At 38.1% G+C, this 288358-nt stretch overlaps 5 protein-coding genes across 10 annotated transcripts in view; 1 reads left to right on the plus strand and 4 right to left on the minus strand.

Annotated features, from left to right (window-relative positions):
• Nucleotides 1-20613, minus strand: part of nck1b (NCK adaptor protein 1b) — a 31234-nt gene extending 10621 nt beyond the window's left edge. The window contains exons 1-3 of the mRNA XM_043226538.1: nt 20440-20613; nt 5081-5132; nt 3438-3681 (exon numbers count right to left, since the gene is read on the minus strand). Coding sequence (XP_043082473.1) covers nt 3438-3663 — 226 coding nt within the window. The 5' untranslated portion in view covers nt 3664-3681; nt 5081-5132; nt 20440-20613. The remainder of the gene's footprint in view (nt 1-3437; nt 3682-5080; nt 5133-20439) is intronic.
• A 3509-nt stretch (nt 20614-24122) lies between these two features.
• Nucleotides 24123-28988, minus strand: slc35g2b (solute carrier family 35 member G2b). Its single transcript, XM_043225730.1, has 2 exons — nt 28482-28988; nt 24123-25618 (listed from the first exon to the last, which is right to left on the minus strand). The coding sequence occupies exon 2, from the start codon at nt 25596-25598 to the stop codon at nt 24354-24356; it is 1245 nt and encodes a 414-aa protein (XP_043081665.1). The 5' UTR covers nt 25599-25618; nt 28482-28988; the 3' UTR covers nt 24123-24353.
• A 32371-nt stretch (nt 28989-61359) lies between these two features.
• Nucleotides 61360-64810, minus strand: idi1 (isopentenyl-diphosphate delta isomerase 1). The gene is made up of 5 exons (XM_043225798.1): nt 64385-64810; nt 63756-63928; nt 63544-63636; nt 62762-62892; nt 61360-61989 (listed from the first exon to the last, which is right to left on the minus strand). The coding sequence occupies exons 1-5, from the start codon at nt 64504-64506 to the stop codon at nt 61672-61674; spliced, it is 837 nt and encodes a 278-aa protein (XP_043081733.1). The 5' UTR covers nt 64507-64810; the 3' UTR covers nt 61360-61671.
• A 663-nt stretch (nt 64811-65473) lies between these two features.
• Nucleotides 65474-95384, plus strand: wdr37 (WD repeat domain 37). Of its 6 annotated transcripts, none has more exons than XM_043225795.1 (16): nt 65474-65700; nt 66994-67098; nt 67922-68132; nt 71515-71611; nt 71929-72024; nt 72393-72457; nt 73770-73853; nt 77832-77967; nt 78978-79049; nt 79187-79231; nt 79801-79877; nt 80417-80651; nt 80730-80871; nt 91420-91554; nt 92116-92230; nt 93661-95384. In XM_043225795.1, exons 3-16 carry the CDS (start codon nt 67995-67997, stop codon nt 93790-93792), a joined length of 1569 nt encoding a protein of 522 aa, XP_043081730.1. In that variant the 5' UTR covers nt 65474-65700; nt 66994-67098; nt 67922-67994; the 3' UTR covers nt 93793-95384. The 6 variants fall into 6 exon arrangements, with proteins under 6 accessions (XP_043081730.1, XP_043081728.1, XP_043081726.1 ...); XM_043225793.1 differs by having other exon boundaries at nt 65475-65700; nt 66923-67098; nt 67954-68132; XM_043225791.1 differs by having other exon boundaries at nt 65475-65700; nt 67954-68132.
• Nucleotides 95385-95595: 211 nt separating this feature from the next.
• Nucleotides 95596-234618, minus strand: adarb2 (adenosine deaminase RNA specific B2 (inactive)). The gene is made up of 10 exons (XM_043225790.1): nt 234285-234618; nt 146897-146983; nt 145385-146310; nt 121441-121555; nt 114116-114284; nt 111330-111481; nt 110601-110769; nt 104885-105066; nt 101540-101721; nt 95596-99390 (listed from the first exon to the last, which is right to left on the minus strand). The coding sequence occupies exons 1-10, from the start codon at nt 234355-234357 to the stop codon at nt 99223-99225; spliced, it is 2223 nt and encodes a 740-aa protein (XP_043081725.1). The 5' UTR covers nt 234358-234618; the 3' UTR covers nt 95596-99222.
• Between the last annotated feature and the right edge of the window lie 53740 nt (nt 234619-288358).

A 288358-nucleotide genomic window follows, 5' to 3' on the forward strand; every position in this document is an offset into this window, starting at 1 on the left:
AGAGTGCACCAAGATTAGATTAAAGAGCAAACACGCCTGCAGTTCACATCCAATATTTGCAAGCAGACACTGTCGCTTTAAAAGGATGAAAAACGACAAACATTTACTACACAAACTGACAACACGCATTAGGAAATTTAGGGGTTGTTTATTGCCTATTTTAAACTAAAAATTAAAAACTGTGTGACTTCACATGATTGCATTTAGAGGATGCGAAAATGCAATGCAAGTTTCAAAGTGCACGTTTTCAAACAATACCGTTGCGGTCTTCGCGTAAACTAAAAAAAACTACTAAATAGTTTATTAGTTATTATCATGGCGTTTCTTTACGTCGCCAGTTACTGGTCAGCGTTCGTTGGGCCGTTTTCACGACATCGTCATCCGTGGACGTAATCTTCGAGAACGCGACGGAAAAAAACGTTTCTGTTTTTCGTAAAAATGGTTGCGCGTGTAGTGGGCTAGTTTTCACATGGGCTGACTTTCGGTGACTATTAAGGGATAGTTCATCTAAAAATTTATTTTCTGAAAGAATCTTCTCAACGCAAATTAAGATATTTTTTGATGAAATCAGAGTTTTTTGACAATAGAACTCCCATGTTCAAGGTCCAGAAAGGTAACGAAGACATATTTCATTTGACATTACAGCGCTGTGGGTTGATTACAGCGATGTGGGTTTTATTAAAAATGAAACTCTGCAGCAGAGTCATCTTGATTCAAGCGGTTTGTATATATACATATACATGCATAAATTCTTTGTATAATAATTATAATTGCATACCATGGCTTTCAAAAGCTGAAGATTATCCTCATATATTGTTCAAATATGCATAACTCATAGGATCGATATTAGGGCTGCATAGGTTCAGCATAGATATTGCGATCTACGTATCGGCGATGTGTGATGTTTAATATAGGCTACTTATTATATTTATACCGATACTTCCACGCGTTTATAGGCGCGACATGCGAACGAAAGTCCATCTAACAAGGTATTAGTTTACTCTCTGTGTAGAATACATTGATGGATATATATGGCCCAGCCCTAATAACTCACCTGCCGATTAATCGGCAAAGTAACCAACGATTAGCCGATTAATCCTTCTAATGATTGATGGCCGCAGCCCAAAGAGGCTTGTGATAACTTTATAGCATGATACGCTGATTTGCATCGGTCAGCTCCGACTCGAGCCAGAGGGTCCAGGAGGTCTTCAGGTGTGGTAACCATGCGCTCTAGTCTAGACAGGATCGCGATGAGCTAATCTTTCAATCTCCTCCGTTTCTCTTTGTCTTGCTTATCTCCTGACACTACGCCTCACATTCCAGCGTCACAAACACTTCCCTCATCGACCTCCCAAATCCTCTAAACGAAAAAAAGAATCCAGCGGGGAATAAGAAGTCACCTTTTATATTTTGCGCTTGCACGCTATTGGCCATATTATGAACGATCGGTGCGTTTCACGTCATTCGCTTTTTTTTTTTTTTTTTTTTTTACCTCAATCAAAATATCAAAACCTAATCTTCTCTCCTCTCTGGCAACATACTGGTCTCCTCAGATCATTTAATCTGGTTAAGTCTCCATCCACCCGACAACTGCTGCACAGAACCACATAAACACCTTACAGAGTTTTCTTTTTCGATGATCTGTTGAACTCAGACGTACGTCACAACACAAGAGAAAAGATCTGTTGCTGCTTCCGTTACATTGCAGCTTTAAGTACGAACACAAAGAGCACTATGCTTGGTATCGCTGAATATATTTTAGAATATATTTATTTATAATATATTTATGTATTCAAAAATAAACATCCTTGATTAAATACTATAATCACAAATTCAATAAATTAACAGTTTATTTGCAAAAATAGACAACTCTGTTATCAATTTTCAAAAATCATGTTCACAACAACTAAAAAAAAATACAGCTAACTTGCATAATAAGAAAAAGAAGTTTTTTGAAAATACTCTTCAAAAATTAAAAAAATATATATATATATATATATATATATATATATATATATATATATATATATATATATATATATATATATATATATATATATATAGTTTTTAAGCATCGCAGTACTGTATAGTGAAATGTTTTTTATTCACCACAGAAATCACGCAAGAAAACCATATCAATTAAATATGCAAAACAATTCATCCTGTTCTCGAAATAGTTTTAATGAGATTGGACGTATTAATAAGCCTCATTTAATGCTAAACCAAACATGGAGCATGCACTGCAAAAGAACAATTTTAAGCAAACAAGTGCATTGAAGAAAAATGTGTTAAAATATGACCTTTCTTTCAATCCCAGCGAATGCACACACGATACTTTATGGCATACTACATGCGTCACTAACTTAACGGCGAGACATTTACTGTACCTGAAAAACCATTGACTGAAGATGTAGGATTTCGAGAGACAGCGAGCAGTTGAAGGCAGCGGGTTTGTCAGATGAAAGCTACTAACTGTTCAGTACTGTATCTTCCTGTGTATCTCAGCAACATCATCGTGGTCAAAAACACGACTCCTCAGGAAATTACAAGATGAATATGCCCTACATACTGAACTGCACATTACCCAATTAGAAACGACTGTATCTGGACCTCTACAAAGCAGAAGTGGATTGCAAACAGTTTTGTTGCCCACACAACAGTGAAAATTTGCATTATCATTACTCAAGCTCGTGTTATTTTAACCCTTCCTTCTATATGCAGTCAAAGTAGTTGCGTGTTATGGCAGAATTAGACCAGAAACCATGAATGTCCGTGTATAAAAAATAGTGCTAATGTGTATGTATATACATCTATATATTTATATTCGTATTAGTGCTAAGCAACAATCGTGAATCGTTTCCAAAATTTCCAAAACATTTTTGTGTACAAACACATACATACACACACACACACACATATATACAATGCACACACACACTATATATATATATATATATATATATATATATATATATATATGTATGTATGTATGTATGTGTGTGTATATATATATGTGTGTGTGTGTGTATATATACACATATATATACACACACATATATACACGTGTGTGTACTTTGTCAATTTGTTGCACACACAGAAAATTATGTTTTATGTAACAGATTTACCTATAAAATCAATATATACATGTAAATAATTTCTAAATGCATACTGCATGTGTCTATATATATGTATAATAAATATTTATTATATAGAATTAAATTTCTATACACACAATAAACATGCAGAGCATATACACGTTGTGTAAACAAAGGTTGCAAAAAAGTCACATTTAGAGTGTTTTTATCATTTCTGGAGCTTTGTAACTATTTTTTTTTTACTTTTGTTAAACGTAACCTGGTCTGTCTGGTGAAATCCAGAGCTCTAATCAAACAGCATCCAGGAGATTTTCTCGAGTAAAGCAGAAGTTGCGGACTCACCTAAAGTGTCTTTGAGGTTCTTGACGATCGAGGCTTTCCTGGCACTGTTTTTCCGTTCGACGTAGTTAGATGGCACGAAGCCCGTCTTGTTTGTAGCGTTTCGTACTCTCCACCAGGACTTGGAGTCGTCCAGGAGCCAGAGACGCTCGTTCTTCTTAATGTCCAGCTCCTGGTCCTGCTGGGCCATGTAATCAAACTTGGCGATGACAATCACCTCTTCCGTCATCTTGGATTTATTTCAGCACTGAAGAAGATAATAATTAAGGTTACATAGTGGAAATTGAGTTTCTTTGACAAGTGAAAGCCAGGCTCTTGTATTTAACGCTCTTCCGATGTCTTGTTTCAAGGTCGAACTGCTTTTTGAAAATCTTCCGACGAACACTTTAAACAACTACTGGCATTTGCCGGGAACAATCTGGAGTTAAAATGGAAGTTGTAGAGATCCCGATGTCCAACTGGGTGACTAAGCCTGACATGATGGATCTAAAATGACAATGTTGTATTACAAGAACAAGAACAGCAGCGAACTGGAGAACAATCAGGCCCTGCAGACCTTTGAGCCTGAAGGACATGAGCAGGTAGCGTTCTCAAGAACAGACCCGCTCTGATTGGCCTGCAGGGCTCAGGACGGCGAACCTGGCTGTCAGAGTGGATTTACATCATTGTTCACCTTCTCATGAACGTCTCCAGGCCACAACATAGGTGACCTACTTTCTAAAGGTCTTTGGACTCTTGTTTTCATTAGTTGCATTAAATAAATGCTATCCAGCAACAAACAAAACGTTGAAACGATGCCCTAAACGAAGACACGATGAGTGCCTGGACTCACAATCTCGCTACGTTAAATACTCAAAAAAGCATTTGTTGCAACCGATATGCAGATGACCACGTAGTTCGACTGGATATATACCGTAAAAGTATGAAATTAGATCTAATTTCCAAGTCTAAAAGCTCAATTTTGGTGAAAAAACCAAGCTCAAACTCAAACCAAGCGAAATCTATATAGAAAGTTTTCGTACCAACGCTAAATTCCCGAGCGTATGCATTTCTTTCAAACACAGGCAACAATCAATCTATGTTTTTACAGTAACACTTTATTTTAGCGTCTCTTAACGAGTTGCTTATTAGCATGCTTTTACTAGAATATTAGCCATTTATTGGCAGTAACCTACCCATTACCTAAACTTAACTACCTTGATAACCATTAATAAACAATTTATTGAAGGAAAAGTTGAAGTAAGTGTTACTGTTTTTACTAATTCTGGTAATCCAAAACCCTTTGGAAATGTTTTAGCGATGTCTTTTGAATGAACGCTAGGCTAAATATTTATTTCATATCAAATAATAATAGTTTTATTAAAATTTACGAAACTGCTTTCCACGTAGACCTATGTGAACAAAACTGCTTCCAATTAAACTCCACAGAGAATTGAACTCAATTTAATTTAGGGCCCCGTAATGTCTATTTTATTTCTAGATTCTGTGTTTCGCGATTTAAAACGAATGCATGATCCAAAAAAAAAATCAAAGATCTTCCATTTTAGCCACGAAGAGCGTCACGGTTTGAATTAAGACTTAATTAGAAACGCCTAGCAAACAACCACTCAGAACATCACAGTAAGTGCTCGAGCATAAAGGCTTACCTGTACTGCATCAAAGCTGTGGATATCTTAGTAGAGATGCTCTATGGCAGACCTAGAAAAGAAAAAAAGAAATCAATAAAATGGCACGTCCGCAAGAGAAAGGAAAACAAGTGATGGAAACGGATTGCAACGACTTTGGAGAGAAACCAATGCATACACATCTCCCGGTCCCAAGCGTCTGGCATGAACGCCGGCGACGCCGTTCTAGGACACGCCCTCAGTAGTGTACTATGGGAATGTGCCACTGTCTGCTCGCCGTCTCCCCAGCGATTGTGTGCCATTTGGTTAAATAAATAACCGATGAAGATCGCCATTGTTTAAAGGCCTCGACGCAACGACCGCCAGAGGACAGTTTAAAGTCAAATGATGTCCGTGCAGTCAAAGCGAGAGATCACTTCCTCTAGAACGATGGCCAGCGATTGTCTATTGTCCGAACGTGAGTCAGGAAGATGGGGGAAAAGGCAGATCCAACAGTAGGGCGCAAACGGCGAAAGCAGGATATACGGCGTTTCATTTCAGTACAGGATAATGAGTGTGTGGGTAGGAAAAAAAACGACATTTTAGGAGAGCAAACATGTCTTTCCATCTATGATCCTGACATCATATCTGACAAACTGAAAGCAGGAAACGCGCCAACTCTTGAGGTTTTGAATTATGTTGCTAATTCCCGTTTCCCTCAGCACCATCTAACATTATTTTAACACCTTAATATTTTACCACTGCATAGTAGAATAGTGATAAAAATAATTAAATGTACGATTTGTACATCTAAAAAATAGGCATTATTTTTTAAGGATTGATTAATTAGGCTATGCAATAGTTTTAATAGTTGTAGTCGTTTTGTTGTACGGCACTTTATTTTATTCGTTTATTTTCTTGATAACGTTTTTTCTTTATTATGTTTATAGACTTAAAAGATTAACAGTTTTTATTACGTCATAAATTTGTATTAAATCAAACATACAGAATCTTTTATATAGACATTTATAAACATTTTACAGGGCATATGCACTATTTTCTGAATTCAGCTGATTGAATGATTAGATTTATTAATATCAATTAAAATGGAATGCGGAAAATTGGATTAAAATTAAAACCGAATTAGAAAAAAAATGGTTTCTAGAAATGTAATTTTTGGTTGACTTAAAACAAAACTTTAAAAGTTTAGCAAAAAAATATATATTTTTAAATTATATTTATTGGCTCCATTTTAAAAAAAGATTAATAGCTTTGATTACCTCCGTTTTCATATATTTGTATTAAATCATAAATCCAGATTTTATTTTTTTTATAGTCATTTACAAACATTTTATAGGGCATACGAATTGTTAAAATAACAAGTAAATAAGTTGTTATAATTTTCTGAATTCAGCTGATTGATTGATTAGATTTATTAATATAAATCTAAAATGCAATGCACAAAATTACAATCAAAATTCAAACCAAATTTGAGAAAAAAAAAAGATCCTAGTAATGTAAATTTTGGTTGACTTCAAACAAAAAAGAAAAAGTTTAATGGCTTCCAATAAACAGACCGTCTGATTACTAAAAACTTAATTTAACCACTTAAAGTCAAAAATAAAGTGCAATACAAATGTCATTGCTTTCATGGAGCGGAAGTGACCGCCACATGAATACTAGTGTACAATTTTGAACATGGACTCATGCACTTCTGCTTCAGATTTTCACCAAATAAAGACATCAGCGTAAAGTTTCCGACTGCCTCCGAACGCCAGGTTTAGAAACAGACCAACATCTTGCTTCTGAACCCCCCGAACAAGCATAGCTCGAGGCGTTTTCTCCGATAGCGGCTTCTGCGTTGAAGGATCTGACACAATAGCTTTTTCTCGATTGAGGTTCTCACGTCTCTGTTAATAAACTCCCCGGCACGGTAGACCAGATCTACATTACCAGTTCTATTACGAGAACTTCAAACCTCCAGCAGTTTCGCTAATTAGATTAATGAAGGCTTGGGAGGCAAAGTTAACAACAGTGTGCAGAGACAGTCAGACACTCCCTAACTCTCAGACAAAGCCTTCAGCCCATCCACTCCCACCACATAGCTGAGATCACAGCCAGAGAACACAAAGCCCAGGCCAATCACACGCCACACGCTAATCTGACCATCACATTCTCCTGAAACCAGCCTTTTCTCCATCACTGCTTCCTCTTCTGTCCTTAACGCTCTTCTTCGTCTCTTTCAGGAATTGATCATTGGCTAAATATTATTTATATGAATGAAACATTCATACACAGTACACACATAATGTATGAATGAACACACAAGCATGTATATATTTAATTTTTTTAAATAATATTAAATATATATATAAAAAGATTTATATATATATATATATATATAATACATTTAATATAATACATTCTATAAATTTAAATATATGCATGTAAATAAAACTAAATTAAAAAAAATATACTGTGTGAGCTTGTATTTATATATACATAAAAATACACACAGTACACATATTATGGAAAAAAAAACTTTGGATGTGATTAATTGTTTAAAAGCACTACTAAATAGACTGCATGAGAGGAATGAATCATCAAGAATAAGACCTACTTTTTTTTAGAATTATTATTTTTTAAGAAATTAACAGCAAAACAGCATACATTTGTAATGTTACAAAAGCTTTCCATTTCAAATAAATTCTCTTTTGAGCATTCTATTCATTGTAATTTACCACAGTTTCCTCAATATTAACATACACAACCGCTATTTATTATTAATCAGCTTTGATAAAAATGTTAAGTAGGAAACGGTTATTTAAAATTGTACTAGTATTTTACAATTAACTTTACTGTAATATTTAAATGCACATAATTTAATGCATCTTTCATATACAAATACTGTATAGAATAATGAAAAAAATATTTCCATCTTCCTTTGACCGTCTATTTTATCTATTTTTTCCTTATTCATAAAAAAAATAAATATATATTAAATAATAATATAATAATAATAATAATAATAATAATATATATATATATATATATATATATATATATATATATATATTTTTTTTTTTTTTTTTTTTTTTTTTTTTATTAATTAATTTCAAAAAGCTACCTCTACCAAAAGCATTCTTTATTCTTTGTCTATACACTTATTTGCTTTTTATTTTTTAGGCAATTATAAATAATGACCCTCTAACATTAGCATTCTCCATTCATTTTCTACTAGTCTTTCTTTTACTCTCATTTAAAAAAAAAATACTCTCTAGCGTTCCCTAGTCGTCTTCTATCCTATCTACTTGTTTCCTTTTTATTTCTTATAACACAAAATGAAGCTACATGTTCCGTACTAGCACCTACATTACAGCTCTTTTGTTGCTTCTACTGTCCTCATTTGGATAAAAGCGTTGCAAATAAAAGTGCATGTAAATAAATAACTGTAGCGGCGGAAACAATGATGATCATTTAAAAGGCTTTGACAGTCAGAAAAAAAAAAAAACAAGGTATCAACCAACTGCATGCACATGAGCAAGAAGTGAAGTGGAGGAAATGATGCTAATCATAGAGAGAGGCATCAAAAACCTCAAGACAAGGCCCAAACTCCTGCTCTTCTTTGATTTTTACCCATCGAAGACGCAGCAAACACGCCGATTGAAAAGCTACAGAACAGAAGCTTTTTGCAGCTCTTTGCACGCTGAAAAAAACAACAAAAACTTGACTTTATCATCAGAAGCACACTCTTTCAGCTCTGTCTGATAAACACGTTGGAGTCAAGAAAGCTCCAGCCGCGTGCATCTGTGCTCTTCAAGCTCAAGGGCTGACGGTAAAAGAGATGAAACGAAACATCTGCACTATTGAGGGCGCGAGAGCTGAATGAGCCGGTATCCTCCCTCTCCATCTGTCTCTCAGCCCTAAATTCCGTCGTCCCAGAAACCTTTTCGCTCCTTTGAGCTGGCGCAGATGCGTTCGGTTTGTCCCACAGCCTCGCGCGTTAGACGTTCAGCGCCCCGCCAAACGACGTGTGCAAATTATTTCGCCAAATTATTTGCATAAGCTTTTCATTTTCATGTTTGTGAATATATATGTGGCCTAAGCGTGTGCGCAACTCAGCGTGTTACCGTCAATGTCACGAAACAAATACAAGCTGAAGCTAAAAGAACCGACCTGAAGAAGTGTGCTCCCCATTAATTCCAATAAGAGGACATCTTCTGAACATCCATCAACATTCAATGACCCCGATGAGATCGAGAAGAACTGCAGAGGTGATCTGGAGCGTCTCTCTCTGCTCTCACGTCACGCATCGACTGACTGACACGCATCATTCGACAACAAAAAAAAAGGTACAAAGTTGCTCCAATTATAATTGCGTGGCAATTGTTTGCGTATTTGTGAGCTAATTCCAATACAGAGCTGCTAGCTTAGCAAAATGCTAACACTTCAAACGCTGCTGGAATCTAAAACAATTCAAGACTTTTCCACATTTCATAAAGACATATTGTTCCTTATTATATCAAACTAAAAAAAAACAAAGATGGGCTCCAAAACGGCAATGCATTACTCATTGGCTCTTTTTGAGGAAATACTGTTAGATTTCGTTCGTAAATCACTATTAACGACTCATTTACTCTATAATGATAACTTGCTCTATCTAGAAAACGTCTATCTGACATCTGCACGACGTATTATTTTGGTTGGTTGGACGTTTTTTAGACGTCTTTAATATGTTTTTGACTTAGAATGGACGTTTTTAGACAGCAGATGTTTTAATGATATCTTCAAGACATCTTGCAGACGTACGTTCAATCTACATTTCATAAAAACATACTGTTCCTTATTACACGAAACCGAGTTGGAGTACGCTTTTGCTGCTTGTTCTGCCATTTTTTGTTTTTATTAGCATGGTAGCAATACGCTAACATCGATCAAACGCAACAGGATTCAAAAGCGAGCCACCTTGCTTTATTTAAGCGGTTCATAGAGACGTAAAGATTTCGTAAAAACCTTCCAAATTTAATTTTTCAATTCAATTTTTAACATTAAATTTTAGTTCGATTTTAGTTAGAATGCAGCCTTAGAAGACAGCGACCTGCGTAGGCTGCTTTCTAGGTTTTACAACAAGCCCCGGGTTAGTTTCACAGATACAAAGCTTTCCGGGCTTTATAATTATGGCACACGTAAAGCACTAATAAATTATTTCCCGAGAGATAAAAACACGTTAAAACAGAATCCCAACCTGATCCGAATCTTTTCCAGTCCTGACACCCTGTCCAACTAATTTGTGAGGCATCTTCTTCGCATTCACAGGTTAACAGGTAACCTGCAGGTTCCCCACTCCCCAGAAACCCGTTACTACTAACCTGCGTTTTTTTTAAGACGACGAGCGAACGCGCTGCAAACCGAAACAAATGAGGTCTGCAGCTGGATAAGCGCTGCTGCAACTATTGCGGGAACGGAGCTAGACCACACATGACACACTTTGCACAGCTTCCTCTCTATTGCGTCTGGCTGAGGTGAGAGGGCGATGGCGTCCTCAACGCTCTTCGGCTCTTGAGCAGCGCCTCGGGCCGCCACCAGGGCCTGGCGCCCGATGAGTGACGGACGGCCCACCCCGGAGATCCCACGATGCCGATTTCACACCGTCTATTCATCATTCGTCATCTGATGGGTATATGTTTCACCTGAGGATCGGTAAAGTACGTCCATCCATCGGTATACGAAACGCGCTAAACATCTCGAGGTGTCTGAGGAAACGTTCGCTTTTAAAAAAGAGCTACATTTCAATAGCATCGGCGTTGTTATGAATAAACATATGGTCCGTTTTGATTTAAAAAATGGCTACTTTAAACCAGATTTTTCCATTTGTGGTAACCAAGCATTTTACTTTGTTGGTCTTATATTAGTATTATTCTCGCGCTATTAGTATTTATTAATATTATTCCTATTTTAACATTTGTTATTTATTGATAATATAAATTTGAGCCCTATCAAACAACTAACTTATAAAAATAAAAATTATAAAATTTGCACACACAGCATATATTTTGAAAATATTTTCAGGTAGTTACATGTAATTATATTCACATAATATATCCTATACGTAATATATAGATGCAACATATTTCTTTTAAATATGTACATGCATGTGTGTGCAAATAAACACGCATAATAAATATGTAGTACGTAAAAATATGTAAAATGTGGATGTGATTAATCATCACTAATTTTTCTACGTTTAGTTTGAATTTGAAGGTTTTTGCAATTTTATGTTTTATATTATGCATTTCTATTTCAAAATGTTTATTTCATTTTTAGTTTAAGGGTATTTTTCTTTCCATCTAATATTAACACTGCCAAAAAAAAAACTGAAAAAATGTAAACGAACAAACAAATAAATACAAAACCTAAAAAAATTACTTTTATAAATAAAATTTTTAATATATTTTTAAATGATTTATGTCGGCGATGACAAAGCTTAATTTCAGCAGCCATTATTCCAGTCTTTGGTGTCACGTGATCCTTCAGAAATCCTAAAACAATAACAATATTTCAAAATATGACTGTTTTGATGTATTATGATGAAATAAAGGCAGCCTTCGTGAGCATAACAGGGCACAATAAAAATTTTTGACCAGAAGTTGTATATTGTAGTTTATTTCAACTAATCAAATTAACATTTCAATTTATTAACACAGTTTTTAAATAGTTTGAGTCAATATCAAGATTAGGTTTTCTAGCTTGGTAACACTGCTTTAGATCGTCCGTACTTCTATGAATCTTGTATTTTAAGAACCTTCTTTTACGACAAACCAAAGCAGAATATAGTCACAGTATACTTCTTTCCTTCACTACATTTAATAAATACATAGCTATTGTTCCGTCGTTTTAAAACAAGCTGCAAAGTGAGATGTCAGATTTCCAAATGAATTATTCTTTTGGGCCAATTATTATAAAAAAACGTTGAATCAGCTCACAATTGGCACAGAACTGGTCATGTCCGACTCGAACTGATTCAAGAACAACAAGTAATTGATATGATCCTGGAGTTTGAACGGATCCTGCTGTACCAACAATTCCACTGATTCAAATACAGATTACCTCATAAAACGTCAAATCCTGTGACTAAACAGTGAGCCGGCAGATTTGAAGTGCTATGGTTTATGAGGTAGATCTGGCCATTCTGGTGGACCAGCACGCGCTCCCAGACGCCGTAACCCAATGCCTCTGACAGCGAGCTCAAATCACAGGCTCTGGTGCCTGCTGGAATGCAATCTGTGCTTCCCCTCCAGCACTGCCTCACTTCCTCTGACACATCACACACACACACACACACACACACTGACGGACTAACAGCAGAGGAGCAGAGCCTAAACCAGAAGAGTCTGAACTAATGTGGTGGTCACAGGACCTTTAACGATCTACAATGTTAAAGGGCTAGTCCAACCCAAAAAGTTTTTGTCAATCAATTATATTAAATAAAGTTGGATTCTCATGGACAAAAAAACTATTACGAAACTAAACTATTGTTTCGCTGCACAGAGCAGAGAGAGATCGCGCTCATAGAGGCGCCGAACTAGGCCTACGTTTCCAAAGAAGCGCGTTTTTTGGTTGGAAGCGAAAGATAAACTTGTTAAAGCCTTGTTAAAGACCCCGGCGTTACGTAAAGCGGCAACGGAGTTTTACAAGTGCTTTTGCTTATGAAAGTTTTATAAACAAGGCCCACTTCGACGCCGGATTCACGAAGTGCAGACGGTGAGCGAAACGGCATTAAATGTCTGTGTTTCGTTGGTAACTGACGCGAGCGCTCATCGCTCTTTAGCTCCGCGCCTCTAGGAGCTGAGATACAGTATTACTCGAGATTAAGACGAGATTGGGTGGAAGTGTGTACATTATGACCGCTTTAAGATATTTCAGATGAAAACCGGGAGCAACGGAAGGTGAAGAACCGTAAATCGGCATTCCCAGAAATCCCTGCGTTACCTTTCAAATGTGTTTTTTTCAATTAAATAACTTTTTTTCTTATCGTTTGTGTATATTAGGGTTGTATGTTGCATCTGATTAGGGTTGGGTTAACTACACTGGTACCCAAGTGACCAATATGTACTAAAATCGAAAACTATTTTCAACATGACAGCTTCCATCACTGCAGATTTTTGGGTGAACTATCCCATTAATTCAAGAGTCACCGAAAACCGATTTCCCGTAAGCGCGCGTCCTATTCCCCGACTTGAACAGCCCTAGAAAAGCTCCAGTTTGAATACAATTAATCAACTGTATGCGCTTTATCTAGGCCAAGGTTCAGATATCCCGCGCCCCCTGTCGATGAGGAAGGCCGTATAACATCAGGGCAGCTGAACACACAAAACACCATCATTCAATAGTCATTTATACGGCGCTAATGTTGACGCGAGGTTTAGTAGAGAAATCCAGGCGTGTTGATTTAGGCAGAGTACAGCGAATGAGTCCCGCTTACGTACGTGTGTGAAACGCATAAGCCCCTGGAAGACACAAATTGAGTTTATTGCGCCTTATATAGGGCTCCGTCAGGGGACGACCGCTTGAGACGGACTAGAGCAGAAGTCATACAAGGAAACGATTCTGTTCACAAAAGGACCTCAATATCTTCGGGCTGCAAACTCCCTCGGGGCTTTCTTTGACATTTTCCATAATAAAACCTCTCATGATCAGACTTACGATGGCGTTAACAGACTCTTTGAATAGTCGTCGCAATTCGTGATTCAACAAACCCCAAACCTTGAGTATTAAACCGCAGCGCGTAACTCAGTCACGAAAGGATGCCTCAAAATCGCACGGCTTGTCGAAAATTAAAATCCTAAATTCCACGTGAAGCGCTTTAGAAAACCAGCATTAATTTCTGCACTGACAAAAAAAAAACAAAAAACAGGCCATTCGTAACTAAAATCGTATTCGGGAGTCAACGGCCAATAAAAGCACTCATAAATGACAAGTTAAAATAAAATCTTGGCGGATTTTACATCTCAATCCGGAGTCATTTTTAAGGCCCTTTGGCATCACAGAAGAATCAGACCAAATGTATTACACCATGTGGTAACAGCATGATCATAATTTAACCACCCGTTTCCCCACAAGGCCCAATGAAACGAATTAACCCTTTAGCTGTTTAACTACAGAACCTATTTGGAGCACGCAAAGGATCTTTTTGCAGAGCCACGTTTCTGCTTATTGACATAAAACCCGGTCCGCTTCGTAGCTTAGCCAAGAACTGGCCTTTAGGTAACTACTTAAAAAAAAAAAAAAAAAAAAAGCATAATTGTGACCATTAGGGAACGTTACACTTGCGGACTCAACAGCTAAAGGCGGAGATACTCGACTTTAAAAGTTTCAAGAGTCGGCGCAAATCGGTCAGCTGGAGTTTTCACAGAAAAATCGATGTATAATGTCCAGTTGGCATCCAGACGGATCGCAAACGCGTTTCACAGTTGATATTAGCGTGTAGTATGTACTACTTTTGGCTTGAAGTGTGAGTCGCTACTAAACAGTGCGAGTAAGCGTAGTATAGTCGTTTTTTTTGTACTGCCGTGCGATCTACCAGTGTCAGATGCTCCCACGGCCTCATGGGAAAGCAAAGAAACGTCCTCTTCAGAATCTCAGCAGAACCTGACAGAAGTCAGTACTATGAATCTAGACATCTCAGTCCTTTCAAATGCCGTTTTTCACCTTATATAATAAAGCAATTGCGCTCATCTGTCGCGCATCTCCTATAAACGATGCACTTTTCTTAGAGAGTTTGCTCAGAATGGTTTAAAAACGGCGTGCGTTCTTCAGTCGTTCACTGTAAGATGCTTGGTTTTACTTCTGTAACCACATAGAGCTCACGTGCGAGTTGGATAAGTCTTCGCAGACTACCGAGTCTTAAAATGAACTAAACAGACTTTCAGATGACTCAAAAGTAAGCATGAAGTGAAAAAGGACCCAGTTTGTTTCAGAAGTGCATTCACAACTGAGAAAGCAACTAAAGACGTATTCAGACTTAGTTCCTGATGAGCAGTTTAATAATCAATTTTATTCATTTCTATTATTTCTAATTAGACTTAGTTCTTAGGACCCAGTTGCTTCAGAAGTACATTCACAACTGAGAAAGCAACTAAAGGCATATTCAGACAAAGTTCCTGATGAGCAGTTTAATGATCAATTTTATTCATTTCTAAATTAAGAAATTAATTTAAAAAAATTGCAATAATGCTTTAAAATTTATCAAAAGTGATCATAAAGACTTTTTATTAGATAAAAGCTGTTCTTCTGAACTTTCTATTGATGGAGAAGAAAAATTAAAATGAATAAATTACTGTGCTGTGTTCAACATAATCATAATCTAATAATCATAAGTAAAAGAACGATAATAAATATTTTTGAGCAGCATATCAGAATATTAAAAAATCATGTGACACCGAAGACTGGAGTAATGCTAAAAATTCAGCTTTGAAATCACAGCAATAAATAAAATTTGAAACCAGTTAAACAGTACAAATATTTACAATTTTTGCTGTACCGTCAATCAAATAAATGTAGGTTTGGTTTCCGGAAAAAAAAAAAAAAAAATCTTCTTCAAAAACTTTAGAAATACAAACGGTAGAGAGGAAAAAAAAAAGAAATAAAAATCAACGGTTTCCTCTGAGCTCCACCCTGAGGATGAATTCACTGATTTTTAAACCACACAGAAAGCTGATGTGGATAAAGTGGCTTAATCTTCCGCTCTATCCTCTTATTTCTAACTGAAAGCAATCCCATGAGACCACACTAACAACAAACACATTAGCGCTCTAGTTCGTGTCACGGCGCTGAACACCTGTTTCTCTCTCGGCCCGTTTTGCAGATCGAGGTCGAACGCTCGCATATTTCACTTTCTCCGTTCGTCCCGCTCGAACACGCCACCTGAAGTTACGAACCTCACGGATCACAACCGCAACCTTTTACCACGAAACGCTAACCGACGTAGCGAAGACTCAAAAATGTCAACCAAAAGCTTAGCTGCGTTATCCATCAGGAACGGCTCGGACGGGTTTGCTGTGGATTGTGGAGGACTGACTCGGTTGACGTTACTGCATTCTGACGAAAGATTATAAAAACAAAAATATTTGTCTTTTGGGAGAAATGCGAGTAGAGCGAGAGCAAGGTGAAGTGGAGAGCCTGCGAGTGATTTTCTGGCCCTATAAGGCTATGAATCTCTGAAATACCACAACAGAGCCGTCCATCGGTTTAAAACAAACCATAATAAACTATCGGATGCTTACCAAAACGCTCTCTTAATACAGAACTGAAAATTGCATGATAACCATAAAATCGTTTTCTATTACCGCTTGCTTCTCCTTTATTTCTTCTTTAAAACGTGCCATGATTAACGACAATAAAAGAATGGTTTTTACCCGCCACTTTCAGACAAGAAACGTTTCAAACACACAGTCGCCTGAGAACGATGTTCAAGATTCGTCATAGAAAAAAACAATTGGGTCGTTTCTGCGATTTCTGCGAAAACCAACAAATATTAGCAATTTCAAATGTATATAGCTACATTATGTGCTGCCTTTTATTTTTGGAATAAATTGGCGTTTCTTTACTTAAATCTCTCTACTTTTAATGACTATCGTTTCTTATGAAAATGCAATATAAAACAATTTCCTCCCGCATTTACTTCAAACAAAACCTGCTTGTCATTGAATACTTTATTTTTATTTTATGAGGGATTTTAATAATTTGAAATGTAATATTTGGGTCTGAGACGAGGGTAAAAATAACTAAAAATCTATAGATTAAATGCATTTCAAAAAGAGCATGCACTACATAAATAATGTAACATGCACGCCACAAAAAAAGTTGCAATTTTTTGAAAAAACAAAAAAAAAAAAGATATGAGCGTCTCCCATGTGGCCTGGTTGTGTCTGCTCGAGCGGGTTTAACTATATGGACTTACTCAAGCAAACAGCATTACCGTGAAACAGAGAACAGAAACACGTGTCTGGTAAATAAGGACAGATCTGGGCATTGCAGCAGTTTCCTGACACACAACACTTCCACCTTTGCAGTCTCTGTGTTTTTACGTCACACATGCTCAGAAATACACGCCAAGATACATGATGACCAAAGCGACGCAGCTTAAGACGTGCTCTTGAGTTTCTGTGACGCTTTTATGATCCCAGGGACTCCAGGGAACGGAGTATTTGTGATATTAATTATATAAAAAAAGAAAGATTCTCTTCAAAATGCTCTGACATGACAGGAGTTACTGTAAATTAGACCAGAGGTGGTGGCGTTGCTCAAAAAGTAACAAAACTTTGGTTATAAATTGATGCATTTAAACAATTCAGGGGCGATTTTACGATTTCTGCCAATACAGATGGAATCAGAAAACCAGTCATAAAAGTGGAATTTACTGAAAAAAAAAAACAAAAGGAAGATTTATAGATTAACTTCCATTGATTAGTCATGTGTTGTGAAAACTAAAATTGAAATCAAAGCCTTTCAATGAAAATATATGTAATATAAGTACACACATAAATATACACGCACATTATGTACTCAAAACCTTTTGGATGCTATTAATTACGATTAATAAATTGACAGCACTAATACACAGACATACACACACACACACATATACATATATGACACACACAAAATATTTCTATAACAGTCATTATCAAACAAAAATCAACTGGGGAAAAAAAAAAAAAAAATTTCAGTAAAAGCAGATTTCAGGCCAAGCACAGTCTCAGCCAACTTAAAGACCCAGAAACGTAATACTGCAGTAGCTTTTGGCCGACTGCACGAACAAAAGCAGCGAAAGACAGACGCGTGCGGCAAATCAATGCCACGTCACTGCAGGCGTCTGAACAGCAGGTGCTGCTCCGAGAGCGGGGGGCCGCCGGGACTCAATGAAAGCGCTGTGCTTCACAGGCACGTCTGGGGACGGAGGGGTGAAGAAAACACCCCAGAACCGCCGGCCGGCTTCCGTGAATCTCGCTCCCCTCGCGGAGGAAGCGGCAAAATATAAATAGCCGCTTTCACCATTTTCCCCAACCCTTTCTTCCTTGATCCCGGGCCCCTCAGCTCAGCGGGAACCGGGGCCCCAGACAAAATGTCTCTCGCTCATTCAGTCGCTCTCTCTCTCTCTCTCTCTCTCTTCTTTAACTTAATGAGAGGCTGCGGAGAGAGCTGTCAGTGTGACAATAATTACAGAAACTCACCAGCTGCAACAGGCCCCGGGCCCCAAAACGTTCATACACACAAACTGTGAGGTCATGGAAAAAAAGCAGGGCTACCGTATCTCGGCCGTCTCCCAGACGCCGAACGCTGGGTAGCTTTAATAAGACGACAGCACAGAATCAAATAACAGTAGTTATGAGCGCTCATCCCTGTAATTCACGTAATGCCAAGCTCAGGCATACACTCACCAGATAAACACAAAACCACAGAGAGGGGGATATTAGCGGCTGAGTCACTGGCGGGGCCAGGTGTGTGTGTGTGTGTGCGGAAAAATATTACGATAAAGAGCCGCACGTTCTCCAACAGGAGGGCAATGCAGTTAACCGAATAACAAAATAATGGCGCGCTGCGCCATGTCAAAACACCTTAGCAACCGCATAGCAACGCCCTTTGACGGACACCCAAAGGCCTGCGACTTTTTCCAAATGTTCTTGGTTATTACATTTGGAAAAAGTCGCAGGCCTTTGGGTGTCCGTCAAAGGGCGTTGCTATGGTGTTTTGACATGGCGCAGTGTGGTTGCTAGGGCGCTATCGAAATCAAAAAAAGCCCACGCTCGAGTCTCAGGGATACCGGCTCTGTTTTGATCGCCGGCAGGTGAAACGATCCCTCAGAGCAACCGACGTCAAGCGGCGGCTTCGTCGTTATTCCCAAACGATTTAGAGATTGGAGGGGGAAAAAAACGCGCGGTAGGTTTGGTGAAGTGTTTAAGGAATGAACGTCGTTGGTAGAACGAGTGTAAAAAAAATTATATTTTGTATCTGTATAGAAGTATACGAATCAAAAATAATGCCATTTCCTAATATAGCCTACATCTATTGACAGGGACAGGCGAACCTTTAGTTAGTTAACCGCTGCTAACTAACCGTTATCAATGGATTTCGCCTCAATGAACTACTAATCTGCTGCTTATTAATAGTTAGTAAGCTAGTTGTTAGCTTTGGGTAGAATATGGTCATGTATTTGATGTAATATACATATATATTTGTATGTGTGTGTGTGTGTATAGATCAAATAGCTTTATTAGCACTAATAAATAGCCAATATGTTAACAACCGGCATGCTAGTTAATATAAACTTGGTCCCTATGCTAAAGTGTTACCAGTTTTTCTATACTGGCATATTTTTGTCTTGCTTTATGTTTACTCGTATTAAATCATCTTGTAGAAACGAAGTGAGAACTGTTACGCCTGTCTTATGTTTCTCTGCTTCTCCTGTAATCACAAATGAAGAAATGTTAGCCTTCATCACTTAATGTCCCCTAAAACTGCGAAACCAATTATTAAGAACCAGCAATATCTGTACGTAATAAGGAGAGGATGGGCCAATCGTTTCCTTCAAATGTGCCGATTTTTTCCTGATTATTTTTAGGTCGGATCAAGCTCTAACGTGAACTTTTATTTGAGGAATGTGCCATTTTGGCTTTTCGCTTCTGCGTTTGCTGAGAAATCTCGCACGAATTCGACCGTAGCTCGCAGTTAGATGCGAAAGCAATAAAAAAAAAACATACGTGCATTACATTAAATACAACACAGATGATACACACGGATCACAAAAGGCCTGGAAGCCTGCATGCACAGCAACTAAATCCAGTGTCTGTGTGGTGCTGTCTTGATAACTGTTGCACAATAACCAGACACCGATATGGAAATCCCACCTAAACAGATGCCACAGTGAAAAGCCACGAACTCATCTCGTGCACAGTGATAAAAGAGCAGCGCGCGGCAAATAAAGCTTTTTTTTGTCTGTTTTCCCAAACAAAGACCCTCATAAAGCCAACAGCACCGTGCACTGAATCTTCAATATGATTGCCATAAAGGCACGAGCATCGCCGCAGTTTGTGCACGGTTCAGGTTTTGGATACGAATCCCCATCAGGCCACTTTTCAGCATTTCCTCTAACGTTATTTATCTATGGATGCGATGCGGTTCGTCCTGAAATCACAGCAGACGTGAGGCCCGGCCACATCCTTTGAGCAATCCCTTCACCCTTACACTGCTTTATCTGCGGCACATCTCTGTGATCGTTTCCTTTTTGTATTTCTGTCGTAACGAAGATAATTGTTTCCACCCCGAACAGCCGCCGGATTTATCGCTGTAGCTCTACGCGCTGCAACCAGCCCGTAAACTCCCGCAAATATCTGTCATCTTACCCTTTTTGCGGTCCGGTGCGCCGCGTATCCAAATCTCACTCGATGATCGGCACTATTTAGATCACAGGCGTGTTTTCCAGCTACATAGTCGCGGATGCTTTCATGGAAAAGGTTTTCTATGCATCCAGCGTGAGACCTGCGGTTCTGCTCAATGCACTGCCGCGCTATCTAACCTGCTGCAGGAGGCGGGGCTGTCTAGCGCTTACTCGTTTATTCATTGGTTAGCCAAGAGTGGTGTCTTTGCTCATTGGTCAGTGCACACGTCCATCAATTGCATGCGCTGGGCTCGTCCCGAAAGTAGCGTGGAGTTTCAGTAGAGGATCAGTTTCGAAATTTCAGATTTTTATATTATATTATATTATCCTGTTATCGGAATTTTGTTGTGGCCTAGATGACTTTATCTGTTAAATCACCATATCGCTGAATATTGCAAAGATCATCACTGGAGTACAAGCGACGCTTTACTTAATTACTAGCAGTTAATTAATCGTGCAGTTTACATGTATATTATTTATGTTGAGCCTGATTTCAGTAAGTACAAGATGCACGACACTGCAATTAACCAATCAGATTTGAGGGATACTTTTTCAGGAAACATCCGTTTTAGGATTATGGTTAGGTCCTTCTAAACCCTTGTTAATCATAGATATCATTGTCCACTTTAAGCATGAATTTCTGGTAGGGTTAGGTTTAGGGGTAGGGATTGGGATAAGTCTATGTTTTTGGACAGTAATGTTGATCCAGAATCAATAAAAAAAATATTAATCCATGACCATGTTTTGGCAAAATCTTATTGATTTAAATGTGTTGGACCAAATTCACACTGCATTATAAGATGTCGCGACCCATGGTGTGTATAAAGCCTCATCTTCTTGCCGTCAGCTTATCTCTAAACGCACCTGAATGAGCGACATTGATATGACCGTATTGAAAGTCCCTCACGCATGGCTGACAGAGCCGTTAGATGGTGCACAACGCGCTGCAGGATGCAATCTGTTTCCTGTCCTAACAGATGGACCTTACTGTACGTGTCCTGTTCTCCCGTCCATAATCCCAGAGCACCCCGAGAATCCAGCATCCTCACAGCATCCATCCCTACAGTCCCATCTCTGATTCAGACCTCCACGAGGAACGCGGTAAACATGTGATGGTGATGATGATGATGATGTTACAAAAGCGGCTGTCTGGCAACGTATAAATGTTGAAATCTTATGAAGGGTTATGAAGGGTTAATAAAGAACATTGCATTATTACTGATACATCGAGAATGTACTGTTATTGAAGGATGACGCGTAAAAAAAGATGATTTGCTCACCCTGAGGTCATTCAAGATGTTTATGAGTTTGTTACATCGTCAGAGTTGAAGAAATGTTATATCGCTTGCTCACTAATAGATCCTCTGCAGTGAATGGGTGCCGTCAGACTGAGAGACCAAGCAGCTGATATAAAAAGTAATCCACACCACTCTGATCCACCAGTTAATGGCTTGTGAATAAATAAAACTGCTTATGAAGGCGTTTTTAACTTTTTTAACCATCTCTGTTGTTGTCTCATATCAAACATATCGACAATTTCTCTAGATTTCTCTCCTGATTCAGACGGTGATAGACGGCGGACTTAATGATTACCTGTGGATTATTGTGATGTTTTAATCAGCTGTTTGGACGCTGACGGCACCCATTCACTGCAGAGCAAGATTTTTTTGGGGGGGGATGGGGTAAAATATCACTTTAACTGTTATAGTTAGGTTATAGTCCACCCCCACCGTCCTCTCTTCTTTCATAAATGAAAAGAGGAAGCTTGTATTGTTTGTGTGTGTTTCTTTAAGAAATCTCCACACAGCAAAGATAGTTGATAAACGAACTACAATACGCCATATGTAGTTCACATACGTATTCCAGGAAGGTCTTATATACAAATGCAAATATCTCTGAATGTCGATGGAAAAGAGCTGCATTAAATCAACACGAGGCTGAGAAAAGAGTGACATCATTCTCGATTGAATCATTCCTTTCAGGGGAAAAAAAAATGCGTCCAAGGCCTCCGAAGTGCCACCTTGCGGAGCACCGGGGAAATATAAAGATTTATTACAAAAATATCTCTAGGCCCTGCCAACATAACCGAGCAGCGATTCATCATCACCACAGCTTTCATACGCCCGAGGGAAACAATGATTACTTTCATCTTAAATATAACCTTTGTGGCAGGGTATAAACAAAACTAAATACCGCTAAAAAAAAATCAAGCCGATGAACAGCAGAGCGGCGGGGGTTATTTAGAGTGGGACTAATTTCATGAGATTCTACCACAAACCATCAAGACCGTGACGGTTATATGAACAGGCTTTTTAAATCCTTTATATCAGAAACATAACACAACCCAAAGCACTACGGCTACACAAATGATGCTAAAATATTAACATGTTTATAATCACCAATAATTTCAACAGTTCGGGACAGAAATGGATGACACGTCCTCCGTGCATCATTAGAGGTTGCAGAATGTTACCGAAAGAGTTTCCTTTTAAGTGCGATACATGAAAGTGTGAAATAAATACATAACACAACGACGCCCAATTCCAAGCACAAGTACTTCTATTACTTGCATCGATCGCTCGGGCACACTGAGACCGAAGCGAAGGAAATCTGCTCATTTACAACATTTTCACGAAAGGAATGTTGTTCTTTTTGAGGCGTATGGTCCACGTAAATATGGATGAGTCTAATCTTACCGAAAGGTCAGTGCTGGTGGGTCATGACCTGAAGAACGGGTAAGAAATGGGCCAAACAACAACAACAACGCAAAGACAATAATAAATGCACAATTAAAATAAGTACGGAATCTAAAAAGAGAGAAAAGGGCTTCATGCATCCAATTAAAAACTTAAAAAAATAAAATAAAATAAATAAATAAATAAATAAATAAATAAATATATATATATATATATATATATATATATATATATATATATATATATATACAAAAAGTTTAATTTGATTATAATACTGCTTTAAATTCCTGTTTTTTTTCTTTTTCCCTGATCTATAAAACACCTACTAAAATGTCATTTGAAATATCTCAATTTTCTCAGCCATATTTGCAGCAAAAATCAATTCCTGACACATTAAAAGACTGCTTACTTTCACCTCAAACACTAATTAGTCATTTTTTACCTTTTTAAAATTTGCCACTATCCTATGTTTTGCCCATTTTCTCATTTAAAACACAATAAAATGTAAGGTCTTCCCTTATAGGTCTTTTATATCTTTAAATATTTACAAGTCAGAATAAGCTTGTTGTTTGAATTTTTTTACAAAAATATTGTGTTGCAGGGAATGACAATGTGACATTAGTTCAACCAAATTTCGACATTATTCTCCAAAAAGGTAGTCTTTACTTTACTTAAATCAGTGTGCTTTTTACGGATACAAAAACACTTTTGACGTCTTTGACCCAAATACACACACACATGTGTATGTGTGTGTGTGTGTGTGTGTGTGTGTGAGAGAGCGAGCGTTAAACACAAAAAGTGTAACAAATTCAATGTTTGTCGTGTGAAATAGGGCAAAAGCCTGCGACACCGAATCCTGAGTCATCTGTGATTTATCATAGACTTAGGCTACTGCATAACACTCTTGCTTCAGTGACACAAGAAAAAAAAATCAATGCTATCAGAGGGGGGCCACTGTGGATCACTGTTTTTATTTTCACACATCAACAGTTAGCAAAGACATTACACCAATGGCACTCTTCCAACGACACGATTCGAAACGAATGCAGAAGATCCAGACATTCAATGATTGCACATCTGTAAGAGAAATGAGGGCTGGGAAGCACCGCACACACACACACACACACACACACACACAAACGCACACACATATACATGCCCCCTCATGCGCTCGAGTGCACTTTCATTTAATGGGCGAGTCCAGAATCTCTTGGTAATCTTGTCGGATGGCCCGGCCCACCCTGTAAAGCTTGAGCCCCGTGAGCACGAACACGCTGACCATGATGACCAGCGCTCCGAAGACGTCGTACACGGACGGGATCATCCTCAGCACGATGAGCTGGAGGAACATGGCCACCACGATCTCCAGATGCTGCACGGTGCTGACCAGAGCCGGGTGGAACTTGTTGAGGGCGTAGTAGACGCCCAGGAACGCCACGGTGGAGCAAACGCAGATCCCCATGAGGTAGCCCCACGTCTCGCCATCCAAGGGAATGATGGGTTCCTGCATGACGAACATAGTCGACGCCCCCCAAACGGTTCCCGTCCAGCCGAAGGTGAAGAGCGCCGTCCACATGCTGACCCGCTCTTTGATGGCCCGGTACACGATCATAGACAGGGCGGCGGTCAGACCCGCCATTACAGTCATCGTGTAGCCGAAGGCTTCCTTCCAGAATCCCAAAGGAGACTTTTCCTCGTCAGCGATGTTGGGGATCATGACCAGGCACAGGCCGAAGAGGCTACCTACGACCGTCACTACGTCTGAGTATCCGAGGCGTTCGTCCAGGAGCAAGAAAGCCAGAACGGCGCTAAAAACCGTGGTGGTGGCCCGCCACATGATAGTGCCGTTGCTGGGCGGGACGATGGCGAAGGACGTGTATGCGCACGTGATGGAGATGACGTTGCAGACCCCGTAGAAGAACAAGCGCAGCCGGTAACCCTTGGGGCCGAAGGGAGCCTCTTTGTAGTAGAGGACCACCAGTATAGACAGCACTTGGATCACCGAGCGGATGAAGATGAGCTCTAACGATGGCACTTTGGAGCGGTCGGCTGCCAGGCGCGTGATGAGGGCCACGCATCCGTGGGCGATGGCAGCCCCGAAGAGGGCCCCCCAGGTGACCCTCGAGGCCAGGACCGAGGCCTCGCCGAAGCTCGCCAGCTGCCCGCCCACTCCCTTATCTCTCTGATCGGCTTTGGGACGGGAGTCCATGGTGCCGAATAAAGTCCTGCCGTGGCCGCTCTCTGAAACCAGCCTCTTGCTGGGGTTGTTGTCCATGAACGAGCCAAAGTCCTCGAAGGACGGAGCGTCGTCGTAGCCCTCATCGCCCGGCTGCGGGAAATGCGTGGCGTACTTCACCGTCACGGTGTTGGGGTGGATTTTAACCCTCTTTTTGGAGCCGTACTGCTGCCTCGTGGGGGACGGGTCCATTTTCTTCAGCTACAGAAGAGCTGTGAAACACACCAACATCACGGGGTTAACACACGCTAATACATAACAATAAAAGATGCTGGGTTTGGAGCAAGACTATGAAATTCGAACTAGATTTAGGTTTTTTAGGTTGCAGATTTAAGCGTGATGGAGGACAGAGAAGTACCTGGACTTCACCTATTGGTGTTTTTCATCATCATGGAGCTTATTAAAAATGGAGCTATAGGAGTAGGAGCTAAAACTAAAACCATTCCCAGTTCCTGTGGTGCAAACATGCCAAAAAGCTGCTATTTCCGTCTAGAAACTACGAAAACTGGTCCCCTGTTCCCCTTATTATTTACTAATTTTCATTTTAACACAAAAAAAGCATGGTGAGGCTGGTTTATTGGGTTTTAAGATATGGCCAGTGCACTTAAAAATCTAATTATGGCTGATTATGGAGAGCTGGCGTTTAGGCAAATGATTAGAGAAATCTGGCAAATGTCACTGCAAAGAAGTCGAGTTATGACATTTTAGTTCAACATAGCAAGGCAGAAATAAACATTAAATCTCACAAACAGCTGATCATCTACTTAAAAGCATAACGTGCATTTACAAAATCCCATGCATTTTCATTTCATTCTGATCCTTTTTATCAATCTGTCCAACAGAAAGAAAGAATCAAAACCTCGTAAGCACCACGAAAGTGGTTCGTATCACTTGCACGCTGTATTCCAAAATGTTCCAACGCTAGTGCGAAAAAAATTAAACTGACATAACACATTTTTTTGCTATGAACTGCTACGAATCACCGAATCGGTGAGAACTTCAGAACAGAGAGAACCAGAATCAGTTCGGTCGGTTCAGAAACGAACAGGCTTGATTCTCGAGATCTGCTGACAAATAAGATGGCATGAGTTAACAAATAATAAATCATCAAATCAAGTTAATAAATCATCATTTTGGGGCAAAGTGGACATGCTGTCGAGGAGGGGGGTCTTCAGCAGTAAACAATGGAAGCATATTTTTTTGCCAGTTGAAGCTTGAGCTGTGGTTTCACAGAAATGCAGAAGAAAACCTTACATAATTGATAAGTCGCTGCTTGAATGGGCTCCTTTCTCACAGCTCTGTCTCTCTCTCTCTGTCTCTCTCTCTCTCTCTCTCTCTCTCTCTCTCTCTCTCTCTCTCTCTCTCTCTCTCTCTCTCTCTCTCTCTCTCTCTCTCTGTCTCTCTCTCTCTCTCTCTCTCTCTCTCTCTCTCTCTCTCTCTCTCTCTCTCTGTCTCTCTCTCTCTCTCTCTCTCTCTCTCTCTCTCTCTCTCTCTCTCTCTCTCTCTCTGTCTCTCTCTCTGTCTATCTCTTTCTCTCTCTCTCTCTCTCTCTCTCTCTCTCTGTCTATCTCTTTCTCTCTCTCTCTATCTCTGTCTCTCTCTCTCTCTCTCTCTCTCTCTCTCTCTCTCTCTCTCTCTCTCTCTCTCTGTCTATCTCTCTCTCTCTCTCTCTCTCTCTCTCTCTCTCTCTCTCTCTCTCTCTCTCTCTCTCTCTCTCTCTCTCTCTCTCTCTCTCTCTCTCTCTCTCTCTCTCTGTCTCTGTCTCTGTCTCTCTCTCTCTCTCTGTCTCTCTCTCTGTCTCTCTCTCTATCTCTGTCTCTGTCTCTCTCTCTCTCTCTCTCTCTCTCTCTCTCTCTCTCTCTCTGTCTATCTCTTTCTCTCTCTCTCTCTCTCTCTCTCTCTCTCTCTCTCTCTCTCTCTCTCTCTCTCTCTCTCTCTCTCTCTCTCTCTCTGTCTCTCTCTCTCTCTCTGTCTCTCTCTCTATCTCTGTCTCTGTCTCTCTCTCTCTCTCTCTCTCTGTCTCTCTCTCTCTCTCTCTCTCTCTCTCTATCTCTGTCTCTGTCTCTCTCTCTCTCTCTCTCTCTCTCTCTCTCTCTCTCTCTCTCTCTCTCTCTCTACTGCCGCCCCATGTGTAAAGCAATTTCTATATTTAAGTGCTGTAGCGCCTGCTCAGATAAGCAGAATTTGATTCAGTGTGATGGGAGGAAATTATGTAACGTGGAAGGAAACTAGATAGCGGTGAAACGGTCGAGTTTGGATTATCAGTGCAATTACAATTTTAACATTAAGTAACGCAAAGATCAGTTTTTGCATGTACAATGAAACAAGATCTATCGTCGTGTTCAAAACAGCTTGGGAGAAAGAGAGAGAGAGATAGAAAAGAAAACCAATTTTCTTCTTAATAGATCACACAAACCAAAAATACGGTCTGATTTTTATTTTTTGTACTCTATTGAAAGAAACACCGTTTGCCAAAAACCAAAAGCTCCACCAGGGGGCAACAACACCAACAATATCATCCCGAAGAAAGCCAACCTATTATGCTCTAACCTCGTAACTCGTAAAAATGTCATATTATATGATACAGCTATTATGAATCGTATATTGCCCTCATGGCACACCGTGAGGCTGAAGACATCAAAAAAAATCTTGCCGATGAAAGGATGATTTATTTCAGGCATGCAAGGGGCACAGCCTTTGAACCAAAAATGAACCTGAGACGACTCTGGTTTCTGTAATAAATCTGCCACCGAATGCAAAATGTCGTGCATTTATTATCATTTCAAACCACGGTAGGCTAAATAAAGCAGAGATCTGGTGCAGAAAATATACATTAAGGAATTTTACTAGCTCGAAAAACGGTACAGCCTACTTGTATTTTTATTCTTTTGCATTAATTCGCGTGCACTTTAACGCAAATTCCGCACGTAAAACACTAAACAATGTTATATGTGAGAATCTCTGCATACAAACACTGTTGCGCAAAAGCGCTGCGATCAAAACGCGTCGTATTTATTCGTCTCCTGCAAATATCGCCGGCGCGTATTGCGCACCGAATCGAGCGATTTCACTCACCGCGCTTCTCTCGACGAAAGGATCCAGCTGCCTTTAAAGCTCTTGGGGACGAAACATAAGTGTTTAATTCACTGGCGTCAAGACACGGAGAACCGCGCTTGCCATGTCTCCATCCTTTCCTCGCGGACGCGCCGGACGTCTCCAAGGTGCGCGCCTCATCCGCGCGAAGCTCCACACGCCTCCTGACGCTCGCGTCTCTGCCGGGGTGACACAGACAGGCGATGCTCCCCAAGACAAACCCCTTGTTTCCTGTCTGAGAGCAGAGCGAGGGTGGGGTGGACCATGTGAATACTGCTTCACCCTAACACCATCATCTTCAGCGTCAGAGGAGGCACGCGCGTGCAGAAATGGGCTGCCTTTTAGGGTCTCTTTTTTATTTCACGTATTTAATGTTAATTTAAGCTAGTTCGTTTAACGAAGGCTTCCTAAAGCCTCTTTTGATTAACAGCAGCCTGTTAATTAGACCTAATCGGAAATACAGCTTTTCACGCCGCGCTTCAGTATCTGTTTAAGCAACTTCACTTTTACACTTGTCATGAGAAAAAAGGGAGCTAGAACAGCTTTTGAACATGTTATGATGTCCTAGTCCAAAAAAAAAATTAAATAAAAAAATAAAAATGATGCGGCGGTAGAATAGGACCAGCAAACAGCCAATCAAAAGCCTTTTTGCCTCATTAAATATTCATGACCTCCGCAGTCAGAAACTTTCAGGCGCGCGCTTAAAATGTTGAATTTCAGTGTAAAGCTTTTTTCTTGTAAATTGTAAAAGTTTTTGAGCGAACCATTAGTAAACTATTTCTACTGTACAGTACGATGGCTATTTTTTGTTCCTAAAAAGTTTCACAATTAATTAATTAATTTTAGCGTAAATTATGATGCAGTTTTTATGAGAGTTGTTGAAATTTTGTGTAAATTGTAAAAACTTTTTCATACACGAATTGTTGAATTTCAATAAATCATAAAACCGTTTTTATTGGTGATTTGATTAATTTCTTTGTAAATCGTAAAAGCTCTCTTTTGTTAATCGTTGAATTCCTGCGTCTGCACAACCAATATTAACATTAATTGTCAAATTTCCATTTCAAAGCCCATTAATGTCCATAAAAAAAGTGAAAGATATTAAAGCTTGAAGCTGAAGTGTGATTTCTGAGCGGCACTAAAACACAGGTTCAATACGTGAACCCACGGCACATTTTTATTACGTTGATATAGGTACATATTGCTGTGTTTTTATGTTTATATTTTATTTATTTATTTATATTTAACATTTGCCAAATATTTAAAATAATATTTTAACCCTGCACTTTTAAATATATATATATATATATATATATATATATATATATATATATATATATATATATATATATATATATATATATATATACACACACACACACACATACATATATATATATATATATATATATATATGTGTGTGTGTGTGTGTGTATATATATATATATATATATATATATATATATGTGTGTGTGTGTGTGTGTGTGTATATATATATACTAACTATTTAATAATTTAATAACTATTTAGGTCTTTCCCCCTGAAGATGAAGAACAGGAACAGCAGGAGCGTCTCTGGGGAGATTCATCAGCAGAGGAAGCTCCTGCAGTCATTCACATAGCTAATTCTGGTGGGATGTAATTCATATCTATGCCTGACCGACTCACAACACAAACGCTCCGCTCAGCGTTTCTGACCTTTATTTATCATCACAGCTGTCAATGCCTTCGACCGCCGAGACGAATCATGCTAATTTATGAATCAATACCAACTGATTTGTCACTAAGGGCTGTTTGGGTCACACTCTTTGACTCCTCGGGTGTGTTTGTGTTCAGTATTGATTTCTTTTTACCTTCGGTGATGGGTTTGTAAAGTCTGTGCTGTAAGCATAAGTTCACTTTTGGCACATCTCTAACTGTTTAAAAAAAGAGGGCAAAGGCTCATGGTTTTAGGCGGGAAAATGGCCTCCACTTCATGGAGAATTTACTTAAGTGAAAACACTGTGAGCCTCAGCAGTGTGTGTGTGTGTGTGTGTGTGTGTGTGCCACAATCAGCAATGAATGAACAGAAATGAAGAGTTTTATAAAGAGTTCAACAGCTCAGATAGACAGGCAATTGAACAGGCTATGAAATGTCACCCAAGCCATTTTTATAATGAAGCCATTTCTAAAGGTAATTCCAGCCTGGCTGCCCAGGAATTGTCCTGTAATGAGGACGCTGCAGTTTTAAATGAGATGATGTGGCTTGATGGTGTTCTGTTCAGTGAAACATGTCCCGGGATGAGTTAGAGGAAGACACGTTCAGCCAGTCAAAAACCGCAAGTGACCGCCACACTAAGAAAGCAATGAGAGATGAAGACCTGCTGTTTGTGAGCGCTCTGTCGTTTGAGACGGGCGAGAGCTTCGGATTACTCGGATCACTGGATGCTGTAAAAGTTTAAAAAAGACCTGATAATGCTCTGAAGAAAACACGAGCTGCTCTGCCACAGTACTGAAATGTTGTAGGTGGTTGCCAGGGCGTTGCTATGCGGTTGCTATGCGGTTGCTATGCGGTTGCTACACGGTTGCTACGTGGTTGCTACGCGGTTGCTAAGGTTGTTCTGAGTGGATTTTAGAGTGTTGCTATGGGTTACTCAAAAAAGATATTCACCACAAATTGCTACTGTAAAATTGCACCGATTGCTGCATTTTGAAAAGTAATCAGATTACTAATTCATTTCAAGTTACTTTCAAGTGTACTTTACTTTTACGTTCTATAATGGAGGTGTAATGTTTGTATGATGCCACTATTTTCACAAATTTGCGTTTTATATACTAATAATATCATAAAAAGAATCACTTTGATACCCGTTTGGAAAAAGTTCTCAAGACAACTGGAAAAAGTTCTCCTATTCCAAGACAACTGTTATTTTCCTGCTGTTCTAAAACAACTAAAACTAAATCTGAATAAAATCAGTATAGACGTATTTAAAAACTACAAAGCAATCCTAAAAAAAATGACACAGTAAAATCATTAAAACTTTAACTAAAATTAAAGACAGAGAAGAAAACATCTAGAACTTAAAACCAAATAAAAAAACAGCATCTCAAAAGAACATTCTCCTCAAAAAAACTTGCGATTTGAGGTATAATTCACGTCTGATCCATAGCAATTAAAATCGCTAGGTTTGCATAACTGTAATAGACATGCTTGCGTAAAATCAGCACACGTTAGTGCTTTTTATGGTGCAACTTTAGCTAAATTTCTTACACTTTTCGTGCTGAGCATTTAAAACATGTAATATTTATCTTAGTAGCATGTCCCTGGTTCTGAGAGATGCTCTTTCTGTATCCTAATATAGGCCTATGTACAGAAAAAGACAGAGAACGCTTGTTTCTTTCACATGAATTTTGAATGAGGAGTGAGTCAGACCAGTTCTGCAGAAAAGAGGGATACTTACACTTAAAAAAATGGAAGAAAATGCCATCTGCATTCAGAAATAACAGACACTCTTTCCCGTTCTACAGCAGATGCAGCTTTCATCTGCTGAAAAACTAAAGGATGATGGAATCGAGGACAACAGAAACATGAAATAAAAGGCAAAAGAGACAGAAGATCAAAAAATGAAAAATTGATAGTCTATAAATATTGAACTATGCCTTTAAGACACAGAGGTTTATCTGTCCCTGTTGTGGCTCAGGAACCTGTGTCTGCTCATATCTCTGTGTAATAATGAGTCTCCAGCATAATAGAAGGATGTGAGCTCACATGTCTAGGAACAATTTCTTCATAAACGTCAGAGCCATTGTTATCTTTTCACTCTCTCTTAGCACATGTCATGTACCACACATTTATTGTTAATATCGACTAATAAAAAGGACATCTTTTCCAATGACCAAACCATTTATTGATTCACTTTTTGAAGAGCAGCACTTGAAGAGACGGTCTGTTGCATATATCAATAAAATCCTGCTGTGATGTTGTGTTCAAAAGAATCAGTGGCAGTGAACTGAAAAATTTAACCATATGGAATAAATTGTAACCTAACCTAACCTAATCTAACCTTACCTTACCTAACCTAACCTAACCTAACCTAACTAAACCAAACCAAACCAAACCAAATCCAATCCAATTCAATTCAATTCAATTCAATCCAAATCTAACCTAACTATCCTATCCTATCCTATCCTATCCTATCCTATCCTTTCCTATACTAACCTAACAAATCCAATCCAATCCAATCCAGTCCAATCCAAACCTAACCTAACTATCCTATCCTATCCTATCCTATCCTTTCCTATCCTAACCTAACAAATCCAATCCAATCCAATCCAGTCCAATCCAAACCTAACCAAACTTAACCTAACCTAACCTAACCTAACCTAACCTAACCAAATCTAACCAAACCAAACCTAACCTAACTTAACCTAACCTAACCAAACCAAACCAAACAAATCCAATCCTAACCAAACAAATCCAATCCTAACCAAACCTAACATAACCAAACCTAACCTATCCTATCCTATCCTATCCTAACCTATCCTATCCTATCCTATCCTAACCTAACCTAACCAAATCTAACCTAACCAAATCTAACCAAACCAAACCTAACCTAACCAAACCAAAGAAATCCAATCCTAACCAAACCTAACATAACCAAACCTAACATAACCAAACCTAACCTAACCTATCCTATCCTAACCTAACATAACCTAACCTAACCTAACCTAACGTAACATAACGTAACCTAACCTAACCTAACCTAACCTAACCAAATCTAACCAAACCTAATCTAATAAATTAAAATAAAGTTGTTGTTTTTTTTACAATTATTATTATTATTATTATTATTATGAAGAAGAAGAAGAAGAAGAAGAAGAAGAAGAAGAAGAAACTTTCAGTGGTGCTTGTTAGGCCATGTTGAAGTTTGGTGAATGCAACATAAAAATAGAAATAAAAAAATCTCTGATAACATAGACTAACAAAGCTGTATTGCCTGACATCATTTTTAAAGCTATAGCTGTTCTAAACAAGCTAACCGACACACGATACGACAGCTCAATGCCAGTCTAATGAAATGCAGTTGGCAGCTAGCATTGATTTAATGAACTATGCTATCATGTTTGCCTGTTTTAAACGCTTTCAAAGAAAGACAATAGAAGCTCAGCTACATCTTCATTCGTGAAAGCAAACACACATAACGCTTTGATTTGCCCTTTCATTCTGTTGCACACCATTTCATTTCCAGTCAGCTTCCATTAAACACGCACCATTTAGTTCTAATAAGAAAAGCATTACAGCTTCCTCATTTGTCAGGCATGAAAAGCAACATCGCTCAGTGTTCGCATCACATCACGGGCCTTTTTTATGAGCTTCAGGTGGATCTGAAACATCTGCATCCATAAATGAGATGAGGATGGCATTGAGTGATTTGCGCTGGAAGCTCTGTGTTTGGGATAGAGAAGGAGATTCGCTCGTTTGTCAGTTATCTGAAACGGAAAGCCCAGGAAAACCCATCAGATTCTGTCCATCTGTGCATGAGCAAGACTCCAAATATAAACCAGATTTCACCATAAACATAAATAGCAAATGGCAGAGATTCATGATGGTGAAGAAAATAAACATCAAATCATCAATATTCGTGCAATTCAATAACTTCCTACAAAGCATCAGTTTGGCAACATGAATTATTTATAGTATTCAAATTCAAATTCAAATTTTATTTGTATAGTATAGTAGTTACAGCATTTATTAAGATTTTTTTTTTTTTTTTAAATTATGTTGTGCTTGTCATTGGTATATTTCTATTTAGCTGCTCATTTCAATTTTAGTAATTTAGTCATTTTAACATCTTCAACTCATTTTTATTTTATATTGTGTATCTTCATTTTAATTCTTTAATTTTAAACCTATTTTTTATCATTTCAGAACTTTTTTTTTTAATTAAATGTATTAAATGTGATATTTTTTTAAACTTGCCTCGCCTGGCCTTATTTTATTTATTAGTTGCCATTTATTTTTTTATTTTATTTTTATTTATTCATTTATTTTTGCATCTAATGTTTATTTTAATTATTCATTTCAAATGATTTTAGTTCGTAACAATACTTCACAGATGTTCAATTTTGCATAATGCATTACAAATGGTTATAAATTCATACTGTCATCATTCATATTTCGGTTTTGTTGGTTTGTTCATATGGTTTTATATGTCAACTACACACTTGTTTATTTTAAATCTTGTTGACAAATAAGCAATCAATAAAGCAAAATTGCATATTTTTCAAACTCTTAGAATCGCTGCGAGATGGGGTTCAACGTTTGAATGTCAGGTGGCTTTTATGATTATAAAGAAATAAAATATGCAATAAGAATATACAGATATTGCGAGCCGTATTTCGATATGATTATGAAAATAATATTGTGCGCAGGAAGGAAAAGAGCCAATGATCCCGAGAATAACCAGTGTTTGTTGTAACTGCGGTACGATCTGAGATGAGTCCCGGATGCCTGCGGAGAACTAATGATCCCATCTCTGCTCAATATTATCATGAGCTTCTCCGGAGGAACAATAATGAACCGCACATATAAAGAGTGTCACGCTGTCGGCGGCCAACAGTTTCATCTGCACCGGTCATTCAAAACACATTCGTCTGGCTCTTCACGACTCAAGCGTAGTTGAAGCAACACAAATATCACCCAAAGAAACGCTGAATGCTGAAGGGATTTGCTCTGGATTTCAGCTCTGTTTATAAATGGGCAATACTGTACTTTCTGGAAATATTCTCCAGAGCGGCAAAATGAAATAACAATACATGATGAAAACGTAACCTTATTTCAAAGCATTTATTACTTTAAAATTAATATTTTACATTAACATAAAACCTTTGCTTTATTATACAGAGCAGGAATTTGTTTATTTATTTATCGCTTCTTTGCACAAATGTGACCATTATAAAATCATTTATTATTATTATTATTATTATTATTATCAAAAATGCATTTCATTAATTTATGCACAAATTGATTTATTTTTATTTTTATTATTATTGCATTGAATTTAATTATTAACCGCCACTATTATCGTTACAAAATGATGTTTCACAATATTATAGCAATGCAAAAATGACATATAACTGTTATATATAATATATCGCATGATATTATTATTATTATAATCATCGCCAGGGCATTTACGCATGTTTTATGGAAGCATGTTTTCAAAACAAAACAGCCTTTAAAAGTCATTTTTACTCTATTTTTATGCACTTTTAGAATCAAACATATGGAATTTTTGAATAAATTAAGAAATGATCAATCGATTGTTAAAGCCATAAAAAATTTTTTATATTTTTTTATGGATTGTTATAATTTATGTATTATAGTCTATAAATGAGACGGACAGAGCATTTTTGATCTTTTACGTTGAATCTGTATTAACCTCTGTTTAGACTCCACGAGTAAATCATTTTTAATCATTTAGAAAAATGTGTTCTATTTCTGCATCTTCCGTTCAAGACCTTTGCAGCGAGTCTGATTAAAAAGATTTACATTTGAAGTCTTCAGGTCGGCTGAGAAAAAGGTGTGCAGCTATCCTCTCCTCCGTGTTAATGCAGAATCGACCCATCATCTGTCTCCATTATGTCTTCAGACAGCTCTGTACAGCCCAGCGCGGCCCAAGCAGACGTCTTCTTTATCTCAAGCAGGTTTATTTCATGCACACTCCACTTTCTTGCTGTGAATGAAAGGAAAGGCACGGAGCATTTATAAAAGAACATTCTGTGTTATTTTCTCTCGTCTTAACTCACTGATTTGAAGCCACAGATGTTCATGTTCAAGTATTATTTGAACGTTTCTCTCATGATAAGCACTCTGTAAGCGTATTTTTAACGTGCAGTTTTTATAAGCGCGATAATGAGACAAACTTATTTTCTGCAGTAATGAGGTCGCGATCTCCATAGATCTCCATAGAAATGTTCTTTAAGCGCGGAGAGCCTTACAAAACACTATTTATACACACCAAGTGTGCAAAAATCTTCTGCATAACTACGTGAACGCATTGGAAATGTCACACTCGGACGGCAGGTCAAGCTGATTAACATTGCAAACACTACTGCTGTAAAATTCCCATCTTTCTCCATCAACTGGGGTCACAGAGAGGTCATCGCATATCTGAATTTGCACCTATGCATTTTTCGAGATTCATAATTAGCAGGACCAGTCATCGACGACGGCAAAACGGGAGCTTATTAAAACGCACCGCTGGTGTTATTGTTTTAAGAGTTGATCTGACGCTTGCCTGAACTCCGGCTGCCCAGAGGATCCTTGTGAGGATTCTTCACCAGCGCTGATTCATAAAACACACGGCAGCCTAATCCAACGCCTCCTCTTTAAAATTAGCCTTTTGAATCGGTTCATTCGCCTGCTGTAATCTCTCTGGCTCTCGACTAATTAGCAAACCACGCTCCGTATTTCTCAAGGAAGTATCAGATCTGGGGTTTGGAGCCATTTTGGGTTGGAATCCAGTTCAGAAACGAGAGGATGCTAAATGTTCACGCCGAATGAGATACGGGGAGCTTCTTGTAAAAAGTGACTTTATGCTGAAGTAAATGCTGTAAAATGTAAGTTCTACATTAAATAATTTAGCCTATAATGTATAATTTACTTGGTATAGTTTGTTACGTTTATAAGGATTCTTCAAGTAAATATCAAAGTTATAATCCAGGTCAGACTGTTCACTGTTTTTGAGTATTTATATTGTTTTATGGCTTCAGAAGACTTGAAGTTGACTAGTTTTATGTCCAATATTCTTCATGGAACCAACACTGCCAATAAAGAACCAATTCTGAACAAGAATTAAACATAACCAGCTATTTTTTATGCCACATGAAGCCCATTTTAAACGTATTTCAATGTTTTTTACGGACTGACGCATATATTCTTTTGAAGCATCTGACAGCAGATATTAGACCTCAGTGAATGAGTCACAAAGGGGTGAGGACCATTTGATATTCATTTTGATTTAGCAGCATGATTCTGGTTAATAAGCTCTATAATCTCTACTTTTCCTCGGGGTTGGTTTAATATAGGAAGGACCGACTGGTGTGTTCTCATCAAATGCTATTGTCAGCCGTGGCTGACAGTATGGAAAATGTGCTGGGTCTAATTTTACCGTGATCAAAAGCACGCATCGCTCAGCATCATAATAGTACTCACACAGTTGGCATCGTGGAAGAGAGACAGATTGCATAATGACAGCGGCAGAGAGAAGACAATGGCTCATCATTTGCAATCCATCAAATTCTTCAAAGAGTGTCAGTGGTGTTTTACGCTGCTAAAAATAACGCTTCTTTATTGGGATCTGTCTGTGGTCCCACAAAGAACCTCTAACATCCATAGAACCTTTCCATTCCACCAAAAAAGTGAGAAAAAGTACTTTTAAAAGAATTTTAAAATGCTCTTCACACTTGAACACTCAACTGAATGTTTCTTTGGGGGAACCTTCCCTTTTGGAACCGTTATTTTTAAGAGCATAAAGAATGAAGATGTATGGGATCATCAACGTCAAAAAAGACTTTCTGGTCTTTGTGTGCATGGCTTCTTCAGTCTCACTTCTACGAAATAAACGTTCAAGTATCTTCTATGATGTGCAAAAGAAAGAAAGTCATATCACTTCTGTGGACAATCTCTTTACTCTTCCTTAATCTAACAGTTAGCAAATAGCTTTCCATGAAATGTTCCTTGAAATACACTGAGATGCTCAGTTGGGTGAACTCGATCAACGTCTTCATAAAAAATCTTCTCGAGAAGGTGGTCCTGGTATTTCAGGACGGGATCCACTGCAAACCCATGCATATTCAGATCTGATTTATGGTATCTGGACAGTTTTTCAGTTTTCACCATCTATGAAAAGTAAGATTAGGATATGGACAAAGACAGGTTGGAAACTGATATCAGATTTTTTAAGGAAAGCAGGGTTATGATCAATCTGTTAGTGCTATAAAAGACCTTTTGTCAGATATTGATTTTAGCTCCTAGATAAAATGGAAGATTAATGAGAGAGAAATACGAAATAGTCTTCATGCCTCACCGAGCAGTGAGAAAAAAAACGTCCTCCCGAATTAATCACTCATATTTTTTTTACTCGGTGCAAGATAACGGTTTTGACAGTGCGCGGCATGCATATATATAATGTTATGACATATTACTATTTTTCTATTAATCCAGCAACGTGAGATAATGACCGCAGGTTTGATTCGATCTGGCAATTATAGAGGCTTGTCACAGAGATTGATCAGAGAGAGAGTTATTCAAAAAGAGATTTGTCATGCGGCTTAAAAGCTGACATCTGAGAAACGCTGAGCTACAGCAAACCAGACAGGAGAGAATTGTGATTTAATGCAGAGATAATGCAGTTATAAATTGATTATGAGGTTCAAACTGCTGTGGAAATTGCGTTAATATTACTCATATCTTTACAAATCACTCGTTTTTGATAGCACTATGATGTCTTTCCGTTATCGCATATAATGTGATGTATACAACAGTACAAACAATCTGTAGTATACTAGTAGCTATATAGTACCCATGTGAGGGGCATTTGCAGAATCTAAAAAATGAATGCAATGCACAGCTTGGTATTTGGTAAATGTAAAAGGGACTGAAAATTGATTCTAGGCCAGTGGTTTGCATTTGTCTCGCTGTGACTGACAGTGAGTCAACCTCATCGTCTCCCCTGAGACAAAGGGTAATTGATCTACAGATCCGACATACCTAGAGAGAGACATTGTGACATCTCTAGGGAACGTATAACACATGTCCACATTGTGGAGGCATTGGCTGGAAAGTACTTCCATTCCCTTTTTACAAGTTGACATGTGGTAAAGGGACAAGGTAAACGATCAAACTTATTTAAACACTAATAAATCTATTCTTATAACACACTCCAGAGAGCTCAGAATACAAGTGCAGCCTATTAGTTTCTACACTTTTAAAAATAAAGGTTCTTTTTTTGGCATCAATGGTCCTTTGAAGAACCTTAAACATCCATGGAACCTTTTAAAATGCAGAGAAATCTCTTTAAGGTCGAAGTTGCTTTGTTCTTCAAAATGGTTCTTTTAACCCAAATTCTGGACAGTTTAAAAATTTGACTAGAATACGAACAAAAAGACTTGCAAAATCACATGAGTCAATATTTTATTCACAACAGAACATAGATAGCACAACAAATGTTAAAATATTACACTTTTGTCCACTAAATGAGCTCATTTCAAATGCAATGCCTGCTGCAGGTCTCAAAAAATTGGCATGGAGGCAACAAAGGGCTGAAAAAGCAAGACACATTTTGAAAAGTTTCAGTTCAAAAGCCAGCGTCTCTGATGTTATGCGGGTGCATAACTGCATACGGTATGGGCGGCTTTCATGTTTTGGAAGGCACTATGGATGCTGAAAGATATATAAAGGTTTTAGATCAACATTTCACTCATGTGAATTTCAGCAGGACAATGCAAAGGCACATACTGCAGCTATTACAACAGCATGGCTCTTGAGTAGAAGAGTCTGTTACCTATAGAGAACTTGTAATTCTGTCTACTTCAATTTGTATAACCACAAAGAAAAACCTTTAACCATAACACATTAAAAAACTGTTAATACTAAATGTGTCGTTAAACACTGGTAATTAGTATACTGTAAATATACTAGGAAGTGATTATTAGAGAACAAGCTATGCACAGAGATGCCTTCTTGTTGCTTTAATCGTAAATGGTTTTATGTGATTTTAAGAAACAGACTAGGTGTGCTCTGTTGTGGAAGGAAGCTTGGACATAATGTATTATATTACCCCAGAGGACCATTTTGTGAGCTATTTGGTTTAGTGGAGAATGAGCCTGCAGGGTAGATGAGCTCCATGATTGGTGTTTGGTGATAAAGAGGCACTTAGTGGTCCCAGGTGAGGTGGCAGTGAGTGTTTGTATCTTAGCTAAGTCACCAGATGTGTCAGGATGGGAGCATGTTGACAGTCCATCGGCAGTAATGTTGCAAAATCGGTAATAACCACAATTGCAGTTGCATCTGAATGATAAAGGTGCCGTGAATTACAGTGTCAATGCACTGCATCTTTGTTTCTCTACTGTCCTTTACTCAAATTCCTGATGTTTGGAAAACGCATATTATAAGTAAACCTAGGGATGTTTTTTTTAGGTTAGCAGATAGTCGGGATAGAGCAGATTTTTCAAGTTTATGACAACCTCATCCGGGCATTTTGAAGTGTACCAGTGGTCCATAGTTCCTGTAATGCATCACGCTCAAGGAATAGTGGATAACTACCAAGAGTCCTCTAAGAAAATCCAATATGCTTTTTGTAAGGCCTTGCCTTCACCCAAAAAAGCCAAAGTTACGACACAACTGGAAGGTGCCAAGTTTCTATAAGGCTCGCCCAGGAGTTCCTGTACTACAACAGCAATGCCTTGTCCTTTATAGCATATTTATGATAAAATAGTTAACAATAATAAAACAGTTGTCACCTTTAGAATCAACTTGATCTTACCCTTGATTAAGATTTTAAGTTGCATAGCCAAAATGTAATGTAAACAGAAAGTTTAGACGACTTGACAAAACCTTTTTTACAGTGAGAATGCTAAATTTAATTTCAGGAGTTATATTAAATCTCTAAAGGAGTAGACCTATGTGCAATAGATAATGCTTGTCTGAATGCACTGGTTTGCAAATGCTTCCTTCGTGTTGCCATACACCTCGACAGCGAAAATGAAGAGATCATTTGCGATACATTTTCCCTCTTCATCACCGAGCTATAGTTTCATTTCATGGGCTGTTTAAACCAAGAAAACTTAGCGAGAAATGAAATTCTTCAATCCATTCCAAACCCACTGGTGTCACATGAGCTATTTTAACAATGACCTTACTACCTTTATGGGCCTTTTATGTGGTAGTTCTGTTGTAATCAGGGTCACAAAGCCCTTGAATTTAATAAAAAATATCATAATTTGTTTTCAAAATGACGATGAGTAATTAATGACAGAATTTTCATTTTTGGGTGAACAAACATCATACACCAAGCATAATGCAACGCCAGGTGATTTTTGCTGGTTTCAGTCTGACGCAGTTATCATTTTCAAGTCTAGAGACACGCTGTTTAAATCGTAAATGCACTTGGGCCCATCTGTTTGCCCATGGGTTTGCTGGTCCAAAAGCGAGGTGAGTTCAGGTACATTGTTGGCACGTTGCTATTTTGAGGCAACTAAAAACGATTGCCGCCATGGTGCAAGCGCAACTGGCTTTAAAAGGGAATGGGGGAAGTTTGGTTTATTGCCCAAAACACACCCTTGGCTCATTAAGATAATAGGTAAAATTTCTAGACCATGCTCCTGAACATTTTTTCTGTCATTAAACTAGCAAAAGTGGATTCGGACATGAGTGCACCTGCGCCATATGCTTCATTATCATAAAAAATAAGAACCCAGGTCTTTTAGGACTGTTTGTTTTTTAAGCTGCCCAAGTTCTCCCAGCTTGACTGCAATGTTTAATGGCATTGCTGGCACAACAAACTGTCTCTGCATAGATATGCGATCATCCTCATGTTTGTAGTGCCCACAGATTAAATCCTTGTTAGGCAGACCAGAAGGTCCACCTTTGAACTCCACTCAAATTCTTGTTGTGGGATATTGTAGACCCTGCTGCCAAGTTTGTCCACAGCCCATGCTGGGGCTGGCAGGCATTTGTTCATCCACGAGGACCAGTGCCACGGACCCCTTCAATCTCTTATTGGCTGTCCAGCTTCTGTGATCCTCACCTCGATTATTAAGTCTGGGGTCGTGGTCTTAGCAATTTAACTAACAAGAAGTATTACCCACTTTATCAATGCACAGATGGCAACAATTGCCTGGATACAAACTAGAATAAAAGTATGGCGGGCATGAAAGTAGGCCACACACCAGGTGGACCAGTCTGAGCCAATATCTCCTCCTTTAGTCTGTCGTAGTTGTCAACCAAGAGGTTTGCCAGCAAAGAGTTCGCAGCGCATCTCCTGCCAGGAAGGGTACGATGATTCATGTTCATATGCCTGCTGGATACAAGCTCTTCTTTCAGCATCGACCTCAGAGGTAAATCCTGTTCTGTGATGTCCGTCAGATGATTATGAGCAATCTGTCATAGATTCATTAGTAATATATAAATGCCTTTTTGTTCAAATTTGGGTGCTCAACTCAGACTGCAATTTTCTCTAAAAGCCTTTCTCAGCTGGATGTGATTATCAGATACAGATGTTGATCAGACCTTGGGAATCAATGCATCTTGATCCATCATGGCCCACATGGGCTTGGGAAGTCATCACAAATGCAAAAGAGGGTTTAATGCAACACGTTTAATGCAAGGCTACATGCTACACTCTCTACTGGCTTACAGTTTATATTTGCATTTCGAGAGTCAGACATATGGTTCAGCATGCAAATACAGCTCATGCTTCTAAAACGTGGAATAGCAAGATAAGGCAGTAAAAGTCACAAATCTCACCCATGCCTTCATCACTATGAGGAGAAATGCCTTCTAAACACCAAAGATGTAGATAGAAATGCAAACACTTCAGCATCTGCCTCCTCTTTATGCGTTTAGCTTGTGAATCTTAGCGAAGGGGGATGGTCTTTTTGGGCACAGGGATGATAACAAGCCCCCCTCTGAGTCATCGTGAGAGATCACAGCCTCACGTGTGTCTCTGCAGTGGGTGAACACGGTGTGAAATCACATGTGAGAGGTGTAAGAAAAAAACAATATCAATAAAATGAATATCAATTTAAAAAGGTTGATCGAATATGCATGTGCGAATTGATCCGTTGGACGTTATTCTCGTGTAATGACGTAGAACAAAAGTAAAAATACTTGAATAGCATAAATAATAAGAAAATAAAATGTATAATACAAAAATACTAACTTGAATCGACCTACATATTCATACTACGTGGTATGCAGTGTATTTGGCTTGACCTTTAAAATGATGGACGAACCAGATGTAATCAGCCATGATTTTTAACATCTGTTTCTTAACAGTCTGCTAATGCCAAGATGAAAACCGGATGCCACTTAGCCTACTAAACAAAAAGAAACAACTTCGTGACAACAAAGTAGCATACTACCATTTACTGAATATTGCCCGCTATTGTAAATAATGCACAGTATACAGCGTATATGACCATGCAGCTGTAAGTATCAAGCTATTCAATTAGAAACACAACCATTCTTTTAGTTACTATGCAAATTTGAACACTATCAAATTATAATTATGTGTTTTCAAGATTTTCAAGAAGAGCATTAGATTTATAATTTGAATGTGTTATCAAATTATACAAATAGTTTGTTTTGTTTCAAACAACGGATTAGCGCAGATAAGCTTTTATACTAACTTTGCACGATTTTTACATTTATTTCACTTTTGCAAGGATGGAAATATTCTAGACGTTTCTGTAATTCTGCTGTCTGGAGCATTTCAGAAACTGCGGGACTGGTCATAAGAGAAAAACAAACAAACAAATAAACACAATAAAATTTAATGCAATAAACTGTAATTATATAATAGCACATTAGCTTGTGTCATTATATTATATCATTATAAAAGTAATGCGATTTTAGTATTCAGCATGCCAAACTTCATAATGAAACATTAAAAACAAAAGCAAAATAAAACAATTCATTTATTGAATATCACTTTTTTTTTTTTTGAATGCACTGAATCAATTTTTAATCAATTTTGGTGCTTTCATCCCAGGTGACTGCTGTCTAAAAAGAAATTGCTCCCAAGTCAGCACACTGGAACACACACACACACACACACACACACGCACGCACACACGCACACGCACACACACACGCACACACACACGCACACGCGCACACACTAATGAGAACTGACATGTAACCACAGAGATGTATGCTTAGCCTAATTGCATGACATTATTTACAAGATGAAAACAGGGATGTCCTATTTTTCGCTCGAAGGTCTCGCACTACAAAAGAAGAGAGAGACTTAATTAAATTTGTGGGTCTCTTTGGAGGCTGAAAATAATCTGGCTGCTTAGTACGTAGAGTCTTTGAATGCTAGATATTATAGGACTAACATGCGCATAAATGTAAACATTTTATGGTCTTTGTCTCATTTTATGGTTCTTTTACTATAAATGCATTACATTTTCTTGTTTTAAAAAGCTGTTACCAGGGTGGTATCTATTCAAAAGATATGCCTTTTGTACCTAATTTATGCGCATATTAGCACTTCGAAGGCACATTTTACGATATGAATGATGCATTTCAGTGCCTAAACGGTGCAATTTTGAATCTTTTGAAAGGCGAACCAACCCAATGACAGTTTTTGTATCCTTTTTTCAACGTGTGCCTATTAATGCAAGTATATGTCAACTTATTCTACTGACCCTAAACCTACCCTAACAGCCTCCTCTGAGAGTAAGTAGATACGTTGTTGCAAATGAATGAGAATTGTTTGACATGTAGTTTGTAGAATATCTAAAGTGGACTCAAAAAGAAGTGTAACCAAAATAAACGATACAAAAATGAATTGCTATAGTTTCATTGAAATACCATCTTCCATAAAACTTTTTCAACAGCAAAGAGCATCTCATAATTATGTGCAATTACACAGCAATCGTGTCCTCTTGCCCAATCACAAGAGAGCCTTATGACACGACGGCCTGTGGCAGAAGAGCAAACAGTATACATTAGACGTTAATTAGCCTTTCCCAGACAGGTGAACTCGACTAACCCTTCAGGTTTGATAAACGAGGCACAGGGCGATGACTCATGCATCTCTGCCTGCTTGCCATCAGCCAATGGGAAGACGGAGAGCCCGAACGGGGCACAACGTCAGCACGGGGAACAGGGGCAGCAGCTGTGGAGCCTCAAGGCAGGCGTGCGGATGTGCCTTGTCTCCGTTCACCACGGGGACCGCTTCTGACCGCCTGTCACACGCGGCAAATGAAGCCCACCTGATAGCGTCCTAATCTCACCCGAGCGCTCCGCTGGGATTTGTTCTATCTCAGCTGTCAGCGACGTCCAAATCTGAGCCCCTCGCTGCGCGCGTATCAGAAGACGGAGAGCGGAGGAAATGTGAGGCTTACCGACGTTGACTCGGACGGATTCGGTATTTTGAGTGTGGTGGGATTTATTGTCTTCGAGTTTGTGTGAATAAAGCCATTTTGTGCAGGTTTGGGGATTAAAGCTACTTTAAAACCGTGACACATTTGAAGTAGTTTAACTACAGCCAAGCTACCCTTTAAAAAACTCAACTACCTAAAATATAGTTTCCCGAGCTCTTTAGAGTTCTTGATTCTGATCGGCCCCAGCCTCCAACGGCTAAATATTTCTGAATGATGACAGTGGATCATAACAATGGTTCCTCCATGTAAACAACAGATGAAAATAAATGCATGGAGGTTACATTTACATTTTACATTTGGAACAGTGGGAGTTTCACATAAAAGCGCATAAGTGTTATTCTAGACTTACGCGCTTTTATGTGAAACTCCCACTGTTCCAAATGTAAAATGTATCCTGCTCATATGTGAAAACTTTTCATAGTACGAGACAGAAAAGTATAATTTGTAGTTTTGGCTATTTTACCAGTTTATTTAAAGGCAGGAGCATAGATAACCTACTTTTCATAACATGTATATTCATACCATTTTCGGGCAAGTACGTTCATATAGAGGTTTTCTAATGCGGATGTGAATAACTACAGAGACAGAATAACTACAGACCCAGAATAAGACGTTGTTTTGAAGCTGAAAGCAGCTGAGTTGAATGATTTCAGGTTTCTTTGGTGAACAGAAAGTTCAGAAGAACAGCATTTATATGAAATCATCTCAATTGAGAAATTGAATGCGTCCTTGCTAAATAAAAGTATTCATTTCCATTTCTTTCCCAAAAGAAAGCTTGATACTTTCAACTGAAAAAGTGCATAGAATTAATAGACATGCAAAGTCTATTAGGAACCATCAAAATGACGTGTTAGTTGCAGATTTACTCGAAATTGATTTTATATATTAAAGAGCAAAATGTTGAAAGCAAATGTGTCATATCACACATTCACCTGATATCTGATCTGTTTGAGAGAAAAAACATATCGTTATTATTTTTACTTATAAGTGGTTTCAGTAAAGCAACAAGTACAATTGCATATAATGCATTATAAAAGACATATAATGCATTATAACTATAAAAAATATAATCAATTGTAACATAATTGGTTGAATCATGTTCATTGTGTTATAAATTATCATACTATTAAGAGCTGTAACCACAAATAAGTAAATATTATAAAACATTAAAACTGTTCCTATGAATATTTATGAGATTATACAACACATTGTAGAAGGTTGCATAGAAAGTGTTACCAAATTAACTTTTTTAATATTGATGATAGTAATAATGATTTAAAAAGGCTTCTTGGGCTGGAAATGATTTCTGACACTGAAGACTAGAGTAACGATGCTAAAATTTTAGCTTTGATCACAGCAATCAGTTACATTTTAAAATATATATATATTTTTGTGCACTGGAAATATTTTCTGATTGCCAGGACATTGCACATTGTAGTTACAACAGTTTTATTTTGTTCCCAACACTTCTCGCCTTTTCTCAGATTCATAATGATTCATAATAATTCACAGTGAAAGCCTCAAGCGCTTGTAGTCAGCAGCTCAACACCTCATCACAATTTAGCAACTAAAGTGGCCATAATTTGCTGGTTTTGTACAGCCATCATAAATAGCGCTTGGAGAAAAATCAGTTACAGTTTCATAAAATCCTAAATTTTTAAACGCTCATAAAATGTGCTGTAAATGTCAATCAGTTAGCTAAGCTTTAAGTAACGCGCTCATCAAGATGCATCATGCTTACCCGCCATGAAATAAAAGAAAAAGCTAAGCACAGAGGCAAAGAGTTTATGCTAATGCTCACTATGACGCCTCCAGCAGCAGTGCTGAGAACGCAGTGTTGTATTACGACTTGCATTCTGACACATTTCCAGAAGCGTATTTGCAAAGGGTATGTTCTGGGCCTTAGGGATTTTGGAGACATAAGAGAAAAGGACAAGAAGTAAATCTCACTGCATGTAGCTTAGCATTAGGCTTCATTGTGTTTGAGCCATTCAGGTGTTAAAACGGTTTGAGAATGCGCGAGTAAGACTGTACGACTTTCACCTTACGTGATCTGACCGATTTTCATGTATAAGGGCGACAGTGCACTTCATTAAAAGAAATGATCATTCAAGTTTTCATATTTAGCTTTGCATTCCAATATAAGCAACCTAAATGTATAATTATGCAAATATATTCTCTTGGTAAATGAAGATATGCGTATGAGGCCGTTTAAACCACATTTCAAACAACCAATCACAGTTTGATTAGTTCAGCGGCGTGGAAATATCACCACAATAACAGAGCTTTCTTGTTTCGTGACGGAGATTGAGTCACGGCATCTTCGTTTCCGGGTGGAACGTTAAAGAACGCGACACACACGTCTGTATAATTCAACCAATCCGACGACGGCTTTGAAATTCCTGAAGTGTTTACACTTTTGTGACGATTTTATAGGGTTTTATATGTAGTAATAACATACAGTATATCAACTATATATGTAAAACATTTTAATCTTTTATGGAAATATATGAAGATGACTTAATGTACATATCATAACATATCTGATAGGTTATATATATGTATATATATTTTTGTTTCGTATGACAGAATATTTAATAATTGACAATTTTATGTGTATATAATACATACAGTAGCTATGTAACGTTTTTGAACTTTTCCATTATAACACCTTTGCAGTCACGTTGCAATTGATCAAATCATCAATATCCCAATATTTATTTATCAAAGCCCATGCTAGTGCCTACATTTGCATATAATGTATTTAGTCCTGTCGTAGTGAGCTAAAAAGTAGAATAAGGCAGGTTACGCGTCTTATTAAACAGATCTGCCAATCAGCCAACATAGAAGTACTCTGAATATAAATAAAACACTCGCTGCTCTCGAGAGCTGCGAGGTCATATTCTTATCTTTTTGCAGTGAGATATTTAGTGTCTTTTATGTATGCTCGCTTATTTGCCACTGATGCAGAAGTCGAAAATGTTGGTGTGTGAACACCAGAGATAAAAGCGTCCTGAAAGGAAGAGGGAGAAGATAAAAGCGCCGTGGAGGCTGGGCCCGAGCGCTACGCAGAGAAAAGACAGGCAAACCACAGCGCTGAAAAAGCACCATTACGCAGGTCACGAGCCACATGACACTGTGCGGTCTGCTGCGGATCCACGCAACACCCTCTTTCTCTCCTTCTCGCTCTCGCAGCGTGCTTCAGAGTGCTTCTGCCGCTCTGGGCAGACTCTGTCAAAGGGGGCATGGCTCTCGCTGAGCAGGCTCTTGTTAAGGAGCTCACTTTGTCTCTGGAGGGCTCTGAGATCTAATCAGAGCAGTGTGGCATCGGGAGGAAACCCTGGATGGCTAATGGCCAGAGCGGGATCGATGCTGATGGATCTTACGATGGATCTTGCGTCACCGCATTAGCGGCACATGTTCATCAGTATCACACAGCTGATTGGCCTCTCCTTCAGAAAGGCTTCAGCGCAAGCTGGAGCGGTCCTTCATTACGAAACGGCTTAAAGCCATTTTCATGGGTTAATTTGTTTCCATGGTAACTAAAATCAAATTTTCAAAAGAACCTGAGCACCAGAAAACAGTGTAAACGATTAGTCGCTCCGCAAAGAGCTTTGAAAAAAAACTCATTGTACATACTAGTGTGTATGCATTTACGTATTAATGTTTTCTAATACTGAGACACTTTTTAATGGATTAGATATATGCAGATATATGAAGTTGTTCCAGTTTCTAATATGATCACCTATATGAAATTTGCATATGCCGAGTACTGTTTTATTATTATTTTTTAAACATTTATAACTAATTGCAATGTGAATTGCAGTAAAAACACTCTGCAGTCAGGAATTGTGGATGCCTAATTATTTTGGAATAATAATTATAATCCATGTATCAAGTCTGAAGTCTTAATTATCATCTGACAGGTTTAAAATATAAGAGGGTTGTTTTCCGTGAGATTAGTGCCAAAATATTTCTGTAGGTGTGTTTTGTCAAACAGCGCTGCCAGGCAGTTACAGAAGATACCTAAAAGCTGTGAAATGAAGATGTTAACCATGGGACTGAAGCTATTTATACCTTCCCATCAGACCTCAGTGAGAATATACACGTGTGTGTGAACCAAATCTGTGTGCAGCCGTGTGAGAGATTCACCATATGTTCAGCCAGTTTAGTGCCAGGAAAATCTTAGTATTGCCGCATAGAATTTCAGAAAAACACCATTCGTAATTGTAACATTTTAATATATATTTTGATACACAGTGGGGTAATTACAAAAAAGCAACATACCTAGAAATCAATTAAATATTTCATAATAATTCAAATAATTTTCTTGTTCATAATATTATTAGCAAAAAAACAAACAAACATATAAACAGTAAACACATTATGTAAACAAGCTTTTATTTTGGATGTGATTCATCTTGATAAATCGTTAGAATGCACTAATACTTTATATATATATATATATATATATATATATATATATATATATATATATATATATATATATATATATATATATATATATATATATAAACCTGGCACGCTCCCATCAATGGATGAGAACTCGTGAAAGAGATGAGGATTGGGAGAGGATTGACCAGGTCATGTCGTTAGTCCGGGAGAATCTTTGTAAGGTGCAACAGGCCCAACAGTGCCATTTCAACTCAAGTTCCTGGCTATCTGGCAGTGTACGTATACGGTACTAAAATGGATTGGGCCAGTTATGTACTGCCTGCATCAGCCTGGTTGGGGCCGAACGGACAAACTGTATAATGTTAACTTGTTGAAGAGATGGGTAGGGAACGAGGACAAGCTCTCGGCTCTTGCATCCTCCGAGCCCGTGGTTGTAGACCCCCATCTCTCAGATGTCCACACTCTCAAGAATGTGTTCTCCTCTTGCCCAGGGCGGACCAATGTCATCGAGCATGATATCCGGACGGCCCCAGGAGTCCCTGAGGCTATAGAGGATGAGGTACAACAAATGCTAAACTAGGGGGTAATCGAGCCATCTCACAGCCCATGGTCCCGAAACCGGATGGCACCCTTAGATCGGCTGGGAAGGGCCTGGTACATTTCAACTCTGGACCTCACCAGAACAAAAGCTGACCCCGGCCGAGAGAAATTATGCAGCGGTGGAGAAGGAGAACCTGGCTGTAAGGAGGCAGTCCTGGAGCTGCGCTATTACCTCCTAGGTGCGTGACAAGCATCCCGAGTTTCAATCAGCGTCACCCTGGTAATCAACGAGGAGCACCTGGCTGATCGGCCACAGCTGCACCTCATCTCATCTGGGCTACATAAACCCTGTGAGGCATGCCAGTAAATGAGCATGGCCTCAAGAAGAGCTGGGTTTAACGTTTGCCTCTTGTTTTCCCCAGATAGCAGCAGGTGACTGATCAGCCAGCACTTTACACGGCACAGACCCACTGCACCATGGGAAGAGGAAGAGAGAGAGCACCAGAGCACCACAAAGCAGCCAGACTTTCTCCTTTCGTGGCACCCCCTTTTTGTAAATAAAACCACCCACCAGGGTTTTTGTTTGAGGTCCCCTTTGTCGTGTGATTCTTCACCCTGTCACAATATATATATAGTTAGTAGTAAATTAGTATTTGCATTAAGACTGCATTACAAAACATTATAGTCAGTAAAAAGTGATGTTGCACTATTCCTTTAAAGCTCCAGTCTTTTGATTTGCTGTGTGGAATGAATATTGAGGAACAGATGGTTCACCTCAGGATTCTTGTCGACTATGAAATTTGCAACCTTCATCTCTGACCCTTCTTTCAGAGATCAGCATCTCTGAGGAAAAGAGCGCAACACTTTTACAGTTACATCACGTTTGTAAGTGCTATAAAAAGCCAGTTCTTAGACTCACTCGAATGTGAGAACGGCTTATGATTGGCAACGTATCTTACCGACTATTTCTCGGCAGAAGATTAACCTGGGGGTTAAAATGAACATTAAATTAACCGCTTGCCCCAGCTATTCACAATTTTACCCTGTATCCGTACCCAAAAGCACACACATAACAACTGTGACTCTTGCAGTCCGTTACGGTAACATAGGGTTGCTATGGCAACAGATTAGCAGTATTCATTTCGGAATGCGGAGGCAAATGAAGTAATTAATCTATCACACTCTAATGAGCGCAAGCCCGCTGTCTCCAAAAGTCGATCATATTTCATCAAACGTGCCATTATTATGTCAGAATACAGCCTTTTAGATGAATGCGGGGTCAGTTGCCTGGAATAATAAAATCAATCAAGCTTTAACACTCAAACTCGTTTAGCCAGTGACTCATGGCCTGCGTCGAAACATGTCTGCTTCGTGTCTTGCTTAAAAAAATCATAAAGTTACGCATCAAACGCTGTCTATCGGGCAGTTGTCCAGTTGTGAACAGCCTGTGTGAATTCAGTAATCGATGCTCAGTATTCAGTGCGATGACGGCGTCATTGAGTCCGATAATAAGCAAGAAAGAGGCGGATTGATATTCTGCGAGATAAATTGAACCATCACGACTAGCATGTTGCTAAGATGAGCTATGTGCAATAGAGTACAGAGGACAGAACTTTACCAAATTGTAAGTGTTTAATATTGATTGACGGCAGAAGAGGTGGGTAGATAAAATATCGAACATGATGCAGTTAAACTGCATTTCTTTCATACAGAATCTTGAAGGTTTTTCTTCAGTGTTGCTCTGAAATGAAGGCTCAAGGATTGAGCTGCTCCGTCAAATGAATAAACTAAATTACTATGATGTCTAATGTCCATTTTAGCAATTAAAGAGTTCACCCAAACATGAATATTCTTCATTTCTCTTTCCCTCCATTGAAATGTTTATGCTTCGGAAAATTCACAAAGAAATCGTTAACAAAAAAAGAAAAAATGCATTATATGATAACAGAATTATTTTGTGCATCAAGGCCGGGCGAGATTTATATAGCACTTTTTATACGATGCTTTACGAAAAAGGTATTACAATAATCAATAATTATTTTGAATTAAAATGAATTAAAACAATTCATTAAAACAGTCCAGCAAACAAATGTTTATGTGGAAAAAAGCCTAAATTTTATCATATGTTCATATGTTTATCATATCTTGTCTTTTCAGAATACTTTTATCTCTATAACCATCAAAATATCTTTCTAGGTGAATTATTAAATTGTACAGGCAATATAATAATTTTTTGTTTTTGTTATTTCAGTAGAGCAGCCTTTTCATTTGTGAGCCAGACGTGACTCTGGACTGTTTACCTGAGGCTGTGAATTGCATTCTTGCACATTTCATAAGATCTGATGAATTTAGTTTGTCTGCATAAGCTTTTTCTGCTCTTAAGAGCTGGTAGCTGCTTGTCTGCATTAAATGAATCACCGAGGATCATGGTTTTTGCTAAAAACAAATCATCTTGCCAGTTTTACTGAGGGAAAAAAATCAAGTCAACTCCATCTTTGATGGCCTGAGGGTGAGCAAATTAATTTTTCATTTTTGGGATAACTATCCATTTAATATTACAACGTCACAGAATTTTTCAACTTAGAAGATGGTTCTCTTTCCATGTGTTTTTGACAATAGTTCTTAGTGATCTTCTCATTATAAATAGAACAGACCTGTTTTTCTTTAACTCCCAAGAACCACTCAGACTCAGGAAATGAACCAAGTGTCAAGGACTGGTTCTTTTAAAGAGGATTCCAGGAAAAAAGCACAATGAGGCTGGAGGTGGTCCTGTATCTCCCCGCTAGTGTGTGTGGGTGTCTCTTTGTGTCAGATGTAATTACAGTGGGATGTTTGGTTGAAGGCACATATTCTAGCTGCTCAGCTGTCTGAGATAGGCCGATAACAACCAAGCACTATTTTCTGCCACTTTTTGCTGTTTTTCCCTGCATCGTCTTCTTCAACTCTGTCCTAGGTCTCTACTTTTGCTCAATCGCTCTCTTCCCTATTCTCCTCTCAGCAAAAGAGATACCGTGTTCAACAGAAATCAGTAGTGCATACAACATGATGCGCATCCCACAAATAATTAATTTTAGCCTTATTTGATAAAAATGTGATCTCGCTTCAACATTAGTAAGGTCTTGAAACGTGGTTGTAAAACTGTTATGGTTGGTTTGATGTTTGCTTACTGGCCTGAAAGTCAAAATAGACTATTCTCAAGGGACGGACACGCTATATTTTTAGTTTCCCTGACTTACATTCATGTGAATGCACGAGACTGGAAATGCGAGTCTATGCAAATTCTAAGCTCAAGTTTGTGAACGCCAACATGCAATTTCAGAAAATGTTTGATCCAATGAGGAATTAATTACACGTTAAGTTTTTAAATAGAAAAAAGAAATGGCACGGCTTAGAAGGGAAGAGCATGTTTCTCATTGCCAAGTCAAGTGTCAGCTGTAGCATTTTTATGTCTGCAGTAGGACAAGTTACGAGAAATCACTAGTTTGCAGATAGCTGTAAACCTGTTCCTGCTTTTACCGACATGAATTATTGCGTGCACTTAACTAATGACAGAACGTGTGGATGCAGTCGGGCCTTCACACCCTGTCACCAGCAGTTAGGAAAGATAAGCTATATGTCAGTCAGGATGGCTTGTGGGAGGGAATTACAGCCTGAGCCGTTTCTCTCTGTCATCCTGAAGATCTGGTTGAATCTGCCCTCTTTCTGTGGCAGCTCTGCCTGCTTTCTATCTGTGAACCTCTCTTTGAATAATTGAGAACCAATGAAGATAGACTACAACCAAATGTTACCGATAGCCATTTCTTTTCCATAAACAATATTAGTGACAATATTGCCAGTTACTTTTGCTCCGCCAACACAAAAATGTCTAAACAAATCCATAGTGAACTGCATTGCATCTCTGTGAAACGTGTATGTTTGGTTGCTCAACGAATCAGTGTTTTTTCTTTAGTTTCGAAAGTCTTACACGTTTGTAACGGCTTGAGGGTGAGTTAATGACAGAAGTTTAGTTTTTGATCGACCTGTCCCTTTAAATCCATCGTTCAGACAATGTTGTAAAAGCAAACACAGCAATAATGTTGCGTTACTTATTACATGTGTTTGATTTCGACAAATATAGTTACTTGAAATCCAAGTTTAGCCAATTAGCCCTCCAGTGTTGTCATAATTTATCTAAAAAGAGGGAATGAGTTAATGGGTTAGCTCACCCCAAAGTTAAAACTTATGTTATTAATTACTCACTCTCACATCATTCCAAAATCTGCATGTTCAGAACACAAATTAAGATATTTTTGATGAAATTAGAGAGCCATGGAACTGTAATGGAACTGAGACAAGACGTTAGAATCCATTTGCAATCTAAGAATAATCTAACAAGAGGGAGGAGCTAATAAATTACCAAGGAAACTAAGAAGGTGGGCAAAGAACAAAAGGAACACAGAAACAATGGAGAACAAACGCTTCAAGTCCACAAAACCAAGACAGGGGAACATAGACTGAAACCATGACACACAGACAGCAGTACAACTGAAATGATTCCAGATCCAGAAGCTTATTACATACATCTATAAAATAGGACGAGACATCAGTAACTCAACTCTACGAGAATATTTTTTTTGTGCAAAGAAACAAAAATAACAATTTACTCAACCATTCTTCTTCTTCACGTTAACGTCTTCTGCCATTTTAGCATATGGCAACGCATGCACACACTTTCCTCTAAGCATAAACACCCCGAAATGGCGGAAGACGCAACTCGGGGGAAAACTGAGTTACGTAAATGTATATTTTTTTATATTTTCTGGAAATGCTTGAGTTGTGTTGCTGTTTATGGAGGGACAGACGGCTCTCCGATTTTAGCAAAAACATCTAAAAAAATTTTCCGAAGATGAATGAAGGTCTTATGTGTTTGAAACTACATGAGGGTAGGTAATTAATGACAGGATTAACCAACCTTTCATAAAATGTGGCCACAATTTAATCACCTCACAAACAATGAAATCAATTTTATAATGGTTGCTTTTTGAAAGCTGGTCTCATTTCAAAATCTTTGAAAGCTTTTCAGCAAAGCAACAGTTGACTGCTAATCCTCGAAAAGTATCATTACTCCAAATTCTTACTTTGGAATCCAGTGTTTGCTTTTTTTAACGAAACAGCTTCATCGACATACACAGCCTTTGAGTCAGTGAAGCATTCGTCGATTAGTTCAAAACTAAGATGTTTCTGTACCTCCTTAAAAAGTCCAGGTAACTTAAAACGTAGAAGATCCGAAACAGTTATAAATGCATTGCTGAACTAAACCATTTGAATCTAGCGTTTAATCCAAGTTTTATAAAGAGTTAAGAGCTCATTATATGATGAATGCATAAAATGTAGGCTTTTATCTGAACAATGATCGACACACGCGTATAGATAGTGCATCACATATAGCAAGCAAAGATGCAAACCCTGTTGGTTCTTGCACGTGACATATACGCATTTGACAATCCATGTTTACATATTTGTGTGTGGCTTTAAAGACACTTCTGTAAATGGGTTTCTCAGAAACCATCTCACAATTTAAAGGAATATTCATGGATATGTCCTATTTGTGAAAAGCGAGGTTTTTGCGTCACGCTTGTTTGGTTTTCTCTTGTTGGGGAATAATCTCTGCGTCAGAATCAGAAGTGTGCCACTCTCGAGTCTCAGATGAGACACCCGCTGTCTGCGTCAGTAGAAACGCATTTGGTTTTGTTTGCGTGAGTGAGTCATCTTATAATAGCTTCAAAACAAAGTACGGGGGAGCTGACCTAAATTGTTAGATATCGTGCCTCAGTGTGCGTCTACAGCTACATTTACACGAATAAAATATCCGAGCTTCCCCTAAGTAGGTGTACACTCGCTTGTTTGCATCCAAGGGCCGTGCGGCACAATGCGTTTGTGTTCCTGACACTATCTTGACCTTTTTCTTCTGTGCAGAGGCCTGAAGCCCGGAGCGTAAGTGTGTGTGTGGCAAACCGTAATGCTACGAGACATTTCCTAGGCAGGTCAGACCTGGCAGCTCGCGTTGATGGAAGTGTCAAAGCAAATATGTCACAGGCGTACAGCACACACAGTTGGCCACCCCTGAGTCCCATTTTCCTTCCACTTCTGTTCTTGCTCAAAGACGAATGGATAGAGAGCTGAAGGCCAAAGAAGAACTCTCGGAGTAGTCATAACATATTAGGACGATGCTCATCTTAATCATTCGAGGCTTTTGAGGACTTTTTAGCCATTTGACAAATGACATCTAAGCTGATTTGGGATAGTATGATGTGTGGTAAAATTGGATACGTGGTTGTCAGGACTTTTTTCATGAAGGCCAATTCAATGCAGAATCCGATTTTGCTGAGTTCGACATGTTCTTAAGTCAACATCGTTGTTGACCCTGGAACAACATTGTGATTATTCAATCAGATTTGAAGAAGCAGTTTATAGTTTTTCTGAAGTATAGGCTTACAATCAGTGTTTGGTGCTTGTACATCCGTGTCATTTCATCTACTGTATCGTTAAATCTGAGAGATATGGTCAAGTAAATTTTTGGATTAAAATCTTATTCCAGGGTCAACAAAATATCGAACTCAGCAAAATCAGGTGCGTCAGTCAATACACGGGAAACAAAGTGTTAGTTAAACGAAAAAGTACTTTACTTGTAAACTAAAAGTAATGCATTACTTTACTAGTAGCTTAAGTAAACGGATTACGTAACTCACGTTAGTTATAATACGTTACCCCCAGCACTGCCCGTGAATAAAATCAGAAAATTAAATCAGAATCGCAAGAAATAGACACACAACTCGTAGTTTTTCCTCTCAGTTGCGAGTTCGCAATTCTGAATTTCCGCAATTTTTTCTCCAAATAGCATGACATAAATTTTTCCGTTGCAAGATAAAAACGGTCAATTCTGACTTTTTGCCTCACAATTTTCATATTATGAGCTTGCAGTTATTATTATTATTGAATTTTTATTATTTATTATTATTGATATTCGCTTCGCAACAGCATGTTCAGTCATTGTTTACTCTAGAGATCGATGCTTCCGCTTGTCTTTTTCTCTCTCGTTCTCCTTTGTCTTGTCTCTCAGTGGAGCTGAAGCAGTGCTTTGTGATCTTTGGCCCTATTCTGACACATCTATAAAGCAAAAATAGAGCTGTGCTCATATTACGAATGATGAAAGGGTTGTTTGTGAAGAAATAAAGACATGAGATGAAATAAGATAGTAAATTAGGACACGCTGATTGAGCGTTCGGGCCAAATATTAATTTAATCTGCTCATCATGGCGGGAAAAGCAATTAACTGTGGAAATAGACAGGCAGCTTCTAATGAGAGCAGGTGTGCGAAGAACTGATTGAAAAGATTCACACTGTAAACATGATTAATTAACTTTAACTAGCGTAAAACCTGAAACCATCCGCATATGGTTTGCTTCGTCATCGTATATATGGTACAAGGATAAAAACCAATAGCATATTAAGTGAGCAACAAGCCAAGAACTTTATGTAATCAGTGTAGATCACGAACAGTCAGGAACCGTGTAATGTGCGTTACTCCTGAGACACCCAACGTGCTTGTTATACAGAGTTATGGCTCAGTACAGTCGTTTACTTTGATTGCTGAGTTCAGTGGTGCTTCAGTGCATGATCATCACACACTAATGGAAATGTTTGTTTGATTATGTCTGATGTGCGAGTCAAATTCTGTTGGTTTCTCACAGGATTGAAGTGAGTGGGTGAAGTGGAAGACACAAAATGAAAAAAAATGAACCATCCTACTTAAACACACACACACACACACTCTGTTTTTATGAATTACAGGGACTTTACATAGGCGTGATGGTTTCTATTGCCCTACACCTAACACCTAAACCTACCCCTCAAAGGAAACTTTACACATTTTTATATTTACAAAATGATAATAAATAATAATTCAGTATGTTTTTAAGTTTGAAATATGGGGACACTGAAAGTGTTCTCATAAATTACCTTTGTATTGTAACACCTATGTCATACCCTTGTTATTATACAAAGTTGTACCATCATAAATCATATAAACTCTCTCCCTCTCCTCTCTCTCTCTCTCTCTCTCTCTCTCTCTCTCTCTCTCTCTCTCTCTGTCTCTCTCTCTTTCTGTCTCTCTGTCTCTCTGTCTCTCTCTCTCAATCACAATCATCTACAGCCATAAGCAACTGATTTGGGGTCACCCACAATTTTAAGTTCTATTATCATTTACTCACACTCAAATCATTTATAGATCTAACGTGTCTTTCAATGTGTTCATATTTTGTTGACCCTGGAAGAACATTTTAATCCAAAAATGACTGTACCTCTACACCTAAACTGAACCTTACCCATGGGTAATGTCTGAAATCAGCTTTAATGATAGATGAATGACACCGATGTACAAGCACCAACCACTGACTGTAAACCTATACAGAAAAACTATATAACTGGTTCTTCAAATCTGATTCGTTAATCACAATGTTGATCCAGGACTGTCCAGGATGTGTAGCCTGTTTTTCATCAACCTGTATTACATGGACTAAAGATGAAAACAAAAGGCCATTGAATCTTTTCTGAAGACAGGAAATCATTTTGTATCATTCCCCTAAGACTGGGATGGACATGATGGTTTGCAAATGAGAACAGGTTTACATTTATTTTAGGTGAACTGTCCCTTTAAGAACAGAAATGTCCACATGGACAAGAATTCCCAGTGGTTTACTGAGCTTCTTTAAATCCGGAGTTTGAAATACACACACACACACACACACACACACACACACACACACACACACACACACACACACACACACACACACACACACACACACACACACACACACTCTTCAAAGAAAGAAAGATTCTTCATATTTTTTGGGATTGCGTCAGCTAGACTCGGCATCAACGCATTTTCTGGATTTCTAATTGACTTGCTCTTTCTCTGCTGTCACCTTTAGCTCTCTTCAGATGTGCTTTTCCTATGCTCTGTTCTTCACATCATCTTATATTCTGACATTTTAAAGAAGGGCTCGGTTTTGACCTATGTAAAGCAGCTTTCTAGGTAGTTTAAATAAACTCATAGATACATAGATAATTACGTACCTATGCATCTATCTATCTACCTACCTATCTTCTTTCTGCTGACATTTAAGTGAACATTTACATTCAGCTCAGTTTTAAATTGCTATAATTTGCATTCAAATATTTTGCGTTCATTTTTTAAATTGCAAATTACAAGCATTTCCACTCTCAGCCTCAGACCTCGTTGCACATAAAAAGATGATTCCAGGGTAGAGGATGTTATTTGTGGTTCGAACATCATACATGCACTCCAGCTCTTTTCTCATCATACATGCACTGCTGAAGTGCTTGCTGCTCTATATGATGTTCTTCCTCTTCATATGATGCTCTTCATCCATTTTTAATCCAGCAGGCCCCCTGGTGGCCTTCCTCGGAAACCCCTCTTTATTTCCTCCCTTCCCCCATGAACATCTCTGTCTGTGGAAAATCCATGTGCATAATGGAAGGGATTCTTTCCTCCTCAGCAGCTGTGACGTTTCTGTGCAGAGCTGATATGTCTTTAATGGCCAAAGCGTCGAGGATGAAAATAAACCACTGCAGTAATGCGCTCGATTATTCATTTTGAGGGTTTTAATTTCCTACTCCGGGCTTTTATGAACGCTGTCAGGGCTTTGTGGGTGAAGCGCAGTCATAAACAGTGCTTGGATGATTGACAGCTCTCAGGTGGATCTCGATTGCGCATCAGCTCAGATGCAACAAAGCTACTGTTCTTCTATGTGGCCTTAACACACAATCACAACACGTGAAGAGGACCAATCGGTGCGTGTTGCGTTGAATGACTGCCGTTGTCGAGCTCGACAGTTATGCACTTTAAAATAAGAGACGAAATGAGACTGAAATGCTCAGCACTTCCTGTCCAGTGTTAGTTTTGTACAGTCTGTTCCTTTCCTTCCTTTCTGTGGTGGAAGTGTTCATTGCTTTCGTTTGGGTCGAGTGCCATCTGCTGGATTGAGTGTACATTATAAACTGTACTTTAAATAGCTTTTATAAATACACTTAAAATGTGTAGGCTTAGTAAGATAAAAAAAAAAATCTTCCATTTATTTTTTTTTTTAATTAACTATTCAATATCTATTTATTATCAGTTCCCAATAATCAAAAATTAGCATAATATTAAAATGATTTCTGAAGCTTTCAATTTTACAATATATTCTAATTTAAATAATTTAAAAAAAAGTTTAAAATTGTAATGCAATAGACAATATTATTTTTACTGCATTTTTGATCAAATCAGATTGTCTTTAAAACATTTATATAACTGAGCTCAAACATTGAAACATTAGCATGCATATATATATATATATATATATATATATATATATATATATATATATATATATATATATATATATATATATATATATATATATATATATATATATATATATATCAAATATATATATAACTGATCAAACATTGAAACATTAGCATGCATATATATATATATATATATATATATATATATATATATATATATATATATATATATATATATATATATATATATATATATATATATATATATATATATATATATATATATAACATTAGAGGAAGACCTCATGGATGAATGGATGGATAAATCATAATTTTCCATATACATTTTTTAAAATAATGAATGGTTTATAAATGAATAAAACAAAGAAACCACATTTTATTTCACTTCTTTAATAATTACTTTACGTGACTGTAAACCTCATAGTTTTATCTACACAAAACAATCTTTCAAAAGCACGGCCTCTCATGTGAAACTAGGCACTTCGCACAACCCTCAGACAGGAAGAGAGCAAACGTTTGGTTGAAAAGTGGATTCAGGTTCTATCAGAACTCAACACGAAATAGGATCCCTGCTTGTCCAAACATTTACTAACAGTAAGACGAGTCCGTCCTGTCCAAACCGTGAAGTCTTTTTATTAACCGTTTAAGCGTCCATTAGCGACTAAAGGGTCCTTTTGAGACGTGGCTTACATGCGGTGGATCCTGTCGTGGTCGATGAACTGTTTGAGGTTGTGGAGGTTATCCCACCACTTGAAGAGGAAGGTTTCTGCGATCAGGCCGAACCAAGGCGTGATCTCCAGCTCTTTTCTCTTGGCTTTCTCCAGGATCTCCTTCAGCTCCTCTTTGGACACGTAGCAGTGGCTCTGGATCTCGTTGGGGTCTGGGTTCAGATCCACGTCTTTCTGCATGAAGAGGATGTAGTCGATCTCGTGCTCGCCCCAGATGCCGTCGGACTGGGCTTTGTAGTGGATGCGGGTCAGGTAGGTCATCTCTTCCGGAGGCACCTGGGACAAGCAGCAGGTCAAGTCTGAACAGACTGATTTCTGAAGCCATGAAGAACGCTATGCGCATTTTTGCACAGGCTTTCTTTACGGAGGTAAACTTTTTAAAACATTTTAAAGACCAAGTAAAGAAAATGTAAGGAATAGGGGATGCAATACGGCTAAAATACATTTAATGGAATACAAATGATGAGAGTTTAAAATAATAAAAAATTAAAAAAATCTGCCAGAAGTCATGAATAATCAACTCAATTCAAAGGGAAAACATGATAAAAAAATAAATTAATAAAAAAAAAAAAAAAGTAACTATCTACATTTGACATCTTTATTTAAATATATGTTTAGATGCATATATTAGAAATTATTTTTTTAGTTTTTTCATATTCCTTTTTTAGTAACGCATGCACGATTGAATGCCACGACTTTGGTCTTAAGACCCTTTGCAATGATGCAAAGGCCTTTATTTATAAAAAAAAAAAAAAAAAAAAAAAAAAAAAAAAGAAATTTCAACTTTTTAAGACCTGCAGAATACATAACACAGAAATAACTTCTTGCAGTTCTTCCTCAGTATTTTCTCTTTTTCTAGCGCGTTGTTTTTAAAGATTAAGTCAATACACATTTTTTTGGAAATAAAACTGATAACCAATCTTGTTTTCTGAGTGAGTTCATGAACAGCAATGCACACGAGATTGAACGGCAAGACCTTCTGCTTGATTTGAGTGCTTTTTAGGCCTCGGTGAAAAGCCAAACCGAGAGAGCCGTGTTGTCTCAGTACCTGATTGGTGGGAATGCCGAGCTCGGCTTGCAGGCGTCTCTGAGCGGCCCGTCGGACCCCGATGGCATCCTGCTCCTCCAGTTCACCGACGGCGTGAAGGGGGTGACTGCAGCAAGTGTTGGTAAAACAGCCTGGAAAAAAAAACACATAACAACGACAAGCTCAACTTTACTTAGATGCGTACTTGTTGGACAAATTATTGTGACAACCATCCATACATTAAGTTTTGAATGCTGGCGTTTTTATTATTCGCAGTCATTTTATAACAGCAATAAACCTAATTATGCCATTTTTGTGTTCTGTCGAAGTACAAACCGACCATTTAATGGAACGGAGAGCGAGTTGCCGAACAGGGTGATTTAGTATTAAACCGCAGTCTCGTAAAAGTAAAAAATGGATATAGAGAGTCCAGCAAAAACCGGTACTAAATATGGCCCTCAGTGTCTTTCTCAAAGGGGTTGCAATCCTATTTATGAATAATTCAGTATCAAATCAGCATTTGAAATCTAAAGAAAGGACTAGGAAATGAGAAAGAGCATAATTTTTTTTTAAAATGCAAAAATACTAAAACAAAACCTATAAAAACCTCATTGAAGTAAAGCTGCGACGCAAGCGAGTATAAATATTAGATGCCTTGGCAATTAAAACATTAAAATGACTAAAACTACTAAAATTAGTGCAGACAGAAACACTAAAAGATTAGATGAACATATAACGGCTAATTCTAGTAATAATTAGGATTAATAAGATGTAGGTAACATTGAAATACCAGCGACACACACCTGGAAAGGTGATTTTGGCATTGGATCTCTGCTGAAGGAGAAGCTTTTCCTCGCTGTTAAACAGGAAAACACTGAACGCTCTGTGCAATAATCCTGTCAGTGAGGAAGAGAGCAAATCAGTTCATCTCTATATGACTTTATAAATAAATAGCCAAGTGTGTTAACATAACACACACACAAGCCTTGTAATCAGCAGTAAAAATGTCTAGCACCTTTATCGATATTCGAGTTGAGATGGCAGTTTTTCTTGCTCTCTGCTCCGATCTTTCTGTCCTTGTCGTCGATGAGGATGCACATTTCCGCCAGCAACTGCACTTGCTTCTCATCCAGATTATCCATGTTAATCTCTGGCATCCTTACAGGTGAACTGAGCAGTCTGACCCCGCTGCAAACACACACACACACACTCATTCATTCACCTTCTCACTAAAACCTGCTTTGTAATGCACAGGATCATTACTAAACAAATAGAAGACAGCTGTCACAAAACGATCAAACAAAATGCATATAAATATGTCATTACGGTAAACCGATTAACAACATATCCTCAATTGTTTAATACCTAGTAATATAACTAGCAATAATATAATGAAACAAAAAACTATTAAATAATCAAACTTACACTTAAAAAGTGTTACATAGTTATTAGGCAAATGGCATAAATGTAGTAATATAATATAATAACAGCTTACACTTTTCTCACAAATTACAAATACTTATCGCACAAGAAAAAAATGGTTTAGCATAGTGCTAAATAGCAAGTACGCATTATTTAGGCGCTGTAAGAACAGCAGCTGATGAAGTTTGTCGTGTTAATGTGTTAAAGGTGTGCTGCACTCACCTGAGGAGAAGCGCGCGCTGAGGAGCCGGTAGACGCAGGGTTCGAGCTCGAGCTGCGGGTTTATTTACTCCGGCGAGCAGCGCGGCAGCTGATCTGCGCACCGCCCATAAGGACCGCGCCATAGGCGCACTCTGCACGGACCAATCACGCTCTGGCTCTACCAACACGCCATCGCACCACGCGCCGCCGCGCTTTTGCGCGACACTCAACGATAAAACAGCGCTTCACAGGCTCACGCTGCTGGAGTGCCGACGCTCGGGTCTTTATAACGCGAGGGTCACGGTCATAAACACGCTTGCAGCGCTAAAGCAACGGATCAACTCTTGACGATCAGAACGATTTCCGCCCACTAATGGCGTTTCATGTCACGTTTGTGATTGGTTGTTGGGGGCGAAGCTGTATTCTGATTGGTCAACATTCCTCTAGGCTGTCTTCCGGGTGTGGTTGACGCGGAAAGCCTAGGAAAATCAAACGAAATAAAAAAGTTTTTTTGTATTATATTAATTACAGCAATGTAACTGTTAACAAGACAAATTGTTAAATAAATAAATAATAACAACAACAACAACAACAACAGTACTACTCATATTATGTAAACAATTTATATTGTTGTTTTTCACATATTTGGAAAATTATATTAAATACAGTAATTTATCGTTTAACAGTTACACTGGAAAATCAACACACAGAGGCAATTATAAACATAAATAATAATAACAATAATATGATATTTTAAAAATACAATCGCAATCAATAATTTAATTGATGCCATCTATCAACTAACTGTCATAACTACAATTATATTTTCATCTGACATCTTATGTAATCGAATTGCTTTCGCATTTAGTTGACTATTTAATATTGTAATAATATCGCAAACATAGCTTTCATTTGTAACCCAACGTATTTCCGTACATTTTCGTCTGTTGTTTGTGTATATTATTTAATAAAGACATTTTCCCCTGTGATCTCAATTAATCATGATTTTATTTTATTTTTTATTTTTTTACAAATGTTTTAGTATTAATACATACCGATGGGAGGAGGAGAATTTTCAGAAAAAAGCTGATACTTTAATTTTGAAGTATTACATCCGGTCGGAGGCCAGACAGATCTGTTGTCATTTCCTCTTGCTTCACGCTCTGCTGACAGTGTCGGGTTTGATAAAAAAACATCAAAGCGTGAAAATCCCGGTGAATTAGTTGACAGAATCAGCAGTGTGTGTGTGTGTGGATCATGCTGAAGGACTCGAACACACACCATCCCTCCATCAGCGACTGACACACGCGCTCAGATCATCTGAAGCCGTCGTAAATGTGAGTATTATTGCAAGCAGAGGCGCTAGCGTTTGTCATAATGGAGGATTAGCTGATAATCAGGCGAATTACACTTTATCGTCACACGGCTGCTGTCAGGCGCGCATAACGACTCTGGGTTAGTGACTGATAACGAACCGCTAGTTTTACTGGGTTAGTGCTGTTTTAACCGAGAAGGCCAGCTGACCTTGCCTGTGTGTGTGTGTGTGTGTGTGTGTTTGTTTATGATCAGATCTCGCTGGATTCTGGAACTGTATGACATATCTCCCATTTTGCGTGTGTGTGTGTGTGTGTGTGTGTGTGTGTGTGTGTTTGTGTGTGTGTGTGTGTGTGTGTGAGAGAGAGAGATAATCAGGTATGTTATACGGTGTGAGACAAGAATAATAAAGGATGACATTTTTGACAGTCATATGTTTTTATGCGCTGCAGGAAGTTGTACGTTGTTTAAAACGCTTGGTATTTCCATTTTGCCATTTTACTAAGAGAAAAAAAAACACTTAAAAATTCTCAGTTTCTCTTAGGCCAAAATGATGATTTATGTTCTGTTTAATAAAAGTCTGATGTAATTTATTCTAAAAAATCGATTAAACATGGTCATCCAGAGCACTTTTGGTTTTCTTCAGAAAATGTCAGTTGTGTTTCAGTTTGAATTATAATTTTTATTTATATATATATATATATATATATATATATATATATATATATATATATATATATATATATAAATTATATAAATTATAATAATTATTATTATTATTATTATTAAAATAACGCCTAAAAATGCAAATATGATGTCCGAGCCAAGAAAAAAACGGAGTAAAGATCATCCCATTTCATAGGTTTGCTAAAACCGTGCGATGCGTTTTGGGCTTTGCTATTCTCTAAAGTTCGATTAGTGTAATAGTAGTAGTAGTAGTACCATTCACAGTAGTGCATTTATACTGAAAGAATTTAAAACGAAATAGCGTAGCAAATCCCGGACAATGCACTTAAATAGCAAGCGAAGTTTCATGTACTCCACTGTGACAGCTTTATATTGTAGTGGAGGGCAAGGGGCGGTCCTTTTAAAAATTCACGTTTCATTCGGGATTTGCATTCGACGCAAGCAGAACTGCAGAAAGCCCAGAGCATGATGCTGCATGCTTTGTTTTTCTACCCACTAACCCCATCATGTCAAACTCTCCACCTGCTCCATCCGTCCACCTCCTCCCTGTTATTTTAGGTTGTGAGGATGCTGTCCCTCTCTTCATTGTCATGTCTGTGAACGGATAGATGGTGTTGTTCTGTGTTCAGTGCTGGAGCGCGGCCCTGGGCTTCCCGTTGAGACTTCTTCATCACTTTAAGCGGTCGTCTGAGGATGTGTCTGCTTTGTTTATCATTCACTGCTCTCCATGGCTGGTATTTGTATTTTTATTTTGCACGCCTTTTTGTTTAGCGTTATGTTTTTATGATGATTTATTTTTATTGCTTAAGATGCTCAGGCTGACATTAACGTTTGTGCTGTGTGTTATTGTGGATAACAGTCTGCTTTTTTTAACTTTTAAATGTAACACTTCATGAACTCGCTTAACATATTCATTTGACATTAAAATAACGTCCATTGCTTCATCTGAAACTGCAAATATGATGGGTTTTTTCAAAAGGAATATCCAGGTCTCCAAAATAAAAAAACAAAAACCTATGTATAAATAAATAATATATGTGTGTGTATATATATATATATTATAATAAAAAATATGCTATAAAATGTAGTTTAATATTATTAAATTATATTTTATAGCATATTTTTTATTATATATTAATCAGAGCTACAATGGTAATTATTAGTAGTACATGTTCTAAATTACTAAAGCTTCTTTTTGTGTATATACGATTGTAATATATATATATATATATATATATATATATATATATATATATATATATATATATATATATATATATACACACACACACAGTAAATGTCATATATAGAGTCATATATTTACCTGCTCTTTCAAAAAGTGTATTTGAGTTCTACAACAGCTTCTTTTGAACATTTCAATTTTACGATGTGTTCTTAACTAGCGTTGAATCAACCTACACCCGCAGTAAAGACAGCACATACCTCCAGAACGTCATCTACAAAGTTTGCTCCCTCAATGTTTAACTTGTTATTTACACACAGGGTATATAGCATAGTGTCTAACAAAGGACGCATTCTACCCCTCCGTTGCTGTAGGATGAGGCAAACCGTGCCGTGTGATTGCTCAGTTTCAGGTAGGAAGCGCGTAGAGGGACGTCACTGAGGAGTGATGCCTGTTGAAAGTGGAAACAGCGCAGCCGCCCGTCAAGTCAAACAGAAGCGCAAGTCGCACAGTCTCTCCATCAGGAGGACCAACAGCACCGAGCAGGACAGACCAGGCATGCAGAGAGACATGCTGGAGGGACAGGTGCGTCTTTTGTCTTTATTTCGGAAGCACTTAGATCCCGGGCTGAAGTCGGTGGTTGTCACTGTTGTGTGAGCGTGCCGTCATGCCCGGGTGAACGCTCAGGAATGACACAAAGCCAGTTCAGTCGCTTTTTATTTTTTATTTTTGGTTATCACCAAATCACGACAGCCGGGATATGGAAGAATATGGAAGAACCGCGCGTCGTGCTGTTTCGAATAATTCGCTATTGTTTTAGAATCGAGATGAATTTTAACGAGAAGGACGTTTCGGGGCGTGATGTTTTTTTTTTTGTTTTTTTTTTTAGACCCATTCCATTTCCAGGAAGCCAAAGTGTTATTATGGAAAAATGTATAAAAGTAAATGAAGAGTGGGGGGAAAAAAACAAATAAATAAAATGATTAAAACTTTAAATTTATATGAACAAACTAACAAAAATGAATCGGGAATGTCGAAAGTAAAATAAAATGCATTTGTTTGTAATTACATGGCAAAAAAAGTCAAAATGCAAAAATACTACTAGATTATATATATATATATATATATATATATATATATATATATATATATATATATATATATATATATATATATATATATAAATATATATATATATAATTTATTATTTATATATTTATTTAAATAAAATGGAATTATTATTATTGAATGAACTGCAGAATGAACTGCAAAAGTAAAATAAAATACTGATTACCTCAATTTAATGTTATTTTAAGCCTTCGTTCCAGGAGTATTATAATATTGTAATCAAAAAATGCTCAAAAAAGGAGTTAAACATAAATTATATCATAAAATTCATTAACTTTTACATCCTTAGAATACTGAAATCCAAAAGTATGACTTCCAAAAAATAAATAAATAAATAAATTACAAGGCAAATTGTGAATAAAATCGAAATAATAACACTGGATAAATGTCTTTATTTAGAGTGATTCGGGTTTGGTAAAAAGAAAAGGGGTTTGAATATCGGCGTCATAAAAATTAAACGTCAAAGTCCATGTTTTACCATGACACGAGTTAAGTATTTCTGTCAATGAGTAGTTTTGTGATTGTTCGGTGCAGTAACGTATCCCAGGAATTCCCATCTGTCCGTGTGAGTCACACATTCCCTTCACATTAGAACAGTCAGGGTTCACATTCAAATGAAAAAGCATGCTTTGATTAGTATGTTCTAGAAAAGTTTTACGTTGAACAAAATTAAAGTCTTAAAGGGGTCGTACGATGTTGCTAAAAAGAACGATATTTTGTGTGTTTGGTGTAATGCGATGTGTTTACGCGGTATAAGGTTAATAAAAACACCATACATTATTATCGCACCTCTCTGCAACGCCTTTCCGAAATGCATCAATTTGAACAAAAAGCGTTCTAAAAAGCGTGGTGTGCTTTGATTGGCCGCACAGCTATTCAGTGTGTTGTGATTGGCCGAATAAACGTGGGATGGAGACGTTAAGCTCTCGAAGGAATACTTTTTTTTTTTTTGGAAACGGTTCGGCATCAAACGCCTTTGATTACGAGAGTATAGTTCCTAATTATATCAGCCTAGGACATCGAAACCTTTCGTTTTCCGACGGACTTACTACATGGCATAACTACAGAAGAATCACGTTTTAAATACGAAAAAATATCAAAACCCTGGCGCTGCTGGTCTAATCGGATTCAGTGATCTGTGCTAAGCTATGCTAAAAGTGTTTATCGCCAGACTCCTGAGATCGCCTGAATAGAGTGTTCCTTTAACGCCACGTTGTCACCACAACAACAATATTAATAGTTATACTTTCTTTGCATAAACATTTGGGTGATGTTTTAAATGAGACATTTTAAGAAGGCCTGAATGAATGTCTCTTTGGGTTCGAGACGTTCCAAAGATAAAGGAAAACATGAAATGGTGCCGTATGACCCCTTTAGGAGTAGTTAGCTCATGTCAGACTTGAGACGTGATGCCGTTTGGTCATCTGTTTTATTGATGCTCCTTGGAGGGTATCTATGGTCTGTACTCTTCTATGGTCTATAGACTCATCCATTTTTAAAGAGCGGCCCACGCTGGGGTTCGATTGTTCCAGCTATTCCTCTGCGGGGTCATTTCTGATTGGCAGACCCTACTGTAAACCGTTCACTGGATTTAGACTATACCGCCTTTCATCCTCTCAATGCTGTCATTATGTCCAGTTGCTATGGTGACCACAAGTTTTAGGATTGAGCAGGTTTATAAGAATAGACGACAAGCTGTTGTTTGTTAATTGTGCTCTCTCTCTCTCTCTCTCTCTCTGTCTTTCTCTCTCTCTCTCTCTCTCTCTCTCTCTCTCTCTCTCTCTCTCTCTCTCTCTCTCTCTCTCTCTCTCTCTCTCTCTCTCTCTCTCTCTCTCTCTCTCTCTCTCTCTCTCTCTGTCTCTCTCTCTCTCTCTCTCTCTCTCTCTCTCTGTCTCTCTCTCTCTCTCTCTCTCTCTCTCTCTCTCTCTCTCTCTCTCTGTCTCTCTCTCTCTGTGTCTCTCTCTCTCTGTCTCTCTCTCTCTGTCTCTCTCTGTGTCTCTCTGTCTCTCTCTGTGTCTCTCTCTCTCTCTCTCTCTCTCTCACACATAAGTACATGTGGTAATGACAGAATGGAGAGCAGTTGACATTGTTCTCGTTGGTAAACTCTTAAAAAAGTAGTTAATATGGACATGGCTAGTCTAAACGATACAAGAGCAATGTTCGTTTGTGGATTGCTTTTCTTTGTGTAGTTTTAATCAGGCTGAAAGACTTTATTTGGAACTTCTTTGATGATGGAGGTAAGTCAATTTGTTAGATTAGTTATGTTTTTGAATAGATGACTCTTATTGTGATCCTTTTCTGTCATTTCTTTTCTATCCTTTAAAATATTTGGATACTCGGAAAGAAATGATAAACTTAGAACAGAAATGATCATACAGAGGCGTAAAAGCCTGTAGAATGGCAAGATATTTGATACTTTTAGTTAAGTTTCTGAACAGCATTTTATGTAAAGCTTTAGAGCCCCAAATATACCTTGCATAAACTTTAAGATGTAATGTCTCAGAACAGCAAGATGTTTTATGTAAAAAATGTACCGTCAAGATATTTTATGCTGCAACTGCTGAATATTTTACGTAACCTTTTCTTGCTGTTGTAAAACATTACACATGTGTTTGTTATATTTTCTCTTAAAAATCAACAATTATTAAGATCCCTTCAACATTCCTTGTGTCTCAGTAGTTTATTTTTATGTGTTACCGTTATTTTTAAATGGTTAAAATGTACAAAGAAGACCGGTGCATGATCCACATTTCAGATTTATTGTAATTGAAGTCTAAAGTCGTTTTGTCGTCGTATTCTCAGAGCACGTGTAACATGGATTATTTGTTTCGATATCTAGGACTCCAAGTTGCCGATGGCCTTAAGGAGTAACCTACTGGACCTGTTTGGACAGATTGAACGGGAGTTTGAAAATCTCTACATTGAAAACTTAGAATGTGAGTCAATTAGCGCCCATCATATTTAACACCCTTTTGCATGACTGGACTCTGTTTACATGACTTACTACATTCAACGTAATAAAGACAATAAAATGTTTCAATCGAGCTGCGTCTTGCGCTAAGTAAGTAGCGTTCTCAAGATCTCAATCTTTAGTCGTTTTCGTTTCATGGTATAAACTCCTTCAGGGTGACGTTGGTCCTCATCGAACTGTTGGGTTTATTTGAATGTTGGTTATTGTTTGTAAATGTGACAAAATGAGTGATTTGCTCAGTTTATCAGCGACCGCCGTATCGTAAGCTCTGTTTTTGTGCAGTGCGGAGAGAGATTGAATCGCTGAACGAACGTTTGGCCGGAGAAGGACAGACCGTTGATGGCGGCGATCTGAGCAAAGGAGCCCTAAAAACAAAAGGTACACGTAAAACAAAGCTTTTGTTCATTTCTGCATTCATTGTATGATCACCGAACAAGCTTTTGAATAAATAATGATGCTTTTGTAGTTTTTTGCTTTGACTATTTCAGCTACGCCCATTTCTAGCAGGAGCATAAAATCATATCAAATCTCCTTAGGCAAACATTTACAGTAGACTGGGGCCTTTTTCGTTATTTTAAAAGAAATGTGAGGGTTATTAAATGTTTTTCTAATCTGGTCTGGTGTGGAAGAACTTAAAATAAAACCTCGAATCCTGGTGCCGATGATATCGATAACTAAACACCTAACAGTCAAACGTATCGTTTATCATATTTTTCTCTCATAATAGCATCATTTCTTGTGTACAGCTAGTCACAGCACAAGTCAACTTTCCCAAAAGCTGAAGACAACATACAAGGCCTCCACTAGCAAGGTATGGTTGTGTCTTTGGGGTTATTTGCTGACATTTCACACAGTAAAATTATGTTACTGTTGTTTAAGCTCAGAGCATTTCTCACTAATCTCTATGAAAAAACTTAATATCTCAGTGCAAAGTCCTGTTCTTTGTAGTCGGCTTACAGACTTTGCTGCCTAACATATGCAGATACTTTACAAATGAACAAGCCAGGGTTGTCACAATACCTAAAATGTTACCACTACCAGTAAAATGTGATGATTGAAACCAATGCTGTTCCATTATGGGGACTCTCTTAAAGGGATAGACCCAAAAACGATCATTCTTTTATCATTTACTGACCCTCATTACTCGTTTAGACTTTTCAGTCTCCAGAGTTTCATAAACATCTTTGCGTGCGTTTCGAGATCAACCAAAGTCAAATTGGGTTTGGGTTTAAATGAGCAGTAAATGATGACGGCATCTTTTTGGGTAAACTATCTCTGTATGATATGTAATTAAAATGACGGCATGCACCATAATGGCATGTAACTGGCATGGAAATTTTGTGTACTTGACCCTATTGAGTAACTGGTAAAATAGTATCTTTTCAGTTTTGTTTTTGACTTGTGACATCTCTAGAGCAAGCTGTTTTTTAGGTGGTAATGTGAGCGTCTTTGTGTTGTCTCGTGCATTTTCATAGTGCTGAGTTTCTGCTCTGTTCACTTTTTTTCAATTATTCAACCTAGCTGAAGGAACTCAAGAACTTTATGGAATTACGTACCGCTAATGATCAGTAGGGGCGTAAAATGTCTCAGTGTTATGTCATGCATTCATCTGGCGACGGCAGATCAATGCATCAATTACGGAATTTCACAGTCTATTAATATCATATGTGATACCCATTTTTAGTTTGCACCAACTCCGGATTCCGCCACTTCTGACGTTTTATAATTGCGTATTGTCCCAAAACATTTGAATCATTCACAGCACTAATCAAGTTAAATACACTTCAAACAATGATTAACTTGTATCCATGTACTCCGTTAGCATCTTAGCAGCAGCCTGTTTATCATTTATTTATTTTTTTTGCTGTGCAGCTATCGTATTAAACGTTTGCACTCCTAATTTTTAGTGTCCTTACCCAAAGAAACAAAGCTAGGCATTTAGGAAACGCTGATGTTTCCAAATGTCGTAATTATTCTCGACTTTCCACATCTCTCCATCACTGGACCCAAACACCTGTGTACTTTTAGGCTCAATGGTGCTAATTGAGTTTTAAAATAGTCTTCTTGATGTCTTGGTCCTCATGGATTACAATTGTTCTTTTTTCTCGGTTTCACTGATGTAGCGCTCAAATTCTTTCCCGGGGAAAGTAGGTGGACCTCGCAACTTCAATGTGGGGAACTGGGAGTTATGGGGTGGAGACTCATGGGTAATTAACTCCTCAGTGTGCCAAAATGCATGAACTATCCAACAGTTGGGGGTCATAACCCGGTAGTGACAAGCCATCAATCTGTGCTTATCTGGCTAGCGCTAACACTAATTCAGCATTGTACAACATTAACAAAGACGCTGAGACGGTGTTTTGTAACCGTCAAGAATTAGCATCGCTGCTCACGGACGTTTTTAACGGTTTGGCTTGGAAACCTTTGACTGGCATTGATTTTCTTCTGCCTGCGAATCTTACCCCATTCAAGCAATTTGGCCAGAGCGAATGAAAATTTGCATACGTTTGCGATTTGTAAGGAGCTCTCAAGACCAATCAGAGCACGCCGGTTCTTCAACTCTAAAGAACAGAATCTTGTGCCGGCAAAAAATATGGCATGGTCAAATATCTTGATGGTGAGCAGGGCCAGATGTGCAGGCTGGAAGAGAACCAGGACCGTTGACTAAATCTAACCCTATTCTGATTCACAAGAGATTACGGACAGCTCAATTGGACCCAAACGAATCTTTCCCCTTTTTCGTGGAATTTTTGTTCTAAGAAACTCCGTTTAACTTCGTTTGTAATTACAGTCACTCTTTAGAGCATTAAAGAGTTGATCCCCCTGCTGAGTAGTTCTGTAATGTGGTATCCCTCACACAACCCTCCCCTTCAAAACGCAAGATACGACAGAAGAGAAAAAACCAGCAGCTCTTTCCCCCGTTACAGTGAACACTAGCTGATGTTTCTCGTTTAGTGAGTGTTGAAAATGCTCTCTTGTTTTTAGGCTGTAAATAGTCCATTTTCCTTTTAGCTTTTTTTTGCGTTGAAAAGTATAGCATATGTCGAATGTTCAGTATTAGTGCTTGCTTTCGAACTCTGAACCAGATTTATGGTGGAGCTAAGATCTGTGTAAAATACGTTTTCTTAAGTAGCAATAATATTTATTTTCACTACATGGTTATTGCAAGTTTATTACATACTTAAGTGTTATACATTTAGTATTTTAAATGAATAATAGGCAGAAATGTTAGTAGTTTTATTTTTTTTGTGGAATTGTTAACTATTAATCATAAACAACAAATCACAGCCTTAAAACAGTAGTGTGTTTACATAGTTCAGAGAATATTTTCAACTTTACAGCAACAGAGACTGCTTTTAGTGGGGTGTTTTCTTTTTTTGTAATTATCATATTGCAATTTAATTTAAGATTTTTATGTTTTTTAATGGATTCTCTTATGCTCATCAAGGCTGTATTTATGTGATCAAAAATGCAAAAAAAAAAAAAAAAAAAAAAAAAATAAATAAATATATATATATATATATATATATATATATATATAAAAATTATTATTATTTATTTATTAAATAAAATGTTTAAAAGAATATCATTTTTCAAAATAAAATCTTTCTCTAACAATAGAGGTGTCACGGGTGTGGTTAGCAGGAGAGCACACAACAAGCATAAAGGGAACTAAAACGCTTTAATCTACTCGGATGAAATAATATCATTACAGGCAGGCAGGCAGACAGGATAATAACCACACGCACATAAAGACTAGATCGGACAAACAGAACTGAAAGCACAGGACTTAAATACACCAGGTAAATCACTAAATTAACTACACACAGCTGAAGACAATAAAGACAATTAACTAAAGTGGGTTAAACGGAACACATGGCACACGACAAAAACAATATCAACGTCCAAAGACGTGACAAGAAGTCTTTACTATCGCTTTTGTTTCAATTTAACACATCCTTGCTGAATTAAAGAGTTACTAAAAAAATAAATAAAATAGAAAAATAAAAAGTTTTGACCCCAAACTTTTAAATAGTGATGTTACACAAAATTTCTATTTTGAATGTAAAATATATATAATCTCACAGTTCTAAAAAATATATATTAAGATTAGAACATCTGTTTCCATCGATTATAAATGTGCATATTAGAATGACTGCTGATGGATCACGTGAAACTAAAGACCTGAGCAATGATGTTCAACTCTGCCGTCCTTCACAGAAATAAATTACATTTTAAAGTATATTAAAATAGAAAACCGTTATTGTAAATTGCTCTAATATTTAACAAAATTAGTCTTCGTTTCTGTATTGTTTTGTCGAATACATACAACCTTTCATGGGCATAAGAAACAAAACAAATCTTACTGATCCCAAACTTTTATACAGCGGTAAAGTTTAAAGCCCTTTTGTGGATTCGCTTCCACGCAACCTTGACGTCTACCGTACGAGACGGTTCAAGGACTTTCACGATTGTCTTCGGATGTTTGATTGAGTTCGGTCAGTCACTCTAAATATCTTTTAACATTACAGAGCATTTTCACGGTGTTGAGACGAGGGCTCATCGTGCTTGCTGTGTTTGCTCTTACCTCCAGTGACACGTCAGGCTCAGCAGCGCTTGGTAGTGGTTAGGCTGCATATCGACATGCTTGCGCACCTCCCTCAGTCCATCGCTTCGTAGAAGTCATTTGCTTCCCGCGATGCCGAAACGTTTACTAAAGTCAGGACAATGTACCTCAATACTTCTTTATGCTTTCACAGATGATTTTTAGGGATGCGCAGATATAGAAAAGTTGCCAATATGCCAATTTTCATCGTTTTCGTTAGCGCCGCTGTTATATATCTGCACTCTTCAACTTGGATCATATTACTTGATGATGTCCAACGTGAAGCGGTTACTGATATATTGTGCATCCCTAAATATTTTTTGGTTTTTGTTGGTGTCAAGAAAAGATTACTACACAGTGTTTTTTTTTTTTCTTTTTCGCTTTTCACTTTTTCTGAGGGAGCAGCTGAAGGTTAAATCATGTCGAACGTATTCCCTAAATGCCAAATGATAAATGAGTGATATCCTAATATGCACCGCTCTTTTAAATAGGAAATCCATTGAAATAATGCAAATGTGCAAATTTACCTTTTATGCATTTAATGCACCGTTGTTAAATAAAAGTATGAATTTCTTTCAGTTGCTTGCTGATTCTATTCTATACTTTCCATGACAGTATTACAACTTTTCAAAATGGATGATAATCAGAAATGTTTCTTGAGGAGCATCTTGAAGAGTTACGTATGCATGTTAACATAGAAAACGGTTATTGTATTGTTATAGCGGTTCAGAATATTACAGTTTGGCCTGTATTTTTAACTAGAACTTCTTTAAACCCAAACTAAACTCTAATTAACTCCATTTAACTTTTAATGTGCATCCAGTGGAGGAAAGGTTGTGTGTTATATTGATATTACCACAGATCTATACGCATTTTCGGTTATATATAATATCTTTAAATACATACCGAACGCTTGAATGTGTCATTTACTGCCTTTAAATGATATAATAATACATATCTATATGTATGTATACTCTATGTATCGGCGCTGTAATACACACCGGTCTCCTCAGCTCAACTTCTTTCCTTTTCCAGAGATGTGCCATATATTTACATGCAAAGATTTGATGATTCACAAGCTATTTCGCCATGCGTTTGTGAACTCAGTCATGAATTTATCCATGCTTTGATCAGCTTTTACGCACGAAGAGTTCATTCGCAAAAGCGGGGTAGCTGCATTTGTAACAATTTTCACAAATCATGTCTTCGTTGCTCCATCTAAATCCAGTTGGGTTGCTTTGATTAGGTTAAATAGAACCGACGTAATAAAAAAAACCCACGATAACGTAACAGAAAGCATGATTTTTGAAATGTCAAATTTTATTGGTATTTGAATTCTGTTCTTGTTTTATTGCTTATTTTTGTTTTCATTTGATCGTTCTCATTTCAGAAGTATTGACTACGCTCTCCTTTCATAGACCTCGAGAGACTGAATGTGTAGAGGTGTACAGTCATGTATGGTTTGAGTATTGATTCCCCATGCTTCTGCGCTGCTTACTGTCGCTCTGTAGTTAGTGTGTGTGTGTGTGTGTGTGTGTGTACCTCTGACCCAACGCTCACCCTCCTGTCCGCTCCTCAGATTGTGTCCAGTTTCAAAGCCACCACGTCTCGTGCAGTGTGTCAGCTGGTCAAAGAGTACGTGGGACACCGGGATGGCATATGGGACCTGGCTGTGACTCGGGTTCAGCCGCTGGTTTTAGGCACCGCTTCAGCCGGTAAATCTGCTCACAGTTATGGGCATTTCGGTTTTTTTTGTTTAAAGGGGTCATATGACGCAATTTAAAACGTTCCTTTTTCTTTGGAGGGTTGAAAAGTCTTCTTAAAGATCCCTGAAGTTGCAACGATTCAAAAGCGAAGAGGTGTTGTTTATAAAAGTTATGACTTGTTCGGTCCTCCATAGCGGCTCGTTTAAACACGCCCCCCACTTTTCTACATCACAGAGTGGGATTATTTTTTTTTAAACGCCGCCCCCAAATGTTTACGCAACAAAAGAAGGCGGAGCTGCAGGCGCCATGTTCTGAATATGTTTACCATTTAAAAGAACCGGTTTTAAACAAATCATAATATTTTTATTTAACAAGAATGCTTTAAATTGATAAAGTGATGGTAAAGACATTTATGATTTTATCAAATTTATTTCAGATAAAAAAAAATGGGGAAAAAATCTGGTAAACTTAATACGTATTTTTTCTAAAAGCAAGCCAGAATATTAGAATGGTTTCTGAATGATCGTTATTGAAGTAATGATAAATCACAGGAATAAATTAATGTATTAAATACATTTTAATTGGAAAATATATTCGAATGAAAACAGTTAGTGTTTTTATTAATTAATTTATTTTTTGGTGCTGTACTTTGAGTCAAACAAATGCAGAAAAATGCAAAAAATTGCAATCTTAATGTTCAAAAGCTGCACATTTTTTTTATTTAATGGTAATTTACCAAAAATATTTTTTATTATTATTTCTTTACATTTTACAAATTGCTGTGCTAGTTACCCTAAATGGTAAACTAAGAAGCGCTCATTTGATTGTTATTGCCGCTAAAAATAATCAATTGTAAATTGCTCATATTGCAAATGACACCCTAATATACTGCTGTTTGCTTTTATCTGTTACGTTCGTCATTTATTTGTAAAAACAGTAACATCGTGAAAATAATATTGTTCATATAGATTTAAAGATGTCGTTAATTCACGTGAATTTGACCGTTCTTTATTCTTTAGATCACTGTTCCATGCTGTGGAGTATTGAGACTGGGAAGTGCCTGCTGAAATATGCCGGTCATGCTGGATCAGGTGCGCAGCTCTTTTTGCATCGTTCGCGTGTGAATATTTGCGTTAATCTTGCGAACTTTTCCTTTTACTTTGACACGCCGTGGGTTTGGTCGGTGTTGAGCACGCATCGTTTCTAATGCGCATCTTGTGTTTTGCAGTCAACTCCATTAAGTTCCACCCAACAGAGCAGATGGCGCTGACAGGTGAACTACAGTCGCTTTTACATATTTCCACCTGAATATATAATTCAATATAGATAAAGCGTTACAGCCACCATGTGAACTTTTTTCAGAACCGGTTAAACGATTAAAAATATTGCAAGAAATATTCCTGTACAGTTTAAACATTTTCATTTCTGTCGATTATTAAATAAATATAAGTAATTATTTAATTAAAACAAAAAAGAATATACTTTTTAATGAATATTATGCATCCATTAATTTATTATCAAAGCAAATGACAATAGTTTTCATGAAATAACTTGTTGCTGATGCATTATGGCTCCGTCCAGTGGTTATAAACTATTATTACACATTAAATCTATTACACGCATGACTCATTTATGGTATGACTGAAGGCTACGTTGCCTTTTAATATTTATGTTTCCGTAAGACTGAAATACAGATATTTGTCACATCTCTATTTGTGTCTCCCCCCGTTCCTGTCACATACTTTTAAATGTGATTTGATGGATGACTGTCCTTTTTTTTTTTTTTTTTTTTTTTTTTTATATAATGCTCCATCTGTGTTTGTTTTGTCTGTTTCCTGACAGCGTCCGGGGACCAGACGGCACACATCTGGCGTTACATGGTGCAGCTGCCGCTTCCCCAGCCCCCAGCAGACATCAGCGTGAGCGTTAAAACACACACACACACACGCAGGTTTTTTGTAAAAGTGAACGTGAATATTGAAACGGATATCATTTATTTGCATATATTTTACAAGAGCATGCAATTTTTTTTTTGTCCAAATTTGTCCTTTCCCGATCCCATCCCTTCTTCACTTTGTCTTATTACCGTCCTATCAAATAAAGGCAAAAATGCTGCTTCATTTTTTTTTAAAGCGTCCTGTGTCCAGGTGTGTTCACAGTGGAGCAGAGCTAAAACGTAACCGAAATTTCAGCCTTTCGCAAAGACGTACGCTGATTTTTTTTTTTTTTTTAACCTGCTGTAGACCCAAAGGCTCCGGTTTCCTCCTGCAGGTTAGGTCGATTGAACACTATATGTCTATGACAGACCTGTGTATGGACTCGCCACTTCTCAGCGTGAATATAGCTCTCGCAGATGCTGGAATCGCGTTAAAAAAAAACAGGCTAGAAAATCCGCAGTGTAGCTTTAAAATGTTGAATAAAATGGCGCGCATTAGCTTTCCTTTATTTCCTGATTCAGGCCTCGCTGGACGATGACGTGGACTTCTCTGATAAAGACGAGGCCGACGGCGAGGCGGATGGGCCCAACGAATGCCCCACTATCCGCGTGGCCACCACGACCTTGAAGAGCCACCAGGGGGTGGTGATAGCGGCTGATTGGCTGGTGGGAGGAAAGCAGGTGGTCACTGCATCCTGGGACCGAGCGGCCAACCTCTACGACGTGGAGACCTCCGAGCTGGTGCACACCCTCACAGGTAAACGAGCCCCGTGCCGTTTGCTTTTCTGGCTTTTTTTTTCAGGATCACGTAGCTGTGTTTTCCCCGCGTTCGCAGGTCACGACCAAGAGCTGACCCACTGCTGCACTCATCCCACTCAGCGTCTGGTGGTCACCTCGTCCAGGGACACCACCTTCCGTCTGTGGGACTTCAGAGATCCCTCCATCCACTCGGTGAACGTCTTCCAGGGACACACCGAGTAAGTCACACGGCGCCTAGTCTCTCTTTTTTACGTAGCGTGAAATATCCGGCACGCGATGAAACCAAACGCAACACACGAGCCAACTCCAGAAACCTGCGTGTCAAGACATTTTTGACGAAAAATATAAGGGACAAAATTTTGACAAAACAAAAAAAAATCTTTGTTTCGTGTGAAGCTGTAGCTTGTGACTTTGTGCAAAATATGAAAGCACTTTTTGTGGAAAAGTGGGAATGGGGGAAAAAAATTATATAATAATATAGCAAGTGTCAGTGGTATTGTTACCTAAAACAACCAAAAAAATCAGCTAAATGAATTCAAATAAATAAAATATATAATTTAGTGTTATAATAATCAAAATTATTATTATATTATAAAAATTGTACAAAGACTGATAACTGAAATACAAAGGATTATAATTAATAAAACAAAAATATTAAATGCAAATAAAAAAAAAGGAATAAAATGACTATTTCTTACCACAATAATTACAAATATAGCTGAAATAAAATTACATATTAGATAATCAAAAGCACAAAAAACCCCCAAAAATATAAACATATAACAAGCTGTTTCAGAATATTAAAAAATATTGTTAAATAAATATAATTAAATTAATGAATAATAATTCAAGTAATATACATTTTAGCAGTTGATTTAGTTGAAACAACACGGGCATTAATTGAACTACTTTTCTGACATTAGTTTTATTTCCTCAGCCCACTAGATGGCAGTGCATTGACAGCAGTTACACTTGGGCCTGTCTCTCACCTCACTTTAATTGGTTAAAGTTAAAGCGAGCCCTTTGCTGTATGGCTGTGTTTAATGTGTTTGCAGCCTCCCTCTCTCTCTCTCTCTCTCTCTCTCTCTCTCTCTCTCTCTCTCTCTCTCTCTCTCAGTCTGTCTGTCTGTCTCGGGTTTTCTCAGAGCGGTCCCTGTCGTGCGAGCTGTGTTTTGGTGGCGTGTGAAATCAGTTGCGTGGTGGTTATTGCTGGTTAAAGCAGGGAACGAGGAGGCGCTGCAGTCTTTGATTACCAGGGATTACACGCAGCTCATTATGTTCAAGCCCAACATGTATAATTCCGTCAGATCCCGGCGTAATGCTCTCAAATAGACAATCAGCGTAATGAGATTAGCCGCCGTACCGCCGCACGCTTCCCACTGTCAGCGCCTCCGTGCAAAGTCAATTACTGTCCTTCACTCTCATTCAGACTGACGCAGGCTCTCTGATATCTCCACTCGCCCGCTCTGCATTCACATTTCTGACGAAGATCGCTGCGGATCAATTCATTGACTTCATTAATTACTCCAAGCGCTCATATTTAAACAATAGTGTACCGTAATCGGGGAATTATATTACTCTGCAGACACCCCCAAAACAGATATCTAATAGTGTCGTGCTTGACTCCAGTTTTTGACTCCAGTTTTTTTATGGCGAGTAATAATTAAAAAAAAGAAAAAGATAGAAAAAAGGAAGCAGAACAACCCATTTTTTTATCAAATTGTTATTGCATAATATTAAAATTAAATTATTTTGTTAAATGTAAAAATGTATAATATTTTTTAAAATCTTTTTAGCGCAAATAAATTTCTCAACATTTTTATTTTTATTAATCACATCCAAAATAAAAGTTTTTGTTTACATAACAATGTGTGTGTACTGTTTATATTTATTATGTGCATATATATATATTTATTATTATTATTATTATTATTATTATTATTATTATTTTATATATATTTAAGATTGTTTATATATGATATAATTTGTATGAATGTAAATATATAAATAATGTAATAAATAAATGTAAATAAATAATATAAATTAATGTCAATATTTTCAAAATATATGCTGTACATGTGTCTATGTACATAATAAATATGCACATTAAACTCATATATTCTGTAAACAGAAATTTTATTAAATTAGCACTAGTTTAATTACTTGCATACTAAATAATAACAATATAAACAAGAATAAAAAATCTTTTAAAGAAGTAAATCCATGTATCGTTTAATTTTTGTATTTTTATTTTTTAAAAACTGAAAACATCAAAACAAAGAGCAATAAACACTTTAGAATAGAACTGTTAACTATGACTTTTCCCTCAATAAATTCTTTATTTGCTGCTTATTAATAGTTAGTAAAGTAAAGTTTAGGTATCGAGCTTGATTAGGGATGTAGATAAAGGTCATGTAGAATAAGGCATATATATGTGCTAAATGACTAGTATTAATAAGCAACTAATAGATGTAAGGTGTAACTATTTTAATATATTTTACAGTATGAAAATAATTAAACCTTTTTAATTTGCTGCTAAAAAACCCCACACACACAACAGAATGATTAAAACCGTATCCTATAAAGATAAAAGAAACTTAAATATAAGAATAAACTGATATAACTCATATTTATTCATATTTAATTTTTTTTTCACATTTTCTGACCTCTTTTGAGTTAGAAATAGGTGTTACCTGACAATTAAACACCCAGAGTCCCAAGCAAATCCACTTTTCTGTAGACTTGTGTGTGAGAGGAGTATGATGAGTTGATGAGACGTCACTGAGCCCCGAGCAACACTCAGCACAGACACCTGTGTAGAACCTTTTCTCAGGGGTTTTTTTAGCAGCATCTTTGTTATTTCAACATTTAGTGCTTCATGCGAAATATACTGTACCTCAAATCTTCACCGCTTACTGAGGAAAGGTGCGCAGCCACTTTTCATTGCGATCAACGTCTGCCTGACTGATTATGACACGCTAAAATCTAGGACTTTGATTTACGCAAAGGTGAAAATGCAGATGCAGTTGCAGAAAATAAAAAAAGTTATTATAAAGAAATTTCAGACTGCATAAAGTGGAATGTCACAAAATCAAAAAAACATTTTGTTACTATTTAGTTCTGTGTGTTACTGTATAAATGAGATTTTAAGATAAATTATTACAGAAATATAACATTATAATTACATACTACTAAATTAAATTTAGTAGTAATAGTCCAGTTTATTAAAAAAGCATGCAATTTTTGTATTTTTTTTTATTTAAACGGTAAACCCCTGTTGTGCAGCACTGTCAGCAAATTACAGAAATTTAGTTTTTCTTGATTTGCATTTTAAAAGACCCCTTTTTTAGGTAATAGAACTGTTTAACTCCATCCGCAAAATCCAAACAAAATTAAATTTGAAAAAACGTAACCATTTTAGCTCCCTACTATTCTGACAATTTTAATAAATTGGTGTAGGATTTACATTTAATAATTTCAGTGTCATTTATTTTTTAAAAATATTTATAATATATAATATACAATAATTTATAATATTTCATATATGTTTTTTTCGATGTTACACATAATTACAGAGACATGCTTTATAACACATTAAAATATTAGATACCTTAAAAAACTTGAATAAATAGTGAATACAAATGTTCTTACACGTAGAAAAAAAGACAAATGCACAAAGAACTTTTATGGAGATTTAACTTTTTTTCCCCCTGAAAAGTAGAGGTGCAGACTATTGGTGAAAAACGCAATCCATATTTAGCATCAGATGCCTTTTGTAGGAGGATTTGTAAAAATTTGAAGTAGCACTTCATAACCATGACATAGGCACATATATTGAATGATAAGTCAATATATTGATTATTGTGACAGACCTGAATAGAATCCAGGAAAAATTGTATCTGGGGAAAAAAAACAAAATAGATTTCATTGGGCCCTTAATATCTCACTGTAATGTCAAAATATAATTCTTCAGAGGCACTTTTTTTCTTTTTGCCCAATATCCCATTCTAACAACTGCATGGCAGCATGATAGAAAACACGCTGAACACCTTAGCAACTAATTATCAATGGCCTGACTTTAACACCCGGACATGTTGGCATTTTCTTCAGACGCCTGACACGGAAAGTTTGACTTCAGAATGCACCGATAGGCTTAATGAATGAGATTTTTGACAGGAAATAGCAGCGTGTATAAGCACTTCTGCATGCAGATGTGTGTGTGGGCTGTAGAGACAGCTGTTGGTTGTAATGAGTGGCGTACAGTGCGCTGTGTGTGTGTGTGTGTGATTGAGTCACGCATGAGAGACAGAGAGAGGGTGTTGTGCTGTCAGTGGGAGTGAATGCTCTGTTGCACTGGGACCGTAAGATGAATGAGCTCTGCAGCGCTCCTGGCAGGAGCTGAGGACCTCCTAAAGACCAGACACACACACTTACACACCTTCACACAGGCTGCCGTTTTTATTCATTCATGCTGAGCGTGTCTGTGGGTCCGGCGTACAGGAATCATGCTAGACTACCTCTCTCTCTCTCTCCCTGCATCTGTCAAACACACACCCACACAAACACACGACCCGGACTTCCTGTCATTCACACTTCCTATCTCTCCGATTTCCTGTTTCTCACTTTCCCTAATCCCCCAACTGCTGTTAACGCCTCGTGACATCATGCACATATACACACACTTACTAAGTCGCTTGGTTTCTTTTCATTTATATCAAATAAAGTGGCTCCGCCCACAGCGGGATCTCATTGGTCTAAAAAAATCCAGCTCAACGCAGCTGCAGATTAACCAATGAATATGTTCGGATTGCCTGCGATTGTATTGTGTGAGCTTAGGAAACGGTTTAACTATAAAACACAACTTTTCATTTCGATATACCATAAATACATAAATGCGGTGGCATCGATGGATCAGTGCGATGAAATGTGACAAATAGCAATGTAAATTTGATTAGAATGAATAATGCAGAAGTTTAGTTTATTAACATTTTCCAGTTAAATTTCAGTTTGAGGTTTGCACATCGCTAACGATGTAATTTGATAAGTTATGCTGTCACGTGAAACAGTTTTTAGCAATCAACATCTCACAAATAATCACAATGATCATGAAAAGATGAGTAATATTAATTAGCTAGCCTGTATGTACTTACTGTATTATTAGGGCTTGGCTTAGCGTTACTTGCATGTAATTATGAATAATTAATTGTTATTGTAGTAGTAAGTGCATGTGAAAAAGACACCTAAAAATAAAGTGTGACCGATAATCTTTTATTCATTCTTTTATTATACTTTTTTGAGTTTCACCAAAATTATTAAAAGTTTTATTATTAACAATTTGCTCATTTTGTTAGTATAGATAATAATTGGATTAGTGTTATTTACCGAACCTTGTGTTATTCCAAACCCATAAGACTTACATTTTTTCTATAAAATATGAAAATATTTTATTGAAACCTGAAATTTCTGTCCGTTCAAGTCTATGCACCAAAACGGTTCAATTAATTCATGAATCAAATGTTTTTTTTTTTTAGAGACGCATGATTACTTTGATGAGAACGTTTGATCAAAGCGCTAACACGGAACAGAATCTTAAAATATCTCCTTGCTTGCGTGACATGCAAAAACAAACCTCAGGTGTTCTTGGGCATAATGTTTTTTGTGCGGCTAAAAGCAATTCATATGGATTTTTTGGTATTTCTGAACTTCTGAAGTGTTTACAGTTTTGGGTGGATGAAATGCGGAGGTTTCATTGAAAAGGTTTCAAGAGGGCGAATAAATGATGAAAGCGTTTTCACGTTTAGGTGAACTAACGAATTTCAACTGCAAAATCTGATAAATATATTAACTCGTGTTTTTCGTGGTGTACATACTTTTTCGCAGCACTGTAGCTAGATTTGGGCACATCCGAATAGTCTTTCACGGACGCGGCGCCAACAGATGTTTTACTCTCCGAATAAGTACCACCAGGATGTATGTCTGTTTACTGCAGACCGAGGCTCTCAAACTACCGTACAGTTTCTAATAGTGAGTGAAATTTAGCTCCGTTGTGCAGTACAGCTGACATATGCCTGTTTCACATCGCTAACCCAGAGCATCAGGACACACCACGAGCACAGCATTACGACATATGGACACTTAGATGAAACAATCAAGCCTTTGCCCACTGTTCTTCTGATTTTAGCAGTGCGAGTGTTGAAAACTTTAAAGAGCGGCACTTTCAGAACTAGCGCCTACTGGTGCTTATAGACAATGGAGTGTGACCAGAGATATAACTCGAGTCTGAAGGCTCTATTGTTGTGCAATTAAATATACATTGACGTGCGCGTGAAGTCTATTCTGCCTTGAATATAATTCTGACAATAACCATGACCTGCAAAGCGTCTGGATCAACAAAGTCAATGAAAAGACTCTTAAGAACTCTCAGATTAATGTGCCGAGGTGCATATCAAGACTTGGGTACAGTGCAAAAGTGCTCCACGATTTTGCATTTGGGACCAAAAGAGGATTCGAGACTTGATTTCGACTTGCGATTTGATACTCGATACTCAACTCTTATCGAAAAGTGTGCGTTTGTGAACTTTTGAACCCTTAATCGTTGGTGTTGGCACTCAAAAGGGCAGTGGAAGGGCCTGAAATGTCACTTCCTAATCATCTAATGATGGTGCAAATGCTAATGAGGGGCGCAGTACAAATGAAACATGGCAGGAGTGTCGCTGTACACAAGAGCCCGTGGTGTTTGCCGCCTCGTTCCTCTTTGATCTGCAGGGCATTTCCTGTCAGAGCCGCTATCTGTCTGTCAGGATGCTTATGAGAGTATCGCCAGTGTGCTCGGTTTCAGACAGACAGAGGGAGACACACCTGCTGTCTTGGGGAATGTGTCAGAATGGGTTTCTCAGTGAAGAAAAATCACAGCTGGTGTCTCCTTTGAGACGGATCACGCAAATTCTGGATGACAAGCCCACCTATTCCTGTTTCTCAGACTCAGGCTGGCCGTTAAAGATTCAGGCTGGAAGCCAAAAGCCTGTAGGTTTGAACCGAGTAAGGGTTTATTTATGAAGCTTTGATCAAAACAATTGGCACAGGGTTTATTTATGGGGACTAAATCTGTAGTATGTGCACTGCTAAATGTCTTCTTACTTATAATTGCTTAAAGGGATAGTTCACCCAACAATGAAAATTAACCCATAATTTACTCAACCTCAAGCCTTCCTATGTGTATATGACTTTTTTTTTTTTTTTTTTTTTTTTTTTTTTAAGAGGAATAGGGTCAGAGTTATATATATATATATATATATATATATATATATATATATATATATATATATATATATATATATATATATATATATATATATATAAAAAAATGTCCTGGCTCTTCCAAGCTTGATAATAGCAGTAAATTTTAAAATTTTACAGTTACGCCTATCATTTCGGAGGTCGAACACAGACTTTTGAAACGGTTTAGTTTTAGTTTGCAAAGCCTGGTGAGAATATGCTAGTCTTACAAGAACCCAGTTTTGTTTATGTCAAAGGAAAACCGGTCTCCTCTTGGCTTAAATCGAAATTATCCAACATTTTTCTCTACAAAAGTTTTTGTACTTCACTTCTCACCGGAGCTTATGCTACGCCTTCGTCTCATGTCATCCACTGGAACTTCACTCTTTTACGAATTCATGTACAACAGTTAGCGCTGCAGTTAGAGATCACGCTTACGGAGTGTTGCACTTTTTACGATGGATGGATGAGCCTATTTGTACCCGTTCACTGCCATTTAAAACGTGTCTTGCCCTTCCATGTTTTATATATAACTCAGATGGCCGAGAGATTGTAAGATTCTTCTTATGTGTCGAAGAAAGAAAGTGACGTTTTGATTTTGGACACAATGTACGCAGAATGAATTGTGTTTTAAATACATGTTTCATAATTACAATTCAGAACTATGAAGTCTACTATTACTACTTACTATTTCATACATCTCAAATCATCTTCAACACATTTCCCAGTCTCAGCAAGTGCTTTAACCACATTCAACTACTTTAACCATTGTTTTAAAGATCTTATTATACTCCAGCACTGGATCTCTATTAAATGCACATGCAGCTCTTCCTCTAATGAGTCTCGACCTTGCTTATCAGTGGTCCCAGGGGAAACGGAACATTCCCAAAATATCATTTGAGTTGTAATAGGATTTTAATCAAGCTTTTAATCTATTATCGGTCCCACCACTGCCCCCACCCTCGCTTTCCGGTGGCAACCTGCGATGTCAGAAAACGTTTCCACGCTTCACTTTGGATGTGAACTGTGCCGGAGCGAGCCAAGCAATGCTGTTAAATACAGCCAAACCCAACTCCAAATCTTTAATGCAGCGGAATTTAGCCCTTAATTAAACCTTAATATCATGTCAATTCAAATTAGCACGGCTAGAGGCGAGCGGAGCACCACTCCGGCCCTTTTTTTTTCATTTTTCTCTCCCTCGCTCTCTTGAGAGGAGGGAATACAAAGAAGAGAGAAATGTCAGCAGGGAATGACGTGATAGATTAGAAATATTAAGGTCCATTAAATGGAAGTGTGTGTGCTGAGCGGAGCAGTTAAATGTGTGCTGTGACCCTGAGGGTTGCTGACATTCCTGCTGTTCACCCAGACTGTCTCAGATCACACACACACACTCTCTCTGCCTCATTTTACCCCAGCTGCTGGTGCTCTCATGCCCTGTACAGGAGCAGAGGGTGGTCCTTCCAACCAGGGAAAGATGAGTTTAATTTCATCATCGTAATAATATAATTTGTTGGGAAGATTCAATTCCAGTAGCAACTCGAGCCTAATCACAGAAGTCACGTGTAGACCCTCATAACCAGCCTTTCGACTACCAGCATAAAGTATGGTCCATAGTGTTGCTTTTTTTGACCCAAAGGTGGCCACTTAAGATGATTGCAAGATAGGACTTGGGCTTTGAGAATTTTGCCATACCATTGACTTCCAAATGGGATATATAAGAACAGAACTGAAAGTGCTACTACTTCATGCGTCCAAAAGTTTAGATATTTTAACTTGCTGGGAATTCTTCTTTCCATGCCCTCTTTTGAGTCACCATACCATCTGGCCCTCTTGTGTGGTTTGCAATATGGTTACTATTTTGATCTCTGGTCCTTCTGTAGTAAGTTCCACATTTCCCTCAATAACGACATCCCTGCTTGGAGTCTGTTATTGAGCTGACGAGTTGAATCAATGTCTTTGATTTAGGAGAAATACAAAATGTGCATTGTTAGGGGTACTCCAGAAAAAGAGTGGTTGGGAACCACTTGAGTTAATGGTCCAACCAATCAGAATGCCTACTCTCAGTCAGCAATTCAGCTACTTGGAAATCTGTTTTCAGTGTAAAAGCATCTGAAGTCGCTCATAATCTTGTATAATCCCAATCTGTCCACTTTAAATCCCCTACCTGATCTCATGACGAAAACGTACTTGTGGGAGCTTTCGCAAATTGTGAAATACGATCCAATAAGGTACATATCGCTGCAGTTTCCTACAGAAATGAACACTAGAGGCGTAAAAGAGCAGGCAATTGCTATCGTTTTCTTACGGTTATGATTACAGCTCCATATGTTTTGCTTTGTGGATGTTCCAAGCTTGCACGGACTTGCACTGGGGTATGAATCCAGTGAACAAACAAAGACCATTTAAAAATCCCTGAAATATGTGACATTAAAAACAAACTTGCTTGCGATTTTTACATTACATTATCACATTCATTTTTGTTCATGCTATAGTGCAGGTTTTGGTCAAGTGTAGATGGTACGTTATGTTAAAACATCACATGGCATTACATTTGAAATCATTTTAAGTCAGAAATGCGGTGATGCATATAAAACGACTTTCAGACAAAATGTACCATTTGTATATTCATCTGTTCCAGGGAAAAACTTATTTAAAGCGCAATACTTTTCACGCAAAACTACCCCAAACATATATGAAGTTTCCACAGGTGCATTTTCGTCACAAATTAATGTTGGGTCCCCCAGAAGTTGCATAAAAGGATTGAAACCGTTGAGTTATGCCAGATCGTGCTATTTTATGCACACTATACATCAGGTCGTGAACACGTCCATTTAAGCCTGGACTATATACTACCTGCCCAACAATCTTTAGATATGATGTAACTTGTGTTACTTGTAATCCGTTATCCCCAACACTGGTCATAACTATTTGTTGATGATAAAATAGACTATGCAGAAAGTGGAATTCACATGATCTGCTTGCTGAAATGTTGAGCGCTGCAAAGAATAAGACTGTGAAGATAACCAAATCACCTTGAGCACTCTAGTCACTAGTACGGTAATTTGTCATGCAAGTAAAAGAGAGTCTTATCTTGCTCTCAAAGAATGCTTGAGTGCTGAGCTGGTTACTTTTAGGGGACTTGCCATTTTGCTGATGCTCTTCATTCAAAGTCTCTTACGCTACACTTAATTCAGGGACAATCCCTGCAGGAGCTTTTTAGAGTTAAAACGCAATTATTACACGGCAAGATCGCCATCTCTCATGATCACGATTAAATGGGCGTCCTTCACATTAGCGGCAGAGATCCTTGACCTTCTGCAACTTCTGCTTTCTACAGAGCGATGTGTACAGGTGTCTTACGTGTGCTTCCTGAAAACCATTTGCATTTGTTCAGGATGGTATTTTTGGCATTGAAGTGTTAAAGAGTGATTGGAACCTGTTTGATGTGCGCGCTCGTGAGGTTTTGTTGACAAGCCGTTTGTTTCTTGCAGCACCGTGACGTCAGCCGTGTTCACCGTGGGAGACAACGTGGTGTCGGGAAGTGACGATCGCACCGTCAAGGTGTGGGACTTGAAGAACATGAGATCTCCAATTGCTACCATCCGCACAGACTCAGCCGTTAATAGGTAAGAGCAGCAGGTTTGCGAGGTGTAAGAAAGCTTCCTGAGACTGTTGTTTCTGAACAAGCGAAGACAACACGCTACCTGTTTTAGAAAGTTCTGGAAAAATGAGAAACTTGATTCTTTCACAATATTTTGATTATAAAAGAATAAAGTCAGGACTAATACACAATATATAGTATTGTGTGTGTGTGTGTGTGTGTGTGTGTGTGTGTGTGTGTGTGTGTGTGTATATATGTGTATATATATATATATATATATATATATATATATATATATATATATATATATATGTGTGTGTGTGTGTGTTCTTTTCCTGTGCTCCGCCATCTCACAATATTAAAATTAATAAATAAAACTTTGCATATCGTTCCGACCTCAACATGCATTATTATTTACATTTTATTAAGTAGTATCTAGCTCTATTTGCACTATTAAATTGCTACAACTTGTTTACCTCAGTGACAAAGGCTACTTTGACTCCCATCCGTTAGTGTAAAGAGATTCTGCTGGTTTCTTTACATTTAACTGAGTTTATTGATTGACGTTTCCGGCTGTAACCTGCAGGATAAGTGTCTCAGCGAACCAAAGAATCATCGCTCTGCCACATGACAACAGGCAGGTCAGGCTGTTCGACATGAATGGAGTCCGTCTGGCCCGTCTGCCTCGGAGCAACAGACAGGTAGGTTTCGTTCAGAATGGGCGTTTTATTACCTTTCGTGGGTTTTTTTGGGAACAAAATAATAAATAAAATAATAAACAGTGGCTTTTTCTTTAGGTAGCCAAGTTATTATTATTTTTGACTGTCTTTTGAGAACATATCTTGCAGCAAAATATATTTTACAGCCTGTTGTTAGATGAAAATTTACTGAGCTAAAAAAATGTTTCAATAAAAAACATTTTACACACACACACACACACACACACACACACAAACAACCCAAGACCGTCCAAATATAGTATAGATTTATTCTAAGCTATTAGAAGCTGACAAACACTGCATTTATTTGATTATACAGTAAAATATTACCGTTAAGGATAGTTATTAATATAACAGTGGAAAACCTTTCTTTTAAATTATAAGGCATATTCATATGACAATGTGACGTGCGTCAAACATCTTTTCAAATTCGTAATGAGACTATAAATGTGCCGTTGTTGCAAAAAGAAACACTGACATCTTCCTGCAGGATCTCCATTAACGTTCATAAATGTTGATAGTGTTGTAATTTTACTGTTCTGTAAAATAAAATAACGACTAATAATAATTACAACAGCTCTTTAATACATTTGTCATAACATTCACACAGTTCAAATTGGGAACTGATATTTCTAATGTTCTAAAAGAAGTCTCTTCTGCTCATCAAAGCAGCTCAAAAAAGGGCAAAAAATATTGTTTTAAAATTTTTTGGTCTAATCTCTACAATGTAAAAAAAAAAAAAAAAAAAAATACAGTGATTATTTTTTTATTAAAGGCAGTTTTTCACACCGTTTCACTTTTGTTCTTTCCTTCAGCTGAAACTTTCCATTGCTACGTATCCCTAATTAATAAAAAAAACAAAACTAAAACAGATTTTTTTTTTATTATTATTATTGATTGTAATGTATTCCTATTTACAATTAAAACTAAATATTTAATATATATATTTTTAAGAATTAAGTACATTTTTGTAATATATATTTACAATACTATATTGATTTCAGTTTTTTAAACCGTGTCTATTGTAAATACGTACATATACATTTAGAAACAATTTAATCCAATAAACAAATACCTTTTAATACTCAATATTGTGCATCCAGCGTATCCATAATGTACATTTTAAATTAGCTTACCTACACACCGAATCGCCAGAATCAAAATGAGTTGAGTCCCACACGTGATTCTCTTGAGATGTGTTATTTCCTTGCAGCACATGAGTGGCTGTTAGCAAAGTCGCTGCCCATGAAGAGCGTCTCAAATCAGCCTCTAACAAGGGTCAATTTCAGTATCGAACCATGAAGGCAGAAAAGCAGCTTACTAGGTTTCGTGCCACATCCCCCGCGCTATTGCATTAGCATGTTTTGTACCTTTTTATGTGTCCTGACAACCAAACTGCATTTGACACGCAGGGCCATCGGCGCATGGTGTGCTGCTCCGCCTGGAACGAGGAGAACCAGGCTTGCAATCTGTTCACCTGCGGCTTCGACCGCCAGGCCATCGGCTGGAATATCAACATCCCTGCCCTGCTGCAAGAGAAGTGACGCGTTTCGCACGTGCACAAGCTCAACACGGCCCATCCACCCAATCACGACTGAACACGTTCGTCAGTGCCACACCTGCAGTAGATTTTATAGAACACTTTCACGTTCTGTGTGATGAGTTTTTCACCCCGTCATGCCTTCCGACGTCCGTGGGAATTATTTTCATGGATATTCTGCATATCTAACCCCGCGCTGTCTGCTCTGAGGTCATATAGTGTGGTGAACTTCCTCCCAGTCTTGTTACCCCCGTTTTTACATGTTTGCATGAAACTGCGACTCGTGAATCCTTGCGAGACCGGGACTTTGCCGAAAACGTTCGTTCGCGGCCTGCCGCTGTTACACTCGAGTAATTTTTCACTTTAGTGGTATTTTTGTTGTGCAATGTTCTTTGTACAGATGACTTTTTATTTTAGTATAGCATTTTAGATTTTTTTTTTTTTTCCTTTCGTTTTGTATAGAGTTCTGCTTTGCTTTTTATTGAGATGAGATGCGCAAAAGAAACTTAAAGCACTCTGCCTTTTGTGAACGGAAATCGGCAATCGCATTTGCGGATACACACCTTGTAGATGTTCGGATTGCCGTTCGAGCGGGCCAATCGGCTTCCGTCAGTATTGCCGCAGTCCATTTGCATGACAAACCCACCTCTCTTGTCAAATATGTGAAGCAAAATGCTGTATAATTGCCGTGTAATCTTGTTCACCCTATAAAAACGATGAAAAAAAACCGTATTGACTATTTATGAAGCCCTACGTTTGATGTTCACTTCCATTTCAAGGGCTTTCAAGTCGTGTAAAAGTAAATATTTGAATCGACGCATCTGAATTCAGAACAAGCGTTGCTCACTGCTGTAGATTTTACGTTGAAGAGTTGTTTGCGGCAGCGGGTTTTCGGTATTGTAATATTCGTCGATAATCATCGGACCAAATGTCGATGCCTGGCTCAGTATGACCTGCTGATGCTCGAAAGGCTTCCTGGTGTACTTTGGACTTCTTGTGATGTGTGAACCACTGTGCATAGCCGTATCTACAGAAACCTCGCTTGAAAGACTTGCGACATTCGTCGGTAATCCTTAAATGGAAGCTCTTGCGTCATTGTTACAATTGGTATCGTTACTGCATTACTGGACTTACACCAGAACTGCTTTGGACCGTGCTATAGAAGTCTTGGAAAGTGTCGGTTCTTTTCACGTAGACAGTCTGTTAAATCTGTTAGGTCTAACAAAAAGATGTTTAATATGCGATGTATATTTGTGTGGTGTCCACGTTTAATGGACCGTATTTGGCTTTAGAGTTGAAATGTACGCAAAGACGCATAGCAAACGCTCATCCTTTATCCAGCTGTCTAACCATGCATATGACCCATCAGAACGTCCTTTAAAAAGGAGTCTGATCTCCAACATTTTAGTTGTCTTTAACTTGATGGAATGTTCTGTGGGGTATTCTGTATTGAGCCATTTCACTTTTTTTATTTGAGAGCAACTTAATTTGCTGTATTGGAGAAACATTGCATCAGATAATAACGTAGAGCGAGAGAGCGCATCAAAATCGTTCACTGCTGGGCTTCAGAATAAAGTGAAGATGTCTTTCAACGATCACATTGCTTTGATTGAATCTACAAATTCATTTCATTTTCTGTGTACAATAAAAATCTGAAAGGTAACATTTTGCTTATTATAATGCATTATTAATTATTTATAACGTGCATACACTATATATCTTGTAAATTATTACAACCGAATTTAAAATGCATAGTGTAAGAGTGTTATGTATTAACTGTGGTTACAAACAGAATCAAGTCAAAAACTAACACAACATTTGTTTTTATTCACATAAACATTCACTTTTAACTCAAAGTGCAATGTACACACCTTAGCAGCATATGCTTCTGGGTTAAAATGTACACTTTATTGAGAGATATCTTTAAGGTATTCTTTTAATTTTTTCTTTTTTTTTTTTTTTTTTTTTTACAAATTTTTACAAAATGTACAGTCATTAGTACAATATTGCCATTCAATCATGCCATACGACTGAATTACTTGAAATGTAGTATGGTCTGGGGCTTTTCATGTTTCTGTCGTAATGACAAAACAAATGGTGACCAAAAAAAGATAAGTGAAACAAAAATACATAAGACATACGTGCATTAACAGTCTTTCCGATCATATCCATTTCAAACTGGGTTTTCCTGTGTGGTGGAAATAACTATGGAATATTGTGAAGTTGAACCTTTGGGGAATAAAATGAACCCAGATGATGGAAAGAAGTCAAAAGGTAGGTAATGCTGGGTAATACATATTTCGATCTGTCAGTTTCACCAACTTCATATTTCTATTAGTAGACAAACTGATCACGTTTAAGCTGGAATGGAGTCATTATAAAAGGAAAAAACACAAACAATAAATGATGTTAACGCCGTTAAACAGGGGTCAGAGAAAACCTCAAATATATTTGCCACCACTAGGTGTCCCTGTAACATCTTGAGCTGTTTGTAAAGGGGTGGATACGTGACATCTCAGCAAAGGTTGACAAAGTGGCATTTGAAAATACATACTGAAAGCTTATGAAAAAACGTGCTGTGATAATGTACTCAAAGCAGTAACGAGTGATGCGATAATCTATGCCAAGAAAAGAATCGACCATTAAAATGTTTGAGTCAATTATAATATAATAATCATGGAGTAATATGATTGTATACAACAATAAACATCTTCACAGACAAATAGTGATAACTTGATGAAATAATTCAAGATTTAAGCACGCGTACTAAACCACAGAAAAGCATCTAAATCAAAAAGACATGATTGGGATGTATGTAAATTAAATAAACGGATGCTGGAGAATCATTGGTTAAACTTCGGTTAAAGTGGCATGCGTTTAAAGGATCGGGTCAGGCTTTACGAAGCAATTTGTAATGTGCTTGGTTTGTAAATGAATCCATTAAGTACAAATTACTCCATAATCACCGATCTCTACCATTTTCTTTCCGGCTTTTGTGCCTACATCAAACCGCCGGCGTTTCCCTTTCTTTTCACGCAGGTCTCTGCCCAGAACACCGTGTGTAAAGATACAGCGCTGACACACAAAGAGAATCCAGCGGAGAAATGACACGTCACCGGTGAGCGGGATTGAGGTATTAAAGCAGCAAGCTGTCCCTGCTCAAAAAACAGCATGAGACTGGGGTGTCGTAATGGCACCATTTACATTTAGCTTGTCACCATTACCTCTAACCTGCACACCCAAAATGGAGCTGAATTAACCTGTCTTTGCAATGTCAACCCCTACTGTTTTCTCGTTCCTTCTTCCCCCATTTTGAAGTTGTACCAATGAACCAAAGGCAAAGGAGAGAGAGGAAAATGAGGGACGCATCACTCTGACAGGACCTCTAATTGGACAGCGTGTCGGAGCTCTTCAGGGGCAGGCCATCCGGAAACGGGCAGATAATGACAAGACGGCGGCTGCCTTTCACTTTGGCGAAGGTTAACACACATACACACGTTTGAATGACGGCTACAGGAGAGCCATCAGTGGAGAGAGAAAGAGAGGTGACCATCTTTCCATGTGCTGTGTTGTGAGAAAATTGTCCCCGTTTCTCACATTTCCCCTTGGTGTCGATTCCGTAGCTGGTAACCCTTGTTCTGCCAAAAGTCTTGTGAAAGCTACTTTCATTGTTTCCCAGAGCAAAGCACCCCCTAACCTTCCATGTTTTTGGTTTTTATATACTGATGGACAAATCCAAATTATTTTGCGATAATTGGCGTGTAATAATAGACTGCTCGATGGACAGTAATGCATGATCGATTCTGAATGTGGCCACTGTAACTTACGGTGTAGGGCAGAGAAATCTTGGGATTGTTACAAAAGAGGACAAGGCAATTTTGATTTATGCAACGAGCTCCAGAAGCCTCTGCAATACCTTTAGCACGAAGGTAGTCCAGAGGCTTCTGGAGCTCGTTGCAAGAATGTTCTGTCGAAATGTGTACTATTTACTGTGAAATTACTTGCATACAAAACTTGAATTGAACATCTGCAAAATATCTATTAAACAATGGCACTAAATTTTTGAACTAAAATGTTATTGCAACCATGTAGCCTGAATCAATGAAAATTAATACTTTTCAATTAAAGAGAATTTAAAAAGTGCAGGATGTTTTTGGTGCTTGAATTTGTGCTTGAAGTTGAGCCGCGCTAACATTTTAAATGATAAAAATGTTTTGCTCTATTTAACAATATTGACATAGAAATCAATTTTCTGTCAGGTAGACTGCATGTTCTCTTGCTTAGCTGGATGTTGTGCTTATAAGAAATAATTGCATTGTTTGCGTTTGCCAAAATCAAAACGTGAATGATGAAACAAAATTGTTAATTTAATTGTAAAACAATCATTGCGGTAAAAGTTTCTACATTATATTCGACCTATTCCCGAATATAATGTAGAAATATTTTCTGTAAAACTGCACCAATATGTACTGTGAGAAGCAGTATAGAAATAAACTTGAATTAAAATGTTAGTTGTGAAGCGGAAGTGACCAGACGCAAGTTCTGCACGATCTTGTACTAATTGCAATTTAAACAGTGATTTGTGCGAAGATTGAATTATCAGTTGATAACTTTTATACAATGTATTCTTGCTTCTTCGATGCCTTAAATATGGGACGATTCTATATTAAACATAACGGTTGACAAATATAGCAGTGCAATCTATTGCTTTCACGTAAGATCCTATTCTCTTTAGAGTATTCAGTTCTGAGCCTTATTACAAATGCTAGAAAATCAGTTTGTTGAATTTACTGTATTTTACTTGAATTTACTTTAGCTTAGCATAGCACTCAGTGGTTGGAATTTTGAACTAGCTAGAACAAGGTGGTACACTGTTCTAAGTTTTAATCAAACGTTGGGGTATAGGATCTTTCAAAATGTTGGAACACTAACTGTAAACATGATTTTTTTTCCTTTATCAGTTAAGGGCAAATCTCTCCCCTCAGTCTGTGTCATTGATCATCCCTATTACAAAGTCCAGACTTTTGGAAGAGATTTAATTGCAACAAATCGTAATGATATCAATTGGGGATGTGCTTCCAATGCTAAGTTACTCAGGTTCGGGTTACGGGTTAGTATTCAGCATTGTGACTGACAAAACCAATGAAATCAATAGAATCGGCAGCGGTTTGTGCTTTACTAGTCTGGAAAAAAAACACTAAATCGCACCCTTCCCTACAGAAGCCATGAAAGGCAAGGTACAAAATTCTTCCGTGCATCATCCTTACCTTGGTAGCAACATTTTGCAAGAGTTTGACAGAACAAGGTTTACCAACTAGTCATGACTCTAGTCATCTCCCAGTGGAGATTTTTTGGCAGTGGGATGTTGTAGGGTGAGAAAGGGCTTCTGTGGTGACTGGTTGCAAGGTGAAGGTGGTTTTGGTGACTTCCGCACTCATACAGTCAGAGTGAAGTTTTCCTGCTCAGGAGGTTTTCTGACCCAGGTCCCTAATCCTGCTTCCTGTAGACCCTTCAACCACTGCAGCTTCACAGTCTGGTAGGTGCCGGCCGCCTGCTTCGCTTCACAGTACAGCGGCGTACCACTCGCCCCACGGACCACCAGCTATAAGGAGAGGAAACAAAAAGAAAAATGAAGGAGAAAGGGATGGGACAGACAGAAGAGATGGTGAGAGTGCAAAACAAAACGAATGAGCCGGCACAAACGTGGCGTTTGAGCAGCTGTGTAATCTCTCCATTTAAATTTCACAAGCAATTGAACATTCTCCGTGCTTTTGTGCGTTTCTTTGTCGCACACTCACACACACGAAAAAACTGTGTGAGCAAAAAGAGGGAGCGTTGATCGGAAGGGCTCGGGAAAAGAAAAGTTTCTTTGGAGATTAGCGTGTGTGTTCTTGCGTCCCTGACTGCGAGCGCTGAGCGTTTGCCATGGGAGGCCGCTCAAGTGCTTTTCAAGATGATTACCATTTCCACAGTCATTAGACTTTAACTGCCAGCATTTGGTACAGCAGCCGGCATCTCTCCCATACATTTACATGATGAGGGCCTAATTCTGCCCTACACTTTTTTCCTCATCTCATAACAAACGGGTGCTGTCTGTTGTGGTTAATAAAAACAGAATTATTCATCCTCAACTAGTTCTTTATATTGACCTGAGAAAATGCCTACTTGGTCCTAGGTTTTGCCTACTAGGTCCAAGGTCTTGCCTGTGACCTTGATCAAGATCCTTAACCTCAAACTGCTTGCAGTAAAGGAACTCCAAAGATGCGTTGACCAGCAGGGCTGCAGCTAAACATTTTTCCCATGTTATAACATCCCTGGTCGTCATGGTGACAGACTACTATGGTGACCAGGCAGTATAACAAAAGTGACTTCAGACTCATCATCGTGTATCAAGTGTGACATGAATAAATGAATGACGATTAACTTAACTTCCCCCTCACAATGAATGATGATGTGTGCACTGGGGTGAGGACAGGACAATAACCCCTGCCAACTTCCAATGGTCAAAGTCCCATCCTAGATTTTACCCTTTGTTTGGGAAAACGGTTCATACTTCACAATAGGAGATCTCCATTATGCATCAAAAGATGATCACACTGCATACTTTTTAAGATGGCACATTGCTTGTGATGAACGTTTGACTGTTGCATAATTTGGTTAGTGCCTTTCGGTTACTATCTTAAGGAGCATTCACGCCGGGGGAACCTTCTAACTGTTTTAAGAACTATTGGCGGAATGATAATTATAGGAACTAGGAATGGTTTTATTTCTAGGAACTAAATTAGTTCCTAATTCAAAGTAGGTCTAAAACTGTTATATATGAACTGTACTCTGACTGGCCTAAAAAAACCCCACCTTACCTGGCTTTTTTTTTTTTAAAGCCATGAAAAAATATTTACTCCACAAACATGGAAAACAGTTATAACGGCATTTAGCAATCAATTGTCTGCAGAGCCTTTTATTCAGTTTTGATATGCAAGTAAAAATTTACAGTTTGCACTCCATCTCTGTTGCCACAAAACCCACGACATACAACAAAAACCTCGGTTCATGCCATTGACGTTTGAAAATGCCACAAATAAAACTGTCGAGTTTCTGCTGCCAATGCGACCAGAAAAACAGCCTGAGGGGGAAATTGGTTCTTTAGGTTCTCTCTTTAGTTTCCCAAAAGCATCTATAGTCGCAAGTTCAGTAGTTACACAGAGTTCAATGGAACTAACGACTATAGTTAAATTTGCTTTTGGTGAAATGCACTGGCTAGTTCCTAGAACTATGTGGTGCAAAAGCTCCTTTGGAAATAAATGTTGTTTTTTTTTATTCAGCTTGCACTAATACTAGCTTTAGTGCCCCTGCTGGCAACACTAAGAATGAAATGCCTACTTTATTTTGTAATTAATTGTTTTCACACATTGAATATAGTTTGTGTAATGTAAGATTGAATGGTTTTATCAGTGCGTACAAAATGGTATATTGTATACTGAATAGGTACTACATTTGAATTTGAACTTACTTTGTGACCATTGAATGAAAAATTGAATGAAATTCAGAGCCACCACGTTAAGGTCATGGTAATTACAGTACCAATGTGAGCTTCACTGCCTTTCATAAATCATTTAAAGTGTCCATCAGATGCCCATTCCGGAATCTCAGTAAGTAATAGTTCATCCATGTTTGTTTTTAAAATATTAGGAATGTTTTTCACCTACTCTACAGTATTTGATTTCTGACGCTGCATGCCAAAGTGAGCTCACCTTGCGATAGAGTCTGATCCAACGTGCAAAAAGTGCATGCTTGCAAATTCTCGACGGAGCCCCCGAGTCTCTTCTCTTCCCAGTAGACGCGTTAAGCACCTCCAGTTGGGTGTCACCTGCCGTCCAATTGACGCTGTAACACACAGACTTCCCCTGCTGCCTGCAGTCGCTGTTGCTCAGGCCTGTGTATAGGAGAAAAGAGGGGGAGCGAAAGAAAGCAAGACGGGTAAGAAAGAGCACTCAAGGGAGGTTCTATTTAGCATGTGATTGCTGAAGTGTATCATTAGCAGGCGAGCATGTCTGTGTCTCGTCTGTGCTATCTTTGAGGTAAACACTGGTTCCAGGCACAAAGGATCTCTCGGGCTCCTCAATCATTGCCGCATCACTACACCAATTAGCATGGCATTCTTTCTGTCTTAAAGTGGAGAGTATCATTGCATGCCCATGTACTGTACTGCTGACTTGTGAATGCTATATATGAGAAACAATGGCGTAGCACGTTTGCTAAACTCTAGAGTGTTGACATTGGAGAGAAATGGAAGACAGCTGTGCTAATCTTTACTGCAAAGACTAAATAAGTATTTACAAAATAAAATATGAAGCATTGTGTTTATGTTTAATAAAACTTGCTAGCAGAGCACTCACATTTAAGCAGCCTTGAAGGAACACTCCCCTTTTTTTGGAAATAGGCTCATTCTCCAACTCCCCCAGAGTTAAAAAGCTGAGTTTTACTGTTTTTAAATCCATTCAGCCGATCTCTGGGTCTGGCGATAGCACTTTTAGCATGGCTTAGCACAGAACATTGAATCTGATTAGACCAGAAGCATCTCGTTTAAAAATGACCAAAGAGATTTGATATTTTTCCAATTTAAAAATGTGACTCTTCTGTAGTTACATCGTCTACTAAGGAAAATGAAAAGTTTTGGTTTTTCTAGGCTGATATGACTAAGAACTATACTCTCGTTCCAGCGTAACAGTCAAGGAACTTTGCTGCAAAAACCTAAGCTTTGCTAAAAGTGCTATCGCCAGACCAGGAGATTGGCTGAATGGATTCAAAAATGGTAAAAAACTTTTTAACTGAAGTTGAAGAAAAAAGTGAAGTGTTTCTTTAAAGGGAGACAAAAATGAAAAATGTGTGTGACAAACTTTTTGCCGTGGAACGTAAAAGAAACATTGAAAGAGTGCTAGTTACTGGAGCTCATATCCTGATAAAAATCAACCTGGACATTGTGTAATACATCTGGTTTTGTTTTATACACATTTGGTAAATGACAGGTTGAACTATTCCTTTAATCCTCCTGCAAATCTCAGATTCTCTATTCATGGCATCTAAACAGGTGGAATAAATTGTCTGCTACAATAATGTGCATATCCCTTTATGCCGTAACGCAGCTGCTTTCTAAAGCCCTTGCTCACTTATTCACAGTGTCAGTAATACTCCGCATTCGGTTTATCCCTGTATGTCTGTAATAGAGCATTTAATTTGTATTTTACCTCAAGCAGGCTTCATCATTTACTGTCAGTCACAATGTTGTCGTCTATCCATCATCCAGAGTATTTTACACAAGATGCTGCTAAATGTGATCACTGTGTTTGACATAAGGCTACTCTTAAGTGCCACTTCGTATCTTCTAAAAGGGATGTGCTAAAGTATGTGACCTGTATGAAAGGACATCCTCAGTGAAGTCGTTTGCGGTGCCATTTTTAAGAAAGAGAAGGTTAGAGAGAGTCATGCAGGACTTTCGCGTTACAAAGTTTACAGCCTTAACCACTATTGCAGGACTTTGAGTTTGCAATCTGGACCGTTTGACCAGATTTTTAGTTTATTATCCGAATTTGTTTTCGTGTTATTTATTGTTTAGTGCTGAAGAAGCAGGTGAATCAGTACAACTGACCTGGTGAAGCAGACTTGCTAGCGTTTTACATGTTAGACAAAGTAATACTGCTCAAGTAAGTTAACTTGGTTAAGCTGATTAAAAGTTTGTCTTGCATTTTGTTCCTTTACTCTCTCTAATCTGAATTTGTCAAAGCTGCCCATTTCATCGCTTGCACCAGACATTTCCACTTGTATTCAATCTGTTTGGGCCAACAGATTGCAACCTCCGTCATGTAGAATAAAGTTTTTCTTATTCCTGAAAACAAATATGTCCAGAGTTGTGTATACAATTTGAATTATATTTCTCAATCTTTGAGCACCGCTGTATACACGCATTTATTAAATATACCTCATTTTGTAAACATGCCATTGTTGGGAGCTTTAATCCAACATTTGCATTATAAAATGCAACCTGCATTTAGTAAAACACAATTTAATGACCTCCCCGGTGCATGAGTGAAACTAAATAATGAGTCGATAATATACAAATAATGAGGAGTCGCAGGAAAACTTTGAAGGAAATACCAGTCATTTTGATTTTCCCTCAAGCTGTCTTCATTTACTGTCACTAATGATGTTGTCTATACATCATGCAGAGTGTTTTACACAAGAATACTGCTAAAACGTTAAATGTAATGTTGTTTTTAAGATAATAGGTCTGCTGTGCTAAAGCCCAGGTATGAACACTGGACAGCCTCATTTCAGCTCCCAGACTGAAGGGGTTATTTTGTTTCCCTTACGATAAGAGATCTCGGCCGCTTCTTGGGAACTCTGCGCCCTTTATGATGGCGATGCCTAAAATAACCAACCCATTTTCCCCAACAAGAGAATCCAGACAAAGGAAGGGAAGCTCATCAATGGTGGTCAAAGGGGCCATGCCAGAGACGTGTGACCCACTGGGCGTGAGAGGAAAAGTGAATGGATCGCTCTCCTCTTCAATGGCAGTGATAAGGTGTTTGATGAGATTGATTTGGAGGATGGGTAGATCCAATAGAGCAGTCCGTCTGCCATACTGAGGCTCAGGAGAGCAGTTTAACAAAGTGATGGAGCGAGACAGAGTGTCCTCTATGCGCATAAGGTCACGTCTGCTAGAGCATTGGCAAGGTATTAGGTTCAACTGTGCATTCAAGCAATGCATTTTATTAATATGCCTGTTCCCCAGGAATCAAACCTACAACCTTGACTTTGCTGGTGTAACTGATCCTACTTGGACAGCTCAGAGTGGGATGGTGATGGTCAACTGGCATGGTGTGAGCATCTTGAGGCCAAGGAAGTGAGGTTTACAAGCACAGCTCTTGGCCTTTATTACTCTCACACCATCTTTAGCCTCTCATGCCGATTGATGATGTTTAGAATCCCACTTGTATAGAGAGATATATAGGTCAGAAGGGACCAAAACGAGAACGACTGTCAACTCTGTTGTTTAGTCTGGCTAATTTTTAGAAGATATTTAGATTTAAAGTACATACCGCTCAGTAGAGGCTGGTTACGGTTGTAGCAGGTAGGCAGAGGACCGACTCTCTCCAACCTGTGGTTCATCATCCTGGAGAAGTGACCCGTGTGTCTCAAGCTGCCCACCGTCAGGCTATACAGATACACCGGCTCCACAAAATGGCTAAGTAGCGCCCCCTGTAGGCCGAGCACATTCCACCTGTAGAGAGTGCAGAGGGGTTAAGACAGGTGTAGTCTCATCGCAGTATATAAGCTGTATATGCATGGAATTGTTCCACAAGTGCATGATACATTTTTCTCCCAAAAGAAAGAATCAACTTTGCCTAAACGAGTCGTCAATCCCACTTCCATGATGCCTAGACGTCACATCACGTCATGTTTATATTTTCTATCGAGAAAAAATACAGAACTATGATAATAATGGTATCCTTTCTGACATGCACCGTACACAGCAGGCTGGGCCATCTGACCAATCAGTGCAGAGCAAGCTCAGGGAAATTTAAAAAAAAGTCGCAGTGTAGTAGTTTAACTACATCTCTGGTGGTCGTGTCATGCTTTTCTGAATCAAATAGCTTTTCAGTAGCGTTAGTTTGGAATAGTTGTTGAATAAACCTGAAATATTATGCATGTCTATCTGCTTGACTGACAGCTTTATTGATCACTGAGAAAGCATTAATTATTTAAAAAATAGCTTAGATGTAGTAAACTACTTTTGCCATGTTACTGTAGCTCAACCTGCTACAGTGAAGCTTAATGTTAGCTTAGCTCACTGAATTTTCCAAGTAGCTCGCCCCACACTGTTGACCTCACACAGAGGTCACTTTCAAACCAAACGGCATTCCGCTGGTCAGCGCCAAGAATCGGCGTGTACAACACTGCTCTGCTGCAAAAGCAGTGATGGGAAACCTTTCATGCTTATGCAAGATTCATGTGAAAATTGCTCATTTTTGCCCGCACACATTTGCAATGAATGACTCCAGGAGGACTCCTTGTGATCGACAGCCGCAAACCACATTTCCTTAAATACTTTTGGGATTGCTAGTGACTATTCTTTAAAATGGCTTGTTGGATTAACCCAACCAATGTGGAAATTATGTTAAATCAGTTTGTACAGTGTGATTTCAACCAGTTTGTACCCGTTTCATGTCCAATATGCAACAGACTAAGCCTGGTTTTAAAATGGACCGCATTAAGGATAGATGGATGGATGGATGGACAGATAGGTAGATAGATATCATTGCATTGATCACAGGTTAAATTCAGAATGCAGAATCTCACCAGACAGAATAAACATCTTGCTTTTAACCTCAGACTGTAAGCTAATGTATTTATGAAAAGCGCAATCATTTACAAATATTAAGCAGCTAATTTTTACATCATTGTTCTTTTGCTTAATTAATGCCTCTTTATCATGCCAGTAATGATTGCAGGCTCCTCTCTCTCTTTCTCTCTCTGTTCGTCCCTGTTCATGACTAATAAGCCATTATAGTTTTTGCCTTCCCAAGCAGTCAATTAACACGGGCCGCTCTTCAAGAGCTGCCGCACAGCATCTCAAATATGGATCCGTTTACCTGAGCAACAATCTGCTTGTGGGATCTCCTGCTTATCCAGACAAAATGATTTTTTTTAATTTTCTCGTTCGGTCTCGTATTCTACCAAAAACAGAAACGGTTCGGCCTTGCAATATTAATTTACCCAGGAGGCAACGCTGTGAATTAGAAACATCTTTTAATTCTCTTGCAAGAAAAGCCATCTGGCTGCTGTAGAAACGTAACGGTGAGAGCCTCCTCCTAACCTCCCTCGCCCCCCGTCCCGCTCTCTCCCAGCACCCCCTCCAGTGCTGTAAAACGGCAGGCCATTAAAGTAATGTGTTCATCTACATAAAACTCAAATGGAATATGACGGATCATATTCACAGGCTTGCCATTTATGCCTTCAATTAAAGCACTCATCAACTTAATTAAACATCCACTCCACTCAATCAGCTCGACATACCTTACTGCCTCTGAACAATAACAACACCTTTCAGAACTCTGCAGAAGAACAAGATTTCTGTATCGAGTCCTGGCTCTGAAATCAATCAGGTGCATCAACTTATATATATATATATATATATATATATTTTATATACATATATACATACATATACATGCATATACACACACACACACACACACACACACACACATATATATGAATTCTATATGCACACACATATATAAATACATGCACACACACCCTTTAGATAGATATATATCAAATTTATTAGTAGTAAGGTAGTTTTTAAGTTCTAAGGAATATAAAATATCATTAGTGCTGTCAAATGATTAATCACCATTAATTGCATCCAAAATAAAGATTATTGATTACTTAATGTGTGTTTGTGTACTTTGTATATTTACTACTTTCAATGTATATATTTATACTATATGTAAATTTCATCTATAAACATTTTTCGAAACATACAAATTCATGTGTGTATTTCTATATACATAAATATACACACACACACACACACACACACACGTAAACAATAACTTATTTTTTGTACAGTTAATAACGATAAGATCCTTTACTGCTACCCAATACCTAAATTAAAAACTACTTTAAACTACTAAAAAGCAGCAAACTATAGGATTTTATTAAGGCAAATGTCATAGTTAATACTGATAATTAGTTCTCAAAATAAAGCGTTTTTATCATTTTTTTGTGGAAATGCTTACAATAAAGTTCCATTTGTTAGCAGCCATTTACTACATTAGTTAACATGAACTAACAATAACGTTAATACTTATGTTTTAATGCATTTATTATGCATTGTAATGCACCTTGTAATGCATTGTATGAGCTTATGAATAATTATGAGAATAAATTAATACTAATCTATTTACTGTTACACCTGTACAAAAAAACATGACTATTATATTTGATAATAGTTTTAAGTAAAGTGTTACTGAATAATCGGTTGTTTAGGTATTGGGTAGAATTAGGGACGTAGAGTAAGATTGTGTAGAATAATGCATTAATATGCGTTTAATTAACTCTAATAAATGGCTTATATTCTAGTAATATGCGTGCTAATAAAGTTTAACAATAGGTGTAACTGTAATTAAGTTTTACCTACTCTTTAACTTACAAAAATTTACATTTCAGCATGTGTGTGTGTTAACATTATTTAATGGACCCGAGCTAACATGAACAATAAACCGCTGCATTTTATTAACTGACGATAAAGTAGAAATACAATAACAAATATTAAAAATGAATGCATTAATAACTTCTGTTATTACAACAATAATAAATGTGCACACACACACATCTTATGCCATCTATATTTACTGGAAACAAAATATAGAATAAGGTTTTTTGCAGTAGGTTTCATTATCACAGAATAGCTTTCCCGTGACCAAACGGAGGCAGTGGAGGAGCGCGGGAGGGTGAGATGGAGGATAATGATGTGAGGTCAGGGAAGATGATGAAGGGATGAAAAAAATGAGTGCGACTAAGGATGAAAAAGAGGGTGAGCTGGATGAGGGCCGTGGAGATGAATGGAGTTGGTCTATAAGAGACTATAAGGACTTTAAACCTCTTTTCCAGCCTGATCTTGATGGTGACCTTGATCAACGGCCCCTCTGAGTTGTGGGCTCAACAAAAGAGCGGGATAACTCAACGGGATATAAAATGGAAAAGGAGTGGCACTCAGAAAAAAAAATAAAAGATCTGGATGCTCTATTTTGTCTTATTCTGTGTGTTTTTTTAAAAGTAATTACTTTAACCCCGCTCCATGACCTGGCCAGATAGAATCAGACCCTTGTGGTCCTGGCTGATGCGATCTGATTGGTCAAATTAATGGCCCAGGGGAGAGAGCTTCACCTTAACGTGGCCGTGTCCCTGTGCCCAGTCCAACATACACACATCACACGAAGCTAGAAATTTTGTCAACCGGTATACATTTGAGAGTCGTGTCTGCTGCAATTGTGTGAAATGCTCCCTATTGGTAGGGAAGGCACATGAAGAACAGCTTGCTAGAAATAAAGTCTCTTCGGGTTTTAAAACGAGCATCTGCTAAGCCCCTCCCCTTAGATACCGTTACTGTGCACCGAGAAGCGTGCGTACTGCTTTGAATCTCATGAAAATGTGCGCAGGTCTATAGGAAACAATAGAAATTTTATTTAGCAGGAAAAGATTATTTGCGATGTGCGCAGTTTTCCAAACATGGTAACTTTAGTTAACGTAAAATGCAAACATTTATGAATGATTAAAGCAGTTATGCAAATCTTTCCAATTATGTTTATTGTTCTAAAACGAGCTTTTTTTGTTTTGTTGCAAAACATCGAATGGCATATAATTTACAGAAAGTGTCGTCTTAAATCAGCATAAAATTTAATTCTTGAAAAATTCTCGAAAACCCATGCATGATTTATATTTTAACCAACTGATGCCGGGCAGCCTGTATTTGTCACATTGCTTTTTAAAATCAGTATCGGAGCTACGATAACCTAATAATAACTGCGACTTGCACATTTATTTAGTCATTTTCCGAGTTATGTGGACAGTGCTATTATCATTCAAATAATGCAATAACTCAAAAAAGGATCTAAAACCAACTTTATGAAAAACTATTTCCTATTTTGAATCATTCTAGTCCAAAAGGACGTTTTTGGAATATTAACACCGTATTAACCCTAAACCCGTACCGTTAGCTGATCGTAGCCTCGGCTTCCGTTTGAATGTTTGCAACAGCAAGTAATCAGAAACATTCACGATCCCACTTCTCAGGTTGTCAAGCTCACATAAACAAACAGAAGTCAACTGATGGTGGTAATTAAATCAAGCATATGGCAGCCAGCTCAAACACAGCTGTGTGTGTGTGTGTGTGTGTGTGTGTGTGTGTGTCTCTGGGCAGTGTGATTCACACATTTATAGAAGGTGTGGACTGAGTGTCAACGACACAGAAGTGTGAAAGCAACACAATATCTAAAACTGGAGTAGTCGCATTCTCTAGGAGAAATGCTTTGGCAAATCCATCTGCTAGCATCACCTGGTACACTAACCAGATAAGACTAACACTGCAGATATATATATATATATATATATATATATATATATATATATATATATATATATATATATATATATTAAAAACATATCTGCAGTCTAAAACCCCCTTGAGGACCCTGATTAACAGTGTGACGTGTCCCATAAAGAAGCTAATTATTGAAGGATTATCAAATCAAAGCACAGGCATCATCATAAGACAATAAAAATGATCATTCCAGCCCTAAACAGCATCGGTTTGGCTAACTCTCTTCCTCAAGGCAAATATCACGCCAACCTTTCCCTCAGCCGTGATAATGGCGTATAAAAGCCGGGCCTATTTAAACGCAGCTATTTCTTCCTCATAAAAACTAATCCTCTAATAAAGGTAACCCTTAAATCAATACACTGTCCAGCACATCACAAAAATCATGCTTTAGGGATGGTCGGGAAAAAAAAGGTATAATAATGCAAATCATAATAAAATAAATAAAAATATAAACGTTTTAATTTTAAGTGAAATCTGCATTGAAATGTTTGCTACAAGGTCAAAAAGTGGACTTTAATTAAAAAATGCTTTAGTTCAGACATGGGATCTCGGTTCATTTACTGTCCTCTTATGGCGGGAACGTCCAGAAAAGCCGAGAGCTGCGTTTTATTTGTATAGAAGTTTAAAGAGTGAATTATGAACCTGACCTGGAAATCTTGTCTGTGCATGACATGGTGATGAGACGTTCTCCTTGAAGGACTCCGTCCCACGTCTGCACGGGCCCCGTGGACTTCACGGGCAGCGTACCCTCCCCGGATTCGATCTTTGTCCGTAGATGGCTGTGAAACTTCTTCACCAGGTGTCTGTTGCTGTGCACTGCGAAGAATTCAAAAGGCGTCGGCATCCTTTATTCCAGAACACGTTTAAAATAAAAATTAACTCTTAATAGTCTCTTTAAAAAAAAACTCTGAATTTGACTGTTTTCGTAAAATAATTCATACTGTAAAATATTTTGTGGTTCAATCCATGAAAAAAAAAAAAAAAATTATAAAAAAAAAAAAAAAAATATATATATATATATATATATATATATATATAAACTAAGATTAACCAATGGTGTTTAAGTATTGTTTAATCTTAATTATTTAAAAAAAAAGTTAAGTTGAGGTTTCAAGTTCGGATAGGATTAGGGATGTGGAATACGGCATTAATATGAGCTTAACTGGCACTGATAAATTGCTAATATTCTAGTAATATGCTAAAAACCAACTAACAGGTGTAACCGTAAAATAAAGCGTTACTGAATTTTCCTTAAAAACGGAATTAAGTTTTAAAGCCCCAAAGAACTTAACACATGTGGTACTGTAGCGTCTGGGCGCTTTAAAAAGTCAGCTACATGATATGAAAGCGAGCAGGAGAGATGAGAAGAATCTTACAATCGGAGGTAATTTCATACGGCGAGTTGACACGGCCGTCCCCGCAGGGCGACGTACTGATGTACATGTGGAAGAGGACGTTCTCTCGGAGTCTCAAACAGGAATCTTTGTGCCGCACGAAGATCGATTGCTCCCAGTCCTCTTTCCTTTTGCTTCAGAGCGATCACAGACCGCAGGCGGCGAGAGAGAACAGAAAAGGCAGACATGAGAAACAGCCGCATCTGAGAGCGCCCGGCTCTCGCGTTCCCGGCTAATAATGGGCCGAAGACACAAAGGAGACAAATATTGGCCTTGCCGCGACCAAGGCTAGTTCCGTCACTGTCACGTTCCCCCCCTTTTCTTTCTCCGCTACGCAATCTCAGATCATTACTCTGTCAGAACAAGGCGAATACAAATGGCCGAGGCGACGGCGAGCTGTGATTCTTTAACCCGGATGATCTGTAGCTAGTCAGCTGTAGGGAGGACGCGCCGTTTTCCGCAGGGCCTCCCCGCTTTTACACATATCATCATAATTAGCATTAACGCCTCACTGTGACATCTTACAAAGGAACAGCGCGCGAGGTGAACTGTGCGCGGGGAGCGCATTACATACGCAAACATCATCGTCGCTAATTGGCAGCTAAGCTGCGCTAATTAGGCAAATGACCTGCGATGTCGAGGGTGGAGTCACGCCGCTCCGGGTCTGTCTACCGAGGAAGGTGCCGATGGCCGCGGCGGTGTTTTATTTGCCGAACGTAACGACTTATCTTTCAAACTAGGCTCCAGACTCAGCCAAACGGGCCCATTTAACGGCAGATAACGCACTCTGGGAAGACGCGTATGCAAATATGACATTACGGGAGGCTTTTCTATGCAGCAATCTGCTACATCGAGAAAGACATTTAGAGTCTTTGCCGGCGCACAATGATACCTCCAACACCAGACCAGACTCAAATGATAATGTGTGTTCTCGAAGAACGGAGAATTAACACTTTGCAAGGTACTTCCAAGTCCTCTGTTGTGCGCGAAATGCGCTTCTCGGAGAAAACGTGTTGTTTGCTTAAAGCTCCAAGGGAGTGTGATACGTGTTAAGCTCTCTTGACAGCCTCCGTGACATGCTGTTGATTAGCGCAGAAAATTATTTCGGCTTGGAGTGAAAATGTAACCAATATCTGGTTTACGGTAACACACGTGCTACGGAAGCTAAGCGGCGATTTGGTTCGAAAGCAGTTTTTGTTATGCTTTCACAAAATCTCTTCACATCTGATAATGATCTAAATGCATTTATATCATTCGTGGAAGGCATAGGACCTCGGTCCGAGGGCTACGATCGCTGTTTTGGGCAGACATGATACCTCATCTATTGCATACCAAAAGAAAATAGAAAACTTATTATTGTGATTTCACGTGCTTTGTACTGCCATATTTTCTCACCTAAAGAGACGCACTTTATTTGTTGCAATATGACTTAATATCACACATTTCACAATCGGGATTTGGTTCTACTAATTGCAACACCGTGTTTTAAATCTTACGGTTTTCTGTTTTTGCTCTGAAACGGTAACCAATACGCAAAGCACACGATTTGCATTTATCAACGAGGCTTAAACATTGTAAGTATTTAAGTAGTTTTATGAAACTCAGTAAATCACATTTTTTGCTTCCTTTGCACTACTGCATACTTTTAAAAAAGTACTTATTACAGAAATAATACTTTATGTATATATGTCTTTATATTTTATTTCTTACCTACATCTACTGCATGTACTAAGAATTTATAGTAAACTAAAATATAATACTTTGGTAAAATTGTGCATGTAAAAAAAATGTACTTTAACGTAAAAAGTTGTAACGACATTATTACAAAGTACAGCTATACAAAATTTGGTAATAAATTAAAATTTTTAAGATGTATTTTTGACATGTTATATGCACTTACTATTATAACAACAAATGAATTATGCATAATAAGCACTAACGTTATTACTCAGTACTTAATGTATAATTACACAGCCCTTTTATTTCATTAATATTATATTATCTGCAGCTATAGTTATTTTTAAATATATGCGTTTAAGATTTAAAGTACACTACAATTGCACATTCAATACAGTTAAACGCACTTTTTCACAAGGGTTGATGCGGACAAAGCCATCGTCTACCCAGAAAGAATAGTTTCATTTGAGAAGACAACATCTTTGCAGCTCAGATAAAAAGTACTTTATCAAAAATACACCCTGCGTATTTCTACTTGACGTCCAAATGAAGTGCATTACCATAAATTAGATTTCACTTTTTACAACCAACGTGGTGGTTTTCCGTGGAGCATGTGAAGCACGTTCAAGTGTTTAACTTGCTTTGTACATGAAATATCCCTTTAACGTTTTAGGGAAACTTAATGCATATCATAATAAATCACTTCATTTTTGCATCTATACTTCATGCTGTTTTCTAGCATGCAGTTATTTTTCATTCCTCGTGTCATTTTTTAAAGCCGTTTCTTTGAAAAACCCAATCTATTTTGCATCATAACATCGGAATTTACACAGTGATGTTACTGCATTGTGTGTGTGTGTGTGTGTGTGTGTTTGTGTGTGTTTATTTATCATCTAACACTGGGTAAAAGCATGTCTTCAGAAGTTTGCTAAATTTGACAAACCCTCCCACTGGGAGCGTCCTCACAAGGTAAAATGACTCATAAATAAAATAAGAGTTTTCTTTTCAGCATAGCGGTAGAGTTTGGGTTAGCGCTGATAATTATGTAAGCTTCATGTATAAATAATAAGATGTAAATGCGTGTCATTTACCTGAGGTGTAACTCTAGCTGGGAGTACAGGAAGCGCAGCAGGGCTCGTCTGGTGGTGATTTCAGCGTGACAGTCGTTGACCACCAGGCCCTGGTCACTGATGTACTCTCCGTTAATGCATTTAGTGCCGGTCGACAGCGCCACCACTTGGGCCTGTCTCAGATCCAGACCTGAAGAGCACAGACACACAGCTTCATGATAACTCTGCTAATAAATGATAGATAACTATAACGATAATTCTGCTGCCGTCCACACCGATGCATGATAATTCGAGATTCGATGTTTTTATCTGTCATCAGTTCAGTATGCATAAAAAAGCGATTTATATTTATATATTTGTGTTATGGAGTTATAGCTGTGGTGTAGGCTTTGGGAATTTATTAATCATTATGACCTTTGGTGTGAACGGGCCTTAAGTGTTGTCAAGCGAAGAGGTGTCGGCCAATCAAAACAAAGGTCATTTGCAGTCACATGACTTAAAAAGGTACACGGTTAAAAGGTATTGAAAATGAAGCAAAGATTTTTGGAGTATTGCAATGTTACCCTTTCTATTAAAAATGTAATGATTAATTTAATATGCTATTTGTTTGTAATTATTTGTGTGAAATTCATTTGCCGTTTCTAGCATTTATACTGTTTTTAGACCATGTACAGTAATCCTTAACCCAAAGACAGGTACTAACGTTCACAAGTTTCTGGACATTTATAATGTTGTTACGAAATATACAATAAATGCTGTTTTTTAAACACGTACCAAAAAAGTACCATAACCATAAAAAAACCATGAAACTGCTAGTTTAAACTGCAATAATATTCACATTTTTATATATTTATTTAATGTATTTACCAATGATTCACAATCTTGTGTTTCCGGCTTAACGTTTACAAAGAAACCGGAACTGAATTTTAACCACTTTTGGTGCAAGAAAAAAATATATATGTAGGATGTGACCTTTTTAAAAAAAATGAGCAGCGTGCAGAAGGTTGTACCAAGACAGACGCTACTATAAATTCTGCTGTAGTCCGCAATAAAAGCTGTTCTTTACACAAGGATGAGTAACTCCTAACTTGCTGGTCATCAGTGCACAAAAGCTTTTCTGTGACATTTTCATCAGCCACAGCAAGACGAAACCCACAACCCCGGCACAAAGCATCTCCACCTGCCACGGCCCACCGTACCTGTCTCACAGCTGCTCGGCCTCGATACGGCCCCGGCAGGAGGACACGGGCTTCGCTGGGATTTCTGCACGGAGAACAGCTCAAGCGTGCGAGCGGATGTCTCAGCATGCTTAACCATAAAGCTCTGCGCGCTGGAAAAATATATATATATCTCCCCATCGCTTCAAAAATTTAGTGTTGGCTGCCTCATGTAGACCTGCAGGCTAGGAGGCAACATATGAGCTTTTATCAGTCGGGGCCCAGACGGAATTGCACGCCGTGGCCCGGCCGCCACCAGCACGGCTGCCTGGCAATAACAATAATAAAAACTAATATTGAGGTGGGGTTAAAGGCATAGCCTTTGAAATCCATTCTTCCACCTTTCACTGCTTGCTGAACCGAGAGAGAGAGAGAGAGAGAGGCCGTGAGAAGAGGAGAAATAGATGAAACGTGAGTCAGAAAAAGAGAGACTGGGTCTAACCGAGCCGTAAGTCTAGATCGAAGCGGTCAATAGCTCATTTTTTCGTACTTGTTGATGTGAGGTTTTCTGGACGTTCTAACTGAGGAGCACTACATGTATTCATATAAACTGCGCGTTTAAAAGGTTATTTCATTCATAAATGGATATTCTGTCAAGCATTTATACGATTTCATGGCATTCCAAGGTCATATGCCTTATTTTCTTTTGGAAAATACACACACTCTATATAAACACCATATGCATATATATTTCTAAAAGGGAATAAATGGGAGTTTTAAATTATTATTTTCCAAAATATAAAAATCATAAATATGCAATCAAAAATCTTTTTGTAGAATTGAACCACCTTGTCTTGTCATAAAAAGGTAAAATTATCTGATATTTTTCACATGGTTAGATTTACATCATTTTATTTATTTTTTTAAAAGAAAATTAAATCACTTTATTTAGCAAGGATACATTTTAAAAAAATCAAAAGTGAAATAAACAAAAAAAAAAACACTTAAAAAAATTACAAGTATAACGAAATAAAACAAAAGTATCAGCTTCCACAAAATATGAAGCAGCACAAAAAAAAAAAAAAAAAAAAAAAAAAAAAAAAAGGTTTTCAACATTAATAATAATCAGAAAGGTTTCTTGAACAGTAAATCAGAATGATTTCTGAAGGATCACGTGACACTTAAGACAGCTGCGCATCAAAGGAATTACTTGCATGATATAATTTGTGGAATAAATGACAATGTAAAAAAAACAGTTTTTTTTGTCATTTTTATTTGTTGACTAAAAATCTTCAAAATATCTTCTTGCTGACAGAATTTTCATTCCTGTGAAAACACGTTAAATAGATCGATTCTGACAATAAACGACAGCGCTGCGAGACGTGCAGAAAGGAAAAAGATTCCTGGTAGTCTAAGAAAAAAAATTCATCCTTGAGGAAAACAATGCAGCTGCCCAGCACACAACCATCACGGTGAGTTATGCACTTCTTTCACACACTATTACAGGAACTCTACCTTTCCATCCATCAAAGACAGACTCAAACGTCCCAAAAGTTCCTCTGAAGACAAATGCCAGCTGGTTCAGCCCAGCCTCCGCCTGATCCATCCCAGCATGCATTGGTACAGTGCACAGCAGGGACCCAGCACGCCCAGGTTCTGTGTTCAGGCATCTTTATTCAACAATCCCCAAAAGCAAAAAACACTTCAGAAAAAAAAATGCAAGTTAAAAGGCCCCAACCACCTCACCCTCCCAGCCGGTTCTCTCCGTGCTGTTCCATTTAATGATAGTTTAGATCAATCTGGCGATGGCAGAGAGAAAGAAAAGAGAGTGTGTAGTAATTTCTCTCTGTACCGGCATGAAATTGTTGTAAAGGCTCTTCTCTGGGTGCGAGGGGGTGGTGAGGCCTGTGGGCACTGCTGCTTTTAGAAGAGCAATAATCATCAACATCTCTGAGAAAGCACATTGTGCCAGCGAGGTGGGTACAAAGGCAAACACCCTGGATGCGAACATGACTGCCTTCAGTAGACCGCTGTGCAAAGAACAGAAGAGAGAACGGCGCAGTATCAAAGGCGAGTGTGAGAAAAGAGCAACTGCTTTACCGAAAATATGAACACTTGCTGAACATTTACAAATTTCGTTTGGAGAACGCATCACTTGTTCAGCAGTGGATGCTCTGCAGCGAATGGGTGCCGTCAGAGAGAGAGAGTCCGAAGAGCTGATAAAGACGTCTCAATAATCCAACAAAACTAAAAACCAATGCTTCTGGCTGAAATATGAGCGTGTGGACTGGGATGGATTTGTTTATGAATTACGGTCTCGTATTTTGGCCAGAACCGACTAAAAATGGAAATGATTAAAAAAAAAAAAACACAAGATTTTAATTAACAGAGCCTTGCGGATTCTAATATTGCGATGCATCTATCTTTAATGCATCTATAAATAATATTTCTTCATTTAAATTACATTAATATACTTTATTATATTTGACGCATCGGGGCTTTTATCTAGCAGACGGCGTGAACATGGAGCTCACAACCAAAATGCAAAAAAAAAATGCAGTTCCTAAAGTAATATTAAATTGCGATGTCGTGTAAGGTGAGATCTTAATAAATAAACGGAAGTATATATAAAATATAGGCTATACGTATAAACAATCATCAGCCGTCCTTTTACAGTATATTGCACCTGATAATGTTAAAGGTTTCGTTTTATAAATTAAAGCACTGTAGTGCAATGAAATACGAGTGAAAGCAAAACTACATTCGTGAACTTGATTGGTTAAAAAGCGACGAGATATTATATTCTTATAATATAACAAAAGTACAACAGAGACGATGCTGCAGCGGACGCTCCGTTTCGCCGTCAAGAGACACCAGATTGTACCTGTTCATGGACGGCGGTGTATTCAGCGAGAGGTAAGAGAGTATTCCTCTGTGAACACAGCCACTATTAATCAGCACACGGGTCACTCTAGCAGGGGTCTGTCAGGGGAAAGCCCATATGCTGATATGAGCTTAATAAGCATCATTACCCCCGCATTTCCTAAATGAGTTTTGTTTCGCAAAACAAGGAAAGAATGCAGTTCATCAGCTCCTTTATGAGGCCATCAAATCATAAGGAATCATTAGATGAGCTTTTATGCATTCGGGAGGTCTACGTAAGTCCATATCGGATTGGCTGGAAAGGACACGGCGTATTTTGGTTTCAAAAAAAAAAAAAAAAGAAAGATGCAGAAAACGATTATTTCGGAAAACTGATGAATTTGCATTAAACTTATTTTCTTCGGGGGTAATGCAAATGGCCGAGGTCATCGTCTACCAAATCATTTACATGCCATTAGGAATAAAGAGGCTCATGAATTGATCCTTTACAAGTTGCTCTTGCATGATAAAATGTTTGAATATTAAATAAGGTCAAAACGGTGCACATCATCACCATTTACAGCTTGTGTTCCGGAGATAATTCCCACTGAAATGGAAACCTTTGCACAGATGTGGCACACTTATATAAAATTATATGCTGAGCTTCATCTACAAAAAAAGACACCAAATAACTTATCACTGTCATATATTGAATCTGACTTGTTGACAAACAGTTTGAAATGTGCTCATTTTCTACAATAGTTGACCACATTATGGTTCCAAAACATATATGTAGGAATATATATTCTAATTTTAATTTCTTATTGACAATGCTAGTCTGTTGTGTGTCCTTTGCCATTTATATATGGTATTGTCATTCTTGTTTTAATTTTTTTTCATTCCTCTAAACGGGCTAAATAAATATATACAAGCAGGCCGGCAGACCATAAACCACGTATAGACCTAGACGATCGGTCAAATGGACTACAAACACACAGGACTTAAATACACAAGGTAATTGACTGAATTAACGGGAAACAGGTGAAGACAATTATACAATTAACACGAAGGGAAGGACACAGAGAGCACATGGCATGAGACAAAAACAATAACAAAGAGTCCAGAGACGTGACAGGAACTTCTTTTGAATGCTCTTAGCTGTAGTTAACTATAATATCCTTGCTGTTGACTACAAAAAAATATGTATATAAAAAAATACAAAAATAAATCAATATGAATATATATATATATATATATATATATATATATATATATATATATATATATATGTGTGTATGTGTGTGCATATAAGTCTATAGAGGCTCTCGGATTTTAAAAATATCTTAATTTGTGTCTAGAAGATAATCAAATGTCTTACGAGTTTGGAACGACATGACGTGAGGGTGGGTAATTAATGACAAATTTTTATTTTTTGCGAACTAACTAACTAACTAACTAACTAACTAACTATTTAACTATTTAATCCAACTATTTAAGTTCAGTCAACTCAAATATTCAAATAGCCACAATTTAAACTAAACTTATAATTCAAAAGCAGCACAGACAACATTGCGGAGATGCATTTATATGAATTTCTAGGAAAAGCAACCGTGATTTCCGAACTGGCAGATGCTGAATAGGGGAGTAATTCTTGTATAAATAACTACACAGCCTGGTTGACATTAATATGCATTTCCCACCACGGGAATCTGTCTTTCCACTCTAAACTTGCTCTAAACACAATCGTCTGTTCTCCAAATGTAGAAGCAGTTCCCGTTACCGACCCTTCAAACGTGCATCTGATGTTCAAAACCCAAATCCCGGCATCCGTACCGTGCCTGGTTGAAAAAAGATTATTCACACCATCTGATTCAAGCAGTGTCTGTTTCCTTTACGTTAGCAGATGAAATAATCCAATAAGAGTCCTGTGAGGAGCACTCTCGCTCAGGTTACGACTCCCTCTGCGAAAGTCCCGCGGTTCAAAGTTGGACCCGCATTAATATTCCACCGGTGCCCGCACCAGTCTAAAAGATTCAATAGATGCTCAAAGAGCAGTGAACAGAACCCCCAGTGTTTCTGTCAAGTTTGCGTGTCTGCTCGCCTGCCACAAATTCTTGGGCACCGATGTCTGGATCTTTGAAGATAACGGTCTTAATAAACATGCTCCGCAATTACTGTGAGGCAGACAGAGCGGGAAGGAGAGAAAGAGAGCGAGACAGAGCAGAGAGGACAGGGATTAGGTCAGATCTCACTGAAGTCTAAATTGATGAGCTGTGGTCTTCAAAAGAAAAACTTGATACTGATCCTGCAATGACTCCTGAAAGCCTGCAGCTGGGTCTTACACAAACACACCGAACATCACATCAAGCCGTCACTGCAAGGCGACGGAGCCGCTTTAATTCACAGTCGTGGGATGTACTGTGTATTTTATAAACATGTGCAAGCATTGCTGTTTTGGTATACTTTGGGGTTAGGGGTTTGAAGGGCATACGTTTTATTAATATTATTATTTATGCAGTTTTTATATGCTTTAATGGCACAAAAAAAAGAGATATCTGTAAATTTGTGTGGAAAAAAACAAAGATGTATTTTAAGTCTTTTGTCTAAGTAAACCCATCTATTAATAAGATAATTTACAATTATAGCCTTTATGAATTATTGACATTATGATTTTTAATTTTATTATATATATATATATATATATATATATATATATATATATATATATATATATATATATATATATATATATATATATATAAGTGAAACAAAAAATAAAAAAACACCCACAATGCCTTTTCAACCACCCTAGCGACCACATAGCAACGCACCAGTTAAAGTGAATTTTGCACATGCAATCAAATCTGGTTTGTTTAAAAATGACTGCTTATAGGTTTCTCTTTCCCTTATCACCCATTGATCAGACCCCAAACCCATTGGTTGGGCTGTTGCTACGCCAGGATGGTCGGATGCTCTTAACATTATTTTAATAGCACCACAGAGACAGGGGAATCAGCCTATGAATGACTAATAGTTCACGTTGAATAAGGGAAAAGTATTTTTAAATATTTCACACGTCACCTTTAATATTTTTCTAAAGAAGAAAAACCAACGCCTGTAAATCATTTTAGTCTCTTCTTCATCTGCTCTTTGACTCCATTCTGATATATGTGCATCTTTGTCTGTTGCTTTTTCACAGGTGATAAAGTACTAAATATTTCATCCAAAGCTCCACACTCAAGAGGACACACAGAGACTCAGAGGTGCTTTCTCTACCCTTATTGAACTTCTTAAATAATTCACAGGTCGATTGAAATGATGGCATACCTCTGGTCATGACGATGCCCGCCAGGCCTTTGTGACGCGCGTGCAGCAGCGACGAGCAGCCGGCCAGCTCCGTGTATTTCTCCCGCACCAGGTGGAATATCGCATCCGCAAAATCCTGCAATTCACGAAAGGTCTTGGTAAATTTGTTGCCTTATTAAAAATACATGTCCATATTGACAATATTTTGTTGCTCGTGAACCATATCGTCACACTGTACAATGTGCTAAAAACAACGTATAGTAACTTACAATAATACATTTAAGTAAGAAACGTTGCCAGATTTCCCAATATAGTACAATATTGTCATTTAAATTTAAATACGAAGGTATAAAAAAAAAAAAAAAAAATGTATATATAATACAAATTTGTAGAGCATGTACTTTACTTTTTTAAATTAAATTCTACTTGAGTGATTTTTTTTAACAAGTAAAGATATATAATGGAATCTCCATTAAAATGCAAAATATTTAAAACAGAAAACGTAATTCATATCACCTTTTTCATTCATTAGTTTACATATAATGACACGCCATAATTTATAATAAAACGTATGTTAAAATGGTTTATGAAATGCCATTGACACCTACAACAATTAATGCTCCGTTAAGTATTAAGATAAAACAACCAACAATATTGTAAGTGTTACTTTGCGTGAGGTTGCTGTAACATTAAGATTAGAAATAACTTTATACAGACAGGATACTAGAGAATACGTTTACACACCGTAAATCCTATATATCATGCATATTTCATCACAAATAAATTAAATTCAGCGAATAGCTTTGCTATTGCATGATCACACAATGACATTGCCGGTGGCGTTTTTTTTCCCCCCTCACCAACATGGTGACCCAATTAATTTGTGTCAAAACACTGGCCATCAATAGAGTAATTGGAAGGAGAAGAGACCACGGGCGTGCTCATGGTCAGCCGTTTATCTGAGACACTTTCACTAATGGAACAGCATGATTAGTTTGGTGGCGTCTCAAATGGACCATCTGTCCATCGCTCTGAGCTCAGGGTTCAGGCCGCCAGCCTGAAAAATAACCTGGACCCTGCGTTTGCATTCACCAGACGGGCTTCGGCCCATCCTGCCCCGTACAGCTGTTCCCGAACCCGTGCGACTGGATTTTTCATACCATGTCCACGACTGATGGTGCAATGTTGCTGTTTGCCGCAATTAGTGGTTCATGAAGGCAAACACATATTCGCACAGAGCCAGATGACAGTTACGACTTCTGAGGGGTGGGCCAAGCGTCTGGTGAAATAAAATGGAGAGCAAAAACAGATGCACCTCTTTATGAAGGGTGTTCACGGCACGCAGCAGCTGATTATCTGATTGGAGAACAGTCATAACACAACAGGCATGTGCCTGTCGGCGGAGCCTGATACACATTTATTATACGTATATATGCACAGTTTCCATTTTCGTGTTTTTTTTTCAATGTGCATTCCAAGTAATCTCAACCGAACTGCAGTTTTATTATTTTGATAAAAACCACAATAACATAAAAACACATGATTTTTTTAAAAACTCTTTATACGTAAAACAAAGGCTTTGTGTGTGAAAACACATTTAGAAACTGCATACTGTATTTTGGCTTTTAATATAATTTAATAACACTTAAAAATTGTTCATATTCTGAGTGAATGCTTTTTTTTGCGCAGTTCAACATGCTTCATTGCTTTAAAGATAACTACTTCCATATTCTGCTCTACAAAGGCAAAGCACAGTAGAGAATAATACAATTTTTCAAACATTTATTTTCATACATTTTTTTTGTGTGTAAATATTTAACGTGCATCAACAGCTAAGTAAACATTTCAGCTATATACAGCGACGAAACTCTTGGGAGACGTCTCATACTGTACAATGCAAACATAAGAACAAAACGAAGCTCATTAATCTAAGGTTTGGTTGCTTTAGCGAGCAGTAACTCACGGTAAAGCTCTTCTTTAGCCTGAGCTTGCCAAGCTGGCAGACATATTTAAATACCTCTCAGTGGTAATTAAACACTAATCCCAATGTCACCTTAATAAAACATCTTTTATTGGTGACATTAAAAGGATTAAAGGGATGCCAAACATTTCCACTCTTCAAAGACAGAGGCGTGAGCTATGGTTGGACTCATGCCAGAGTTCAGCGATGGCGCTCATACCTCACTGTGCCGGAGATCTGCCTTCACAAGCCAACATTCACCTCTGAAGACTGGAAATACAGCTACATTTTTACATTTTCATTGGTAGTTGAAATTGGTGTGCTACTGCTAGGGCGTTGCTATGTTGTCAGGGGAAGTTGCATTATTAGGCGTTTGCAAGGATGTTCGAGTGATTCGAGGTATCAGTTATGTCTGTAGAAATGGGGCAAGGTTTAATAAGGTTAATTGAAGAAAAAGCAATGGTAATGCTCTGATATCACACACAGACACGAAGGGGGTAGAGGGTATATGCGATGGAGGGAATAAAGAAAAGAGAAGGAGATAAATAGAGGGAAAACAAGCCCCAGCGTTGGACATTTCAGGGAAATTAAATGGCTTCTGTCTTTTGTTTGCTACATGCCAACAGCACATTAAGAGCTTTTAAATTTCAAAGACTTGTCTCAACATGAGCCATTAATGGCAATCAAATCATTTGATTCCTTTTGAAGATATGCCACAATAATGAAGTCTTTTGCATACGTCTGTATTTACAAATTTGAATGCAGAATAATGTTACACTGATTCGCAAAAGGGAAAACTCTTGCAGGTAATGGACTGAAATTAGTTATCAAAGGCAGGAATAAAATATTTAGAGCACTCAAAAGGGATTCTAATACCCTGAAAGAGGCCATGAAAGAAGGAAAAATCAAAAGCAGAAAAATTGTGATTTAGTCTCCGGCACATTGCTAGAGAATTTGTGGTGAATGTTAATCAGGCAAAAAAAAAAAAAAAAAAAAAGCCCTGTCAAATCAGAGAAAAACTGCAATCCAACTCCTTTCAGTTTGAAAGGTGTGGATCATGTGAGAACATCTTGTGCTGTGCTGCGTTTTTGGAAAAAATAAATAAATAAAACACACAATGACATGGCATATTAGTGTTCACAAGAGTAGATGATAAAGTACCGTTTATTAAAAGCTCACACCGCAGTTTTGTCGCTGGTCGCTTTAAAAGCTTAAACTCTTTAAAGCAAGATTCTGATTGGCTGTCAATGTTTCAATCGCCAATCAGCTGAAAAAAAAAACATTTCTGAAAGTGATTTCAGAGATTTTGTTCCATAGTGTCATTACAGATATATTTGTGGATGGACTCTTTATCTTTATCATTACAGTTATCGACCTTGGCGTGAACAGGCCTTTAAGCTTAAGTAGAGGTTTGAGTTATAATTATCAAAGTTATATTACCAATAAGGCACCAACTGCACAACATTTTTTATTATAACTCTCTTTCCAGAACTAGTATTCCCAAGGTAATGTAGAATGTCAGTTGCACTGCTGCCGTCATCTCTCCTCAGAAGTCAATATTGTGCCAGGAACACAAATGTCAACAGGGAAATTTTCTCGACTGATCCCTGAACCAGAAGTCTATCCCTTGGGGGCTTCTAGCTGACAAAAGGGTCCTGGCAATGCATGACTTTCTCTGCAGGGAAAAGCGTATGGACTATGAAGAAAATTCTGCTGCCTGCTCTTCAGACTCAGGTGAGCACACATGAAGAGGGTTAGGATTTAGCTCTACAGCGTGAGAACCAGAAGACCAGCTTTACCTGCACAGAAAATTAGTTTTTTTGAAAATTTCTTCTTTTCTGAAAACCCAAAATGTCATCCTGAGAGGTGATTTAAAAAGTGCATAGATTCAATGTGGACCATCGCATTACAATGCATAACTCGTACATTGATATGTAGTGATTAACAGACAATAACAACAAAGTCATGAAAGATAAATGAAGCAATTTTACATCATTATGAAATTAGCATTTATATCATTATGCTTTTATTGCACAGGCCATGTCAATAAATCCCAGCATCCTTCAAACTCTGGATAACACTCCTGCAATTAACTGCTTCCATTGTATGACGCAAGCATCATATATTTCCTCCCAGTGCGGCTGTGACGAGTCTGCGTTTTACAATCTCCAGCTTGAGAGAATCCAATCATACGACGGCGCATGTGAGGGCCATCTCTCCAGAAACCTCCCCCCATGGCTTATCAGGGCCCAACAGAGCAGCCGTTCCTGCAAAGAAATGGGGCCATGTCTTCTATTTCTTTATAGAGGTATTTAACAATTCATTCACCAAGTTTTAATAGTGTCTTTCCATGGCTATATCATCCTCCGCCCTGCTGCCCAGGGTGGGTTCTTTGAAAATCAATATCCGTTGGAAGCCTGCCTCTGGAGCTTTGGAAAATCTCAAAGTGGCAGGTACCTACAGTGCCACACATTCCACTCCTGTATGTTCTCCGTCACCCATGCTATTAAACCCCCTGTTTCTATCTCTGGCCTTGGCTTTACAAGTAGCCCGCCCTTTCATTTCTGTTTGCGTTGTTTTACAGTTTGCTTTCCCTTCTTTCTGCACGAACAAAAAGGGAAACTGAGGAAACTGCTGATAAAGCCCCCGCCCATCTAAAATGAACTGTGTACAGCTTTGTGATGTTGCCTCAAACCGTGTCCAACCTTTTAGCGTGCAGAAGGTCCAGATGGCCCTGCAGCCTGCAAGACAGATTTTCAGCCGGCCACGCTTTCTGCTCTATCAGCGGGGAGCTGTCAGTCAGATCAGCCTGGCTGGACCACCATTGCCGTTAAAAACAATGCTTTCTCATCTGTCTGTCGCAAGACTCCCAATGCCCAAAACGAAATAGCAGGACCAGAGAGTTTTGATTTGGGTCCTTCAACGCTCTGGAGGAGAGTTGGGTCACCTAACCCGGGGGATGGACAATGCACCTGACCCCCATAGCCTACGGGAAGCATGACAAATTTGTGGCCTGGAACAAATGACCTCCACCATCAGGAAAGAGGTTATGGAGGAATGAGTCGACCTGATAAAGTAATGGCCTGATTTTTTTAAGCTTCTAAAACTAAATTTAAAATGAATGCTCAATACTGTGAGATGGGATGTCTATAAGACTGGAACAAAAACGTCTACACATCAACATCATAGCACTATTAATACGCTACAAGTCCCAGTTTTTTTTTCAACATCTTCCGTCATGAGCACTGCAAGTTAAATGTGGTTCAATTGAAACATTTCAATATCTTTGTGTTCAATCCGTTTAGATTGTATTTTGTTTAACTGTTTTGAACGAATGAACACATCCCCTTGTGGGTGCTTTCAGACATCACCGTTTGTTTAGTCATACTATATTATGAAAGTCCACTTTACAGATTTTACTAACTGTACCTAACCCATTGATTTGCAACTCTTAGAGTAATAGTAGACTCATGGGTTAAGGTTTATAGAATAAGCTGTGAACACATATTACCTGTTTATTATTGCTTACAAAACATAATAAAGCCTTATTCTACCATATTCTAAATCTCCTAACCATGTCCCATGCTTTATCCTATAAACCATACGGACTACCAACAATCTATTACTAAAGTTACTTAAGAATTGCTGTGAAACCAACAAAATATTGAGCTGCTTTTCGACCGAAATTACCTGGAATAACAATTTGTCCCAGGAACATTTTTTCCTCTCTTTCTTTCTAGTGTAGAAGATTAAGTAAATAGTCTGAAGACATGGACTTGAATCCTCTGTAGTTCAGACTTTCGAGTTCAACTCAGGAGTGTGAAAACTTTTAAAAATACATTTTATAACACAATAACAGTAATGTATATTTTCTTAAATGTGTCAATTTGAAGGTTAAAATACAATACTGTGTGAACTCAACCAATCAGCATGCTCAGTGCACAAGTCCAGAATTCTGGACCTTTAAAAAAGCACTACCTCAAGAGAAGGGACTTTCCAAAGGGCAATTTTTTTATGCAGAACTTTATTTAGATGCTGGTTCTAAACAAAATACTTACCCAAGAGTTTCTGGGGGAAAATTCCTGGGTAAGAAACAGGGCTTTAGACATTAATCAGACAGTCTACTAATAGTCTAACAACTGGTTAACATATAGCTAAAAGCAACTCATGGGTAGAATAATGCATCAATAAAAATGTAATCAATAAAAATGTAAGTGTTTGTTTGGTTGCAGTTTTGTTAAAGAAACTACCCAACCTGCCCAACAGGATGTAAAGTATGGAATGGACAATTATTCAGGAGTAAAAACATTACAATTCAGCTACCAAATAAACTGACAACCAAACAAGCTGAAAAAAGTGATTTTCCAGGCCATAACGCAGATGCGCACTAACAAACCTGCAGTGAGGATCATAATCATACTACAGATGGACTCATCGTGCCCTTCTGCAGCTCTATAAAACAGATGTTGTTCGTTCAGCAGTGTACATGCATGTGTTCAGAACATGTGTGTGGTGCTTTCATGTGCGCAGTTAGGTTGCAGGGTTTGACGCCCAATAATTGTCCTGTTACTGAAGCCATTTTTTACCGTACAGACCTGGCAAACAGATATGAAAGCAGTTTTTAGGTCGGGAGACACCAAGCCGACCGCCGGGGCCATTGGGAAAGTGAGAACTCTGATTGCCTAGTTTTGTGAAAGAGTCAGTGCGAATGTAATGCGAACGAGTAAGTAAACGAAAGCGGCAAAAACCGAAGACCGTTATGTGATCTTCCCCAAGCATTCCAATATGTGAATATTATCATAACAACGTGAGCCACTTAAAATGAAGAAAGTTATTCAAGTTACTGGTATTCAAAATGGTACGCAAGTGCTGCTTTGTTTCCGTATCTGCATAGCTCTTTGTTCCGGTTTCTCCATTTGAATATTTACTATTGACAGCTGCTGATATAGACAGCTAATTCATCTCACACGGTCACAGAACGCACATGTTAAGTTTGCTGTGGTCAGTGTTGTTTGTTAGAGCGAAGCTTTTGTGTCCTACTCTGCCGATGCGACAACACCATCGTGGCTGCTATTTGGCTGGAGTCGACTTGGTGTGTCCCAGCCTTTAGGATCAGTTCAATCTGTTCCACAGACTATCATGGCACCATGGTGGTTTTGCCCTGCATGGGCTTAATTCTCTCCCCATGTGCACTCAACCTGGTATTATCTGTGCGCCAAGAGGTGCCACGGTACAATTCACTGATCCTTTGCCTGTACTCCTGACTTACTTTTAAAATCTACGTGACCACACTTTCACAAACTTCGGGCCGTACACAACAGTGTGCATGGCCTGGTTTTTAGAGTGGAAAACGTGCTAAAAAAGCCCCAGTAGGAGGGAGCTTGTTTAAAAGGATCAGCGTCAATCCCACCTGATTAACCCTTGTGTCAAGATAGAAAAGCACAGATAAGAGGGGAAAATGGCTTAATAATGCCAGAGAGGGTGTAAAACACACATCAGGGCCTTTATGCATTATGCATCAATAAAAGAGGACAGGGAAGAGGCTGCTTCAAAGGCATAACATGACCTGCCCCTCAGAATGAATTTGGGAGGGAGTTAGCGGGGGAGATTGAGACACAGAGGAGGTATGGAAAGATGAAGAAGAAAGACTGACGGAGAGAGGGAACGAGTGTGATGTTCTCTTAACGAGCGCCTCTTGGGCCGACCCTCGTCTGACCGCAAAGGCTGTTCACGCATCGCTCATTAATCCACTCCTGATTGTGAAGAGCCCTGCTAACCGAAAGGCCACGGAAAACACTGTCACCATTACTCCCAAAACTGTGCGAATGCTACCGGCTAATGCAGCTAACTCTGCAAACAAATGACACATAACAACGCCATTATGACCAAAATGAGATATGCGATATCTGAAGAACGCTATATGTTAGCATTACTATTCATCACAATAATGGTTGCTTACTTCACACAGAACCCCCTTGGAAGTACAATATGAAATCTGCCATCTTTACTCATGAAATCTCAGATGTTTAAAGCCAGTTTCCCTAGCTGAAAATGTCATGTAACCATGTAAAGGAAATTACTACACGCTCTCAAATTAACAGCAATGACCATGATCTATGACAGCAAAGACAAAGGACTGGGAGAAATGAATCCATTTCACACTTATAAGTAATACAAAAATGCATAATAATATAATAGAATACTTGTAATGATGTTGCTTGAAAAAATACACACCAGGTTTTGCATGGCTGTCAATGGACATGCTAAACCTTTACTTGGATATGACAAGCAATCCAGTAAAATATGTCTGCTTTAATATTTTTATTTATATTTATTTTTCTCTGTCCTGAGTAGATGCTATTTGTTGTAATTGGATTTAATAATTAAAAAATGAAAGATAGTAAGGTAGGTAAAAGTAGGTAATTGTTGTCTGTCCAAAATCTAAAACCTTACATTTAAAAAATATATATATGTTAATTATTTTAAAAGGCGAAAATGTTATATATGTTTTATTACCAAAATAAGTGAGATCATGCAAATGTTATTGTTTATTTAGTACTGGCCTGAAAAATATATTTAACATAAAAGGTGATTATATATAGTTCACAAGAGAAAACAATAGTTGAATTTATAAAAATGACCCATGTTCAAAAGTTTACAACCCCTTTCATTCTTAATACTGTGTTTTAACCTGAATGACCCACATAGCTGTGTGTTTTTTTTAGTGATAGTTTTTCCATGACTCCCCTGTTTGTCCTAAAAAGTTAAACTGCCTGCTGTTCTTCAGAAAAAAACGTTCAGGTCCCAAAAAATCTGTATGGTTTTGAGATCCATCTTTTCACACTGAGGACAACCAAGGGACTCAACTATATAACAGAAGGTTCAAACGCTTACTGATGCTCTAGAAGGAAAAGCAATGCATTAAGAGCTAGGGGGTGATAACTTTTTGAAATTAACGAACAGGGTAAATATTTCTTATTTTGTCTTCTGGGAAACATGTAACTATCTTCTGTAGCCTCTTGAAGGGCAGTGCTAAATGAAAAAAAATATATGATATTTAGGCAAAATAAGAAAAATGTATATCTCTCTATTTTGCTTTTAATACATTGTTTTTTTCCCCTTCTGGAGCGTCACTGAGCATTTGAGCCTCCTGATTTTGTTGCTACATATAGCAATTTGTTTTTAATCAGGGGAAAAAAATTACTTGGCGCTCAATGCTTTGAGGCATTGCATGAATTGTCTCTGTTTAGGATGAGGCGTAAAACAGAAAAGCATCCAAACAAATCAACCTACCAAAGAGAAAACATGCAACTTGAAATATTGCCTCGACAAGCACCTTTCATGTGCTACCGGAGATGAGACGCATTCAAATGCCCTGTGAAGTAGCATTTTGCCGTCATCTTTGAGGGAGAACGTTCTGACCATCAACCATAAACATCACAACTCCATCACTTCTGCTTCTCTTGAAGATACCAGCCAGAGCACTGTGCACCATCCCAGACATCACTTCAAACCCAGTCTGCTTTCTTTGAACAGACTCTCCATATCTGTTGCCAAACCTGGTTACTAGCAAACCCCGCCTGAGTAAAAAAAAAAATGATGTTTGAAAAAGGATGTGACAATTTCAGCAATTACAGTTGTTGAGAAAGAAAAACACAGTCATGTCACTGTCCAGCCCTTGGGTACAGCAAGAGCACCAAACCTTTTCAAGCAGTGCCCTTTCTGTCATGGTCGAATAATCTGGACACTCCTGAGCGCTGATCCTAGCCCCGCAAAAAACCCTCCGGCAGGCCATATATCACTCTGTATTGATATAGTTCCACTACACTGCCACACCTGACATTTGATTCATAGCTTCAGGTGTTCTTTTTAAATTCTAAACAGTCAACAAGGAATCAAGGGAAAATGTCAAATGAGCATTGTGCCGTGTTGGAGATTGGTAAAGCAAGTATGCCTCTAGTAAGTTATTTGGATGGAATGTATTGATGTGTGAAGCAGATTTCTGTCTCATAGAAATCTTTCTGGATTATAGTTACAGTCAAAAAGAGCCGCAGATACTTTTTAGAAAGGGATATGTTCACGTAAATTATTCATTGTATACATTATACAGTTAACAGGGTTGAGATGTTAGATTGTCCCGAGAATCAATTGATTTTCTCAAAGAGTAACTTCCTGACAAAATGACGCTATACAAATGTAATAGCTGTTTTAATTAAAACGAGCATATTTCCGCAAAGAACTTTATATAAACACCCAATTGAATTCTTGGATATTTGTTTTGCAGAAACGAAAACTCGCTCACATTTCTTTTTACATGATAGTAGAGACTTAGCTATTGTTACGTTAGCTCCCATCCAAGGTCGTGAATTCAGCCGAAGCAGAAATTGTAATAACACACAATACGTGTGACTAAAACACCATTCAGTAAGATGAATAGAACTGGTAAACTGGCGCCAAAATATCACTAAGAAAAAGGTAATTTGCTGAAGTAGGAGAAGCCACTGTTGAACATGTACTAATATACTTCCTCTTCAGAGCACGCAGTAGAAATACAAAACACAAAGTCATGCTATTTTACTATCTGAGGCGGAAGCCCGCTGATTGGGAATGCCGTCATGTGATACAGTTCTGGTAAGTTATTAAACCGAACCACTTTGATGACAGATTTTGAATCACACATTTCATAATGACCAAAACAACTGTTGCAACATTTTAGATACTATGCAATGAAATCGGTCTACTGGTTAGTCCAGTTATACTGTCCCATTGCGCATAGCTACAGTTTTTAGCTTCAGCAGCTCTATCAGATCCCAGAAGTAAAACACAAACACTGCTAACATACACTCATGGCGTATTACACAATCACGATCCTAACCTTTACCTACATAGTGAAATCTCAGACAGTAATTCATCTTTTCTGAAACATTGTTTCAGGACACTGAAATATTGTTGTTCAGGACACTGCATTTGGAGACTCTAGTGTACAACAAGGTTTGCTTAAATGTGTGCTGTAAACGAATAGGCTTTTGGGATAGTGTTCTCGTTTGGAGTAATGGTTTGAACTGAGTACAGTGAACAGTATTTCATGATTTAACAATCAGACGATGTGATTAACCAATCAGATAATGCATTCCACCTAACATGACTCCAAAAGCGGCCATATGATTGTGATTTCAAGTTTTCCTTTCTCTTTCAAGTTTGTTACAAGCTGTTAGTGCATAGATAAGATCCATAAAGATGCAAAGTCTCAAAACTAAAGATATATTCTTTATAAAACTTATGACCTGTCCACACCCCCTTAAAACGGCTCATTTAAACACGCCCCCACTTTTCTATGTAACAGAGTGGGTTTATATTCATAACACCGCCCACTTACACAGATAAAGAAGGTGGAGCTATTATTCTTGCTATAGTTTCGATGGGAAAGCGAATCTACTTTCTTTGTGAGAACACAAACTAGAAATCAGAGGTTAGGCTAACACTGTTCCTGAACAGTTCAACCCAAATATTAGTGTGTGTTCAGCGCATTTATGGAGAACTAATTCCTAAAAGCTTCAGAACAGTCCATTCCGGATGGATAACTCTGCAAGGACAGTCTGGTGCCTCTGATTTACAACCTTTAAGAAAGTGAAGTCTTCTTATTATAATAATCTGCTAATTACTATTCAACTGAGAGTTTTGAACAGTTGGCTAAATCACAATTCATTGGATAGCTGGCCAATCAGAACACACCTCGCTTTTTAAGAACGTTGAGTTTTGTACAAATCGACCCATTTCGGAAGGACTGGCTTAGAGGAGAAACAGTAATGTACAGTATGCGGAAAATAATGTTTTTTTGAAACGTAAACCGCACTAAACACGTCGCATTACATCAAAATACACAAAATAATGTTCTTTTTAGATTGCCACATTACCCTTTTAAACAGCACTGCAACCCAGACATGAATAAGCATACACAGGGTGGCGCAAACATTTGAATAAACCGAAACAAGAGGAAGAAATGGCAATGTACCCAGAGCACAGTATGCTTCCTTCACCCAATTACACTCAGTAGTCAAGACAGACAAAATTCGTTGTATAAACACAACACTCTCACAAACCCCAGCCCATGAACTGACGCGTTCCACATCATGTCCGACATTTATTAAGCCCGCATATCAATTCGCGGCCTCTCACGACACAGATTTCCTTCATTAGCCGCTGGTTTGACCAGGCTGCCTTACACTCCGCGCGGCGACATGCTAAGTCAATTACAGTATCACTACTTCTCCCCGTTTCTGGATCGCCAGGGACGTGTCATTGTTATGAGACGCAACCTTCGCATCCTAATACGCGCTTGTACAACATCTGCTTTGATTTACAGTCCTGTTCCGCAGTCCCAGCGGCTCCACCTACGATTGGAGGGTGTTAGCCGATGTGTAAAGTTAACTGCCGTGGTCAGACCTCACTAACCCACCCTCCAGCTCTCTCCGGGAAAGAGTTCTGCTACAAAAGGATGTTTTACAATTCCGGTTAGTGGCTGTGTGCGGTGATAGAGGAAGAATAAGGGAATTCGTTGGCGGACAGTGTGCCGGCCTCCGAACTGTGCACTGACACTTATGACTGTCATTAGAGGCACTGTATAAAAACCGAAAAGTCCTAATTTGACACGGCAGTCACCGAGGCACGCACAGGGAGAGATCTTAATGGTCCTGCGAGCGAGATCACAAGTTCACCAGCAGAGGGAGCTGAAAGGAGCTCTTGGAGAATCTGGTCTCCTTCAGCTAAATGCGCGCTGTCATTATTCATTTATCCGTCTGCATGGAGGTATGTGTGATCTCCATTAGCAGAGGTAAGATTTGAGAATGTCAGTGTTGCATATAGCGAGCGACATGGCAGTTCTTGGGAAGCTCTGCTTTAGAAATGCAGTAAAATGGAATTTCCCTGTTTGGGGTGAGGTGCCGAGGCGAACCAGATTACCGCAAATGCCTGCGCTGTACATGTCATGAAGCTGTTTGAAAGGCTTTTGCTTTTTTAAAAGGGCTCAAAAGAGCATGTTAAAATAGTTAGACTTTTTTTATAATAAATTTATTGATGGAATATAAAAGCATAGATGACTTTGCATATCGGTCTAAAAGGAGCATCGCGGTTTGGGCAAGTTCACCTGTGAGTTTTATGGGTCGTCCTAAACTTGTGATTTTCTTCTGTGGAACACAATATTAAATATTCTGAAGAATGTGTTTGATATGGATGACAACTACAACAAATACTAGTCCATATGATGGGTTTAAAATTATATATATGTATATAATGTATATGTGTGTGTGTGTGTGTGTGTGTGTGTGTGTTGTCGTCATTTCTCAGTACAAAGGTATATTCAGCAAAAAAATAAGGGTACTTTTTTTTGTGAAACTGAGATTTATACATCTTAATCTTTCCATTGATGTATTACATTGGTTTGCTAGGACAGGACAATATTTGGCTGAGATTTTGAAAACCTGTTTGAAAATATGGAATCTGAGGGTGCAAAAAAAAATATATATATATATATTAATAATAATTAAAAAAATATATAATAGTCTTAAGCAATGCATAGTACTAACCACAATGTTTCTAGATATTTTTGGAAGGAAATTTACCAAATTTGTTTATGGATCTGTTGATCTTTAATATCCTAATTATTTTTGGCATAAAAATAGAAAGATATATCATTTTGATCAATACAACGCATTGTTGGATAGTGCTAAAAAATATATCTGTACTTATCTAACTTACGACTGGCTTTGTGATCCAGGGTCTCACACACACACACACACACACACACACACACATATATATAGATACTGGAAATATATTGTGTACTATGTAGTTCCCCTGTTTTGTTCTTTGTACAATATTTACCTAAAAGTAGCAAATAAATACATCATGACCAAAAATTATCTGAATGGAGGCAAGAAAATTCTCTCAAATTCAAACGTCAACAAATTGTTCATCATCATGGAAATGATTTGCTACTGGGCCAAAAAAAAGCTTGAAAATTTATTTAGAAAACTTTATAATCTAGTTTTTTCAAAGATATTATTACTCAAAAATGCCATCTATCACACATGATTCGGACCACCAAAAGAGTAAGTGGAAATTTTAGAGTAATTTTCACTTCTTGGTGAACGTCAATGCGCCACAGCAACAACTTCCTTAAACAATTAATAATTCCAAACTGGAGAGATGCTTTGTGAGTATCAGCCATATTCTGAACATCACAAAGTGAGTGCAAGCATTCTTGGTCAGGAATGAATATTAAGCTCATAACAGCGGTTTCGTCTTGAATTCCCGATTGGTATTCAAAGGCGAACACTTCCTGTGCCTCAGGAAATGACATAATGTGAAAGGTTGAAAGGTGACCCGCTAATCCTCCCCTGTTTTTGCATCATCTCTGACATCTTTGATATGCTGCTCATGTCACTTTGTAGAAGATAGATGGCAAACACAACTAAAAATACAACTGAATGAGGTCAAAGGCTCTTATGGGACCTGAATTCAGCAGCAAGTTAATGCACAATCATTTGCATCTGTTCTGAATACAGTGCGACGGCCAGCATCCCCGGCACAGCGGCGCCGCAGAACCAAAACTCAAAGAAACAATCAATTACGAGCCCGAGACTTTGTGCGATTTTTCGTGCTGTGTCGAGAAACGAAGTGTGAAACATCAACAAGCTGCAAAAAAACACAATAAGGAGCCAAAACCAGCAGCGAAATGAAACAAAAATGACGAAGCACGTGAGCATGCTGCTGAATTATGACCCGACAGGCTGAGAGGACATTCTGCATGCACGGAGCGCCCATGCCCCGCAACCAATCTGACGCCTAATTAATCCTGAAGGTCTTTTAGTTCCGCCCCCCTCTCTCTCTCGTCCTGTCTTTAGGTCTATTTCTTTACCTGCTCATTCCTCATACGTCCAGATCACTTTCAGCCTGTAGACAAACAGCACTCACGCTTACGGTGCTTCGCCGGGCCAGAGCCCGAAGGCACGCGTGCGTTCATGATAAAATACTAGGCATGCGTGAAAGCAGAAGTCGTTTGTTTTAATGCGATCCTTCTTACGGCTGTTTAATGAATGCGTATCTCATGCATGTACATATGGATGGGTGCATGGATATCCGTGCAGTTATTGTGACTTTCTGTAGGGCGCGCAATGATATTTTAGTAATGATGCAAAAAAAGTTTTGTCGCATTTGGGAAATTTTGAAGTGATGTATGGAACCGGGAAACTTCACATGGATCACGTGGATATCAATTTAATTCCAATTTTGTCTGAAAATGGCATATTTGTTATAAAGTATGTTTTATTTATATTAGCATGTTTACCTTTTTAAAATATGATGCGCTACAACAACAAGCATTGCTATTTATTCATACGCCATTTGGTTCAAGGTTCAGGGAATTAAAATTCCTATGAAAAAATTACCCATGCAATATTTTTTTCTGTGGTTTAAGAATCTGTGATTGCATATTTATACTTGCAGGATAAGGTCGCTTATTTTCGACTAGATTTGTATTGATGCAGTGTCAATGGTTTTTCTCTGTTTGCTGCACCAATATGTCCTGTTTAATTGATCGCAAAAGTCCAAAGAATGAAACTGAATGATTAACTGATTGATTTTTTTTTTTAATAAAAGCTCTGGAGCTGCAACAAGCCTATTAGATATCAAAAGTAATTTTTTTTAGCACAATCATTTGACTTGGATATTAATGGGCTTAATATACTTACATTTACTGCATATATATGGGTCAATTATTTGAAATTCAAGAAGTCACCTAAAAGCTGTGTATTTAAAACAATCAAACCTGTTCCTTGCACAAAAAAAACTAAACAAAAAGAAAAAAAATGTGAATGTCACACGTTCAAACATGTTAAAATCTCATGCGAATTACGGGATTTCATGTTGTTAATGTGTGAAAGTAAAATATGTAAAATATGAACAGCAATGTGGAGACGTGTGTTTCACACATTTACACAAAGAAGAAATGGTAAAAACTACATTTCACATATTTTTACTTGAGATTCTAATGCGCATTTTATGCGACACATTGTTATTTTGAATCATTATGGTAACCAAACTACATTTGTACTTTTATTGCATGGAAAAATTGTTATCATTCTAACCCTATAAATGTAATGCATGGCCTCTCATGGCTAATGACTTTATATTACAGTTAATAGAATATCTTCATTAATTAGGAGTTCATAATTTAAAAATAAATAATTAAAAAAAAAAAAAAAAAAAAAAAATATATATATATATATATATATATATATATATATATATATATATATATATATATATATATATTTTTTTTAATGAATACAGTTTTTTCCCCAGAAAATATTATGAAGTCAGTATTGTTAAAAAAAATAAAAAGGCTTCAGGTTACCATTACCAAGGGATACACACTGAAACCACTGGGCTGATTTCTCACGGGACAGCTGGCGAGATGGGAATCCAGTCTCTGTGGAGGCTTAGCATTTAATGCCTAGCAATGTGTGAAGTGTAAATGAATAGGAGCAACTACATGTAGCCTATGCGGTCTAACTAGACATAGGGTCAGAGGAGAACTGGAGTTTTTTTTTTTCTCCATTCTGTCACGGAAGGAATTTTGGTTCCTTTCAGCTCTGGCTTGCTTAGTTGGGGGACACGTAATTTCTACCGATTATCGTTGATTATCGTACCGATTATCTATGACAAGCTAATCTAATCACATAATCTAATGACATAATTTAGTATACAAACATGATGTGAAATAAAAATGATAATGAAAAAAAATGAAAAGAAACAAGAGTGTAAAAAAAAAAAAAAAACTAACAGCGCCAGACGTGAATGAAGCATTAGGGCGAGTGATTTATATGTTAAGTCAAGGCAAAGACACAATTAGACATCCTGTGGCACGATTCGTGCAAACCGAGTGTTTAACCAATCAGGAGCTTGCTCTAGTAAGTGACATGTTGCACAATTCATCTTTATACTTTCATAGAAGCAGGAATAAAAAGGATCTTGCTTGGAAGAAAGAGAGAGGTCGGACAATCTGGAGATCGTCTGAAGGATCTGACGGACATTTTAGACATTATGTGCACATACTCTGGTTATATATCTAATACTGAAATATGAAAAGCACAACTCTGTCTTTTTTGTTAAATATCAGTTTTAATGAACAATAGACATTCTAAAAGCGTATTAGGAAATAAAGACAAAAGCAGCCAGAAGAACCTCCCAAGACACGAATTTGCTGAGAATTTCACGAGCGAATGAAGCGAGTACACTCGAAATGTTCAAGCGACTACATCCGACTACGATTTATTCGCGCAAGCCGTGTCTGGTGTGAACGCACTGTTATTCAGTCAGTCATCAGTTTGGTCAGACTGATTCAGTTGATTCCTTCAGAAACAAAGCAGAATGGCTCACTGAATCATCGATTCGCTGTTCGGTTCAAAACATGGATTCATAATGAAACACCTGATCTGAGGCTAAAATGTAAGCATTTAGACCTTTACCACATATATATTAATTTTGAGTTAAAAAACTTCCATGTAACCCATTTTTTTCTTTGTACCAGCCAGCGATAATCCTGAAAGAGTAAACAGTGTTTATAGTAACACATTCACATGCATCTGACAGACAGAACAGAGCTTATATTTCAGCGTTGTCGATGAGGTTTGGTTATTTTAGCAAATGGCTTGCTCTTTTAATTCTGTTCAGCAGACAGAACAGTGCTTATTCAGTGACCCTTTTCAAAAACTGATCAAATTGAATTTCAAACCGGTTTGGGTTAGAAACGCGTCTCAAATGTTTACAAGTAAATTGAGAACCAAATTATTATGGGTTGAAATGCGAGATTGTAACGAGTATAATATTGCCAAAATTGTATTAGTAACGCATTATATTACTGTAATTGCGTTACTTTTGTAATGCGTTACTCCCAACACTGTACATTATTATCGCTCTATTCTCCTATTGGATACTGTTCAGTGCTTTGACATAATCTGCATTGTTAAAAGTGCTATATAAATAAGTGATTGATCGATTGATTGATTGATTGGTTGATTAAGGTCATGTAAAAGGCCACGTGTGTTCAGATAGGTTCCTCTGGATGTACTCTTCCACCTGCTTCAGCGAGATAAACTCCCCTCACACACACACACACACTCACTCAGACACTGTCTGTGATTTATCGGAGCCCGTCTGCTAGCTGAGTGTCTATGCCACAGTAATGAACTTGATTATGCTTTTAATGAAGTGTGAGCATCTCATTGGGAGGTGATTATGAGCATGCGCCCTGATCACAGGAGACCGTCAGGTGTGAGAGATGATGAGTGTTTGTGGGTGTGAATGTGTGTTTAAGACTGCCATCAATCCGGATGATTACAGGGGAAGAGGAAGGCAGATCAGCAGTTCAAGCTCAGGCTCAGCAACAGACCTACAGAACCAAGGCTTTTCCATGTGCCACCGAAAGCACATTTACATTTTATCTAATAATAATGAGAATAATAATAATAATAAAACTCTCTGTTCATCATAGAATCAAGAATAAATGCATCATGGTTTCCCCAAAGCAACATTTGTTTTTAAACTGATCAGGAATATCCCAAATCCGCCTTATAGTAATAGTAGTAGTTTACAGTAAATTAAATTGTAATTTATTGGAGCTAATTTAACAATTATTTGAAATGCATTATATTAATAATATGGATTTGAGAAATGTTGGGTTTTTGGGGTATTTCATACCCATGTTTTAAAAAAGTCTTAGCAGCACGTGTGTGTTTGTGCTGATAGAATGGAGAAGATTTTTTTTATAGGTCATATTTTGCATAGGGATGAGACGGTTCCTGATAATGATAACCTTTTGGGTGTAAAGTGCTCCTATTATATTTCAAAACGTTATCGCAGAAAGACAAGCGAAGAGGAAATTGCACTTAAAGTCGGTTTAAATGCAGACATCTGCAGGTAGTTTCGCTGTAGACTGTAAACACTACGGCTCTCAAAACATTGCTTTGTTCGTTTTTAGCGCCCTGCCAATCACTCCTCAGATAACGCACAGATGTAATTACCAAATTTATAAGAATCGATTAAGGAATAATTGACGGCGGACTAGCGCACCTGAGGTCGTAATGTGGCCATGATGCGAAAATACAGGTTCGCTAGTCTAAATCCAAATGGATGCTTCTATCCTACAAGACCTCAGAAGCAAAAAAGGTTTAGAAAAGACTGAGCTAGACGTTACACTTATTGATGCTTTCAATAAATCTGTTATTGTTAGCTATCAGGCTGAGCTAACGTTGATGAACCTAATCGGCAGCTAATGACAATGACCTTATGTGATAGATTTAAATAATACTCTTTATATTCTTTATTAACAACATTTAAAAAGTAAACAGCTACTGTGATGTGGAGATCCTCTATCGGGCACTGATAATGTTAATCAATTACGCTCATAATGTCTGTTTCACACTTTGCAATCTGTATTCTCTCTAGCTCTCTTACCATCCTGCCATCTCTAATTTTTTGTGGCAGTCTTAATTAATGATTTTTGCTTCATGGCTGCTGGAGGGTTGTTTATATCTGGTGTGATTAAGTCAGAGGGTTAAAAACAGAGAGAGAGAGAGAGAGAGAGGGAGGGAGTGAGAGAGAAAGAAAGAAAGAGAGAGAGGGACAAAATAATCACCAAATGGCAGGCTGGTGGACAAGGTCACCTTCACGTGTATGAAAACAGTCTTAATTCACTCTGCTGGGGAAATTACCATGCTAGATTAGTCAAAGTCCGCGCATACTTTCTGCATCCATATATCAAAAGTGCGGCATAATTCACTGGAGCAGAAAGCGAGACACCTACATGTTGTCGTTTCTCAAAGAGAAAACCCAAAGGCCTTGAGAAACAAATCACAGCATCATGCATCCTCTTCTGCTAAGGTATTATTGTTGTACATATGATTGTTTCTGGTGCACAGTAATGCAATAAAACAGAAAGGCAAATAGACTAACGCAATGATTATGGTTTTTATTGTCTCATTTTCCATGCTAAATACCTGCCAGTGATGTTGAGCATATTAAGTAAATTGAACCTGACCATCTCATTTTCCTCGTCTTCGCCTCTGATTCCTACCTTTAATTCCCCTTTATTATTTCAATGCAAAACATAATTTATCTCCATCATTCCACCACGATCGGCTCTTCTCTCTTTCTTTTTCTGACCCCGCCTTTTAACACTCCTAATCTTGACTCCACCCTCTGACAACCCATCATTGGCTGACCCTCATTCTGCCAAACAATAGTTCGCCGGAGCCCTACTATACTACTCCTTAAAGGCTCCCCCTTTATCTTGACCCTGCCTTTTTACATCCCCCCTCAAACACTTCATTCTTGTAAGCCTTTCCTTTTAAATATCAGCTGCATCTAGAAGTCAAACTGTCTCACCTCACTCATGATTAGGCAGTGATTGATATTTAGCAGCATGCTGGGGTAATTTCGTCAGTCAAATACTCTTCGGACCAAGGTTAACTATACTAGCGGCACGGTCAGGCCCTGCAGTGGCACCAGCGTCGCCCTCTGCTCAGACTCTGGCTTTTTTCTGTCTTAGCAGGGTCTGTGCGTTGACTTGGCAACGCTGCAGATATTTGTGACTGCGCTGATAGATTAAGTGGCCAATCAACCTAACCATGCGCTGCAATCATTCTACCTTATAACGTGGGCAGACTCCAGATGCCAATTCAGTTTGCCCTGCATTTATACTTCTGAAACCAGAGGAATCGGGATGAAAACGTTAAGCATGCAGTTAAAGCATTCGGGTGAGAAGGTACGCAGAGTTTTGCAAATTTCCTACGCGTCCTTTTAGCTGGGAACGAAGTCGGGAGAGCACTTGGGGGACTATGATCCCATGATTGATGGATATTTTTGGGGTGACTTAATAAGTCTTGCTTCATACCTGGATCTCATATTACAGCTTCAATGTTATATTGACTTTCACAGTGCATGCAGGTAAATCCCTGCAGGGAGTGTGTGCATGTGTGCGAGTGTGTCATTATTTAGAGATGTGAAGAGGCATAGGGATGTGGGCAACAAGGCATGTAGCCTGGATGACGGTTCAATTTTTCATTTAAGAGGTGGTGGAGAAGGGTAGCCTGCAAGTTATTGTTCATATTTGCCTGGGGCATCACACTGCTATGGCCGGCTCTTCCTACGGAATATTCCATCTGTGCCAGAAATGCCTTCCACCCACCGGAGTCTCCCTGTCCTTCTATTCCACTCCAAAGGTGACCCTTATGATGATCACTTTCTTTTTTTTTATAGCTTGTTTGTTTCAATACAGCCTCAGAATCTCAAATTTGATTCTAAATTTTCACCAAATTCTCAAATGTTATGTGTCTGCATCAGGGTCAGATGTTTACCGGAGGCTTGAAAATGCAAATTCATTCTTTGAAGAAAAAAAAAAAGGTCTCCCTGGTAACCACTTTAAACAAAACAGCACTGTTCTTACAAACGCTGATTTTTTATGAAATAAAATGAAATTGATCAATCGCTGCAGATTAGCGTCACGCAAAGGAGTGTTTTGGAGAAATGAATTGCTGAGACAATCCTTTGGGAGTCATTGAGCAAATAAGGTCAAAAAATACATGCATATTATAAAACAATAAGAACATTTTGTGACATTGCATGCATGCCAGCCTGTTGTTGGGGAATCCTCAAATCAAAATATGAATCGTCAATAACTCATAATAGTTCTGATGTATCTGTGTATATATTTTATAAATTATATTATAGGGATATTCATTCATTCAGTCATTGCAATACTAATTATATTCTAATGACTGTAATGCAGTAATTGAAATAATAATTATTTTTTTCTCTTCATTTTGATTTTGAGGTGATATGCTATTGTTAGATTTACTGTTTAATTCTAATAATAGCATTTACAATTATGAATATGTGTGTATATATATATATATATATATATATATATATATATATATATATATATATATATATATATATATATATATACACATATATATATATATATATATATATATATATATATACACACACACACACACACACACACACACACACACATTCATAATTGTAAATGCTATTATTAGAATATACAATAAAAAAATAATATTTGTTTAAAATTTCTTAAAAGAAATAAAAAATATCCTGCAAATTAAGTGTTAAAAATGTTAAAAATGTGGACAAAATTTTCAGAAGACTGGGTTTGAGGCAGAAATGATATCTCACTGTAGAAAAGCTGCTGGTACTAGTTGCTGCAGTGAATGTTGTTAAAGGAAGTTGCTTCAGAAAGAAAAAGAAAAACCTCAGGTCTTGAGAGCAGTGTGACAGCGGCAGAGCTGGCAGCGGTTGCTATCAGCAGGGCCCTGCGGCACAGGAAGACACCCTACAGGCAGTGGTTTGAGCGCCATCCAACCCTCAGATCTCCAGACTACTGAGAAATCGTCATACAAGCTCAAACACACATGCACAAACGCTCGTTCCAACGGCCAGATGATGCTGGATGATTTTGTGATGGAAACGGAGGAACATTGCTAATTACATGTGCATGTTTCTGTCATCGTTTCTAAGAGACTCAACAGCCAACGCCGTAGTCTGACTTTCAAGAATTTCCACAAGGAAGTGCATTTCTGGAACTAAACTAGTGAGGCAAATCCTCTTATAAATCCTTTTAAAGAGCGTGGCGAGCAGGAGAAAGAAGAAGTTTCTCTCCGGCAAACATGTGCAGGTTGTTTGGCTGCTGTAGTAGGAGAGGAAAGACAGCATTCTCCCTGTCGGCTCTGTGCAGGAAGGGGCTGAATACTAATACAGTACAAGAAACACACACACAGGAGAGCTGATGCTGACATACACGCAAATACACATACTTGAAGAGAGAAAAAAATTAAAAAAAATCACAAACACCACACAATAAACTGATTAGCCACGTGCATCCGTGAGCGATTCTTAAAAACTAAGGAAACTCCATTAATCATTGTAAAATCCTCGCGAGGTTATGACTGGCTTATTGCTTTTAGAAAATGGCAGCAGTAGTAATAAGACAAATGTTCATTAATTAATTAATTTATAGGAATAATAAACAATTCTTCCAGTAAGTAGTATAATTAGTCAAACTATAGACGGTATATGTATGGCAAGAAAAAAAAAACCTCGCGATTAAAACAATGTACTTAATTACAATATCACGTAATTCAATTAAAATTTACTATTGATTGACATCACTTGATGGTGATTACATTTCGACTCCATAGGAACACACAAGAGATCAAAAATACATTTTAGTTTTCTAAGAAAAAAAAAACATTATTTCCCTAGTCTGATTGCTATTTACATATTTGACTAAATAACAGAAGAATGGGTCTGAGGATTGTTTGTCGATTTGCTCTGTGCTTTTTTCAATCTCCTTTGGGCAACAGATTGAATTAATGTTTATAGACACTGCCATGTCATACATGAGGAAACTAGAGATTGTGCAAAATAACAATACTTTTGCAATTTAGCTCTATAAACACACGAAAAAAAAAAAAAAAAAAAAAAAAGAAAACTCATTTGCTGGCGCATCGGCTTTCTCTCTGGAGTCAGAGGTTTCCGAATGATAATTTGCCTCATTTACATCCTTTTTCCGTCTGAATAGATCTGTGAATAGATTCTGTTTACCTCTGGCCCTTTTGCTTTCCTAAGTACACACGCATGTGTGTGTTTACACTAGATATGCCGTCCTGTCCTGCCCAAAGTAAATGTTAAAGCCCGTGTGCTAACATAAAACGCTTGCACCTTTTGGTCTGCGATATAGCCTAACCTCTCCCCCATAATCCATCTGTCCTGCCCCATGCCTCCCCAAACATTATCTCCTCCCTCTTAATTAAGTCTTGGCTGGCTGTTCTGTATCCCAGCATTCCTGCTGCTTTGGTTATTAAGGTCCGCCGTATGGAACGAGTGGCCTGCCAGCGGCTGGACTGGCACACTCACCTGGGGCAAATGAGGGCATTTGATCCTACTGGGCCGGTGTCCCACTCTCGCCTCAGGTGCCAGCCTGAAGTTGAAGAGTGCCTGCAGGGCACACAGAGCCGCCTGCCTCTTCGCCTGCTTCTTACTGCGACCTGAGCCCTCGAATATCCTGCCATCCACTCGAACGGCCATGACGAAGCTGCGGTGCGCCCGTTTGCCCTGGACACGCTCCGACAGGCAGGCGTATCTTAGGCCGGGCCGCAGGTCGTTGAGCAGGACAACGGGGCTGGGCTGGGTGGTGGGAACTGGAGGTGGGGGAAGGCAGGGATCTCCTTGCCTGGCCTGCACCACCATCAAGTCCAACGTGTGGCGCAAACGAAGGGCGCTAGATAGCAACTCGCTCTCGGCAGAGCGGCAGCCATCAGGCTCGAAGCCTTTGAACAGCGTGTCCGGGAAGTCGGCCTGATCCGAGGTGAAGTCGGCCGCGGGGTTGCTCAGGCCGCCCATGGCCAAATGAGCTTGCGAGGCATTGGGAAACTGAATAAAAGACTTCAGGGCCATCTCTGCTGCCTTCATTTTAGCCTTTTTCTTTGTTGGGCCAGTGCCCTCAAACGTGAGTCCGTTGACTTCCACGGCGATGGAAAAGAGAGGGGCGTGCACCGGTCCTGTTTGAGAGACCATCCGGTACTGTAGACCCGGTCTCAGCTCGTTCAACTGGACCAGAGCGTTCTTTGGTGCATCAGACCATGCCAGTTTCTTGCAGTACAGACGCAATTTGCGTAAGTGTCCGTTATTGTCCTCCTCTAAAGGTCGCTTTCGCTTGAGGCCAGGCGTCCCATCCCTTGGCGCATCGGACAGGAAGAGCGTTTGGCAGTCTGATGGAACAATAGCGCAATCTTCCAAATTTCCTGTATTGCGGTTCTCCTTGACTTCAGCACTGCTGGTGCCTAGGTTGGAAGCAGAAATTACATGTTAATACGATCAAGGTCTGCTCATAAACCCACATGACCTGATAAAAAGTCATATACAAGTTGATATTAAAAGCTGCCATAATCATCCCAAAAGCAACAGTTCCATATGAAAAAAGCCTCTTCTACTTAACTGTTGCAAAAACCCGAAGACAAATCCTCCAAAATGGGGCATTATCTGGCAAATCGCTCCGTAATCTCCCGCAAAATTGGCTTGGAGTCTATACTTAAAGTGGGTACAAATCATCTCCCCCATATACAATGCAAAGGAGACGCTCTTTTGTAATGCAGGAGAGCAGACGGTTATGAGATTTCAGTGTGTGAAAGCCTGATCACACATTAAAGCCTCTATTTCACACCCCAACTGTGTTGTGATGGAACCAAATGAAATTCATCTGTGAAAATACAAAACTTCAACACATGGTTGCAGGCCTAAATTGTGAGAAAGGACCGAAATGTTGTTTTTGTATTGCTGCCTGGCTCCAACTCTAGCATACTTTATATTGTATATGTTCGATGTTTTAATTTAATGAAAAGGTTTGCGTTATTGATTATGCATACTGACTCAATGTGTCCTCGTCTTCTGTGCAATTGGCTGCTGGGCTCATGTACTTGTAGGGGGCAATCAGTGCAGACAACATGTTCATTTTCTCTGAAAGGTAAAAAGGAAAAGAAATTTGATGTAAATACATTGCATGCATACAATACGATGTGTACATACATGCTTATTTCTTATTTCTAGTTCTAATTCTTCAGCCTGAAATATATTCTGTGCTAATCAAATGAAAACACAGTAGTATGTACAATGGGGTTGAAATGCCTCAGTGTTTGCATACTTATATAGATTATGAGTTATGAAAGTTTCTGGTTGAGTTGCCGATAAACCAAATTGTGTTCACAGCCTCGTTTCCCTCTATATCCATGCAAATGTGTGTGTGTGGTTAACACTGCAGGTTCCTATTAGGATCTCTGCCGGGCTCAACCTAGACTGTGGGGAAATGACAAACCTGCTTGGACTCATAATTACATCCCACCATCCTCAGCCTCCCCTAATGATCAATAATTTTAAATGGGCAGAGAAAAAAGAAGCAGAGGTTTTGTGTGTTTATAGAAGAGGGACACAAAGAAGTGAAATGGATACGCACGTGCAGAGGCCACATGAAATGTCCTATTCGGAATCATTACATGGCCAGGACATTTCTGACTACTTCATACAGGATAATAAGAAATGCAAATTCGGATTAAACTGTTTAGCATTTCAACCCAGTACGAGGAAGGGTTAGTTCACACAAGAATGAAAATTAGCCTGTTTAACTCGCCTTCAAAACATCCTAGGTATATGTGACTTTCTTCTTTTTGAAGGTTTCAATCAGACTTTTTTTAGAAAATGATGGGAGTGAGCTCTTTTTAACCCCAGTAGGTGCACAGAGAAATGTTGGGGTCCCCACACCTATCTAAGTACCAGAAAAATGGAGGTGAGTCAGTCTGACTGAGGGTAGATCCTGCCATATTTAGGCTTTTGGATTTCTAGAAAAACAGAAGTGACTTAACGAGAGTGTATATTAGGCATCTGGGGGGTCCACACCTATCTATTACCAGAATATTATACAAATTTGGGAATTTGGTATTTTGACAAGGTAGTGCACACAAATTCTTTTAAATAATTTATCAACCAGAAGGCAAATATAGGCATTAGATTATCACTTGAATTGGTAATGAGCTCTTTCGACTCTTTTCAATAATCTGCGGAGGACCCTCGGGGCCCCAACCATACTTAGACTGCAGGACTCAGTATGTCACGTTTTCCAGAAAACCTCAAAATCTACTTTGTTATCGTTTTGTGGCTGGGGGTTTCACTCACTCACTTAAGATGATCTGTTTTCAAGGGTCTGGAATGGTTTGCTGTCTCCTCCACATCATAGCAGAGAAACAAAAAATTCCCCCACTTACTGCAAGTAGAATGAAGTGAAGCCACTTAAAAGATAAAGAGTGCAACAACGCGCAATACATTAAGCCAAAAAGGTCAATACGGTAACGTCCACCAAGCGTCGTCACGTGAGAGTCCAAGGCACGTGTCGGACACTACTGCCCCCAGTGACTGGCAATAACACAATCTAAAAAGTCTCACCTATCAGCCAGCCATATGAAATCCCTCTTGCTTGACTGAAACGTGACCAAGCCCTGGCAGCAGGGAATTTTGACAACTCGTAATGTGTTGAGTGTGATAAGGAGCAGGAATCCAATTATTTTGCTTTCCCAAGCAGTGGTCAAGAGATTCTCTCTCCCTCCCATCAGAAGTGTGGAGGATTTATAGGTCACATATAGCACAACCAAAGTGCTGAATGTCAGCACATAGCAGGGAAGATACGGTAACTGCATTGTACGCTTCCTGTGTGTCACTTCCTGAATGATGGCCGAGGAGAACAGGGCATGAATAAGTGATGGGAGGTGCTATCACTGTCATCAACCAATCACAAAAGTGCTGAGACAGACTCTCATACTCAGAGTGATGATGTGGAGGTCTCTCGAAGTTCAGCGGTATCTAACAAGCACAGAGCTTTGCCATCACTACAGAGCCATTGAAGGTTACGCGGCTGACGTGACACCAAGAATCAAAGGAGGCCTACAGGAAATTAAATGTGAAGTCTGTTCATCTCACAAATGAGAACGAGAGTACAGAGTACTCGGTAAAGTACTGCATTCGGACAAAACACACCGCCACTTTAAAAGGTATGGGTCAATTGCATGCTGTCAGTTTAAATTCTAATTTCAGTTTACAAATGAAATATACAGTCTACATACACTTTTTCCGAAGGGTTCTGATAGTCAAAAAAAAAATGAAAGAGATCAACAATAGAAACAAAAGACAGGCAACACACATCACCTCAGACACAATCACTGGAATCACGCTCAGTCAGTTGTCACCGCTGGATGTTTTGTCATGTCACCCTCAAGCACTTTGCCTCGTCTGTCTGTGAAGCCAAACAATATGAGCAACTAGCTGGAGCTCTTAAAACCAATCCATTACCGCTGCCATGTCGAGGAAGGACGGATCATTATTCTCTCTGAACTACGGCTGTCATGAGACCAAGATTTCAGGAGTCGAAAATATATCCATTCTTTCTACCAATTTCAAGACCGAAGTATGTTATTCAACCCGCTCATACCAAGTTAAATATTAATATGTACAGTACCGGTCAAAATTTGGGATTTTCTTTTCTTTTTTCCGATGTTTATTGAACTAAGTCTCACAAAATCTCCATTTATTTGATGAAAAATGTAGAACAAACTGTAACACTTTCGTATTTGTTCTTCAGAAATATTTATAATTATGAATATCATTATCAATATTAAAAACATTTTTGATGTTTACTTTTTTTTTTCAAATGAAGTGCTTAATTTATTATTAATACTTTTTTCATGTGACACTGAAGATTAAACAAATGGCTGTGATGGTTTGACTAACTTCCGTAACTTAACATATTAACATATAATTAACATACTATACTATACTATACTATATAACAAACAAACACTTTCTAGCATTTCTCGGCTGATATAATAATACATGTGGTAATTTCTTAGCATTGTCTTGATACTTTTTTGACAATGCTCCTCTGAACCAAAGAAAACAGCAAATGTCAGGTCAGAAGCAGGGTCCCGGCAGACTGCCATGTTGTCAGAAGACAGAAGAAGAGAGAAACGGTGTAAATTCAGAAGACGAGAGGGGCTTCGGCGCACCCTCCTCGGCTATCAGGAGCGAGCAGAGGTAATGAGCCAATCACATCTTCCCATGGCCCTCATAACCGTCAGGTCAGATGAGACACTAGAGACTCTATTCAAAAAGGCAGTGGGGAAATCATTGACTCGCTCTCCCTCTCTTTATCTCTCTCCTCTTCCTTTCTTTCAATCACTCTTTCTGTCTAGGAGACCACCGATTAAACACTGGTGAAGTGGCAAATGAGGGAGGCCGTATTGTCTCGCCATCACGCTAGGAATCGGATTTCTGTCAAATCGCTCAGCTGGAGCTTGGCAGAGACACCTTTTGTGTGTGCTAACCATCTATGTGTGTGTGTGTGTGTGTGTGTGTTTTAGACTTGGCAAAAGTTTTAAGACAAATTTGTACAAAAAAGTTAGCTATATTTAACAACCAGTGACATCCGCATTAGGAAAAAATACAGCATAAAAAAAAGTTTTAAAGCAACGGTTCTCAACCTTTTTGACTCGAAAGCCCCCTTTTCTGTTCAAAATTCAAGGTAAGAATTGCTGATATTACTGATGATATTACTGGGAATATTACTAATATATATATATATATATATATATATATATTAAATTAAGTACATCTTCATTTCATGTATGTGTTTAAATCTAATGTTCATTTAATATAGTAGTAATGGTTTTTAGTAACAGTGGTCCCTTAAAAGTTTGCTGAGGACCTAAGTCATTCACGACTCATTCACGGCTGTTTTTCCCAGAAAATGGATGCAGAGCTTCTTCACAGCATACCAGCACAGGCCAACACAAAAGCACGAGCTTTGTGGGTTTCAGGATCAGGCCGAGTGAGCAGACGGAGTGATATTTAGCACCTGATTAGTGCCAACAGAAGACATAGTGCACTGGCCATCTGCTTTACATGTGTTACTCTTTTCCATGCCAGGGACAGAGGTTTAGCATGCTAGCTGCTGCTAGCGCCACTGTCCGCGGGCACCAATCCTAATCGCCCGCCCACAACAGCTGTGGGCACAGACAAGCCATTCTACACAAGATTAAATTAACGTTATGAGATCAGCTTTTGTGCTTATTGACATTATGTGTCACAATAGAAAGGGAGGGAACCGGTGGGAGTGGGGATCAGTGATTGGTCAGCTTGGGCAAGAGATCAGAGGTCGTAAAAGTGGTTTTGGGGCAGATTTAGCATGCAACTGTTCAAATGTTTGGGGCCAGTAAAACATTTAAAAAAGACATTAATATCTTCAGTTAGCATAGATGGATTAAACTGATTAAAAGTGACAGTAAAAACCAAAATAAATAAATAAATAAATAAATAAATAAATAAATATATATATATATATATATATATATATATATATATATATATATATATATATATATATATATATATATATATCAACATGAACTGAGAATAAACAATACTTCTACAGCATTTATTTAAATTGGTTAATGTTAATTTCAGCATTTACTAATTGTTGTGTTTGTTAACATCAGTTAATGCATTGTAAACTAACAATGATCAAATTCATTTTCATCAACATTAAAAAAGATTTAATAATAGCGTAATAAATGCACTGTTCATGCATGTTAGTTAATTCACTAATTCAACTAATTCTATCAAATGGCACCTTATTGTAAAATGTTACCAAAATACAGCCTAAAAATGCTGGGTTTTATTAAAATGTATTGTAATAATATTACTGTATTTACTGCGTTTTGGATTAAATAAATGCAGGTTTGGTGAGTATTCATAACAGAAAAGGCCATTCACTACGAGTAATTAAAAAGAGCAGACCCCAGGAAGACTAATTTAATTGTAACTTGCCAGAAAGTAGACAAGTTTTTAATAAACTAAGGGTACGTGTAACAATGTACTAAAAACTGAAAGGTTCTTCCTTCACAGTTTTGAAAAGTTTCTTTACCGTCTAATTGTGGCACTGTATTATAACGACTGAAATCATTGTACTATACACACACACACACACACACACACACACATATGATTTATTTTTTTTTTGACATGCAGACTAGACAGAGATCGTTGTTAAACGTTAAGGTTGACATCTGATCTCTTCCATTATCCATGCATGTTTTGATGTACCTCTTAAAACACTCTTTTAAATTCTTCTCTCGTCTGTCAAAATGTTAGTTAGTTCATAATCTCACCTCAAACACTCACGTCCGTGACGGCATCACAGGCGCAGTATACCACTCTACCAAGAAAAGGCTTTTTGCTAGATTTATTGTAAAAGCCTTTTGGTGTAACAGAAACACTGCAAAAGACTAACCGTTTGAACGAGAATTAAAGTTTGATGAAGCCGTTAAAAAAAGCTCCTGTGAAGTGTGACTGAGCTATTCCAATGACGCATCCAGGTGACGTCAGTGTGGAGAAGGTTAAAGCGAACCCTGTTTTATGATACAGGTCTGGATGGCCAAAAGAGACACCCTGGATGATGACGGCATGGCCAGTCAGGGCAAGATGAGACTGATCGCGTCTCCACGCCGCGGGCAGCTTCATCAGAAGGTGTCTAGGATTCATTCAGAGAGTGCTAGGGAGAATGAAATTGGTATCCTTCTATAACTTCTATCGCTAGACATAGACACATTCGCGCACATGAAATGCCCCCAAGCCAACTCTGACTGAAAAGTTCAGCGGAAATCGAAGTTACCCAAGAGCTACAACTTCTATGAAGCTCAAGGAGGACAAGCCCAGAATGGTATAAATATAAAGTCAACAAAAAGTACAAAAAAATTCATATTAAACACTGATACAGTAAAAGCAATTATTATGTAGAATTCAGACTAAATTTAGGCAGTTGTTCCAAATTTCCTTCCTCTAGTATGTTTGTTAAGCTCAAAGTATTCATCAGTTGATAAACGTATGCTAGGTCATACTTACAGTGAGAACTCGTACATGCAGCTTTAAAATTAATCGCGCAAAAGGTTTTTGTCCACAAAGTGGCAACACTGGTCTGGGCCACTCTTTCACAGTCAAAAAAAATGACTCACTTCTGTTCACAACTCACTCCAAAGAGAGGCATCAGTTCTCATATATACAGCATACACAGCCACTGTAAAATGACTTGAGGGTGATTAAATTGTGGGATGATAAAATTTTTTGGGTGAGCTTTCTTGAAGACCACTGTAAACTACAGAATCATGAAAGGGTTAACATTTGATTTATTTTTACCTTAATTTCTCCAACTACCTCCCAAAGGATTTGCTCAATGATTCATTTTTTGCGTGGCGCTAATCTGCAAAGAAGAAGCAGCGTTTGTGAGCGCGGTGCTCCTTTGTGTTCAGCGCTACCATGGAAACCGCCATTTTTACCGCCACCTAGTGGCAAACGATAAATTAGTATTGTCATTCAAACCAATGTGAAAATCCAACAAGTGGGCGGGAAATACGCTACTTACCATTTTGACTTTAACACGAAGCGTCATTGGATGGGTTTTAAAAAAACCCACTCGTTTCAGTGATTCAGAGTCGACAAAACTTCGAAAATTTCGTTCACTTACACGCTGCATGAATGCTCGTTTTCAACATTTTTGATTGGTTAAAGATTGTAAAAAGTATAGAAAGTGGATTTCAGTCCACCTTGCAGACACGGTAACAACAAACGTAGTGCTGCAGTCGAAGTAATAACCACCTCAGCTAACAGCAGCCGTGTGGGTGAGTCAGCTGTGGACCCGCGGAGGCGTCGAGCAGATGAACAGTTACACCGTCTGACAATGTTTGTTTTTAATCTGAGTCGAGTTCTCACACTCAATCCCTTCACCTCAGAGACTCGGCTCCATACATCACACCGAATTATCAGATCTCCGTCTTTTATACTGTCTGCTCGACACGCTTAGCCTCAGATCAACTGCGTCTCTTCCTTGTTTACTATTTCTCTCTGTCATTCACAGGCCCCCACCCGCCATGCAGCAATGATACGTTCTCGCACGCAAACCCTCTTCTCGCCTTTTTCTTTCGTGTCTAACACATCTCTCTATGCAACGGCTTCCTCTAAACAGCCTCCTCACCATCTCACATCTAACACTTTCCAGTTAGGCTTGCCAACCGTCCCACATGAAGACAGGATCATCACATACTTAAAAAAAACATATTTACGTTCAGCATTAAATCCATACATCACAGAGTTTTAAATTAAAATTTTAAAAACCTCCCCATCTGGCACAAGTGGTGTAAAGACAGAAATGTCCCTTTTTCTTGATAAAAATCAAGTCAAGAGTCGTTTATTTCCTTCTGGTGTTGGCAGCACTATTCCCAGCGTCTCTGTCAGTCAGTGTTTTCATTTATGAGTCCCTCTGCCCTCGTTCTCTTCACATGCATTCTGCTCTTGTTTTCTATTTATGTTGCAATAACCATCTGCATCTATTTCAGTTTCCGTCTGCAAGCATCCCTCTGTATTTTCACTTACAATGCCACAGACCTCTTCAAATATGCCACACTGTGTAAAAATGGTCCATCCATCCAACCCTCCATTAATGTGTACAAATATTTCTATCATTAAAGTATGCGATTTTAACGAAATATGAAACATTTCGTTGCACATCACAGATATTTGGGATTTACGTGTTTATGATTTACGTCTTTTGTCAGTCAAATCCAATACAGCATATGTGATGTGATGGAAATGACATTTGTCGATTCGGAAAAACGAATTCTCTTGTGATATTTGCATATGCACCATTGGACATTTATAACGGACTGGCGAGAGTGCGAAACGTGTATTATTATTAGGACTGAAGCGGCCAAAGCTGACGAAACTCGCTCATACATCCGTGTCTGTCATTATCGCGTGATCAGTAATTCCACCGTATCCCGTCTCTTTTGTTGGGGCTGGAATGAGCAGGCCGCTGGGCCCACGCTGGTCCAGATGGGGTGCGGTTCTTTCTTTTTTTTTTCTCTTTCGGCTGTTCCGTACCACGGCACCCACCGCATCTGTTATGCAGCGCAAAGCATCTTCTCACTAATTTGTTTGTCAGTACATATTGAAGGCACGATCTGTCATTCTGCCATGCTTTGGTTGCGCCGTGATGTCTGTAGACATGGCTAGTCATAAGTTTCAGAAGCCGGTCGCCAGAGACCTGCTCAGTGACGGCCCTCTGAGCGGAGAAAATGAAAGGGAGAAAAACAGAGAAAACAAAAACGAGACGTACTTCATAAAGGAGCCTCCTGCACATCATTCCCAGAGTGCAATAGCCCAGTTTAGCTAGACAACAAGAGAGAAGGCTTCTGCGATATTAGAGACAATTTAAAAATAAGCCAGTTCATGCTCTGATCAGATTAATTTCATAATGGCTACTATTAATATGCTCCGAGAAGACGCCTGACCTCTTTAAAACCCGATTTTAACCATTAAAAGACACAGAATGTATAAAGAACGCAAACTGCAATACTGCTGTGTATCGGATGATAGAAACATTGACTGTGAGTGTGTGTGTGTGTGTGTGTGTGTGTGTGTGTGTGTGTGTTTAGGGCACAGATAAAGTCTTTAAACGGTCGCTCGCTCAGCCCTTTACTTCCTCTCTCCAGCCCGGCTCCTGTTTTCCATTGCTTTTCCAAATCCCAGAGCAAAATTGCGATAAATGCAAACTGACAGTTCATAATATCCCATTTCCAATCGCATGCAGTGCACTAAGTGCGTTTCTGAGTCAATTAAAAGAAGTGTTTGATGTTGATACATTGAGACTTTCAAATTACGGGGCGGCCCATATATGCGGGTGGATGTGACTTCCTGCGCCGAGACACCGATAAAGACCAGAGAGACACTGGGAGACTCACGATGTCTTGAATCAAGAGCAACACTTCATTAACAAACACTTCAATTATTTAATATTTTATATATATTGTATTATTCATGTTAGCGTAACTGTTGCAAATGAACATAGATTTAAAATGTTTTTAAAATACGTTAATATATAAAAACTAAGATGTATCAAATATTTTTTTAAAAATGCCATCACTTAATGAATTTGCTGATGCACACAGAAATATAGTGTCAAAATTCTGTTGCTCCCTCGTGCTCTGCTCACTCTAAAGTCCTCACTAACAAGGGAATAAGGATGATCACTTTGATGATTTGGAAAATGACCGTGAACCGTACGATGCGTGATATGCGAATCGTTACACCCCTAATATACACACACAAAATTTTACTTGTTTACTTGTTTACAATTCTTACTTTGAATTATATAACACAAAAATCCCATTAAACTAATCTTTCTTTTTTTTCCTCTTTCTCTGTTAAATGTAAAAAATGGTATTTTTTCCCCTTGTTTTATTTAATTTTTATTATCATCATCATTTATTTTTTATTTAAATTTTTATTTTATTTTATTTTTTTACAATGCACCAGCGTTAGCTAAGGAAGACCCTATATACTGCTAAATATGTAGTTCAACTTTTCATGATGTACAAAGAAAAAAAAAAAAAAAACATGACATATCAAGAGAGGTTTGGAAAATGACCTTTTCAATGTGCTTGTACAAGTAATTGAAGAAAATCTACATGCGGAAAGGAAAAGACCAGGTAAATGGGAAGTTATTGCAGATCTGAAATTGCTATGGCATTCACTGAAATAAATCTTCTTCCTTTTTACAAAAAAAATATATATATCGATCAAAGGCTAGAATCATTGATAAGAAGACACAGAAAATATACAAATGACTTTGTGATGAATGGAATATGTCTCACGCGTTAGTCTTATTCTTTACTTCTGCATATTCAAACGTGTTATCACTGATGTCAAATCTGCAACATATGCATGTCATATGACCTCAGAAGACAAAATATGTAAATCTTGACTCATGTTTGTGATACTCTTATGCTGCTTTTTGTCTTTTGACAGCCCCTGGTCACTGAATGTTTTAATTTTACTGGAAAGAACGGCATACATATTAGTCTAAACGGATTCTATTTTGTTTCACGAAGAAAGAGAGAGATGGACTTCGAACAACATGTAAAATAATATCAGACAGCGTGTAAACGAATAGTTGCAACAATACTGAACGCATCGGCATGCACTTGCTTAAATCTGTGGCATTATACAAGGATGAATAAATGGCATCTGTTTGTGTAGTGAGGCTGAAAGATGTAATAATAGTAAATGCTGAAAGTGCAGTGGTTGTATTCACTAATCACCTGAATGCTTCTGTAAATGGGACATCAGGTGTGGGAAATAAAGTCTAGTCTGCATCCCACCTGTGAATCTGTCTGAAACATGCTCTATGAAAGTGTGTGAACACAGTCCAGTCTAGCTTTGTAATACTTGAACAAGTACGTGTTGAATTCTTAGTGTTGCAATAAGGGGAGCCCTACAGTCAGTTTTCTCCTCCAGAAGTATAGATTGTGTGCTCTGTTAGACTAATGTGTTGTTTTATGTATGAATTGAATTATTCACTCAACCAATTTGTTTTTATTCCCTTTTTTTTTTTTTTTGGTTCATGGCAAAAGAAGAGATCCAAAATTGTTGTTGCTGCTATTATTATTATTATTATTATTATTAATAATACAACATTAAAATATGTTATTCTTGCATTATTATTATTTATTTTTACATTTTTTTGTTACCAGGAAAATGAAATAATAATTATAAAGTATAAATTAAATTATGAATAAAGCTATTTAATAGTCAACTTTCATATTATTTTTTTTACATTTATAATATCAACTTTGCTGTAACCTAAAGATCAACTAAAATGTACGTTTAAGAATGCTAATATTTAAATGATTCTGTTAAAATTCTCTTAAAATTAATATCCATTTTCATACTCTTTACTGTAATGACGTGATACTTATATTATACAAAAGTAGAAATGCAAGTTATATAATTGCGGCACAGTTGCCAGTTATTATGAGAATTTTCCTGCTCATTTAAACTTTTGTAATATATATTTACAATTGCTAATAATTCAACAGTGTTGTAATCTTAAGCACATCTGAAAAAGCTTTTTTCATCCGTAATTATAAATGTGATGACTAATTCACTTAGCATTTCAAATGATTGATTATTCTTTTTTTATTTAGCATTTCATTTTAAAACACATTTAGACTGAAAAAGCATATCGTTTTTAAAACCTTGTCATTTATCTGTCATGCAGTTACAAATAAATAGTGGCTTATTATATCAGTTGAGATTTCTTTATCATTGCATCAGTAACAATCTATTACTTTATTAAAATTTGCTTCTTTCTTCACTGAAAAGATCTGTACAAAAATGATGAACAAAACACCACCATAATAAAACTTGTTCCTAGAAGCGCCCCACACACACACACACACACACACACACTCTCAAAATGTACGAACACATGCTTTAAATTGCCCTGGCTCCAGACGAGCGCCATCTCAGTTGCTTACTTTAATACAGAGTCAAACCTAACTAATCAAACACACTCCGGTACCACTCAAGCAAAAATCAAGACAAAGAAAAACCAAGACAAATTTAGCCAGACTATTCTGAATAATATAACTGCAGCACTTCTATATGTAGAGATGTTAAAAGGCTTTTGCTGTTCTTTCTTCTGCGACCAGTTCTTCAGGAGTACTGATGCAAAACACAGCAGTTTCTTCTAAAAAGGCTCGCCATATTTCTGTCTCATGACTCACACTGTCACTTCTTTTTTTTTTCCCTGGGTGGCTATCAGGTCGACTTCTGATGAAATAAAAAAATCGTCTAATGCTCCATAATGTACTTCTCTGCGGTCTTATTCGCATTATGTATCCAAAATTAGCATCACTGAGTCACCAAATGTGTTGTAGTGGAATTTAAAACAAGCTAAAATGCTGCCGGATAGTCCTTCAATGACAATATTGGCAAATTATCGTACTGACGTGTTACATCAAAGCCCTTATGATGTCTAAATGTGTTTTCAGAAGTCATCAACAGTCATAGAGCAGAGCAGCGCCATTAGCGGAGCCTGAAGAAGTGGAAAGGGTCTCATTTGCTACAGTTCTTTTACTTTGATTGTGGAACACCTGACTTATGTTTGCTCTCATCTTCTTCTTCCTTTGAAAGCGAGAGAAACCGCTATTTTCAGAACCCTACAAATCATTCGGCTACATTAAGAAGAGCAAAGCCTCCAAAACCACGTGAAGAGCTCTCGGTTCCAGCGTCATGCCCGGAGACGCGGATCAGAAACCGACTCTCGAGGGCACACTTAGTTCGGTTTGTCGCAACAAGCTGGTATTTTAAGCTCAGGGTCATAAAAAAAGAAGAAGACGTCGCTGTTGTTGCCATTCCGTCAGAGCTGGAAAAAAGGAGCGCATGCGAATACTCCTGATGCTTCTGGACAAGTTGCCGTAATTGCTTTCAAAGCAGATGAATCTTAAGGCCACTCACAATCAACAAATTATAGAGAAATTGGCGCCTGATGAAATAAACAGGGTTCTTTGAATGGTTTCTGTTTTTAATGCTTTTTGGTGCCATTTGATGTTTTGCATTTTGTTAGCTTAAGGATACCAAAACAGACAAGATGCACGCTCTATTTTTCGTTGGTGTCTTTTTTCGTCCCCGAGCCCAAATCATCTAATATTAATTCTCATTGCACCCCGTATACAGGATCTGCATAAATGCGGCCAGACTTAAATCAACGTGAAATTGACCCTTCTTAATACACATTCCCAATCTCATCGTCCACGATTCATTCAAAGAAAATAAACAGTTCCTTTTACAATCCGACCAACTTCCAACTTTGTTTCTCATATATCTCATTAGAAATGGGCAGCCAATATTATCAACTAGATTAAAAGACCTATTTACAGTATTAATACATATCTGTTTACCTTTGCAATTTTTTTAATCAAACTTCTGAAAACATTTTCCTTTTAAGATCATGTCACAAATCCCTTCCCTCCAATCAAACAATACCACCCACTTTTTATAATCCAATTAATCCCAGATAGATAAAAATAAAGCCTAGCCACACATTAGTAGGTTTACTTGTAAAATATGTCATGTCATCAAAGTAAAATGGGGAAAAAAAAGTGGCCTCATCTCATGATGCACATACAAGATATCAGTGGCATTTTGAGTGCAAGCTGACAATGGCTTTCAACAGTCAAGATATTCATATCCAATTAAAAGCTGCACTAAAGGCACACGTCCCATGGGCAGTGTTGCTCCTTAGCAAATTCATTTTTCTAACACAGATGACGCTTTCTCTCCGTTTCTCTCTGTTCGACCTCTATAAAAGTAGTCAGCGGTCTCTTTAACCCTGAAGCATTCGGATTTATGGTGGTCCGCAACTCTCGACCTCCTCGCGAGAGTATGATCAGTAAAGCGAGTGTTTATATTGCTTCTGCAAGCGTGCTACCAACAACCACGGCTTTAACAACCACCCATTTACACAAAAGACTAGAGGATTATTATAAGGTATAATGTCAAACTGTAGAAGTAATGTTCCTGTGATGGAGCGTTAACATTTTTTCTACGTAGAATAGATCGGGTTTCATTTCAGTTTGAATTCAGTTCTGTTATGTTGATAGCGGACGGCTACTGCACGACCTAGGGAGCTGGCTATGGTTTTGAACAGCACCAATAATAAAAACATCTTTGAACAGAAAATAACGGATGAATTAATTTTAGGTTTGCTCAGTGATAGTATTAAAAAAAACGAACATGTTTGGTTTGGCAAAAAACGAAAATTTAAATGATAACAGAGTATGAATGTAACAGAGACTCACTAACAGTGCATTTTTGTGATGGCAAAAGTTAGATTTCCAAAGGGAATGTTTTGTTAGGAGAAATTGAATTACATGAATTTCCATGTTTGCTGAGATAATCCCATTCCACTGATTGTCACACCTGGGTAAAATATGCAAATTAGCAGTCTCTGCATAAAACATTGGCAAATGAGTAATAATCATCATTCTCTAACATTGGGTCCATAATCATTGACAAGTGTTTCACATGCAGTCACTCAATTTCACAGTGATGCTGGCGCACACCAATTTGCTTTCATTGTGTTTTCTTGGAGCCGGAATTTTAGGAAGCGTATTAACATCGTGCTAACAATGACCTTGTGTTTTTCATATGCTTATTTAAAACAGGAATTAAAACTAGATTTATATCAAATCGGCCAACACAAATGGCAGAGCGTTACGGTTAGCAGAGAATTGCAATAGTTTGTTATAAGATGTGTAGAGTATATTTATGCACTTCTATGTGGTTTCTAGTACATCGAAGGCGGTTGCCGGTTAGTTGTCAGATGGTTGTTTAATGGTCCATGTCAAAATAGCCCTCCCCAAGTGTTATATTTGGGTTGTCAGGTATGGCTTGGGCCTGTTGAAGGTTTAATCCAGCCTAAGCTGTTTCTTTGTTTCCGGTTTAAGCAGGTCTTTTCTGGTTTGAGCTTGTCTTTAATGTGTTCAGCTAGTTGGGATTGTAGAGATGTACAAAGATTGTGGAGGTGCACAAAAAGTGTCCCTCTAAATCCTCTAAAACTAGCCAAGACACCAGTCTGATCCATTTGGGCTGGTTTGCTTTAAATATTTTTTTATATCTGCTATAAGAAAAATGAATAGGTTTTTAAGTACGTGTAGTTTTAAGTGATGTATGAAGCACAAACAAGTTACCAGACAAGACCTATTTTTTAACATTGTGTAGGTAAAAACCAAGATGCTATTCATCTGGCATATGATAAAATGTACAAAAACCCTATAAATCAGCTAGAAAAAAAACAGACTGTTCTATTGGGTGGTTTTAGAGGGGTTTTATCTACAGTCCGAGCTATCTGAACATAGCTTGACTTTGGTTGAAGACTAGGTTAAACCAGCTAAGACCAGGAAAGGCTTTTCCCAGCATGGCTATATACGATAAACAGGATGTAACAGAGAATTGGGGATGAGCTATTTAAAGATAAATATATAATCCACGCTGCAGTAGTTGAAGGTTAAGTGTTGCTGACTTAAAAAGGTTACATTTTGGTGTCTTGATGTAATTAGTAAAACTCATTAAGCTGAACAAGTCATTCGTGCAGACAGGGATTTGTTTTACACGTTTCTTATTTGACACTGTAGAAGCTTACACCGCAGATTGTACCAATTTTTCCTTTGATACCGCAAAAAGATAAACATCCAAGGTTCTTTTTTCCCCCAGCAAAGCTTTTAGTGTAAAGCAAGAGGCCAGGGCTCCTGATAAACACGGGGAGGCCGTGTCTTAAGAAGGTCCCTATTCCCCGACTCATTTCCCATCATTAATCTAAGTGAGAGGCTGAGGAGGGACTACCCTGTGTGGCCTCAGGTATGGCATTTTAACAGATGACTATGTGCCAGCAAAAGGGCCATTCCTAGTTTTTTGGTTCCTGGACCCAATGATTCCAATTTTGGTGTCAATGAAAGCAGCGATTTATCATCCACCGTATTACTTAGTATGGCGGGTGGAGGGGACCATTCATCTCCCTCACTGCCAGACCTGGGCCAAAAAGACGCAAGCCCAGCAAACAACCACACCAACCTCCACTGCACCCAAACACCCCAGCTGACTTCCCCCGCCTCTCAAACCCCACAACAATGTGTTACCCCAGGCTCCACTGCCCTCAATATGTTCGAAACAAAAACGCAACAATCTGCTTGTGTGCTTCTGCAGGACAGACTGAATGTAGGGAAACAAATTTTACACATGCAGAATGAGTCGTGATGCATGCACATGCAATTTATGCAAAGTTAAGAAAAGTTTGAAGTCTGAAACTCACATGGTTGCGGGAATAAATTTTAATGGGTAGACCGGCACTTCCACAGGCCAAATGCGTAGTCCGCACCACACCAGACATGCTAATAAAATTGTAGCCTATACGTCAATAAGTGCAGACACTGAAGGATCAAAAAGCAACATCCCTATGAATAATTCTGTTTTCAGATACACAGTATGTACTTATATATGTTTAATGAACTTTCAAGTATATTCTAAACAACCGCTCAAAAGTTTGAGTTTGGCAAGATTTCTTACCAAGACGTGTTTGTTACCAAGGAAGAAATATTGTATCTGTTTTCAATTTTATAATGTCTACATGGCTACTCTACTCTTCAGTGACACATAATCCTTTAGAAAACATTCTAATATGCTAAATTATTAATCAGGAAAAATGTGTTACTATACATGTTGAAAACAGTTGTGGTTTAGCATTATTATGGAATATTACAGTATTCGATCCCACTTCGTGTTAGTTGGCTTTAACTACTATGTAAATCTTTGCACCTTTGCACATACATTTTTTACATTGTACTTAGTACATAGTAGTTAAGGCTGCCTGATATAAAGCGGGACCCGGGATTCTTTGATGAATAGAAACTTCTGTTCTGAAGACCGAGCAGCTTCACTTTCGATCAATGTAATATGTCCTTGTTGAAAAAAGTATAAAAAGCATTTATTTCTTTATTTATTTCTTTCAAAAACAAAATATTAAAAAAGTGCATAAAAATATCGTTTAAAATGCATACACGTAAATATGCATAAATATACAATTTAAAATAAACATTCACAACATTTGCAATCAAATCGGGTACGTTTTCAACAAGGTTCAGTCAGCCTTATTACTCTTTTAAGTGCAAAACCGCAGAATCAGTTGATCGAAAGGGGCTAATTGTTAATAATTGCTCTAACCTTGATTTTTGCCGACATACAGAAGTCTCCTATTTCACACGGCTCAATTAAAGGTGATAAAAAGGACAATATTACCCACCCTCGGTGCACATAATGGGCTATGCCTAGTCTCAAAGGCAGATAGCCGTGAATGCCTGGTAGGCATATGACACAGTGCTTATAATTGTGTAAATGAGTATGTATGTGTGCGCAGTTGTGGTGCTTCCAGCTCTGCAATGACAGGGACACACAAAACAATTTCACGCCCCCCAGGGGAGCGACACGATGGAGGTGCTGGGGACTGAGGCATGGCCCCTGAGCACACCACTTCCTCCGCTTCAATTAGCGTTCAGCTCTCGCCTGCTGGCCGCCGCAACACAGGCAACTGCCAAGCATGAAAAACACCCAACAACACGCTTGGGCTACAGCAATCTGTCCAAGCCTGTGACACATATGACTCTAATTTTACCCTTCCCAAACTCAATATAGTTCTTCTGACTGTATGACATGGCACAGCCCACTTCCTTCACTGCAGATAATGCAGGATCCACTTTTAGTTTCATGGTTTAAATTGAGTCGGATTGTTATTGTCAAGTCATGATCGCCTAAAAAGGATAACCTAGAACACAGTCCAAGACGAAAATAATGATTTCCTTCCTATATGAATGCACAGCACAACATTCTCTTATACTTAGAAAAGCAACAACATATAAACACCCATCTCATGGTCCCTGCGACAGCTAGACATTATGTGAAGGAATAACTCAAATGTCTCTTTTATTATAGTAGCATTGTTTTGATGCATTGGGACAGGACGTATTATACCAGCCATTTCAATAGGCTATTTATATTAGTTGCTAATGCTAAATAGAGGCAGGTGTTATTGGGGGAGGGGCATTCTCATTCTAGAGACCATTTTATAAGCCAAAAATTGTAAATTGAATGAAATGTAACAATAATGTCTGTTTTTTAAGTGGTGGAGGATGATTAGAAACCAGCTAAGTTGCGTGTAATGATTGAGTTCAGAGCACATTTGCTGTATTTTTACTTTTTATTTTTGTACATCACCAATATTGAACCAATTAAAGGGATTTGAATGCACCTTCCTTATGAAAATGAGCAAAACTGTAATAACCATTATTTTTGGCGCATTGATTACATTTGTATAACCACAGCTTTACTAAAATACTATAGTTAAACTATGGTTAGTGCAGTAAAAATATGGTTAATTTGTGGCTATCAACTACTTTGTAGCTAAAACATGGTTCAATTTTGTAACATACCGTTTGATTACATATGATCAGCTTTTAGTATACAAACATTAGCCTACAAAGCTAACACACACAGAAAACACAAATTTACGTTTCACAAAAGCAACCTTTAGGTGTATATTGGCATTAGCTTTAAAGCTGAAAGGCAAAGAACACCTTTTAGATTTCAAAAGAGCAAAATTTAAGAGTATTAGCCTAACCAATATGTTAACTAATATGTAACAATTTTTTTTTCTAGTCTATGATTTTTATTATGTAGATGGATTTAGAACGGTTTTCTTCGAAGGATGCAGCCCCTGAATTGGAATGCAGTTATTAAGTCCGACACGTGTCACGACTTGCCCACAGAGAAATCTCATTAGTGCAAAATCTAACTTTAAATAACTGTATTTAACATCAAATAAGTTCCTGCTGGCTGTAATTGTGTTTCATCGCACAGCATTTCTGTTTTCAGCGTAAACAAACAAATCACTTTTGCTGTAAACTAATCATGTCGCGCCTGGTTAGGAAACTGCGTAACTCGTTTCACGTGCACTTAAAATGCCTGAATTCCGTATCATGGCTATCATCAAGAACGGTCACGCAACAATAATGGTTCCATCATAAACCAGCATACTTGGAGTAGCAGAAAAGTAATTAGGCAAACTGAAGATGCTTTTGGAGAGACAGGAATCATATCAGTGTTTCCCAGTGTGCCTGGCGATGCCTGCAGCTCTTCCACGGCATGTGCGCTCGCTGATATGAACGACAGAGCTTTTGTTGTGTCTTACTTACCAACACCACACTGCTCCTCATTAACCTTTGCACAGATAAGCCTGTTTCAACGGCATGTTTCAACGGCTCCAGTGAAGCGGTTCCTCATCCGACAAAAATATCCCAAAATAGCATATTTTTAGCCTGTTTTAAGACGCTGTATCATTATTACGAGCCCGATTGCGCGATCTGTATTTCAATTGCGACTGCAGCTCAGAGATCTCGGCCTAGCTGCGACCTGATCCACCTTTAATTACCCAACATGCATTCTGGGGCCAGTGTTCATTCTAGCACGGCTAACAAGGTTAAAAGGTGCAGCTTGAGTCTAATGAGATTCACGATAATTCGCTGAGTAATTGTTAACAACATGTTACAGCTTTTTCTCTTACTCCCGGTCGCCGGTTCTCGAAGCATATGCTTGTTAGAGGAGACGTTCAGGTAGAAAGAAGCTCATTTCTGGGCGCCGAGCACTCCGTGTGTAAGAGGAGGAGGGCGACGGAGATGTGAATATACAGAGACGCTAAACAAACATGCCTTTTATCGGAAGCAACATGCAGGAGCGCAGACAGGGGAGTGAATATTAACTGCCAGTGTGTAAAGATAATTGGCACCAAGTGATTATTCATCCACTCAGGTCAGCGTTTTAATGGTAGGATCAGATGGAACGCAAGCAGTGTGAAGAACAAACACTGGTAGCACAGGAAAAGGGCAAGGAGTACGTGTGGGATCCTGCAAACTGAAACAACACCTGAGTTTTCCCTGAAGCTTACACTGGAAACAATTCTTTAGGAAACTAAGGGTTGATTTGCAACCTCGAGACTCTGGCGGTCCACCGCTGACTTGCCGCCTTGGTAATTTAACGCCAATCTCCAGTAACGAGCAGCATATATAGTATGTCTGGTGATGGTAGACATCCACGGGCATTTTACAGGTGAATTTCCACATGCTGGACTGCTAGTTGTCAGCCTAGAGGAAATCTTGGTTAACAATACACACAGAAAAGTAGAAAACAAGTTTAAATAGAAGCTCTGGTCCAAAACATAGATAGCTGATTCGCTGTTACTGTCTACATGGACAGCAGCCTTCTAAGGCAGCATCCTGACAGAATTCCAAAAAAAACTTTGTTACTCAGTTGAAGTATATGAGGGAACAGTTTATTAACGAACACATTGATTTCAACAAAGTTTAATGTTATAGCATGTTCTGAGCAAATGGTCTAACAAGTAGAAAAACATGAGTAAAAGATTTTATTCATCTTATGTTGAGTTATGATGTGCTTGCCATAACACTGTACCTTTGAATATTTACCTTTACATATGGTTTCATAAAATTACTAGCGAATGTCTATTGAAAGCTAAATGTGTTTAAATCAGGCAGCTTGCTATGTACCGCAGGGATGGTGTAATTTTAAAGGCCAAAACCCAGAAATTAGGGAGCATTTTTGAACTCCCAGAAGTCAATGGCTTTTTGGTTAAATATCTAAATTGAGGTATGTGGTTAATAAAAGCTCTAGATGTTTTCGTAAAACTACATTTAAAAAAAAAATCTTTAAAAGGGGTTATTAACTATGTGACTAGAAGTTGGCGGGTCATTAAACATGTAAACGCACCAACTCACTAGTCTTATCTAATCTGCTAACACTTAACACACTCAAGATGATCCATTTCAATCATTGTTCAAAAAAATATTTGCAAACAGCATCACAAATTTTGATTGGGTCTACAGCTCTTGACCTGTGGTTGAAAGTATAGTTTCTCATAGAATGAGAAGAGCATGTGGACATACATCATGCTCCTGGGCAAAAGAAACAAGCTAACATGCGATACGATCAGTATCAGTTTATCTACAAATTTCACCCTACATGGATTAGCTTGCCAAGAGAATGAAATCAGCTTTTAAAGAGTGCATATGTACATTAGATCCTTAGGAACCTGGGACGAAAACCAAACATCTGGAACTGAATCATGCATGTGACAATGTTGTTAATGACAGACTTGTATTGCCTAACCAACGTGCTTTGAATGATGCAAAAGTGCAAAGGTTACTACAGTTTTGGGAAATATTTGTGATTATTAACGTATGCCAACGGAAAACTCCTACAATGCCTTTAAATGGTGTCTTGGTAGGCAGCTAACTAAGTTTGAGTCAACAAGCAACATATATTGTACCAAAAATAACTAAACATGAAAACGTGAAAAAATATATTAAAAAAACCTTAAAACTGAAGGATGGAAAGGATTCAGTGAAAAGGTTCACATATTTATTGCAGATATTTGCTTGCATTGGTAATTTGGCGCTTTACCAAAAGGACCAAAACATATGACTGGTCGAAAAGTAGTCCCATTAATCAAAACTTTAAATCTCTCATTAATGAAGCAAATAAATAATGCTGTTGAAATAAGCAAGTATATTCAACCGTCCACCCTATTCTTCATTCTGTCTGGCTTCTCCCCTCTCCAGCTGTACAGAGCAGAAAAAAACCAAGCTTGAAGAAGCACATCATCTGTTCGGCTTTTAGGAGATGGAGGAGGAGGCTGAAACATCTGCGCCGTTTCACCAAATAGGTAATCAAAAATCAAGCAAATAATGCCAATATTAAAATCGAAACAACAGCCCTTCTGCTAAACCCGTTTCAGCTGAAGCGAATATTTAACAAAGCCCAAAGTAAATGTCCATCAGTAATGATTATTCCAATTATTATTATTCCACCACAAATACCATAATGCACCTGATTTACTAAGATGAAATGCATGTGAATTTCCATGGTACAAATTTGTACTTATAACTGTACACAAACACTTGTGCATACGTGTATGTTTACTAAGTGCTCACAATTGACTATATGTGATTTCTCTTATCATACATACTCCATTCCATATTTGCATGAATTTTCTAAACAAATAAATATAAGGAAGCATTCCCAAGGCACGCTATTTTGTGTGTTTGTACGATAAAAGAATTTAGCAGAACAGCTTGAATATTTTATACACACAAAGCTTTTGCAAATCAGGGACTAATTGTGATTTGTCCTCAAGAGAAAGGTTTAAAATGATCAACACAACATTTTCGCTGTCACTATTTAAAAGTGATTTAGACATGCAAGTCATTTCATAGCAGGCCTAATAAAAATTCGAAAACTGTAAAGGCCAAAAAAGGCCATCACAAGAAGAATAAGGTCCAAATGAAAGCCTTTATGCCACAATAATGAGGTACAAAGAAGTCGCCAGAGCTAAAGGACTCTGCGGTAATGTTCTCCTTCTTTCCGAAAGGCCACTAAAACTGCTTTTACAATATTCAGTCACTTTTACATAATTCATGTATGCAATGGTCACACAGATAATTACATTAGCAATAAGCAAGGGAAGTCTCCTTTTAACGCGTACCCTTTGACTCAGGGGCTAGAACAAAAGTGTGAATAGACACGGCTTTCAACATTACCTTCTCCTCTCGTCAGGAACGTTAATGCAATTTCAAATGGCCATTCATTCTGCAATCTAAAAACCTTTTTATCATAATCCAATTACTAGGTCTCATTTATCAGCCGGCATTTTATCACCCAAAACAATACAATGAGAGGTCAGTACCATTACTTCCGCTATTCATGCGCTCCGTGTCTTAGAAAGAGCTTTGGATAATCATGTGGCTGTAAGCAAAGGGTCAAAATATGAGGAACTGGACTTTTTATTAAGGGCTATATATATATATATATATATATATATATATATATATACACACACACACACACACACACACACACACACACACACACATACATACATATACAATATACATACATATACAATATATATACAATATACATACATATACAATATATATACAATATATATATATATATATATATATATATATATATATATATATATATATATATATATATATATATACACACACACACAAACATATACACAAAGAGCTATTTCTAAAATAAAAAAAAGACATATTAACTCATACTGACACTGTTTTGACAAATAGGACAGCTTTCTAGATGGTTTTTTTTTAACATCCCTGTGGACCAGTCAGATTTTAGTTCTGTTAGTGTTATTCAGATACAGACAGCGTTCGGCCATCAAATTACTTACATTTATGTTCACATTTAGTCATTTAGCAGATGCTTGAATCCAAGGTGACTTACAAATGATGATGGAACTTGCAGACTTGCAGCTGGACTGTTATCTGACAACTAAAATAAGAACTTACAGGATTAATTCACCCCAAAATTTAAATGTGAATGAAAAATGAAAACACTTAGGCCATTCATGATGTAAGTGATTTTGCTTCTTCATCAGAACAGATTTGGAGAAATGTAGTATTTGATCACTTGCTCACCAATGGATGCTCTACAGTGAATGGGTCTGTCAGAATGAGCCCATGACTGATAAAAAAAAATAAAATAAAAAAATCAATGTGATCAAAGTAACTCCAATGCAGTACACCAATTAAACTTTAACTGTAAACTGGAGCTTCTGACCAACCATAATCGACAATGATGCTTTCTCCAGTGAACATGTAGTCTACTTACAACAAAATCCATTCACATTTTAAAAGACGTTTTGGACAGTTTTTAGTTGTAAACAGAGCTTAATCTGTGCAGATTTCTCTCCTAATGCAGGTGGGCTTGAGTGGAGTGGATGTCACGTTTAGGCTCTCATTCTGACGCCACTCATTCACCGCAGAAGATGACGAAAGGCCAAATCCTTTCATTTTGGGGTAAATTATTCGTTTAATCTCTATACCGGAGGTCATCAATCTCTTTTAACTTCATAACATATGTAACTTATAACACATATGCTTAGGAGTCTAAAACCTGACATCACTAGTTTTTAACTTCACATGGCTGTGAAAAGTGTGCCGTGTATGTGTGTGTAAATGTTTGTTTTTTCGTGTTTTTTATGTCTGCCCTTTTGGCATTGATTTAAACATGTGGCTAAACATTTCAAGATAAGAGCGGTATTTACCTCTCTGGTGGGGACAGATAACATCCCAGCTCATTACTCCAGCCATGTTGGCTTAAACCCTATCGAACAGACCTTTACACAGTAAGCTGTATAGAAGCATTGTTCAGGCTGTTGCAAAAAGAATAATGTATCGCTGATTCTAAAGTTGTCATTTAAAAAAATTGTTTTTGGAGCTTGGGCTTTCCAAACTGAAGCAAAAATTTAAAATCCACACTATCAAAATGAAAAAGGAAACATCCAAACTTGATGAGCAATATTGGGAAAAAGGATTGTTCGAGGTTGTTTATTATTTTTATTAAAAAGTTCAAATGGCTTTTATAGCCAACTTCAAACTGCATTAAACCAATTTGGAGGAGAAAAAAATTTAAATGTAGATGAATACCATATGACCTATTAAAGGTTGAAACTGCTCAACTTTTAGTCAAAGTGATGTATGACTTTCCATGACTTTCTAACAGTATAATTTATTATAATGTAGCTATAAATGTGTCAATAGCTTTGATTTTAGTCTGTATATTTCATATAAAACAAATAAATAAATAAATAATAATATATATATAATATATATATATATATATATATATATATATATATATATATATATATATATATATACACACATGAAATTGTGTGTGAAAAAATAGGAAAATCTGTGTATAATACACATAGTAAACTGTGCATAATACACATAGTACATACTACAGAAATAGTATATACCATAGCCATTTTAAACATTGTATATAATTAAGACACCTTCAAGAAGCCTTTTAAGGATCACACGTTGCATAAGGTAATCCCAGAAAACACTAATTTAGTGAAGAAAAGTTGATGAATGTAGTCCTACAACACACGCTGTGCATAATACTAATAAAATAAATAATTTATCTTATCAAAATGAACTGTATTATAGTATCAAGTTGTTAGCTTAGCAAAACATGTTAACACCAAACTCTGCTGGAATGAGCTGCAAGTAAGTTTATTTGTTTGATGCATGTTAAGAGAGAGGCTGTCAGTGTAGAACGCTCCAAATCAGTCACTTATGAGGTTCGGTATCGGTTAGATGTTGATTTAAAAAAAAAAAAAAGACACTGATGCAGCTCACAAGGATTTGGAACAGAACTACAATTACAACACGAGGATAAACAAAGAGACGCTTGAACTCCAGGAAATAAAAGCGTCGAATCACTCACAGCTCCGAAATTGAATCGCGAGAACAAATAACAGGATGACATAATTGAAGACAAAGAGTTTCCACTGAGGTAATGGTTTATATTTTGTAATTAATACACAGTTTATTGAGAGTGGTGTTCTCACAAACACCTTGAAATCCCCACCTCTCCTCTCAGGGGCTGGCTGAAGAAATTCACAGCCTAGTTCCCTTGACAATATTATCTCAGACGAGCAGACAATTTGCCTCTTTGTTTAAGACACGAATACCACTGAAACTTCATTATGGAAAATCCTATAAATAAAAGGCAGTCGGTGTGGAGCTATTGAGATCCGCTGTACTGAGGCTAACATTCTCACGTATAATGTTTTTTTTTTTTTCTCGTCTCGACTGAGGAGTAGATCAAGTGAAGGTTGCGTCGACCTCTTGCATGGCCTACATTCTAATGGGGGAGCTAATTGCATAATTTGTTTTAGAATTAACGGCTAATAGCAGCAGCTCTCCGATCCGCAGCCAAACTCTCCCTCCCTCGCTCCCCGTTTAACTGGAATTTACGGAGGCTTTGGACAATGACTCATCAATACTGTGGGAAAATAACGCCAACTAAAGTCAATAGGAACTCTGCTTATGAAACCACACAATCGGAGTGTATGCAAATAGGTCTGAAAGGAAGTTGTTTAAAATCTGTTGCGTTTATTGAGAAATAACCCTAGTCGTGTCATGTTGGAATTACTGAAATTGTGTTTTTTTAATTATAAAGGACTTTTTTGGTTTCAAGAGTTTGTTTTATAATAAAAATTTTAATAATAATAATACTAATAATAATAATAATAGAACAACAACAACAACAAAAACAACCCAAATTACGGATATGTGGGAGCGTTTTTTTAAAAGCTAAATAAATTGAAAACTAAAATAATTTTAAATCACACGAGGCAATATTTTATTCAAAATAGAACACGGATATCCTAAATGTTTAACTGATAAATTGCACAATTTTATAAATAAAATAAAAAAACATGCTACAGTTCGGACGGAAGCATGTTATTAGCTGCATATTTTTTGCATTGTCCCGCTGAAATACACAAGGCCTACTCTGAAATACAGGTCATCTGGAGGGGAGCATATGTTGCTCTAAATCCTCCAACAAAGGTCTTCGGCCTTATTGATAGAAATTTTACCAGTTTCTCAGAAATGTTTATTTATTCACTGTAGATAATAAGATTTGCAAAACCTTCACAATTTGGGTGTTAAGAAACATTGTTTATAAAGTATTCACCGATTGGAGAGGCTCTGCCCGTCTTTACTTCTGATATCCTCTCTATGACACTATGACACATTTGATTTTACTCAAAAATAAAAAATAAATAAATTGGCCCACATTCCAGGAATTTTTTGTCGACCAAGTTTAAAAACAATTATATAAAAAAATAAAAACGTGAACGTTTAAAATGTGAGAACGTCATAAACAAGAAGTCATATACCCATTTTGGCATTACAGGTGTTGACATTTAAATCTAAATAAGTCTTAGCCATAATACCATGTTAAATTAATGTGAATCAGTGAACTGGCATCTACAGGTAGCTATGATGGCTGGATTGTCAATCTCGCTCAAACCAAGCAATAACTTGGGCTCCACGCAATGTAATAACCAAAGAGAATTGCCAAACGAAACCAAACAAACAAAGCTCAGCTAAAACACAGAGAGGCAGAGACACAGACTGGGCCCGAGTTTCAATCAATACCGTGTGATCCAGCTGTCAGTCAAACCCTTTTATACTTTCGGTCCATGGCCAGAGTTTTCACGCCTTCAAAAACTCACACACTGCTAAAGACAATCTCTTTTATATTGAGTGTGTTTAAATAAACCAATTATTTTTTTTCATCAATGAAAAATGCAAAATAAGCAACTACACTTTTTCACTTTCTGTGGAAAACAAACAACAAAAAAAGTAGCATTTACTAGCTATTCCTGAAACCAAGACTTCATTATTAGCCACTAGTAGCGATAAATGAAATATTTTTCCCAATCACTTGACTTCATCCTCAGTAGCCAATGATCTGTGTCTTTGCATCTTCGACACAATGATATGATCTATTACAGCTCACTCACAACGCCTCAGGCATCCATTTTAATTATGGTAATGCTAAAGTGCAACCTTCATAGTACATTACCACAGTGGTATAGAAATAATAGGAAAAAGGTTCATAATGGTGAACGTCTTTTTATTATTTGGTAAATAATGGCTGCTTGTTCAAACTTTCCATCATGGTCTGTGTTTGGAATTTGATTGTAACCTCAGGTCCTGTTCTCTATTATGCCTCATTGGAACCTAATATTGCTTTGCATTGTGTTTTAAATTGAAATATGACAGCAGCACTGAAAGGACACATTTTTAAGGTGCGGTTTCATTAGCTTCCATTCTACATTTTTACATTTAGCTTTTTCAATTACGTGAAGAGGCCTATTGTCGTCTGTCGTGCAGCATTCGGTGCGAGCAAATTCATTGTGCCAACCACCTTCGTTAGGACGGATTGGAAAAAGACACATGTCGCAATCCGAAGAAGTTGATTGATTTGTTGGTGTTAATGAAATAGTTTAACCAAAAATTAACATATGCTGTTATTTTCCATGTAGAACACAAAACGTCCATAACAATCTTCCATATAATGCGACAATGCAAGTCTTTTAACAGACTGCTAACATTTTACCAGTTTCACGCTATTTAAAAATGTATCCGTGATCCATGCCGTGTCGAATAACATTATATTTTCATTGTATCTTCGTGTTTGATCTGTCACAACATTCCCATTTTCTTTTCATTCAGATACAGCGATTTTGTCCATAATAGAAATTTCCTGGAAAGTCATAAGTTCCGCCCTCTCTAGCTTCCAGTATGAATGAAATTTATTGAGCTCCATAATCCTTGTCCCACCCTATTTTTGAGTTAAAACATGACACTTTGATCATTTGAATTAGAATTTTATCACTAGCGTTTTAGTACAGTGCGTTAATGCTGCCTTGTTATCTTTCAATAAAAATAAAGCTTTAGTTTTGCTCTTATTTTTGTTTTAATTTTCCCTCATGGTATTAAAAATGGCACCAAATATTGATTTTTTTTGTCAAGGTATTGAGAAAATTTAAATACACCAGCATGGTGATTACAGTAACTATAGCAATAGCTCCACACCAACAGACAACAGTGTTGTCTTCATTATAAGCAAGAGATTAAAGATGCCAAGACATGGTGTGAGCCTTCAAAGTCAATTGGATTCTGATTCATCAGATAAAATAAACCCAAAAGATTTCTTAATGTCATTCCAAAGATTTTGTTGTGTGTTGTTATATTGTCCTTGTGTGTGAACAGCACTGTAACCACCAGTTCGCCAAAAACAACACTGACACTGATTTTATTTCATGGCCAACCCCCCTCAGAAGTCTCAGAAGTTCAAGACATGGTGTGATGTGATACCTGCTCCATCAGGGGTCCTGGATGGCAAATCTTTACTTTGTTCCCAAACCCGACAGGGAGCATTGGTCAAAAAGCCCTCACATATTTTTACAAGAGCCAAAATGGATAGCAAGCTGGTCAGGGAAGACCATGGGTAATGAGGAAATGGTTAAATGTGAACACATACCTGCTAAAAGAGTCCCAGCGTGAAGTGAACATCCATTTGAGAAGCAAAAGAAAAAAAAACAGCAGAAAAGAAAAAGATTAGTAAAACAATATGGTGAACAGATATTAGTTGTTACCCCTGCAGCAATGTCTTTCACATAACCTTTCACCCAATAACACAAAAGAAAGTGAAGAAGAGAGGTTGCTGATTGGCAGCTTGAGCGGGCCATCGGTAGATTTCATTCCAGATTGCAGCGTTATCTTCAGAGATAGGTAGAGGTTATCACTGACCGCCTGCTCTGCATTCTGAAACGTTAACTGTCGCATCACGCACCACGTTACGAAAAGGAACCCACGCTGAGAATGAGACGTGATAACAGTGAACGTTATGCTTTGAGAACACTGTAGATTAAAGCTACAGTTTTTAATGTGACCTGAAATGAATTTGGAAAACCTGTGCTTGAGAATAAAGTGGATGTTGCCCGAGGTTAATAATAAAATATTATTAAAAAGTTCATTGAACATGTAGAAACAGCAAGGCACACTATATGTGCAAAGTTATGCCAAAGCGTGGACTATTACAGGCTTTTCAGCAACATTCAAGACAAATGAAACAAATGAAAAAAACATACATTAATGAACGGCAAAAGAAGTTTTTTTTTTGTTTTTGTTTTTTTAAATAAGTGTATTATGCTCACCAAGCCTACACTTACTTGATAAAAAAATTATACAAATAATAAAAAAAACAGTAATATTGTAAAAATAATAATACAGTAACTGAAAAAAAAGTAACTGCTTTACTTTAAAATGAATTTAAAGCTGAATTTAGGAAAATAAAAAGCTTTGCATTATTACTCTAGCCTTGAGTATCTATGATTTTAGAATGAACAAAATAAAAAAAAAAAGGTTACTTGAAATCAAAATCTTTTGTAACAATGTAAATGTATTTTCTGTCCTTATTTTATCAATTTAATGCGTTCCTTCTACTCCAAAATAGCGTTCAGTGCCACATCTAAAAATACGTGTAACTGGATTCAAAATCTTAGTAACTACGATGCTGATACCCATGTGACGTCTTGCCCCGGCCTCCCTTATATTCATCCTCTCTTTTCCTGACTCATTTGTAATTGGGCAGGATAAAGAGCCTGCTGACAGCAGCATTATCAGTTATTTACTCCTGATGGTGACTGTACTTGACTGGCAGTATCTGTAGCAATCATCACAGGTCATTCAGCCCGGAGTAAATGGCTCTTTTAAATTCCGTATATATCACATGCCCATTTTCCAGGGAGTTGCAGTGTCATCAGATTAAAGAGGCGCTAAATGCTAACTTACCGCGCCGACAAGGTTCACAGACTGCAAATGTTCCCTGCTAACATGTTTTCGGAAATTAGTCGTATTATAAACATAAGCACTTTAAATGCACATACATTAGCATGTATGTTTCCTGCAATGAAAGTGCTAACAGAATGGATTCGCAGCGAATCTATTTAGGTTTTCTGCTCAGGATACATATACGGATGAGGTAGGGTTAAATATCTGGTTAAGAGATAAAAAAAAAGTAGAACCAAAAATAGTAAAATCGCATAGCACACTCTGGGAAAGTATGTACGTGCAATATTAGTGTATTTAACGCTTGCATAGCAAAACGAGCTATGCTTAAAGCTGATTAAAACCCACACATAACACACTCATTCAAACTCAGCTGGCCCAGCTGATGTTTCAGTTACTAGAAAGCATGATAGAGAGCATACTTCGAGGCATGGTGCTGTTGGCAGAGGTTCACAGGGATCATCCCATAGCAGGATGTGGATTACATTCGCATTAACATGTGGCTTTGGCTGCATGCTGGGTCATACCCTGTGCTGCCCACACAAGATTCGACTCATCTGTCTGGGGCAAGACTCTGCAGATCCGGGGCCACGAAGGTGAAAACTGTAGCCCTCCGGCCATACTCATCTCGCTCTTTATTCCAGGATTCCCTGATTGAATCCCAGCTTTAGCCTTTATAGACCGATATAATTTATTCTAGTGAAGCCTTACTGTATACAAATGTAAAAATTAAATGTAACTAGCAACAAACATTTTGCTTTATTTTATTTTTATTATTTTTAGCATATTTCTATAATATTTTGGTTCAGCTCCTAAGCGCTTATTCATTTTGTGCAAATTTGACAATGCTAAAAATCCTAAAACGACCATAAAAATACAAGAAGAACTTTAAAGTTGAAATAAAATTTTTCATGTAATGCATGTAACGATCTATACATTTATAAAATTCCAAAACGTACAATTCACTGCAGTTGCCAACTGAAATGAACAGCAGTTTATTACTTTCACAAATTATGATCACAGAGGCAGATAATAAATTATTACAGATTTATTATTGTGCAAGGGACCATCGAAAACGTATTTTAACCTCTAAACATCATTACCATGGTGTACAAAACTAATGCATTTTAATGTTTCCATTATATCCAGCTCCATATATAACTTTTCTGACATAGAAAACTTGCTAGGTAGCGCACCTGGTGCAGTATTATACTTGAAAAGCAAAGCTTGATGATTTAATGATGTTTAGGCTTATGTTTAATGTAAATATGTACAATAGAGCATTGCAAAATTGCAAAAAGCAACATAATATTTTGCATAAATGTTGAAACAGGCACATTTTTTAATAGATAAAAACACTGTTTTTCTGCTTTTATATCTTAAATGTAAATACTTCAAAGTAATCAGTTTTTTTATGTATTTATTCATTCATTTATTTTCAAGACTTATTTAAAAATACTTTTGTTGTTGATGATGTAACCAACAATACGCTAAAATGCTGTTGACTGAGCTTAATACTCTTTACTGATAGCTTTTAAGAATAGAATACAATAGAAATGTTGCTTTTTTCTAAAATCCCCCCCAGACTTTTACTAGCAATTCTCAAACATGGTGGCATAATTGATGCATCTGTTGCTGCAGGCAGACTTCTGAAGAGAGGCCTGATGTACTCTTTTCTTTTTTCTACCCCTATCCCTCTTTCACCACCTGCCACATGTTGCTACGCCAGATCTTCCTCCATCGAGACGAGCGATTTCAGCGAATGAAAGACGACTCGCGCTCTTATTCAGTCATCCATCAGACAGCATCTGACTCACACACATGCGTGACTGTGCAATTAAGACCAAACGCCACGGAAAAGCATAAATCAGTCACAGCTACAGAGTGTGCGAGGAAAAGGTTTGCTGTTTATTAGACTTCATTATAAGCAAACACTTACTGATGTGAATTTACAATGTTGTCTAGAAGAGGTCAGGCAGGGAAAAATCACATTGAAAGCCCACTAAATATGATATCCATCACCTACATATAATGGCAAACTTATCGTAAAATTGCAGCTATGAGCATTGGAGATGTTTTGCTGTACTGTAGGTGGTTAAAACGTGCAAGTAGAACCGCTCAATGAGGCGTACGCTTTAAGAGAGCTGCTAAAGAACATGCTGACATTATTTCTGTATTGTAATGTTGTTTGTTTTCCGCTTAATTAAACTTTCATTAATTAACATCCTGTCACCTAATGTTTAATCGTAATTGCAGGACAATCCAGCAGCTCTTGTGAGGAACAATAATACAAATGTTGAATACTGTTCTCTAGCATTTGCTCAAATACAGACGACCTACTGAATTGCCTCCAGTCTCGTAAGATTCACTTCCTTTCTTACTGTAAAACATTTTTTGTCCTCCCAACTCAAATTTTCTAGTGATTTTTTCCATCGGCCCAATTTAATTTATTGTTTATTAATTGTGGCAACAGTTGTTCCCAACAGAACATTGTGCAGAAATTCAATTGCCCCAATGGAAAAAATTTGATGCCATGAGTCAATAGAATTAGTTTTTTTAAACAGTGCATGCTATGTTGGCAAACTCTTTTCTTGCTCGCATGCTCAACTTTCCCAACCAACCCACAAGTCTGCATGCCGCCTCTAGTGGTCCATTTTCAGGTTCACACACTCCTGCAAGCTGGCAAGTGTTGGATCCTGCTGAAAAAGCCCAACAACGGGCACCATTCAGTCATTGCCAGGCTGAATGACCCAGTGCATGGCTCAGCTGTACACTAGCATATCAATTCCCCCTAAAAACAATGAACCCATGACGACTGACTAACAGACGAACAAAGCGGCAAGTGAGAAAACAAAAAAAATCGCACATAGATGCCTGTCAACAATGCCTAATTGGCAACACATTTGTTTGTCATTTGCTGAACTTTAACGCTTTCCATAAACCCAACAGTCTAATTAGAACTCAATGGTTACATGAAAATGTGTCATTATTTTCTGAGGAAATGCTACAGACATGCGCACAGCGTTTGGCATCAGGCTAATTAAATCTATTTTGTCTATGCACGGCAAATGAACCTTGATGAGCAATGTGATCTCATTAAATGACAGCACGACAAATCCAGTGCAGTGCCGTGGTGCATTGGGTACAATGTTTTTCCTGATAACAGACCTCAATGGTACCGTCACCCAAACAGCTGGGAGCTGGCAGACCACAGAAGTTGTGTTTTTCAGCTTTCACTCATTCACTGACTCATCTATGACCATTTTGATCAAAGTGTGGCAAACTTTTTCAGCACAACACTGACTTCAATTGAATTACTCACTTTTTTCCTCTCTATTTAACAGGTCTATAAAATGGCATGTTCATAGACTAAGGATTAAGAAGAAAAATGCAATGAAGAATGAAGATTCTATTTTATTTAAAGCATTTTAATGAATCAGATTTTTACCTTTTGTGAATGAGATAAAACATAATTACACATTTTAAATTAAAAAGGTTAAAAGTGGGTTACAATATCATTACAATTTGGCTTCTTACAGTAAAATGGACAAAACCACGCAGGCATAAAATTAATTTTGAACAAAAAAGTTGTTCCGGTCCTTTCTCCACAATCTGAATCTATCATTTTGCATTTCAGGAATTTGCTCTTTAGTAGTCACAGAATAGTCTGTAAGTGGATGTAATGCATTACCCTACTTAAACTTCCAACCAAAAAATTTTAGTATCATATACTACTTCACTTTCCTAAAGAAAACAGAACAAAGTGGGAATGTGACTGACAAAGCACCAGAGTCAAAAGTAAGTTCTCTTCATGTCTCGCACAGGCGTGCAATAAATCATCCGCACAATCACTGACCTGCACTCTGACAAACTGGAAATGAAAGTCTTTTCCCTCCTGACAAATAATGTTTTCTCTGCCCTCAGGCTTTCTTTCGGCACTGCGTATAACGTGGGGGAGGTGACGGCATCAGATCAGGCCTGTTTCCTCTGACATCGACGGCACAAATATGAAGACTGAGTGATCTTAAACCTTGACTCTTCATCTGAACCAAACTGAACCTGTGAAATCACAAAAGGAAACTAAAAATTCTTTTTCTCCTAATCCTCACTGACTTGAACATCTAAACAGTGTATTTTCTAATGTGGCCTCTTATTTTGCACAGCTGGGACAAACTATGAATTTGTGTTTAACGTCACTTCTCTTCTGAGCAACTTCAAAGGCCTCGTCAGCGACACGGTGAGAAACGTTCGCCCTGAGACAAAGTGGTCTTAAGCACTGATCTGCCACTGTTTTCTTTACGATTAGCATGGCGGCGGAGCAAAATGTCATTTAGTCAAACAGCGCTGCGACGGATTTGCTGCACTGTTTGTCTTCTTAAACCTACAAGTGAAGAAATGGCAAATGAACCGAAAGCCCATGAATAAAACAAGAGAGAGGTAGAAGAGGTTCTGCCACCTTTCAGGGATCTGACCGCCAGGAATCCATGGAAATTCTGATTTAAGCAGACAGCAGCAATAGGCAGTCGCCTGAATCGTTTTTGCCCAAGAAGGCAGGCTTTCAGCACTTTGTCTTCACTAAAAGATATTAACAGCAGTCTAGTTCTTTCTCCCTGGTTTCGGCATCCGACAACCACGAACAGTCGTTCTTCTGTCAACCTGTCTCCTGCGCAGTTATTTCTGCCTTTTTCAGACAGTGATATTCAGACTGAACAAGCTAAACGTCTTTACCATTGCAATGAAACAGTCAAGTCTGCGTGGTTCTGTCTGAGGGACTCTCAGACAATTTTAGCTGAAATGTCTGTTTGAATGCAGGTGAAGGAATAAAAAGAGAGATAAGACAAAAGCGGAGTTTCGAAACTTTGCAAACAGTTTCGCTGTCGAATGCCTACACAGATGGGATGTTCAACCTGACAGCAAATTACGGTGACAATGCGACCAAGTCCTTCATTTACAAAGACAGTTGCTGATTTGAGACTACATGAGTGACGGTTTGCGATGTGATAAAGTTGAGAAGAGATCAAATTTATGCAAATCTGCAACAATGAAGTCTACCGGCGAGACGTTGACGTTTAGGCTACATAAAATCAGACTAAATGCAACAGTCAAGTACCAATGCAAACCAACAGAATTGACATGGTGACCTCCAAGGTTAGCTTTGTTAGACTGGATTTCATCTTAGATTAGGTAGTGAAGTATTCGATTTGTGACATTTAGTAGCAAGCAATGCGATTTAGTGACCTCTTGCAACATTAGCATATGGCTATATGACAATATACACAATACTGGAAAACTCCATTTTGACACTTGCACTGCGTACACATAAAAAAAAAAAATCAAGGGATCATTGGATTCCCATTTTCCACAAGTTGCTACGATTCATTAGGATCTCAATGAAAAGGCTATAACATGCTTAGATAAAAAACAGCTGTGTTCACAGTGATCCATTTCAGCGCATGTCCCTTCATATGCTAATGAGCTCTGCTCACTCCGCCCCTTTTTCCATGGGACGATGAGCTGTTTTCATGAGACTCAAAATTGTAGCAGTGGAACTTCATAATTAGCATATTAATAGAAAAGGCGATTTGCAAAAAAATAACCCCAAAAAACACCTTGTACTCTCTATACTCACTTCTGTAGGTTAAGCTGGATCACAAATGATTAGATTGCATTCCCTTCAAAAACAAAATGTAATCCACTGCTTTAGCTGCCTTTAAACTTTCGATCAGAGCTGCAGAACTGTTATCCAAGCCTAACCAGCAAAAGCTCTGCCTTCTATGTTGTCCAAAACAAGATATTATAGAAGACAGCATAACATAACTTATAAACCACCTGGATCATGGTAGGCAGCTCACTAGGTTTTGGTAGAGCGCTAATGTGTCATAATAATAAAAATAATGGAATGACAGGTGGAACTAAAAACCACACCTTTGCCATTTAAGGACAAACCTCAAGAAAGCTATAATTCTGTGAATTGTGAAATCTGAGAAGTCAAAGAGAGGTGATTAACATTGCCTTAACAAATAGGGGTCATTAGCCCAGCAGATTGTCCGTGACATTTCAACCGCACACGCACCACCACAAATACTAATAGCAACGTTTCTGTCTGCATCCATCTCAGACAGCTCCATCATATTATCAGCAGACTGCAGCAGGCGGGAGCATGTCACATATCCAACGTGCAAGCCAAGACTGCCGAGAGACAGGGGAAAAAAATTGTACGTTTTCACTCAAAACAAACCCGCAAGCATATTGATTGCTTGATCGCAGGTGGTTAAGTCTTTAGACTGTCTATGTGGGTGTCTAACCATTGCAGATACTGTAGAAAACCAAGGTATCAGGATATCCATCTCTTGGGTTCGCACCCCTGTCCCTTCCCAGCATCCCCTGCTTTGAAGAGGTAAAGCAATAAAGCTCATTTACAGTAAACAGGAGCAATGGGATGCCTTTGTTGTGCCATCGGTGGACATTAATTAGTCATTCACTGTTTGTCCACATGCATAATTCAGAGGGGGAGGTGGCATTTGCAAGGTGTGCGAGCGGTGGGGGTTTTTGTTCATTATTCTTTCATCTTTTTTTTTTGGCAAAGCTCATTTCTTACGTGTCTTCATGAATGCATTGCTGATCTTCCACTCCGTGCTGTGATCCACCTGTTCGCATTCAACTTCATTACAAAAGCCTCTGTTCGTAATTTTATCCATTTAAAAATAAATGTTTTAGTCATAAGCAGAGATATTTGCTTGGAGTTGTTGGCCTGTAGTCTCAAATCAAGTCAAAATGTTGAAAGCCTAAGTCTAAGGATTCATTACTTACCCTAAATTTAACCTTTGATTTTGAATTTTGATTTAGTTTACAATTCAATAATAAAGTCCAAAGACTTCAGAATGTACAATCACACAAACTTTATATGTCGACTTTAAAGCTTAGGTAGGGTGTGTGTGTAGTTTAGGCAATGCAATTCTACTTAAACCTTACTATTTGGACATTAGTAGTAGTTGTAGTTTAGTTTGTATGCAAAACCTTGGACGTGAGACAATAATATGATCTAAGTTTAAGACACAATATGGATTTAGGACTTTGAACTTTTGAAATCTAGACTAAAATCCAAGACTTTAAAAACTTTACAATTGCACTTAAACTTTACATTTAGACTTTAGACTTGCATCTTAAGCTTTAAAGTTCAGACAATGCACAAATACTTAAACCTTATATTTTGCACTTTATACTTCAGACAAATTATTTAAAATATGTAATTATCTTGATATACAACCTTAGACTTAAGACAAGAATATGGTCCAGGCTTAATACACAGACCTGAATTTAAAACATTTATATAGGACTTTATAATTAAAAGGATGAAATCTAATCACTTTAACTTTACATTTAGACTTTACGATTTAACCTTACCTAGGCTTTAAAGTTTGGACACTTATTCTTACCTTAAGTTCAAAGTCTTATAAGAACAACATGCAAAGATTAAGGTTTAAGTATATGATCTAGGCTTAAAACATACACTTAGATTTTAAGACTTTGGACTTTTCACTTGCAAAAAAAAAAACTTATATCCTGGTTTTCGAGTTCGATAATGCCAAAACCACCAAAGTTCAGGTCTTTTTAGCTTGAAACAAATTATTATGCATGCATTTCACAAATGATTATATATCGGCCATTCAGTCCAAGCTGCAGGTACTTGCAGTGCTCTGAATGAGAGAGCCTATAGTACGACTTCTCTACTCCGCTCCCCAGAAATGTATTTTGTGCATGAGTGAATTAGGTGATCATTTTTTATCTTACACGCGCTATGGCTTCTGGAGTCCGCTGCAAGGAAATTGGAGGGGAAAAGAAGTTTAACATTTATCGCATGCCGAGGTTAATCTCTTGAAATGGTGGGATTTTGTCAGAGGGAAGAGGAAAATCCTCAATGCACTCCAGCAGAATTACAGTCATATTTCAGAGCGCTTTTTTACCTCCGTCTCTCCTCCTCACCTCATCCTCCTTACCAAGTATCAAATCGTCATTATTTTTCTACGTCAAAAACACACTCTAAAATGTCTTGGCCCAGATATATCCAACTAACCTGCTACTTAGGTAAAACAATTAGTTACAGCTAATGGAGTGGCAAGCATTTAATGAAAGTACCTATTTTAATTTTTTTTACAAATTAGTATAAACCTTTGCTGTCCATCTGCTGCTTCAAGAATCAACAAGGGAGGTCATCATTTATGGAGGCCCAAAATACCTGCCTATGATTAGACCGTAGCAATGTCAGCTTTGTGCCAAGAGAACTCTTACATATATTGCAACCTTGTATGAGTATATATAACTATATATATATATATATATATATATATATATATATATATATATATATATATATATATATATATATATATATATATATATATAACATGTGAGATTACCCAGGTGAATGATGTTCTTAAAACAAAAAAGTCGACTTGTTCTTCTGTAAATTTGTCGTCTTGAAATCAATTGAGATTTCAATGTTAAAGATCTCATTTGTAGTTTTTGATTCCCGTGGGTTTGACCTTAAACTGCCACATCTGAGCATCTGTTCTTATTCACCTTTGTGGTCCTTTCTTTGTCCCCTTTTTTCACAACCTGACAAAAGCAGGTGCCTAAAGGCATCTGGTAAAAATGTACCACGCTCAGAGCAAATCACTTCTTGAAGCTGTCAAAAGCAAGTCACACAACTGTGTGCATCAATGCAAGTCTATTCACACTGAATCTGAAAGGCAGATCCAGAGAAGAAATCGAAGAAACCTGTGTGGCTTTAAGCATCATTTCACTGCTATCAAGGTCTGTCTTTCATTACATGATAGAGTTGAGTCCAGTGCATCAGAGCTGCACTGAAATCTGCCTTAGCATTAGCATTGCACAATTTAAGAACTCTATGCTTGTAGCAGTTAGCATATACAGCATACTGTTACTTCCTGGAGTGTTTGCTAGTTGGCGTGACTGTCATCTTTGCTGCGATTCAGTATGTCATGTTACTTGCGTGCTCTTGAAGTAACATGTACATGCAAAACACTTGATTATAACTGTAGTTTGTTATTTCATGTTACGTTTAAAGTTAAAAAAAAAAAAAGTTTCTCCAGGAATAAATTCCAGCTTAAAAATAACTTTTTTCTAAATATTGTATAATCGTGCTGTAACTTATTTGGCCATTTTTGTTTTTTCATACCTCTGAGCACAGCTTAGCAAGCTCTTAGCTAACATTTGTGAGTTCATCTTGTATTTGATCTTATAATTTGACATGGATGTGTCAGTACACGGTCAGAGGGGGTTGTGTCACAAAGTCCGGGTATGGTCTTCAACTTATTGCCCACGACAAGACCAGCACAACTGAGCTGAAGTCATTCAAAAACAGCCAGCTTTATACGAACATATTAGGATGAGAACAATCACAGAAAACAGCCATTATGAAAAATATGCAGAGACTTCTGTAAACGTGCGAAAGGCTGTCCGCAACAGATTTGTTGCATCTCTTGGTGTGCAATTTATACCTGTATTTTATGGCATTTGCAAATGACTGTCTGCCGCACTGCAAAGTAATTCCACCCTGTCATATTTGTCTTTTAAAATTGTAACAAATTACGGTGATTTATTATGTGGAGCTCTTTGAGGTGCCCCCTTTTTTCCATTTCTGAGAAGATAAGTCGCTGATGGCAAGATTGCAGGGCCATCCATTTAAAACGTGAGGCACTTGACATGAAGACATGTTTCATTCTCTCTGCATGTGACACAGCTCCCTTCCTTTGACTGGAGCCTGTCAGCATAATTCAACCCATCAGTATGCTTTTGTTGGGTAAGAAGAGTGTGTGTACATGTGTGTGTGTGCTAGTGCATCTGAGCAAACGAACCGGAACCTTCTATTCCCATTCTCCCATACCCATGAACACCCTCGCTACCTCTAGACCGCTAATGAGGTGTGACTTGTCAGTTGTAGGACCGGACTGCCTGTCATCCTTCGTTCTTTCCTTCCGTCCCTTCGTTTTCTTCTTGCTCTCGTACCTTCCTGCCCTCCTCCAGTCAATAGGACTTAGAGCTCTATCTGTCATGGTTAGAGACAACCCTGGGAGCTATGACTGAGCGATGTGTGTTATAGAGTGTGTGAGAGAGAGCATGTGTAATCCTGGCGCTCTGCATCCCCTTTTCTGAAGGAACGAGGGGAAAAAAAAGGACAAAAAAAAAAATGAACTGCCGGTTTCATCTAGTCGCAATTGTAAAGTAGAGCAAGTTGCCAACGGGGTCTTTTGACTGTACAGAAATCCCCTTTTCCCATCTCGCAGATTAAGTCTTCTACTCAAGCTTATTATGATTGTTAGTTGTTAAAGCAGGAGTGCGTATATAAGAAAATAAGAAGGTGGTTGTTCCCTTCATGCTGTAGCATAGGTGAGGTCAACAGTAGGTCACTCAGGTAACTACCCAAGAAGAACAATAAAAAAAAATAACACTAGAGATACTTGTACATGGCTCACGCCCAACACTATCCAATGAACCTCTGTATTGTACTACAATATTGAAAGTTGTGTTAGTGGTCACTGACTTATTCTGATATAGATATAATTATCAGCATAACGTCAGCCACAGACTACTAGCTGATGCATAAAGCTTACATGATGGAAAAAACTTCAAATTCATCATCTGATTGGTTGATTTGTGCATCACTTTCTATAACAGTACACCTGGAATCAAAGCCATTGCAAAACTCCCTCGTGGTAGAAGAAAGCCATTGCCTTTAGAACGGTGGCAATGAGCCCTTTTCAGGATCAACTACATGCTGGATTCTAACGTTCACGGCATAGAGGAATACATCATTCAAAAATGTCTTCAATTGTCATTGTCTGTTATTGAAGAGACCTGTAGACCTGAAACTTCTGAACCAAGTGTGTTCATAGAATCATAGCATAGGAACAGTGTTTGATCCACTAAACAGATGTGTCCTTTGTGGAAAGAAACAAACGCTTTGCTTGATGCTTTTCTTCAGAACGTACTGCATGTTTGCAGCATATACTCCTTGATGTTTACTCTCCGCTGAACGCAAACTGGCAGAGACACCTGATCATGAGATTATCTGTAGCCCTGTTGTGTCAGACTTAGATAATGCTTTACAATTTATTCAACTTTATTCAGTAAATGTTAGTTAATGCATCAAATAACATTGAATGTGAGCAATATATTTCTTACAATATTAATTACGTTTGTTATCTGGTGTTAGCTCAGGTACTGTAGGCTATTAGTAAATGCTTAAATTAAAATTAAATGTTAATTAATGCTGTATTGTGTATTTTTCCATTGTGCTGTTTTTTATGTATACTAACTCTACATTTACCTAAACATGGCGCTAAACAAAACTAATTACTATTGGTTGCTTTACATGTCAGTCAAACAGTCACTTTGGCAGTCCTTGGCCAAAATAAAGCTGTGATGGTTTAGATGTTCTGCTGTCAAGCTGAAGATAAAAGAATCACCCACTTAAGGGGCAATTACATGACACAATTGAAAAAAAAAATTTAAACATGTAGACCTGTCGTTTATGCAACACCATTTTGGGGGCATGGAAATGCAAACCTTTGTTTTTCAAAGTGCAAATTTCATTATCATCATTACTACAAAAAAAGCCAAGTTATGTGGTCAGTCTATAGGAATGTGTGCAAACACGTAGTGTGACTTTACAAATTGACATCGCCAACTACTGGTCTGGCATAATATTGCATTTTTAGTAATTTTCTGTAACGTTGTTTTAACCACATCATCATCTGGGCAGAAATCTTACTTTTAACAAATGCAAAAGGTAAAACTACATCATTGTCATCTTGTAAAAGCAAGTACATTATTCAGTGCGCTTACATGGAAGAGATACTATTGTTCTTAATTTCTTTCTTTTTTTTTATACTCTAAACAGGTTAGAGAAATGTTGCCACCTTGTCACCATCGTGCTAACCAAGCAATCTCATAAAAGCTTCCCTCCTTGACGCTATCTTCAATGTGTTCATGTGGACGCTTGTATTAGCTGCGCACTGAAGCATGAAAGCAAATCATTTGAAACGCTCCTAATAGGGTAATTAATTCACAATATCATTCATGATATCAGAAGCACCGATATGTTCTCAGTGTACCTAGGCAGTTTTCATCATTCCCATTCATCTATTGTTCATTATTTCCATCATCAAGTCATCAATCAATCCCTACCGCAAATCTGAGAAACTATGCGTGTATGCAGTTGCGAAATGGAATACGGTAACACTGTTGTCGTTTTTTTGTTCCAGACAAAACACGCTGTATTGTTCTGTTTCCAACATTGTAGGCTAAAGTCATTCACACACGCTTTTAGGTATTGGTCCAGATTTTTTTAAATAAGCAATCTGAGAGAATCCCTGATATATGATGCTTGGGAAAAATTTGGCATGGTAAATATCTAGACTTGTCTGTGATCCAAGTCCTGCAGTGTGACACATTGCACTCTTCCTGTGCAATGTGTTTTGACTGGAACTGACATCAGCAATGACGGACAGCTGTATAGCATAAAAAAAAAGAGACAGCAATCCAACGACTTTGAAAGTATGAGCAACTTAATCTTTTAAAGCAATAACAATGAAATCTTTTTATTAGCCTGTTCCAATGAGTATCGTTTGACCGTTACAAAAATGACCTGTACAACTTCATTACTTTGATTCTTCACAAATAAGATGTCTTTCAGCTGATTTGTTGAATATAAAAGGTTGTTTTTTCCCTCCAGTCAGAATAGAGGTCCGTTTCAATTAAATTTCAGTGGAACTATACAGTGCTTTTTTTTTATATAGCCTCCATCACCGTAAAGTCTTCACTTAGCTAGCTGCTTCCAAGTGTTTTTGACTTCAAGTCAGGAAATTTGACCGTGCCAGTTGGGTCAAGTCAGGTCACAGGGTCTTCTTTCCAGGCCGGATTCAGGTTTCAGCCACTACAAAACACGTCTTTTGCAGACTCTCTCTCTCGACATTAGACTTATCTCTGTCTGCTAACTCGTCGTGTTAAATTACACTGTGCCATGCCACATGACTTCTTCAGACTGCTGCCTTACTTTTGCTAATTGCACTTGCATTATAAAAACATATTCCCCATAGAGCTCTGCCAATTTAATCTTTTGTTAAAACGTGTGAAGAACATTTGTAATTTAATAAACCTCATTAACAGGAAATGGAAGAGGGAGGGCTTGATGAGGAGAGGGGGGATTTTCAGACAGCCTACCGAATGTCCTAGAAATGCCCTGAAAGGAATTCATAATGAATGTCTCACCCTCCGCTAATCACTGAATGCCATACTGTGAACACATCAGTCATACAGCCTGCCAATTATGCATGCTCTTTCCATACAATGCATACAATATCGGATACAATTATTTAATTTGAACAGAGCGTGTATGTGTTTAAATGTTAAGTATACGTGGCTTTAATTTCCAAAGTAACAATCTAATAATGGTCAGATCTAATGTTTCTGAATAATCTGGGAAAATGAAATAAAAATGTCGCATTCAAATGGTTCCTTTAGAGCACATTTTCCTCTTTTTATTATCATTATCTCTGACATGATCGTCACATCTTCAGATGTAATTATGTTTAATGAGAATGACAGTAACAAAATGGTGCAGTAGTTTATGCAAATCACTTTTCTCGCAGTCTGAGTAATCAAGAAACGAAAAGAATATGACTGTTGAGTTAAAATGATTAAATAGTGGAATAATTTTCTTCTGCAAGCACAAACAGCCCTTGAGGACGTGTGGTGTGGGTGGGCTTCTGGGATTGTGGTTTGTGTGTTGTAATAGATAAGTACTTAGAACTTCAATCATTTAGTCTTCTTTCCTCATTTTATGCCGAAATGCTTTGAAATGTGTATGTTTGTGAGACATACATGACAACTTGGACAAATTAGTGAAAATCCTGCATGGAAAAAAAAAGAGAACTCATCAATGCCGTTCACCCGAGGTGGCTCTCTAAAGCCATCAGACCAGCCCAACTAAGTCCAGAAAACCACCTTTGTGTGGTTTAAACAGTGTTTTCATCACGGAAAAGACAAATGGGAGAGCCTGAGTAAGTCTGACCGGAGATGGCGGAGAGGAAAACAGCTCTTGAGGTGCTGGGCAAACCGCTCAGGCGAGTCTAGGAAGGAAACATGCCATGAAGGGCTTTCTCGGGCTGCGTTATTGATTGGAGTTCACTGGCGGCCATCATTGAGACAAACACGGTGGAAAGCACCAAAGGCGATCATTACCACTCGAGCACTGGTGTCAGTAAACATTAGATTGTCCCTACACTGATACTAAAGGGGAAGCCTGGCTTGAACAACAGCTCTCAGTTGTACAAAGGGTTCCCTGTGGAGGTATAATAATTCAAATCAATAGATGTTCTGACTATAGTCAAATGATTTGCACATTAATGGATTGCTTTTGGAGGGAAGGAAACACTCCCTGAACACAAGCACATTGAATTTCAAGCAGAGATGGATATCCTTACGGTGCAATAGCGATTATAAATACCAATTGAGAACAGTAATAGCACAAAAGTTGTTTGGACTTTACATTTGAAGTCGCTGTTTCATCTTATAATTTAGTTTTAAAACTTAGTTACATCAAATCTTACTTATCCTTCGGAGAATTTAAATACGATAGTTAAACTTTCGTTGCTGACACTACAAATGTTCATATCTTTCGGTGGTGGTAAGGTACCAAAAAAAATCTTGATGTTGGCAAGCTGAGCATTTTCACTGCTTTGTGCTCCATTTCTGCTCCTGAGCAGAAAAACGAATTAAGTAAGTTCCTATAAAGTGGTGACATAAGCCTCTGGCAGTGTGCTATTAGCTGGGCGCCTATTTGTTAAGCAACTAGATTAATTTATTGTGTTTGTATGGACGGCCACCTGCCTGGCCCTGTTGTTAGTTGGTTAATATTTGTGTGTGGATGATTGAGGCTCTACCGTCTAGAATAAAAAGAGATTTGTATAAGGGATCATAAATGAAATGGTTAATTTGGTGCTCGAGGGACTCTTAACGCAGAGACTCACTGCCATAGCAATACAAATATCTGACATCTAAAAGACTGACAGCCAGCAGTTATGACTAAATGCTGCGGTTTGTAATTTTTGGCAAGCTGTCTCATTTTTATCCCATGCATGACTTATTTATATACTGTATAAACAAAAACAAGAGGTCTGGCACTGATTTATTAACATCCTGATATATCGGACCACGAAAAGAATTTAATGCAAAAGACGCAGACTACAGCATGAAATTTGATTCTACAATATTAATACTACTACTAATAATAGTCCTAATAATAAACTGAAAAAGGAAAATATATTAAAATATGTTTTCTGAAACACTGTTTTCATTAGTTTATTTGATGCATATAAACACAGCTTCTTTATGCGAAATAGTGCACAGTGTCTTGCAGAGCAGAGATGGGCTGTATGTTTAGGATTCATGTGGTTAAATGAAGCATAAATTCAGAGGGGACTCTTGACCAATGTGTCCAAACAGCATGTCCTTGTAAAGCCCTGCGGACATTAATACCAGCTGTCCTTGGTAGGCATTTCCTATCTGTACTACCTTCATGTTTCTGCATTGTTTGACTCGTGTGCAACTTTTAGGGCGGTAGAATGAATTGGATTTTATCTTCCATTGGTTGCATAAGCATCTCTGCTACTAACCACGATCAGAATCTAATGGGGCTTTGGCGAAAATGCTACTAAATTGAACAAAAGTCTCTCAAATTTAAATAGGGTGTCAAAAAGCCTCTTTATAACTCCAAAAAATCTATTCAACTAAAACGTGAAATCAAAAATCAAAGAAAAAAGTGTTGACTGTGGCATTATATGAAAGTCTGAAGCAGTGTGAGCAGTGTTTGCTTTTAAAATAAAATCCAGGGGGCAAAAATTCCTAACCCTGGTGCTAAAAGCCGTTTCTTCATGTTGTCATTAAAATGTAGATTAACGCATAAATGCGTTCGTTTAGAACTTCGTTTGTACTCAGCAGAGGAAAAATGTAAATAGTGGTAGATATCGTTTTGTTTGCACAGTGGATATAGCATCTTGGTTGCACTTAGATGTGTGGAATATAGCAAACATTTTTGACAAAAGGTACACAAAACAAACTGTGTGCATTCACACTGTTCCTCACCATTAAAGTGGAGTCAGAGTCCCACTTTAAGAAACCGCGTGAATGCAGTCTAGTCTGATTTTGATACCTTTAAAGCGAGTAAACATTACAAAGTTCGAATAATTCTTTTCTTCTTTCTTTGATCGATCATTATGTTTTTTAAGAAACTTCCTCTTTTTGGTACCCTATTTAGGAACACTAGTTTTATTTCAATTGCACACTTCAGCTTTAAAAGGAGATTCAAGTGACGACACAAGGATGTCTCTCTAGGAACAACAAAGCGTATAGATCCAGGAACATGTCCTACTTAACACTACGCCTCTTTAATGTTTATTTTCGTCAACAAGTAAACACTGAGTAACACGAAGTAAAATGTTAAACGGGTGTTACATCATCATGTTTATGCATGAGCGAAACCAGCGTGGTTTTTTTTTAGCAGTCTGCTAGCTTGATCTCGCAGTTTTGTGGTATAAGAGGGAATTCTCTCTCCTTTCCGAAGCGTATTTATGTTTTTGACATTCCGCTAAAGAAGAAACCCCTAAGGCTACCCGCGTTAACACGGCCTCTATGTCAGAGACAGACTTAGCAAACATTTTTATTAGCCATTGATTCATAGCCAGCTCTGCTGAGCAGCCTTTTATGCCAGACAACACCGCACGAGTGCAGCTGGCATCGGTCTGATAATTAAACCAAAGCACCTCTACCCTCTAACAGCTCCTAATAAAGCTCTCATGAAAAAGATATGGATGTGAAAAGAGAGAAACGGAGGTGTGGAGCAACCGGATGAGTAGTCTGCTTTTGGTGACAAACGCAGTAGGTAAAACAGAAATCCCAATGATAATGGAGGTGAAATGCAAGGGTGACAGTTTGCTACACCATTGACTGATCTGAAATATCTGACACTGCAAAGCACTTTGGAGCCACTAATTACTGGGTATTAACCTACTTTTATCCCATTCAAGTCATCCGCAGTTCCTTTAAAGCTGAATATGCAAGTGCTTTTTTGCAATGAACTAAATTTGCAGTGGGTTTGCCTTATTCTTCAGCCTGTCGATGAAGTTTTAAAGGATGCGCCGGGTTCAATGCGAGTTAAGCTCTATCGACAGCATCTGTGACTTGCAGTCGATTGCCACGGACAATAATTTCGACTCATCCCACAGTTCGTGAAAAAACAAAAAGGTGTTTACATTAATGCACTCGACACGTTTCAAGTGAAGTTAACGTGTAGTTTTGAAAGGATTAGTCTGCTTACCATCTTTGAGTACATGTAGTTTATCTCTTGTCATTAACATATGAAGTCAGCAGTAACTTATGCATGGTAAAAATACTAGAAAGAGGCATGACATAACTTCAAGCATATTACATAAGCCTTATTCAGATGGTAATTTTCTCTCATGAGATGTAAGGTATTTTTAATATTTATACGGGGTTAGTCAGTGATTTTATTGCTGTCTTTAGAATGTTTCCAATATTCTCCCACCACCAGCATACAAATTCCTGTCCTAATTACATTAACATTCATGCACTGTATACAGTTCTATCCGTTCATGCATTCCCTTGCGAATCCAACCCATGACCTTGGCATTTACAGTGCCATGCTGTACTGTTTGAGCTACTGTTTTTTGACAAACAGCAAAATCATTGTGATATTTTTTTTTTTAAGGCAGCACCAGGTTTGTTGCATAACGTTGCATACATTTTTTAATAGATAAAATGCAAAACACAGAAGTTTAAATCACAGAAGATACATTTTTCAATTATTACACACTTTAAATACAAAAATAGTCAAGTATTTTCATAGAAGAAGTCGATTATGTTATATAGTTATTTCCCTACACTTTGCTCAATGCGACCCAGATTTATTTTCTGTACAGCATAATGGATAATGCAGTTTTTCCACCACAAATTTGGTTATTAAATTAAATTATTTATTTCTTTAAGTTGAATTAAAGAGAACGGATGGCTTTGATACAACCATATACAAAGTATATATAAGTTAGCGACAGGTCAGTTACTGTTAAAAAATTATTTCCCCATTTGCTGAAAATGAATTGACTTTTTATAGCCGGAACCCAACTGTTGCACTTGATATACATCAGCAGGGGGTCAAAAGAGGTTAAAGCCATCGTGAAATGCTTAAAAGCAGTTTTCTTATACTCATGTATTTCCTCTCGAAACAGTTTCGGAGCATATTTTAAACGTTGCTTTAAAAAGTCAGTAGATATTAGTTTGAAATACAACTATGAACATGATTTGCTCATGTTAGTCAAAAGTAGGCGGTACTGGAAGGTTCTCAATGGGATACACCAAGAATATCAGCCTCAAAGCTAAGACAGTTTATCTATTCAGTGATATATGTTCAGTTTGATCAACTGAGCTGTCACATGATATGACTAAAGCATATACCATGATAGTAGTTTTAGATCAGAGCTGTTGCTTAGTGTGAGAAATCAAAAATCATATAAAATGACAGATATTTGTGCTTATGAATAGCTTATAGACTGAAATGTTTATGAAGTGTGTTTGTGTGTGTTTGCAGTTATAACTCCCCGCAGAGTTTATGTAGGTATACTTTGTCTAATGCTAACAACGTTTCTTTTCATCTGCAGTGTAGTTTACATGCGGTATAATTAAAATAACGGTCCCTATTCAAATCTTTGCCGTCATAAGACAAGATATTCTAATTAACACTTTAATATTGAAGAACACAGTCAGACATCAAAGACAACTGAAAACATTTCAACATAGAGGAGGTCTGGAGAGAGGAGCCAGAGATGGAGGATTGTGGTTGGAGGGTTTCGCAGAAGTTCATCTATCATCTCAGCTTTTGCCTTGCTTGAAAAATCAAAACAAATGGTGGTGGAAGTCAATTACATGGAGAGAGAGAGAGAGAGAGAGATGCTATGTAGCTTGTCAGAAATGCACGGCATTATCTTTGGCTCCATTTCTTCATGCCTCGACAACATGACAGAAATCCAAGATTAAAATCAGAAAATTTTATATATTATTTATGCCCTTGCCTGCTCAATCAATTCCCGAAAGGGAGTTCTTTTTAGGTTTTGTTTTGTAGACCATATGCTAACTATATCTATGCTTTGGATGAAAAAAAAAGATGTCTTAAAAAACATAATTTACATGCAGTTTCTAAATTTCTTACATGGAATGCAAAAGAACATTGATTTTGAGGAAATAAGAATCAGGAATGTTATTTAAAATACCTTCTGTGTTCCACAAAATAATCTCAGTCTTAATCTCAATCCCCTCAATCTCTATTTCTACATTAGTCAACTGAGCATGAAAATATATACTTGATTGAATTGACATCAGCTTGAGTTTCTTTTTTAACTGCGTTCTGTCAAAGCTTCATACGTAATTAACTTTTTTTTTAATGAACATTATAACAAGGAATTTGACGCAGTGAATTAAACTAAGAATAAACAAGAAAATTACGATTTTTTTCCGTTCTTCTCAGGCTAAGCCTTTGTAAACAGCTATGTTGTCAAGGAAACAAGCGCCATGGTAACGGTTTAATCTGAACAACTGCTATTGGAAATGGGTGTAGGATAAAAAAAAATAAAAATTATGCCCAGATATTTGAGGAATCTGGCGAAAAAAACAAACACTACTTTGCTCATTATTGCCGTATAGTAGCTTGAATGTAGATAATGAAGATACAAATGGAGCGATTGTGCTGTGGGGGATAATATAATTCCAAATTCAGGCAGATAAATGGAAGTTAAGGTTAAATTGAGTGGATCCACTCTGGGTCAAATCAGCATAAGCGAGTCCTACTACTCTGATGAGCAACGTTTGCTTAATAGGATGTGCTGAATTTCTGAAATTCTCCACATACCTCAAGGAAATCTTGTATTTGTATTACTAAAACTAAAAAAAGAGACCATAAATGTATTTCAATATCACTAGCTTCATGAAGTCTTTGTGAGGAACAGCCCGAAATCTAATCACTGAAAATCTTACCCTCGCTTGCAGCTCTCATATCTCATTTGCTCACTTACATATTCACGATCACTATTTTTTAACACGCTGTGAAATACCATATATTATTTCAATATGTGCAAGTGTGACTGAGATTTGAGAGCAAAGAGTAGGATTTTCAACTATTTTGTCATTCGTTCCTATTGACTAGCATTCTATGGAAACAAGTACAGTAGCGTGAACATTCTATGAAGCTTCTTTTTCTATTTTTGAATAAAAAAACACTTTTTAAAATTATGCCTTCATGCTTTTTACTTTGTTTTACCTTTCCATGTTGATTTGGAAAACATGTCTATATTCAAACTTAAAACATATGCAAAATGAATAGCTTTTAAGGAGTAAAGTACATATATTTTAGCAATAATCATATGAATAAAAAAAATCAAGTTGTCATCTACTGCAGCTCATGCAATGCTAATCTGGCTTTTGCAATAAAGAACCCCATAGTTCATTTCACGACTTCATGTTCATTATTATGAGCAAAGTCACATTAGACCAAGAAAGCCAAGAAGACGAATCTATTTTTTATCCCGTGAAAACCCTTTAGTCTCCCTGCAGTCGTCCAATACCGCTTTTCAACATAAAAACATATCCTATAAGCATATCACAGCTCAAATGAGCAGCATACAAAAGATTTGACATACAAAATTGCTACGTGCCATATAATCTCCAAGCTAAGGCAACAATCTACTTCTCTGAGGTAATATCATGCTTCGTACATTTACTACAGACTGTAAAACATAATGGATGGAAAGTGAGACAGTTATGTACTATACCGGATTATTAAAATAGCTCAAAAAAAAGTTTCTAACTTGCATCACTAGCTTCCATTTCCGATTCATAATTCAATAAAGTTTAGTTTAACCCTTGGTTTTAATTTAATTTAATTATATATTATACATTATATTATATTATATTATAATTTTTGATCTTGCTACAATGCTCATCTTTTAAAATAGTTTTTTTTTCTTTAAAATAATCAGACAAGGATTTCCTTTTAATTTTTCCATGAAAGACAACAAGGAATGCATCATCAACAAAACCTTCAAAAACGGAGGACCAAGGAACGCAAGAGACAAGACCAAAATCTTAAATAACGAAGAGCTCAGAAAATCTTAAGCATCTCTGGCCAATTACCTTGTTAATTACAATCTATTGTTGACGGCTTCAAAAGCAGATCTGCTCTCTGATTAGACAGAGTATTTGTCTTCCAATGCAAAGCCTTAATCGGTAATTATGACCTGCAGCTGCACAAGCTTCATGAAAGACTTTCAGCTGTCATTCTCAGACTATGTAGACCGCATTTGTCTGCGAAAGAGGCTTTACTGTGATGTCTCCTGAATGTAGACCCAGTGAAACTCTTCTCCTGTTCATTAACATTAAAGGTTACATACAGAAATGTCATGACTCTCTCATTAGAATGAGAATGAAGTGCTCAAACACTGGCTAAATCTGGCAACCCGTCACCTGTAAAAAGCTGGACTTGTTGTACTGTCAAACAAAAGATTGCTTGCGTCTCTGGAAACCTTTTTAATGGGGTTTGCTGAGGCAAGCATTACTACTGCTATTACTTATAGTTGGGGTTAGGGATTTAATCAAATCCCTAACCATGAGTATTAAGTTTTGGTGCATGAATGATATCTCAATCATGTGGCTTACAGAGCAGAGCTGGGCTACTATTTTTCTAAGAGATCAGAATTATGATTTTCACCTAGCAGACAAAGGAGTGAAAAATCCCATTGACTTAGAAGAACCTGCAGCCAACTGCAACAAACCCTTTAAAGTTAAGAAAACCCTTAGTGATAATTTTTGTATAAATCACAATCAGGCTTATAGTAAGCAGTTCTATAGGGTCACTTACATTTACCAGGCCACCCTCAAGCCTGATTTGGGACATTTTCGAAAACCCTGATTACAAATAAGGGATACATTTTCTGGCTAGATTAGGCCCTCAGGGTTATGTAGTAACCAGAATAACAAACACTTTGGACTTGTACTTGTACCTATGGTTGCAGCTAAATCTTATGGTTTCTGGGACAACATTTGGGACTTCTTACATCAATTAAACTACACCGCGAAGTGTTTCCCAACCCTGTTCACGGAGGCAAGCCAATATAACATTTCCGATGTCACCCTTATTTGACCCAACTCTTTTTTTTTTCTAGTAACAAGCTGATGTCAGTTCAAATACTAGCATAAAGGACTTAAGTGGGGATAAGAGTATTTTAGTCGCCTTTATAATCACCGGTCCTGTGCCAAGTTATTTTGCCATTATGACATTCTAACTGGGTAATTGGTAGTTTTCTACTGGCTCAAGTATGACTGTGTTATAACTGCACAGCAACACTATGGCAATCACTCACAGCACTCACAGTAACTATTTAGCCAGAACACAAAAAAAAGCTATTTAATATTTGAAAACTCTCAAATTTATGTTTTTTCTTAAGCAATTATTTTCAGGTTCTTTATTTTTAAAAGTGTGAAGACAAGGAGGAAGACATCTCAACCCTTCATCTATAGGGTCAGGACTCAGCAAAGCACCCACAGCTCACATTCAATCAGCAGTGCTTCACATTTCCAATTGAAAGGTGGACCTAAACAAAGCATGGGGAAAATGGGGTCACTGGGCAGACTCTCAGTGACACCATCAGTAATGTTCAAAGGCCTGTGATAGGAGAGGCCTGCCGGGTGGACTAGACCCTACACAGGGTCTCATCTGGTGAGTCTGGATAGTTCCAGTCAGACAGACAATGTTCTTTGCACCCGGACAGCCCGGCACGTCACTCAAAGACAGGACTATAAACGCCTCATCGCCCCTGACAGGCTTCTCTGAAGTCTAGAGTGCTGACCTCGATGAGAGGTGTCTTCTCACGGTTCAGATGGAAACCAATGCATAGAAATGGATAGACCCAATAGGGAAGGAAGTTCAGAGGTGAAAGGAGATCGCTTCTTGACATGCTCTTTGGTTCCCAGTGGACATATTGAGGCTATTCCCAAAGGTGGTGGACAGGGTCAGGTCCATTAAAGCATTACAAATCAGATGAATATTTCAGTGTGATGATCTTGTGTTATGACCGGTAAGGATGCAACCTTTCTGTGACCCCCGATCTGCCTCTGAGACTTGCCTTGGAGGTCAAGTTGTGGGTTTGGAGGTCTATAAAGTCTTACTACGCATGCAAAAGGTCAGCAATTCTGGGCTAATGTTTTTATTGTCAATTTGAAGAAATTGAAATTGAAAAGAACTGTGCAATCACCCACACATGCAACACAAAAGGTCAAGAGTGGACCAGGGGTAAAAAGTTGCATGTTTCTAATACAGATTTATGTAGCGGTTAATTAAAAGAACATGACATGAGATGTGTCGAAGCAGGAAATGAGAGTGAGGGAGTGTTGTTGCAATCCTAAAGTTTGGAAGCATGTTATGAAGGTATGAAAATCCAAGGACTTCCAGAGGTGAAAGCATGGCTATCAAACATAATGCATAGTCTTGTCTAATTTGTTCTAGAGTGATAAAAAGCCTTTGATTATGCTGTGCACAGAGATTAAGGAGCTCACAAACGCATAGCTAACCAAGCTAGAGCGCAGCGCAGTACAGTTTTGCATATCTTGTATTACTTGCTTTTAAAAGTCTCTCCTTTCCGTGACGATTATCGCACGACTACGTAACCTGAACACACAGATGTGTGTCTTGCAATAAGCAGAGAACATTTAGAAACCAAAGGTTAATAACATTGATTTTTAAAGCTTAAACCCAAGCCTCGTCTCTGTTCTACGGAAAGCTAGCTTTGTACACATGTACTAGCTCCCTAGCTTTGTTGAATTCATATCATCGCCTGTGTTGCATTGCAGGACAGCTGTGGATAGACTGGTGGGGAAGGGGTGAGTATGCGTTTGAGATGCTCTAATACACCCACCTGAGAGCTCAGAGAGGAGAGAGAGGACAGCATCCACAACTGCTACCAGCATGATTTGTTATCGGCTTTTATAGTCTATGTCAGATTGACCCAGCAACTGTGAGGAGAGCTTAACCCTCTGGGGTCTGAGGTGATTTCGGGGTCCTTAAAATGTTTTGACATGCCTTGATATTTGTGCTTATTTCAGCTACTTATAAACACACTGTAAGTAAACCTGTCATTTTTTTTACATTCAGCAGCACAAACTGTTCTACAATAATGTGACTAAGATGTTTGCATGTTCTAGAAAAAAAAAAGTAGGCGTGGTTTGTAATTTTTTGGGAGGGGGAAATTAGCTGAAATAAAACACACACACACAAAGAAAGTAGACGCCTAACAGATTTGAATGGTGCATACCACAGTATTTTTGGTGTTTTTTTGCTTTAATGTTCTAAAAAGTACACTGGTACCGGCTATACTTGAAATGAAAGTTCAGGTGGAATCAGGTTATGCTTTTAACATTTAGCAGATTCTTTTTTAATCTTAAAAAGTACTGTATGTTGGAACAGATCAGTCTGGATGGCTACCTGCAATGAATTATGGTTTAAAACCCAAAGTATAATTCAATTTATATTTGAATGCTTATAGGAGTATAGCAGATTGCACAGCCTTTCAATGTGTACTCACATGCATAAATTCACAAAACTCAGTTGTCTGTTCTTACATCTCCAGTAGTTTCTCGTCATTTTATTTTTACGCCATGAAAATGCTGTCTGGGCAATGCTTCCACCTTATAGACAAACTAATTAGTGCAAAAAACTCAAGGTGTGAGCAGAGTGTAAATTGGACATTTACATAGCGCACTTTACACTTACCCTAGCGTGCATAAAAACTGATGTATATTTCAGGTTTAAGTCAACAAATGTATTGCAATCTCAGTAATTTCCTCTGATAGTTTTGCTAAATTCAGTGACGTGGCTCTAAATTTTTGCCATGGGTCTAACTTAACTCCCATTGACTCTTTACTATGCAAGTAAATTGGCTAAAACAAAAAAAGGTTAGAAGAACATTGGAATGGTGTTTTTCCAAGTAAAACCGGTCAACACATTGCTCCGATATGGTGGATAGCTTCTATATGTTTGCCAACATGTACAGAATGGTTTGCATGTTGGTATACTACGATGTTGTAGTTGGTTGTTTAGCATCCAAAAACAGATTTAAGTAACCTTTATGCCCAAGAAAGTTAACAATAGTGGTAGTGATGCTAGCTAAGAATTTAACATTTTGTTAAAATGTTACCACTCCTAAGGTAATCCTAGGTCCTGGATATTTTAACTATCAACCATATTGTCCCAGCAGCAAAATTCCAAAAAACAAGGTGGAGAAAAGAAACAGAAAAGGGGCAGAGTTAAACAGAAAGTGCTGCAGCCCGTCTCAGGACCCCCATTATGTGTGTGATGGTGTGAGCACTAACTCTCCACAGCTCAGATAACAGCCTGTGAATTCCTGATGACTGATGCTTCCCCACCTGCCACTTCACATGCAGTTGTGGCGAAAATGTGTCAAGCTTATCAGAGAGACGAGCAGAGAGGGCAGTGGACACTGTGACGGCTCAGCAGTCACTGCCAAGCCGCTATAGGGAGACACAGCGTCTAATGTGAGGCAGATGTCTGGTTTAATTACCTGTGGGAAAAAAATAAATAAATCATGTGTATCAGATTTTTCAGATTTGTTTTTTATAGATCAAATCGAATGTATATTTTGCCCTGGATTATTTTTTCTAAATGAAGGAATCCTGATTTTGAATAGAAATATTACCAAATATTACCTAATTTTAGACACTTTGACAGTATGCCAATGATATTAAAAATATTGATTCAACCTTATGTCAGCGCACAATGCTCATGTGCGATGCTCTCATATCGCTAGGCGCAGTTCACACAAAATGCGCTTTTGCATTGACCAACATGTGACGCGGACAGTGGAATAGGAAAAACATGCAAGAAGATGGGAGTGTACTAAATTTTGGGCTGTGTTTTCAGAATAACGTTTCATGCATGAGAAGCTGCGAGAGACGGGAGTGCAACAGTCAAACATATTACTGTTTACATAGAAAGAAAGAAAGAAAACAATGTAATGTAAAAGCAGTTCAAGCGAATAAAAAAAAAAAAAAAGTTACTGTATGTCTGACATTTCATGTTTGCATCAAGGTGACAGGCTGAAATTTGCTGTTGTTTGTACAGAACATTTATAGTTAATAATAATCTCCTGATGTTATACCTTCAGTCATTTCAATTTTTAATTACCTCTTGAGAGATATTTGTTAAGCATTTTCTTCAGATTTATGAAAATATAATATGTATACCAAGTTTGTACAAGGGCAAAAATTTAACAAGTGATTTAACATTTACATTTACATTGATAACTTCAACTCGTGGTGAACCTGAAATAGAGTTTTCTGTAACTAGAGGGTTAAAAAAAGTCACAAGAATCATGTTGTAGTTACATTTTCAAGCTGACTAGTAAAAATAAATAAAGTGTTTGCTATATTGTCCAGCCTTAGTATCAGTTTTACTCAACTCTTGTGTGAAACAAACCCCTGACAATCTAAATAAAGTCTGGTCAACACCACAGCTTATTTTAGTCAAGATCACACGTGATGAGAATATTTGACGGGAATAGAAAGTGATAAAAATCACATCATTTAGGGTGAATTTATTTGAATTACTTTATTTCATGACAGAATCTAAAACAAAACCTGAAATGTCAAATAATACAAATAATTAGTAAAGCTTTTATTTTTTTCCTACAGGAATATGTAGGACTGCTTCTCGGACATCTAATTTACTTGCCACCTAATGACTCAAACATGAAACCTGAACACCTCCTTCTCTATTAGAGCCAGCCAATTAGACAAAAAACTGAAAATTTCCAGCCGGCTTGTGCAATTACGTCTGCGATATTATTCCGAGGAGATCTGTGTCCATTTTCTTGTCAGAACGTCAATCAAAAGTAGTTTTTCTGTGAACCATGCTAAATTCACTGGAAAGGGGCAGCCTTCTCATTTTCTGCTGATTTAGTCTTATAAGGATGTTGTTTACTGCATTTGTTTATATTGTCAAATTAAAATCATTTGAAATCATTCTTCAAATGAAATGGATGTGTTTACTCCCAAACGTACCCCAGCGCATTTAGAGTTCTGCATAATGTATCCAGCCTAATGCTACGGACTCATTACTGAGGACAAACCCCTTCCAAGACTATCACACTGAGGTTCGTCACACACCCTTAGTAAGTACATGCCTGAAGACAGCACCCATTGCAGTGTGGGCTAATTAGAAAGCTTTCTTTAATGGGGTTAGTACAGCTGCCACTATGATGAAGTTACCCATGGTGCTCAGTACAGTAGTTTAATGGGCTCTGACTGGGGAACTGCTGGCGGATTAAAGCTTTGTGTGGCATTAGAGAGGGACTGTGTTCTCGAGGGCTGCACTCTATATGTTAATCATAATAAGGTTGTCAAGGATTGTTTCGCATTCAAGGAGATACAGGATTCAAAGCTTAATGAAGGCATTAAATGAATGGTTCGCTTTTAGACTTTTCAAAATAAGAATTCGGCTTTTGTTGATGACTTTTCTCAAAGCCTATTTAAGAAAGCTGAACAATCACTATGTAGAGGTCTCTGAAATGGCACGCACCCGAAACCCTAAATCGATATTGGATACATTGGAGAAGAAGTCATTTCTTTACATTTTTAAACAAAATTAAGTCGCCAGGACCATAATGCAGGTGTGTTGTAGTGTTTAGCATATTATGCGGTAGCTGACGGGCCCGGGTCAGAAGAGCTAATTTCCCAGTCTTTATGCTATTCTGGTCCCTATACATGGCTATTTGCACTTTTTACCCAACCGTTTTATTGTTTTCCGATATTTGAGACTGACAGAAACAAAGAACGACAACCAAATTAGCCTGATAACTAGCCAGACTCTTAAATAAAAGAAATAAATAAAAATGTTTAATTGAAAATTTTTTTGTTTTACCAAAGAACCTTTCATAAGAGACCCTTTTTAGTGTAAAGAACATTTTAAAAATCTAAAGAAACTCTGAAGAACTTTAAAAGTTCCATGTATGTTAAATGCAACCATTTAACCCAATAATGAACTTTTATTTTTAAAAGTGGTGCATTTCCAGAAAACATCATAAGTGTACGTAAATCAACAATCTGCACCAATGGTCTCTACAATCTACTCAAACTTGAAGTGTTTTTTGGGAAACTCACCCTTGATCAGAAAATCTAAAAAAAAAAAAAAATCTCTTCTTTTAAAAGCAAAAGAAAAATAGAAATACATGTTTAATCTTCCCGCGACATCAAAGAGAACAAAACATAAAAAATACAAAGCCATCTCAAAACACAAGAAAAATATTATAACTCTCAAAAACAAATCTGGGAGGGAAAAAAAAGCAAGAGAAAGACTGAGAGGCAAAAAGGTAGAAAAAAAAAAAAACTCACGCATGATAAATTCAGGGAGTGGTGAGGGAGGAAATCGCTTCCGCCAGTCATGCTTGACCGTGCTCCTTGGAAAGTACTTCCCCCCATGCGTCGGGTCATGTGCTGAATAGAAATGAAGCCGCACTTCACCACTCCACTCATCCCCGTAATAGACTCTCTCTTGTGGTGACGGCCCTCTAATGAGTTCACTTTCCGCTATTAGGCTGGTTACGACTGCTAGCGCCGCGCTAACCCCTACAGGCTACAACACCTCACGTTTCACATTTACAGGCCTCTCTACAGTAATGTGGTTTCAAATTATGCACTGTTATGTCACATTATATTGTCTGTACATTGCTATTAAAAGAGTATTATCGTATGCTGATTTCGATTTGTAGATACTATTGTGGGTCCCAGGGGAATTAGGGGCCTTGAGTAGAGTCAGTGAGGGGAATGCTAAAGCACTCGCGCACACACCGGCATCATGGGTATGAATTGCCACAGTGTTCTCGGGGTTTGTTGTGATGCCTGCGGATGCCTGGGGCCGGTCGCATGTAAAGCTTCTCAAACATTCCTCATGAAAAATGAAAAACTCTAAGTAGGTCCATATTGTATAATGCATGCCGAGGCGGCTTCATGGAGATTTATGATGCCGCCGTGGCCATCCAAGGGCGGAACCCTGGGGTGAGGGGGAGTGATCCAGTCGCTGAGGGCAAGAGTTGAGTGTTTTGGCTGGCTCTGCTTTGTCTCAGTGGGTATGAGGAAGGGGATTTCATGCGCTTTAATCCTCCAGTTTACAAGACAGGCAGTTTATGGGGACATTGTGAATGGCTGTTTCCCTCCATTTAGCCAGCGCTCCGCACTCATTCCAGTTAGTTTAACGCTACCTCGGCTCCAAGAAGAAGGATTACGCTCGAGTTCATGTCGCTCTGAGAGAAGCTGCCCGGGTTCTTGCAGTGGGCGAGTAAGTGTTTGTTTGTGAGCCGTTCTGCAGAATCCACGCACCACGACTTCCATTTTAATTTGCAACAATGAGGAGAGGATGGATGTGGCCGGGCTCTGGAGTTTGACCTCATGTGCACATGCTTCCATCGAGACTGTGAAACTTCAAGGCTGCGACAGATGGAGGTCACGGCTAATGACACAGAGTTATTGGAAAGGAACTGTGTAGGTTAACTATGTAAGGGATACGTATACATTTTCACGGCTTTAGCATGCCTAGACCAAAATTGATTACCATGTGTAGGAAAAAGGTATTAAAAATGTGACCTTTCTATATTTTGGTACCTGGCCTAATGCCATAATAACTCATGTTAAATTTGTAAGTGCGAGAGTGAGTGCGCAAGCCTGGGAGGTAAAGGCCACATTGCCATTTCAGAGCAAACCTGCACACGCGCACACACACCACTAAATGCGTGTCTTTTATGTGCGGTAAGGCATGCAGAGGCAGCCATTTAAAATTCATTGTCAGCAAACATCAGAGGATAATGAATTTGCTGCGTGAACGATTTGTGAGCAGGCTCTTTTTTTTTTTTTTTTTTGGGTCGAAGAACTAGACCCTGAACAAGTTATTAGCCAGGTATGAGATCTTACATTAAGACTGATGGCACAGCGGTGCAACAGAAAGAACAACCACGGGAAGGAAAGTTTTCAAGGCCTTTTGAACCATGGCCAAAACTCCTCAGGTGGCAGTTTGTTCATGTTGTGCCAAAGGACACAGGTTAAATCAAGAACAATGCTCAAAGTGAGCAAGTGGATGTCATTTTCTCCTTTAACATCATAACATTAAAAAAAACACAATAGTGAAGGGCAAGTTCATTTGGGGGCTTTTGTGAATGTCTTTCCTAATTAAGTTTCCCATCACAACATATGAGGTTCCCTACCAGCACCCGGAGAGAAGGAATGGAAAAAAATCCAATTCCATCACTGAAGAGCATAACAATGGCTGCAGTGGCCGGCGCCAGACAAAAGCTAAATGAATTCATACCAGCTGAAGCGCAAAGACATTCTTTAACTTCCTATTATACTACACCTCCGATATGTTGTGATCTCGTTCTTCACAGAACAGTCCATTCCACTCCACTCTGTTCAAACTCAGACACAGTGCCCACAATAATCACAAGAGATAGGTATGATAGCTCCACAATGCGTTCTCTACAACTAGCAAAGTCTACACAATGAGGAAAAATAAATAAATAAATAAATATTCCGTGACCATTATTGGGTCACATTGAATGAAGTGGTTCACAAAACAATGAAAGCACTGATAAAATGTGAATGGATGTATGTGCAAACCCTGCCTACATTCTACAGGTTAAGTAACCACCGACAATAGAAAAAGGAAGGTTGTAAGGATAGCCCTGACAGTAGAGCTACTTCCAAAGGACCATTCATATAAGAATGGCCCCCATCAAGGGCCATTCTTATAGTTACACTATCCCTACTATCCTGAAAGACTTGCTTGTGTAAAGTCTCATGGCTAGACGGCAAGTTGTCAGATTTTTGGAAAAAAGTATTATAACCCATAAGCCAATGTTGATTATTCAAAATGGTCAGTTGTTGGCCTGGTCACTAGTCATTACCAAATCAGGTACGTTCCTCATCCTTCAGTCTGGAAAACAATTCCCCAAAACATTTGTGGTACTAGAGCAAGAGGGGACCTCATCAGCAGTAGAAGAGATAAGTGTGAATGGAAGCAGTGCACACTGGGTAATGCCTGTGCCGAATGTCTGCTTGATGTAATTAATCAGAGTTATTGTTTCACACCCGTTGTACCATCTTCCCTCCTCGCCATCATAATTATTATTGTGTTGCTCGTGGTGATGTTTTCGGGAGCCATAATTCAGCAACAAATGTCTGTCAGAGATATGTCTTCATAAGTTTTGACACGCTGGTATGAGTGACAGAATGTCTTGCACAACCAGGAAAAAACCTCTTGATTCATACAATGTGTGTATGTGTGAAAGTATGTGGCCGATGGACAGAAAGAGAAGAGCAGTGTCTTCTGGGTAATAACTAAGGCTTAGGCCTACAGGTATGTCCTCAACCTGTCACATTCACCAGATTAGAGGCTGTTCACACAATGCCAGAACTTTCATGGCATGTTGAAACTTCCAGAGAGATCTCTGTTTTCCGTATAAGAAAGAGCTTATTTTAGAAAGAAGAATAGGCTTGGATTATTATCATTTGGTACAAACACAAGCATTTTAGATTTTACACAGATAAACAGCAGAAAAAGCAAGTGAACACATGATATGCATACTAGCCCAGGATTTCCCAAACTTGTTTCTAATGACACACCAACAGTACACATTTTGAATATTTTGACTCATCTATTTCTGGTCTTGAAGTCTATACTAACAATCTGATGTACTGATTCTGGTGTATTTGATAAAGTTGGGGTACTTGGACTCACATCGCAGTTGTGAATAAACTTGCACAGACTCTTGTGGACTAAACTACACATGAAGCAACAAGAATCCAGCGACAAGCAATTTGGGTGTCCACACCAGACATGACGTGGCAGAATCAAACATTGCAGCCAATCAGAAGAGCGTTTAAAGCAGGGTCTCTCTGGAAGCTCGCTGCGCTCACAACCAAATGTTTTTTTTTTTTTATAATCGAATTTCTAATTCATACATAAAGCATTTTAACATTATTGCATCTACATACTGAGTGACTGATAACATCTCTGTTATGGAAAACACTTGTTAGTTCGCAGTAAGTTCGCAGTTTTAAAAGGACATCTTTGCTTTCATTTATCTGAGGTAAACCATCTGTTGTTGCTTTCAGTATTGCTATAAAAAGCTCATATATAATTTTCTTTAAACTCATTAGACATTTAATTTCTTACAAAAGCACAAACAAATATCGTTGTACTAGCCGTGATGTCGCAGTAATAGAAATCGTTTCTAAATTAGACATTGCGTGTCGCCATCGCAACTTGTTAAGACAAAAAAAAAATTATTGCGTGACATGCCATTGGGTCGCATGTAATTTGTGTGTGGCATACAAAATGAACAACAAGTAACAAGGTAAAATTAGAATAAAAAGACATTAATAAACATTTTCCACTCAAACTCATTGGTTAAAAACTAGGACTTGACTTTTACTATTGGCTAATCTCCAGAAACTGGGGAACCCTGTTCAAGTCATTCACAAACTTCATTAAGAAAACCAGGGATCATGGTTTCATGAGGCCCAAGTAATCATCCCCAGAGACATAACTTCCTATATTCCTATCCTATATTATGAAATTAGTCTGGCCTACCTCGAGGCCTTGGTGCAATAATCCCACTGGCCTGATCCACAACACAAACCTTAAGAAATCATTTAAACAGACTGGTCCTGTAATATGCATGAGAGTGTTCCAGCACAGACCAGGATTAATCTGTCTGATGAAGCTCTTTGACTGAGAAAGAATTGCTTGAATTCGTTAAGAAGCTTTTTGAGAACACCACAGTCCAAAACATTGGGAATATTCTGATCTTTTCAATGAAGAGCTCTGTTGAAGTCTTGCTGGAACCTGGCATGAGTTCTTGAAAAGTGTGATCTTGATTTTATATGTATGTGTGTGTGTGTGGGAAAGCCTGGGGTGGGTGGACTTGACATGAGACAGTGATGGAGGTTGGACACGAGTACTGAAGGTCAGAGAGTGCTTGCAGGAGGGGAATTGGGCTAGTGCTAGGAAAACAACAACAGAAAGACCTGGAGGGCAGTGTGAGGGACACAAGGGAAATGTGTGTGTGCACTGGTATATACGTCAAGTTCTGTGTATATGTTAAGACAGATCTAATACAAAAAGACAATAGGAAGGTAATGTTGAGGGATTAGAAATCCAAGGACACAATGGTTCTTGCACCAGTAAAAGCTGCTAATTCAAAATAAACAAAAATCGCCTACAAGTCTGCAATAAATAAAATAGTCTAATCTATGTATTTATTTAATTTAAACCTGACTAGACCTGGCCTTAAACTTTAAAAAGACACTTTACACACTTATCTGTGCTTCATACAATCTGGTGGTGAGCGAATGTAGAGGCAGCCCTCATCTCCTGCAGACTCCTGTTCCAAATCTACTTGTCTGATCCTGACAAGGAACCATTGTCCCAAAGGGAGGTGCTGCCTAACTATAATGCAGGGTGACATTCATGAACAGAGGAATCCAAAACAAAAAGAGAGATGGTGAACTTCTTTTTCTCAAAACTTTTATGAACAAAATTAAAAAAGGTAAAACTACACTTGTACATTTAACCGAATGCTTGTCTGGTGCCACTACAATGCCATGTGGTTATTAAAGTATCCTGGGTGGTTGCTTACTGGCTTAAGACGCAATTAGAAGTTCACTAATAAGTGTCTATGCTATACTGGTCCCTAGAAAGAGTGCTTCAGTCCAAACATATTAGATTTTCTATCCATTATATGAACCGCCATCATTCATGAGTTCAATTACTTAATAAATGTGACCTCAGGAGGTGTGCTATTACTTGTGTCATTCATAGTAATATAGCACAAACTGTGCAAGACATGTTAAACACCACAGATTCTTGCCAATAATAAGTCAAAAACGATTTTAGCAGCACCTGGCTGGAAATGTTAAGTTTCTTGGCTGTAAAGTGAGAAACAGAGCAAACATACCTTTAATTTGATATGGTAAACCCTCAAGTGTAAAAGAAACAATTTTTATATAATTTCTAATCATGTGGAACTCAAAAACAATGTTTAGTTGCACGTTTTAAACATTTTGAATAAGAAATCAGAGCTTCAACGCAACACCTGCCTCCTTCAATAGTTCCACAAATGACTGCAAATATCGATGTGTCTTTGTTGTGTTATGATTACCCTCTCTAATCTGATGGGGTTTTGAAAAAGGTCCCCTCATCTCCAGCGCTCTGATTTGAGGAATTGGCCGCCTCCGACTGTGTGCTGGCTTGTAAGGCTCATTTGAGCCGAAGCAATAAGAGTCGTAATCAGAGCTGGAATAACACTGAATTTGGGGCTGAGATGTGAGGTTAATTTTGCCAGTGCCACTTGAAAGTCAGCAGGCTCCTTCTTAATTAATCTAGCATGACTTCCAGCCTCAGCGAGCAAATCCTCCCAGCCACGTGTCGACAAGCCCCACACGCTTGAGAATCAATCCGGGGCTGGGAGAGGGCACAACAGGGAGGCGTGAATTACCACAACTAGACCACTCACATCTGTACTATTCCTGAAAATTTCTCGCTCTTCCACTTGAGTATAAAAACAAGACCCTATAGGCAATACCAACTCAAAATTCAATGGAGAAGTATGTTTAGTACTGCATACAATATTATTTCAGTCTTGCATAACTGTTGCTTGTCAGATTGCACAATATAACACTGGTGAGATCATAAATATAACAAAAAAAAAATGATATTGCATAGTCTGCCTTGGCTTTTTTGATTGTAGAATATATTGTTAGCGAACTTCCGTCACATCTTCCAGCACTGAATATATAATAAATGTCCATGTATTCAAGTGGAAAGAAGTATCTCTTCATTTAGAGTGAACACCAGGTCATTTTAAATGAATATAATGTTAAAAGAATAGTTGAAATTGCTTCAATTTCGTGGAGGGCAAAACATCAGGACTGCAGGACAAGCCTGTAAATGTTTTCACAAAAATTTAGATCACCTCTCAAAACCATTGTTCTTCATTACATCTCTATCAAAATTCTGACTATGCAATAAATCGGTTAGAGGCTTCTTTGTGTTAGAAAAGAAATTATGCAAGTTGACGTTTTTCCATTTTTGCCCATTTTATGTACAACATCAGTTTTCTTGTGATCCTCTAAATTTACCCTCAAACAGCAGAAACGCAGTCAAAAAAAACTATGAAACTAGATATATTCAGTATGTGTACATGAGGATTAACACACGAAAATCCTATAACACTTCCACACACACGTTAACAGTCAATCCCATCAGCCAGCACAGCCAGGCTTGCCAAACAGGTGCAGCATTATAACAATCTGTGAACCGCAACATCTTTGTTGGCCTGAAATGTGATTTAATACTCACGCATAGGCGCACACACAGAGCCAATCTCTTGCCAAACCAGCCCCTTCAGGAAGAGCAACAGTGTCAATGTCAGAGCTTCATTCTGGTGTCTGTAATGGGCGGGCAGCTTGCTGACACTGCCATGATCACACTGTGCGACGGTGACCTGGAAAGGCATAGAGGACGGCAGAGAGGGAGGGAGACAGGGCCCTTCACAAGACACCGCTGACCTGTTCAACCTCAGGGCCTCAGAGGAGGGCTGAGTGACTAAACGGCACTCATTAGGATAAACACTAGCTTGGACACAGCAGAGGAAAACACCTGGTAACGATAAGAGATCCCATTTAAGGAGGTTTTGTATCAAAACAGAGAAAGATGCATTGCTGTCAACCACCTAGAGCTTCTGAGGGAGCATGACAGACATCACTAATTTGAATCTCTTCAGGAACCTGATTCTAATAGAAGGCTTGCACGCTTCTAAGTTAATTACAATAGCATGTTAGCAAATTAGCACAAACTAATGTGGTCAGTCTGATGTTATCCAAGCTAGTGATTCTTGCTATAACAATGTATACATTTACATTTGCTCGCACGATTTAAAGCAGCCAAGAACAGCCAAACAGCATGGGACAGTTTTGGCAGATTTTTTCTCTAACATTACCATGCTGCTAAGCTAATGACTACTTAAAGCAAATACACAAAAGCACAAACTGATATAGGCTACGCATTCCTGAGTCTGGCATTAGCATGTTGCTAAGCTAATGATTCTATTGACAAAATGACTAAAAATGACAAAACACATTTTAATATCCACAATGTTTATGTTGCTAAGCTAACAGCTGTAATGCTGTCTAATTGGTCATTATTCGTGTATTTGGATTAGGGCTGGGCCGTATATTGCACGATATATTGATTCACGTCTCCATCCGTTTTCAAATGAAGCGGCAGTTAATACACAGTTGCACAGTAGATCACTGACAAGCTACGAAAAAAAAAACGGATTAACTGACAAGATGCGCATGAATATATTGTGAGATATATTGCTCAGCACTAATCTGTATAACAGCATTCATTTTTTTACCTTTAGTACATATGGGACTTTTTACACATGTGTAATGAGCACATGCAATTTAGTATTTTACTGCAAAGTTGTAGTTATTTTTATGGCTGTCAATATGCATGGGAATACAGGTATGTGCAACACTTTAATACCTACAGTATATGCTTCAAGCCAGACAATATGCTCCTCTAAACAATAAAGCCCACATGTATTCATGGGATACTATTGTGTGTTGTCAGTTATTCAAATAGAGTGTTATGCAAGCTTTTATCAGATATCAGTAGTAATTCATATCATATTCTTGTCAGCGCTGCTCCAGGAGTTAATGTGTAGTGAGTGCACAGTCAGTAAAATGAAGATAAATCTCTCCCTTCACTATTGTGTGTCGGGCGTTTCTGTGGCGGGCCTCCTGAGAAACAGCCGTGCTTCCACCATGCAGACATGCAAAAACTGCCGTGTCTAGCACGAATGATGGTAATTTAGCTTTTTAGCTTGTTTCTGACCTAGAAACATAATTCATTAGCGGATACCAAACAAATAAATCAGAATTCAGAAAAATGACTTCTAAAAGCCATCAAAAGCAGTGACACAAGCACTAAATCTTCACTCACACTCAGGTGTGACTACATGTGCGAATCAGGTGCTAAATTTGGAATTAGTTGCTCACTGGCTAACAGCACATACATCACACTAATGCAGTTCTGTCATTCTCTGCATCCTCTTAATCAGAGCACATCTGTGTTCAGATGGCGTGCACGCTCACTGCTAAGGTAAATGGGGATGCCGGTCCGAGCCGCAGTTTGCACAAGACCGGACTTTTGCTCATTCTTAAAAACGTACTTTCAGCATATAAAGTTTAGCTTTAGAAAATTTAAGACTTACAGTTGACTTACATGATGGGGGGGGGGGGGGTGGGGGTAAATAGAAATCTTAACTGTCACTTTGGATCAACTTACTGCCTCCTTGCTTAATAAAATAAATGCAGATAATAATAATAATAATAATAATAATAATAATAATAATAACAACAACTATGCAGGTATGTAGAGAACACATAGGACCCACAATCGACCCTTTGCGTTCATGTCACATGATGTTATTTTGTAATCATAATGCAGTATACTGTTCTTCTAGACTGGAAGCAGGAAAAGTCATTGTTAGTTCTAGGTCACATTATGAAACAGTAGTGCTGCACACTGAATTAGCATTTCACATATTACCGTGTCACCAAATGTCCTCTTTTGTTTTAATGGGAGCACGATTTGTCGACCTCAGACATAATTTCACAGGTATCTGCTGCAGAAATGGAAAAAGGTTGGCCCAGTGACTCCAACTTTTGTTACAAGCTAATGGAAACACTGCGTTCCATTTTACGGTCGCGGCCACTGTGCATTCAACCTTACTGGTCTCCGAGCGTCCAAGCAGGGAACACAACTAGTTCGCACTCAATCAGTGGATGTGTTTTAGACCCGTGGGCATTGTCACGCTGTTATAGTACAGTCACAACGCATGGGTGACCTTGGGCTGGTTAGCATACAGGCCAGCTTGCATTTAAAGGTCATTTCAGTGGCCGCAGCATTGCAATAATGGAAAGTGGCTCCATTCATATATCAAATAAGATTCTACCCCTTTTATACAGATCGTGTTTCACTGCTCCAACACTTTCCCAAACATTTTTCACATAATGCAAAAGAGAAGCAGTCAAATGAGTTTTACTGGAAATAAATAAATAAATATTAAAACATCAGGGGGGTAAGGTGACACTAGTTGACAAGAGAAGGGAATGCACTGACAGTTCAAAGGCATGTTCTAGTAAAGGGATATTTCATCGGCTGTGTGTCAGCAGCTAAAGCTTTGAGGAAGCAACTGAATGTAGTGACTGTATTATCCCATGGAAGCAGCTTCCCTGGCTGGATTTCCATTTATGTGCACTTCTAAAACTGCATTTTAACCTGGAGATGGCTGCAGAGTCGGGCTTAAAACTGGCAGGCTAGTAGAAATAGTGTCAACAGGGTGGCACAACATATGGAGAGCTTATGATACAGGTGTGATGCATATTTTGTGTACAAGTAAAAAAGCTCATGTAACCAATCCAGCATACACATTTTAAAAATACCATTTAAATACCATTATTGAGCGCTTATTTTTCTTTGAAATCTAGATTTTAGCATTTGAAGCGAGACAATAGTGCAAACTATCTATTGTATAAATGCATTAAAATATTTTTAATTCCAATGCATGCTTGTTTGATTTAAAAGCGGTCTCAAATATAAATAAAGCATACAAATCAGTAAAGACAAGGACTGAACAAACACTTTTTGCTGAGAATAGTTTCACTGTACATGTACAAATATTCTTGTTAAAAGAGATTATTTTAACTCAGCTCCAGAATTATCATCATCAACACTTAATAAATTAAGAGGCCAAGCTTTCACTGTAACGCATCACAAAAATATTCTAGGAAGAGAGAAAAAAACCCCTCAGTTTTCTTTGTTCAAAGCTATATGCTTTTCAGAAGGCATTTTATGGAATTTAAGTGTATAAGGTGTAAACTAGAATGAAAATGTGATATTTCACATCTCACATGGTGTTTAGCTCTCTAAAAAGTGTGGTAATCTCCATTTATGACTTGGCATTGAATATAGTGAATGATTGTACGTGGAGGGCATCTGGACTCCCAGATGAATGTGAAATCCTCCAATCATCACACAGTTCTGATAGGAGCTTGTGTGGGGGGGTCTGGGCACCTGCCAAAAAGCTTTCCTACACTTTTCCCGCAACAGCACGCCAGTCACTGAATACAGGATGACAAATTACCCTCCATGCGCCTTCAGACGGCGGTGGCCTCCCCATCACAGCCACCTCCAGATGGACTCAATTAAACTATTAGCCAACGAGTGGGGCCTGATGACTCCATTAGGAAACATTTTAGGCTTAAACAAACTGAGGCAATCAAATGCATTCCTCAAAAATACCACCTGCTAATGCCAAGACAGCGCTGCACATACTTGCATAAATTGGTTAAGTGTTCTTGCGAAATATTTTGCAGACTATTTGCCATACTATATGGTGTACTGTATTTTGAAAATGTTGCATGGAAAATGAATGGTTCACTTTAGACATTCTGCTAATCATAAGTAACTCTCCAACTACATGCTAACTACCAGTCATTAGAGTATTAGTAAACGGCCTGCTTAATATCTGCTAACACTTTAATTTTGAAGATTTCCAGGCATTCTGCTGACTCCAAGTAAATCTGTATGCAAACCTATTTTGCTAACCCTAACTTCTAACAATCTACTAATGAGTAGCTAACATAGTTGCAAGTTCATGCAAGTTAGTTCACACATACTGTAGCTGCAAATTTCATAGAACATATAAAAGTGGACATTTGAAAAAATGTAACCAAACAGGGCAACTGATTCCAGATTATTTGGTCACACTGGAAATGAGACGTCAATTTTAGAGCATGGTTTTGTATTTTAGCGGCACATCATCATGGTTACTCCAAGCACACAGAACAACACCGCCTACTGTTTCTGAAAGATACTAGTAGGCAGTACGTATACTTTACAGTACATTCTGAATACATACCTAGTGCATTTTTAGCATACAGGTTAATGCACGCATGGCCTGCATCTGTAATAGCCCGACTGCAAGGTTTTCAAGTAGGCGAGAGAGCCCTCTGTGGTGTAGGAGAACAATAATTTAGAGTGAAATACGTGGAGATGGGAATCTGGAGTGGCTCTCTGTGCTCTCTCCCGAGCCCCGTTTATCTGTCATCACCTTAGCTGTCCCATATATTCAGGCACAGAGTCAATGCAATTCACTGACACCATCATTCACTTCAGGGCTCTCTAGTGCCAACTGCCTGTGAGAATCAACCTCAGTAACACGGCTTTAATTTATATGACATGAAAGAAGGGATAAACACCAAACCAAGGCTATAAACTCACTTGATCTATTTGAACTGAAGATAGTGCTAGAAAGGTCTAGAGGCATTTAATATCTCTGCAAGCAGTAATTACTAAACAAAAGGTCTTTTGGGGTGAATTATACTACAGGCTATTAAAGGTCAATGGAATGAGCTATTAACCCCAAATCTGCAGTTACATTTCTGAAACGGGATAATATACAGTTCTCTGAGTTCATTACAAGGACCTCCCACTACCACTAAAGTAATAAATGTGAACATATCAGAAGAGAATCTTAATGATGTTTAAAACAATTCTTTTTTGATCATTAGGTTAGCACAGGTCCTGACAGCACATCCACTAATACTAAAGACAACAGTACAGTAAAGAACCTTTCAGACTTTACATATATCTAGAATCAAGTTAGACTTGTATAAGCCATTATACAGACAATTCAGATAAATAGTTAGCTACCCAAAAATGAGATTTTTGTAATTATTTAAATCACCCTCATGTTGTTCCAAACTTACATAACCTACTTTAAGGAAGAACAAGAAGAAATTCTGAAGGCTGACTTTCCACACAATTTAAATTAATGGAAACTAAAGCTATCAAGTACCAAAATCGATACAAATGCACCATAAAAGTATTTTTTAAAAAGCCCAAAATTTATTAGAAGTGATCTGACTCACTTTGTGTGAGGAAGAGGTCAAAATCTGACACTGATTAAAACTCTACTTTAAAGTTCTTCAAGTTCAGATCTTTCTTTTGAGAACTTCTCTATTAAAATGTGCTGTATGTGAGATTGACAACAAGTGGTTAAACTAGGCATTGCAGTCCAAATTCAAAATATTGGAGATTTATTTATTTTTACCAGACCCCTCCTACTCAGACTTGACGCACATGCAGGTTGCCAGATTCCTGCTCAAAACCCTTTTTATTTGCCAGCTTCTATGACTGAAATTAAATATGCTGTTTTCCGTCAACTGGCAACCCGGGGGATCAGATACACATAATCCCAGTGGGCGGGTTTCACAAACCAAAACAGAGGCGGACATTCCACGCCGGAATGCCCATTTTTAAAGGGGAATAACAGTTTGTAGCATTCTTTTTCAGATAAACAAGTAAGTTATCTTAGCTAGAACTAAGTACAATATTTATTTCTTAAATATCTGCAAACATACTACAATATTTTTCAAAATCCTACATACCGCACCTTTAAAAATCAACTGATCTGGTCCACAAAACTTGTTTAAAAGATTTGTTAAGGCTTGAGAAAGGAATGTTCTCAGAGAATAATACATTTGTTGTATGGGACACGTACCAATAGTTTTATGGAATTTACATCCATTTTGAAGCTTTAAATCTTGAAGCTTGAAAGCATCAGTCAACATTTACTTCTAACTGATCACTATATTATTAAAATTTCCCTTTTCCTCCTCATTGTCTTTCTGTTCCTTGCTCTCAAATCACAGAAACACTCATCAGGAAATAACATAACAGACAACCTGCAACGGGGTCTCCCTGCCCTGGCTTTTTTCTGCTCTCTGTGACAATGAGATACAGTGGCACCAATGTAAGAGTCCCTTGACAATGCACCACAGCTGTGCAACTGTCCCACTTTTAGTTGTCACCAATTCCGCCAAGCGTTTTTCCTCCCTCACTACTGGCCCAGCACAAATGTTTCTCTTTTAATGACCCTTTTTTCAATATGCAGTTCTTAGAATCAGGTTTCAGACTAATGGAAAGTGTCAGAAATGAAAGGCTAAACTGTACACTGACATCTCGCAGAACATCTGTTTCCTGGCTTCACATGCTCTTCCCTTCCAGGTGATTTCACTTTCACGGCAAGGGAATTCCCACCTCTGGAGACTTCCTGAAATGCCTCCAAACTGTAGCGTTGAATTAATAATAACGCATTTGCTTTGAGTACTTTTGGATTTGTGTTGGGGCCAAATTACACCTCATCTTGGACTGTTTATCGATCTCAAACTAAGAATGAAGCAGAATCAACAGCAGAGCGTCCATTTATATGGAGATTCCGGGTTTGAGAGATAAAGATCAGGGGAGTTTATTGGCGGCCTTTGTTCTGACACACATTCATAGCAATGTGAAGGACAGTTAGAAGGCGAGATGCCACAGAAGCAGGGGATGCTTTTGTGGAGCGTACTACCAGCTTGCAGAGACTGTGTGCTTGTCATCTTCAAGCTGAGCAGAGGCAGAGCCGTGATTCACAGCCCCTTCACAGCAAGGCAGCAGCAACTTGTGCCCACCCCATAATAATCACTGACATTCCCTGCACGCCAGCTTCCCTCCTCTTCTCTTCTGGCTCCCTGAAACTGCCAATTTGCCTTAAACGAGCCAAACTTAATCCCATCACTCCCAGGCTCCTGTCTCCAGCACTGTCTAAATGGCTGCGGCCACGGGAAGAACAAAAGGAGAGAGGCAACAAACAGCAAGGCCTTAACCTTCTAACTTCCACCCTCTGGATCGCTCTGTCAAATAACAGCACCTCTCGGCCCTCTTTGTTGTCCCAATCCTCCTGTCATTTCCTTGTAATTGTGCTCAATGGAGCTTGAGATCTACTCTCCCGTGTCTCCTCGCTGCTCTAAGCCTTCTCATTCTCTCTGCCTTGTGCCTAAGAGCGCTGCCTTTCTGTAGATGCTCGACACAAACAAGTGCATTGCACTTAACCCAAGCAACTCTCTGGCTCAGCGGCGGCCGGCCTTCCCGGCAAGGACTTGGTTTAACGTGCTATCACCTGTCTCCACAACCTCGTTCCTTTACCTCTCCACCTCCAGACTCCATCCATCATCCTGTCCTTTTCTAAACTGGGACAGCCAGTCACCCCAGTGCTTAACCCCTCTTTTCCCTCAGTTTCTTTCTGTGCTTTAGGAATCCATCTTTCTCTTGCACCTGCGGAGCATGTCCTTTCCCATGTACACCGCCGGTCTTCAGGGGATCGGCTAGGGAAGACCAGGCCCACTGACCCCTGTACGGAAGACGTCACGGCTGTCCCTCTATCCCAGCATGCTGCCTACCTTTCCGTGACAAGTGTCCCTGTTTCCTCATCCATCACTTTCTCATCCTCGCTTACATGCATGCTCTCTCATAACAGACCCTAACCGAATGTTACTGCTCCACTTTCCTGGCTCTCCTGATAAAGCCTCACCGCACGCCCTATTTCGTGGCTCACTCTTTCGCAATTTCTCCTCCTGTGCCACCTGAAGAGCTTGATGAAGGTTCTCCACCCTTCCTAGCCCCCTGCCAGTGCTTATATGCGCTATGTCATAGCTGCCAGAGCTCCACCGACAGTTAGAGCTGCACATTACTGAGGGCTGATGGGATGCTGACATTAAGACAATAGGACCGTTTTCAGAGGCTCAATTAAATCGCTGGTGACAGCATGCATTTGAGGGCATATCTGCTGCGCGCCACTTGACTCTATTCATTAGTACAAGATGGTACCAAGCAAGTCTTGTTTTATATGTGTGTATTTATAGCTAAATAACCAGCTGGTGAACAGAATCCTGTGAAGATGCTCTGGGCTTTGTGATCTTGTCAAATAGAGTCGGAGACACAAAGAGATGACAAGTGCTTGGGGACTTTGCATGTTGTTTCAGAAGGAGACAAAAATAACTGCCTAACAGAACACTACTATAGGGGATTTCAAATGTTGAAATGCGATCCAGTCTGCACTCAGCGCTGGAAGAAAGAGTTGTTGCGCTTTAGCTTGAAGTGATATGTTTAGTCACGGGAAGACATCTAGCCCTTATGAGCAACAATTGTAGTAATGTGCGCCAACTATAACGACTATCAAATTAAGTTGAAATGGATGTTTTTTCCACTAAAGTGTTGGCGCTTAGGGCCAGTCGATAAAATTGTGTAAAAAAAAAAAAAAAAAAAAAAAAAAAAAAAAAAAAAAAAAAAGGCGCTCCCTCTAAAGAGCCGTGTGATAAGTGGTGAGAGGCCCTTGGCAAGGGTGGAGGGTCGCATTGATTTAGCTTGAGCATTGCAGAGCAATTCAGCTGACTCACTTCACTGGAGGTTAACGAAAGAAGAGATGCGAGGGATGTGTACAATTAGAGCCTCGGTAAATGGCCTGCCAATTGTCAGACTAATTAAAAATGGCTAATTATAATGCGTGTTACTTCAAATAATCACTCAGCTATAAAGTCGTGGCTGTCAGGTGTAAACAAGGCGTGTGACTGCAGTGGGGAGAAAATCAATGGACATCTGTTCATTTATCTCAGGCAGGAGACCAAATTGAAAAATGGATTGCCCAACTTGCCACAAATCTGCATTGTGATAAAGGTGCAATACATCGCAACACCTGCTTAGGAGGCGATAATGGGCATTTCGACGGCTGGCCGCTAGCCCCAGTGGATTGCCAATAAAGGATCAAATTGCAATCTTTCGTTGGCCCGTGGACCGAGAGCTGGAGGAATTTGTAGGCATAGACAAGGAAGGCCAGACAGGATGTCTTCAATCATGGAGTGAAATTCTTCTGTGTGGTGAACAGGGTGTTCATTATGGAACTCTAATGAGTGAAAATTAGACAATAAATCTATTCCACTGGCTCCTCGGCTCTGGAGTCCTAAACCTAATGATATTGCATTTCCACCTTTTAACAATGGGCCTGTCCATATGTCCCTTGATAGTTGCCTGAAGATTGCTCTGAATTCAGACCACACTGATAGTCAGACTGATCGGTGATCTCCAAATGATCCGCCTCAGAGCACTCCATGATTGAATGGCTAAAACTGACAAGCTAGGAAGCCAATTCCTTAAATAAAAATGCTCCTATTGCGGTTTTGTTAACCATTGTAAAAGGTCCTCAATTTGTGGTTACGACCATTCACCTTAAGCCTTTTAAGCAAACAGTGCATACAGTAACAAAAACTATTTAAAGCCAAAAATTTAAAAGCTAAAAAAATTAAAGCTAAAACAGACGAGTACAATGGGGCTAAAGGCCCACCCAAAGAATGTTATGTTCTTCCAAATAAAACAATTGCCACAAAATTAAAACATTTCAAAATTACCTTCAGAACAAAAACATTGTTTTACAAAATTCTATACTGCCCTAAAGTTCTTCAACTTTTTCAAATTTGACCAAAGGATAACAGGTGGGTGCATTTTTAGGGGGACAAAGAGAGGAATAAACCAATCAAAAAGACAGAGCTGTTTATAAATGATTGTAAATTTGCACATTTCATATTCTCAGTAAGTACCCTCAAACCAAGATTTCTCATTTCCCGCTATTTCTCAGTAATCCTGACCTCCGGGTCTGTGTGGTATTGCGGTGTCAGAGGAAGAGAGCCACGGAGAAGCAGGAAGAGAGAGAAGCAAGAGCGTGGAATTATAGTAAGGAGCGATTAGCCCTGCGTGTGTAATAGATCATGACCCACACACCAGAGCAGAATCCATCTTCTGTAGGGGATCAACCTAACACCTTCGCTCTGCCCACCTCTCTGAAACACAGCACTATCGGTTTCCAAGAAATATCACAGTTTTATCATTACTGATGTTATTCAGCCAGTTGTGTTACTTCTACAAAATTGGGACATTTTTGCGATAACTTTTGCAATTTTTATGTAAAGTAAATTGGCAAAACGTTTAATGCCACCTTTCCTGCACATAAATATTCCTACTATATAAATTTAAGCATTAAATTCTTCAAAGTTCTGCAGTCAGTCCAGCCCATCTGCTTGTATCTTCATTTATAGGCTTAAGCAAATATTGATAGATTAAATTAATAAATGCAATTAATCTGATTAATTAAGCAGCTTTTAAATCATTAATTAGGTTTAAAATTGAATCAATATTTCTAATATTTAATAATGAATGCATTTTTTTTTTTTTACCAGTAGTGGCTAATAATGTCTCACATCTACAGAACTCTGCTTACTTCCACGTTGCAAAATAAGGTGGACACATGTCTGGATCTGTATGCTAACCGCTAGGCTACAACTCCCTTTTGCGAAATTTACCAAACAATGACTGTCCTCGTTTTTTAAATCATGCCATGAAAAGTTCAACCTGGGAAAAATAAGCGGAACCGCTAAACAAGCAGAAAGCGAAAAAACGAATAATTATGTAGCCGCTAATCGTCCAGATCCGGGCTCTTGATAAGAAACGGCAATACGAAGCTTGAACCGCTATCAGTGTGATCCAGCCACGGGAGTGAATTGTGTTCCTGTCAGAAGTTCTTCTCCGAGACACTCGCACAAACAAGCAGACACAGATTAGCGACATTATAAGCTCCATCTGGCAGCAAGCCCCGTCTCCCATTTCTCTCGCTGTCTCGCTCACCCTCTGATACTCTGTGGCCATTCATCCTTAGCTAAGCCCAGATAGGTATACGGATGCAGGCCGACGGGTGGACGGCCCCGACGGGGTCCTTTTGTGCTTTGCGGCTGCTTGGTCCATACACTCTCAATGGCGAGCTGTGTATTACATGCGACTTGCTTCTCAAATCCAGTGTGGGCGACATACCAGTGCCTCAAATTCAATAAAGAATCATGAGAGAGAAGTCATTGCATCACTGCTTGCCACCATTTCATTTACTACTGCCCTTAACTAAGCGACCCCCCATTTCCAACCACCCTCTTGCTAAAATACACATACTACTGTTCAGAACTCGCTCTTGATTCCATTCTTGACTCTCACTCAAAATTTACTCAGTTAAGTACATATTACGGAGCAGAAAGTTAAGTGCTACCTTGCTGTACAAAGTGCTCCACACGGCAGTCTCTCTCGTGCTTTCCCTCTCTCTCTCTCGGCCTCCCAATAGTTTTTAAACTCAAGCTGAGAGTGGCAGGCAGGAAGAATTGCAGGAACAGGTGACAACAAGATAATAGCCTCCACTGCAGAGAGTTCATCACACTGCCCTGTCTCGATTTTTCAGGAGCGCGTGTGTTTGGTGAGTTTTATAGAGAAAGAGAGTATGTGTATCTCATTGCGTGTGCATGAGTAAGAGAAACTCCGTGGATCTTTTCCAAAACCAAGTAATCCGGCTAAAGCAGACTGCATTTAAAGGCATCATAGGCATGTGCCTGATGAAAAGGCCATTCCAGAATGATATGCGTTTAGTTTTTCTACACTACACTGGTACTTCTCGGTTTTTGAGTGTTGAAGAAAACCCACTGTTTTTTAAGGAAGAACTGCTGTAAGATTGAATACCTAAGGCATCTAAGCTACGCCGTGCATTGCAACAAGTTTGCAATGTTTTAAACACTGGGAAAGTAACATTTTCATTTATTACGATTATGCATCCTGATCCGTACATAATTTCTGTAAACAGGGATTTCCTATCATCAAATTAATTCAACATCAACTTAAGCTTGAAGTAAATGAAAATGTGACAGTCTGCTGGGTTCCCACACCTTTTGATTAATGAACTTTCATGAATTGTCCAAGACTTATCCATTAATCATGCAGTACTGCAAAAGGGGCTTCAAAATCATTTTTAGAGAAAATGCACTCACAAAGATTTGTAGCTGATTAATTTTTTAGAGCGGAGCAGAACTTGAAAATTGTAGTTACTAGAATTTTCTATTGCCTTTTTTTAAATTCTGTATAGGCCTTTCATTTTTTTTCCATCACTGTGTGATCTAGGGTGTTTGATTTTAGGTAAAAAAAATCCACTTTTAAGATACCATATTTGCACAGAGCTCATTTTTAGAACATCATTTTATACACCGGCATTTAATAACTAAATAAATAAAAACTGTTATGGTCAAATTAGCATTAAAGTATGTTTGGACATAACACTGTCAGTATGGATTGTTCTGCTCTGTTTCGTCAAGCACTGATTAACAGTTGTTTCCTGGATTATTTTAGCATTTTTGAATGAATCGTGTGAGTCAATGATTCAAAACTGCATATTAGTATATTACTCTTGCTATTTTTAGCATATCTTACTATGGCAGAAATAGCAAAAGAAGGGTTCTGAAGCAAGCAGTTCACTTGCATCATTCCTGAATTAATTGTACATTTTGAATGAATAATTTGAACGAATGAATCAATTACAATAATTATAATGACAAACTCTGCTCAAATGCTGAGAAGTAAAACAGAGGTATAGAAAACTTTAACTCTAAGATTTGTAATATATATATATATATATATATATATATATATATATATATATATATATATATATATATATATATATATATATACACACACACACACACAGTAGCAAAACAGCTCAATGGTTTTCAGAAGTGTGTGTGTGTGTGTGTGTGCGTGCATGTGGGCGACACATTCAAGAGTCTTTTTGTTCTGACGGTCCATTCAAATTAAAAAGAACCTCTATCACATTAGCGGGAATAGGACAATGACCCTCTTTCAGCTGCGGGCAGAGAACAGGATTATCAGCCTTATATATAGACACAACCGCAAACACCACTGTTTTCCTGTCTCTCTCTCTCTCTCTCTCTCGCATACACACAAAATAAGTGTTATGAAATATTCTTTTCACCTGCATTTGAAAGAGCACTCATTTTGCTTTGCCAAGAATCTATTAATGATAGAACAGGCATTGAATTTTCTTAAAAGGTGGTCAGAGATGATATGACTCTTGAGTGTGTGCGCGCACAAGTGTGACAAAGCAGGAAAACATAAAAAAAACCATTGAGATTATATTATATACACATTTAAAACATATGAAAGGAATGTTGCAGAGAAGGATTATATTTAAAAACAAAAAAGAGATATATATCTCGTTCACTAATAATTGTATTATACACACAGGAGAACTTGTCATTTCTCATGCCATAAGGATATAATACATTTTTAAATAAAGTATGCAATCTATAAAATGTCATGTCAATTTATAGAATGTTTTGAGAAAGTTTAGAAAGAGAAAATGGGTCTTATTTACCAATAAGTAAATACATACAAAAACATATACATACAGTAAAACCTCAAATCATATAAAATCTTTTTAAATAAAATACCTATGTATAAAATCATCTTTACACGTTTTAAAGGCAATTAATTATATATATATATATATATATATATATATATATATATATATATATATATATATATATATAAATGTTTTGTTCATACACTGATTTCACACAAAATAGTTAGTAGTTAGTTACTTTTTTTATTCACAGAGAATGACACATTTTCCCCTTTTATGAATTTATAATTTAATTGGTAAAACCTGTTAGTTTTAATTATCATAATAAACAAGAGACAAGTGACATCCTCGAAAGTGAGGTTAAAAAAAGACATTTACCTGAGAAGGTGATAATTGAGAAAATTTACACGATTTTTTTCCTATAGGATGTATTGTTTGTCACTTTGTATCAGTGCAAGCGGTTGCATAGCACACTTGAATATCACCAAAACCGAAAACACCTGCAACACCTGAACACGCCGGTGCACACACACACACACACTCTCTGTCTCTAGCAACATATCCTCTATGTCCTATAAGCCTGAAATCACACATCGCCCCGGGTCCGGCGTATCCTTCAACCTCCATCGGCTGACCAGACACGGCTTTGGAGGAGACCAGGTAGTTTAACCACAGAAAGCACGCACAAAAAGCGTTGCTCTCTCTAGTACATAAACCCTGTCCTTTCTGACTCCTGGCAGCCGGTACGCAAACAACGAGAGAGCAAATCTCACCCCGAGAGAGTGTCAGAGCTCACTCTGTGTGAAAACCAAATACACTCTGGGCTATCACACGAAATAGATGAGCAATTCGAACATACAGTGTTTGAATACAAATACGTCAGGCCGGCGTCCCAGAAAGCTGTTCAAATCAGACCTGCCCGGAAACAAACAGGCTTAGCACACAATAACTAAACGAAGGAAATTCACGAAACGGGCAGAATGACACAGTGTAAGAAGAATTAGATTAGACAAAGCTAATGCACGCCGAGGTTTTTTAAACACCTTTTAAAGGATTTGCGAGATAAGCCCGGGCTCCGCGCGCGGCCCCTAAAGGATGTTGAAATCGATGGATGAAGGCAGTTTTACTGAGGGCTGTGAGGAACGGAAATGTTATTTAGAGACGGCGGCGCGTGGAATGATGAATATGAAATAGCGTCATATATTTTCACTGCTGCTATCAAAGACAAAGCAAATCTCTAATATCGCGTTCGCTCACGCCTGTCGCAATGATCACGTCTAAATAATACCGCAACCGGGACAGGCGTATGCAGGAGCAGGGATGCGGTCGGCGTGGTTAAGTGCTAAATAAGCGTTTTATGGGGAGCGTTTTACTGAGATTCATAGATTACTGCTCTAACGCGAGGAATAAAAATATAACGTCTAGCTGACAATCTAAATCCACATTGATCTACATTTCAAACATATTTATGTCACTCAGAGCTCTTTTTATAATAGAATCATCATCTAAATCTGTAAAATGATTCCAGTGTAATAAAAGCGTATCCTGACAAGCCGAACAGCAGATATTATAAACCTGGTGTTTATGTACTGCTGGGTCGCAAACCGAAAGCTACCTGCAGGTCTGTTAGCGGCGAGCCTCGAGGAATAAACAAGGCTAATAGCAAATAATAAAGTGTCAGTAGCATGCTAAAAATAAAAAAGTAGGCTTATTAATATGCCTGCGGAGTCAAGAAAACGCTGTTGTTGACATCAGAAACCGTGCATCAGACCAAGATCTACAATATTTTTGGCGCAAAATCATCCGTCAGTGGTAAGCAGCTACGCAAATAAGACGGATGCCAACATGACATGCCCCTCTTCCTCCGAAACCATAGAGAAAATACAGCTTAGGCTTCAGTGAATACCGGTGTGGGTTATGAAAAACAATCAAGCCATTCAAAAGTCATGCACAGAAACTAAACGTGTTAAAATTTGACTTTGCGCAATAAAAGCATTGAATTTCCGTCTTAGGTCGTCACGTGCGATATCAACTCTGGGCCCCGCGGCAACGTAATAACAAAAAAATGCTTTTTTTCAAATGTATAATAACACCACCACCACCAAAAAAAAAAAGTTTTCGCATTACTTTTAATAATATTATTGCAAAGCTACTGATTTGAGAGTATTAGAAGTCTTTGTGTCAGTAGTTCTCGCTCGTGGGCATTGTTAATTGATTTGTGGCCCACATAGCAGCGCGGTGCTCGTTTTCCAGGCAGGAGGTATTTATGGAGATGTGCTTGTGCTGTCAGCTCTCATAGCCTGTGATATTATTACTCTGATCATCTGATAACTGCTCGCAGCACAATCACAAGTGGGCAGGCAGATCAGATGAGTCCGCTAGCAGCGTACGCCAGAAACATGCTTATGTACTTTTGATTATCAGGCAGGACCTACGATATCTAGATTTCGCTTTAATGTGAAGGACGCAAGTATAATTAACACATCGAACCACACAGCAGTGATGAAATAACATGCATGCATTGTTAAATAATAAATCATGTTCCTTTTCGGCTCAAAGTGAATAAAATGATTCCCTAATTTAAGCCATGCATCTACACAAGTAGAATTCAGAGATAACGGTAAATATTTTATTACGCGTTCCTTTAATATATAATATAATACACGACCGTGCAAATGTTTAGGGTCAAATGTTTTTGAAAGATCGCTGATCAGAAAACACAGTAGCATTGTAAAATGTTACTATAATTCAAACCAGTTATTGACTGCATTTCATTATTCCTCAGTGTCACATGATCTCTCAGAAATAAACGATTAAAAAAGATTTTGTGCCGCTTAATCAGTTTATTAACGCAACGAATAAAAAGTGCAAAAGAAACAGATTTTATGCGATAACTTAAGTCACTTCCGATCAAATGAATGCATCCTTGCTGAATAAAAATTAAACATTTTTCCAAAAAAAAAACAACTTCATGCCAAAGTATACAAAAATAAACATGTGAATAAGGGTCATCGCATATGGTGATTCAAATATGATAATATCACAGCCCGCAATGCTTAAAAATGCACATTTAAAAATGTCCCAATTCGTAACAACCCACATTTCATTCAATTTAACATTATCTTATGAAGAATCAAATAGCACATAGCATCCACGGCTATTGTTGCATAATGATTTTTGAATAAGGAAGCTCCAGATTTGTTCTTCCTGTCCCGTGAATGTTCCTGACACGGTCTCACCTCAATTAGACGCTTATCTCAGCAGCTCATGTGTGGTATTGAGACATTTCTGCATAAAATTTTTTTTTTTTTTTTTATTCTCGCTCGGTGAACTTTAAGCGGAAATTCAAGAGGCAAGTCTCAAAAGCCAAGAGGGCCTATTAAGAGATAATTACTAATTATGCTAATTTGTAAAGTTGTGCTATTTCTTTCTTTCGGTCATTTTATCGACAGTCCCTCTGGAGGAAGCCGAAACCGTTCAGAGTTAATATCTTTTTTTTTTTTTTTTTTTCTCCCTAGCCAAACGCGCTGTGGAGGACGCCGTGTCCTAAACCGCGGAATATTTCACGCTTAATCAGGGAAGTGTCTGTGAATTGAAACGCTGCCGTCACACAGGTCTCTGGTTGCCGCTGGTGACGACCTTCATTAACTTCTTAAATGCTAGCGGTGTTATATCGGCGTTCACCAAAAAACTCCTTATCACCATTGCGCACAAAGAGGAGTGTGTAATGAAGTAGGGCTCGGGACAAAAATTGTGTTTGCATCTGATTAGAGCTAAATGCGTTTCCTTTTCCGGTACGACCGAGTCGGGGTGTCTGGATTACGCCGGAGCTAAATCTTCATCCTCAACCCAATCGTACCCATTTATTTTACGTATAATAAAGGCTGTCTGACTAACGCGGTTTAATTGAAGACATCTCACATTGCAGAAACGTGATGAAAATCAAATGATGAACGATAATAACAAAACAGCAAAAAAAAGCTACTTTCTAAACCGGCCTATGGGGAATATGTGGCGCGTTCGAGACCTGTTTGAGTCTCTGCTGGGGTTTTTTTCGCGTGTCTGTGCCCTCTGACCGCTTCACCGCAACCGCTCGACCTTCAGGAACTCGAGATGTGTGTGTGGCAATTACTTCACGTCTGTCAACACACACACACACACACACACACACACACACACACACACACAGGACACGCTATCAGACAAACCGAAAAGTAGCAGCAGCAGATATGATATAGCGTATGAACGTAACAACGCAAGGCTGTTACGCCTTCTCCATTTAAATAAACCGAACAAAATACAGGATTCTAGCTTTTCGTCAGACACGGTGTCACAGAAAACACATCGTGTGTGTAAGAAAAGTAATATTTTGCATGCTTTTAAAAAAAGCACTACTATAAAAACAATACACTTTAAAGAAATAAGATGTTTTCTGACACTTAATTGCACTGTGCGTTAACTGCAATTAAATTAAAAAGCATTCATTTAAATTTGTGTTAAAATAAATGAGCTGAATTTCAAAGGGTTTATATAGGACTTAAGCACAGTTTAAGAATTACTTAATTTCTTTGAAATAAGGGTAAAGTGTATAAATGAGTAGGTTAGATTAGTAGGTTAAAAAGAGTACTTTTTTAAAGCATAATAAAACATTATTACACTATAATGATTTACAAATATATATATATATATATATATAATATATATATATAAATTTATATTTATATATATATATATATATATTTTTTTTTTAATATACATTACAAGCGAACATTGTGTTAATATACATTACAAGCTAACTTTTTTTTTTTTTTTTTTAACTACGCTCATTTCCCGAAAGATTCAGGGGGGGTGAATAACTGGACCGCGGTTAATTTACACCGGAGCCAAATAAGATCGACCCCCTCCTCTACGAGCCACAGCGGGGCAGTCGCACACTTCAGCAACCACTAACCTTTAACAAGTTCAACTAGTTCTACGGCGGTAATGTGTTGACTCCTAAAACGCTGTATTATTTTATACCACGCTGCACCAGTATGGTTTGCTTTTGACTTGCTTACCTTGAACCCACCAGCAGACACCTATACGATTCCTCAACACACACTTTCCCGTTCTAAAGTATTTGAGTACCAGATTAAAAAAAAGGGGGAAAAAAGGCACATACTTGATAGCAATAAGAGGAACTGTCCCAGTTTTTGAGGACTAATCTCTATTGTTTGCATGTGTGCTACCTCAGTAACCTCTGCTAACATTACCGCTACGCTACAATGGCGCGCAAAAAACCACATCAGGAGCAAAATCTTCTTACGTGCGTTTGAATACACATTGGTTTTAATGCACTGGACGTTCTGTAATAATCTGAAGCATTTGCTGAGGATTAGACCGTCAAATGCCATGTCGATATAATCCCGGAACGGCGCCCGTTTGCCAGGAAGACAATAAAACGAATTGTTTCGGCTTTCAGAAAAATGAGCGTTTGTTAGAACGAGACGCGGTATTATGTTTTCATCTCCATTATGAGAGATTAGATGGGAGAAGTTAAAACAATCTGCTGACGTTATCTGGTTTTATGTGATTAATTTTGTCTGAATCCCCTCCACCCCTCCCGAGTAAAGTATTGTCCCGGTGGAAATGAAAATCTTTTATTATAATGATGATGGAAAAGATAAAGACGATTTAGAAAAATCTGCCGGTCTAAATAATCGGACCAGTACGCACACTTTCTAACATGTTTCACTACATTCCTAGTTCCTGCTCTTCTGTCCAGCCAACACCATCATTTCTCATTAGCTCTGCTGATGAATTAGCCCTTCGAACGCACACACACACACACACACACACACACACACACGCACTCCTCTAATGTTTATATGCAATGCTTAATGTTGTGTGACCAATTCTGTCATTTCCATTATGTAAATATATCTGCCTCGATGTTACACTACGACTATTGTCTACGTCCTCGCGATTGCTTGGGTTATTAATACTCCGGGTTACAGGTCGGGCCGCAGTTGTCGCCGGACGTCAATGACACTTCACCAAATGACTCCTAACCGCAGGCCACCGGAATAATTCCATCACAATGTCCTCGAAAGCAAAACCAGACGCAACGAGACGGACGCGGATGTCTCATATCGGCTAACCACCGTATTCAATATTTACTTTTTTTAAAAAAAAGGACTCTCGTTCACACGCCATGCAATGCAGACGTTAATCGACTCCAAGCAAATCCGTGTCCGGTTGCCCGGGCGAAGGCACGCAGACAGACTGACCGCGAGCGACGCTATCAGCCCATCCAGAGTCACACGATAAGACGCAGAACACAGACCTGTCACAGCAGAACCTCCCCACCATCACGCATGTACCCCCAGCCACCAGGGTAAGACGAGAAGAAAGAGTGCCCGCTGTCATTCAATCACGTTACGCCGCGCTGTTCTCATTACTTTTGATGAAACTTCAGAGTCGATAATGGGAATAGATCTACTGCAACTAATTTAGCTAAAAAGTCCTGCTTCTACACACAAAAAAATAGCCAAATCTAAAACAAGTTTTAAATTAGATTTAATTTTTTTATCTTTTTATATATAGTATTATTAGTATTAGTATTATTATTATTATTAAGTAGTATTAAATAATAATAATAATAATAATAATATGATAATAATAACATAATAATATTGTTATTAGTAGTTATAATTATATATAATAATATTTATATAATTATTAGTATTGTTGTTCATATTAAATTATATTCTATAATAATAATAATAATAATAATAATAATAATAATAATAATCTGTGTTAAGAGTAGAAATCAACTTTAAGATTTTTTTATAAAGAGCCGTGTTACACATGCAAATAATTTTTCTGCACTCATTTAAAGTGTTTTAACATACTTTTGTAGCTTCTGGAATATACCTATTAAAGAATATAATAACAGCTGCACTGCTCAGTTCTCCAAGGAGCGCCAATCGATTACCTCGAGGGAGTACGAGCTAACCTCTAAAACACCTTATTAATATAACTTAAAGCTCGGATTCTCTATTTATTTTTTTTCCACTTTAAATAAAAGCGGGTAATTTATTTTAACTTATCTTTTTTTACAGCGAAAATGTGCTATTGTTGCATTCTACTCGATCTGACCTTTGAAGACGACTTTCATTTAGTCATGTAAACTCATGTTGGCAAGTTCATTCAGACATATGAATAATAAATGCAGATGTTACTGCGTAAAGTGCATTTCTGGTTATCTCACAAAACATTTATTGAGTATACTGCAAGCTGACATAAATTCCATATAAAGCTTGGTAGCTGGAAGTTTGTTTGTCACGGTTCATTTTATTCACTGAGATTGTGTGTTATAGCGGTGTAATATTTAATCAAATAAAAATCTATTTCAGTTGAATTTCTGCTTACGACTTAATATAAAATCTAATTATTTTGTGTTGCCAAACTTATACTTATAAAGCTCACAGCAAAAAAAAATATCTATGGATAAAAATAAAGATTTTGTTTCACAGTTTACACAGAATTACAGTTTAAACTGTAGGATATTTTGATTTATGATTTAATTGTTGACATTAGATACCAGAAGCAAAGTGATATTAAAGGTCAGATAGGTTAGAAATAACACCTTAGGGAATAACAGACCCACATCTCAGTTTTCACTGTGCCTAGTCATAGTTACAATTTATTAAAAGCTACAAAACACAATAAACGCGCATACCACGGTTACAAGAGACTGACGAGGTGGGTTAACTTTACAACTGCAAGACGCAAAAGAGGTCAAATCCTGTGTTTGAGGTTACGACAAGGACAGATGCGAGTACTGTAAATACCGGATGCACAGACGGAGACACGAACGGCGCGAGCGAGGCTTTCCTCCTGCGAGCGTGAACCAGCGCGCATCCGAAGCTCGCTGTCGTATGTCTGCACAAACTTAACAGAGGAACGACTGCGACGCGACAGCCGCGCATCAAACGCAAACCTGCGTGCAGACATCCGGACTGCGCAGTTGCGCGGAGACGATCGCCGCTCAACGCTGCGTATTCCCGGCGACGCGCGCGCAACCTCGGCTTTGCGAGGCTCAAGCGTTCAAATGCGACCGAAAAGAAACTTTACCTTTTCGCTTGGACCTCCTCCTCCTCCTCCTCTTGAACTTGCATTTGACTTGGCTGCTGGGGACCGATGCCATGGTGCTCAGATTTTGGAGAACTTGTTCTGCTTGATGTTTCTGAAGTTGCCGTGCTGCAGTTGCGCACGCGAAACGCTCCGGGGATATCAGCTGCGCCTTATTCCGCCTCACACTCTTCTAATAAGCTCTCGGTAAAAAGCTAAAAGTGCCTCTCGGCCGTCTGACCGTATTTAGAGCGCAGCGGACCGCCGCGTCCTCCTCCCGCGTCTGGAGCTCCTGCGCCTCTCTGCGCTTTTTGGCACCAGCCACTTTGAATCCAATCATGCAGGACGCGTGTCTATTTGCTGCCGCAGATTCTAATTAGAGCCAATCATGAGAGTCCTTGCGCTCTGACATCACGGCCGATGACACACCCCCATCCCATCCCATGCGGGCGTGCGAACTCAGCCTTCATCTCTGAATGAGTGATGATGGCACTGATGCGCGCCGAGGAGAGGACAGGCAGGAGGTGAGATGTGGCCCGGGCAGCAAAAGTGGCAGATTTACAGTATACAGCCAGGCTCAAAAGTTTGAGAACATTAGCAAAATGTTTTAGCCAACAAAACGCCAATGTTTTTCAGGAGGAATTGTTCCAATTGTTCCAAATGGTTGCGAATCGTTCCAAATTGTTGAGAATCGTTCCATTTCGCATGGATCTTCTTCTGACTTTTGATTAATATGCTAATCAATAAATATAATAATAATGTCACTATTTTAAAGTGATTTTTAACAGCTGATAAATACAATAATCCAAAATGATTCACGTTTTTGCAAGAAACTAATCTGTCGTTATTGTTATATATTTTTTTACTTTGCTTGTGATTCACAGTATCGCTTTCTCCGGTGAAAAGATCAACTTGCCTGAATCAGGAGAGAAATATGCACAGATCAGACAAAATTAAAGCAAAATTAGTCCAACACGGTCACATATGTTTCAGAAGAATTTGACATCAATTGAAACGGGGATGGATTTTTCCTTGTAGGACGTCATGAGCTCATATTTTGTCCAGAAGCAACTTCCGCAAGATGTTAAACGGAGTGGTGTGGAATATGGGGACGTTTGGACTCTCATACTGACGGCACCCATTCACCGCAGAGCATACATTCAGCAAAATCTGTTTCGATGAAGGAATTACCTGCACATTTAATGACATGTAAATAAAGCAAAGCATACGCTAACTTTTGTTAAACGATTTATCCTAGCACAATCACATTTGTACTTGAAATGTCTTTATTTAAAGGCTCTATATAAAGGCTTTACATAAATGCTGATATGCTTTTTAAGGATATTATGCAATAAAAATATCGAACACTTGAAAATAAATATCACTCAAAATTTGGTGGTATTATGAAGAAAATCCATGTTCACGAGCAAAAAAAAAATCCCCAGAAGAATAAGTTTAAGGTTTGGTTTTGGAAACACATTCTGAAGCAACCGTACTTTCCCCTTAAAGCAAATACCTCCTCCAATCTGCTGATCGACACATTTCTAAACTGAAATAATCGTAGACATACATGCATTGATGTTGACATTTTGCTAACAAAACAAAAGGCAATTTTTTCCCCCCTGTCAAATGTCATTAGACTTCGTCTAAAATACCAGCAGTGCGACTACTTGGTGACATTTACTGCTGAAAAAAAAATGGAGAGCGAATGGAAGTACATTTGAAAACACGGCATATTTGCTGACAGAAAAGTCACTTTGAGATTCCTTTGTGCGCTTGAAACATTTCCATGAGGGCTATAGAGAAAAAGTGTGTGTTTGCATGGGTACCTGTGTGTGTGTGTGTGGGATGAACTGAGGGTGTTGGGTGGTCTGGGGGGACACTGGTTGCCTGGAGGACACCCACAAATATCCATGTAAATTGCAGTTTAGGAGAAATCAATGATGGTGACAAGTTGCCAATGCCACTATCTGGGGACATAATGAACGTTTGGCGAGGCAAACTGCTTGTGATAACCCCATGTGTGTGTGTGTGTGTGTGTGTGTGTGTGTGTGTGTGTGTGTGTGTGTGTGTGTGTGTGTGTGTGCGCGCGTGTGCATGTGTGCAAGAAAAAACATCAGCACAGCTCGTCTATTCACAAAGACTTTCTTCTATATGCACAAGTAAACAAGGGACAATGAATTGAGACCAACACAAACTGAAAAGATCGAGACAGACCTATTGAAGGTTATTCACTGATTTCAGGTCAGATCTGAGAGGATGTTCACGTCCCTGCACACGTCGTCTCACCAAACAGGATGTGAGACCAGAAAAAAAAACATTTATATATATATATATATATATATATATATATATATATATATATATATATATATATAGCCATTAAAACGTTTTTATGCATGTGTATGATAAACACTGATTTAATGTTGTTAGCCTGTTTAAAATTAAAGCGCCAGTCATATATGAGACCTGTACTGTACTGTTTAGCCTAGATGTCACTCCCATGATGCACTGTGACACCTCATTGCACTACATTTCATTTGAAGTATTTTACTGCTTATGGACAAAATCCAAATGGGCGCCGCAGGAAAAATATGGCACACTAAGGGTTGTTGCAAGAAAAGAAAAAGAATATAACAAAACATCGCTTGTGTGTTCATGTACTTTCAGGTTCATGGTTTGAAACCGAGAAACCTGCAGCTTTCAGTTTATTAAAGTAAACCATTAAGTAAACCATTAATCTACATCGTTGCTAAGATGCAATACGTAAAAATAAATACATTTTAATAATAATAATAATAACAATCATCATCATTTAAGAAAACATTTCTCCCTGGCTCTTGTACCAATAAATATTAAGATGCTAGTAAAGCCTATTCTAGATTTTTTCTTCTTTGTGCAGAAGGCTTTCTAGATGTGCACATCTGACTCATATTGATTGACAGGACTGCTGTGGAAACTTCTCACTTTTCTGATCACTGTCCATGGGGCTAAACTTTCTTCCATGACTGGGGCGTATCTTCACAAGGCAGAACTGTGTGTGCTACTCCTGGTCTTACAGAAAAAGAAATGTGTTCATATTTAAGTAATAACGTACAAGCGGCCGTGACCTGAGATGCCAAAGCAGCTCAACACCTGGGCCCTTAATACATTCAGTATGAGGTAATCACTAAACTGCCGGGCACATAGGCCCTTTGGCACTAAGCTAATACAGTGAGTACTGACCACAATGACCTTCGGGGCTGCACAGAGCACAAGCTGACCTCTAGGGACCGAAGCCTCTGAGCGCACACAGCATGAGCTCCCTACTAAGACCTATAGGTGTTAACAGTGACCACCGTAGGGCACTGGGCGTATACAGTGTGACCCCCTGACTAACCACTGAGATGCCTGGACCCTCCAGGACCCCCAACTACTGTAATCAACTAAAAGCTGGAACACAGTACAAAACTTACCCAGGTTTACGGTATTGAAGGCGACTCTTTACAGTAAAGTTTTTGAAGGTGTCAAGACTTTTTTGGTATCTCGATTTTTGCTCAGCCACGCAACAAGAAATGAAATGTTCTGTTGACCAAATGTTAAAGGGTTAATGCACTTCAAAATGGAGATTTCCCCCAATACACAGTACTGTTAGACGCTGTTCCTGCAAATCAAGACGCACAAGACGTATATTTCCATTGCGTCTAACACATACATACGTACATAATGTTCGTCCATGTTGACCAAATAGCTCTATGGTGATGTTACATTGCCTAATCGCTAAATAAACTCATCATTTTTGTTTTCTTTCCGGACAAAAAGTAAACATTACGATTGAACCTCTGAACATTCAGACGACGTCTATCATACTGACTGTGGTAATTATTTGGCAGTAAATATTATTTGGTTTACATTAAAAATATTCGAAATTGTGAGAACACAACTTAAGTGACTGTTGACAAAATTCTCCTTTTGGGGTGGAGTAACCCTTTAAAAGTAATAAGACAATCAAGATTGTCACTGACGTTTTTTGTAAACGTTTTAGAATCTAAAACTGATTCAAATATGTTTTAAAATAACTCATTTTCCAAATTAGATATCACATCAATTTTGTTTAGGCGCTTTATTAATAAGAGCCACCGGCTGACACTTTTTTTGAACAGTTTTTTATTCCAGTGACAAATTTCTACATTTCTGTCACAACAAGATCTGTAAATCAAAATAAGCGTGAAACCTCGAGACGCAACGATACGTATTTGTTCGAAATTAGAAACGCTGCAGTAAATTGTGTAATATGACACCATAATAGCTAAAAGATTTTAAAGTACCATTTCCATGGTAACACATGGAGCCATTTCATAACGGTTTGCACGGGATGAATTTTAAGACCTGTATTTATTCACCACGGCTACTTAAATATGTGATAAGTGCGACGGAATAAATAGTAAATAAAAATACAAAAACTTGAACACGGTCCACATCGTCTCTTCCCGAGCGTTTTTTGAATCTCTTCCCTCTTCATCTTTTCTGCCTGCTTTGTCGCCGCCGCTCTTGGGAACTTCATACTTCGCCAGAATCTGTGAAGACAGGAAAGGAAAAAAAAAAAAAAAAAAATCGAGACAATGTGTTTTGTGTTCCCTGCTCAATGTGAGGAAAGCGCAACGTTACGCCGCTCGAAAAGCCTAATTTGTTCAAGGAAATTTGATACGATCCAATCAAAATGAAACACTTCAGCGGCGGTGCCATTGTGAATCATAAAATACATCGCGTGTTATGAGAGATGGCCATTTTTACTAGGCTGCTAACGTGCGGCGGTGTTTTATATAGGCGGTAATCAAATTTAGCGCGACTCCTTGTGATTGTGCAGTGAATTCAACGTCTTGTCTCTTATGACAGATGCGTTACGTCTAATGATATGATCATTTCCATTTTGTCAGAGTGCCTGGTGGTCTATTTATTTAACACTCTCCCCGGGGGAATGTTAGTCATTCGTTAGATTCTATATACTCGCGGCGTAACAGAGGAAGACAGAGAGAGCGAGAGAGCAGAACGTGGGAGATGAGGACTCTCGCCTGCCACCAGCTTTCTCATAAACATAAAGCATTATAATATAATAAATGACAGCTGAATTCCAGCCATCATTAGTAGCTGTTTCATTAAAATCCTGCCGTCATTTACCATCAGATTTTTTTTCATCTTGTGTGGAAGGCGAAAAGAGATATTTAGAGATTGGTCAAGTTGCTCTTTTCCACGCAAAAATGTAACTTCTACATTAATGACGCAGTGTTAGACGTCAGTGATGCAAAACTCCTTTGGTTCGGACGAAAACATCTTCAAGCTTTACTGCCACGATGTTATGTTGTTGTGGGCGGTTGCTAGGCGATTTCTTGCTGGCCCGAGTTAAAAGATGCAACTCCCAAATCTCTGTAGACCTAACACAGAACTTACCCTGAAAGAAGTCATCTGTGGTCAAAATAGCTAAATTTATATTTATGTTTCGTCTTTATTTATGTATTTATTTATTTACTTTATATTTGAAACAACCCAACAAGTCTTTGGGGATTTAATCCCAAGTTTGAGATCATCCCATTGTGTTATAAGTGTTGCATTTAAAACAATTTAAGGAAAAAGTACATAATATCAAACTTAATTATAAGCTAGAAAATAAGAAGAATATTGCCGTTAAAAATAATTATTAATAATAAGATACTAAATGGCTTTACCTGACTCGGAACATAGTTTATTAACTACTTTTCTTGTCCTTTTTTTGCCTTTTTCCTTTCACTTTCGTTGCATTGAAAGAGCAGCACGAACATTCTTCAAAATATCTCATTTTGTGTTTCCCAGAAGGAAACAGAGCTAACTTGAGAATGACTAAATGATCATTTTAATTTTTAGTCAACTATTTCTTTAACGTTTTGTACAAAAAGTTGTTTCTGTCAGTTACTGTGTAACTCTGGAAAAGATTTGGTGTGTGTGTGTGTGTGTGTGTGCGCGTGTGGATATTGACTTTTCGGCTCTCTGGGAGGGATTAGGTCTTATCTTGTGCTGAGGCGCTTCACATGTGGTTTGCGAAGGGTCTGAAGATCTGCCTTCATCTGCCCGCCATAGATGTCTTACCCCCTTCCCACACACACACACACACACACACTGACACACACACACTCAGGCACTTCTAAAAAACCTGTCGTCCATAGGCAAAACACGCATACATGCCTGAAGCACAAATTCAACCTCCATCTTCAAAATCTAAGCAGCGTGTTCACAGGTCACAGTCTCTAAGCTCGAAGAAACCGAACTCAGAAGGCTGATAAAATATTTAAATCATACAATAATGCAAAAGCGACTGCCACAGTGTTAGAGTGTTGTGGGTGGTTGCGCCATGTATAATAATTATGCATAAATGCCTATAGTGTTGCTTTGTGTTTGTTTAGGTATTCGTATTCATTTTTAACATGCTGTCTTGCTGCTTTAGCGTGTTTATGGTAGTTGCTTTTTGGTCCAGCTCCCAAGTTTCAGCGATATTTTCAAACGCGTTACACTTTCGATAAAAGATATTCGTTTATTAACCATCGAGTTCATTTCAAATTTCTAATTGCTCAGCAGGCCACGGCATCATTCATGTTCACAGCACAAATGTTGCTTAATTGCAATATTTAGATTCATCAAAACCTGCGAAATGGTGTCGGGATTTTGACAAGCATGGATGAAGGAAAATTGACAGCTCGGAAATTTCACATTTTATTCCGTCTGTTCTCAGGCACATAAATTCAGACATATGCGCGGTCACAAAAACAAAACAATTGACTTCCTGTGGCAGGGGGCTGTGGAGGCGGAGCATAATCACACTGACAGTGGGGCATTCTGGGAGGACTAAGGTTAATTCAAAATGACTGTTATTATGGAGCTGGCGTCGCCGGGGTTGCGGTGGGGGTTGGGGCCGTCGCGGAACACAATATGTGCTTAACATTGCAGACTGGAAGTGCCAAAGGTATGTCTGCAAGAAGACAGAGGAAGATGATATATTCATCCTGATAGGAACGTCCATTCTTACGCAAGGGCAACACAGATGTTTGGCGGGGATGTTTTAAAGTTTTCCAGGGTGCACGAATGGGCCGATGCAAGCCATAAGTCTTACAGTACGAAAACAATGAGTGTTACAAATCAATAAATTGATCCGTTTGCTTTTGTTTTTATTAACATTTAAATATCCCAACTGTTTTCGGTCAGTGTCTACACATTTAATGGTGCAATTGTTTCCTTCTAGGTAAAATCAGGCTCCAAACTACTACGCAAATCTTCTCTAAAATGTGTTGCATTTTTAAAAATATCATTAGGTTGCCTTTTTTCTTTTTTTTTTTAATTATCCTAAAAAGAAATCTAGAAATTGATAATAAATAGTTATGTAGCCTTAAAAAAGTAAACAACATAAATAATAATGCAAAATAAATATTTTGATGTTTAATGAAAATATGCTGTAACTTTCAGAGCCGAAATCTTTGAAGCGGATGGGTGCCGTCAGAATGCAAGTCCAAAAAAAACAATACATTGCAATAATCCACAAGTAATTGCATACCACTCCAGTCCATCTGTTAGTGAAAGTAGTTTGAAAGTAGTATGATTATTTCATTTCTTTCAGACACAGCTTTTTGAGTGTGGATTACTATGATGTTTTCATCAGACACCCATTCTGACGGCACCCATTCACTTGTGAGCAATGCTGTTGAATGCTAATCGTTCTAATGAAGAGATAAAATTTCGGATGGCCTGAGGGTGGCATATTTATAAGATAAAAAAAACCCCAACTATTCCTTAAACACATGAGCTTCCAAAATCTGCCTGTCACAATTTAACGTAGAGGTGATATACAGTAAATTAGAAGGATGTGACCAAACCAAATATATTAAGCTCAACAAACCCACAGTAAGCTTTGTCGTGTCATTTCACATGTAAAGAGGATGTCTTTATAGAAAGTAATAAGCTTTTTCGGCTATTCTGCCTTACAGACTTCAAATGGTTAGAATAAGGTAGAGATGGATGGGAAATTAAATGATGAACATTGCGATTGGGTTTCAGGGGAAGAATAAAATGCTAAATAATTACGACATGAGCGATCCCTCTAAAACCCAACGCAGTTAAACGCGTTCACGATTCGGATTCGTTGACGAGCTGAATAAACGGCTCTATTTAAATCGGCGCGAGAACAGAGACAGACACAGGTGTCCTGAATGTCACAGGACTCGTATCAGCTCACTGGCCTTTCAAAATGGGCCAATTATGCGCATTTCCGGTCCGTGGAGCTTATCGCAGAAAAGCAGGAAAAGTTAAGAGGTGAAACAAAAAGAACGGGGAAAAAATAAATGATATCTCTGTTTACAAGAAAGCGGAAGGGCTAGGTGGAGACTTGGGGACACGAGGCGACTTCATGAGTCGTTAAAGTGTGTAAAATTGCTTTTTCCCTTCCGTTTGTGTCAGGCGTTACCGAAGCACATATCCAGCATGACAGTAGGGCACGGAGAACTGTAAAAGCAAGTCCTGCGGTAATGCCTCGGCTGTGCCAGTTCCAATCAGACCGACCCGCGCCGGTGAAGGTGAGCTGTACAACTGCATTTGTGTTTGTCTGTGCTTTTCTAGTGCTTTCTGTCAGGTACAGTGCAAATGTTTCTGATAGAAATTCTGCGCTGTCGAAGCTGTGGCACAGCGGGCAGTACACGTGTTCATGATACGTGAGAGCTGCGAGCTCACAAAGTTAGAGGATTCGGAGTGCTCTCGCGTCTAAAAAAAATGCGCTTGCAAAAACGAATAACCTGCTCACCTTCACTGCATATCTTAAATGCAGCTTTCAGTGTTTCGAATGGTTAGAAAGCGCATGGTTGCTGGGGAACAGAGCAATGTTTGAGCCATTGTCGGCTGATAATCATTACTTCTGCTGGAGCCGTCAAATTTCATTCACACTTCTGCATTTTCAGACTGAAATATGCAATAAATAAGGCACATGGGATTCTAAGGCTATGGCACTTTTATGTTCTTTTTAAAAATGAATTAATCTTTCTGTGTCCAACCGACAATAAAACCACCTTAAAAACGTTTTACTACCTTTCTATTATGATTTTTACTCTGCTCTGTGTGGTGGAAAACACAGCATGTGGTGCAAATGATATTTATGCTTACAAAGTACAATTGATATGGATTGCGAAAATAGATTTGTAGTATTACAATACTTTTTTTATAGTTCTATTTATATTGAACTATGAACGATGCATTTTATTCCTAAATTATCTTACTTTTATATTAATTGGGTTTTTATCTATTTTTAAGATGCCACCTAAGACAACAAAAGAAAGGTCACAGGCCTATCCACCTCTTTCCTGACATAAAAATTGGCGTCACAATTAGTTCATTCTATGGATATAGCTACCAACCTCCAGAAATTTTAAGACAGTTTTGCTTCTCGGTATTGAAAATTGGTTTGTCCTATTATGTTATTTTAATGTATTATTTTAATTTTGAACACACTGGTTTGTAGTGAGAACAGTTTTACAGTTTACAGCACATTGCTAATTTCATTGCTTTTCCCTATGCGTCCAACGAACCTGAATCCTAGGCTTACTTCCGCATTTTTATCCTGGCTTCATACAGGTTACTCATGTCTACAGTGGGGGTCTACAGTGAGCCATGTTGAACTCAATCGGGTTTTTTTGCGCCTCTAAGGGATGACAAATTGATGCATCATTATATTTTTGCCATGTCATCAGTTGAGTCAGTACTTTACAGCATGCACTTTGAGCGTTCATCTGTGAGGCAGATCAGTTTTATACATTAAACTCAGCACTATATTAAAACAGGTGTGGTTATGTTTAATGACTTTGTGAATTGAGTTCGATTGTGATGAGTTTAAAGGATAACTTACCACCATGTTGTTACAAACCTATAAAAGCATTTAAAATATTTAGTCCCATTGACTTCCAAGCATTCACCATTTATGCCTAACATATGCAAATACAATACAATGAAATAATGACGATTCAATATTTCGGTTTTCTCTGTGAGCCGGCGGTTTACACAATAGCGACAATACCCACAGAAACATTTACTGCTGCGGTTATAATCTGAGATCAAGGACAGAGATGAGAAAACCTCCAGGCAAAAGCCTGACCTTTGCTGAAATCCCGGCGTGAGCTTGGGAAAGGTGTTGGATCTCAGCAACCAAGAGTCTGAAATTTCCACAGTCTTAACTTTAGTGTCTGACGAACCCAAAATCGCTCCAAAGGATCTCCACGAACCAGACAGAGCACTATCTGAAACAACAATGTCCGTTCATTCCGAATATTCCAAACATCAGTGACAAAACCATAATGTTTGTCTTGCATATTTCATCTGTCTCCAAGCAATTCATTAAGCTCGGCAAAATATTTGATCCCACACCGAAGATCATTTTCATAAGCTCATAGATGGCACGGCCCAGCATATTTCAATTAGTCACATATCTTTAGCACAAACACATTAAAGAAATTTTTCCATCTCTCTCCCTCTGCCCACTCGGCACAAATTAGCGAATACTGGATCATCTTCTGAAAAGACTCCACAAGTCCTTGAAGTTCCACTGTATATCGCAGTATTTCCGAGCCTGCGATTAATTGCCTCTTTTACGCCCCGACAGTAATCCTTCAGACCACTTCCTCCAAGCTCGGCTACATCTGAAGCAGCTCGACAAGTTTGGAGAGAAACGTAAGCGCAAGATGTTAAGCCACTTCACCAATATCCTGCCTGACACTCCACAGGACTTAGGCAGAAAAACGTCTTTTTTTCTCCCTTGGATTTACTAAGAGGGGGGAAAAACACGCAAGGTAGCTGCAGATTGCATTCATGGGTGGATTTGTGGGGAAAAAAATACAGTCGCTATTTGTTTGTTTGCTTTTTTTCCCAACGTCTTTTTCATTTTGACTACACTGATTGTGCCATATGTTGTCCCGGTGTCTAAATCCTCAGGAATACAAGCGCAGTATTTAGCACTGTATTGTAATAATTCTGTTGTTTATTAAGTTGGCAGAATTCACGCATGCTTTCGGACGGCTTTGGGGTCCGGCATATGCTGCCCGTGACATCAGAAAAGGTCATTGTGTTCTCACTGATTTGATGCCGGCAACAGATGGCCTGCATTGTTGTTTCATTTGTACGATTTGGGAAACTATAAAACATTTTCTCATTTTCTGCTTGGGTGATGTTTTCAGACAAAACACACTCACTCAGCCATAACTTATGTCTTTAGCGTGTCAAAAATGTTCTTTTAATGCTAAAAGCGAGGCTTTTAGATAATGATTCTCACAAAATTGCTAAGTTTAGAACAGGCGAGAAAAAAAAAAGACTAAATAAATTGCTTTAAAAGACTTCAAATTATAGCGTGGCAGATCTAATTGGGTGTCCCTTCAACTTCAAGCACTTTAATGTCCCAGGGGTTGCCTTTTTTTTTTTTTTTTTTTAAACAAACAAATATATTCGATCTAATTTCTTTTATGCGTTTTTCTGCATTTTTTCCACTCCTGTCAAATTATGCAAAGAAAAAGCGTGAAATGTTATTTAATTTGCGTATATTTAGGACAGCTATAAAATTAGCCGTGCCAAGAAATGACTACGTTAAAAAATGTTGTTTCTAAACTCATTATGAGTTATATGAAGTTATATTTTAACAGTATGTTTTTAAAAAAAAGAAAGAAAAACAAGGGGAAGGGCAAAAAACGTTAAGATTCCTCTTTTAAACAGTCGCTTAAAAACCATTGCAGCTTGAATTAGTTTTTTTTTTTTCATTCGATGAGTAACGTTTTTTAAAGGAAAAGTTCTACAGATCTACAGTCGATGAGTTTGTTTCTTTATGGGAACAGATTTGGAGAAATTGAACATTCACCAATGGATCTTCTAGAGTGAATGGGTGCCGTCGGAATAAGAATCCAACGGCTGATAAAAACATTAAAACAGTTCACAAGTAAAAAAAAACCTAACAAACTAAGCAGTCCGTAAGTTAACATAACGTGAAATGAAAAGCTTTATTTTTTTTCTCTGTTTGTTCTCTTATTCTGACGGCACCCATTCACTCCATTGGTAAGTTAGCGAAACACAAAATTTCTCCAAATCTGTTCTGATTTACATTTTGGGTGGCGTAAGGATGAGTACATTTTCATTTATGAATCAAGCGTTTCTTTTATTAAACTGACGGAATCCTAAATCAAGAACAAAATCGTCACGAGGCCCCAGGGCAGCAGCCTCTTGTGACAAATGCAAGATATAATGTTCAAATAACAAGTAACTAGATCACAAGTAAAACAATTGAAGTTGCGGTTGTGTGAATGAGGCAACGATACACTAGTATACCACATCAAAAGTGTTCAGAGAGGCCCTTTAAGTGCTCCAAAAAGACCAGGAGCAACTCATGCCGTCCTTTTAATCTGTATATATCAGTTTCACAATTTACGTTTGCTTGTGTACGAGTGTCAGCGCTTCAGTTAGAGGTTAGTGAGACTGCTTAATGTTTCCCGAAGTCTCTTCTGCTCACCAAGGCTGCATTTATTCAATTAAATACAACAGTAACTTGAGAAATATTATTACAATCTAAAATAACTAGGTTCTGCTTGAATATATTTAAAAAGTCACTTTTTCGTGTGACGCAAAACTGAATTTCCATCATCTTAAGTGTCTTAAGTCTTCATCATCTTCAGCGTCACATGATCCCTCTGAAATAACGTGCTGATTCGCTGCTGAAGAAACATTTCTGATTATCATCGGTGCTCACAACAGTAATATTTATGTGGAAACATGTACAGTGTATTTTGCTTAGTTTTTATATATTGATAAATTTAACACCTTCTTGCCGAATAAGATTAATGAACCACAGTCTTTCTGACCCCAAACTTCATTTCTTTTTTGAGTACATATTCAATCTCTTGATCTTGACGCTGTTTCTATAGTTAATCGTGGAGTAGCTAGTAAAGATTAACGTCCTAAATCACTTACATTTGGCATTGACTGACTTCCATACTACACAAACACCGTCATTCCTGACCGTTTGGCCTGTATTATAAAAGATAAATGGCAAAAAAATCAAATTTTAACCACCCACGGAACGTGGACCGAGGTATTCTCGCCGGCTATCAATGGATTTCTTTTCCCTATGGTCTACTTCAGCCAGACAACGCAGTCATATTAGTATCAGAGATTTTACTGCCATGGTGACAGGGTATCCTTAGCAACAACAAATAAAACGGCTCCAAAACGACTTCAAAGTGAAGAGTTAAATATCCTTTATTGTGTTAGAGGCAGTTAATAGGATGAGATGGGGTATTTTCTAAGTGAGTGTTAACGATTACATTAGAGCCATTTATTATGGTTGATTAAATGCAGTAAAGTGATACATCGCCTATTAAATACACATGGTTACAGACGAGCAGAGAGGAGAAACGTTACAGGTTTACCTCACACTAGTGCGTTTTTACTAAATATACCACCCCACGTTTCAGAAGAAGCCAGGAGAAATCATATTTCTCCATATGAACAGCAGATGGTAGTAGTAAACATTTAGAATTCATTTTGGACCGCTCAGATTGGTGCTTTTGGCAGATGACAACTTAGCACGCCACGAATCCAGGCGGCAATTAAAGTGAGCAATATGCAACATCTGCAATTGTGCATTAAAACATGAACGATATTATAACGTTTTAAACGAGGAATCTTAATTAGGATCGCGCGGCGCTCACAAGGATGTCACGTAAGGGCATGGGAAAAGATTTCCTAATTGTCCCCAGAGGGATGTCAGCATCAAACCGGACTGAAGACGCAGAACAAAGCTTGTCTCTCTGTCAAAGTTAGCCTCAGATTTAGGAACAAACGAAAGAAAGGCTATTGTGTAAATCCAGCAAGTTAAGCTGCGTTCGTCTTTTGTCCTGTGAAAGATCACAGAGGGCTGACGCCGTCTGGGGTTTCACTTCCTCAAACCTCTGTAAATTAAACCGGCGATGTGGGCAGTCGGGCCGATGCGAGATAACGCAGGAGTAAGACGTCCCATTTGCCTTCCCTCATCGACGAACGTAGACAGACCTGCCTGGGAAGCAAAGAGATGTCAGATAAAAATAATAGCAAAAAGATCAAACCTCCGGCAAGAAACGTCAGTCATTCTGAAGTAATGACAGTATTGTGTTAGAAACCACAGTCATTTAAAATAGAGGAATCGCGTAACTCTACTAGAAAATCAGGTCAGAAACAAAGCAAATCCGGCTGTTGGATGTGCGAGACTAAATGAACAGGTGGGCGGTATTTACCTGACATCATTTAAATCTTCTGGCAGCTTCATCATCATATTTCAGATGTGGCAGAGTATTGATTGACAGTGTTTATCTGTTTGTGGGATGGTCGCAAATAAGCAAAGCGAAGCAGCTCAGAGCGAAAACTTCTCAAATTGGTAGAACTTACTCAAAACCGCTTTCTTAATATTAAACTTTAAACGCACTGATAAAGGATGGAAATGATCGCAAAGAGCTTTGCAAGTTCACTCTATTCCAAATGAATCTGCATTTTAGAAATATCAACAACAACTATTATTATGAACAGCAGTACTAATACCTACTCCACTTTCCCACAACGCTGCAAACATTCGACTTTGAACCGAAGTCAAGAGTAAGAGGTCAACCCATGACGTCTTTTAACTTCGCTTAAGTTTGCAGCAAAAAACTATGACCGCTCTGCCATGTTCACTGAGATAGTATTTTATATCTAGCTTCTATTTTTAATTGACCAGCGGGGTCACGATAACTCATCTACACCACTCTAGTTCGTCATCGAAGCGAAAAGCTGTGCATTCGCTAAAAACAAATCCTATCATTTAGACTTTTTGGACAGATTTTATAGTTTAAATCTAGAGTAAATAAAGAAAAATAACATTCATGACCCTAAATCAGAAACATTTCCTGAATAAATGAATAGTATTTGGAGTACTTTGAAAATGGGGAACGCAAGGGTTAATTTGGATCAAACTCATTGAGATCAATTGTTAAAATGAAGGTTTATCAGCCTGATTGAGTCACTTCAATCCAACTTTAGACTGATTACTTGGAAGAGCCTGTCCTCCAACAAAAAAACATCTCTATAGGTCGTTTGCACAAGCCCCTTATTACGGCCTAGTTTTGCGTTTTAAACTTAAGCGCATTCTAGCTAGCGTAAATATAAAAATAATTGCGCCGTGTTGCGTCCGTCGTCATGAAATGACGTGTGACTGTCATTGATAATGTATACACAACACAATTAGCACAATACAGTGGAAACAAGCTGAGACACAACGCTAGTCCTGTGTGTTGTGTTGAAAGAAATGCCGCCCCATGCGAAGCAATTTTAATATTTAAACAAATGAAACATTTTAAAGACAAACATTATATATAGGATAACATATACTAATAAATCATTCGCAATAATTTAAGGAACATCTCTTTTTTTCACATTTCACCTGCGTTGTAATATATCACAGAAACAGATATTTGTCCTCCCTAATTAAAACGTGCTAACTTTAAAATCGGTTTCCTCGTTAGCTGTGAATAATAATCATTTTCTCACTCTTTAATCAGCTTTGCTTGAGACGTTCGAGGACAGCGAGGAAACGCGGTGTGAAAACGTACAGTACAAGGACAAACACGCATACACACGCAAACTAATTCTTCCCCTGGCCTCTGTCAGTGATTAGAGTTACTTTGATGGGTCGTCTTCATATTTCACAGATGTAAAAAAAATCCCAGGCTTTGTAAATTAACATGCAAAGTTATTGTGCTGCATCATCCAAAATGACATTTGCTGCCGCAATCAAACAGAACTGAGTGAAGCCTGCGCAATAAGTTTCTCTGCGAAGTTACGATAACTTGCATCAGGAAGGGACTACACTCAGCAAAACTCACCAAAGCTTAACTCTGAAGCAATTCTAGAGCGTACATCAACAGTCAGATTATACATATGGGACATCATAAAGTTGACTGGTAATCTTCTATTCCTGGAATACATGCAACTTGGCGGCAATTGTGCTTGAATATACATTTCCCTTCCTGCCAAAAAGATTTATGCAACCCTGGGGAAAGGTTATTATTAAATTGATGAGGCTAAATTCAACATCCGTCTTTCTCCAAAGGTAAACTTTCCTTCAGAAATGCTATATATCAGCCAGGAGACGTTTCTCCATAGGATTAATCACGGTTCTTCTGGTGGGTTACTAAAGAAATGATATTTTTTTCCAAGTCTTGAGCATCTGTCCACAAACAGGGATAGTCCACAAGTATGACAAGAGTAAGAACATCTCACGTTGAACTGCAGTGGAATAAACAACTTGCAGTGTTCAAATGTAACAAGTCAAGTGTAGTTCGTAGTTTCTACTAGGTTTAACAAATGTTGCATCGCCTCAAACCTAAAGAGCTGGAAATCCTGGCAGCGATGGAAACTGCAGAAACTGTAATCATTCTATCAAACGTAATAGTTCTCCAGCGATTTCTACTGATAGTAGCAGCTTGAGATGTCTCGCAAGAATGGCGCTAAATCTCGTCTCTGAGCTCTTAGAGAAACAGATGTTATTTTTAACACTGTTTATATGAAATGAAGCCAAAAGACCAAAAATATCTTCCGAGATACTGTGAAGCAAAACCAAGCGTCCATCTAAAATGCACAATTATGTAGTGATATGCACCCTTTAGGTTATACCACACAATTTTTTGTGAGCAATGCAAATTTCAGCAAGTTATTGGAAAATTAAGAGAAATTCAATGTATATCTCATTGCTAAGGCAATCCCAGAATTAATTGCAACAAGATATAGAAGCTAGCTAAAATATTTAATTAAATTCTGAAAATAATCAAAATACTTAATTGGACGGTAATGTTGTCGGTGTTGTTCTAATGTTGCGGCAATGTTATTCTTATGTTCCTTTAATGCTCTATAATGAATTTTAGATTTAATTTTGATTTGCAATGTAGCGTTCAGTTGTATAAGGATGTGTGAAGGTTGATATTTATTTATATTTTGTCAATTTAATGTTCATTTGATGGTAATGTTGAATTAATGAAAGTTTGCTTTAATAATATTCTCATGTTTATTTAGTGCGCATTTGATAGATATGTATAATTCCTGAATTGTTGCTTTCATATTAATTTAGTGTTCACTTGATAATAAAGTTGTGAGAATGTTACCTCAAGGTTGCTTTATTGTTATTAGTATTGTTAGTTTAGTGCTTATACAGAGTTCATTTGATGGTCATGCATGCGTCATAAGTCAATAGATTAATAAATTGCTTATATGTGAATGTATAATTGAATATACCTTATAATAAAAAATACTACTAATTAAAATCTTACCATTTTACCCTTTAATCGTGTTTACTACGTTCTTTTGATCTTAAAATATTCTGGCTTTAGTTTGCCAACTCCACTCGAGTTGAGTCTCCAGTGCATTTTGTGTCACATAAGGAGGTGTAGTCTAAGAAGAGTGTTTGAAACGGGTTACATTTCAGTATGACCTCAGGTAGCCGCCTACGTAGGCCGAAGACAGCAAGGGAGCTAACAGGTTTTGGAACAGGCTCGACAAAACCAAGGTCAGACTTAATAGCAAACGACCCGACGCCAACCAGAGCGTCACAAAAGCAGTGCGATTTCTAAACATTACTTTTACAGTCACGAAAACTATTCACACAGCTAAATCTCGCAAATTAATCCCTTGATGGCGAGTGCCACACGTTTTAATTAATCACGCTTGACTCAGCGTACACTCAGACTGCTGGAGTTTGAAAAGAATCGTCAGCAGGATTATTTATGCCTTCAAACATTTTAGGAGTTCAATCAAGCGTCGTCAGAGATGTTGTACCCCGCAGCAGGAGTGGGCAAGGTTTACCTTGTTGATACGTACAGTAAATATATCATGCCGCCATCCCAGGAAACATCTACAGACTGGCCGTCCTCAGACCCCTTCAAGACTCAAGTAATCGTGGAGCGATCGCCGGGGAGCAATTAAACACAAATCCACAGCCATGCATGACTGCCTTCAGGACTGACGCATTAAGAGGCATTCAAGCTCTTCGTTTGTAAAGTTGAGACTCCTGCCCGTCCTCAAGAGTTTTGGGAACGTTCTCGCTAACGTATTCTGCTGTTATCTGCACACATTAAGGGGTTTTGTTGTTACTGAGAAGTATGTCTTTTGTCCAAAAAATGAGGTGGAGGATGTCAACATCCCTGATTAATAACATTTGTAATTATAAACACATCTACGATTATGCAGAATATAAGTAAACCTGGAATCCAGAAGCTTGTTTCCACCATGAGATAACTAATTGTTTTTTTTTTCCTCCCAACTTTTTAGTATCCATGTCACAATTATCAAATGTTGCAATTCCGTGAAGAAAAGTAGAAATTGCAAATATGAAAGCCTGAATAGTGGTATATTGCAAGATACTGTAGAAACAGCATGGGGGGAAAAAAGGCATAACTTGAAGAACAAAGTCTCACTTTTTTTCAGAATTGAGTTTCTTGCAATTCTGAACATATAAAAAGTAAAATGCTCTTCCATACAAGCCTGTTGGAAAACAAATGCCAGTAACATTATATTTTACTCTGTCCTTATTACACGTTACATGTACTTACTGGTAAAATAATAATACATTATGTAATCCTAACCATATAGAGTTATAACTGTGTAGTTAACTGATATTACTCAGTAATTAAATGTACAATTACACTAACAATGACAAATAAAGCGTATCCCAAATGCCATTTAATCACTAAATGTTACTCATAATTAGGGTTACAATTTTGAACAACCCTTAACACTAAAATTGCAGTCACATTTATGGCTGATCATTAAAATTAATCCAGTCACTTTGAAAAAAATCAAAGAGATCGTGGATTCTGTGCGAGGGAGAAAGGTTCCACAATGACGAATTATTAGCTGCTCCAGTCTGTTTATTTTCAAAATCCATTTCAATTAAACAAATACATTGCTGCATTTACAAAAAATAGATCAAAGCATCATACGTAGGCCTTTTTTTTTCTTTTCTATAGAACGCGCAACACATATGGAGACACAAAAAGAGAGCTTCTGCTGCTCAGGCCCTTTACAAACACACACGCTCCCCGTCTCTGATCGTTAAATGAGCTCTGGGCCCTCAGTCTTTCGGAAGTGGGTTATGTACCAGAGGTTACATCTCTTTGACTCCCCTCTGCACACTTGTCAATGGTAACACCAGATGCTGCTGATTTTCAGTCTACATTAGCATCTACTGAGGGGGAGATTGTCGAAGTTCAGAAGACAACACGAAGCACTTGAGAGTGCTACAAATCCACCTTGTGTTTAGAAGTGTTTGCATTTGGCATTGTCGACTAATTTTAACTGGCAAAATCCAGCCGTTTCACAAGATCCTGAATTTCGCACGAGCCCAAATTTTTTTTTCCGATGCAGAGGTTTCGAAAGTGATGCGTATGCGTTGTATCTCTGTTGTCCAGCATGGTTTGAGAATTCAAAAAAGCATCTTCTGCTTCAAGTTGTAAAGTTGACGATTTGAACATACAAGGGTCTTACGATTTATGTCAAAGATGCACTTTATATAACATTATATATTAAAATATTTTGAAAAATATTGCTAAACCAAGTGTTGGCATATTGCACCATACAGCGGAATACGCAAACAAATTAATTAATTAATTAATTACAAATATTAAAGAAATGCTAAAATATGTTCTTTTTGCCCTCTCTATATTTCATTTCTAGAAGATGCATTTACATAATCACCAGGGGCACTGCAATAGTTTAGGGGCCCCCTGAACATGTGGGAAAAACTGTGTCCCGGGCCCCTCGTCGGGCCCTTGGAATTGTCCTAACCTTCCCTCTGTTACAGTGTATCACATTTGAAGAAACACTTGATTTGTGCAAACCTATATCACATTTGAATACATTTCAGCAGGGAACATAATTTAAAATGCTCCCAAACATGCAATACATACAAAACATAAAAAAATATTACATTATAAATCTAGTTTTGATCTCTGGTATGCCATCCACATCTGTATTTCGCCTAAATGTAGGCTACTGTAAGACTATTGCACCTAAAATCCATTTTTGTTACTATATACTAATATATATTTCGGTCTAAAACTTAAAAAACTAAATAGATTTTCAGATATGCTAAACATATGTTGCAAGCAGTAACTCGAGCCTGTAAGGTGAATTAATAATTATACAATTTTAGGTGGTCTATTTCTGCACACGCTTGCTCCATTGATCAATTCGTAAAAGAAACAAATGTGCCCTTTCCATCTCTGCCTCTGTCCGTCATCTAGCTGCTCTTTGATTTAGTGTACTTTACTGCTCCTAAGCGTGAGGGTGTCTCTGTGGCGCCTCATTAGCTAAAGGGCTTCAGCTGGTCCAGCCACGGATCCGGCGCGGGGATTAGGTCGGGTGTTTGCCGAATCCTCCTGGGTTCTGAAGGTGGAGAGACTGATCTGGTCTCGGTGGACACGCGGCTTGTTCATAATGAGTCTGTGTTCCTGAAGCCTCTGTCTGGCCACCGCTCTGTGATTAAGAGATGTGTCCATCTTCTCCAGTCCTTCACACGGGGGACTACAGTCCAACCTGAAGACTGAAAAAACACCCCGAAAAACAAGCACAGTGATTTTCATTACTAATCTAACAAATAGTTCATCGGCTGGACAACAGCATACTTCAAAATGTACTTCAAGGGGAATATTTCTAATTAAAATACATTAAAATAGAAATACAAGCAAAACTATTTAGATATTGTGTAGTAAGTTGCATTCTGTACGCCCATCGGTTGGTTCATGCAATAAAAACACACACCATTTAAAGTAGGGCACTGTTATTTCCACAGATGCACTTTCTGAGCTAAGACTCTTAAGGCAGAATGCATGGAGTCAGCATCCCAGAAATCTTTTGGCCTCTTTGGCTCTTCTCGACGGTAGTGCTTACACAGGAGAACTGCCTCACTGGCCTCCCTGACACCTTGAAATATGTTGTGTTCAGGGCCAGAGGTCTCTAAAGACCTGGACACCGGTGACCCTTGAAAGCTGGACTTTTCTAATTCAGGAAAGGTTTTACTTCCCATTATAAATTTATTTCTTGCCATTTGTCATCAGAGCTTTGAAATAGTCTGGCTGATATGTTCCTCAATAAAACGCTCTTGAATGTGAACGCTTGCCGTAACGGTTACCTTTCGGAGGTTCGTCTGACAAAAGCAGATGAGTTCTGAGATTGATCGCCGTTAAACGCCAAAATGTTCTCATCACAATGAGCTGCCGTTTTCAGAGCCAGACGCCACGGTTGCAACTGTGCCAACTAAAAGCTAAATGAGAAGTGACTTGCATGTTTAATGACGCAGCTCAGCGATCGTTTGCTTATGGCTTAAAACGACCACGTAGTTTCGTTCTTTATTGTTTAATCAGTGTGAAAGATTCCTGCACGCCGAATCAATAATAATTTTGATGCATTATAATTATTAAGTTGTTTTTCATGATCTACAAAGTTAAAAAGGAATGATGACGTAACAGCAACAACAAGAATAATAATAATCCGATTAAAACAAAACTGTTGCTTATTTTAAAGCAGTTTTGGCAGCCTTTAATTCATTGGCTATTTATGTATTCGTTTATTAACCGTTTATCACTTTGTTTGTATATACATAGACTTTCAAGTGAACATTTTTAGATCTTTGCAAATGTATTATTAATGGCGTGCATCTGAAAGAAGTGAAATGTGAAAGAAAATTTGAGAAGAATAGCTTCATGTCTTCTCAATACCCTAAGACAAATCACAAACGATATGTCTTTTAATATCTGAAGTGTTTCTCCTAGACAGCAATGAGATAAAACGTACCATACAGCAAATTCAGACCGCTGTTTAAGTCTCGAGAGCTTCAGGAGATGATCTCGTAGAATAAAGTACGAGTGTGCGAGATAAGACTGTAACGCGTTCACAAGATGAACAGACTGTTTTTTCTCACTAGTCCTCACCTCTGTGTTTTCCACACTAATGCGCTGGCCATCAAGTATCTGCTAATGTGTCAAAACCCATATGGTCTGTATGCTAATGAAAACAATGGAAAGCCTATCTGTGCGCACATAAATCCCCCATATGGCCAAAACTTTCTTAACAAATGCCATGTAATGCACCAGGGAACTGACGACAGAACCCTGAACAGTTTTAGTTTTGATACACATTGTCAAATACGTGGCAACAAAACCGATTTGAACAGATCTAATACAAGCAGCACAGCAGTATATATATCGAAACAAATAAACCTCTTGATTCCTGAAAAACGCAGTCTCCGGGTTCCAATCGGAGCTTTGTTTTCATATTACATCACCTCGGCCACATGGAGAGGGATTTCAAGTGTCATTAGAGAGTAATCTCAATACAAGCAGACACTCAAGCCCACCGCTGCCCAGTCCACTGCCGGGTTTATCTGACACGACAGAAATATCACAAATGAGATCGCTTTAATATCTCGATTGTTTCGCCTAGACAAAATGGAAAGGAACGCTCTCCCTCTTCTCAGAGTTTGAGGGAAAAAATATCAGAATTAGGTCTCGAAAGCAATACATTATTTGCCGCTGTCGACCCTGGCTTGCTTGGTTGGGGACACTTAACTTCTAGTGACTATCGTTGAATTGACTACAGAGACCGTCTCTGCATTCAATAAGAAATTGGTCGCTCTCGTCATTATACATCCCTGTCATTATACTGTACAGTGCTTTGATGCAACCTGTGTTGTTAAAAGCGCTATATAAATAAAAATGATTGATTGATTGATTATTTTAGAGATCGTTGGAAAAAGTAATCTGATTATGTTACTTGTAACGCACCACCGCCAACACCGAACAGAACTGAGAAGCTTGAGGGAAACTTGAGGGAAAAGGGTTAATGAACACAAAAAGCACAAGAAACCGTCCAGTTCACAAGAAACCACAATACTCCTAGGGCTCATTTATATGCTCGGTTGATTAACACTTAAAGTTATTTTTTGCATTAAACGTTTTATATTGAGAGAGTATAAAGAGAAGTAATGGATGAAAATGTTCACATTAAAGAATCATTCCAATAGCTGGCAGCTACAAGGAAGATGTGAGAGAGCCGGAGAATAAAGAAATGAAGTTCTGAAGCCAAAGTTATTCAAGGGTAATGCTTTAAGTTTGATATCGCTCTCTAACGAGCTTTGCGGGACTACAAAAACAGAGCTTTATGACGCCTATAATATGATCATTATGCAGTTTATGGCTGTGGGTCTCCGTGGGCTGAAGATCACAGGCATGATATCCTTTCCTGTTTCATATCGGATGATGCTCTGCAATTTTCCACCTCTTTCATAACAAAAGGCTTTGATGCGGAGTCAGAAGTCTTGAGATTCGGAGGATGATGGCTCAGGGATGAAACACTGCACTGTGCACCGAGTTCTTTATCTAGTCTAACAGTCCATAATGAACAGTGATCAGAATATAATGCATTATATGGGTGGGTCCCATGGAAACACGTCCAGCTCGTATTTTACACCAAAATCAAAAGAGAAAGACATAAAATTGTATCTTACGTGAAACAAGTTTGTTTTAATGGGACATTTTCGTGCTAATTAAATTCCTGTGGTGTAACATGCTACACGCTGAAACTGAAACTATCTGAAATTAGTTTAAAAAGCATTTTAGAATTTATTTTACAACTTTTATAACCACATCACTAAAGAAAATAAGGAACAATAGTTAAGTATTTACTTAAACTGCAAAAAAACACAGAACAACTATAATATTGATTGAAAATATTGTGATTAAAAAGGCGGTACAATAATTACTTCAACACACACACACATATATATATATATATATATATATATATATATATATATATATATATATATAAAATGTATTGTTAAAATAAATGTATTGTTTTAGATTTAAAGAGCCTGTAAAATTGTGTACAAATAAATTAAAAAGTACAATTCAAAAAGTTTTAAGTTTATATATATATATATATAAAAACACACAAATGTAAAATATATATTTTGAAAATATTTACATTTATATAATTTATTATATACAGATATATTTAATTTATAAAAAAGATTTTTCTTTTGGAAAAAAAAATCTAATCAATCAAGAGATTGTTAGTTTTCATTAAAACAATCAAATCAAAAAAAATACCTCTTCATCAACAGTATCTTTATATGTAGTTGAAGAAATGCTCAATTTGTGTGTTCCTATGGCTGCCTTCACTCCTGTGAGTGTGTGTGTGTGTGTGTGTGTGTGTGTAAACAGCAGGAGCATGAATCTGACTATGAACCATGATGACGGCAGTTGCAATTACCTTTATTATCTTTATCTTTGATTTAATTAATCCCAGCAGGTAAAGGAGCAGCCGTGTTGGTTTATTGGCAGGGGAGATAGAGATCTAAATGTAATCACGCTCGCTGTCAGCATGCCCTTCATTATTCCTGCCGCAATCATCGTTACCTCGTCAGCACCCGGGAACGTCTTGTCATCTGTCAGTCTGAGACAACAAGCTGTTCCAGCCAAGAAAAACAAAACCCTTGTGTCGCTGACACTTTTCAATCACTGTCCGCGGCGTTTTCGGCTCTTCTGCGGTGTGTTAAGAGCACGCGAGCTTGCTTTTGTCTTTCCCAGGAGTGCCATCGGTGCAGGTCACTCCGCTCGGTAAACAACACAACACCAATGACGGAGAGGTCACAGACTGAACGCTTTACGCGAATGTTTCCGTTTGATCAAGTTTTTAACATGGTTAAAAACAAGAACATCGCTAAGCATTTTGGGGTTTGAAACATGCAACCGATCCTGGACTTTTCATATCGTTATCAACACATTATTAGCTGTTTGATAAATCATTGAAGCTAAAGGCTAATGATATCATTTAGCCTTTACGAGTCCAGTGTTGTAGAGATAAAATGCAAAAGCATTCTGATACATGGACTCGAGATGACTTTTCCTCTTCTGGAATGAGTGTGTGTAACCGAATCTATCCAATATTGCGTATTGCCACTGTGCCGTACTGTGCTATTGCCATTTCATCTTCAAGGATCAAACTGTTTCATAAGGCAGATCATGAGCTTCACTGACTGCGTTCCACTTATTATTAGTAGAACATTTAACTCCGTGTGAATGGCGCAATTTAAAAAAAAGTGGTCATCTCCTCATCTCCAAGCTCGGCCAAGCTGGTTTTCGTAAGGTTTAGTAGACTGGTCAGCTAGTCTGACATACTGACCGATCCGAGTGCGCTTGCAAATCCGATTCAATGTCACGAAAAAACTTGACAAATGTGACAAAACAACAACAATGAAAACGTACGTACTGCTGACAAAACAAATGCATCCTTATTAATTATTCCTGCCCTTGTGCATGCTGGGAAAACGTTAAATCGATAGAACGTACAGCGTTACATTGTAATTAAAATGTTTTGTCAATATATTTAAATTATATTTTTTATTTTTATGTATTTTATACATTTAGTCAAAGTTATTTATTGAAAACTACATTCCAAAGTAATCGTACTTTCTAAATGGCTGAATTTCTTGAATTGAGTACAAATATAAAACATTAGAATCTTAGAGAATAAGATTTTTTATATTTTTTTTAATATAATTAAATTTTTATTTTTTCATTTTATATAGAATCTTAAATTTTTTTTTTTTTTTTTTTAAAAAATCTTAAATTTAAAAAAATCTTGAATTACAAATATAAAACATTAGAATCTTAGAGAATAAGATTTTTTTTATATTTTTTTAATATAATTTAATTTTTATTCATTTTTAATAATTAAATTAAAAAAATCTTGAATTGAGTACAAATATAAAACATTAGAATCTTAGAGAATAAGATTTTTAAAATATTTTGTTTTAATATAATTTTATTAATATAATTAATTAATTTTTATTTGTTATATATATATATATATATATATATATATATATATATATATATATATATATATATATATAGTCTTGTTGAGCATAAGATGCTTCTTTCAAAGCATTAAAATAAACTTATCAAACCCAAAAGTTATGGATTAGTGAATATCCATGAATATATTTACAAATGTAAATACTTTACTACTTTTCAACAGAAGCGTAGTTTGAATCGAAAACTAGACTCTAAACTAGGAATATTCCTGGATATAACCCTTAATCCCAGCAGGTAACAGTCACACATTAAATTTTTAAGAACATTTTGTTATGAAATGAAAACTAACATAAAAACTTGATTATTTTCGCTACCTAACGTTTTACCAATAAATCGTGCTTCATTGTCAATTATAAGTGTGTCATTTGCATCAGTCTATGTTGTGCATTATTCCTCTAGCTATTACTAAGAATTCATTATTTATGTGCGACGCTATCAGCAAAAAGGCAAGCAATTTACTTGTCAAAATGCATTACATTGTGCGAGCTGAAATATGACTGAAGAGCTATGGGGCCGGTTCATGCGACGGATCACAGCGGCGGCCAGCTAAATTATTAATGGAGGTACTGCTCGTTTTAAATGGGGAGTGTTAGCGAAACGCCGCAGTCTGTGCCTTTGATTTCATAGGGGTTAATATAAAAGCTTCAAATCTACACTTCAATACTCTTCCAATGAAACAACCTGTCCAGGCTTTTCAAAATGTGGTGCTTTCAGCGTTGGCCACTTATTCAAGCGTACCATCAGCGCTGGCCGACAGGTGTAATGATTCAGCGCCGGGATAAAAGAGAAATCCTTGCATCTGTCGACTCAGAGACACGCGTTTCCTCATATCTTACTTTTCTTTCATTAGATTAGCCTTTTCCATACGTTCTTCTTCCCTGCGCTGCTACTTCAAAGCTTACAATGACGTTGGGAAGAAGTGTGCCCAGGTGATTTGTAGCACACTCCAGCAGATTAGTTGCTCAGTATGGATTATCCAAGAGGATGGCGCCCTATCTGCATTTTTTTTTTTCCCATCAGCCCCTGGGAGGAGCCACCCTCCAGCTGTGTCGGAATGACAGGTGGAGATTTGGACTCCTTAAAACCGCAGCATCTTTACATAAACGTAATCCCCATCACATTTAACTCTACCTGCCTACTAACTCGGCACTCCTTTTCCTGTCTTCTTTACGCCGCTGTTTTCTTTCCCTCTTGTCAAAGCCATCTCGCGCTTTTAAGAAGATTCGTGACTGAGATTAGCCGATGCAGTGTCTTTGAAACATCTAAATGGAAATGTTCCATAGCGTAAAGGTGCAGGTGCATTCGCGTCCAGTGATGAGATGAATTTTCGTTGGGGACGAAAGACTTCCCCTCACAACAGGTTGAAGCCTCACGCTTGGATTTGCCGAGTCGATCAAGAGAAACCATGTACTGATGCACTTTTTTGCCAAACCTTAAAGAGTTACTCCACTCCAAAGTGAAAATGTCATTAATCAATCACTTTCCGCCACGTCGTTCCAAACACGTAAAAGCTTTGGAACACAATTAAAGATATTTTGGCTGAAAACAAACAAGTTGTGACGGTCCCATTGTTTGTCAAGGTCCAGAAAAGTATGAAAGACTTCATCAAAATAGTCCATCTGCCATCAGTGGTTCAACAGTAATGTTATGAATACGTTTAATTTTCTTTCCGTACAAAAAGCATTTTTGTAGCTTCGTAACATTCAGATGAAACCATTGATGGCAGATGGACTTTTCTTACTCAATCTTAATCTTATTTAAAATATCTTAAACTGTATTCCGAAGACGAACAAAGCTTTTATGGATTTGGAACAACATTTTTCATAATTTTCATTTTGGGGTGGAGTAACCACGCCTTTTCTGTTTGCGAATTTTCAAGGGCCATTGGGAAAATTTACCCAAAAATGAAAATTCTGTTATTAATTGCTCACCCTCCTGTTGTTCTAAATTTGAAAAAAACCTTCGTTCATTTTTGCGCTTTCTGACCCTCCATATGGAAGCAATGGAACTGAAACGTCCCCGTAAACATAGCAAGGACATTGATAAAAAAGTTATTATCTTTCTTATCTTTGCATACAAAAAGTATTCTCACTGATCAAAATAAAGTGAGCTGTGGTTTACTGTGTGTACATTACTGTCAATAGACGGCACAAATGTGTTCTCATTGAAAATATAGCTATTCGATTTGAAAGTGGGCTGTGCTTCATACACTGTTAGATTTTCGTCAATAAAATAACGCGACCGGGTCTTAAGGCATGGCCACATTTACCACTGCTCTGGGAATTTTCACAGGTAAAAATCCAACGGGAATCCGCGCAATCTGAAGATGAAAGGTTTTCTCATTTGCCATTTTGAACAGAAATCCGTTTAACACTATTGTTACTCCACTCTCCACTCACCATCAGGAATATTAACAATCAGGCGAATCACCTTCATTCCCGATCGCGCGGTCGTCGTATTCCAACGACTGGGTTTCACGGTGACAATTTACCAAACGACTGTAAATAAAATTGCACCGAGAGTGTATGCGAGCGTGTGTGTTTGTTCCATTTGTTTAGTGCGACTCGCGGCCGGCGTTAACCAAACGAGAGCTGTCGTCTGCTCCCTCACGGGGATCTCACTTCCTTACCCACGCACAGGAACCAGGCGCTGTTAGCTGGTGCCACTTGGGAAAAGAGTTAGATGATCTGCTACCGTGTAGCTCGCAGCGAATTTAGCACAACCAAAGAACCTTTCAAAGTTAAACAAATCACCCGGAGGCTATATGTCTCCTCCTATAAACCTCTACACATCTCACACACTCCCACTCGCTTGCACTGACTGTCTCGCTTGTACTTTTTTCTCATAAATGTTTCTCAGACTGTATTTCTGCTTTTAAGCACCTTTACGTGTCGAAACGTTGTAGGTGGATTCCAGCTTTGATTGCTAAAGTGTCAGTTCATCAGAACGTAAATGAGTGGATCTTAAGGGAATTATATAAAAATGTAAAAAAATTTTGTCATCATTTATTTATGATAGTTACACAAATTCAAGCGTGAAATTTTTATTTTTACGTGGGTTTTTAGTAATATCCACTATTGTCAATGATGATATTTCGTTTTGATTAAATGAACTTATTTATTCAGTTATGTATTTAAATTATTAATAAATTTACACACACACACACACACACACATATATATATATATATATATATATATATATATATATATATATACATACTGTATATATTAATACTATTATTTATAAATCTTCTTACCATAAAATCTAAAATTGGAAAATTGGAAATTTAAATATTACTTTCCCGCATGTGTATTTATTTATGTATTTTTTTATAAATAGAAAATAAATAGAATAAATAAATGCATACATACATGAGAAACATTTCACATTTTCATGAGAATTATTCTCTTCAAATTATCCTTAATAATAATAATAATAATAATTATTATTATTATTCTATACAATAATATTACATTACATTAATAATCTGTGGACATGTACAACTGAAACACATTTTTATTTAAACTGAATAAATTAAAGCCAGTACAACAAATAACACTAATTATGCATAACTAATTCTATAAATTAATTTTCACATTTGATTCTTAACCTTAAGGGAAAAGGTAAACTGATGAAATGTGTAAGCTAAATACAATACAAATCGATACGGATAAAAGATCTAGCAAACGTATAAACTTCTCACTCTTCTATCTCATATAGGTTAGTGTCTTAAATCAGTGATAATACCAGACACAGGACTAAAAAAAAAATGACATTATATTAGCAGGCAGGCATACATACTATAATTCAGAGGTGATCATATTCATCCATCTCACTTATAATTACATTTATTAATCCTAGCGCTACACCTAAGCGAATATGAAAGCCAATGTCTGTCAAAGTTAAAGAAGGGCATCAATCCATGTTTAATGGGCAGAATGAAGGAAGCAGGGGGAAAAAAAAAATCGAAACTTATTGGTGTTGCAAAGTCAATAGCTATTTTTTATAATAGACAGTTCATCATATCATTTTAGCGGCGCTTTATTGTATTCTCAGATGGGCACTGGACAATTGCTTGATCCATGCACTATTACATAGATGTGGCTATTAAGCCTAAAGAGAATATGATCGTCTCAGTTCCACAATGATGCTGGCTTTGGCTCTGATCACATCATAAGAGAGGGACCGGTAGGGATAATATCGCCAGACACTTAGCCCAGCCATATTTTACTGTCCAACACTGGACGCGATGTATTTACAGGAGGACGCGTGCTATTTTTGCTATGTGGCAGTAACATTAACCCATCGTCGAGACGACAGATAATTGCTTGAGCACGTGACCATTGCATTAAATAACGGATTTACACTAACTTTAAAATGTTAGTGAGAGCCCGACTGTACAATACGATAATGATCTGGAGCGTACAAGCGCCGTTTGGCATTTCCAGGGGAGAAAAGATATTACCATTGAGTAAAACGAAGCCTTTTGATGGATCAACAGTATTCAAAGAGGTAAATAAATGTGAGTTTTAAATCTTCATTGCTCTGGGCCCGACAGGCTCGGAGCTCATTTAAAGTAGGGCAGCTCTATCCAGGTCAAGCGGGAGTCAGTGATCTGAGGAGCTAATGCTCTCCAGAGGAAAACCTGCATGTACACAGAGTCATATTTTACCTGCAGGGACGTATGAGGGTCTGCGGGACCTGAAGAGAAAACCATGGCCAATAAAAGAAAGAAACGGTAGAAGAAGAGATGTTAGAAAAATACATTTCTTAAAACAGATGATTATATATATATATATATATATATATATATATATATATATATATATATATATATATATATATATATATATAGTAATTAATTATGTTTATACATTTATATTTATATAAATATATTTAAAGTGGTCATCAGATGCCCACTTTTCACAAGCTGATATGATTCTTTAGGGTCGTTATGAAAAGTGTATTAGATACTTTGGTTAAAATTCTCTGTTGCAGTCTAAAAAAACCCTTTTAATCCCCTCAAAATCAGCTCTGTTTTCAGCAAGCCATTCCAGTCCGTGTTGCTTTAAATGCTAATGAGTTGAATGACGAATGAAATACTTAGACGAATGAAACAGACGCATTTAGTCTTTACGACTCAGATCTCAATTAATTGATGGCTACTATATGTTTCATTACATCCAACAACAAAACCTCTCGATTGCTAATCAGAGACATCTTATCTTCCCCTGCACCGGTGACAGCACACTCAGGGCGGGGCTAAGGTAACACGACCTTGTCAATCAATCGTGGGAGGGGCCTGTGCAGAACTACATCATTCTGCCAGGAATCTCAAACAAACACTGGGTGGAGTTTTATCAGTAAAGGATGGATGTGTACACACACACTTCCAACACACATTTACATTCAAACAACGTGTAAAATGTTTTTTTTTTTTCATATGACCCCTTTAATAAATAAACAATGTTATTTCTTAAATATATACATGCATGTGTTTGTATATACACGATAAATATACACAGCGCACACTTATATATATTTTGTAAGCCAAAACTTTGGATTTGAATGCGATTAATTGGGATTAAACGTTTAACTTCACTATTAATAATAATACTCAACCTCATATACTATATTAACTTACTGTAATGTGTTTGTTTGTAGTTAAGCCATGTTTTACGCACCTAGAAACAATCGAGGTGCAAAAAGCCGGTTCTGTATTCTACGGTATGCATAATTTTCGTAGCCGGAGAGGTGTGGTATCTAATCCCAGGCAGGTGGAGCGTGATGGAGCTCGCTGGGGAAGATAAGACTTCCTGTTCCATTACTGAACCTTCACTGCCCCACTTTTCCATCCCAACGCTGGGAACGTCGCAGGCCTGGGTGAACAGGGTACAGATAACCAAAGACCTGCCACACTCAGGTAAATCAATCTCCACCTCCTGCTGGGGCTGCTGTGGAGATTATTTTATTTATTTTTATTTATTTATTTTACTTTGGGGGTAGAACAGGTAGAGGCGAGGTGAAGAAATGTTGGAAAGTTTCTTTCATCCTTATAAGCAGCTCTAGTTTTAAAAGCTTACTCTGAAATCAGGCTGGAAGACTAGAACCTCTTTCTCGTCGCCTTGTGAAAATATCAATCTTCGTAACAGGTATTTTTTAAGGCATTATGATGAATACAGAACAAGTTATGAGGTAATCCACTAAATTGAATTTCAACCTGGCATTCATTGCGTGTTATAAACAATCACACTCTTAAAAGATATAACCGCAAATGCTTAAGTATTAGAATGCATTATGGTTGATGCTTTCAATTATAAATCCTTAAGAATACCCGTGTAATGTATACAGGTTTAACAGAAAGTGCTTGGATGTCCAAAGGTGAGTACACTTTTAGGCAAAAAGAAAATTTGTCATTTTTTTTACTAGACAACAAGACTTAAAATCTTACAACTATACAAACGTACTTCAGATTTTCTCCAGCACATCAGCAGAGATGGGGTTTGTGATATCAGCCGTGGTAAACGGTGAATGTCGTCATGAAGGGGTTGAAGGGAGACTGTCCATCAATAGACCGATGCGGTGATGCTATCATGCTGTCATGTCTCTCGGTCTCTCTCTCTCTCTCTCTCTCTCCCCTCTCCTCTTTTCTTCTTTGTAGATAATGGCACCTCTAGAACAGACGGCATCTTTGCTCTTTATCAGATAATGTATCAACACAGGCTTCCAGCCTTCAGCTATTTCCGGACGACTCCCCGCCATCCCTAAAACCATATCAACCTTTTACAATCTCCCGCCTTCATCTTCCATCAGATTTTACATCCCGAAAAGGACATTAACAGTTCAAACCCGATTCCACCCCGAGATAGGTTGATCAACATCTTTATATTTAAATCTTTTTTTCGTAAGACGCCAAAAATAGGACTGAATGATGTTACACCAGCAGCAGAGCCACGTCACGTGTTCCTACAATTTAGAGCATATATTTTGCAGGTATAAAATGCGCACAGAAGTTTCGTTGCGCGTCATGTGACCGCAGTTACAGGTTAAACAGTCGCCTGTTTTTTAAACACATGCAAAGTCTATAATGTAACATAATCTGCAATTGCACTTAACTGGGTCAGATATGTTTCATACTGACTGTTGAAATGTATGGCAGAAATATGAAAATGAACCGCACCTATACAAAAATATCCTAATACATATTTTTCACTGCAGCTTCCTGTGGAAAGCACTAAAAATAAATCAATCAATCAAATGAAATAAAAATAGCGCACTTATTACATTTAATATGCATAAAAATGACAATAAATGAGCTCAAGAAAGCTAAAACCGCATGCATTTCATCTCACGTTTGCATTTGTTAAATATTATTAACGTTTCAGTATAGATGCTATTTTATAACGTGTTAAGAACAGCCAACTTAATGACCAAACACACTTGTAGTACAGCTCAGTGTGATAAAGCACGCAAAAAGCAATGTGATATAATGTAACATACAGCATGTATATGCAACAAAGAAGAGTTTTAGTTTAAATATGTAGCTCAGAACAGTTCGTGTGCATCAGGGATGAGGTACAGCGTGCAAAATCGGGGTAGATGGGTAATTAAAGGCTGTCTTAGTGGGTGATTACAGTGCTTTACTTCATAATGACAGTGTGGGAGTTTACCAAGAACTTAGATTACTGTCTTCAGAGTGGAACATGTGCACACAAGCGTACATTATAAAAATAAATGGCAGAAAAAGGAACCAAATAACCGGCTAAGAGAGTTCATCAGCGTCCTCAATTTGCCCGCGTGATCGTTTAAACAATGTTCTCTGTTTGTTTGTTTTGGGAACGGCTGTAAACTAGCAAAGCATTAATTGATATCGCGCAATCACGCTTCGCTCTCAGCGACTGTGAACCGCGATCAGTGTTATTTAACCTTTAATTTGAATCGGACAGAGTCAGCGCTGATAAAACACGACAAAAGCCGACCTCAAGAGGAACGAGAATCATCCCAGTGACCTCTTGCGGAGAAATGCGAGCTCCCAGCAGTTTTCAATGTCACTCCCATGCCGTGCCACCTAAATAGGGGATGAAAAAAAATCAATATTTGATTATAAAATGTATATTTCTTATCTACCGTCTTGCAATGCTAAAAAAAATCTTGTTATCTGAAAATGTTCAACCTTCACAAGGTTATTAAAGATTAGTGGCTAGCCGGGACCGCCGCTATGTTTTATATGATTCATTTAGTCACGAGTAGCTGACATGAACTTAAAGACAAAAAGTTTTAGGTGCTTTTTATTCTTTTTTGCGTATAAATAGCGTTTCAACAAATTAACCCTTTAATCAATTGCATAAGAATAAAACACCTTAACACTGCTATTTTAAATAGAATTACGATATTTTATGTTGCAAAAAAATTCAATAAACATGCATTAAAGTGATTGCAGTAAAAATTACAGTTAAAGTGGTGTTATCGAACTTTCTTTGCATTAAAAAAATACTAAAAAAGTAGCACAAACTTCAATCAATCAATCAAATGGTTTCTTCTGATTTCTGAAGACTAGAGTAATAATGCTGAAAATTCAGCTTTTCATCAAAGGCATAAATGAAACACTAAGCACATTACAAAAAAAAAAAAACTTTAAGATAATAGGAAACTTTGAATAATATGCATGTTGGTAATAAAAAAACAATCGTAATTATAAAAAGTAATCTTATCAACCCTCGACATTTGAACCGTTTTGTGCAGGTAAAAATGTTAATATACGAAGTGCAGTCTTTTAATATTTTGTCAAAGAATAATTTTAGGAGGTGAAAAAGAACCGGGGACGAGCACTACTTCACCCGGCTGTCTCTGGCATTGTCTTCAGTCACGTCGCGGATTTGGAAACTGTGGATCAGACTTTTAAAATTACCGGTAATTTAAAACAACCAGCCGCGGCGTCGAACTAAACCGAATCAATCTGCAAGGTCATCGAGAGTGTCACTGAACCGAGCCAATCTTTGAACCGCTAACTGCTTTTCTGAGGTGTTTTTAAGTTATTTCCGCAGGTTGTTCCACACCAACCTCCCAGCGAGCGAATCATTGCGCGCCATTAGTATGCTTAACCTCTAAAATTAAGAACGCAATTACTATTACACAAAAGAAGAGACGGCCGCTCATTCTCCTCAGCACGGCATGATGGGTATTATGGTAATTAGTTGACAGAAGGTCAAAGGCAATATGTTTAAAAGTAATCAGCGCGTAACACTTCCCGCATTCGAAATGGCAGGATGAAAGGCCGAGGTTTGGTGAGTTTATTAGCAGTGCCGAGGAAAAGTCAGCTTTTCTCACATTACAGAGGAAATCTTGCAGAGGGATTTCAAACGTTGGCTATTTTAAGGGATGTCTGCAGGGCTGAGATAGGGAGAGGTTCATGACTGGGTCCGTTTGGACGGCGTGGAGGCGTCATTCATGTTGAAAGTCTTTCACCTCTCTGTCCTTCCGTGACAATCGGCAGGAAACGTTGACGAGGTTTTTTCCTCGCAGGAATTTATCGAGCGAGCTTTGTCTAAAGCCTATGTCAAATGCAATTTGATTTGCTTCCCTGAAAGTAAAATTGTCTTTATTAGAGGGTAACCAACCAGCAGTTTACAGCTTATATTTGCCAATATCATTTGCATACGGTTTCCAGAAACACTGGGAAACAATAATTCAAAAAGTAAAACCCAAGAAAGCTAAACACGCCTTAAAGAGAGTTAATCAAAACTAAAAGTTAAGGCTTTTTCCTCGCACAACTTTTACAAACAACTGTTTGCAATTCTATTTCAATCAGTCAATGATTAGCATTGCTATTACGATTATGCACCACCGTTTAAACATTTGGGGGTTTGTGAGAGATTTTGATGTTTTCGAAAGAAGGCTCTTTTGTTCGTTAAAGGCATTCATTTCGTAAATGTCGCAGGTTGGCTAAACTTTGATAAAGCGCACAAAAGAGAAGATTTCAATCCACAAATCCAAACAGCAAGCCCACATAAACATGATTAATAACCAGCAACCAAGGCCAGAATATATACAAATGTGAGAAAAAGACGTAATTAACTGAACACAGGTGAAATGAATAAGGCAATCAAAGTGAAACTAGGTCAAACGAACAATGCAGGCAACTAAAATCAAAATAGAGTGAAGGTGTTACACAAAAACAGTAATACTGTGCAATTTTATTATAGGAAAAAAAAATATATTAACATTACCAGTTTTAAAATGATTTTTGTCCTGCATAATAAATTATATATATATATATATATATATCATCACTTTTAAACACTGTAATACATCCTTGGTGAATAAATGAACTTACCAATCCCCTTTGAATGGCAGTATATTTATTTAATTCAATTTTATTCTAATGCATTACATTACATTACATTAAAACTAAATGTTTACTTGCCAGAATCTTGCAGTTCCCCACCGCCGGCAATTCTTCGACGATGAGAGGCAATTTCCTGCTACGGGAAAACAGCTCCCTGATTTTCCCTAAAATGTAAAATTTGTTACATCCCAGAAATTCACTGCTAGTTTCCTCTTTTCGCTCGGCGTTTTCTTGAAGTACAGGCTCATGAACACAGTGCCATGTAAATACACAAAGTAATCCTTTTCATCCTGAGTGCTTGTGTCCTTATTAGACTGAAGAGAAAGTCGCATTACTGCAGTGTGCTTGAAAGCACACAAATACAGCTTGAAAGCGCAGCCGGAGATTCATACACACCACTTTCTCCATGAATTTTGAAAGGCTCTCTCGCAGGTTTAATGCTCGGAGGAAGAATCGGGGTGAAAATCGGGGGAAAGGGTTTCTCTCAGGCTTACACACATTGTTTGGCGGTATATACAGTGCCGCCGCGGCCTTGCTCAATTTATCGACTGCTCAGGGAAATCAAGTGGCACAGGCTTTGCGGTCGGCAGATAATAAACTGAATTCATGGAACCTTTTATTCAACAAGCGGCAGCGGGAGATGAATGGACATCATGTCTACCACTGAATTTATTAGAGCCGTCTCCTTTCTCCTGTCCCGTGAGGATCTCTAATGTGTCTTGGCATGCAGCGTATCTGCAACGCATATCTGGATTGTTGGTATCCATGCTTAGATTGTTGTTAGCTGTTCGTATAAATGTTTAGGAAGAGTGACAAATGCAGGTCTATTGTCTTGCTTCTTTGCGAGAATCCAATTCACTAACCAGACAATAAAGATCCCATATAGATACTGCGCTGTATTTTTAGAGTCAGTGGCAACCAAAAGTGTCCATACTACTACAAAAAAATATTACTACTACTACTAATAAAATCAGGTTTAAAACACAAAACATATTAATGCAAAAGGAAAAGATGCAATATATATATATATATATACATTTATACTTTAAATGCATGTTATACTATAATATAATATAATTAATATAATACATTATGGTATTTATTCATTACATTTCATCAACCTCGACTGATTTATTATAGTTAACAAAACAATAAAAATAAAAATACAAACTATGTGTGTACTTAAAAAGTAAAAATCTAACAAAAACAAATAAAACTTGCAAAAACACACAACAAAATGATTTAAATTATCATGAATCAAAATCTATAAAATCGTAAAAATGTAAATAATAAAATGCAATGGACTGCTTATGTATTTATTTTTTTCTAATGAATAATAACTAAAACTATTAATATAATACATACGGTCTAAAAATATAATAAAGTCAAAACAATCTGTATAACATCATTGAGTTATCAATTTAGTCTAAACACATTTGCCTTCCACATTTAGCACTGTGCACTCATTCCTAGAGTAAAAGACTTGCCATTCCTTCATTGTTTTTGTCTTCGTTCCGGATAGACACCGCTATTTATTAAACGCACACGTCCTGTGCACCTCTGCGATAATGGATATAATTTCTCATATTGTTTTATTTGGTGCCAAATACAGACAATAAGTAATGTGAGACAGGGAGTATTTCACAAGCGAGAAATCGGCGCTTTAGCCATACATCACCCTGACTCAATGACACCAGAGACTCCGGCGGCGAGACAAAATATCCACCTGTTGTGGATGCCTTGGTGCAGATGATCTATACAGTTCAAGAAAAAAAAATTATTTATAGCCTTCATAATTAAAGCTGGTATGATGACGGAGAGTCTGTCGTAAGATGATTAATCAAGTCCCGCCGGCCTGGACTCCAAAGGGCAAGCGGCAGGTGTTGCTCACTCCAGCTTGAAATGCTGTTTGCAGGAGTCTGTGCTTCTGCCAAGACTAACGCTGAAATACTCGCTCAGGATCCTGGGAAGAATTGAACAATTCAAGAGGAAATAAACACCACCAGAGTGGAGACTGTAACAAGACAACGCAAACAATGAGGAGAATCCACAATCGGTGCTTTACACCACTGATAGTGCCCATCCATCCATCCATCCATCCATCATCCATCCATCCATCCATCCATCCATCCATCCATCCATCCAACCATCCATCATCCATCATCCATCCATCCATCCATCCATCCCATCATCCATCATCCATCATCCATCCATCCATCCATCCATCCATCCATCCATCCATCCATCCATCCATCCATCCATCATCCATCCATCCATCCATCCATCATCCATCCATCCATCCATCAACCATCATCCATCCATCCATCCATCATCCATCCATCCATCCATCCATCCATCCATCCATCCATCCATCCATCCATCGTTCTGTCATTCTTTCTCTGTCTAATTTTAATTGCAATTCCGCATCCCGTTCATTACCTCAGTTCAAAATGAATTCAGGAAGTAGGATTTGAATTTAAATTAATATGGCATTTTAATATCGTTTTGGATTACACACAGCTTTGCATCTGGAGTGTAACATTGGCTGCTGAAAAAAAAGAAATACAAAAGAAGAAGAGAATCCCAAATGCGTCTGCTGTTAGGACGGTTAAGTTAATACTTCGCCTAAAACAAGCGAGCCGCACTCAACTGAAATGGTAACATTTCGACTCAGTGACTGTGATATTTATATTTTAGATTCAAATAAATCGCATTTATGTTCGAGACATTATTCCAGCAGCATCTTTTCTGTTAACAGCAGTACTTTGGCCCTCTGCCAACTCAATCCACAAATCCTCACGCTGATCCTCTGAACAAACTACTTTTGACCTTTACTGGAAACCTCTCGCTTCACAATTATCTCAACTCACTTTCACTTTGTCATACAGGATTGATGAACCAGCGAATAACTGATCTCCTTTGCCATTTGAATTTATTGATTAAATGTCAGCAATTAAATGCAGGTTCAACTACAACACCAAGATTTACTGTTTCCAAAGTGGTTTAAACACACTACATACAGTATCTGTTTAAAATGCATGTTATTATTTTTGCATTTTTTTTTTACAGTGGCACCGAGAGCTACTAGGCAGTTTAGGCTCGCTTAAAAATAAAGCAAATTAAGTAATAAAATACCTTTTGATGCTCATCATGAATTTTTTATACATTGTTCTCATTGTTCTCTCTCTTCTATTGTTGTAGCAATAAGGTAATATCACACAAGCTAGAGTGTTCTGGCCCTAAATCATCATCATGACTGCATATGCAAAGACAATAAGTGTCCCATGTTGAGCTGCTTACTTATGGCACATTTCAAAATGAGTTTTTGCTGATATCAAAGACGCTTTTTTGGTTGAACGAGCGATTCAAGGACTCACTTTTTTTGCTCATTAATAATAAGTGATTTTGCTCAAATGATAATTCATTGAAATACTCAATGGTTTCATTCCTCAATAATAAGCATATTTGCACACATTGGTTGAATGAATGATTCAACAACAATTTTTATTAAAAGAGCACATTTAAACACAACCAAGGTTGACCGAAGTGCTTTTACAAAGAATAAAGCACAAATAAAAATAGAGAGTAACACTAAAAACGAGAGTAGTACAGTAAAATCCAGGAAACGTACTAAGGACTGTTATAAGCCAGGGTGAAAAAAACCCTCTTTAGATTAGATTTAAAAATACTAATAGATGACGCACATCTGATAAAGGGAGGAGGAGTATTTCAAAGCTTGGGTCCTGCAGTACAGAAGTTGCGATCACCATGATTTTTACGTTTATCTCTAGGGACTAGAGTCACAAGATCTCAAGCTTCTAGACAGGATGTACACATGCAGCAAATTGATTAAGTATTGAGGAGCCAGGCTATTGAGGGCTTTGTAAACAAATAATAAGATATTTAAATCAATCCTATACTTGACAGGAAGCCAATGCAGGGACATTAAAATAGCAGTAATATGTTCATATTTTCATTCTCGTGAAGCAGTCTAGCGGCTGCATTCTGAACTAACTGAAGACGATAGGTGTAAGAAGATTTTTTCTAGATAGGAAAGGCTTTACTTTACTGAGAAGTCAAAGCTGGCAAAAACACGGCTTAACTACAGTTGAAATCTTATCTAAGTCAAATAATATGCCCAGGTTCCTTGCACACTGTGTATGATATGGAGTGAGGAAACCACGATTGAAATTAAAAGCAACATTTTCCCTAGGACCAAACAAAATAATTTTATATTTGTTTGCATTCAGGTTTTAAGAACTTGCTTGAAAGTCATATCTTAAGTTCGTCTAGGCAATTTAACAATGGTTGAAGAGACTACCAGATAAAGATAAAGATAAAGATAAAGATATCATCAGCAAATAGATGAATGGAGACACCAAAAACAAAAGGAAGCTAAAGTAAATACATTGAAAACAACAGGCCCAAGGATCGAACCTTGTGGAACACCACAGCCGAGATAGTTTGAGAGTCACAGGACAGGTGCTTGCGTTTTAGTGATTCATTCATTAAGAGACTTGTTCTATGCCTGAATGAATCCATTTTTTTTAAACAAACGCCCAGACTGATTTAATAACTCATTCCAAAAAAAGCCTATCCTCATGCTCCTACTAATATGTAACCTGCAGAAAGAATCTCTGAAAAATCCAACAGTATCATGACAGTCCATAACTATTTTCCATTATCGTGAATTTGTGGATAATCCGTACAAATTTGCACGATTCACATTTGCACGTTTTCTTGCAATTCGCTTTTGGGGTGGTCTGTCACGCTTTTCCATGTTTCTAAAATTGCATATCACATTGCATGAATTTAGAGCACAGCACTGGAAATAACTGTTGTTTGATGAAAGATGGGACTTTTTTTTGTATAACAATAAAGCAATCCGAATTTAACCATTAAGCATATATTTCGAACGTATTCCATATATTGATTTAATAGTTTTGGAGTGTTGCTGTTTATTCTTCCACATTATTAAAGAGCGAAAAATGGTCTCTTTTTCCTGAAGGTTTGCCAATTATTAATCTTGCTCACCTGTGTAAATATCAAACTGTGTGTCTTTCTCTGGCACCAGGGCCCTTGTGTGTGTGTGTGTGTGTGTGTGTGTGTGCGGCTGATGCCCCGGGCGCAGTGGTTCTCAGATGGGTAATTATCTCTTGTCTGAGAGGGTAGCAGTCTCCCCCGGGCCCTGCCGATGGTGAGCGTCTGTATATCGAACCTTTTCGCCTCTGCCAACAGGCCGGCTAATAACGATTCATGCAGCTGCCAATCTTTCCCTCCAGCGCTATCAATATTCCACAGCGACAAATAACAGCAATTAAGAGAGATATCTCAAAGAGAGACACCAGACAAACATTTCCTATCCCGCTCTGATGATATTAGTGGCGGGTGAACAGACATCTGCTCTGCATAAGTGCCACCAATAAAACAAGGTGCTGCATTTAAATACTGCATGAATAAAAGGTCTGTATGAAGCGCCCGACTAATGGAGTCACAGGACGGGTGCTTGCGTTTTCGGCAAAGTCTGCAGTGCATCAAGTTGTTGTTCTGTAATGCTGTCCTACTTTACAAACTTTTTAATCAGGCTGATAAAGTTATATTACACTGAGATAGAGACGCTGCGTACTCGTTCCTTATGTTTCAGAGATGATGCATTGCTTTAGCTAGACTTATTAATAACAATAATCTTTCATTTGGAGAGCGTTCATGCCTTCTTTCTGGATAGTCTCAGGGAAAGTGTTTAGATGTTTTCTCATGTAAAGTTTGCAGCTGGAACAAAAGGACGCATTCATTTTGGCATTCCGATACTTAGAGTCGTGTCATTTTTTTGAATTAAGCTTCGCATCTATTGAAAATAAATGAAAGGAATAGTCCAGCCGAAAAATGAAAATTCCGTAGTCATTTCTCATCCTCATGTCATTCCAAACATTTTATTTCTTCTGTGGAACAATTCGCACATTCAGATTCTCAAACAAATCTATTGTGTGCAGACATGAGATAACTTACGAAATCATGTCAAGCCACTATCGTTTATAAAACACTTTTTACAACGCAGATTATAACAAAGCAGCTTTACAGAAGTAAATGGAAATCAAAGGAACCGAAACTCTCATCTGGCCAGCTGCAACAAGGTCTGATTGTGCAGAGGACTCATCAGTTCCCCGTGGTCTCGTCCCGTTGGCCGATACAGCGAAAACCAGGCAAATATAGTCATATACTTCTTTTAAGAACTTTAGCTGCTGCGTTTTGGACCAGCTGGAGTGTGTTTATTAAGAGCACAGAGCAACCAACCGATAAAGCATTACAAAAATATAACCTGGAGGCCATAATTAACACTTCCGCATTTGACATTGAGAGCATAGGTTTCACTGCTTCAATCTACGTTCCCCTGTCTTGGTGTTTGAACTTTTATTTTGAAATGTTTGTTCCCTATGGTTTCTGTGTTCCCTGTTCCTTGCCCATATCGTTAGTCTCCTCAATAGCTAATTATCTCCTCTCCTTTGTTAACTCCTTATCCTTTTTTTTTAAAGATCAGCTGGTGTGTATAGCTAGCCATTTCTGTGTGTTGCATTCCATGTTTCCTTGTGTTTCGACCCTGCACTGTTCCTAGTTTAATTGTTTGCCGACTAACCTGACCCTCGCTTGTTTATTGAATATACTCCTTTGCTTTGCCTGGATTTTACTGTTTAGCTGGTGTTTGACCAAGTCTTACATTAAAACATTGCATTTGGATCTGCTTCCCTCTGACTCCATTATTACAGAAGGTCATAATTTAGATATATCGGGTCGTTTTGATTGCTTTCCTTTTGGAGTTTAATGGTGTTTTCCGATTTAAAGGTTGTGAGCGCTGACAACACATTCTCATGCTAATGTTTTGTAAAAATGCCCCGTAGCTGTTCTCTTCAAACTCACACTCAAGGTTAATTAGCTGACTGGAACATCAGTGAGATCGCGCTTTAACATTAACATTTATTCATTTACTTAATTCAGAAAAACAGAGAGAGAGAGAAAAAATATTGTTGAAAATACTACCTTTTTAAATATCTGTTTTCGAATTTTAGTACATTTTTAAAAGCAATTAAATTCAGTAATGGCTTTTGCCAGAAACAAATCTATATTAAGACGTTTTTAAACTTTAAACTGCTGAGTGCTCCACCCATAATATTGCTTTCTCCAGTAAAAAAATCAAAAAAATTAGTTAATATAAGTTGAAAAAAGTCCAAAATGGATTTAAACAAATATGTATGTGCAAGAACTTTGTCAGTAGAGGAGGTTTTGGTCAGGATCAATGGTTTAACGTTTAACGCCTTTAGATTTGTTTCTTACAAATGCAGCTTTTGGCTTCACAAGACGTGGACTGATAGCAGACTCTCATTTTCACGGCACCCATTCAGTGCAGAGAATCGGTCAGCAAGTACATTTCCCCTTCATCTGTTCCAATGTAGGAACAAACTCGTTCGCATCTCGGATGGCCGGAGCATGAGCAAATTTTCACTTCTTGTGGCACTATGCCTTTAAAGTAGACTTAACAGAGAGCAACGCTTTTCTCTGGGTAGCACCTAATGTAAAAGTTGATTGAGATAAAAAGAAAAGTTTAAACTACAGAAACATCTCTTTAATTCCAATCATGATGTGCCAGAACTATTTGTCCAATATGTTGAGAGTCAAAAGCTGATTAATCTGTAAAAGCAGTGGGAGAAGCCCTTAGGGTGCTCGTCCCCTGCAGAGGGAGGGACCGCTGCTCTCTGCTCTGAGTTATTATCTACAATTACCCTGATTACAAAGCCCTTCATGTTAATGACTGAGGTGAACTTCATTTACACTTCCGCACATCTTTCAAAGCTTTGCTGAAGCACCTACTACCAACCCTGTAGAGCCCGTGTCAGGATGTGGTATCTACTCTCCATTCAGAATCAATCGGGGCTCAGGCTTCATTTTAACTTTGAGAAGACAGTGTAGAACATGTAACTTAAAACACTGTGTAAAGCTCAATGTTACATTGAAATGAACATAGCATAGTGAGAAATATCAGAGAAAGCAAAGCAATAGCTATTTTAAACGTTTCTAATATTTGAAAATTATATAAGATTGCATTTTGGTATTAGAGCATCTCGTACCATATATGTATGCATATATGTGTATATATATATGTATGTATGTATGTGTGTGTGTGTATATATGTACACACAGAAAAAGAGTTCATAAAATCCTACAGTAAAAACCTACTAAATTTAAGTCATAGCACATAAAAATAACAAGAATATGACCTGTTTCTTATTCTTATTTGTTTGCCAGGTAAAAGTTGCAAAAAAAAAAACTCTCCTCGCCAAACTGCAAGATTTAAAGAACAATTATGTCAGATTCATATATTCTTTGAGAAAAAAAAACAAAAAAAACGTAACTGAACATGCTCATCCATGCACAACAACAGTGAAGATGACCTAATTAGATTGTGAATAAGAAGCTCTGCAGAAGTGGAACTCATACGCATACAGAAATGCATAATATTATGATCCCGGCCCTCTATTTCTGTGATTAAATAAATCAACAACGGCCTGGTTGAGTCATAATGGGGTGGGTTATTAATGTTGGTGTCCTTTTGTTGCAGGTGTAGAGTTTTACCTGGCCTTCCCGTATCGTGGCTGATGCTGGCATTTTTCCTGCGTGTTGCGTGCGTTTCCTTCTGTCTTAATTACCAACCCATTTCTCCCTCTGCCTCACGCATGTCTCAGTGTAATTATTCACCCCATTATATGATGCCTCTATCCTCCACACTTCATTATGTCCTGGGCGAGGAAGATAAATTAATTTCCTGATTAACCCGCAGACACTTGAGAAGGCTTCCTCACTCCTTATAGTCAGCACGAGGAGTCTGGTGACAGGCCATTTCAAAATGTCATCTCTCACAAACACCGCACGAGATGACGTCTGTTTAAACAATCGTGACTGATGGATCACTTTAGTTTCGGGGGATTTATGTTCAAAATTATTCATTTGACCTTACTGGCTTCAAAAAAAAAAAAAAAAAAAGTCAGGCTAGTGATTTCAATTAGCTTGTTTTGAAGTGTATGCCTTGAAAAGACTTATTTATTGATTATTTGATATATGTGGTGAATGATTTTGTTTGCCCGAGGAGCAAACTTATTTAATTCGCAAGCGACATATTATGCCATAAATAATGATAACAGAGATTTAAGTCAACATGATTTGCTGTTCGTGATCCATTTTATTTACAGAAGGCAATATAAAAATTTGTTTTTAATTAATTAATTATTTTTTTGAAATAAAGTAGGTATAGTGCACCCAAAAGTAATTTTTTACATAAAATATTATTTTTCACAATTAAAAAAAATAAAAAGACTTGAATAATGGCTGCTAAAACTGCATTTGAAATGATATATTAATCCCTTTTTTTATTTATTTATTTTACAATTTACTGCTTATGGAATTATTAATTAAAAAAACCAACAACAACAAAAAAAAGCTGCCTTACTGACCTTAAATTTTAAACAGCAGTGTACATGCAGCAAAACAACCATTACATCCCACAAAATCAAGTCTTCATCGCTTCTCAAGACACCCTCCTTTCAAAAAAAAGTCAAATTCCCTCCAACAAACATACCTTCCAGCAACGATCAATACGAGTGTGATAAGCCAGGACGCGCTCCTTAGATAAAGCGGCAGAGAGGATGAGATTTGACATCACATGGTCTGGACTTTAATTAAAGAGCAACAAACAAGAGTAAGTGTGTGCAGAAAGCATGCTGAACATGAAGCCCTTGTTTTTTGTGTGTCTTCTGGTCCTTTCCCCCTCTAAGCGCTCATTTGTTATCGAGCAATGAGCCAGCCCTGTGGTGAAAACAAAGAGCAGGAAATAAATGACAGAATGCAAGCCGCCGTTTTACTCTGCAGGGCCCTCGGAGACTTTCAGCCTTTAAAGAGGTGTTTAAAGAGAGATCAATAATGATAAGTTGTTATCAAACAGATTATTACATCCCAAATTAGCTTCCCCAAACGAAATGCATGGTGACGCTTTTAAGAAGAAACGAGTTTAAAGTTTAAATGAGTTTTGTTTTTGCCTCTCTGCTGTGCTGTGATATGCTTTAGGCATTATAACTTTGACGCTTACATCAATCAATTCTTGTAACCCGTTGTATTAAGTTCCTGTTGTCGATTCTAAACACTCAGGGGGAATTCACTTAGAATGAATTGCACCCGCCGAACGTAGTTCATTTGAATGCTCTGCATGAATTGTTTTGCATTCTCTTTTTGCAGTCTATGATACCTGGAGAAAACTATCCACTTGCATTCCCATTCATCTCAATGGCAGTTGGGCTGGCGCTTATTGTCATTTGTAATTTGTTGTTTTTCAGAGGACTCTTATTTTGAAATTATTCTGATTTTTTTAGTTTTGGCAGCAGAATGGAGAACAACATCTACCGGCAGGAGGAAACTCTATCTATGCTGCTTTTACATGCTGACTCCCGTTAATAAGCCCCAATCCCATATGCTGCGATTAAAACAAGTATAGACTAGGAAGCGTAGAAGTGCAGTCTCTGGTTTACCTCGAAGCAACAAGAATGAGTTTTTAGCTGGCCTAAATTACACTTACCCCCAAACTCCACTCCCATCCGGGTCACGGCACCAATATATCTGATCCTACTTTCACATCAATGGCTAATATGCCTCTTGAGGTTAAGGGAGTGAGGTTTACCTGCACAGATCACATAGGCTGGCATACTAACATAGATGTCGGTTTAGTGTCGCTTCCTACAGTGTACCTCTTGAAGCCAGAGGAGTTACCTGCACAACCACCCTAAACTCTTTTCCTATCTGGGTCATGGCACCAATGCAACTAGTCCTATTGATTCAAGTGGGATTCAAGCCAACGGCATGGAAGGCTGCCATGCTAACCAGTTCTTTTAAGCCAGGATTGAACAGTACTGGATTCAGGCATGCTAACATAGATGCTAAAGCCTTTAGCGTTAGTCACTAGTGACCCTCTTGAAGTCAGCGGAGTGAAGTTTACCAGCACAGCTTATATTAAAGACTACAGAATACCCAAGACATGTCACTCGTATAGTTTTGAATGGCGAAAAATGCAACTCTCAGTATGGCCACTCTATCAAACGAAGCCCCGCCTTCTGAGCAAAAGAGCCTTTCGCTAATTGGTAAAGTCAGTACAGCTGCTGTTAGAATTCCTGGTTGCAATAGAAACAGTAAACGCTCTGAGATGTGCACTGGCTGGTCTAGCCTGAGGAATAAGCTTTATTTAATGGTATTTGAGCAAAATAAACATTTATGATATCGTTGTTGTCAGATTTTGTTTGTGATTTTAAATATGAAATTTAATCGTTCTAGAGAATTCAATGTTTCCTCGTTCAAAGAGATAGGAGCTGGACTTGGATGCCCCAGTACTGGCCCCAGTTACACTGAGGAACTCCATTCCTACCTGGGTCATGGCACCAATCAAGCCAGCATTAAACAACATGGGAGGCAGGCATGCTAACATAGATGCTAAAGCCTTTAATGTCAATCGCTAGTGTACCTATATGACAGTATATAATCTCAGGTGAGTATTTGCTTTATTCAAAGTTAAACATGTCCAATTTGAGTTTAAATATCATATTGCGAGGCCTTATAGACATACTGAAAGCAACAACAGTTTACCTCAGATCTTAAAAGGAAAGATGTCCGTTAAAACTGTGAACCAATTAATGTATTCCATAACAGAGATATTATCGGTCACTCAGCATGTACATTTAATTGTGTTAAAAAGCTTTAATATTTATGAATTAGATTACAAACATATCCATTTCATTGTGAGTGCACTGCGCTTCCACAGAGAGCCCGCCCACACACTCTTCTGTGATATTTGATTGATTCTGTCGCGTCTAGTATGGAAACCCAAACTGCGTCTCTGGAATCGTCGCTTGCAGTTAAGACACGGTGTGAGGTTTACCTGTAGAGCTCTTACTAGAGAGCTCTGTCATATTACAATAGACAGTGGACTTTATTTTCCTGTCCAAGTTTCAAATTCACCTAAATCGTACCCATGCACTGTGCAAAATTATTAAAATAAAAATAAGGTGTTCTGAACACTATAATCCAATTTAATCAATTCCTGTCCTTAATATATCAGACCCTGACCCGCCAACTTTATGTTCAGAGCCTAATTGCAAAACATTATTTTTATCTCAGCCCCTTCATTAAAGGGTATTATAACGGTTTTCTTAACTTGAATGGTTTGTTGTAACTGACCCCAGCTCTCGTCAGATTGACCATTCTTGTAAGCTGGTTAAGCTTTTGTTAAACACAATTGACAAGTGCCTTTATGTGGAGACATTGAAAACGTGTCTTGTAATTACAGTTATTTCAATATTACCTTCCACAGGTCCCACTCATTCTGGCACTTTATTCCAGCTGAGAGACTTGAAATAGACCACCATCACCCTCTTTTAATTGAAACTGAATTCATTTTTATACTGACTACTTAATTCATTTGTGACAGCCCTCTATATTCTGTGTACAATAGACATCCCCCTCTATTCTCCCTCCCCTCTCTCCACCCGTGCCAAATCCATCTGACTTTAAACTAAAGTCCATTTATTAAATCTTTTATTAAGCATTTCATTATGCATGCTTATAAAGATCATAATAGAGATGTAAAATAATGAAATTCTGCAAGTTCTTAAAGCATTCATAAATCTTCATAACTTGTCTTCTCAAAGACAAAAAAGCTCTGTTTTCACAAGAGCCTGTTATTTTATTCATATTCTGTGTAAATGCTTGTGGGGTTTAATTAAGATAGCGTGATTTATTCCACAGCTTCCTAAAGGCTTTAATTCTTCATTTGGCTGCTTTAAACGTCTTAAAGGAAATGACATCGTTAAAATGCGCAGTAAGAACGATTTTTAGACCAAGCAAATAACGCTAAATATGCTAACAATGCTAAGGAATCATGTAAACAACCAAAGATTTATTTGCAGTCTCAAATAGGTTTGCTTGTTTTGAGGTTCAATTTTTCGAAAATTACATACAGCAATGCATCTGAGTGTGACTTTTCTATTACCATGTAAACATAATACTGCATTTTTGTCTTCAAATAGGCCTACTGGTAAGTCCAAGTATGAGCGTGATTTGAAAAACACTTTTTTTTTAGTAAACCAGATGGTGTAGTTACACAATCTACCAGCAGAGACTAATGCACCATGTTGTTCCAAATATGTATGCTTTTTTTATTTTCCACAACTGATCCATTTTCAAAGATTTTGCTGAGAAATTACAAAACATTTTTTACATTGAAAATATATTTGGTTTCAACCTTCACATATGCTTCAAAGTATTTTAGTGGCAGAAAAATAGACCACCACCACCAAAAAATTGGTGATTTAATTGTTACAGTGATAGCAATTTTTTTTTACTAGGAGAACCGCTGTAGTACTCCAAACTGAGAGGTCCAGCTGTGTGTCACTAAACGTAGTTACAAACCTGTTCTCCGCTGGAACTTGGATTCAGTCGTTCGCACTACAATGGTCTCTGAAACTTCTTGTATGACAGCCGTGGATGTTTTGGGCTGTTGGGGTTCGGTGTTGATTGGAGTTGGCGGCAGATATGGAGCAGACAGAGGTTTCACAGTTGGCCGAAGCATATCCGTAATGGGTTTAAGAGCAGCGCAAGCCCTATCGACTGCAGCGGACGTGAAGGATGAGAGTAAACCTGTTTGGAGAGAGATTTGGAGAGGGTGGTGAGCCACTTTGAGGGTGAAATGAGTCCAGAGGGAAAGAAGAGCTCTGCGTAACAGCTGTGTGTGTATGTGTGTGCCGCAGGGGACTAAGAGACACATTCTCAAAACACATCAAGTTTAAGCACTCATCAGTGTCCATACTGCCTGCCATATGTGTGAATGCATGCAGAAAATACAAAGCTTTTGTTCTGACTTCTGACAGAAAAAATGCATGTGGGTGAATGACAAATAACAGTGACATATACAAAATGAATCAATAATTGTTTCCTTGATGAAAACACACTGGGCAAAAAAATAAATAAAAATAAAATAGTTGAACCGAATTGAAAACATGTTCTAAGAAATGTAATCTTTGTTAATTCATGTTGAATATTGCTTGCTATTTGTAAAACGAAGGCAGTGTGATTGTGTGATATTGCTTTTATACAACAATACACAAGGAATTAATGCTGAGAAATGTATATTTTAGACACAAAATTGCTGGTTTGTAGTTTAAAAAAGTTCTAAAGAGAGCCACAAAACTCTGACTGTAACAGAATTCTCAATTATTTATTTTTTTAGTTGAGTGAATAATTCAATCACTCGTATAGAAATATAACTTGTTTGTTTCCTGAATGAATCAGCATTCTTTTTTATCTGATGACTCATTAATAATGATTCACTTGTTTTATTCCCGACCGCTTTTTAAATAAATTAGTTGAAAGATTGATTCAATGACTCATGGTGAAGGACGTCACTAGATTAATTCCTGAATAGGTTGACTGATTCATTGTTTTTCATCATTTTATAAGGACAGTGACTTGTTCTGTTCCTGAATTAAATATATTTTATAATAATTAGTGGAGCGAATGATTCAGTGACTCATAAAAACTGTTCACACATAGAGTCACTTGTCTCCACCTACTGGCATAATTACGTAGTGTCATCACTCTTGACCAGTTTCGAGGAACGCGCGTGTGTGATGTTTAAATAAAACTGCATTCTTCTTTAATCCTGAAAGTAGACCACGATGACATTAATAGACATGGATGCATAGTATAATAATGAACGCCTGCATCCTTCTTTTAATTTCCTGTTGACATGGTTGTGCTTTGCACGGATTTCGTTCTGAGGCTCAAAAATGCTCAGAATATTAAATACGTTTATCAGGACTTTCTGACGAAGGGAGTAAGCAGCAGAAATGGCCTCTCCTGTGAGCTCTTTCCCATTTAAAGCCAAACTGTCAGCACTTCATCTCTGAGCTGTTAGCGTGCGGCCCAGAACTGCAGCCACATGCACTTTTCCATAAGCTTTATCCTCACTGTAGGACCTTGAGCTAAATTTGTCCCTCATTCCCTGAGCTGCAGCCATAATCACAGTAATTCCACCTAAACAACTTCAACTTATTTATTCATTTATTGCCTTGTTTATTTGTTGGTTCGATTTCAATATAAGTTAAGGGATATTTGCAAAGAACAATTTGATCTTGAACTGTTGAGTTCATGAACACTGAATTAGCTGTGTTCATTCAAAATTTGATTTCTGTTTCGAATCTTGAATTCATTTCATTCCTTTTTTCTTAACTGATTTTCAGACTGTCCCGATTGCTGTTTCTGTACAATCCAGAAGCAAAAAACACAAACCAAAAAAAAATGACATAAATATGAATGTAGTTAATATTATTTGCACTGTATACATAGGTGTTACTGCAAAAACAATATTTTTAAATTGTTGTTGTCACGATCTGGTTCCTAAAATTTCATCCATAACCACTAGAGGTCACCTCACCTTCATAGTCTTACCACTACCTGGACTGCATTTCCCATACTCCCCGTACTTTGCTGTATTGCGCATTGGCTCTTCGTTGACTCTTGGTATTGAGGTGGAGGATCCCGACACCGTGTTCATGATTGATACAGCAGATGCACCAGCTGACACTAACAAGGTGGCGACAGTGGAGCCTGATCAGCCCTGTTATGTCACAGCTGCCAATCATGTGCTAAGTCAAGTCGTAGATCTTCATGAGTCAAATCAAGTCATCTCTGATCGCCGTGAAAAATGGATCTTTGTAAGTCTCTTCACATCTCAGCTGATCATCCAAAATCTGCTCATGTGATGTCTGCCAAGCCAAAGCCTGCTAACATCACAAGAGTTAAGTCACAATTTACTCGTGCCATGTCTGCCAAGTCAAAGGTTGATCGTGTCATGTTTGCTAACGCTGCGCCTGCTATTCAAGGGCCTGTGAACTTCACGTCTGCTACACGACTCTTCACATGTCTGCCAACCCTAGTCAAGCCACAGCTGATCCTCACGAGCTAAGCCAAACCACAGCTGATCCTCACGAGCTAAGCCAAACCACAGTTGATCCTCACGAGCTAAGCCAAACCACAGTTGATTTTCATCAGTCAAGCCAAAGCAATGCTGATCTGCCAGATTTCTCTTCATGCCATGGTGGCTCACCCAGAATTACGTCATGTCTCATCTGATTTCCCTGAGTTAAGTCACGGCATCCCTGATCCTCAGGAGTCAAGCCAGGTCATCAATGACTTTCACAGGTTAAGTAAAAATTTCATAGATCTTCACGATTCAAGTCTCCACTGATCTGTAAAGTGACCCAGAGTCTCATAGGTATTCGCCTGTTCGTTTAATGCCCTGTCACTTCCTGTCTGGTGCACCTGGATCTTCAAGCTCAGCTCTTTAGTACGCCAGACTGGCTCCTAGTGTGGAGGATTCACCGCTAATGTCAGCATGTGCTGCTGGCATTCGTAAACCAGTCCCTCTGTTTTTGAACTGATTCTCCTGTCTGAAGTACTTTCCATTATGGGGATTGCTTTGTTGCGTTCGGGCTGTGTGCTCCACCAAATAATTGATGGGCACAGCGGCAGCCACTATAATGTCTCCTGAGGTGTCAGGTGATGCTACATAACCTCTTGAGGTAGTGGCACAAGTTGCTGTGTTCCCCGAGATGAGGGCATCCGCTGCAGTTTCTCTAGTCTGTCCAGTTGCGGTCAAGGAGACTATTACTGAACCCCCTCTGTGTCCTGATAGTACCACTGTAGAACCTCTAGAGGTGTCAATGGTAGCCACTCAGCAGCTCTCGTCCTGCCCTGTCATGGCTATGGAGGCCAATTATGAACTATTGTGAACTAGTTCGCCAGTTGCTGTCCACGAGTCTGCACCTGAGGCCTCACCGTTCTACGAATCCTTTCCAGTGCTTCCAGAGGTGACTGCTCTTGTTGCAGACCCTCCAAAGGTGGTAGCACCCTGGATGGTTCCAGTTCCACCCCTGGTGGGCTTCAGGAGAACTACAGCTCCACCTGGGGTGGTCTCTAATCTGCCCTCATGGGCGCCTGCTCTGTCCTCTCTGCTTTCTGAATTCTGATCTGGTTCTTGAATTCCACCCTTAATCACCTAAACGTTACATCACCTTTATAGTCACACCACGACCCGGACTGCATTTCCCATACTCCCCGTGCTTAGGACTAATCACAGGTCCATGTGTCCCTTATCAGCTCCCTTACATAGGCTGCCCTCAGAGACTGATTCATTGCAAAGTTGACATTTTTCTCCCCGGCGATAATTTTTTATTTTTCCTCCGTGTTTGTTTGATGCCTGCCCCAACTACCTGGTTAACGTATATGATTCCGGTTTGTTTACCCCTGACGCTGTTGTTAACCCTAAATATGAATAAATTATACTACAGATGTCTTTTACAAATATTTTATAAATGTATTTCTGTTTGTCACTGAGGCCTAAAATCATAAAAGAGATTATTTATTCTCCGCCTTACCGTTATCGAAGGGTTACAAATTCAAATCCTAGACAAGCCCCGAGTTGTTTCATAGTGGTACATTTTTGAATGTTAACAGCGTTTTATTTTTCAATAATAAAAAATGTAAATACAACGTGTATGAGTTGATACATTCCGTCTGGTCATTATCAATAAATTCATTAATTGCATTATCATATTTACACGCTTGGTGCATTACTTGAATTTAGGAACGACAACGACTTTTAAAGTGTCATTGATAACGATTGTCTGCAGAGTAAGCAT

This window comes from Puntigrus tetrazona, chromosome 24 (genome assembly GCF_018831695.1).
Source record: "Puntigrus tetrazona isolate hp1 chromosome 24, ASM1883169v1, whole genome shotgun sequence".
In the NCBI taxonomy this organism is placed as follows: domain Eukaryota; kingdom Metazoa; phylum Chordata; class Actinopteri; order Cypriniformes; family Cyprinidae; genus Puntigrus; species Puntigrus tetrazona.

What these genes read in the sequence shown, in the direction of transcription:
- slc35g2b (XM_043225730.1), bottom strand. Translation starts at nt 25,598, where the DNA reads ATGGACCCGTCCCCCACGAGGCAGCAGTACGGCTCCAAAAAGAGGGTT.
- idi1 (XM_043225798.1), bottom strand. Translation starts at nt 64,506, where the DNA reads ATGGCGCGGTCCTTATGGGCGGTGCGCAGATCAGCTGCCGCGCTGCTC. An exon ending in CAGCGCGCGCTTCTCCTCAG is followed by an intron (nt 63,929 to 64,384) that starts GTGAGTGCAGCA and finishes GTGTGTTTGCAG; the next exon opens with CGGGGTCAGACTGCTCAGTT. An exon ending in TGCCAAAATCACCTTTCCAG is followed by an intron (nt 62,893 to 63,543) that starts GTGTGTGTCGCT and finishes TTTTTTTTCCAG; the next exon opens with GCTGTTTTACCAACACTTGC.
- wdr37 (XM_043225795.1), top strand. Translation starts at nt 67,995, where the DNA reads ATGCCTGTTGAAAGTGGAAACAGCGCAGCCGCCCGTCAAGTCAAACAG. An exon ending in CTACATTGAAAACTTAGAAT is followed by an intron (nt 71,612 to 71,928) that starts GTGAGTCAATTA and finishes GTTTTTGTGCAG; the next exon opens with TGCGGAGAGAGATTGAATCG. An exon ending in ACAAGGCCTCCACTAGCAAG is followed by an intron (nt 72,458 to 73,769) that starts GTATGGTTGTGT and finishes TCACTGATGTAG; the next exon opens with CGCTCAAATTCTTTCCCGGG.
- adarb2 (XM_043225790.1), bottom strand. Translation starts at nt 234,357, where the DNA reads ATGGCATCGGTCCCCAGCAGCCAAGTCAAATGCAAGTTCAAGAGGAGG. An exon ending in GAGGAGGTCCAAGCGAAAAG is followed by an intron (nt 146,984 to 234,284) that starts GTAAAGTTTCTT and finishes TTTACCTTTCAG; the next exon opens with AGAAAATGAACATGTTGTCT. An exon ending in GGATCAGACTCTATCGCAAG is followed by an intron (nt 99,391 to 101,539) that starts GTGAGCTCACTT and finishes CTCTCCTTATAG; the next exon opens with CTGGTGGTCCGTGGGGCGAG.